General features: G+C 40.9%; 1 protein-coding gene and 1 long non-coding RNA gene across 3 annotated transcripts in view; both read right to left on the reverse strand.

Moving 5' to 3' along the window:
- Positions 1 to 5650: 5650 nt before the first annotated feature.
- On the reverse strand, positions 5651 to 163260 carry LOC114549810 (protein FAM19A5). 2 transcript variants are annotated; one of them, XM_028570059.1, is made up of 5 exons: positions 162914 to 163260; positions 68330 to 68479; positions 22495 to 22622; positions 13654 to 13867; positions 5651 to 7080 (listed from the first exon to the last, which is right to left on the reverse strand). In XM_028570059.1, the coding sequence occupies exons 1-4, from the start codon at positions 163023 to 163025 to the stop codon at positions 13859 to 13861; spliced, it is 399 nt and encodes a 132-aa protein (XP_028425860.1). In that variant the 5' UTR covers positions 163026 to 163260; the 3' UTR covers positions 5651 to 7080; positions 13654 to 13858. The 2 variants fall into 2 exon arrangements, with proteins under 2 accessions (XP_028425860.1, XP_028425861.1); XM_028570060.1 differs by lacking the exon at positions 162914 to 163260 and adding an exon at positions 110349 to 110498.
- A 49913-nt stretch (positions 163261 to 213173) lies between these two features.
- LOC114549811 (uncharacterized) overlaps positions 213174 to 288358 on the reverse strand; it is a 76941-nt gene continuing 1756 nt past the window's right edge. Inside the window, exons 2-3 of the long non-coding RNA XR_003691580.1 lie at positions 227316 to 227438; positions 213174 to 213289 (exon numbers count right to left, since the gene is read on the reverse strand). This is a non-coding gene — a long non-coding RNA (uncharacterized LOC114549811). The remainder of the gene's footprint in view (positions 213290 to 227315; positions 227439 to 288358) is intronic.

Consider the following 288358-nt stretch of genomic DNA (forward strand, 5'->3'; position numbering starts at 1 on the left):
GCTGTTTCATCAGTTTTTTCGACATATGAAAAAACTATGACCTTTTTTCGACATACTATACTATGGCTTTTTGATTACTTTATTCAACATACTATACTATGGCGTTTTCATCACTATTTTCAACATACTATTCTATGGCTGTTTTATCAGTTTTTTCGACATACTATACTATGGCTTTTTTCGACATACTATACTATGGCTTTTTTATCACTGTTTTCGACATACTATACTATGGCTTTTTTCGACATTATACTATGGCTTTTTTATCAATTTATTTGACATACTATACTATGGCTTTTTTCGACATACTATACTATGTCTTTTTTATCACTTTTCTCGACACACTTTCTATGGCATTTTTCAACATACTATACTATGGCTTTTTCATCACTTTATTCGACATACTATACTATGGCTTTTTTCGACATACTATAATATGTCTTTTTTATCACTTTTCTAGACCTACTATACTATAGCTTTCTCGACATACTATACTATGGCGTATTCATCACTGTTTTCGACATACTATACTATGGCTGTTTTATCAGTTTTTTCGACATTCTATACTATGGCTTTTTTCGACATACTATACTATCGCTTTTTTCGACATACTATACTATGGCTTTTTTATCACTTTATTCGACATACTATACGAAGGCTTTTTCGACATACTATACTATGACTTTTTTATCACTTTATTCGACATACTATACGATGGCTTTTTTATCAATTTATATGACATACTATACTATGGCTTTTTTATCACTGTTTTCGACATACTATATACTATGGCGTTTTTATCACTGTTGTCAACATACTATTCTATGGCTGTTTTATCACTTTTTTCGACATACTATACTATGGCATTTTTCCCCTTTGTTCGACATACTATACCATGGCTTTTTTCGACATATTATACTATGGCTTTTTTATCACTTTATTCAACATACTATACTATGGCATTTTTTGACATACTATATATTATGGCTGTTTTTTTATCATACTATTTTCGACATACTATACTATGGCTTTTTATTTATTTTTTTCGACATACTATACTATGGCTTTTTTGATCACTTTATTCAACATACTATGCTATGGCTTTTTATTTTATCACTATATTTTTCATCACTGTTTTCAACATACTATACTATGGCTGTTTTATCAGCTTTTTATTTTTTTCGACATACTATACTATGGCTGTTTTTCACTTTTTTTGACATACTATACTATGGCTTTTTATCACTTTATTTGACATACTATACTATGGCTTTTTATCACTTTTTTCGACATACTATACTATGGCTTTTTATCCCTTTTTTTGACATACTATACTATGACATACTTTTTTTTTTGACATACTATACTATGGCTTTTTATCACTTTTCAACATACTATTCAACATACTTTATACTACTATGGCTTTTTTTGACATACGACATACTATACTATGGCTTTTTGTCATTTTTTGACTATCTTTTTATCACTTTATTCAACATACTATATACTATGGCTTTTTTCGACATACTATACTATGGCTGTTTTATCACTGTTTTTTGACATATATACTATTTTTTCAACATACTATACTATGGCTTTTTTATCACCTTTTTTCGACATACTATACTATGCTTTTTTTTGACATACTATACTATGGCTTTTTTTATCACTTTATTTACTATACTATACTATTTTCTATCACTGTTTTCAACATACTATACTATGGCTTTTTATCACTTTTTTCGACATACTATACTATGGCTTTTTATCACTTTATTCGACATACTATACTATGGCTTTTTTATCACTTTTTTTGACATACTATACTATGGCTTTTTTTTATCACTTTTTTCGACATACTATACTATGGTTTTTTAATTTTTTACTATACTATGGCTTTTTATCAATTTATTTGACATACTATACTATGGCTTTTTTTATCACTATGGCTTTTTTTTTTGACATACTATACTATGGCTTTTTATCACTTTTTTCGACATACTATACTATGTTTTTTTTTTCCCCTTTGTTCGACATACTATACTATGGCTTTTTTTGTCATATTATACTATGGCTTTTTTATCACTTTATTCAACATATTATACTATGGCATTTTTCGACATACTATACTATGGCTGTTTTATCAGTTTTTTCGACATACTATACTATGAACTTTTTTTGACACACTATACTATGGCTTTTTTTATCACCTTTTTCGACATACTATACTATGGCTTTTTTTGACATACTATACTATGGCTTTTTGATTACTTTATTCAACATACTATACTATGGCGTTTTCATCACTGTTTTCAACATACTATACTATGGCTGTTTTATCAGTTTTTTCGACATACTATACTATGGCTTTTTATCACTTTATTCGACATACTATACTATGGCTTTTTTATCAATTTATATGACATACTATACTATGGCTTTTTTATCACTTTTTTCGACATACTATACTATGGCTTTTTTATCACTTTTTTCAACATACTATACTATGGCTTTTTTATCACTTTTTTCGACATACTATATACTATGGCGTTTTTATCACTTTTTGACATACTATTCTATGGCTGTTTTATCACTTTTTTCGACATACTATACTATGGCATTTTTCCCCTTTGTTCGACATACTATACTATGGCTTTTTTCGTCATATTATACTATGGCTTTTTTATCACTTTATTCTACATATTATACTATGGCATTTTTCGCCATACTATACTATGGCTGTTTTATCAGTTTTTTCGACATACTATACTATGAACTTTTTTTGACACACTATACTATGGCTTTTTTATCACCTTTTTCGACATACTATACTATGGCTTTTTGATCACTTTCTTCGACATACTATACTATGGCTTTTCTATCACTTTTTTTCGACATACTATACTATGGCTTTTTTATCACTGTTTTCGACATACTATACTATGGCGTTTTTATCACTTTTATCGACATACTATACTATGGCTTTTTTATCACTTTTTTCGACATACTATACTATGGCTTTTCTATCACTTTTTTTTTCGACATACTATACTATGGCTTTTTTATCAATTTATTCAACATACTATACTATGGCTTTTTTCGACATACTATACTATGGCTTTTGTATCACTTTATTCAACATACTATACTATGCCGTTTTCATCAGTGTTTTCGACATACTATATTATGGCTATTTTATCAGTTTTTTCGACATACTATAATATGACCTTTTTCGACATACTATACTATGGCTTTTTTATCACCTTTTTCGACATACTATACTATGGCTTTTTTCGACATACTATAGTATGGCTTTTTGATCACTTTATTCAACATACTATACTATGGCGTTTTTATCACTGTTTTCAACATACTATACTATGGCTTTTTTATCACTTTATTCGACAAACTATACTATGGCTTTCTTATCACTTAATTCAACATACTATACTATGGCTTTTTTATCAATTTATTTGACATACTATACTATGGCTATTTTATCACTTTTTTTGACATACTATACTAAGGCTTTTTTATCACTGTTTTCGACATACTATACTATGGCATTTTTCCCCTTTGTTCGACATACTATACTATGGCTTTTTTCGACATATTATACTATGGCTTTTTTATCACTTTATTCAACATACTATACTATGGCATTTTTTCGACATACTATACTATGGCTTTTTTATCACCTTTTTCGACATACTATACTATGTCTTTTTGATTACTGTATTCAACATACTATACTATGGCGTTTTCATCACTATTTTCAACATACTATTCCATGGCTGTTTTATCAGTTTTTTTGACATACTATACTATGGCTATTTTATCACTTTTTTCGACATACTATACTATGGCTTTTTTATCACTTTATTCGACATACTATACTATGGCTATTTTATCACTTTTTTCGACATACTACAATATGGCTTTTTTATCAACTTTTTCGACATACTATACTATGGATTTTTTCAATATACTATACTATGGCTTTTTGATAACTTTATTCAACATACTATACTATGGCGTTTTCATCACTGTTTTCAACATACTTTACTATGGCTTTTTTATCACTTTCTTCGACATACTATACTATGGCTTTTCTATCACTTTTTTCGACATACTATACTATGGCTTTTCTATCACTTTATTCGACATACTATACTATGGCTTTCTTATCACTTAATTCGACATACTATACTATGGCTTTTTTATCAATTTATTTGACATACTATACTATGGCTATTTTATCACTTTTTTCGACATACTATACTATGGCTTTTTTATCACTGTTTTCGACATACTATACTATTGCATTTTTCCCCTTTGTTCGACATACTATACTATGGATTTTTTCGACATATTATACTATGGCTTTTTTAACAATTTATTTGACATACTATACTATGGCTTTTTTATCACTGGTTTCGACATACTATACTATGGCGTTTTTATCACTGTTTTCGACATACTATACTATGGCTTTTTCATCACTTTTTTCGACATACTATATTATGGCTTTTTTATCACTTTTTTCGACATATTATACTATGGGTTTTTCATCACTTTTTTCGACATACTATAATATGGCTTTTTTCGACACACTATACTATGGCTTTTTTCAACATACTATACTATGGCTTTTTTATCACTTTATTCGACATACTATACTTTGGCTTTTTCATCACTTTTTTCAACATATTATACTATGGCTTTTTTATCACTTTTTTCGACACACTATACTATGGCTTTTTATCACTTTATTTGACATACTATACTATGGCTTTTTTTTAACATACTATAATATGGCTTTTTTCACTTTTTTTGACATACTTATACTATGGCTTTTCATCACTTTTTCGACATACTCTACTATGGCTCTTTCAAGACTTTTTTCTACATTCTATACTGATTTTCTAGATCAGGGCCCACTGCAGATGTAGACCTCTAAAGACATTTTTCTGGCAGAGTAACTTACCTTGGATGACATTTTCTTGATACCTTGTACACAACCATGTAACGTGCAAACTCTTTTTGTCCAGGTGTCTTTCATCATGTGCTGGGATTGGCTGAAGTCCGTTGTAACCTTTAAAAGATGAGCCATAGGTCTTTTCTGCTGTTTGTTAGGCACATTTTGTGATACCGAAAAAACATTTAACTCCTAACACCTAACTGAGTTATCTCTCTATGTACGGCTATAAACCAGACTATTTTAGGTGGCTTCCTTGCATGAAGTGAAAATTACAACAACAACTCTTGGCATGATATGCTGGTTAAAGAGATTAGCAAGTCCGAGCTAGTTGTATGGAGATCGCACAATATATGATATTCCTTCATGTTCCGTTTTATGGGACCACCAGTTATGTCTCATGGATTCATGTTTGGAAAAGATATTGGGTATTAGACATCTTGTCCCCACAACAAAATGTTTAACTTTAATGGAGATTAATTTAACTCCCCTGTGGACACTTTGTTACTTTCCTTGTGAGAGAACACAGTCATTAAAAGTAAAACTACAAAAAGCCTTTGATTACCTTGAACAACAAGACGATCTAAATTTGCAGGGCACATTTCTTTTTATGTATTTAATTTATTCTTAAAATATTTCATGATAGAAAATGTATGTAAATGACTCTAATACTGCAATGCTTCCTCTGCTTTCTTTCTCTCCTTGTTGTATTCGTCTCCGTCAGAGAGAGGCCAGATTTGTGCGAGAACAAACACAAGCACAAAAATAAATTAAGAGATCAAAACCCATAGAGAGGAAATGAGTCAGTATTCCACACCGTGTACAATACAATATCATAGCAAATTAGCAGATTTCAATGGCTTCCACTGACTACCATAGATTTACAATGTTCAGTTGGCTGCAGATCAGTCCTCAATAAATTGTGTCACTTTCCTTTTTTCATTAATGGTTCTAATAGACAGTGACTTGTAGATGACCATGAAAAGAAAGCAGCTACTGAGGTGTGAACAGAAAACCTGGGACTACGAGCCAGCAGTAATGAGAACAACAGCATTTGTTCACATCCTACTAAACTGCCATTGTGACCACATTTTAAGTCCAATAAGCTTCTCTACAAAGGTACAACATATAAAACTGTTAAATATATAACTTTTTAGGGCCTTTCAAAATACATTTAATGACATTTCTTTACTCCTTCTTTTCAGACTCAATAGCATTCATACTCTGTAGATATTCATCATCTCTTTGATATGATTTGCGCTCCTGATCCGTGACCAACTTGACAATGCCTCTGCAAGCTTTCCCAACAGTAGCTACTGAAAAATGCAAATCAGATTTTTTTTTTTTCATACACAGTTATACATATGTAGTACCTATATCTCCAGTTCCAAAATACAGTGATGGGCTTAGTCTGAGAAAAAAATGTCTGGAAAGTTTTAAAAGTACTACGGTACATGTGCCACCGGACGGCAGGTTCGGTTTGCGTCGGTCCACGGGTGCACCATGTCTCTGTGGGGGCAGTCGTTGGTCGGTGGCGACACAAACGGCAAGTTCACAGTCTCTGTGTGTCTTTACCACATGGTCCACTCTGTCATTATGATCGTACTTGTTGTTTTGCTCTTTGGTCTATAAAAATATGGGAGGTTTACTCCAGCAGAAGGCCTATTCACAGCAGAGAGCGCTCAGTTAATTTTTTTAACAGCCTCATAAAGTGGTCCGCGAAGCAACAGCGTCCGGTCTGTAATGATCCCGTCTTTGCTCTGGAATTCCTGCTCTAGAGGCTAGGAGAGAGGTGTTGGAAAATCCCGTATTCAAAGCAGTTAGCCGTTTCAAACACAGTACTTCCGATGCGGCAAAAACCATTCATGGGATTTTTTAAAGAGTCCGATCCTCCGTGGCACGAGCAGGATAGTGAAGAGGAGGCGATTGCAACATTTTGACCCAACGACAGATAGCAGGAGGGAGCAGTCACAAATCCGGAGGGGCCAGTCACAGGAAATGGAAAGTGTTTTACAGCGAGTAGTTGTCCAGTGTCCAGGAGAAAGCTTGCTCCCTCAAACAGTCGCTCCCTGGTTTTCCGGTCTCTGGCTGTGTTATGAGACCTGTGAATCAACAAAAACACAGCAAACACGAGATGATTGTTTGAGCACAAAGTCATTGTCACTGTCTTCTTAACTCGTGAAAGAAGTTAAATCATTTCTGAAGGTGTATATGAAAGAAAAAAAAAGAAAAAAAAATGTAAGATGACATTTTCTTTCTCCTGCCTATAAATTGAGCAATTTATATGATAATATGATCATGTTCATGTTCTGTAATCTTACATGCAGCAGCTCAGTAGATCTTTTGTTTGGTCATTCGACATTTACCTAAACTTTGGAAGAAAAGTTGTCTCATAATATAGAATAATTGCACATGCTCGCTCTCATAAGTATTCTTTCCTCTTTTTTTAAATAAAAAGTATTTTCTCAACATTTTGGGAAATTTTCTTGCTGAGTGTTGGATGAAAGAATTGATACCACTCTCATGTCTGTCTGTTAAATATGAAGCCAGATGACAGTTAGCCTTAACTTAGAAATGGTGAAGCAGCTAGCCTGGCTCTGTCCTAAGGTAATAAAATCTAAAGTCTCTGTACAAAAAACTAAGTGCAGCCTTTAACTGTTTCTAGGGCTGGCAAAATTGCGCAAAAATGACGGTTGAATATTCCTTCTAAAAAACGTATAGGTTCGAATATCTATTTTTGCACATTATCTCTACAAGAGGGCAAACACATATGACAGACATACCAAGTTGTATACAGTGGGGGAAATAAGTATTTGACCCCTTGCTGATTTTGCAGGTTTGCCCACTTACAAAGAATGCAAAAATCTATAATTTTAATCATATGTACATTCTAACAGTGAAAGACAGAATCCCAAAGAAAATTCCAGAAAATCACATCATATGAATTTATTAAAATTGATAACCATCAGATGAGGAAAAACAAGTATTTGACCCCCTGGACAAACAGCATGTTAATATTTTGTAGAAAAGCCATTATTGGCCAGCACAGATGTCAAACGGTTTTTATAGTTGGTGACAAGGTTTGTGCACATTTCGGCAGGGAAGTTGGCCCCTCCTCCCTGCAGACAGCCTCCAAATCATTCAGGTTCGAGGTTGTCGCCTGGCAACTCGAATTTTAAGCTCCCTCCAAAGATTTTCAATCGGATTCAGGTCTGGAGACTGGCTAGGCCACTCCAGAACCTTGATGTGCTTCTTCTTCAGCCACTCTTTTTGTTGCTTTGGCGGTGTGCTTAGGGTCGTTGTCGTGCTGAAACACCCATCCTCGACCCATCTTCAGCTCTCTCACTGAGGGAAGGAGATGTCGGTCCAGAATTCCACGATACATGGCCCCGTCCATCCTCCCCTCAATACGATGGAGTTGTCCCGTCCCCTTGGCTGAAAAAGCACCCCAAAGCATGATGTTGCCACCACCATGCTTGACGGTGGGGATGGTGTTCTTTGGGTTTTACTCGGTGTTCTTTGCCCTCCAAACATGACGAGTTGAGTTGAGGCCAAAAAGTTCTATTTTGGTGTCATCTGACCACATCACCTTCTTCCAGGCCTCTTCTGAGTCGTCCAGGTGGTGAATGGCGAACTTCATGCGGGCCTGTACATGTTTCTTCTTGAGCAGGGGGACCTTGCGTGCGCTGCAGGATTTCAATCCATGACGGCGTAGTGTGTTACCAACCGTTTCTTTTATAACTGTGGTCCCAGCTGCCTTCAGTTGATTCATCAGTTCCCCCCTTGTGGTTTTGGGATGATTCCTCACCGTTCACATGATCAGGGACACCCCACGAGGCAAGATCTTGTGTGGAGGCCCAGACCGAGGAGGTTGGCGGTGGTGTGGTGCTTCTTCCATTTCCTGATAACTGCACCGACAGTTGATCTTTTCTCTCCAAGTTGCTTTCCGATTCTCTTGTAGCCCATCCCAGCCTTGTGCAGATCAATAATCTTGTCCCTGATGTCCGTAGAAAGCTCTTTGGTCTTGCCCATGGTGGTGATGTTGGACGCTGGTTGTTTGGGTGTTGACAGGTGTCTTTTATACAGGTAACGAGGTGAGGCAGGTGTATTTGATGTAGATAATTGGTTCGGATTGGGGCTGTGTCTTAAAGAAAGACTAACTGGCTTGTAGGAGCCAGAATACTTGCTGTTTGTCCAGGGGGTCAAATACTTGTTTTTCCTCATCAGATGGTTATCAATTTTAATAAATTCATATGATGTGATTTTCTGGAATTTTCTTTGGGATTCTGTCTTTCACTGTTAGAATGTACATATGATTAAAATTGTAGATTTTTGCATTCTTTGTAAGTGGGCAAACCTGCAAAATCAGCAAGGGGTCAAATACTTATTTCCCCCACTGTAGGTATGTTTGCTTCAGCATAAACGTGTATTTTAACGGAACTACATACCTACACCAAGAAAAAACAACATTTTCCTAAACCGCAAAACTTAATTAAAAGACTTTAGACCTCTCTCTAGAGCGTGCAAGAGGCAGGACATGACGTGAATCACAGGGCAGGGTTCGTAATTTGGTGATAAGCAACAAAGTCATTTTGGCATCAGCCCTGACTGAAAGAAGTTCCCGAAACTTGTTGCCTCTCCAGTTAGACATTTTGTAAGGAGCAGTGGCCCAGGTGAGAATGCACGAGTCAGACAGGTGCGGTAGTTCCATGTTGTTTTTTTACAATTTGAATATGAATATTTGTTGGATTTTTTTGCTGGCTATAGCTTCATATTTAACAGACTGATAATAGTATTAATCTTCTATTCTTTCTCTCGGCAAGAGAGCAAATTTCAAAGCAAAATGTTGAACAATTCTTTTAAAAGAAAAAAAAAACTACCATTAATGGGAGAATCATTGCATACATTGTGTGTTGCTATAAGCCTTATGTATACCCATTCCTCCTTACCAAATGGACGTGTTGATTACAGCACTCGTAATACAGAATCGTAAAAAAAACAAAAAACTCAACAGCTTACTCTCTGTCAAATCAAATGCTTTGCTGGTCAAATATTTAGAATGCTGTAGCGGGTGTAACCCAATAACAAAGTGTGTCTCGCATTGCACAGGCTGAGAAACAATAAATCTACCAACAGAAAGACAAATTTGGAAGCCTCCTCGCCATCTGGCCCCCGCCAGTCACACAGCCAACTTGATAGAGGCGCCAATGCCTTCCAAGACTGCTGAAGTTTAATTCATAATAATGAACTCTTGATGATTTCACAAATTGGCATGAAAGGGGCAGGTGCTGGATGGAGTACTAGCATGTATCACAGATGACAATGTCTGATGCTCTGGGAATAATAAACATCTCAATGTGCTCGGGGCTTAATAGAGAATGTCATGGTTTTGTTGGAGCTGGGGCATGAAATGACCCAGAGGTATAACAGCTTAAAGCAGGGGCATGAGAGTGCTAAGTGCTCGACTGTGACCGCAGCCCAAACAGGTGTTTAATCCCAGTGTAAACACACTTCCTTATCTTGATGCCTACTAGTGGGCACATTGAGATTACATAACTGTTCAGAAACATTGTTGTAGAAATTAGGGCTGCACGATGAAAGGAAAATGTGCGATATTAATTGCGATAAATAAACAGAGATTAAAGTGTACTGAGTTTTGCCTTTCTGCTGCTCAGTATTTTGCTGAAATACAACAAATTGCTTGTCAAATTTAAAACAATTGAAAGGAAATCATTTCCAACATTTTATTGAACATATTGAACATTGATTTGAATAGAAAAGGCACCACTAAAAAAACAATAAAGTGCATTCCGCAATATGTCGAAGCCTTTCACGGTATCTATATTGTGCCAGGTGATATCGCAATGGCGACAAAAAAACGATATATTGTGCCGCCCTAGAAGAAATGTTGAGAGGAATGAAATGCAAATTAATTTAAACAGACGCCTAGGCATAGAGACGGTCTTGTTTTATGTAAGTCAGTGTCTATGGTCCATGGTCATTTTGTTATATTCTCTCTATGTTCCTTTCCCTTTTTTCTCACACCCACACTGTGGCAAATGGTTCCCAATAAATCTCACACACAAATCTCATCTCAGGGAAATGCAAGCCTTCTATTAAAAAGAGGAACGAATGTCAGATGAATATGAGATGAATTTGCCCTATGAATAAAATTCAGAGTCCCTAGGTGATTATTTCCTCGGGTTTATCAGGAAACGGCCACATTACTCTATTTTATATCTTATAATAGCGAGAAAATATTTTTACATTCTTGTGACAGAGGAATGCAGAGTTGAGCGAAATGTGACGCAGAGCCCGTCCGGCTATTGAACATATAGACAAACTGTGAGTACAGTGGGGTCTGGCTATCCAAACAAGACCGGAAGAGAATTCGACTTTGAGAGTAAGACTGATAACTGCTGCAGGTGTCATAGTAACAGAAGGGGACAGAATCCATCTGTGTCTATGTCCAATTTGTGAAATCTTCTCTTGTTTTGTAGCTGGTAGGCAATCCACTCAATACATATTAATATGTACCCAGCAGCATTCTATCGAGAACAAAGAAAGCATTGAACGTTAGATTTCAGGGGCGGTACTTAGAGCTTCCTGTCTCCGGGAACAGCTGAAATGCTCCGATGTATACATGAGCATGCATTTGTGCTGGCTTTATATGCATTTTGCAAGTGCATGCAGCCACATCTGTTGGGAGCTAAAGGAAATTATACACAATACATATGGAGTCGCTCTCCGCCTGGGAGTAAAAGGGAATGCAACGGAACACATGGCCCCGGCTTGACATTTCCTCTCTGCGTGAACTCTCCCTGACTCCCTTCAAAATGTCACAGCGCTGTGACCCACAGTGAACGTGTGAATGGGCACGCATGAGGGAAAAATTATCTGCGTTGCCTTTCCACACTCTTTTGGGATGTAAATAATGCTGAATCTCAGGACTATGTTGATGTATGATTGAATTGGATGATTTTGTGCAATCGCCAGAAGCCTTGCTACACCCTGAAGAAGGCGAGGCGTTGCCGAAACATCAGCTAATGGAAACGTCTTTTCTGCTCATCAACTACTTGTTTCTAATACCTGATCCTGCACTCGTTGTTAACCCCCGCGCAGCCGAGCATGCTTCCGTTTGGATTGGCGCACGGAAGCTGCACAATAACCTGCTCGATGAATATTCATAAGTGAACTTAGGAATGATAGGAATGATCCACAGGTTAATAAGGGATGGGAAATCGCTAATTACATGCTGTGAAGTCGTATAATGCCTGAAGCAGACGCTGAGATCAAAATACACGAACATGTATGCACGGGCCTCCAGACACGAGGCCCCATTCCACATTAAGAGAGAGTTCAAAGCTATCTGGGGTGTTATGTCATTATCAACCATTTCATACTGCATTTCTTTAGAACATCAAAGCAAACACAGTTCACTATCTGCATTCTACAATATGATCAGAACTTGAATGCTCAAGAGGGAACATTAGAACAGATTTCACATCGCGTTTCTACCCGAAAGGAAGAAGTCACTGAAAATGACAGAAAATGTCACGGATTCGTTTTAGATACAAACAACTTGATATGGTCCCCCATGTCCTTTAATACACTGTAATTTATAGATTATATCTGTTCATGCAATGTAAGCTACTATATTGCATGCCACTGCACGACATCAGTGATTGCAGGCGATATGGTATTGTTTTTCTTTGTACAGCACATTATGGGATCAAATGTTTAAATTAAATCTTAGATTGCCTTTTCCGTTAGTAAATATACAATAATCTTTTATTCGATGCACTGTGAGAGGATCTGAGTTCACAGTATGCAGTCTACCCCGTGTCTATTTATAGTTTAAATCTACTAAAGACTTACTGTCTGGCCTGAAAAGCAGCCGGATCAGATTTGTTTCTCAAAAGCGAATCATAACGTTGGGCCATAAATGCTGACAATATTGACCGAGAGAAGAGCCTGGTTTTTAGAAACTCTATGAGACCGGGCATTTTTATGACTTTGGCCACATCCTTTTTATCGCACTGTACACTAAATTTACTACATGCTTACTCTCTGTTTCCCAATGACATGCATTAATATCTGTCTGGCGCCGTGTTTTATTTCAGTGCACAGATGCCATATGACAAAATACTTTAAAGACAACGTACAAGGCATGCCAATAAAGCAGAGCAAAAACGAGCTGGAAATAAACCGATGGGTTTCACTGGTATTGCAGCACACATGGATTTTCTGTGGTTAAACGCACACCAGGGACCTGGCGAGCTTATGGAAAAATGAGTAAGCCAAATGAAGGCATCAAACAAGCCGACGGTTGTTTAAATTGTATCTGGATTTATGTGTGTGCTGTGCTTGCGTTTGTGTCTGCACTTCCTGTTGTTTGCATGTTATGCTAAAGCTGGAGGATAATGCGATGATGTTCATCAGATTCAGAAACTCATTTTACCCAGTTTCATCAACCCTGCGGCATAATGAAAATTGATTCTGGACAAACTGCATATATCAGTGAAGGTGAATAAAATGACTATCACTTACTATTTTTTAAATCATAAAACTGAATTTTAAAATAGACAATTGGCTATGAATAACACTTTTCAGGTGCAAAACTAGCTTCATTATAAGAACTTGAGTCAGAAAGGGGAAGGGGCTTTCTGTTGTACCTTGCTGCCTCAATGAGGCCCTTGGTGCTCTGTAACTGCTTGTGTTGCTTCCTGCCTTTGCGGGACCAGGGTTTGGGTGGAGTTGTTGTGATGATGGTGGTGGTAGTGGTGGTAGGTTGGTGTTGGCAGATGGTTTTTGGCTGTCTGTCAAGGGGTCATCAATGCTCTCCATAGTGCAAGAGTGTCGAAGGGGACTCTTGTCGCGTCATAGAGCCTGGGGGGAGAGAGGGAGAGGGGAAGGCGGTATGGTTATCAAGCTCACAACGAGGATGCAGTGTTTTTATTTTTCATTTTTTTACTAGATTTAGACACAGTCACAGCACTACCACCACCATTATCAATTTGCCTCACTAAAGTGTCTTGAAAACGTGCCTGCTTGGCTTCCTACAAACTCAATGAGCTGTGCTGTGCTTGTGTGTCGCAAGGAAACAGTTCTATACACATTAACTATAGACGTGTGGGAGCAAAACAGGGGCTGATTCTGTGTAACAGTAGCCCATATGGAAGCAAATTGCAGAGAGGCCTTGCGTTTTCCCAGTGATTTGTTTTAAATTGGCCATTGACTTGTTAAAGTCAAATAAAAGTGAAATAAAATGGCAATACAATAAATTATTAATTCATTCAAAACTCTTTTTTATTTTTTTTATTTAATTTTCTAATACACTTATTGTTTAGCATAATAAACCTCTGTTTTATAGCCATGCCAACAGCGTCCTCCACTTTGGACCTCACTAAAATATTTTTTGACATTTGGTACCGACATTAATGGTTCCCAGATAAGAAGTCCTAATGACTGTGATCCCCTGACTCTTCCGTTAGCGCCATACTTGGGTGGAAAAAAAAACATGTCTCATACTGTGACCAAATACATGCAAAATGACATTCCCATCAGCCTCAGCTGTACTTTGTGTTCAGTTCATAATTGGCAAATGCTAACATGCTCAACTAAAATACTTAACCTTCTAATGTCACATTTAGCTCAAAGTACTGCAGTGCACCACAATTACAGCCTCAAAATTCTGCTAGCATGGCTGTAGACTGTTGTTATGTGCTTAATTAGCATCACTGTCCAATAGAAACCATGTATCAAAATTGTGTGTGTGTGTGTGTGTGTGTGGAGGGGGGGGGGGGGGTTAATACATAATTTACAAACAAAAAAATGCATTGCCACAAAGCTTAAAACTGCTGTTTTTCTTAGCTCCAGAGAAGTTGACGTGACAGGCAGATACATGATTTTTAGCAGCAACAACATTCTGTATTTACTCCTGTGTGTGAACATTGTCATTTGTTTTTGCCTGCATGTTGGAATAAACCTGCAACTCTTCTAACTGGGCGCTGCTTGCAGTGCGAGCACAAGCCAGCAAGCACTCCCTGCTTCAATCAATTACCTTTTTTTTGGCCACATGGAAATTGCTGAAATTCTGAAACTTGGCAAAGTAATACACTAAGGGGTGCTTTCGTTTGCTAGCAAAGGCTTGTGGTTTCAGAAACACTGCTCACTTAGCCGACCGATCCCACAAGCTCATAGGCTGTTACTAAGAACCTAAAAAGGCGGACTTTCTCACTCTTTTTGTAGTCACACTCTCTTTAGTAACAGACCCAAAGTCTAGCCCAGCTTCCAAAAATGGAGGTTTCGGTATTTTTAAAAGCTGAGATGATGTGCTGACTTGGCTCTCTGTAGAAAGAAGCTGGCAGACACAGCTAATGGTTAGCCGCAACAGGGTCTCTTTTTCTTTCTCCCTTTCTCCCTTTCTCCATTTCTCTCTTAGTCTGTCTGGGGTGGCAAAGCAGCTGTCTTCTTAGTGGTGATTCTGTTCAACCCACTGTTGGATGTGGCTGGAGGGCCCAGAGGGATCAATTACCAAGGCCGGTACCGACCCAGAACCGCAGAGGGGGGGCGTGGTGATGGTGGGGCTTTGGGGGATCCCATCAGGCCCAGCCTGAACCGGATCCACAGAGAGACTTAGAGTAAGAAACAGAAAGGCAGTGATGGGAGAGGAGGTGGGGGCACACAGTGTGTGTGTGTGTGTGTGTGTGTGTGTGGGGGGGGGACTCAGCCCTTGTTTACAAACCCCAATCGAAAGAGCTTTTTCATACTCTGCCGAACACATGCTGTCACTGGCAGATGTATAAATGTGTAAATACTGTGGAAGTTTACAGGGAAACACAGACTGCCCGGGGGATTGTCATGTGTAAACTGCAGCCTTTGTAGAAAAATTCTGTTTGTGTGAGGATGAAAACAGCCTTTATCTCCATGCATATACATAGCAACACACACACGGTCTGTATGTTGACTCTTACCCTCTCCCACAGAGTACCTTCCAGAGTGTATAAAATATGCATGGGCTCATAGTGTCAAACATTATACTCATGCTCAAACATGTGTCCTTATCCGTATTCCTTTCATTTTTCTCTCAGAAAGTCTTGATTATAGTAATCACAGTCTTTCTCTCAGGAGTTGCCACTTCTGTTCTATGCCACTCAGTTCACAGCCTAAATACCCCAATCAGGACCGACCTAATGGAACGTAAGATTAAGACCTAGTTACACATTTAAGGATCTTTAGTCATTTAGACTGTTACGGTTTCTACATTTCGAGTCACTGTGTCTTATAATGTCTGAAAATGATGGTGTGCTGTATCAAGTACAGCACTCAACGAGACAAGTGGATGTATTTGGCTGAATTTCGGGGTAACAAATGCTCTTCTTTTTGCTGTGTATTAATCATTTGAAAACATTGGCTAAAGCATGTGTAATCTGTTGGATGATATGCTGTATAAACAGAATGGCGGCAATCAGAAAAAAGTATCTTGACTGAGTTTGTGCAACTTGAACTTAGTGGGAGCAAAAAAACAACTTTTGACTTAACAAGCACTGAAAGACAACAAGAGCCACTGCTTGATGCGTACCAACTGACTAAAATAGTGTTTCGCGATGCTGTACGTCTGACTGGCCCATCTCATCTCTTCCTCTGTTTTTCACTAACACTGCGCATTTCTTCCCTCACATTGCCTCTCTGTCTCTTTTTTTTTTTTTTTTTTTTTTTTTTTAAATTGTTCGTCTTATCGGGCTGTCACAAAAGCCGACAGATAACCCGAGGTGATTCCGTTTTCTCCTCTAATGGCACACTCACTCACTCTGCCTCTTTCTCGCCGAGCTCCCCGCGTCGGCGCATGCAGAGAGAGATAGCTCCTTGCGCTGTTTCATCTGCCAGTCTAAAATGGTGGAGGGCACAATGCAGAGCATCCTCCTCTCTGGAGAGAGACGGCAGTAAGCCTTTCACTGAGAGAAGGAGGTATAGGAGATGAGTGCTGAGACTACATATCGCTTTGCCAAAAGAGAGCACTTTGGAAAGGCAGCAAAGGCAGCATTTGCACTGTGGTAACTGTGCGATAAAATGTAAATTCAAAGCATTTAGTGTCATGGAGGGAGGAAAGTATATTGGGAAAGGGGAATTAACCCCTGGTTGCTGAGTAAAAGTGTTTCTCTATCTTGCGATTTACCATTAAGAAAGAGCGTTCCAGGGAACATGGCACATTATGTCGTCCGGAATGCTGTGACTACCCAAACACTGTAAGTTAGAGAACAACACAGTAGTTTGTTTGCAATACAAATAGTTTTGCAGCGTGGGCACCATAGCAAAAATGAAGGTAGATGTCATAAATCTGTTTTGCACTGTTTTTCATTTTTATTCATAATTCATTATAGATTTCACATTCAGTCCGAAAGACAATCTCCTCTCCCTGCCCCCCTTAAAGTTACTTTTGCTAGCTTTTCATTCTATCATGGCACATATGCACTCCAAAATGATACATATGGCTGAATTGCTACTGGAAATCAGTAGCAATAGTTTGTTTTTTGGATTTCTCACAACAGTAAACAACCGCTCACTGTCATTCCTAGCCGACGACCTAGAATTTTGGCGGCTGAAACGAGCAATGTAGCCAGCAGAGTCACACAGCTGTAGCTGAGATTTAACAAAAGCTAATGCTAACCTTAAAACTCTAGCTGTTTAAAAATACCAGACTTTTTAATCTTTCTAGCGGTTTTTATAACGTGAACTAGAGCCCTGCTGTTTTTTTGTTTTTTTTATCCCGCTCCCGGTGGATTACTGACCATTGTATTCACTTCACTTATTGTAGAATGTGTTGTTGGCTGTGGTTTGTTTCGCTCAGGTTGTTTAATTTTGTTTCGTTTCGTTTCCCTGTCTTTTAACAAACTCTAATAGATTTAATTTTAAAGTCCCTGTTCATTGTATCCCTCATGTCGCTGTAGGGGAAAGGAGCGGGGCACAGTGCCCTGGGAAAGAAGCAAGAGAGAGGGAGTAGAGGAGTGTTAATTTTCTCATGAAACCTAGCTAGGCGAACCTAGCTAGTCGGTTACAGGTTATTTTTGGCCCGCTCCCAGCCGCAGCCCCTGTTAAAACTGTCCACTCCCGCGAGATTTGTGTTGGGTCCCACGGGATCCCAATCCCAATGCAGTCCTCTAATGTGAACCTTTTACAAGGTTCTGAAATATGCACATGGCGACTACATAAACAGTATGATATAATGCTAGGGACTGAACTAGTTAGCCCTAGTATTACAGTACGTACAATAAAATGTAATTGAAATAGATGATTTGAATGCTCACTATATAAAAATATACTCGGATAAGCAACACAGTGTTTAGAAGTATGCTTTATAGTTTGTTTTTTCAAAGAGTTTGTTTAATTTTTACAAGAGCAAAAGGGGCCTAGTTACGGTTGCTAAACTATGATGAGACACTTGCTATTCAGGTTCAGGGTTTGGTAAATGGTCAATTGCCAGAACATTTGTTATGTTTTGACAGATCTCTTCGGGCCAGTATTTCTGTATGTGATTATCATTTTTATGCCCATATGGGTTGCCATAAAGCATGCTTTTTGGCAGACATCCGCTTTTATGTACTCCGGTAAAACAAGAAAATAAAATAAAGCGGTTACTGATGGACGTGCAGCTGAGTGTCCGTGTGCATTTTATTGTTTCATTAATGCAGTTAAGTGAACCCAAGGAGCTCATTTATAGTCTTAGAACTTGATATGGTTTATCTGAGGAATTCCATTTATTGTTAGGTCAATCCTGTAGAGGAGAAACTCGTCGCTGTATTAGCGAGACTCTTGTTACTGAAATGAATTATGTGCTACGGCTTCACAAGTGCACCTCTGTTTGATATGTGTCCTTTTCGGCTGCGGTTGACGTGCGCTGCTAATAAAAGAAACCTCGCTCAAAACGTCACTGTCACCAATAAGCAATGTACATATCAATCTTCATACGTTTCTTCTGGAGCCGGCCCTAGAAAAATCCATTTGCGTTTTTTTATTGACAGGAACAACATGTACTCTCCAACGCAGGGTCAGACTAAGATGAATGCATGGAGAGAAGAGGGACAGAGACGAGGGGAGAACAAGTGATAGACGGGGGGAGAAAATGTGAAAAAAAGATAGCTAGTGAAAGTGAAAAAGACTGAGGAGTCAAGCAGAGAGAAAACAGGTATGCGAGTAAGTTATTTTTAAACGGAAGCACATCAAATGGTGGCCGCTGAGAGGTAGAGGGAAAACGCACAGCATACATCTAATCTGCCTTGCAACTCGTACAGAGCCGTGCTGCCGACTAAACGTAGAGAAGAGGTCAGCGGTGTCACCGTGGACAACAATCTCCACCGCTGTTTGACAGAGAAAACAAACTCTCAAACATTTGACCGATACACGCAAACCGCCTCCTGACATTTATCCAAAATAGCCCTTTATGGGTCTATGGGGCTGAGTCAGATTGACTTGGCTTAGTCAAATGCCCAGAGGGACATGTCTGTTTGTCTGCATTGATGTTTTTCGCAAAACACCTGAAAGACAGGTCGGACATGCTCACTGGACTGTGTACAGCCCAGCAGTCATCCTTTGGCAATTTCGGGGCGGCTGCAGTTTGGGTTTAACCTTGGAAAGCCTTAGGGAAGGGGCCATTTGTTCAAAGTTAACTAAAGGGATGCTAAGGAGTAAATTGTGTGTTTTGTTTTTGCCTGTCATTCTCCCTTGGGTCAGCAGATAACAAGAGGTTTATGTAATTTTTGCTTTGGAGAATCGGCCCTAAGCTTTAACGCATTCTGGGCAATTTTAGGGTACACGCATGGTTGTGAAGTAAAATCTAAAAAGACTTTCCTCAACTTGCCTGAGATTAAAGAGAGCGGTCACATTAGGCCATTTCTTCCATCACATGAATAAATATGTTTAGAAGAATTTTAAACAATGACCCCAAGTCTGAATGTTGCCAGTTATTAGAATCCTTGACAGTGAAAGCTGCTTAAACAGACAGAAACACACACACACACACACACACACACACACACACACACATTGACTGACGTCCTAAGCAGGATATGAAATGTGCATGTAGGCCAAAGCATATAGGGCTGCCCTTTGCGGGACAGCAGGGACAAACATTCATAACTCTGAATATACAAATAGTTGAAAACATCAGTAAGAGCATGTTAACAAAAACGTAAGAATGTGCATGCATCGCATCTATTAGCCTTCCAATGCAACGTGACCTCCGCATTTGCATACTCAACCCCCTCCAACACAACACTAGCTCTTATATCTGTCAAACATAACAAATGGATCAAGCTATATGTTGCCTATGTGTCTGTGTTTGTGTGTGTGTGTGTGTGTGTGTGTGTGTGTGTGTGTGTGCGTGCGTGCGTGTGGGCTATCTACCTGCCCAGATAACAAATTACAATGTAGGTGGAACATGTCATGGCTGTCACCTCAGTCTCCACAACCAGGTATATTCAGGTTGGTGTCAGGCCGCTGAGAGACTCAGAACACAGTAAGAGCACAGAGGCAGCAGCTGACTGATAACAAACCATATCATCTGGGTTCAGCATTTAGTGGGTAGCATCTGCTACGTGTTTGTTCGGGTGCATGTATGCGTCTTTCAGCAAGGAGGCATAAACAAGTTAGTCAGCTGATGACTAAATCATGGAAGATGCATTAATGATGCCCCACCGGTCCTTAGCGTTCACCCATTGACATTCAAACATAGGGCAGCTGTGTTGTGTAACACGTTTCTCAACTGAAACCTTTTTAATTGCTACAGTATAGACTGCAAAGCAACAGTGTTTAAGTCTCTTGTAAAGCAGTGGGAGGATGGAAAGCGGTAGGAAGGTGTGTGTGTGTGTGTGTGTGTGTGTGTGTGTGTGTGTGTGTGTGTGTGTGTGTGTGTGTGTTGGAGGTGAAGTGGAGAGGAGGCTGCTTGGAGAGCTGGAGATAGGGTTTGAAGGACAGACTTGAATGAATGGGCGGCATCTTAGCGAATTCAAGTGGTGGCTCCCCATCTGCTGCCATCATTAACATTAAGAACGTCCCTAATTCAAGCTAATTGCTGGTGACGAGGAAGTAAACAAAACCGAGTACAGTTTGTGTAGATGAGCTGAAAACGAGGAGGGCGGGAGAGAAACATTTTGAAGGGATTGTGAAGTGAATGCCCAATTGGTTTTCTTGCTGCTATCAATGTACTTGTGGCTGGCTGTGTGCAAGCTGTTCCAAAGTTACAGTGTGTATATATATGGCAACAGTTGGAGACGAGGCTCAAACATGCAATCAAGAAGTACCAGCAATAATGGTACATTTAAATTTTCTTGTATTACCCAAGAATCTCCAGAGTAGGTTGTTTAAAGCTCACTAGCCAATACTTTAATATTAACAATGTCCAAGGACTATGTGTAATGTTAAAAGGGTGTCACCCTTAGTAACTCTGTAGTTCCCTTTGGTTCAATGAAGAATTTTAGCGTCTCAGCTCGTAGTTTTGGTTTATGGCCCAACACCTTTCAGTGAAACACCTCTGAGAAACCCACATATGCTACCTGCCACATTTTCCATGGGATTTGGTGGAGACCAAAACAGAGCTAAAAGAGGAGTGATTATTGGACTTATAGCCGTTGGGTGGCCAGAAACATGAATCCAAATGAATGCTTTGTTGCTCTGTGTCTGCACTGCTACTGGTCATACCAGACTAAGGCTGTAGCAGCAAAACCCATGAGTGTATTAAATTGAGTAAGGGTGCCTTTTATTGCTTACAATTTAAACTATTTATTTATGAGAGGCAGACTGTGTTTCTTTCATCTTTTTAAAAGGAACTTAATCTAGCTTTAAGTAGATGAACAAAGTATTCAACTGATTAAAGGTTTTGCAGTTTCTAAGTACAGAGAAAGAAAATGTTCCAAACCAAATAAGTCTATCCCAAAAATCACCACAAAAGCAGTAGCCGAAAACAGGGTTTGAAATGTAAATTGACTGCATTCATATAGCGCTTTTCTAGTCTTAAAGACACAATTATACACTGGTGGCCGAGGCAGCCATGCCACCTGCTCATCAGATGAACATTCATGTATGTTCACACCGATAGCGCAGCATCAGGAGCAATCTGTCATGCCTAAGGACACTTTGACATGTAAAGGGATCGAACCACTGACCTTCCCGATTAGTAGACAACCGCAACTCTACCACCTAACCCACAGCTGCCCCTAAAATAAGCTTTTATATGTGCCTGTAAATGAGAGCTCTTTATGGGGGCCAATACTCAAAAGTGTTTTTATTATCCGGTATAATGAGTCAGTTTGTTGAAATGGCCTCTAACTAATGTTTGGCAGGCAAAACTGTCTAAGCATTACCAGAGATTACAGAAAATGTGTAATTTATGATTTACACCACAATTGATTTTCTATGCAAATGCTTCATTTTTAGCTCTTATAGTCATGTTGTTTTAAGTGCAACTGGTTTGTGTAGCCTGGGGGAGGGGGGGCGGGGGGTAAAAGAGAACCTGAACTCACCGTGGTGGTTTTGACTCGGCCTCCAGGCTGTGTACAAGTCCAGCCAGATTTATTGACTAACAGGTCACAGCCTTCATCCTCCAAGCATGGCACCATCTCACACCACTGCTTTTTCCGAACAATACCAGCTGCAGAGAACACAGGAAAAAAGAGAAAGAACGATTAGAGAGGTTAGAAAAATAGCAGGAATAAACAGATAAATGGGAAGTGCTAGAGAGAGGCGAATGCCGAGATGTAACGTTTAAAATAGAGAGAGTGGGTTGAGGGATGACAGATGGAGTTAGACAGATATGGGCAAACAAGATGGAAAATGATGGAAAAGGGGAGATTTGAGAAAAATGTTGAAATACATATAAATGGAGTGAAAAAAGATGGAAGGATGTAGAAGGGTGGATTGGAGGAGAGATGAGCGATGTAGGTGGATGAAGAGCAATGAAGTAAAGATACAATTGAGAGATATGGGAGCAGGGGATGACAGGGAAAGATGAGGGAAAGATGGAGAGAATCAGACAGATGGAGAGAGCTGTGATCAGTCAGGTAAATAAAATTAAACATCGCAAATGAGATTTAGCAGGTTTACAGCCCTTCTTGCATTCTGTGAAATTTTAAACAAAAAAATATTTGGTAACTTCTACCACAAGGGACAACAAAGATTTTATATTGGCAACAGTTTTAGAAATCTGTGACATTTTAACGCATTCCACAAGACTTTGTCGTAACATGTTGTAAGTTCCAAAATTTCTAGAGTACTCACATTGTCTGCTGTATATCCGTTCAAGACTTCAGTTTTTACATTTCCCAGAAAAGCCCCAGGCTTATTACACTCATTTGTACTGTAGGCTTTACTTATAGACTGAAACATAATAACAGTGATACATATAGTGACAATCAAATCTGAGTTTTTTTTCAGTTTGAGGAAAGAGAGATTGCAGCTGCATCTTTCAATTTAACAAATGCATTTTTTCCTACACTGTTGGTGTGGTGAGGATGCACACATGTGATTCCTACTTTACACCCAAGCTTCTTTTCACCTGGCAGCAAGGAGTTTGTGCACTTACTGTACTCTGCTGTTCTTTAAGATGCCTGTCCCTCCAAAAAAGCATTTCAAACCAATCAGCTGCTGAAGCAAGCACAATGAAAATACCTCTTACTGCAACTAGTGTGAATGTTACCACAATGAATTATCAATGAGCATTTGAAAAAGATGTCAAATGATCACAAATTTACATTAAATCTGTGCCTCTAATAAGATATCAGCACAAGAGCAAATATTACCAGCCAGAATGAAGGCGCAACTCAAAATATAAAAATAATCCCCTTGCCACTTCCAAAACATTAAAAGGTACTGTGTGGAAATTAATTTTTTGTAAACAAATATTTTGCTTTATGTAAACTCAACAGAGTTCATGAAAATAATGGCTGTTGATGGAAAAAGACAGAAAGAAAAAGGGAACATGAAGTTAAGGGTCATTATTTAAGTGGTGTAATGAGGTGCTTTTTCTTGTAATAAGAAACACCTCTAAAGATAAAGTGTCTAATACCAGCCATGTGTCTCGGGTTGGCTCACAATGTTCAGTAATTGCATTTAAAAGGATGCAAGAATAAAAAGAAAGCAACACATGACCACTTAAGTATGTAAATCAGAAAAGGAAATGAGATGAACTGAGATACAAGGTGAGAAAATGAAGACAAAGTACAGAATAAGCATATCTGGATAACATTCTTGACCATTACATAATATGTGCAAAATAAAGGAAGACAGATGGATTTAAGCTCATATTTGTATGCATTTATGGATGGAAAATAGCATTCTTTAATGGATAACACAGTAAAACCCAGAATGAATTATAGGGCATACATACATCATTTTATCTTTGCCATGGTGTTCATGGCATGCTGGCTCTCTTATACAGCATGTGGGAATTGTGCTCAGCTCCATATCTATAGATTTGCTCTAAGGGCACCTTCAGTAGCTGTCATAACCTCACATGTAGATCATCAGTGAGCACTGTACCAAATGCTAATATCTGTTCACCATAAACAATATCTTTAAATCAATCAATCCATGAAATGTGTATACCTTCTCAAGCACCACATGGCTAAATAATGCAAGTACTATAAACTGTGTCAGCACAGTAGAGAGTAAGCTTGAAATTGACACAGTTACAATGTAAAGCATTATTATTGTTGAGTGCATTTTGCTGACATGCTACTTGAGGTTCAATTGCTTGTAGTTTGCCTCAAGGCTAGCTGCAAAAAAACAATCTAAAAACATGTGCGACTTGAATTTTCACTTCAGGGACAAAGTTACATGTGTGGAACAATGCCATTTCAAAATAGCTCAAACATCTGAAATTGAATAAGGTTGTCAGCAGTATTTTTTTTTCCTTCTAGATGAGCTATACTACACAACTTTGCACTCTGCAAAGCATATATAACCCTATTCCCCTGCCAGTTCCTGACAGATAGATTTCAAAATGTATTGCTATGGACGCCATACAGTTTACTCATTAAGCCAGTCGAATAGATCTGTCTGCTTTCCAAAACCAACAATCTGAAAAGCGTGCCTAGTTCACGCAGCTACTTGCCAGGTGGGTGCAGGTGAGAAAGTAAGCAATAGTTGAGTTTATCTTTTTTTTTTTTATTCCTCACAACTATTTCCGTCACTTTTCATGTGTACAATAGATTGCAACATAATGAACGCTTTCGAGGATTGCCCGATAGTGTGCGTCGTTATCCCTATTTGAACAATTATTGAGTCTCGTGCCTCTTACCCCAAGTGTTTGAAACAACGATAAAAACATTTGCCATCAGATGTGGTTAAACAACATCTTACAAACTAGTTTGTTTCAAGTATACCCTGGCCATAACACCTTTCTCTGACTAGATTGTCCCCACAGGTGTACCTCAGGGATGCGTTCTATCTCCCCTGCATTTCTCCATACACAGAAATGATGTGCATTATCAGCCTTCTTAGACCCCAAAGGTCACAAGGAGCCGTGTTGAGAATACAGAATGAGGGTAAATAGAATAGGTCCTACCTACAGAACAAGTTAATCAACACTAATGGGCAGGGAAAGAAGCTGGTCACTGGCAACAGTAAATGAAAACAATGTTCTGGGACAATGTTGCTCAAATTTGAACATCACTGACTAAGCATGTTCTTATGTCATCATTTTATGATATGGAAAGATCACAATCAAGCAAAACAAGTGAACCGAGGCAGACTCCAACTGCAGTACCAATCTACAATCAAAAAAGCAATCCAGTTTTTCAATGAACCCACCCATCCTCTGAATTAGCATACCAGATGCTGCCTTCAAGCCAAACACTTTAAGTTCCAAGTTCAAGACATCCTTTATTCCATTCACTATGGAATAAATTTTCAACAAGTCTTTCATTACTTCCCCTCTAACACCCAGGCACGCTATGACTCCCTGAGCCGTCATCTTCCCCTTTTTAAAGAATTTTATCTTTTTAAAATTGATCACATATTCATGATTTTAAATTTGTCTTTTCTCTGGTCATGTCCTGATGTGTTGTGTAAAGTATGCCAGTGCCAAAGACAAATTTCCATTTTATTTAAATCTAAAGGACAAGAAAGTGTTCTGAATCTGCATCTACAACCAGCTGTACCTCAGTAGCTGTAAGTTTAGTGTTAGGGGAGAGGGGGTGTAAAGCATGCAGAGCAGAAGAGAAAATTAGAGGACATATTGAAAACGCACCATTTGCTGAGGTGAAAGGAAAAAACTTGTCAGTTGTAATAGCCCGAGGTTTGGCTATGTTCTCAAGATTTTTTTCCCCTCCTTTTCTTATTTAATCCATTACTGTGAATTTATCACATTGTCAGCAAGGTCACTTATACAATTCTCTAACCGGTTTTGTTTCGCTTCTAAATTACCATCCAGTGGGGTGACCCTCAGCTGATGAAGATGTATAGCGGCGTCAGGTAAATAATATTAATGAGGGAACGAATGCTGTTGTGTTATGTGTGTGTATAAGTGCTCCTCTCTGCATGTGTGTTAGAGATGTCATTTTTTACAGAAAGAACGATAAAACAGCTCTATCGGTGATGACTCAGTTCTCAGCATTTTACTTCTGCTGTACCTTGAACGCAGCTGTTTCCCAGTACTAAAACAAATGTTTCTACATTTTCATCTTCCACACTCCCGTGTTAAACAAGCATCATGTTGCTGCTGTTGAGACCTAAAAGATTACAGTTGTGTAGGATTAATGAGTTAAAATGTAACCGCACAGACATCTCATGTTGACAGAACACATTTCCACATTTGTCCTATTGACGAATATAAAGTTATAACAATTATAGCACACAACTTGAAGCTGCTATAATCTATTTTTATAGCAATAATGAATCGAATGGTAATGGGTAGTGTGAAAGGTTTGTTTGTTATGACAAAGCTCCAAATAATTACCATCCAGGTGATCATTTGTTATTTACAGCTTGTTGCGCTGCTCACAAGTGGCAAGAAAAAATGATCAAATAATGCAGGTTCCAACTCCTGTATTCTGAAATGAAAGCTTTTATTAGCACCCTAGCTTGATTTTGTCATTGCAAAACAATGATTTAATGATTTTAAAAGGAATACTCCAACAAAAAAAAGCATCAAACACTCACACCTGTAGATTTGAAAGGTGGCTCCGAAAAAAATAAAACATTATAGCTTGCTCCTTTGTGTCCTACTGTCTTGGATTCACAGTAGTAACAAAGGATTCCAAGTGACTCAGTTTCACAGTGAAATAAAAGTATAAAAATCCAAAGAAACATCTTTAACTACTTCTGCAGCATAATCCACTTCTTTGCTATCCATCGGTAGTTCCCCAACACTCATATTTCCACCAAATCATGGCTAAATGACGTGGCTAAAACAGATAAAAACTGTGACTGTAACCATATTTTGGCATAGTTGGGCTTTGACATTCAGCTATGGTGGTTCTACATTGAAGCTCATATCCAAATTTGTTCAACATATTAGCTTCAACAGAAAGCTACTATTTGTTGCAGGATTACGACTCTACCAGTCAAACTATTTTATTCTCACCATTTTTTTTCTTCTTCTATCAATTCAAAGTATCTTTATATTGCTTCCGACTTCATGGCCAGATCGTGTGATTGAAAATGCAGCAGCCTGTATGTTGAATTCCCAAATTTTGAAAGATCACACAGACTAGTTCAATAACTGTGATTTACCATGTGAGCAATCAGAAACCTTAAAGACAAGTTAGGACACAGCCCTCATCTGTCACATAAGGATTCGCGTCACTAACTAAACTCATCTCCCAGCAACATCTTGGCTGATAGTGACACTCTGTTACCGTTCAACCATATCACTAGTATGAGGGCAGTGGCTTGTGTTGAAACTCATAAGATTCAAGGTTGATATGAAATAGAAACATCCCTTAAACATGCACCCACACATGCAGGCAGCCAGGCAAAAACACACCAGTGAGCACAGGCATGGACAGAAATAAACACACACAGGTTTAATGCTATGTTCAAGGGAAGGTATCAGCCGAGGTTTCATCAGCGGGAGATAAGAAGGAGAAAGGAAGAGAACATTATTACACCCTCCCTTGGACACACCAAATGGTAGATCACACGCATGTCAACAGCCAGCATCTTGGCCTAATAAATTCTATCTAATGCAATGCCAAGCCTGAGATGGCAAGAGAAAGATACGTGTGTGTGCGTGTGTGTGCATGTGTGTGCGTGCGTGTGTGTATGTGTGTGTGTGTGCATGTGTGAAGATAGTAAGAAAGCAGACAAGAAAGACAGAAAGTAGACCTAAATACAGATCAGATATGGTATAATAATTGCAGTGCAGCACTCTTCAAGAGATGGTACTAAGATAAGAAGACGTGCTAAGACAATTACAAACTGTACAGATCAGATGTGGCCTGGGCAGGTAGCAGAGTTAACAGCATGTAAAGGGCTACTGATGTTGGACACCGGATAACTTGGAATGTTGGAACAGTCCTTACCGCAGCGGCTCGGGTTCGACTCCAACCCTTTGCTGCATGTCATCCCCTATCGCTCTCCCCTTTCCTGTCAAAATCCGCAGCTGTTTAGGTTTTGTTTTTGTGTCACATTAGTTAGTGTGGTGGTGCACAACACTCTGTATGCCTGTGTGATTCTGTGCAAGGACTGAACTGCTTTCTGCTATCACTCCTTATTCACTACAATGAGCTGGGGGCAAAATGGGGCTCTCAAACACACACTCACATACACTTACACACATAAACCTAATACACACAAGCATTCACATGCATTTTCTTTCTGTTATTTGTCAAATTGTTGCCATTTCTGCCCACCTTTGCTCATCATGATGCACAGGCCTCTCCGTGCCCAGTAATGGCAAGTCAAATAGCCTTTTAAGCAAATGAACGAAAATCTTTTTCACCGAATTATCCCTCTATGTAGTTCTTCTTACTATAAATGTGCACGTCCCTGTAGCAGATTCTACTATTCGTGGTTGCTTTTATTCTGCACGACACATCATTTCAATTGGTGGGAATAAGGATGTCAGCTAAGTAACAGAAAAGCTACAACACGCACATGCACACTAATGTACAACCAACATTTGCAATTTACATTATGAAAACACACCCACAGAGAAGCACACACACAGAATAATCTCTTTGCGGACATGTCAGGCAACAAAGTCAAACAAAAGACGGCTTGAAAAAGCCAACTGAGTGCCATTAAGACTCCGAGATCTGCTTTCATCATGGAAATCCCCTCCCATGTCTCCGTTTACAATGGATCTACTATCTGGATAATTAACTGTACTATCTGACCTGCCGTGGCAGGCAGACGTTTCCCTAAACCTGAATCGAGCCTGGCAGGAATTAAGAGGAAGCTCAGAGGAATGTGAGAGGAAAAACCCTATGCAAAGAAATAAATCCCTGCACTTTGTAATTAGCCACCAACTCTCTACCCCCTTTCCTCTTAGCTCATCTCAGCTAATTTCCCCTTGTCTCTGCCTCCCTCAACCACTATTTTCTCTTTTTGTACTCTGTCTGCCCTCTATTTCTACCCTTACCCTCTTCATCTTGTTTACCCTCTTCTGTTTTTCTCTCTTCACCTCTTTTTCTTTCCTACCCATGCTTGTTCCTTTCCAGTCTATTGCATTGCCTGAATTTCATAAGATTATTCCACCCGTTTGGCGGCCTTGATGAGTATCTGCACACTAAAAGCTGTCAAGCCCCTTTTTAAAAAGCCCAAGGTTTTTTTGGTGAAGTAAATTTGTGTCCCAAATAGCTCCTCTGCACTCATGAAACTTCAAGAGGCAGAGATAATGAGATAGCATGCTGACTGACCTCAGCCCTGTGTCTGTGTGCATGCAAGTATGCCTGTGTGGGTGTCTCCAGTGGTGTGTGTGTGTGCATAAGGGAGAGTCACTAATAATATTTTGCCCATGCACCATGAATATAATATATATGGTAACAAAACAAACAAATGAGTACATGTTATATGCCTCCTTTATGTATCTATGCTATTTTTAAAACTTTGATATTTAATTTTGATAAAAATGAAGAAACAGCAAACAGAAGCTTTGCAGTGATATTCATGGCTCAAATTTTCCAAAACGGAGAACTTCTACTTCGAAATTGTTTGTGCTTAATGAACATAATCAATGTGAAAAAGGGTAATGCTTTACAACTGGGTTCAGTTTAACAGGAAAGACTGAAATTAGAGTTCTCAGTTGAATTAATGTTAAAGTCTGCAACAGATAATTGCTCTCTTTCTGCCTCTCTTTATATCCCTTTCTTCTTTTTCCCTTCCTTCTTTCTTTCATCCTTGATAAATGAAAATGTTACAATTTGTCATATTAGTTTGCTTCATTCCAACAAGATAAATATTTCAGTAGAGGGGTGTTACTCCTGAAGGAATAGTTTGCTGTCATGCAGAAAGTTAGGTGATACGATTGGTATCATTCTGTCCCTTAAGTATTTAACTAGACACAGGACACCGTTAGCCTAGCTTAGCATAAAGACTGGAAACAACTAGCCTGGCTCCTTCTAAAGGTAACAACATCTGCCAATCAGAACCTCTAAAGCTCACTTATTAACGCATTTTATCTTGTTTGTGTTAAGCTGTTTCCCCCTGTTTCCAGTCTTTGTGCTAAGCTAAGGGGCTAGCTTCATGTTGAGAGCGCTATCGATCTTCTCGTCTAACTCTTGGAAAGAAAGCAAATACAAAATGTCAACTAATTCTTTAAAAATCTGCCTTTCGTGCCACATCTTTGTGGCAAATTTCACCAGAACACAGGCCTGTTTTAGAATAAACTTTTACACTCTGCAACCTAGCGGAAATTCTTGCCAATTCCTTTTTCTCAAGAGTGAAACAAAAAAAGGTTTTACATCAGGTAATTTGAGTCTGTGATAACATTTCACATAGTGTAAATACTAATATTGATTGCCACTATCAATATTCCTATATTTACACTTTCTTTATCTGCTCAAAATAATTGTGTGTGGTTAACGTCTTCATTCACTTTGGAATTCCAATTCTAATATCTTTCAAAATATACAGATTGATACATATTGATTATGCATTTTATTGTGAAAAACCTGAGACTCATGCCATAACAAGTCTCCCTTTACAAATTTCTACACTGAAGTCCACATCGCTGCCTCCAGCGACATCCTCCTTTGCCTGCATACTATTTATGCTAGGTGCCATCGTGGTGCATACCTTGCAGGTTTTGTGGCGTGCCATTGCCTCGGGCTTGTTTTTCTTCAGTGTGTGTGTGTGTGTATACAGGCCACCAGGTACTGATATCGTTCATTCGCAGATGTGCTCTGACATTTTCTCACAGCTGAACGCCAAGAGCAACCCCTGATTTGTGGACGTAGACACACACACACACACACACACACACACACACACACACGCATGTGCCTTCCACTAGAGAAATACACACAAAGAAGGAGAGCCCAAAGGCACTGTGAGCCAGAGGAGGAAATGTCGGTGTGAACAGGAGTCTGTGGAAAAGAGATTGTTTTACACCAGTGTCTACAGTGACACCAGTACATCAGCAGTGAACAGTAATCCCTTGACACCTGAAAGCAGCTGGAGAACACAAATTTACCTATTACATACTCAGATACAGAAAAAAATATTTGCATTAAATTGCTATTTCATCCATGTGATTTTGGGTTTATTGATTAACATATTAATGTAATAGAAAAATCAAAATCAAAACTTAAAGTTAGAAGGCAAATGTCACAATCTATGCCCAATATGATACAAAAGGATCAGGAACTCACACAATACACGCCAAGCTGCTTATCCATCAAAAACATAAAAAAAACACCATACAGAATTCAGACGGGGGCCTAAAGGACCAATTCTGCCTGAAGTCTGGACTGAAGTCACTGTTAGGGCTTTCAGTTTTGGCCGGTAAAAAAATAAGATGTTATGGGAATGAAATGGGAGACGGTATAAAGTAGACGTTAAAACAGAAGTTACAAATGTCAAGAGGTTTTTTCAAGCTAAACCGGGGAACTAAGCTGCACTTGAGATAGTACAACAAAACGTTGCTTAATTTTAACACGGAGCACATAATGGATTGCAAAACTAAAGTGAACACTTCAGCCTATCACCATATCATTACTATCTTCAGTTCTTTTTATCTATCTCAACCTCTTGGAGACTGCCCTGCGTGATGTGCCAAGACTGAACTGTCTGTCTGTCAGGGGGCAACTTATAATAAGCACTAAAAAAAGAAGAAGAAAAAACTGTTTGCTTATACTGCCATTACCAGCAGCTGAGTGAACAAGTTGTAAACAACACAAGGAGCGAGGAAATGTGACAAATGGACTTGCACAGCAGCATGAGAGCATGGTGCTGTAATGATGGGTTCTGATGACAGTTACCGTGATGTGGCCGACGGTAATGAAAGTGACTAAGTTGAAGTTGATGATAAATGACATAGTGACATACTTAGATTAAAGTACAACAATGCCTTCAGGCTGCAAACCAAAATAAACACACTGATGTAATTAGTTCCTATAGTATGCCTTCTGTTAACTGCTCATGTGTGTACTGACGTATGAGTGAGGTGAGTGTGTACCGGTGTGTTAATGTAAGCTAATGCATGCTCCTGGATGCATGTAAGCACGCATTAGTGTCTGTTGATAAAGAGTTTGTACAGCTGGTGGAGGCCCAGACCCTCAAGACACCCCTTCTCTTTCCTGTATGTTGATGATTCTTGTCTATTTAGCCTTATTGACCTCTACATCCCAACTAATCCGCCTTAAATTATGCATAACCTTTTACTTGGCAGAGCTCCCCATAAATCTGTTTATTCCCTGTTTGCTCCCTTACAAAGCCCGCTAAACAAATTCCATTAAGCAAAACAGCAGTACAGCATGAATGATAATTCAACTCAGTACAGTCCCCAAAGCAGATAAGAGCATAATCATTGCTGTTATGTGTAAGGCAGCTTATAAAAGACTATTCGGTTTCACTCAAATCTGGTTAGTGCTTATTATTTTCAGGTCATTTGGTCTTTGTGAATACTCAGCAGTGAATGTGTGTGCATGTTTCCATGTTTATGTCCATAAAGTTTTGTTTGTGCATATGGACATACACATACCAGGAATATAGAGGTAATAACAAAATGTAAATACACTGAATGGCTATTGCAGAAAAAAATACCATAAATAGTATTAAAGATGTGGTTTGTTTAATCAAAATCTAAGTGACTGTATGGATGTTATTGGGGTGAGGGGTGGGATTAATCTTATATTTCAGTTTATTTAAATTTTTTTAAATAGCAAGGCCCACCCCGAGACATTAAAATTCTCTTTAGATGCCTCGCCCTACACCTAAAAAAACTGCCACACTCTCCCCCTAATATCTTAAATTAAAACACTGAGTTGGTACAACTTGTTTCACAATAAATAACTAAAAGAGGCAATGCAAAAATTGAAGATGGTGTAATCTAATTAGGCCTTATGTATTAATTACAAAATAATTGTCACCATTGCTGCCAATTGGAAATGGACTTCCAAATGTATGGAAAATATAACAAAAGGATAAATATTCCGCCACTTATCTTGAACGTTTTTCTTCTTTTGTAGACTTAATATAAAGTGTCACACAACTAGAAATATTGGTTCTGTTAGCTTATTGATTCTAATGGGAAAAATAAATCTCAGAGTCAGAATTGTTGTCTTCTGCATATGGCAATGAACCATTGCGCAACCATTTTTTTTGTAAATGAATCACACAGGAGGAAGCTGAAATATTGATTTAGGGTGAGAAAAAGTTTAAAGGCCCTTCTGTGCTCTACCAAAAAGTCAGACTACCCTTCCTTCAGCAAAAGTATGATGATAATAATAATAATAATAATAATAATAATAATAATAATAATGTATACTTTATGAATCCTGCAAGGGAAAATTAAAATGTTTTCACATTGTTATTACACACATTACACACAGGCCTGAATTACACACACATGCTTAGTACCCATATGTACTAATGGAAAGATGTCAGAGTGAGGGAGCCACCCATAGACAGGCGCCCCGAGCAATTGGGGGTTCGGTGCCTTGCTCAAGAGCACCTTGGCAGTGCCCAGATGGTGAACTGGCACCTCTCCTACCACCCTCCGGTTCCCAACCCAACTCCCTACTGAGCTACTGCTACCCCCAGAAAAGAATGCATACACAACCCTCCCCCTTTTATGATCCCTCTCCCCTGTAATAATTTGTATACAATCCCTTAAAGGGGTGATAGAATGCAAAACCGAGTTTACCTTGTCATAGTTGAATAACGACAGTTAAGTGGGTAAAAAGGACATACAGAGAACCTCAAAGTCCTCAAAGACACTGCTTTCCTCTGCAAATCTCAGAAGTTGAAACTGTTGCTGAAAACAGGCGAATCTCAACAAAGCTAATAGTTGACGTCAACTCGGTGGCTGTACCATATTTGGATCTTCCTTGTACCTTTGTCATGCCCCAAAATGTACATAGGCCACTGATCTGGGACCAGTTTGTCTTGTGAATCTAGGTTGCGCAGATCTAAGAAAATGTATACATTGATCGTCTGCTATTTCATTACTAAATTCAATTCGGAGACTTTTTTATGCGAGAAATCACCTATGTAAAGCTCAAATATGCGCCGTTTTACAAAAATTGATGTCTAATTGCAAATTTAGTCCGACTGTGTCGGAGTTCAGGAGCTCCGCAGTCTAACATGACAGCGGCCAGTGCCTGCCTGGGTTGCTGCCTCGCCGCCCGGCGTGTCCACCTTCACAGACCCCGCTGTGAGTTTCAACATAAATTTAGCATATTTACACTTTGAATTTCGTCATGGTATTTATATCACAGCTACCCTAAGGTCTTACAAAGCTAACACTTTTGTCCGATTTCAATTTAATGCATTGTTGTGAATTTTAGAGGTTTTGTTAGGAGGTGGCTATGTTTCCCATTCATTCCTATGGAGATATCGCTGGTACACTTTCGGCATAAATTTAGTATATTTACACTTTGAATTTCATTATTTCGTCATTTATATCACAGCTACCCTAAGGTCTTAAGGTCAATTTCAAGGCATCTAAATTTCACTTTATGAGGTATTTTAACATTAATATGCATTCTCCCAGCCTGCCTATGGTCCCCCAGTGGCTAGAAATGGCGATAGGTGTAAACCGAGCCCTGGGTATCCTGCTCTGCCTTTGAGAAAATGAAAGCTCAGATGGGCTGATCTGGAATCTGCTCCTTATGAGGTCATAAGGAGCAAGGTTACCTCCCCTTTCTCTGCTTTGCCCGCCCAGAGAATTTGGCCCACCCATGAGAGAGAGACATCATGGCTTTCAAACGAGCAAAGTGGCAGCTCGTCAAGGCCACACTCCCATCCTCCACCTTGCCCCTCCCCTCTCCTCCTCAATAGCTACAGACACAGAAATGGCACATACTAAGGAAAGCTCATTATGGGACTGACTCTAGTGGCTGTAATTCTGCACCAAGGCTGAATTTTGGGAAAGAGACTTCAGATACAGTATTAGGGGACCACTAAGGTCTATATAAAAGTGTCCAAAGAGCACCATGTCTTGGGACCTTTAAATGCATTTTTGTGAATTTTAGAGGTCTCGTTAGAAGGAGGCTAGCTAGCTATGTTTCCCATTCAACCCTATGGGAAAAGATCGCGGGTACACTTTTGGCATAAATTTTGTATATTTACACTTTGAATTTCGTGACGGCATATATATCACAGCTACCCTAAAGTCTTACAAAGCTAACACTTTTGTCCGATTTCAATGCATTTTTGTGAATTTTAGAGGTCTCGTTAGAAGGAGGCTATGTTTGCCATTCATTGCTATGAACCCCAAAACGGTGACTTTGCACTTGGTATGGAGCGTCGCGGGCTGCCGGCGTGGCAGCAACTCAGGCAGCACTGGCCGCTGTCACGTTAGACTGCGTAGCTCCTGAACTCCGACACAGTCAGACTACATTTGTAATTAGCCATCAATTTTCGTAAAATGGCAGATATTTGAGCTCGACATAGTTGATTTCTCGCATAAAACTGTTTCAGAAGTAAATTTAGTAATGAAATAGAAGACGAACAATGTCTAACATTTCTGTGCAGTGTGTGTGTGTGTGTGTGCGCTTCAACCAACCAATCAGTGCGCAGCTCATCTAAATATTCATGAGCATGCCATATAAGGGACTTTTCAATCAGGCCTATTTCACAGGGTTGCATTAGGGCCCATAGAACAGCACCTGGGCCATTTTCAGCACAACCAATTTTACATACTGTACCCTATTGGGAAACCTTAAGGAACAGTGTGAAATACCCTATAACAATTCTATCACCCCTTAAAAAAGTTAAAACTTTTCTAAATAGTCTGAATACACTTCTTTGACCAAAACTGTTCACTCACTGCGAATTGTTCTCATTAAAAGTTTCAGCTAAATGCCCAATAATGGCATGTCAAATATTTATAGAATGTGGGATTTATTATTGATAGTAAAAAATTAAAAAAATGTTTAAAGCTTTTCACTCTGCCTGAAGCTTATGGTCGTGCCTTTTTCATTCCAGCTGCAGGCTGGGCGTTGTGAGCTGCAGAGTGGCTCTGTAAAGCCTTTCTTTTACTTTTTATTGGCCACTAGCTAAGAACTCATTACCTATTCAGCTGCTACAGTGTATGATAATTTAATAATTAGAGCAAGAAAACAAAATGAAACAGTAATGGAATATGTGATGTTTTGAGTCAAAACACTTCCCAGCTTTAGATAATTACCTTGGTAAAAAGAAGAAGCTTACAATGTGTGAGGCACATAATAATCTTAAGCTTTGATTTAGAAAAATAACAGGAGCAGCAATGCATCTAAATGATATTAGGAAAATGGCAGAACAGAAGCTCATCATGGAAAAGGTTAATACAGTGAGATAAAAATATTTTACTCAATTTTGGTATTAAAGTCATTTTTTACATCATAAGACATTGTATTTTTTTTTTATAGAGAACACATTCCATTTCTTTTGATGACATAGTGCGGTAGTTATGGAATGCATGCTCTTTTGAATGCATGTATTGGTTGTTAAAGATTGCCGTTATGTTCGTTTTGTATTTTCAAAACGACAACAAATTATCTTTCATTCTCTCGAACTGACTGTGTTTAAGAAAAGTACTTTTCACAGCAGTCTTGCTGCTGTCGTTCGATTTATTTAATGCTGCCTCTGAGTGTACTTTTTCAGATGATTCATTTCATTTTTTAAAAGGCCCTTTTCTTCCGCTAATAAAAAAGACTTATCAGGCTTCATTATCCTACGTACTTTCAAAATTGCACCTTTTTTCTCCTGTCTTTTACCATTTCCTTTGACAGATGCTAGCATGGAATAGGGCAAGGACAGAAAGGGTTTTTATAACGGTTCCCATGTGTCCCAGCAGCATTTAAGGACTTCTGAGTAACAGCATTTCATTGTCATGTATCAAACTGCCTCTTATGTCACTTTGAATGCACAATGAAAAAATAAACCAAATACTTTGTCTAAGTATTAAAAGACATATTCAACTGCAATTTTAGAAGTTCACATTAAAAAACAACATAGTAACTCAAAAAGAGGGTATTGACTCGAGCACATCCAGTGTGCACCAGGTGTCCTTCACTCAGCCGCATGTGTGCATTTCAAAGGATAAACAGGCCAAATATATCTGCCCTGGTACTCGGAATTTCCAAGACCTCTCTCCATTAAGTGTGAGCGATAACAGGGCCCCAGCTGTGCTTCCTGCCACCACCGCTGCTCTGAAGACGGAGAGAGAAAGAGAGGGAGAAAGAGGTTGAACTGATCTTCCCTCCCCACTCCCAACCCCCCTCTCCACCCCCACCCCAGCGGTCTTGACCCAGTTAAGACGGTTCTGTGACTGATAACCGATGCAGAGGCCGTCAGACAAGCTTTATTGAGACAATAAATGAGCCGGGACTCTAGTTCCACCGCAAGGAACATTAGTTATGTATTTAGAGTACTGCTTGGCTGAGCTCTGTATCCATCCTCCTCCACCTCCCTCCTCTTGTCCCTTTACTCTCTATCCTTTTGGTCCTCTCTTCTTCTCTGCCTGTTTTCCACTGATGTCTGATGTCATTTCCTCCCAACCTGGATTGGCAGCGGCATCAGGAGGCAATCTAGGTCTCACTCTGACAATTCACACAATTCCTCCAACTCCGCCAGAAAAGTGCTGAACTACAGATCAAAATCGGGCCAATCTGCCTTCCCTCTTGATTCTATCTTTTTTTCCTTTTTTTCTGTATCAAACTTCCAAGTTTAGATTAATGTCTGAACTTTCCCTATTTGGTAGCATTTTTTTTTTTTATCTCTTCTGGCCACTGTCATTGTCTTTGTGCTGCAGGTAGCCCAGCAACAGAGAGAGGTACAGAACCGAAATGTTGCTTGTTTGGTGTCAAGCGGAAAAAAAGCAGGAATGTTTTTTGCAATGGTGGGAAGTAACTAATAACATTTACACAACTGTATTTAAAGTGACAATATGTAACTTTTTAGTGTTTCTGAAACTCTGTCATTTTCAATCTGATGATCTTAAATGACCTGTAACAGCAAACAAGACTAACAGTGAAAAGAACGCTATTTTTATACGTATAGTTTTTATTAGTGCCGTTGCCCGGGTCTGATTCTTCTCGCAAAGTAAAAGAATGATTTAGAGAGCACACATTCTGACGGGTCACAGATTTTTTTGTAACACCGGCAAAGCATCTGTTATTGTATCCAGCCAGGTAAAAGGTAGCAGGAAATTTCTTTATAGAGGCCTAATATATTGTATTTTAATTTTATTTTAGAAGTTATCTGCTGTAGTTATGGCTGATACTGGGGTAGGGCCATCACATGAAAGAAGGAAATTAAACGAAGAACACCTTAAAGATACAGTAAAAGGGAAAGTGAAAGACAACGGGCAAAAACGAGTCAATCTCGGTCGGGCTTTCAACAGATGGAGACAATTACAGGACCGTAAATTGTTCAAAAACATCCCGAATTGGCCCCTTATGTCTATTTCATTCATAAAATAACTTTATAATGCAAGACATGTTTTTTGTCAGTAGCCGTCATTAAATTATGTCCCCCTTCCATTTAGCGCGGACATTTTATTCCTTTTAGTCCGTGTTTGTGTTGTCCAACTATTTTCTTTCCCCTTGTCCCCCTGTAGTTGTGTAAAGCGTCATTGGGTTACATGAAATGCGCTATGTAAATCTAAGTTATTAATACATTGGTTGCTACAACAAACTTGTATTGCTTTGGCTCATGACACAGTGACAGCGATACCCGGTTTAGCTCACAATACATCCAAAGTAGGCTAAGTTACCGTATGTAAACACTTGAAATGCAACAACGTATTCTCTTATTGTAAATTAATGATTTTCTGTCTGAGCAGAACATTCATCGTGACTATATGACCTCCTGGTAACGCTAACTCAGTAATATACAGTGGCCAATACAGCACCTTAAAGAAAAGACCTTTACAACAGCAGGTGTGGTAAAAACACTAGCGCTTTTGTCCAAAGTGGCCGTTAGAATCAACACAAACTGAAAGTTACATATAGTCACTTTAAGTAACATTGTGAGATACTTGTATTTTACTGAGTATCTCCACTTTCTGCTACTTTATAGGCTACTTCTACTTCACTGCTTTTCATATTAAAATGGTACATAAAAACAAAGTGATCTATTATATAAGTATTGACGATACAATGCATTGTTATAGATTAAATAAATGGTTGTGACCCTTTACAAAAGTTTTTAGCAGGATTCTTCGGTGGATATTAAACAAAATTAAACTGATAAAATGAAAAGAAAAGTGTGAAACCTAAATAGAAATTCATCACCCTTTGTCTGTCTAATCTAATCAATTTAATAATGATATATTTGATTTATGATGAGATGATTTATCAGGGGCCATTTTTCAGGAGTATTTTTATTCCGATACTTTTTTACTTGTAACGAAGTATATTTAACATTGTTGTATTTTTACTATTAACAAAGGATCTGAATACTTCTTTCACTACTAAACATTTTTTGCCGTGACCTACTAAATTAAATTCAAATGATTTCAGCCAAATTACATGCGTTTCCATTCATTATTTTGCATTTTCTGTTGCACATTTAATGGAAAAATGTGTTAAATTTGGGTGGAAACCTGATTATTAGCCTCTATTACTGACACCGTGCCTTTGCGCCAGGCAATCAACCTCAAATGGCTCAGCACACCACTACATATAATACCCTATTGGGAGACCCACATGCAAATACACAATTGATTTATGTGTGTTTATGTCGGAGGAACACAAAAACAAGACTATTTCACACAGTCTTGTGTAAAACGACCAATAAAGTAATCTCCTTTGCAGAAGCCCATTGATGGCAATGAACAGTGTTATGGAGACACGGAAGAATAGACTGATGATTACAAGGCTTATGAATTATTTCATACCCGCAGACATCATGCAATACAGCAATAACTACTGTAATTAGACGTCCTCGCCACAATAATGTTGCCTTATAATTACATTTCACAATGAAATTAGGTTAAAAAGAAACCCTCTCTTGTTCCCTCTCGCTGTATGTGTGCATTTTGTCTTGCATGTTTGTGTGTGGGCATTGTATTTAGTAAGTGTGGCTGAGCCTTGTGGAGCTTTTAACTTTGGCATTTCCAAGGATCAGCGAGGATCAATAGCAAAGGTCAGGGAAGCAATAACCTCCGGCTTGTTGTGAGGCTGGGTACAGGAAGTCTGCCTGCAGCTGCTCTTTCTTTACAGTACAGCCTCAAACAGCGTCGATAAAGAACTATGCTGTGTTTGGACACAACAGACAGGCAGGCAGACATTGAGGACTTTTTGATCCTGACATCTTCCTTGTATTCACTGAAAATTGCTAAACATTTGCAGAGCGCAAGCTAGCTCCTTTTGGTTTCTGATAGTAGAGAAAGGAAGAAGAGGGGCTATTAACTACAGCAGCCACAAGTGAGTGTGCCACTATTTATTTCTGAGCACAAGAGCAGTTCCGAATTGCCTTTGTTTGTCATTTTTTCGCAGAGCAGTGTCTAAGTGCTCGGCATAACAACAGGGCTTCACATAGCGTACTATGGTGGGCATTTGGAGGCCTAGAAAGCTGTCAGTTAGTGACTAGCGGCCATGGTAAACCTCGGAGACCCGGCCATTATGAGGTCCATCATGCGCGCTGAGGGGGCATTGTGCACCCTGGATTGTAAACAACAAATCGATAGGCTCATTTGTCATTTGGTTTGGAAGGAAACAAGTTTTTTGGGGGGGAGAGATCCACTTTTCCAATCCAAATGAACCGATCAATCTCGGCTCTCTCCTGGGGCCTCCCCTGCCAGCGAGCAGGGTGGGGAAGGAAGGGGGGAAAAAAAGCTCTCCGTCTCCCTATCCTCACTCATTTCTTTGCCCGAGTCTTATATCTTTTCCTTGCTCATCTCTTTTCCGCTGTCACTAATATTCGCTCTGCCTCCAAAGCATCTTTCTATCCGTTTACCGTCTCCGAGTTTGTCTCCCTCTCCTGTCTCTCTACAACACCACCCACGTTGCTTTCCTGTGGTGCATTTGTAATTCAGAAAGGATGTGGAGAAAGATTGGAGAGGAGAATGGGTTTTACTGTTCCGCACTGATGGTATTTTGTGTTTAAGTGGGGGGCAGAATGTTCCTGCCACAGTGCTGCTGATGCTGAACGGGACTGGCAGGTGGATTATACCTTGTACTGCTTTGTCCCTGGACAAATTTAAAGGCAGCCCAACAACTCGGCACCATGGGAGAATGTAGGTACAAGGGAGGCTTGGTCTGCTTTTCTCTTCGCTCCTTTTTTTTTTTCCCCTCTTTCCCTAAAGCCGTTCAACTTTTATCATAACTTCCGAGGTGGATACCTTCCTCTCTCTTATTCTCTTTTTGACTTGCAAGCACCCACACATCTAACGTGAAATTTCACTTCCTGCTTAAACTCTCTTTCCGCTACACTAACTTCTGCCTTAGTTTGTAAAAATAAATGAGACTCTCTACACTCTCTACTCTGTTCTGAGCACCTGCTTGGTTATCTACATAAGAGCTTGTGGAGGCCGAGGTCAAGTAGCAGCATATGATCACGATAGTGACGTGCAAAGATAAACCAAAATATTTTTAGTGCTCTTCAGACACAACAAGCACTAAGCATGAAGTGTTAGAGTCTCAGGATTTCAGGCCGTTATAGTGAGATGAAATAATTCCTGTATCGATGGCTTTTTGTGATTATTTGGCCTGGGAACATTTTGGGAACCACTAAAAAAATTATTTTTATGAAACCAACCACTAATTCTAGTACTATTTATGGTAATTTTTCTGCAATTTTCATTCAATATATATACCTTCTGTAATCACCTCTCTATATATTAGTTTTCATTCCCAGTTGGGGATACATTTGCAGATATGAGCATCACTATTTACTGTTGGAAATATCATTGACTGATAGCTTTATTAAAACACTGTGAGTTTGTTTGGCTGATGCATTAGTTGTTATTCTGTTTCAATTCTGACACAGTAGCTGCTCAATTAGTGTTTGTTGTAGTTTTAATCCACACTTGTTATTACCAGAGCAACCATAGGTGTCGCCAAATCCACCAGAACTGAAATCTTTTCTTGAACTTTAAAACTTTAAATTAATATGCGTTCCCCCAGCCTGCCTATGGTCCCCCAGTGGCGATAGGTGTAAGCCGAGCCCTGGGTGTCCTGCTCTGCCTTTGAGAAAATGAAAGCTCAGATGAGCCGTTTTGGAATCTGCTTGTTATGAGGTCATAAGGAGCAAGGTTACCTCCCCTTTCTCTGCTTTGCCCGCCCAGAGAATTTGGCCTACCCATGAGAGAGAGACATCATGGCTTTCAAACGAGAAAAGTGGCAGTTGGTCAAGGCCACACCCCCACCCTCCACCTTGCCCCTCCCACTCTCCTCCTCAATAGCTACAGACACAGAAATGGCACATCCTAAGGAAAGCTCATTGTGGGACTGGCTCTAGTGGCTGTAATTCTGCACCAAAGCTGAATTTCGGGAAAGAGACTTCAGATACAGTATTAGGGGACCACTAAGGTCTATATAAAAGCATCCAAAGAGCACCATGTCATGGGATCTTTAATAGACGCATACTGTAAATGTCACCAGAGTTTAGCCACTAAATAGCTATGTCAAAATGTCGTAACTTAAAAATAAAAATAATAATATTAATAATAATACAGCAATCATATTACAACATTTTAGCAATGCATTTTTAATACAGTATCTGACATATCTTGATGATTTTATTAAGGCTTCATTTATAAGTCACATTTTCAGCCCAAAAGCATATAAATAGCTAAAATGAAAACACTGTCACAACAAAAATACACATGAAAACTATATACGTCTGCTGTAAATCATTAAAAAAAACTGATTTGCTGCTATAAGTGTAACTTAACCGCTGTTTCTGAAGTGCCATACCTATGCTAGGTAGAGAAGGGCAAGTGCAGTTTATTTTAGCAGTGGAATGAGCCATGGTGAGGCAGAGATAATGGACCACTCAGAATAAACCGCCTAAACAAGAGGCTTTTAAGTGCCAAAGCACACACTGATTATACAGTAGCGGAGGCCTGAAGAGTACAGATAGTTGTATCGGCATGTTCCGGAAAAAGTGCAGAATCAAAACGTCACGTAGGAAAGATTATTTGTTACCATTTAAATAACTTACCACTCTGAAACGTCTTGCTCCAGTCTAGGTTGCGAAGCTTGTCGGCTTGTTCTGCATGTGTTTCGGGATCAGACTCACAGGTTTGTTTTGGATCACACCAGCTTGCTTGTCAGGTCCCGCCCTACTCTGCTTTTGACTGGCTAATAGTCCTCACCTAGGTACTGCACATGTGCGACTTCCAAGAAAGATGGGATAGAAGTGAGATGCCTCACTCTGTAGCTCAAACAGAGAGCTCAACACACAGGGTGAAAAGAGGAGCTGCAGCAATGTGCAGTACGACAAACATATGGCGTTTTTTGAAAATGAAATCATGTAAACCTATTCTGATATAACCTCTAAATACAATTACTAAGCTGAAAATTAGCATAATATGAGTTATTTAACCCTAGTGCAAATGTATTTACAATTGAAAGGAATACAATACTCCATAAAAGGAATAAATAAGAACATACATGCATACATTTTAATATAAAATAAAAACACTCACACGAATAGGTTACAGTTATATTCTCATTCTCCTTAATGAGCTTAAGCTTTAGCTTAATCAAGAGATGAATGAATAAATCCTAATGTAATGTATCACTTTATGAATTGACAAATCTACTGTATACTATATTTCCTATAATACTTATTGAATAATTAGTATTTTTGTTATAATATTATGGCTATTTAAATAAAATTGTATTAAGTACACACTGAACTCTATTATAGGCTCTAGCTGCAGTTTCCCTGCTGCTAGTCTTTTCAGTCAATATGCATAGACACATTCAGAAGTACACTCAGTGCACGTTTTTGGCTTTAAATGCTTGATTAAATACATGACAACTCAACCTCAAAGGAGAATGTATCACTCCCATACCTGTGTATGGGTTTTATGTAAACCAACAGCTGTGTGCACTGGATACACAGTAAGAAAAAAAAACATGTTTGTCCTGCTCGTCCTTGCATTCTCTCTCACACACACACACACATACAGGCACACACATAAAATCTCTTCTTCGCTCTCTAGCTTTATCTGTTGGTATGGCCTCTGTTGGAATGCTCCCTGTGGGCTCAGTGTTACTCTCCATATTGACTTTGTCCTGTCTCAGGAGATGATCTCGTCTCCCACAGGGATTACACTTTTTATGCACATCCACATGCACCTATGGAAAAAAAACAGACACACTCTCTCACACACACTAAGCGACCTGCATATTTGTGGTGGATTGAATATCACACCACCATTCAGTATGGCAGTATTACAGTATTTGCACGTTTAATCACAGTCTTTCAAAAACCACAGTGTACAGTTGGAGCTAATAACCTATTGTTATAGTCTAATCACCTAACATGTGATCAACATTTGACCAAACATGCATCTAGTAGTAAGAGGCATATATTTGTGCAGATGTTCACATCCTTTCAAGGAGCCACTGACAGACAGCACAGTCGATTTTTAGCGGCGCTCACACCCCAATGTGAAATTTTCCTGTCCATGTGTAAAAGGGTGGGCTGGAAGCTTGCAGTTTGGGCTTGCTAGCTGGTGAACTGCTGTAGCTGGCGAGCTAACGGTTTACTCCCTAACTAGCGCTAGCCGGCGATAATAGCTTCTGGAGCTTTTACTGTTCTACTTCGCCCTGGAATTTTGTTTGCCGTTGCACACCATGTTGTTCAATTAAAAAGTTATTAAAGAGAGAAATAAAGCTCTCCAACTAACGAGCTTGCTAATGGTCAATTAGCAAACTAGCTTAGCTCAGTTGCTAACGGTACACACTTTACTCAAATGTCATATTTTTACCACCTACTCCTGTCTCATAACCGCCTGCAGTTTTTACTTTGACGAGAGGAGGTTAAAGAAAAGTAAGAGGTGCAACACAGCTAATAAGCTACGGTAGCTTCCTCTATTTTGGACTCTCCGGCTCTTAGTCCCCTGAAAAGGTCAGCACTGTCCAGGCTGCTTGCTCACCAAAGTTGAACTCAAAACAAAACATCTGAGCAGGTTAATTTTGCCTTTTTAATTTCATGACATCAATAGTCTTACATTTAAATTAAACACTACTAGAACCATCTCACAAAAACATGAAATAATAGCCTATTGAAGACAACAATAATATAATAATGAACACAATTTAGTAATCTTAAATACCAAACGCTGAAGGAATGGCTTTTGTCAGTAACTGCCGTGTGTAAATACACACATAGCTGCATGTGCAAACTTCTTTTGTTTTTAGTTTCAGTGACCTTCCTGTCTTTTCCTCTCCACTGCCTCCAACATGCACATGTAGCTCATAAACAGCATACATTCTGTCAGCATGCAAATGAGCTCGTTAATATTAATGAGTGTAATTAGTGCCAATGATGAGAGGGTAGGGCCATTGGCTGACTCATTAGCTCCATCCTACACAGCTGGACTCCATATAATAATATATACACCTTTGTTTGTGTATGAGTGTATTCCTGAACTTCTATTCTTCTTAGGACCTTTTTTATTTTTAGATCTTCAAATTGAATGCACTTTTGCCCCATCAGATTATTTTGGCTGGTTCTCACATCATCAAGAGGCTATTTACGGCCATAAATTAAAATAACTTCATCACTGTTAGATTTAAATCTACAAAGGTGAGTTATATTATGTTCAATGACAATGACAAGCGTTTCAGCTGTAGAGGAGGTGTTTCAATTAGCACTTGCATTTTCAAGTGAGTGTAAATAGGTATAGTACCATAATAAACTACCAAGTTAATAACTAACAACCTATTGAAAGAGGCAAAAGTTCCCTCTCCCCTCACATCCCATGTTACAATGGATTGCACCATTACTCAGCAGATCTTCTGTCTCCTTAATATATAGTACGCTGATTCAGCACAGTGCCAAGGCTTTACCAATTTAATCCATAAGGAACAGGGATTTGGGGAGTTTGAATATAAACCTGGATTGGGAGAGAATATGGTGCAATCTATGTATGACTTCTAAGAAACTAGCTCACCAACTAATTCACTTCAAACCCATACATAGAGCCTACATCACACCCTATAAGAGATTTGAGATGAAATTACAAGCTACTAACAACTGTCATATATGTAACACTGCTTTAACTGGAACATTTTACACATGTTTTAGGATTGTCCAGTTATCTCTAAATTCTGGCTTCATGTAAACTCAGTTTTGGCAGACATACTTGAAATTTCTTATGTTCCTAATCCTTGTTTGTGTCTCCTTAATGATAATTCTGATATCAATCTAAAGCAAATTCAGTTCAAAATGGTATTAGCAGGGTTTACCTCTGCAAAGAAAACAATTTTGAAAAACTGGTTTATTCCGGATATGTGTATGAAATCATTCTGGATTCATAGCCTTGTCAACATTGTCAACCTTGAACATACAACTGCGCGACCAGCAACTGTACAAGCTTGGAACTTTTTCTCATCTAGGATAATCTCTTGGACCAGGGACAACAGCTAGGCAATCATTGTTGTGAACTCCACCTGCCAGACATGTTTTTGTTGCTTTATGTATTGTCTTACCAATGTGATGTTTTTTATTTTTCTCAATTCATTCTCATTCTATGGGTAATGTTACCCATAGAAATGGAAGAAAAAGATAGATAAGAGGAGATGCAAGAGTTACTGATCCATTTTCTAATTGCACGGGGCTCGGTGAATACTTTGTGCTGTCTTGTAGATGCTGTGGAGTGTGATCCACTTTCCTACCATTTACAGACTGAAGACCTCTTGACACGGTGCTCCTTTTTAAGAGCTTATAGGAAGAAAAACAACAAGCAGAGGACCCTTTTAACAACTAGAAAGTTAATTTTCACCTTGGCATATTTGTTCAACGGCAGGAACAAAACACTGTTGTTCACAATGCAACTGGGACATAGATTGCGACCTTCGTTCTTCTCACTCTATATTTTTATTCCCACGTCACAGCTTTTCAAAGAAGAAACTCCATTTATATTAATAGATGGAATTTTCAGAATCAAAACATTTACACTTTTGCATGCATTCTGAATCTTTTATACATTATTAAACTTTTAAATTCCATTAAAACTATTTCATTCTTTGAAGCGAGTGTCTGACATTAAAGCTAGTCTGGAGAGGAGCTTTAATATCTTCTTAAAAAATTCCCTACCCTAACTATGGAAGCAGACAGACACATTTGGCCCTGTGAGCCTGAAAGTGACAGAAGTGACAGGAACTCTCAACTGACTTTGATAGAAAATGAGACAAGAAATTTCGGCGAAAAAGCCTCAAATTTTTTAACCCACAGATATACAGTACATCAATGGCTTCGGGGAAGGACTATGGCTCTCAAGATAATAAAATATCTGCAATTGGACTCATGGTTTTTGCTTATTCAACTTTTAAAGCCAGCAATCCAGTTTAAAATATTCCACATCTTTCATACATTATTGTTATTATTTAATTTATAAAGCCAGCAATCTAGATAGGTGTCGGGTTTTCAACATCCAGCATTCATACCACAATCTCTTCAGACATTGCCTTCTCTAGTTTGTTCTGTTAGCCTTTATTTGACATCAATTAAGCATTACGGCTTACATTTTTATAAAGTAATGAAATTACAAAAACCATTGCCAAGAAAATTGGCAGCCTTTCTCTACACTGATTTTTTATTAAGTGGCAGCAGCTACAATTGCAAGGGGGCTTTTTTCACTTTTATGGCAAATATGGCTTTCAATGCTGGCCTTCAAGACACAGAATACTTTCAATTTTCTAGCCTACGATAATTTATTGCATTCACCTGACATCTCAGGTGTAAAACAGTCTCTGATAGAATGGCTAAAATTAAAACCGAGGACTGCAATTTAAAATGACTGCTCTTCTTCACATTTTTTTATATCGCAAAATAGTGAGGTTTTCTTTGAGCACATATGGTAGAGAAATACCAAAGTTCATTTTCATTATGTTTACTCTCCTGAGTAAAGTACAGTAGAAAATGAATGCAGTGTTTGCAATGGTAGGACTAAGGATGCCCTGATATGAACCACGGTAAATGGACTGCATTTTTATAGCGCTTTCATGTGCAAATTCATGGACAAAGAAACATTGATGTTTTAAAATATTATAAAGAACATTTCTATCCTTCAAAAGTCTAATTCTGCTCACCAGAGGAACACGGCAGCTTCAGTGTACAACTTAACATTACAATTAGTTTTACAACAGTGGCCTTTTACAAAACCACAGAATATAAAATCAGAATTTGGCAAAAAAAAAACATTTTTTGTTACACAACACATTTCAAAAGCCCTGGCCTTTAAAGTGATATTTCCACGGTAAGTGCTCAAAGACTTTCTTAAAGTGACGGTTGAACAAAACATGGTAACTATTAAGGGTGTGACGAGATCTCGTTTTACAAGATCTCGCAAGATTAAAACGTGACGAGATTTCTCGTCGAGGTGAAAAGAGTGAAAGAGTCACAGACAAGACGAACACAATATGTAAACATTGTAAGAAAAAAATGCCGTACTACTAACTACTGCACCCGCGAGTCGCGGGTGCAGTAGTTAGTAGAGAGCTGTGGTGGTGCTGTAAGTGTTTTTGCATAGTGCTCGTGTTAGCCGCAGTATACGGCATTTTTTTCTTACAATATTTACATATTGTGTTCGTCTTGTCTGTCACTCTTTCGCTGTTTATTATTTCCGCAGGAAAACCAAAATGTTGCCACACAAATGATTTAAAAGTGGCAGGGGGATCTTCAATAGTAATTCCACGCTCCATCACGCTGACATCACATCGCCTCACGAGACAACTTTTCACCTCGACGAAATCTCGCCTCGTTTCTCGTGAACCCAATCTCGTGATGTGTCTCGTCTCGTGGAGTAAGCGTCTCGTCACACCCCTAGCTTGTAACCTTGGTTCTCTGAGTAAAGACTATTTGTCCCAGTCATATTTCTTAACTGAAGTTTTCTTTAAATTAGTGTTAAGATCGCGTCTCGTTCTCGTGACCCCAATCTCGTGTCTCGTCTTGTCTCGTGAGCGAGTGTCTCGTCACACCCCTAGTACGTAACTATGTTGGAAGCTTTAAAATGCTAATAGATGGCACAGAACTATTGGCCCACTGCTGCAGAAAACTGGTTTTGATTGGGATTTAGTGGTAAAAAAAAGTCCTGAGACCCATTTTTGCCCATGAGGTAACTTAACTTAGGCCCATTAGCCTATATTTTTATGTGAACACAAAATAGAGGCACAAAGGCACATGAGCATCATTGCTCACGTGGGCCCCACTTATAGCCCATGTTGTCCCAGTCATTACAACTCACAACCTTATGGCAATCCAGGCAATTGCCATGACACATACATGCCCTCAAATGTACCCGTTCTGCCTTCCTACAGTATGAATCATCCATTCATTAAACGCCACATTAAAAGCCTCTCCTCAAGGACAAAGTGCCCAGTCCCTTCTCGCATAGCCTCATAGGTTGCATGGGTTAGTTTAGCCCCATGTTTGCATGTTCAAAGTGGTGTCAGGAGACTTTTTAATCCACACTAACATCAAGATGGACAACTGAAAGGAGTTGATGGAATTAAACAAACACGTGCAGATGGACATGGGGAACCATGTGGATTACTGCATGGATTACATGCGTCAAAAGGGAACCATCAACAATTGGCAAACACGTGCCAGCGCACGTGAACCCGTAAAGGAAAGTTGTGTTGTAAATACTATAAACGCAAAGAGCGGTAACTGCAGCAGGAGTGAAATTGAGAAAGACAAAACGGTTGTAATGCCTTCCTTTTCTATCAGTTTAGGCTGATTAAGAATTGACATAACACCTAAAAGATGGAGATACCGCACTCTCCCTTTGGAGAATCTTCAGAGTAAAACAGCATCTACAAACCAAACCGTTCTTGTCCATTTGAACCAGTTATTTTGACTAAAAACTTGTTTCTGACAGTTTAAAGTCACAGAGCTAAATGTATTATTGTTTTGCTAAGTGTCGGTCTTCCTATCAGTATTTACAGTATATTGAAGTCAATAATAAATTAATCTACAATTGAATACATGTTTCAATGATTTTAAAAAGCACTGAATTACCTAAACTATCACTACAGCAGGAGAGCACTTCAGCAGATATATGAGAGGTTAATGTAAAGGTTGTGTGTGTGTGTGTGTGTGTGTGTGTGTGTGTGTGTGTGTGTGTGTGTGTGTGTGTGTGTTCTTTAGTTACCAGTGGACCACATAAGTAAGCACAGAGACACGCAGAATATATAAAAGAGATGAAAGAAACACACTTAAAGCATCCCACTTTCATCACATCCGTCACTGCATTTCTCCACACTAACATCCTGACACCTACATACAGAACCTCTGCTTTCCCTCTTACCTCTCTGAGCGGATTATTAATACAGAAGGCCACTTTGCAGCTAACTTAATCAGATGAAGTGAGTCAGAGAATGAAAGGTAGCAAAAAAGTGAGGGGGACAGAGAGAGAGAGAGAGAGAGAGAGAGTGTGACGCGGCATAGAGAGGGAGAGTGTGTGATGGCGACAAAGAGAGAACACACCACATTAGTCCACATATGATTTATTCCCCCCTCTAGGTGAAGGAGACACCATTTGTATTAATTTGCCTTTATTTTTTATCCTAGATTCATCTTGCCTTCACATGCCTGTCACCACCATACTAATATTATTTTGGCCATGTGATGCCCCATAACTGGCTCTTAAAAAAATTGCCCAGCATGACAGGAGAGGATGGTGCACAGGGAGGAGGGGGAGGGCTTCTATCTTACTTCATTCATCAGATTTTATTCTACTTTTTTACAGGGAGATGAAAAAGATTCCCTTGGACAGGATGGTGTGAAGGGTGGGGATAATGATGTCTGTCCTCCTACTGAGGGACACACTAACACTCGTGCATGTGCACACACACATTTTTTTTATGTGTGTGTGCACTTAACAGAGGGCCTGGCTTTTTTTTTTTTTATTACTGGCAAGGTGAGCCAGTGGTGCTCCATCCCAAGGACAAAGACAACTGTGTCCACAATCCTCCTTGCGGGGCTTTGCAGAACAATTAGATGAGAGCGGAGGGTGACTGCAGTTGGGTTTCAGGACAGTACACACACATGCACACAAACACACAGCACAGCACAGACACAGGGCATGTATAAACTGAAGCAGGCTCACATGGCAAACAAACACATCAAAAGGGATTGTCAGACATTTTTTGGAAATACACTTATTCGCGCTTTTGCAAGATTTAGATGAGAAGATTGATACAACTCTTGTGTTTGTTAAATATGTAGCTGGAGCCAGCAGCTGGTTAGCTTAGCTTAACATAAAGACTGGAAACTGGGAAAAACAGCTGGGAAAACAGCTTGGCTCTATCCAAAGGTAGTCTTGCATTGCCAGACCTTCCTCCACAGCGCTGCGGAGGAGGGTCTGGCTAGTCCACACAGCATTCCAAAATAGGAGAAAAATGTGCTGTGGTTTATTGGCATTTCTGTAAACCAATCACAATCGTCTTTGGCGATTGTGATTGGTTTACAGAAATGCTAATCGCCGCACGGAGCCCCGGTGCCTCTGCAAAATAGCCTCGGGAAGTAACTTGTTTTGGTGGAACGTGTGTACATTCAAAGGTTGTTTTAGTCTTGTAACAGAAAACTCAGATTGGACAGATAGTCTAGCTAGCTGTCTGGATTTACCCTGCAGAGATCTGAGGAGCTGTTAACCATAGTCCTCATAAATCAACCTGAGTTTAAAATGCCAACACAAAGAAAGCGGAAGGTAACGGATATCCGGCCAAAATGAGGGACATCCGGCAGAATTTCCAGCGGCACCTGAAAAATCCCAGAAGTGGAACGTCGTGGATATAGACTAATCCAAAGGTAACAAAATCCACCAAACAGCACCGATAAAGATCACTAATTAACACATTATATTTTGACTGTTTAATCCTTACAGAAACTGAATTACAAAAATGACAATTCACATTTCTTGGTCGGGACCAGTAGTTTCCTGGAGTCTCAGCTGGTTTTCTGGCTGGTCACACCTCTCCCACTATAAAATTCCAAACAGTTGTTTTTACAGTTTTTGTGCTGGTAGACATATTTTCTTTTACATGTGGACAGAGCCAGGCTAGCCATTTCCCCCTGTTTCCAGTCTTTGTGCTAAGCTAAGATAACCAGCTGCTGGCACAAGCTACATCATTTCTGTACTTACATGAGAAAATGATGAATCTTTTCATCTAACTCTCAGCAAGAAAGCAAGTAACTGTACATCCTCAAATGTTGAACTCTTGCTTTAAACTAGGGCTGGGTGATATGGCAAAAAAAAAAAAAAATCTCGACATGGGGACAATATGAGATTTTAATCCTGTGCAAGACAGTTGAGCAAGAATAATAAGATACCTGAACCACTTTCAGCACATTCAAAAATGCAGGTTTTCCCATACAGGTATGCACTGTCAAGTACCAGATGCTTCAACTAAGTAGAGCATGGTTTAATAATCTGTTTCAGCACAGATAGAGTAAAGATGTCCACACACTAATGCATCTGTCTGCCACAGGCAAGACACGCCTGAGCTTAGTGTTAGCTATCCGGCTACATGACAGGGGCAAAGTAGAATGTTAAGTGGACCCCCGTGGCTTCACCTCTCATAACAAGCGGTAGCACCTCGTAAACAAACCGAGAATGCAGATCAGTGCGCAGAGACTGATGGACTCTGTCCATCTAATAGATGTGATTGTAAAATTCTCCACCTGGAGTCATGACAGTCCTGTAAACTGTGACAGGTGTGCATATACTGTAACTATTAACAGTTACTGTAACTATTAATCAGTGTTTACAGGACTGTCCAAACTCAAGACCAAGTAGCTTCTGGGGAGTTTACTCCCCGGAGTCCTTATGTTTTTTTCCCCCAGCGTATTTCCTTGGAGAACGTTGGCACCAAGATCCTGGTTCCAGCTGTCGCCGTGGTCCTGCTGCACTCCCTGCCGAGCTCAGCGGTGCCCTGCAATGTCATGCTGCTTCCTGCTGAACCCTGCTGCTTCCTGCTGAACCCTGCAGCTCCCCGCTACATCCAGTCACTGTTCCACTATTAATGTGACTATTATCGCCACTGTTCATCACACCCCCAACCGGCCCGTCAGACACCGCCTACCAAGAGCCTGGGTCTGTCCGAGGTTTCTTCCCAAGAGGGAGTTTTTCCTCGCCACTGTCGCACTGCTTGCTCTTGAGGGAATTACTGTAATTGTTGGAATTGTTGGGGCTTTGTAAATTATAGAGTGTGGTCTAGACCTACTCTATCTGTAAAGTGTCTCGAGATAACTCTTGTTATGATTTGATACTATAAATAAAATTGAATTGAATTGAAGTAGGTAAGACTTATAAAACTAACTTTCTGTCATATTTGCTGAAACTGACCCTATGTTCCAGTAGAACTACATGAAGCAGGTCATTTAAAAAAAAGATCCAGCTCCACCTACAGCTGCAAAAATCAGAGCCGGGGGGTGGGGAGTGTCTAAGTGCGTGTCAATCGCTGCTCATGCACACACATTCATTCTCCCTTGTGGGGGGAGGGGCTTAGGAGACCGTTTCGGGCTTTAGCAGAAAGGGGGGAGGGACTGAGAAGTTGTTGATGTTAAAATGTTTTGGCTAAGTCTTGGATCTTCACAATCCGACCAACAGCACCTTTAATGTAGCCTGCTACCATCTGCGTTTTGACTGAAAATAATCTTTTCGTGCATGTAGTTAAAACTGGATTAGACATTTTACACACAAAACTACACATACAAATCAATCTAATACACTGCCTACTTCAAACGTCTTCAGATCAAGACAAAGCGTACAGAACCTTTCCCACTTCTATACTTTTATTCCCTTTTTCTTATTTGTGCCCATGTTTTCCACACCGAGCCCTTGCATTCAGCTGGTGCATCCATCCGGCTGAGTGCACCCAGCTGCACGGCAATTACAGGTGGGTTTTGGAACGGTGCACAACAACACGACGCATACATTATTAAATGAACCCGTGTTCAGATGGAATTGCTAAGCCAGCCAATGAAGGTAAATTACCAAAGACAAAATGCGGCAGCAAGAAAGAGAGAGAGAGAGAGAGAGAGAGAGAGAGAGAGAGAGAGAGGGCCCTGCCCCAAAACGGCAATGCATTAATGAACAACATCATTTCTGAAAATGGAGAGGAAACACAGAGTCGCACCGATCAGTGCAAGACAGAGCGGGGGGAAGAGAGAGAGATGGAACACAACATTGACTACCTAATTATGCTTTTTATCATTTCAGTCACAATAGAGTGCCTCCCTTCTTTAGCTGCCCGGTGTACTCGTGCAGCTGTTCCTCCACTGCTTTAATGAGGAAGATAAAGAATAATCACAACAGTGTTATATTTACATCTACCGGCCACCAAATGACTTACGTCTGCTGCAGCAGAAGCACACACACACACGCACGCACAATCTCCAAATCTTGTGAAGGCCCTCAATGCCACAGTCCGCTCGTATTTCAAGCAACGACATTAAAATGTGTAAAAACAATGCTGTCGAGCTTGTTTTTGTCCATCGTTAAAGCGCACATCCAAGTGTGCTGAAAATTAGCCAACATGAGCTTAATAGCTTGATACAAGGCAGCGGGTAATTGCTTTCACTGGCATGTTGCTTGTGTTTTGACGCTGTAGAAATAAAGACCAGTGCACATAACCTCTCCTTTTTTCTTCTATTGACTTTCTTCTTACGTCCCTGGCAGTCAAAGTTAGCACAGATCCTTGACTCCTGTGTGAGCTGTAATATCATGTTGCCGTTCCGTCATGTTGTGCTACATCCATCCATCCATCCATCCATCCATCCCACTAAAAAACCAGAGGCCATCTGATTTCCTTGGGCTCTTAAAGAAAAAACAGAAAATGAAGTAACTGTAATCAAAGGAAGCGATGAAAGGAAGATAAGTGGGTGAGGGAGAGTGGAGGAGATGTACAGTGCAAGGCTCCGACACGATCATATGGAATCAGCACCTCGTGAGTAATGGGGGTTAAAAAGGGAAAGCGCTTTTCTCTCTCAGTGCCAGATGGGCTCGTGTGGGTTGGATCGGAGCTGTGAAAGAGTGAGGGAATGAGTGAGTGAACACTCGCAGGCCTCCTTGGCAGCCCCTCTGTCGACAGCAGAAATCAAACGGCAAGAGGACTCGAGAGATGATTGGCCCACCTCCTCCAAGCTTCCATCCAGAACTGGCAATAAAAGGCACTTTACAATCCAGCGTGGACATGTTTCACTGACGTTGTCACAGAACGACATTTAGAAAGATACAGGGAATTACTGGAAAACAAGTCTTTTTACATGTCTCACGTCGATGTTTGGAAGAAGGGGAAATATTTATATCTATGTACGGCGCTGAGATATTGTAGCATTTTCAGGAATCCTTGATGATGTCTGAAATGCTTGTAGATGGCAACAGTTTTTCTTCCTGGGGTGATTTCAAGGAAATGATTGGAAAACTAAAGATGTCAACGTAGTTGTTTTGTGTGTATATTTTTTTTTTTTTTTGCTGTAAATTAGCCTTCAGGTTATTGACATTATCAATCACATTTGTTTCTAGCCTGGGTAAACCCTGACAAACTTCCGGCAAATTTGAGATTTGCTCTGCAAGTCAGTCTGGCGAAGAGCCCATTCAAACCCATTTCCAATTTCCTCAAAATTGAGGCACCAATCACAACCGCTGAGGCGGGCTTTTCACCAATCACAACCGTTGAGGCGGGCTTTACGCGGCGAGGATAGCGCAGCAACGGCGAGCAGCTTTTGTTTACATTCGAAGCCATGCTTCACGTGCTCGGCCATGACCGGCGACGGGCAGGTCAGTCTGACATATGCCGATTTCATGCCGGTCAGCGCTACAATTAACTGACAACATAAGTTCTACGAGTTACAGTTCTCAAGGATGCACGCACACACGGACGCGACAGCACAGTCTATTTTTCCTTTGTGTTTTTTTTGTGTGTCGCTCGTACCCGCTCGCGGTGTGAAGCGCGTGTCCGCACTATTCTCGCACATGTAGGGAACCTCGTGAATTAGCCTGCAACATGTCAGCTGTTTGGAAATTCTTCAGCGTGTGTGCAGAAGATAACAAGTTTGCAATATGCAACACCTGCAAGGAAAAAGTAGGGCGTAAAGGGACGACACCAAAAACCACAATCAAATTTTTTTTTTGTTGGATATTGGATGTGAAAAGCGTCGTTGGTCTGATTGGTTGAAGGACTATCCAACGCGCCCAGAGGCATTTGAACGGCGTCCATTGGTGACGCCCCTTTGGAAATGAACTGTCAATGAACCCCCTCTCAGTTACAACTGAGAAGGGTCTCGTGTCAACCAGGCTAACTTTTATCCAACACAATATCCAAAAGATGCAAAACATTTATCCATTTTCTTGAAAGACTGACCCACTCCAAATGACAATACTGATTTATACTGTGTGTGAAAAACATGCAATAAGTAACACTGAAGTAATGTATTTGTTTGCATGTTTAACTTAAAATTGTTTTTTTAATACGGTGACTCCAGAAAATAAATAATGTATGTGACCAAATGATTTTGAGTAAAGACTACTAATGTAATCTTTAATGTTTACTACTGTTTAATTAAGGTTCTATGTTAAAACAACTTGACCCGTTTAGTTTCCCCTTGTGTAAAAACTTCAATGTTTAACGATACAGGTTTCCAAGTCCACTTATACAAGATAAGAGCGTATAGTGACTGATTTGATTGTAGACATGAAGATCTAAAAATGTGATTGTGAATTTATTTTTTCCAAATTGGTTTTCTTTCCTTTAGGACTTACACAAATTTGTGATGTCTCTTAAGGCCATGTGGGCTGGGCATAGTTTTGTGCATGGCACAGTAATAAAACGTAATTTATTCATATGTAAAAAGTTTTAACCCTTTTTAGATATTTTATGTTTTATTTTGATTATTTAATTTCTTTCTTACTCATATTCATTAATACTTTGCTGCACGAAAAAATAAATGTTGTAGGAAAGAAATGCAGTACTGGGACGTTAGCACGAGCAACAACAGCCACTATGACACAAGAAAAGTGACACCTTAAGAAGCCGAGACTTCATTAATACCCACACTGTTGGATTAACAAACAGTGCAAGCAACTGGTGAAAATAAAAATCTGACAGAGAGACCGTTTAATCGTTTTGCAATCACAGTGTGGCAGCCTTAGTTAAGACTACAGACTCACTTGACGCTCTCCTCCTGCTGAAAAATTGTAGCCTTGGCCCTGAGGGGCTCCGTGGAAGCAGTGATTATTAATTAATTGTTCATAGCCCGTAGCCTCGCGAACAGAAATGGCCCCTTGGACATGCGTTGCGGAGGAACTTTTCTCTTCCAATTAGACCAGCGAGGTGGAGAGGGTGAGAGCACGGACCATCAACCAAGGCAGCGCCGGCGAGCGGACTTGTGGGAAACAGGGAGGACAGGCGGCAGGCGTTTAAGGAAGGCGCACTGCGGTGTGCAGAGCCAAAACGTTTCGCCGGTGGTGTCACAGACGAAGATAGAAAGACCGAAAGAAAGAAAAAGAAAGACGTGGACAAAATGGGAGCATATGGGGAAAAAAATATGCTTTTTTTATGTATTCACATACTTAATTCATATGTGCTTTTATACATAAGTACATGTCTGTGTGATGTGATGTGTGATGTGTGTGTGTGTGTGTGTGTGTGTGTGTGTGTGTGTGTGTGTGTGTGTGTGTTCTAAGAGGATGTAAAAGACCAGGCGGCAGTGATTGACAGTTGAGCGGAGACATATTAGCTCCTGGCGATTTATAAGGCCGAGATGTTAGGATGACTCTGATGGGCTTACCAAGTGATTGGTGCTCTGGCCTTGCTAAGAATCCCGCTCTATGAAGAGCTCCGTAATACTTCAACACGAGGGCCTGATGGCTCATTTGAAAGCCAGACGCCGCGCGTGAAGTCAATCTACCGAGCCAACATCCCTCTTCATGAACACTTAGGGCAGGGTTGATCTCCGGCTGAATGATTTGGCATTAAATCAGCACAGAAGGGAGCAAGAATTACATAAATGATTTTTTTTCCCCCACCCTCTAGAACAAAATCACCGGTGATTCACAGTTGCTTAGGTAACACCCCTTTCTGCATCTGAATAAAAGCCTGAAAGGAGCAAGAAAACGAGCCAAAGTGACTGAAAGCTTCAGGTAAAATGCAGGTAGCATTTTGAACAGTTTTCATTATATTCACATATGCTTATCAAACACTTCTCAAGAGAGCTCTACTGGCCTCTTTCTCATCCGACCCGGATTAATTATAATAAAACACAGAGAGCAAGATGCACAACAATGGGTTATCAATAACCTCTGACATTATCATCAACTCAGAACCCTGGAACACCTGGGTCCACTTCATCACCTTGCGTCTGTAGATTTATGGACGCAGAGTGCAATGGGTTCAGGGCAGAAGGGATATGTGGATAATGCAGCTTCATTAAGAAAGAGCATAACGGCTTGCCTGAATGCATTATGGCATCTGTATGTGCTATATTATCTGGGAAATTAAATTTTTACAGTCAATGTATGCATACAGAATTAGACACACGCATGTGTGCACGCACACATACACACACACACACACACACGGGACTACTTATTCATCTTTGGCTGCATTAACATCCATCATTAGGAGGGAAAAGGAATGCCAGCAATCTGTTTTAGTAAAAATGGTCACGTGCATCAAACTAAGACATGATGAATTACATTAGCTCAGTTATCAGCTGTTTAAAGTCTGTGTGTCTACATAAGCTCAGCTTTATCTGAAAGGAATTTTCTAAATACATGTAACATCAGTCTTTGATTTTGGTGTTTGAATAAAAAAGTTATATATATATATATATATATATATATATATATATATATATATATATATATATATATATATATAATATATATATATATATATATAAATATATATAATATATAAATATATATATATATATATATATATATATATATATATATATATATATATATATGTTCAGTGTATACATACAGTATATGTTTGTAAAATGAGAAATTCTAAAAAAAACAAGTTATATGTTAAAGAGCTGTGAAATGTTTTATTATTATTGAGGAATTCAGCAGGGAGGAGTGCTATAAAGCAACATAATAATGCAAGGTTAATGGATAGAAAAAGTAATGTAACGCTGCCACAGAATGAAAGCCAGAGCAGACACTTTGCATTATTTCTATGCTAATGCGCACCACTCGTCAGCTCCTTCACCCTGCGGGGAAAACACAAGCTTTCTTTGTATTATAGTTCTGCTTGTCATACTGCAAAACACAAACCGGCTCAGTATTGCTGTGCATGTAAACCCACAAAGAAACTGTTTTGATATCAGTCACTCTGGGGGGAGAGCTTCACATTAATATTTCCAAAAAAGAGAGAATAGAATAAAAAAAAAAAAAAACACACTTTTTGGAACTTTGGTTCTCCTTCTCTCTCACACTGTGTAAAGACGATGGCTTGACAGTTGGGAGCCTCAATAATTTTCAGGGAAGGGAAGGAGAGAAGAGTTCTGAAAAACTCTTACTCAACATCTTTATGTTCACATTCAGTTCCTGCCGATTTAAAACAATTAAAAGAAACAAGAGTGTAAGGGAATGTTGCCATATTACCTGTCCTATGATGCAAAAATGAAAATTTGACCCAAAAATTATGATTAAAAGCAAATTCTTTTTGACAAATATGATTAAATACCCATACTAAGTATTACTTAAATGTTAAAATAAAATGCCCACCACTGGAAATGGGGCAAAACCTACACGTAAAAAGCAGCTGATCATATTAAAAGTTTAACGCTTTTGAACAACGCCACATAACTTCAGTTCTCGTAGTTCCTAAAGTTCTTAAATTAAAAACTTAAAAAAAATTAAAAATGTAATCTCTAAACATCACTGCCTGGAAGCACGGCCAGCCCTTTCTTCACCTCACTCTGACACTTTGTTCTCTGACCTAAATAACAAAGGGAATATAAAATAGCCTATCCTTCCAAAAATTGTGTCTTTATTTTGAACCTATACCATCATCATGTTCACTGTCAGTGTCCCATCAGCTGTTGCAGTATAGGTGTAAGTAGCATTATACAGTGACCCTAAAATCAGTCACTTGCAGCCATTTGAAATGGTTTTCTTGTGTTATTTTTTGCCTATACTATATTGTATATTGTCATACAATCTTTTCTGTTTTCTTTTCTTTCTCTTTCACTAGATAACTGCAGCTATTTCAATTTAAGCAATTTGGTAGCATTTCCCAAGAGCACAGGCAACATGATGCTCATATATAATATCCACCTCATATAAACAACACAGGTACTGGCTCAATATGCTACAGACAAAATAAAAAAATCGAATGTTTGGACACAATTGCACTTTTTACAAAAATAAGATTTCAGCCAGCAAAACTGTTATACACATGAATCTACATGAATGGCTTTAAAAAAAAAAGAAAGAAAAGCAATCAAACTGCAACTGAAAGATATATTATTATGCCAGCTTGGATGTTTAAGCCATACTGAATTATAAATAGGAGATTTCTGGAGTGGAAAAGATCGCAGTCTATCGACTGCGCCAGTTTGAATGAGAAAAAAAAAAACAGGATGTAAAATAAACACGGGCTGTTTATGCTGGGTGTGATCTGTATATAAAAAGCGCCATGTGATGTGTGTCCCGCTCCAGTTTAGAGGCTACAGCCTCCAAACCAGCACACCCAGGGAGAAGCAACCCACCTCGGGCTGCGGCCCCCATCTGCCTGCCCTCCCCCCTCCTCTCTCTTTGACAAGGCCATTGCCCGTGGTCATCAGTCTTCAGTCTGCACCGTACGCATATATGTGAAACAGAAAGAAAAAGGACCCCAAAAAAAAAAAGAGAGAAGCAGCGAGATTACAGATTCACCGATGGGCCATCTTTTTCAGCCCCGGTCCCTTCGGACAGCGCAGCGGTGTAACGGCTAGGCTTGCTAACTGGCTGCCGGAGCTGACATGACATGTTTCCCCAACAGACTGTGGCCCCCTCCTCTCCTCCCTGGATCAAATCAAACCAGTGGGCTGATGCAGTATGATTGGAGCTCTGGTACTGTCTAATAGCCCAGAGACAAAGCCTGACGCATACTGTTGTCTCTATCGCCGCCTGATTCACTGGAACAATTCCTCATATGCAAGCTACCCAGGGATGTGCATCTGGTCGGATGAAAGTTATTTTCAAAAGCTTGCGATGCAGCTTTACAGATAAAACAATGCAAGGTATGTGTTAGCAGAGGTGGGGAACAACTCAGATCCTGCTAGCAATACCACACTGAAAATACTCCATTACAAGCATACATATCCTGATAGACCAGGTTATCCTGAAAACATAGATGTCTATGACTTGATTGAGCATTTCAGGGTTGAGGTTATACGAGCATTATTACACAAGGAAACCAGGCAACCCAAAGATTGGGAAAAAAACGGCTTAGGGCCCAGAGGGTTAAAGCTCCCCTATTATACTTCTATTCAGCATCATATTTGCACTCTTGGGGTCTACTAGAATAAGGTTACATGCTTTGATGTTCAAAAAGCATATTATGTTTCTCATACTGCCTATTGCTGCAGCTTACTTACTGATGCAGCTTCTCTGCCTGAAACACTCTGTCTGAGCTCTTGGCCCGCCTTCCTGAAAAACCCAGTCTGCTCGGATTGGTCAGCTGGCCCACTCTGTTGTGATTGGTCAAGCAAATTCAACCGAGACACTGGGCGGCCTGTGCTTGCTCAGGCAGCACCTTTGGGCAGCACATATGAAAAACTGGGCTGGCATTCTCAATCAATTACATCACTAATTGAGAAATGTTAAACAGGAATGTGGACGAGGTGTTTTTAGGCAGTTGAGAAAAATTGCCGTCTGTGGAAATGCGTTTTTTTTTTTTACTTTATACATCTATTTAGGGCTAGGTATCGTTCAAACATTTTTGATACCGGTACCGATACCAATACCGATACCATGACTTTGATATCAGTTCCTAAATGATAATTTTTTTATAGAGGCAATTCGGTCGATGCCTAAAAAGTATTGAATTCAGTACCCAGCCCCACATCTATTACATACACACAAAAAAAACTATATAAAACACTAAAAGATGGGAAAATAAAACAAACATAATAGCCCCAGGGCCACAGTGGTCAGGGCCACTGTTTCTAACTTGCACAAACCTCAGTCGGATAAAGGACTGAAGAGACAACTCTGTGCACTCTCTCTGCTATCGGAGATGGAGAGGGGAATGGCGTTCTAGTCATTATGCTAACAAGGGGGATTGCATCCCCCCTCATATCACCTACTCAGTTCTTTTCCAGCAATGTGTGTTAGTGTAGGGCTGTGCAATTAATCGAAATGCAATCGCGATTATGATTTTGGCTCCCAATGATCACAAAAACAGAATAATCGAGAAAAACAATTATTTAGCTCATTATACATGTTACATTTGCAAGTAAACTCTTATTTTCTCTTGTGTTCTGAATGAAATGATAAAGTTTACAAAGAACAAGTACTTTTTCCACTGTTTTTAAGTTCAATAATTGAAACATCTTTCCAGAAGTCAACAAGTAATCATGTTAAATTATCGTGATTTCAATATTGACCGAAATAATCGCGATTATATTTTTTTCCATAATCGAGCAGCCCTATGTTAGTGTATCATTCTTTCTCTTTTTCACACACACACACACACACACACACACACACACACACACACACACACACACACACACACACACACACACACTATTATCTGATGTCCTAAGCATCTTAAAACTGGGGACCTTTAAAGGCTTTCATCAATGTCAGCATCCCAGCAAAAAGAGACCAAACACAAACACCTTTACCTCAGGCGAGGACTCCCCGCTGAGCCATCACAGCCACCGCCACAGCCAGTGACCCTCGAAAAGCTCCTGCACGTCTCTGGAGTTACGCCCTTCTGCTGCTCTGTCACTCTTTCCTGCAGCCAGCGCGAGTAGCTTACTCTCTGTTTCTCTGTAATAGCTTCTCTCGGTCTCTCGCCCCCCTAATAAGGATCAATATCGGCTCTCTTAAAAGTCATCAAGCACAGAGGTAAAAAGGCTCAAGAGCATGAAATTGCAGATGTGAGAGGGTGCACTTGTGCAACACAAGGCTGCGATATGGGCCTCACATGGGTTGAGCCGTTGAAGACAAAGTAAAATCCTTCGGGATGAATAAAGTATCTATCTATCTATCTATCTATCTATCTATCTAAAGAGAGAGAGAAAGACTATAAGAGTGTGAGTCAAAACGAGAGAGAAGGGAAAAAAGGCAAAGAGCAGATGAAATGGAGAAAGAGAAAGGGTCAGAGAGAAACGGCATTTCATGCCGCAGAGATGTGATTCGCAAAGGTTTTTCTTTTCTATTTTCTTATGGACACGCACATCAAACAGCGAAGCTACGGAAAGCTTATCATGTCGACGGCTTATCTCCCATTTTCACCTCCTCAAAGCAATAAACACACAAAGAGCAACTGGAAGATGGGAAATGCACAACAACAAAAGAGTGACTCTTCAGGATCAACGGCGCTACAGCACTCCCTCTGTTTTCATTACCACATAGTGTCCTGGAAGCCGTGTGAGTCTGCTGATGGAGCAATGGATTATCCCGCATGCCTGGGATGCAGACTCGGAAGCATGAAGGACACAGATCGTGTCAGCCAAGGCAAAGGCATATTACAAACAGAGAGCAGACCTCAAGGACTCAAGTAGATTAAAACTGATTGAAATCCCATTTGCGGCTTTTGGGGTCTTTTATGTCAGCGTTCTCTCCTGCTCTCGCTCGCTTTCCATGTCCCCAAAGTGAGCAGAGCCCTAGTCTGAATAAACAAATAAGATTGCATTTGTGGAGACAAAGCATCTCATATTTGTCTGGCAATAATATCAAGCTGTGAGATATTGTGATATGAAAAGCAATAAAAGGTGTGCGTGCGTGGGTGTGGGTCTGTTTTTTTTGTGATGGGAAGCAATGGGACAATACGGGAGGAAAGGGTAAATGACTGTCTGACATTGAAAAATATGCAAAACCAACACAAATTGAATTACACTTCAAATACTGTATTATGCACAGTGGTGCAGTGGTGCACAAGTAGCTTATGTTAATATTTAGCTTAAAAAGCACAATATTATAAGTATAATGTATCAGAAAATGTATATATTTAAGTACAAGTATCTTAAAATTGTACTTAAGTGCAGTAGAGCTGCAAAGATGAATCGATTAATCGATTAGTTGTCAACTCTTAAATTAATCGCCAACTATTTTGATAAACGATTAGTCGGTTTGAGTAATTTTTTAAGACAAAAGTAAAAATTCTTTGATTCCAGCTTCTTAAATGTGAATAATTGGTAGTTTCTTCTCTCCTCTGTGACAGTTAATTAAATATCTTTGAGTTGTGGACAAAACAAGACATTTGAGGACATCATCTTGGGTTTTTGGGAAACACTGATCTACATTTTTCACCATTTTCTGACATATTAGAGACCAAACGACTAATTGATTATTCGAGAAAAAAAATCAACAGATTAATCGACTATGAAAATAATTGTTAGTTGCAGCCCTAAAGTGCAGTACATGAGTGTACTTGTGTGTTTGCATCATATTTGTAGTTGTGTGTGCACACAATTAGCTAGCTACTAGAATATTATCTGTACTCATCCGTTTAATTTCCCTCCACAAAGCTTGCTGGTTATTTCCCAGTATAAGGTGAATCCTCCTGCTCAAAGGTGGGTATTCGCTGAAGAGCATACCTCTAAATATGAAATAATCATACACACAGTGTCACTAAGTAGTCTTAATTACATTTACACCTATGTGTGACCTACTGTACAGTCTCCATTTGTATGTCTTGAGCTGTGGGATTAACCAGAAACACTTGGGGTAAACCCAGCAGACTCCACATAGGTCCAAATTCAATCCCATAGCCTCCCTGCTGAAGGCAGCAGTGACTATAACCACAAAGCCACTTGTGCCCCATACTTCCAAATTAAAATATTCACAGGGAATATATATTATTATAGGCAAACCTGTATACCGTATGAAAAAAAGAATGTTAAATGAAAGCTTGTGTATTTCATGTAAGTAATTAAAAGGAATAATAATAAATAAAAAATAAAAAACTCATACAATCGAGTTTAAATTATAAAACCAAAACTCTCTGACTGTCTATTGTAAAAACTCTCGGCGTCTCAATTCATCTGGCAGTAGTCTGCTAACCCTTCCCAGAGTCCAAATTAACATTATCATTACTACCTGTCTATTATCTATTCCTCTGTTTTATCTTTTCAATTCCTTTAAAATGGTTTTATTTGCATGTTAATGTTTTATGCTGCATTCCCTTTGTGTTTTTTAATGCGTTATGTCCTGCACTGGGAATTGCTTTTGTGTATGAAATAACAAATAAACTTTGCTTGGCCTAAGTTCACGACACCACTGGCACATTTTATTTTCATTCTATGTACATACGCTCTAAACTGACAACACAACTATACGAGCATAATTTCCATGGTTATTTCATTTTTATTTTTGTTCAGGTAGGTGCACTGCGAACACTCCACAACCTGCGATCCACAGGTCTCGAAAAAGCCTGCTGATAAGCCTAAATTCTCTTCAGAAATAAAGTATCAAGCCAACACAAAATGCCACAGAGCTCCATGGAGCCCACCTTGTGACAAATACCTCCTGATAGTATCGGGATACTGTGGAGTTATGCAGCATCCGTACAACTTACTCACTGGCAAAAGAGGCATGCGTAAGGACAGCAAAGTGACTCCACAGTGTACCTGGCCATGTGGTCATGTCCACAATATCAGATCTTTCTTTATAGGACTCAGACGGAGTGCACAAATCTCAGTGTGAAGCAGTTTGGCCAAAGGAAGAAATTGAATTAGGAGAAAATCTCCAGGGTCATGTTCATCTGTGCCTGCAACACAAATAAGTAAAAGCCTCTGTCCACTTACACAAAGCCTTCTCCTCATATGATCAGCAGGTAAAACCAGTCAAACAGCGCACTGAGGATAGGCAGCTCCTCCAATCGGAGACACAACTGTGAAGGCACAGTTGAATCACAGGCAAAACAAGACATCCAAAAAGGTATAGTTCACTGCAGGTCTCTTCTAACTAACAGGTCTGTTTATTCTGCCTTCACCTGTGCACATAACCTCTCCTCTTACCCCAAGCTAGAGGCCACATTGTGTGCGAGAAACACTTGGTGACAGGCACCCTAAGAGGCAGTGGGAAGGCAATGAAGATGTTATAAAAAGATGTAAGAAACCCCAGAGTCACAGCATCATTCAACCCTAGCTGAAGACTCCAATTTCTTGAAATCCTTTGAGCGGTCATGCGGGCAGAATGGTGACTAGAGAAATGACTCATAGGCTCCAGAAAAAAACTGCTCAAGCTTCTTCCCCATTAGACGTATGTGAGGAAGACATGGCAACAACTAATGAAACTCTTCCTCTCCCCTGTACACAAAGTACAACATTATCTTTTCATTATACTCACTTTTCTCTTCATCGCTGTCCTGTGAAAACTATGCATCTCCAAATTTGGAAACCTGTTAACTTATCTAAAAAATTAATTGTTCCACAGCAACACAGTGAAACGGGGCTGTTTTTCTTAGATCATAAAAAAACATTTTGACACACGATACACGTTTTTTGGTTTCTGGTTCTATATAAAGGTATACGTGGTGTATCCAAGTAACAAAAATTCACTTAATGGCTTCCAGTTGTATAGATAGATTACAAGAAATTGAATAAAGATCAATTAAGTGAATGTAAATAAAAAATGCTTTTGGTGTAAATGTCTTTGGAAAATTATCATTTCTTTATGAATTTGGCTTATTCCCTGCAAAATAGTTACGATTACTTTCTTGATTGATTTCTTGATTAATTGTTTGTTCTATCAAATGTCAGAAAATAGTGACTACTGTCATAGAGCCTAAGGTAACAGTCCAAAGCCCAAAGGTATGGAATTGACTACATAGATATACAGTATGTTTACTATAACTATACATAAACAAACTCAAAGGATTTATCGATTGTCAAAATAGTTGCAATTAATTTTTTAATCAACTTATTGATTAATCAAGTAGTCATTTTTCTGAGCTCTATGACAATAATCATACAAATGCACACTGTGCCAAAGCAGACACTAAACCACAAATAGTGTCACTATTCCATGAGCCCATCTGTTGGTGGGGGATTTAGAAATCCCCATGCAGCCACTTTTTTTTAAATGATTCAACTGTAAATTGATTTGCTGCAGGCTTCACTAATATCACAAAGACAGCCCTGTGATCCTCTTTCCCCACATTGTAGGTTTATCCACCTTAAGCCCCTTCTTAAATACAGCCTAACTGCCCTGATGACATGATTCAACACTTTGATACGGCTGAATTTTACACCTAATTTTCTTCATGTGCTTCAACACCAACATAATCCAATGTAAAAGTCAAACGTGCCTCGGGAAAAACATACTCGTGTTTGAGTAGTTTTCACTGAAGTGGCCCCTTAAAGTAAGCGAGCTAAGCCGGGATCCCCCGCCCCTCCTCTTACCGTCCACGCAGGCAGGTCTGGCTCTTGTAGTTCCAGCGATCTGGCCCTTCTTACAGGCGCAGCGGGCTGTCTGCCTGGCGATGGTCCGCCGTGGTTGGCTGCTGTCCCTGTCGAGCGTCACAATCTCACATGTCCCCGCTGCCAGCTGGCCTGGAAATGACATTGCACCACAGGAGGTGAGGTCAGAGAGATGAAATCAAAAACAGGAGAAAAATAAACTAGTCCGTCTCGTCTGTTAAAATTGTACTCTGTCACATGTTCACTGATGTAGCGCTGTCATTTTTCACAATCCTTTGGAGCTCAATTGGCACGGTACAAATATTAATACATCCGTGGGAGTGGGTCTCACAAGAACCACTGACACAAGTGCATGTACTGTATTATTATTTACTGTAATCATCTACGTCACTCATTATGATTTCAAACACATAATAAAGTTTAGAGAAAATCCCGCACACTGACCATTACGCAAGCAATAATTTATTTTGAAGAAAAATACACCTGCTAAAGGTCTGAGACCGAAACGTTGTATTTTTCTTCTAAATAAATGATTGCTTGCGTAATGGTCAGCGTGCAGGATTTTCTCTAAACATTTTGATCTGCTACTTTTGATCATATCCTACACACCTGCCTGACAAAAGAGGAGCTTTCCTACAAAACACATAATAAAACAATTTAGACACAGCAAAAGCAAGAGAATGTAACTTTTGCTGAACAGTGGCCATTGTGGCCACACAACTGGCATTTTTTCTTGAGGAAGTTTGTTTCACTTTCGTAATAAAACCATTCAAATGGTTCAATCTGTGGCATGTTAAAATGTAACAGCAGAGTCATGAATATCACAAACTAACAATGTAATGTCAGTTACACAAACAAATATCATCAAGCTAGTTTGCTAACACTGACAACAAGACAAGTTAGCTAACATTAGCTACCTATAGCGACTGGCCATATCAGGCAAAGGAATGTTATAACGGCAAAACCATTGTGTGAATTGTTGAATTTGTTAATTCATCTTTCATAGTAGTCTCACTTTTAAGCCGTGGATGGCATACTCAAACAAACTAACATTTGAAAAAAAGAAATACTTCAGTTTAACTGACTTTTACTACATTGGATATGCAGTGAGGATACTGTTTTGAAATGTTAACATTTACATCAGAAGAGCCGTGGGTTCCAGAACAGTTCCAGTGGAATTGCTCAGAGGCCAACAGAGGAACACAGTGGTGGTACTGAGCAGCTCACAGATATGTGAAGGGACCTTAAAAGACAATGAGGAAATTACTTTTCAATTTCAGCTACCTAAAGACAACCCACTAGCTATTTCTCATTAAGGTCCACATCCTATCAGGACACCTCTTTAGGTAAGCTAAAGTACCCTTGAATAGCCATGAATACTGATGAACTTTGTAATTGCCGCCCCCCCCATCTTACACACACATGCTTCATGTATTCAATCAGGTGACCTCCGGCCTCGTAGCCGGGCCCTTGCTGCTCGCAAATTAACCTTTGTCTGTGTGTGGAGGCCCTCGGGTGCCATCCTGGAGAGGCTTATCAGGATCTAATTGTGATTGGCAAGAGGATGGGAGTTGTGATTAAATCTGGACTTGAGTCCCGAACTCTTGGGTGGCTGGCTTAATGAACTGAGCTGTGAGGGGTCACACTCGGGGTAATGGGGATCTATCAGGATTCATCCTCACACTGTGGTGGCCATGGCCACAGGCGGAGAAAATGTCTGTGTGCATACAGTATGTAGCCATTTTAAAGGTGTAACTATAAATGCATATTTGGCTTTATCATGATGTTTCTTATAGGGAAAATATTACAAACTTGATACAACTATACTGTAGTAACATGAGCTATAGTATAGTTGGCCTATAGTATATGCTGCTCTAAAATCCAACCACATTATCAAACATTTAGATGATTATCTGTACTGGGATCACAGCGTCCAACACACCTGATAGGGGAGCCAAGATTTATGAATATGACACGCATGTTATAACTTCTGCACTTTTTAATATTTTTATCTTTGTGTGATCTGTCAGTCTTACAGTATATGCTGGTACTGAAATAAGTGACATTAATTGGGCAGTATTAGGATATAGTTTGAATAACAAGTAACTGGAACAATAAACAAAAATGACATGACTTTTTTTTGCGCTTCCAACATGTCAACTTTTCATCAGCTAAAAAAAAAACCGCCTTGTTTTTGTCTTTGTGACAATGCATTTTCAGATAATCGGATTTTTTTTTTAATCGTTTATTCTTTTAGTTTAACTAAAAAAATACAAAAAAAAAGACATCTTCTACATGGTAGACTGAAGATAAGTTGCTTATTGTGCTTGATATTATTTAATTTTTATGAATCCTAAGTTATTTCTTTTTGTGTTGTTGAGCAAAACTAGGTTGTGTACAAGTAAACATAAGCCAATTAACTCCACCACAGATGTGTTCACAATGTCCAAGTCCACTAATCTTTAGCCAACTCCATTCTCTACTCTGAAGCCAGTAGCTACACATTAGGGCTCTGTGTGTCTATAAATATAACTGTATGAAGAGGAAGAAGGTGGGGAGGAGTGATTACAAATGTGCTGAAATATGTCTTAACACTCGATGTCTTTGCCCAGAAACGGATACCAACAAATCCAATCTGTCACGTCTTTTGCACTTGGGAGATCAAGACCAAACCCCCCACCTTTACAGCCCCTTTCCACTGCTCTCCTCCTCATCCTTTCTTCCTTTAAACTGCTTGCTCTTTTCTCCTTCATGCATTCTCACTTAACTACGTCTTGCAACTCTTCTGTCTTCTCTGGATGATGCCAGATAATGACTTGTCATGTAAGCTCCTGTGTGTGTATGTAACTCTGTTGATGTGCATGCGCGTGCATATACTTCCTGCATCCTACCCCACCCACCATCTCTGCACATCATCTCCTCGCTCCCTTCTTCCAGCTTCCTCTCTTTGTCAGTTCCTTCTCCTTTGGAACTCTTCCATTGCAAGAAGCTGAAAAGACTTTTTTCGGATGCCTTATGTAATCGCGCGGATCGCTCTGGCGCTGAGGTATCATGTGTGAAGTCAATAAGCTCAAAGACGGGCTTATTTGACGTTGCGTTCTCTGATGAAATGTAGGCAATTAATGAGCTCCATCGGCGCAAGAAAGAAGAAAAACAAACAGGAGCCTTGCTGAAACTGTCACAGCTGTAGCTGCAGGGAACTGAATTAATTTAAATTCCATGTTGTCTTGCAATGTATGTTGTCTTCTACACAGCTGCGCTGACTTCTTTATAGGGATGAAGAATCTTCTAATTTTAACACAGTATAAAACTAAAATTGTGCTTTCTCTCATAAAATACTTCAGTTGCAACATCTCTAATAGCATTGTGTACGGCCCATGTTGAGGATAAGAAGTTTAATTCAAAGTTTCAGCAGGGGACATGCACCATGAGTGTATTCTTTATGCCACTTCTGCTGTTGATCACTGCATCTTCCAGATGTTAAGTAAATTATTTTAATCAAAATTGACAAATTGTTGTTGAAATTGTTAAATTACTTTGCAAGGCACATGGCAAACCATATTTGATTCATATACTAATACTTACAAAGGCTGATATAATTTCAGTTTGTGCAACAAGCACAACTTGTTCCTGTGCTTCACAGTTTGGTCATAGTCATGATAATTTAAGACTAAAGACCACAGCCATGCTAGATTAGAAAGTTAAGGGGCCACTAAAGTTATTGTAGTTTTTCCTGAGGGGAATATGAATGGCCGTACCAAATTTCATGGCAATTTGAGTTTCACTCAAAACTAGTCTGATATTTCAATCAAATCTACTGGCAACCTTAGTGTGTGGCCAGAGGAAAAGTCAGATGATCGGCAAAAGTCATTAAGATTTGTCCTCAACGAACCATGAATATCTGTACAAATGTTGGTTCCAAATCATTCAGTAGATGTTGAGGTATTTCACTGGATAAATGAAAGCTCTGATCTGCAGATGGTGCAAGATGAAAAGTCAGGGGATCCACTGAGAACCGTGAATGTATTTATTAAATTTCAAGGCACTCTATCCAAAAGTTGTTGAGATACTTTAGTCTGGACCAAACCATTAGCCAACCAACAGACCGACATTGCCATTTCCAAAGTCAAGCTAGAAACCTAGTTTTAAATACGTATCAATATTATTACCCTGAGGTATGAGTTTATCTAGTCTTGACACTCAATTCAAATTCCCCAAACAGAATTAACATATTGTGCCCTTCTTATGTTTAATATGTAGGGAGTGAATCTCAAGTATTTGGGATGATAGAGTCATAAGTCTGTAGAGAATTGGTGAAGAAAATTAGAGTTTTAAATAAGTTGGTTCAGCTGCAAGCATTCTAGGTGTTTTGCAGTCTTCCCAAATATTATGTGAGAGAACTTGAGGACAAGCTGGTCTCAGTCCCCCAATAAAGGAGAAGCCGACTCCATTCCTTCTTTTCTAAAACAAATTGCTCCAAGCATCCCTGTGGCTCAGCCTCCAGAGCACACTGCCAGGAATATCACGTACATTGCCACTATTAAACATAGCAAAGCTAAACAAACAAAGCAAAAAAACGAACTGAACCAAACATCCACAAGAAAGAATTCATCTTGCTGTTGGCCTAGAGGGATCTGCAGAAAAGGTGAGAAAGTATTACAGGATTCACAGCTCCAACAAGGCAGCTACCAGACAGCACGACTACACATTTGGTCCAAAAAATAACTTCCGTATTTTTGCTCTGAATCAAAATTGCATAGTGTTACATTTACAAAAGACGCAAGATGTAGTCCAATCTCTTCACAGTCATCCCGTGAAGAAATTGGACTGTGAAGAGAGGAAGCAGTAATCCTGTTTCTTGAAATAGCCCCGTGAATAGAGGGAAAAATCCAAAACTGGCAGGTGGTCTCAGAAACAAACCCAAAGCTTGTAACAGTAGCGCTATGATTTATCATCAACCTTATCAGCTTCTGGTGTCGAGCAGTTGTCAGCTTGGCCAGCCAAATGGCTGATTAAAATGTATGTGTGGTCACCCTAGAGTGAAATGAAAGCTCTGACTGTGGCAGAAGATGGATTCATGTGGCAGAGCGTACGGCTTAATACAACGTAATGTTATTGACATGCTCCCATGCTTTATTATTTCTCCTCCCGCTCCTCAGCACATTACAATTGCTCTGCCATACATGGCCATTTGACAAATGTCCAGCACAGCTACAACGCAGGGAGACATGCCATTTTTTCCATTATATATCTTTTGCCCAGAAAGCTGAGGCCATGTTTTTTTAGAGGCCTTTTCATTCATTTGTTTTTAGAATTATTCCTGTATTTGATGCTTAAGCGATCCCAATACAACTAAAGACTGCTTTTTCAGAGTCACAATCTGCTGAATCCAATGCTTTGATATTTATAAAATGTGTGGTTTAGGCTTGGTAGGGGTAGTTTTGTTTTTGTCCTTTGAAAATCTGCAGTGTGCTGGAGTCATGCTGGGATTGCATAGTGTGCTGCACAAGAAACCACTATTTCCAAAGAGTGTCCTAAATTGGACACAAAATGCATGAAAAACTGCAGAATGAGTTAGCCCTACTTTTTTTACTTGTAGCAACTAGTGCTGTCAGTTAAACGTGTTATTAACGGCGTAAATGTTTTTATTGCGAGATAACGACGTTATTAACGGACCGAATAGCAACGCGGATTTCGGTGCCTTATTTAGGTGCCACTTAAATTCTCTCTGATGCTCCGAAAACAGACGTTAGAGGGAACTGAAACATCGCCGCACAGGAGGCCAGTCAACACGACACTTAGCAGCAGGTAATGTTAGCCTACCGTTAGTTAGCAGCTGGATTAAACACGGTTAAAATGACAGCTAAACGGTGTAAAGTGTGACTGTATTTCACTGGAGAGGATTCCAACACCGGACAGTAGCTGCTGTTGTCTAAAAATCACAGTCATGATGTCATGTTGCTCACCTCGCCAGCCTCGTGGTGCATTCACTGTAATTGTAAAATACCCTTTTCCCATCCAGTGGTTGTTTTCACCGTTTTGTGCTCCTTCTTTTTGTTTTTTTAGATCAGCTTTTTATTATTTTATATTTTTGAACATACAGAACAGACAAATACAATTGAACAAGGTGCTCCTTTTTATATATATATATATACATATAAATATATATATATATATTAAAAGTATCATATCATGTTGATAATGAGAAAAAATAATGGGACAAAAAGAAATCAAGGGACATTTAAAATAGATTAAAATGTGTGATTAATTGCGATTAATTGTGAGTTAACTATGACATTAATGCGATTAATCGTGATTAAATACTTTAATCGTTTGACAGCACAATATGAAAGGTGAGGACTCACAGCCATAAAATGGCAAAGAAGTGTTTGCTGATTGTAAATGAACAAAGCAGGTCCTACACAATACATTTGAGTGAAAAGAAATACTTGCTTTCAGTTGATACTGGCTGTGTAACTACCAGGCAGTGTTATTTCTTGATTTAGTTCAAATCAATCATGTAATAATTGTTAGTTTTATTGTAGCTTTAGTCAACAAAAAACATTAACTGTAGAAATATCATTGAAAATAAGCGTTCTTGTCATGTATTTTTATATTTTTGTTATGTCTATAATATAAAAAAGAAGGCTGCAGGGTTTATTTTGAAACAAATTCAGTTTCATGCCAAACTGTTCCTTAGACGAACATTTAGGGGAAGATAAACATAAAACATTTTAACGTTGATAACTACACACTGTATTGAAGTGTTAACGTTGGCTAACCATTTTGTAAATGTTGGCCTGCGTGTTTTCCTAGCTCGTCGTTGCTGTTTTGTTTCTAATTTTCAGTTTGCAGGTTTGTAACACAGAACAATCTGAGAAGCTGTCATGGAAAAGGGCAGGCACTTTCAAAAAGTACCTAGCAGGTGATTGGTTGAACCATCTCTCTATCACGTCCGCCATTGTTGATTTGAACGAAGAGTAGCGGCCGTCTCACACACACACCTAAACCACGCCAGCAGATGCCAGTAGCTCCTCACCGGACACTGATTGGTTTGGCAATTTCTTGAAGCCTGAATTTTGTAGTTATTAGTGCAACACCCTAGCTAAACCCAGAAAAAATACATTACAACACAGGTGGGCTTTTTCTTAGAAATGATTTATGCTTTAAATTTAGCATTAGCACAATTTAGTGACAAGAACAGAGTTTAAAAAACTATGCTGGCACCTTATAGGGGCCATGCTGCTTCCTACAGACAGACCAATGTGATTTGAGCCAATCAAGCGGCTGACATCGGAATCCTTAGAGCACTGTGATCCTGCTGCCAGGGCTAAAAATATGCAGTGTAAGGTGAAGAACATTAAATGCTGAATTATAACATATTGATTTGTGTATTAAGCAAACAATGTTGTCATGGTGTCTCTGAGGAGCCAAATGCCTCCTGTGTGTGTGTGTGTGTTTGTGTGTGTGTGTGTGTGTGTGTGTGTGTGTGTGTGTGTGTGTGTGTGTTTGGCTGTGAGGCAATGTGAATTATAAGGATGCCAACGCACGAACATGCTCTTTTCTAAGATGCATGTAATGGCTAAGCCTTGCAAACAAAAATGTTCTTTTCAACATATTCTCCACTTAACCCAGAAACCCTACATGGCAGCATGATGTAGATGGAAACTAGCATCACATCTGTTCTGCTGGAGAGGACAGCATGTGCATGTGTGTGTGTGTGTGTGTGTGTGTGTGTGTGTGTGTGTGTGTGTGTGTGTGTGTGTGTGTGTGTGTGTACATGTTAGACATTGCCAGACTAAAATGCTATATCACTCCAGCACTCTACAGCTGTTCGGAATGAGAGAGGAGAGTCCTGCGTAAAGATTGCGAGTCTGAAATTCCACTTTGGATGCAAACGCCTGCATTAGGAAAACCTTGTTGTCATCCCTTTACCCGGAGGCTTGCGGGCTAGTTTTTAAATGAATCCTTTTAACAAGCCTAATCAGAGGTTGGAAGAGCCAGCTGAACAGCATGTGGTGTAACGGGAAGGAGAACGGAGCAGACAAAATTACAGCTTAAGGTAAAAGAGTAGTTGGATGATGTAGGGCCTGAATGAAAAACTCCAAAACGACCTGCACTTGAGCAGGAGAGTGAGATCCAGAAACAATGAACAATGAAGCAGGCCGCTTACATGGACTACAATGTTTTTGGAGTCTGGACCTTGACTGTACTTGAAAGCAGTTTGAAGAGGGTGCCCTTGATGTTCAGAGCAATGTGTTAGAATGAATAGAAATAATTTGAAGAATATCTGATCAGGTTACATTTCATGAATCATGATCAGTAAGCACAGTGATTTCATGTTTTATACAGTGGCAGTTTCCTGCAATATCTATTTCTAGTTTTGAAGGAGTAGGGAGACATTTCCAAGTTAGATGTGAAGATTGCCAATTTCGTATCTGTTGTCTGTTCAATTTGAAGCTGGTGTCAACAGCTGGTTAGCCTAGCTTGCATAGAGTCTGGAAATGGAGGGAAACAGCTAGCCTGGCTCAGTCTGAAAGGGAACAAAATATGCCTACCAATAACTCTTAAGCTCACTAATTAACAAACTATAGCTTGTTTGTTTTTAGCCGTACAAAAACCGAAGTGTAAAAAACAAAAACTGTACTGAGGTTTGCTTTGTGCTGGACTATTTCTTGATCAGAAGCAGTGACTTTCAGATGGAATAGTCTGGCGCATACAGCTTACAGCTAGCCTTGTAGCAAACAAATGTGAAACCTGGAGGTGGTAGAAAAGCTGATTTTGTTACCTATGAACAGAGCCAGGCTAGCTGTTTTTAAAATGGCCTTTTGAGAACATGATAGGAGCAGAGAATTATTTTCATAAAACATGTAGGATGTAGAAGAAGTCTAGCTGTGGTTGCATGGCAACATTCACTTAATTAATGTGTGTGTATGTATGAGGCAGAGGGAGAGGGACCGAGGTCTATCTTGTGGTTATATTTGGCATTTAAAAGCTGCATTTGTGCTTCTAATCTTTTCATAAGTGCATGTGTTTATGTTTGTGTGTGTGTGTGTGTGTGTGTGTGTGTGTGTGTGTGTGTGTGTGTGTGTGTGTGTGTGTGTGTGTGTGTGTGTGTGTGTGTGTGTGTGTGTGTGTGTGTGTGCATATGACAGGGCTTCTGTGTGACTGTTGCTTGCCCAAGCATTTTAGGAAAAAAGGGGCAGAAAAAGGAAAATCAAATCACTTTTCAGAGTGGCTCCACAAAGCCAGCAAAGAGCTCAGACAAGCTTGCTTCACCCAAAATAGATCGGCCAGACCACAGTTCTCTCTCTCCCTCGTCACGATGAGGCTGTGCTCCCAATGACAATTGTCTCCAGAACTTTCTCTGACTCATGGCAGCATAGGCAGGGTATTAATAACTTCAAGGCTGGCTTTATGATGAGTTTTTGGTCACTCTATCAGTGTCTGAGGCGAAAAATGGACGTCTACTGTAAGTTCAGTGCAGTTTTAAGGGAGTTTGATTCTCTCTAACAGCAATCTACTGCGTGATACAAGATGGTGGAACATTATCTGTAGCTTTTTTTCATTTAATCATCATTTTCCAATGTAGGTATTAGCATTGTTTAAACAGTTAAATTAAACAATCGATATCACTCTCATATCAGTCAGTTCTGTCGGTAGCCTAGCTTAGCTCAGCTTAGTTAAAGCACACAGGATGACACAGAGCCTCTGTTTTAATTTGTCCAATACTTTGGTGTATGACCAAAATACAGACAAAACTAGCTACACAGTGTTAAATGCTAATTAAAAAATGTTTGCATTCTAACACATGAAACTAAGGCGGTGAACATGGCAAACATAACACTCGCTAAACATCAGCTTGTTAGCATTGTCATGGGGGGCATGTTAGACTGCAGACGTTAGCATTTAGCTCAAAGCACCATTGTGCCTAAGTACAGCATTAGAGAGCTACTATGGCTGTAGACTGGTTTTGCATATTTAAACTTTTGTATATCTTTAACATTTCCCAAATGCCTGTAACGAATTGGAAAAAGGGCTTCCGTCCATGCACAGCATTAAATATGACGCAGAATAATTGCTTTTAAATCCAAAGTGAAACAATTAGAGGCAGATTCCTTTAGATATTCCTTTAGTTGTTTTAGTCACACGACAACTAACTGACTAAATACATTTCTCTTTTGAAATAAGAGTTCCCAATGCTTGACTTTTAGTTCCTCTTAATTGGGTCTCTGTTTGTTTTCTGTCTGTAACTGTGTTTTTATTTATGCTGCCTCCTGTCTTGGCCAGGTCTCCCTTAAAAAAAAAAAAGAAATTCTTAATCTCAATGGGACTCTCCTGGTTAAATAAAGGTTAATTAATAAAAAATTGTCTGAATAGGGAGGCTTTGAGACACATTCTTATCAACCTAATGCATGTTTTGTTTCTTTTGCATTGATTCATGAATAAAAGAAAATCAGCTGAGTCCCTGTGTAACTTAATAGGGTTTTCATAATGAAGCTAGGGCCCCTTAATTCTACTGTGACCTTGTGTAAAGCACATAAAGAATGGTGTTTTCCCATGAGATGCCCTCTTTCCCCCAGCGCTAGTGTTTTAGAATAATGAACTCTGCTTAATAGCAGGGTGTTGGTGTAAAACAATGAATGATCATCAATTAAAACGGCGGGAGAAAAGGGAAAACAAATGACCCCGGTAACCCTTGGTAACACGGAAAGCTTACTTGTGTACACACATAAATACCAGTGCCACTTCACTACTGCAATTAAGCACATTTTCCTCCCTTAGAGGATGCATCACAACAGGGCAATGATGATAAGGTAAAGTCCCTTAAATGTTGCTATGATTTCGCAGATGAAAGACCCCTGGGTGAACGTCTCTCTTTCTGCACCCTTGGGGAACAGAGGCAAGGTATGTTAGACAGGGTTAGGCTCCTGATCAGGGCCAGCTGGGCTCCAATGTGTGAAAATCTATAATAAAGCATCTGCAAGTGTGTGTGTTGTTGAGTGTGCACTTGTACCGTATGCAAGGATTATTTCATGCATGTGTGGTGGGTTAGCTAGATAAATTGCAGATGCCATTTCACTTTTAAAACTTACTTTCTTTGTATTTGTGTTTTATTTTTTCTCAAAAATTGTTAGTTTCCTGTTCTCTCTTCCATTTATTTTCACCGACACAGAAAGGCACTAAGCAGGGGGTGGGACATTCACAATATACAACCTCTCTGGCTCTTTGCCAACAAAATATCAGTTGAACAAAGCAATATTTTTTTCTTTTTTTTTTTTAGAAGAAAAGTCTTTATTCCCACCTCAAAAAGTTTACTCATTGTGGGGATATTTTGGATTCGGAGTTGAATGTGACGTGAAGAAGAATGCACAGCTACAGTGATGGCCAGGAAGAAACACAGTAAACCTCACATCAGTCACATAGAAAGAGTAATAGACTTATGTTGCTGCATAAGGGTGTGACATAGGTTATTTAGCTTTGCTGGAGGCATTGCCTAAGCTGGGGGGCAACTCTTCAAATGTAACTGTAACTGCAGATTGGGGCTACGAGGTCTGCAGACATGGAGACCACAATAACTGCCATTGGTCAGGTTGAGCTGCTCGTGTTTTCTCCTACATGTTTCCTAGTGCCACCAGAGATGGTGGGTAGTAAAGAGATAAAATGGAACATCAACAAGAAAGGCTAAAGTATTTTCTCCTTTTCTTAGTTAACACTAGACAATTTTGTGTGTTGGGAACTTGCAAAGCCCCAGTGCACATTTTCTCCTCTCTGGTCAATACCAACCTTAATTAATCCAGGTATATATAATAATGCACGACATGGCCAGTTCTGATCGGTTTCCGTTACCTCGAAGACAAAAAAAACAAATGACAAAAAAGAATTACACCTATGCACAACTGCTGCACCTAAATTTCAGTAATATAATTGGACCAACTTTTTACCTGTATCCGTTTACGCAATTGCATTTAATGCTTGAATGGTTGTTTACATTTCAGCTATTTGGCAAAATATTGCTTAGATTTAATTAACAAATTTGAGTGCAAACACTGTAAATCTAAACCATGCAGATGGTTCAACAAGCAACCCGAATAAAACAGTAGAGACGCTTTCAGAGCAGCATCGAATGCAGAAGATCACCCTGATGTTAATTAAATGTCAATGAGCAATGCTCCTGTTCTTCATATTACCAAAATAAATATGGAATGTCTATTCCTTCCCTTTCACTGTAGCAGTGACTGTACCTTTAAAGGTCCCATTTTCAGGTTCATACTTGTGTTTTGGGTTTCTACTAGAACATGTTTACATGCTTTAATGTTAAAAAAACATTCTTTTTCTCATGTCTGTGTCTGAATATTTTAGCGCCTGTCTTTTTAAGCCCCCCTCCTAAAAAGGCCCATCTGCTCTAATTGGTCAGTGTTTCTGGGTCTTCCGCATCTGCACTCTCGGTGTCTCTGCACTACAGCCGTGAAAAGACTGTAACAGCACTGTAGCGGCAAATTTTATCTATATATAGTAAAGTTGTGACATCACAACCGTACAGAGGTCCTGAGAGCTCGTTTAAAGGCACCGTTTCTGAATACGGCCTGTGTTAATTTCTCTGTGGATTGAGCCGTTTGATAAGTTCACAGTACTTTTATAGCACCTTGACCTGTTTAATAATCAAAAAAAGAAAGGAAATCTCACTTTTTACAATAATCTTTAAATCTGCAGTGGGTAGAAAGCAAAACAATGCAAGAATTTGAAGTAGAATGAGACCTCTTCCTGCAGCTCTCCCTTTTCTGTCGCATGGTCAATGCATGTGCAGAACAGCCAATAGGAACGTTCTCTCTCTCTCTCTCTCTCTCTTTGCCCAACGATGCCAAAAAAAAAAAAAAAAAAAAAATGCCTACCACAGCTTTGTGAGGAATTGTTGCTGAAATGATATCAGACAATTTGAGTAAACATCTTTTTATGATTATTATCCATTCATATGATTGATGAAAAGCAAAGCTACAGTGATTGTGACATTAACAAGGCTGGTCTCTCACACACACACACACACACACACACACACACGAGTATTATAAAAAGTGTTAAAGATGATGTTGAGTTAATCTTATACTTTTTAATAATCGTATGGTAAAAATCTGATACCATGCTAGCACAAGTGCGTAGTCCGTGCACTTGTGTATGGGAGTGGCAGGGTGCATGGCTCCTTTCACTGCAGCTTGATCAGCATGCAGGCTGAGGTGTGTGGGAGAGCGGTGATTGAATACAGAGGCTGCAGGCCCCGGCACTGCCTTTAATCTCCCCTCCCCATTTAACTTGGCCTCTGTGCTGCTGCTCTTCTGAGGCTCAGCTGGGGCATAAAGACACACATACACATCGCTCCGTCTGCCTGCCTCTCCCGGTCCTATCTGACTTCTCATCTGTCTGTCTTTCTGTCAGTGTGTTGTCCCAATCTCTACTGTCTGTCTTCTATTGGCTGTTTTCCTTTTTCATTCACTTTTGGGTGCTTTGCAAACATTTCTGTCCTCCGCATAAAGAAACCAAAATTTTTCCTAGAAAATAAACAGTATTCCTCTCTAACTACACCTAAACTGTAAAAAAAAAAAAAAAAAAAAAAAAAAACACAGGCACCAAACTGTCATGAAGCCCTATGTGCAATGATGGGGTTTTCCTTCAAGGTATTATGTAGCTTAAACATGTCAATGTCAATTTCAGAGCATGATCCATTTTATTTTAGTAGCCAAAGGGAAACATTGCAGACTGCATATAATAAGATCAGTGAGTGGGGGCTTAGGTTGCGTTGCAGTTACAGTTATCTTTAGCAATAAAGCACTCTTTTATAGGATTTAGAGATTGTCTTATTGCCGTAATCACGCTCCGGAAATCTCATCATTTCAAAATGAACTCTTCATCCTGGAGCGTCTGTGGTGCAGGAGTGGCCCCACTGGCAGGTTCTGCTTCAGACATTTGAGGTGATATTAGGCAGGCTGGAAAAGTGTGTTATAATTGTAGCCATCAGTCTCTTCCTCTAAATATTGCTGTTGTAACAGTGTTGTCGTCTTTAATGAGGATCCCAGAAAAGGATGTAAAATCAACAAAACTGTTGCAGTGCAAAGCCTGTTTTTGTGTGTTCCTATTGCTTCTGTCCTTGGAGTGAGTACTGTACAAAAAGGCATCTTCTTTGTCTCTGCAGATTCCCTGTCCTCTATTTAATTTCTGCTGACCTACCTGTCAAAGTGTATCTGTTTCCAGAAGTCCCTGTCAGCACATGGGTGTGCAGGTAAGGGTGAGGTTATTGTAAAGGTAAAGACAAGCTGGTGCAACCAAGTCTTGAAAATGTTCACAAATGCTTGAAAGTTAATAGGTCAGGTCAATGTATCGAAGTCCATTTCCTCCCTCAGTGCCTTTTCAATGTGCACAAGGCTGTGCGTGAAAGTCCTGTTTTTCTGAAGACATTGGACCACGCAGGCAGAGGGAGAGGATAATGGTTCTTGAGCGTTTAATTATTTAAAGGCAGAGAGTCAATATATGAAGAGGCAACTCTGAACTTCTTGCCCACAAAGAAGAAAACAGCTCCAGCAGGCAACATGGATGCAACTTCAGTCTTAGAAAGAGAGGGAGTAGAGGTATTCTGTATAGTGAAATCACACAGTGAAAGGAAGAGTGGTCCTCCTTTTAACAAGACCCTCCCCCAGTCAGAGGAAACACTGGACAATACAGGCTCAGCATAACATATTTAAAATATCTCTATCTCTAATATCTAATATCTGCCTATCAGGTGACTGACCTTGAAAAAGCTAGTAAAGCTGCCAGAGCACCCAAAACGCCTGTCTAAACCAGTCCCACTGATGGACAGAATGTGCCGTTAAGATGCAGTAAACTGGTGCCAAACCAGGCTGAAAGTTCATATTTGTGTGTCCCAGAGGGAAAAAGAAGTTGTAAGCACAACTTGGGATACGGGAGATGAAAACAAGAGATGCGGCCCATCAGAACCTCCACTCTCACTGATGGGTCTCGGCTATTGGCTGCTTTTCAAGTGTACCATTCCAGCAGTGGGCCTGCATTTATAAGCAATGAAACTGAGGGCGATGCCTAAACATTTTGGAAGGGCATGCTATTTTGAAAGGCTTTGGAATATACTGTGTAGCAGTATATATGCAACACATTATGTCAATTAAACAAGGATTGGGGCTGTAGTAAAAGTGTTACATTTAATGGGAACGACCACCTACAGCAGTAAGCTAACGTTACTTCCAAAGTAAAGGAGCAAAACACTAACGACCAAAACTAGTTTGTGGGATCACAGGTTACGTTCAAAAAGCCTTGTTCACAACTAGGACATCCACTGTGTAGCTTGGAAGCCGGTCCTGGATGCTATCAGGGTCTAGGATAACATTAGCAACTCTGTCCAGCTCTTTATTGGATTGGGAAATTTAAACTCCAGCATCACCTGCCAACGATGCCCACGATAGTGTTAGCCAAACACATCAGTTCATACATCAAAATTGTGAAAATTTTGCCTGGGACATAGAACAGTCTCATGCAAGTGCACCAGGAGGTTTCTTCTGGTTTTCAAAAGTCAACTGTAAACAAAAAGTCAAGCCAAAGACTTCCAACTGGGGTGCCTGGGTAGCTCACTGGCTGAGCGTGCACCCCATGTTCAGAGGCTCAGACCTTGCCACAGCGGCGATTCGATTCCGACCTGCGGCCCTTTGCTGCATGTAATTCCCCCTCTCTTTCCCCCTTTCCTGTCTTCAGCTGTCCTGTCTAATAAAGGCCTAAAATGCCCCCAAAAAGTGCTTCCAACCAACCGATGAAGCAACAGTTGTCATATGGATTTATGTAGTCATTCCAGCCGTTCTACAATCACTGACTAATGAGAAGCTGCTTTTGTCTACCTCTGTCTGAAATCAAGCAGCAATTGTTGAGAAAGTTACTGATAATTTGGAGTGATAAATCTGCCACTGTGTAACTGCACATGTGCCACGTGAGAATGGAACGCTTGACTGGCGTAGAAACACTAACCATGGGGAGGGCGGGGTTTAGCCAACAGTCAATTACCAGATGCCTTCAGCCGTTTTATGCTGGAAAATAGTCATACTACCAAAAAACAACAACCTCTATGCTGTGCCTTATTAGCAGCGCACCCAATTACCGTAAGTTAAGAAAAAAGCTGCTGTCAGTTCATTCAGACTTTAAAGTTTGCAATTTGTGTTTGTATGTGCACAATGTCACTGTGTCTAAGAGGAAGAGCAGGAGAAAAAGAGAGATGATGGACAGAGAGAGAGAGAGAGAAGGCAAGTTGAAGATAGAGGCATGTAGCAGAGGAAAGTGAGGGAGAGATCGAGCAAAGAGAGATGAGAGGGACAAAATGAGGGAGGGCGAGAGAAGATAACAAAAGACAGACGGAAAACCAGTAAAAAATAACTGTGGTATGTTCTATGACCTAAGTTATTCATCCAGATGTATCGGTCCTTACTACTCTTCTCCACCTCCTCTATTTTCCAGATGAGCTGAACAGGAATGATTCTCTCATCTGAATAAAAGGCCTTTTCCTTATTATCACAATAATGCAACTGACAGCTGAGTGACTGACAATGAGACAAGTTTGCTTTTATTCAGACGCACAGATTCTTTTTCACATTTCATCCTCTCAACAGCTACGGTACAAGTGCTGATCTCCTACCTGCCCACAGATAGTTCTCAAGAGATTCTCTCGATATGAGCTTCAGCTATAAATAGAAATAAAAAAAACTATCATGGATACAAGCAAGAGCGATGCAATGAAAATTAGTACAGTATAATAACGCATAACCAAACAACTGTCGGGTATTTGCTTAACTTCTACATATAAGCTTTTCATTTGGCATGAAAAATAATGGAAACTTTTGGATCGTTTAAAAATTATAAATGATGTTAGTCATACGTTGATACACTTATATACACTACTTTAGGTTTAGCGTATCCATCCATCAACCGAGATGATGAGTTCTTATGACCAGGAGCGATTCCAGGTTTTTTATAAGTGAGGGTCATAATGGAGACATAAATTGGTCATGTGACAAGGGATAGTGGGGGGGGGAGGGGGCACCTCTTTCTGAAACATTTGATTAACCTCCCTTTCTGAAACAGAAAACCCAGAGTTTCCCTCATCTCAGGGTTAACAAAGAGTTTACACTTAACCTGCTTTCTGAAACGGACCTCATATCTCTGCAGGGTAAATCCAGACAGCTAGCTAGACTATCTGTCCAATCTGAGTTTATTGTTGCATGACTAAAACAACTTTTGAACGTACACATGTTCTACCAAAACAAGTTCCTTTCTGAGGCTTTTTTGCAGCAGCACTGTGGCTCTGCCCGGTGCTTAGCGCCGCCCATGATGATTGTGATTGGTTTAAAGAAATGCCAATAAACCAGAGCACGTTTTTGTCCCATCCCAGAATTCTGCCCTCCGCCGCAGCGTCGTGGAGGAAGGTCTGGCAAAGCGAGGCTATGTGTTCTTTAAATGCTCCTGTGTAATTCACCATGGTCTCCCGGACATTCTTCACGTACGTGAAATGAGTTGTGCTGCTCCTTTTTCCCCTATCAGTAACTTATAGTAGCTGTTACAGTACAGTAATGTAATTTCACTCAATGACTACGTTTAGATACACATAATATTCCGGGTTTTGCTCCAATTCCGAAAAAGACGATATTCCGACTAAGATGATTACATGGCTAATGAAAGTAAGTATTCCACTAATATTCCCGTTTACATGTAGCTGTTCAAAACAGGATTTTTTTCAAAGTTTACCAGCAGCGGCGGACTTGTTGGACGGACGGTGCGAACACAGCTTCCTTCTTTCATTCCTTCAACCAGCTTCTCGAAAAGGTCAGCGTAGCGATGTGTGTGAATATCCAAAAACCTGTGGATATCCAAGTCTTTGATAATGTCTAAAAGTTGCTGTGTTTCTCCTTCTTATCGGGTCTGCAGCCATGCAAACTGTTGGCTGGTTGGTTTGTTTATAGCAACCATAGCAACACACAGAGATGACCATAAGCCGTAAACAGGCAAGAGGCCGTGAACTGTGGTAAAAATCCAGATTGAGACGCATATTCCAAATGCACTGTACACATGTCCGACAAATGCCACTAAAACCTGAATAATACTGCAATAACCCACGTCTTAATCGGAAAATTCTATATTCGGAAAAAGGCCTTATTCAGAATTTCCAACTGGAATATGCTGTTTCAGACACATATCAAAGTCAGAATATTGTCATATTCGGAATAATAGTAGAATATTGATGTGCAGGTAAACGTACTGTCTGAGTCATTAACTGTGGTAAATGACTCTGCAGTATGTATTATACTTTTTGTTGGAGGCTGAAGTCAAATAAAAGTGGGAGAACTAGAAAACTCACGGCGTATTAAGCATCAGTAGGGAAGAGGCCATTAGTAGAGGAATTCCCTCAAGGCCTTTTTTTTGCACGGCATATATATATATATATATATATATATATATATATATATAATTGGGTTACTTAGCAGTTACCCCAATTTTATAAGCCCAGCAATTTTGTTCTGCTAAGCTTGAATCATTAGGTTTGCTAAAAGGCACTCATGTATCAATATCCAGGATGTCTCCAGGACTACAAAACTCTGAGGCCAATCTGAATTGCTTTTAGTTGGCTCCCTTGCAACACAGGAAGTGCTCACTAACTCTTGTACCGATCATTACTCCTGATGTTAAAGACATGAAGGTAAAGGTTAAAAAGTGGAGTATTGCTTTGGGTAAGGTTTAAATGTCATTGTGGGTATCACATTTAAATGTCCATGTGCAGTGACTGACTCTGTGGTATACTTTTGCATTATCACAGTAGCAAACACTTGTAACTAATGGGAAAATGACAGGATTCTTGACAACCTCTTCATGTGTATGTCTACCTGACATTCTTCACCTCCCATTCTCTTTATGTCTGCCATCAATCTGCTATCGAGTCATTCATGCAGAGAATAACGGAGGTGAATAAATGAAAGACAAAACACTTTAAACCTGTCTCAGTTGTATTGCCTTTTTTGTTTGTCTGAGACATGGCGTTCTTCTTCTTCTTCTGTCTAATTTCTACTGTCATTACATGAGAATAGGGAGAAGCAGGGTGAATATTCACATTACTTTTGATTGCACTATTTATAGTTGTGCAAAAATAAATGTGCTAGAGGGGTGTTTGCAATTGGAATGCACATAGCATCAAAAACAATGTTAGAGCGCCTAAGAAGCACTATTCAATAAAAACGGAAAGGTGTCAGAGGGGCACTTGATTTCAACTGATAAAATACATTAAGTTTACAGTTTTACTTTGGCTGTAAAAAAGTGGTGGTGATGCATCTCTAATTTGCATGGTAATATGTCATTTATTGTTGTAACCGTGATGTATGTGCGCCATCTCTGCAAAATAAACCTATCAAAAGTTGTTACTCTGCTCATTTTTCACCTTCAACTACCAGCCCCTGGACAATTTCGAGAGAGAGAAAAAAACTCAAATGGGAACTACCTCGGTGAAGTCGTCTGCATAGTCGGAGGGAAACTTCTGCACCCATAATTCTCCTTTAGACTTGCAAATGCATCATCTCCTCCAAAACTCCCCACCCATTGCCACAAACAGCAGCGAAAAACAAGCACATAAAAAGGCAAACTGTGTCTTATATTTCACTATTCTGGCGGGGGAAGGTGTTTGGCCAGACATTTTCTCATGAATATTTAGGTGGTGGCGTTATGAATATGCATTAGGACGCTGGAGAAAGCGCTATCAGCACCCAGATTTATGAGCTAGCGTAGGAGATAATGATAAAGGAGGAGATAACCTGGCTACCAGTATGATGAACAGAATGCACACAGCAAAACAGAAGCTAACGCATGCATGTGCAAGTGCATATACGTAGCTATGATTTTTGTTAAATCCACCATCTGGTCTTAAACAGACTATAGAACACAGTCAATTTGAGTAAAACTAAAGGAAACAGATACGAACTGTCTGGTTTGTTTCTCCTGTGCCCCTGAGGTACACCAAGAAGGAGAGTCGCACTTTTTCTTTTTTCTTTTTTTATCTGTGCAATGCAGTATCTGTATGTGTGTGTCATTTGTGCATGTGTGGTGCCCCTTAAAGTGTGCCAACAGTGATAACACACCTTACTGGCCACCCCGTGGTTGCCGAGATATCGCAATCTCGTGCCTCAGGTGCAGGAAAGCCAGGAGGAAGGAGAGACACATACAGAAAAATACTGTTTGTATAAAAGTTTGGAATATTCCCTGCAGGAAAGAGGTGCAGATTGGCATGGACACCATGCTGGAACCTCCGGGATACAATTTCATTTTAAAGACAAGGCTATGTTGTGTACAGTTATAATTTCCTGGATAGCCAAAGTGCTGCAGTTACTGGCAAATATATCCACTGCATTACTGAGCAGGGTGGGTCACCAAAAAAACAATGCTAATTTTACAAGCACAAGGATGCTTTCACTGCAAAATATATGACAGAGCTAATTAAACTCTTACCATTGCAGCTCAAGAAAAAAAAAAACTCTCATGCATGTGAGTCACTGGGAAATTATTTTACTTAGCTTATGCAAGCTTGTTAGAGGCAGCTGATTCAGTCCCCCTCTAAAAATGTCAGAGGAATTAAAATTTGACTTTCAAAAATTCCCCCAATCTTTTTTCAAGACTGCTAATCAAACATGGCAGCAATGCAAAATAACTTCTGATTGTAGAAGTGCAACCAGGAGTTAGGGCTGTAGCACCCAAGTCTGGTTTTAGCTATTCAGTTCTCAACCGAGTCCCGTTGATGTCTCTCTGTGCCCCTTCCTATTCTGCTAGCTAGTGTCCAACGCTGCCTGAATTACACTGCAAAGAATCTTCAATTACAATCAATCACAAACTCACAAATCAGTAATCAAGAATGGGTGTGTGCAGGGCGCCGGACTGAGGTGGGCGTGGGACTAAGGATCGCCCCACAGAGAATGCCTATGCACAGGGTCCAGAATTGTATGCTGCGTCCATGTGCAGGACCATTTGACCTGACACAATAATGCTAGCATTAGCTGCTAACGCTACTTTCAAAGCACACTCTCCCCACCACACACCCTTCCCGGTTGAACATAATAACTGAATCAATCAATTTATTGACAAGGATATGCACCGATATTGCGCTGTTGACTAATTCAGATCATAGATGTGTGGATGGCAGTGACCTGGGAACAGAGGTAAACAATGAACAGACAGCCACATACGTGTATTCATTCAACAGATTAATTGCAGCATGATGGTCTCTAGTTTTAAAGTCATATCCACTTTATTTCTTTTTTCAGTTTGACTCTCTTAGCGATGCCCATCTGAGTCGCCTTCAGTTATGACGATGCCCTCAACGCATTGAGCTTAACGAGCAACAGTGAGCGTTTCCGGACCTTTGTAGCATTTGGTTTTGCATCTCAGACTACATACAGGCTGCCCATATCTTATTGGTACCTGCAGACATGCCACAGGACTTTGGTGCCTACAGCCATGGGCCTGGTCTTGACTCGGACTCGCCGCCATCTAGGCTCGGTCTTGAAGCCGCTCAGACTTGGACTCTCAGACTCAACTTAAGTGGTCTTAACTGCAGCCCTGACAGAAATAAACCCTTACCATTTTAATAAATAATGATCACGTCTGAAAATTGGAGTTATGTTGCTGCCAATTAAAATGAATTATGATTGGCTTAAGTTTGTGCAATAAATATAATCTACAACCAATTACCCATCATGCCAGTTTCTACAGCTTCTACAGCCTTCAGATTTTTAAGATTGAGAAACACCATAGGGCTCCATAAAAACCTAGTAGAGTGTTATGGAGAAATCATTTAGCTAGTTAACCACACATGTCGACATGAAGTCAGCGCATTAACATGCACACATCATTTCATTCAACAAAACACCAAACCAGAATCACGTCCGGGAGGACAATAACTTCCAATGCGGCAGGGAACGTTGTCCCCTGTACACACCTCCTTCCACAATAACTGGATGAGCTGCAGCTGATGGCTCGGCACAGTTGCTGCTTTTCAAAGCCGACAAAGTCTTTTGTGCCAGTCACAAAGGTAAATTGACTCCTGCAATAATAAAATAAAATAAATACTGTTGCTGCCATTGAGAGCGGGAGGCGAGAGAGGAAAGAGAGATACAGGAAGGCATTGTATATCAGAGCAAGAAGCAACACAGTGTTAGTGCTATGAGAGTTAAAGAGTGCACTTCCTCCTTCATTGTAGCTCAGCTTGGAGGACTTCGGCATATACATGTCCATGTCCATGTTCATGTTTTTTTTTTTTTTTTTTTCTGGAGATCATCACAACCTGAATTCTCATCCCGCACAAATGCACTTTGCTCAGACAGAGGAAACGGCAACACTTACTATGGCGACAGCATTTTGCATAACAAAAAGGAAGCCAGAAAAAAGAAGATGGCGAGCATGTCAAGCATGTAGAGGAAGTTCTCCATTTATGATTATGTGTGTGTGCATGTCCACATGTGTGTGCATGAGTAATAAAGCCAGGGGCTAGAGCTGGAGCCCAGACAGTCAATGTGCTTTAAGGAAACTGTGCTCACTGCGGCGCGGAATAAATGATAAATTATTCATTGGCTTTAACACCGGAGCCATCATCAGGCCTCCGCCTTTATTACCAGCTGATGGTCAACCGTAGCTCCGCTTCACCATGCTCACTTTAGATAAAGGTTGTGGACAGAGGGAGTGTTGATAGAGTTAAGTGCCCATTGTTTACTGCTCCCAAAACTCCCTGTTTCACTCCTTTTATCTCCCTCTTCTCACCCATTCTGCCATAAGACACATGCATTCCCTTATTCGCCATTGGTTTCCCCCCCCTCCCCCGGCCCCCTGCTGTCGCTCTGTCTTGCTCCCACAACCCCTATTTCTGTCTCTATCTCCAGTGGAGGTGGTGCCAGGCCAGTGTAATTGGTATTCAGGCTCTGTCAGAGCCAATGCAGAGCTCTGTTAGCAGAATAAGAGTGAAAACATCCTTATCTGGATTTCCACGGTAACTGGAGGGTGGGTGTGTGGGGGACTCAGCTACACTTGCTGCGCTTATTATTTTGTCTATTTCTTTCATTTTTTTGGTCTTGTTTTCCCTCTTGTTTTCTCTCATCGTCCTCCCCCTGCTGTCTGTGCTAATTATTGACTGGCTGTGTTGCAGGCTACCACACACACACACACACACACACACACACACACACACACACACACACACACACACACACACACACACACACACACACACACACACACACACACACACAAAATGGGATTGCACACATTTACTGGAGCCTGTAATGACACACAACTAACTACATAAAGGAACACATACGCAAGGAAGCATGGAGAGACACCTGCCTGCATGTACACACACTTGCACAGATATTACACAACCGTATAAAGCCCCCTACGGAGGCTTTCACTGGCGCAGCTTCCCCACATCTGCATCTACAGTACCACACTTATTACTCTCTCTCTTTCTCTCTCTCTCTCTCTCTCAGTTCCAGAGGGCTACACTACAAGACACATGTACTTGCGCAGCATCATTATGGAGCTATTTTGAGGACGTTGAGTAAACGCAACCGGCTCTTGCCTCAAAACTGCTGCATCCTCACGCACAGTAAAATGTGACATTAGCTTGAATGAGAATTCATTAAAACAACTATATATATATATATATATATATATATATATATATATATGCTTTTAAAAGAAAGTGAGTGTGAGAAGGCTTAATCAATGATCAAGAACAGAAAAACAGCCAGGGATCAATGACAACAATAACTACAATAGACAACTTAACAAAACACAGTGTCACAAGTGCATATAAAGTAATGTTGCATATGGTAAAAAAAAAGAAAAAGAAATTGACATGTTACTTAGCTTAACTTTTTGTGTGATTAGGTTTTCAAAAAATGAGGCAGAGGCTGATGGAAATGCAGAGCGACACCAGGAGCGATGCATCATTATCATATTTCACTTTTGACCCCAGTGGAACAGGATGTTTTACTACTTTCAATAGGAGCTCAAGATATTCAACAGTCCATATAACAACGAGCTTAGGAACAATGAATATTATGTTTGACTGGGATTTATTACTCAAAGAACAAAAAATAACTTCTCTGCATATTCATCAGCTCTACATTTTTATTGGCAGTGGTCTAATGCAATTAATTACATTGGCTCAAGTACTGTTCTTGACTACAAATCTGAGATACTTTTACTTGAATATATATTTCATACTACTTTATACTTTCCCTCCATCAGATCAGAGACATGTTGTTCTTCTGCATTGTAGCTGCATTTATGTGACAGCTTTAGTTACTTTACAGATTCAAGTTTTATAGATAAAACATGAGGATGATCTTAAAACATGAGTGTTTTAAGTTAAACTACCCAACACACACACACACACACACACACACACACACATATATATATATATATATATATACATACAGTACAGGCCAAAAGTTTGGACACACCTTCTCATTCAATGAGTTTTCTTTATTATTTTCATGACTATTTACATTGTAGATGCTCACTGAAGGCATCAAAACTATGAATGAACGCATATGGAATTATGTACTTAACAAAAAAGTGTGAAATAACTGAAAACATGTCTTATATTTTAGATTCTTCAAAGTAGCCACCCTTTGCTTTTTTTTTTATTAATAAGGGAAAAAATTCCACTAATTAACCCTGACAAAGCCCACCTGTGAAGTGAAAACCATTTCAGGTGACTACCTCATGAAGCTCATTGAGAGAACAACAAGGGTTTGCAGAGTTATCAAAAAAGCAAAGGGTGGCTACTTTAAATAATCTAAAATATAAGACATGTTTTCAGTTATTTCACACTTTTTTGTTAAGTACATTATTCCATATGTGTTCATTCATAGTTTTGATGCCTTCAGTGAGAATCTACAATGTAAATATTCGTAAAAATAAAGGAAACGCATTGAATGAGAAGGTGTGTCCAAACTTTTGGCCTGTACTGTATACATAAAAATGTTGAAATTAGCTCCACCTCAATCAACTAAAGCAATAAAATGCTACGTATACATTACATTAATGCATCAGCATAAAAGCAAAACAATCACTCACTTTTTTTTTTTAATCATGAGTTTTACTTTAAGTACATCTTGGTAATAATACTTATGCACTTTTACAAAAGTGACATTTAATAATGCAGGACTTCTGCTTGTAATGGAATTTCCTTATAGTTCAGTTTTGCCAACACCACAGTTTCAATGTAAAACACAGGGAATACACTCAATGGCTCAAACGTTGTTGGGGGCTTAAAACACCGATAAACAGGGAATACAATCTTTTTTTAGTAAACTGCTCAAGCCTAAAGTTGGTCACAGTCAAACCTCTTATTCTGACATTTTTGGAGAACAGTACGGTGGCAGAGAAGGGTCACAACACATACAAACGCCACAACAACTGCATATTCAGAAAACACCTCCAAATTCAGCAAAACACATGCAAACGCCGCCACAACAACTGCATATTCAGAAAACACCTCCAAATTCAGCAAAACACATGCAAACGCCACAACAACTACATATTCAGAAAACACCTCCAAATTCAGAAAACACATACAAACGCCACAACAACTACATATTCAGAAAACACATACAAACGCCACAACAACTACATATTCAGAAAACACATACAAACGCCACAACAACTACATATTCAGAAAACACATACAAATTCAGAAAACAACTTTCACATCACGTACGCTGCAAATATTCACAGCACGTGTAAATAGGGAAACAAACTGCAAGCTGCAAAGACGACAACGGAAATGTTTCCAGGGGGGCCATAATCAGTGACGGACCCGCATCCATCTGGTTGTCTTCTCGCTATCTGCCGTTTCTCATTGTCAACGGTCCTTCAGAGGGCTAGGTCAGACTCCTCCTGAGCATTCGGACAACATGTACATTGGAACAGGCTAGCAAGTGCACGTCATTTCGTGCTTGCGTCATTGAAAGTGTTTCGCCACCTTCACTTCCGCGCTGCATTTCAAAACACTGGACGACATGGATGTGGAACTGTGAACTGTGCTGTTCAATGTTTTTGTTGAAATGAAGAATATGAATCAGCGTCAGTCTGCTTGCAGGAGGAGAATAATCTGTCGGCAACTTTGCCGCAACGTGCTAAGGTAGGTAACGTTACCGACACCGTTAGGCTTTAATTTAAGCAATAGTCGTTTTCTCTTATTTATCCCATGTCAGTAAATTAAAAAAAAAATTTGAGAGTTCATGTTTTGCAATTGCATTAATCTTAATTGCATTATCCTTACAGTAGAAGTATACATTAGCTCGTAGTTTACTAAATGTATGTAACATTAGCCCATTGTCCAGTAGCTTCTAGCTTTCAAACAAATGCAGTGCAAAATATGATCAGCATCTACAAGGTAAACACTACCAGCTAATGACCTACCACAGGCAGTATGATATGCAGTATGCTTAAATATATTTGTGATACAATTCTAATCTTACCAGGACAGGTTGGATAACTACTGGACTAACCTAAAGCTTTCTCCTTCTGTCTGCAGTCTTGAAGCAACCCCATCATCAGCTACTTAGTCTGGTCGCCGCTTCATGTTGAATATACTTGTGTACAGTTTAGTAATGTTTGAATAAATGTTATAATAAAGATACACGTTTCGTTAATGTCTTTTTAGAGCTTATATACCTTACAAGTTATTGAAACAGGTACCATCTGAATATAATTATTCAGTTAGAAATAGAAATTGAAAAACGTTTATATTATATACACACCCAAAAACGAAATGACAAAGACAAACCAGTTAAGTTAATGCATTTATTTTCAGAATGGTAAATAATCTAGCTATTCAACATCTCTCTTTGGCCTCTGTCTCCCTGCTGGTCTTTTGCTTTCCCATCATCAGCGACCACCTCCGTTTGTCCCTGTTAAAAGACAGCAAACACAAGAAAAATATGTTTACCATTATGAATTCCATAACGTAACGTTATATGCAACGTTATACTTGTTACATGGGATACTACTCATATATTTTAGCCTTCATGTAACGTTGATAGTGAAGTAAATAAGGTGCAGCGTTACCTTAAATCATGCAGCTACAACTGATAAACACACATTTCTAAATCTCGGCTAACGTTATATAAAAGAGATGAAAATGCCACCGGACAAACTTTAAAAACGCAAATGGTACAAAAAGACAGAAACCTAGCTAGCTAACAGCCTACTGTTAACGATAGCTTAACGTTAGCTCGGGTGTATCTACCTAATTACTATAGCAATTTGTACCAGCATTGAAGCGTTAAGCATTACATTGATGTAAAACATTAACGGTGATAACACATGTACGACACACTAAAGATACTTACATTTAAATTATTATTTCGCCGTGGCCATAGTTGGATTCGTAATTTTGCACCCCGGATGGATGCGGGTCCGTCACTGATTATGGCCCCCCTGGAAACATTTCCGTTGTCGTCTTTGCAGCTTGCAGTTCGTTTCCCTATTTACTCGTACTGTGAATATTTGCAGCTTACGTGATATGAATTTGACGAAGATGTTTTCAGAATTTGGTGGTGTTTTCTGAATATGTAGTTGTTGTGGCGTTTGTAGGTGTTTTCTGAATATGTAGTTGTTTTGGCGTTTGTATGTGTTTTCTGAATATGTAGTTGTTGTGGCATTTGTATGTGTTTTCTGAATATGTAGTTGTGGCGTTTGTATGTGTTTTCTGAATTTGGAGGTGTTTTCTGAATATGTAGTTGTTGTGGCGTTTGCATGTGTTTTGCTGAATTTGGAGGTGTTTTCTGAATATGCAGTTGTTGTGGCGTTTGTATGTGTTGTGACCCTTCTCGGCCACCATAGAACAGAGTTTAACTCTTGGTTGGCAGTAATGTTGACATTGAGCGCATTAACATCACAAACAGACAAAACCTGATGACCTCTGTCATTCTCAAAATAATGACAGCGATAAGCAGCTTAAGTACCGATTGACTGAGCAACAACCAGGATAGTATATTTGCTTCTTTTTGCAGGAAGGAAATTATAGAAGTTTGACTAATAATCTTAGTTCTTGTGCCTCCGATGAAGTACAGTATTGGAAAATTCCAAATAGTTGAACTAAATCATACATGGATAGAAACTATACACATCATTTGGATTACACCCTCTCTCTCTCTCTCTCTCTCTCTCTCTCAGCGCTGGCGCAGGTTACTAGCACAACCAATCCCTGTCTGACGTTACCTGAGTTGCCATGGTAACCATACCCCAAAAATAATTTATTTCAGGAAGCAACCCATCGGCAACAACCTGTGACTCTCTCTGTCTGTCTCATTCTCTCTCTTCCTCCGTCATCATTCTATTTTTTTTCTTTCATGCCCTTTTAACTATACTTCTTTATATATATATATATATATATATATATATATATATATATATATAGAGAGAGAGAGAGATACATAAAGTGTCCTTCTATCCCTTGTCTTCCTTTTCGCCTCATTTGCTGTCACAGTCGGTCCATATTCAGCCACTGGGTTAGTTCATTTGTAACTACAACCAGAGGAAATGGTGCATCAGGCTCCTCCACTACACTGTTATCTGTACTCATGGTTGGAGCTGTGTGTGTTTGTGGATGAGCGCACACAAGAATGCAAATCTATGAGAAGTCTGCGTCTGTGCACGTGTGTGTATTTATGTGCATTAGAAAGTGCAAATGTGTGTGTGTGTGTGTGTGTGTGTGTGTGTGTACACAGGAGCCCTGCATGTGTAACCGTTTGTGCCAATTATTTCATTACCAGCTGACAGATTTCTCTTTCCACTATTACTGCTTCCCTAGCCACAGGCACCGGCGCGCACGCACGCACGCACGCACACACACACACACACACACACACACACGGCAACCAGTTCAAGTCCATCAATTAAGGAGGCAATTTGCTCAAGTGGTTCCACCTGGGCCAAAAGGCAGGTGGGTGGCTATGCTCTGTTTACCTATCAGACACTATTAAGGGTGAGATGACACTGGTTTTACTTCTGCCCTCCTCCATGATCTCAGTTCTGCCTTTTTTTTGTGCCTGCAAGTCAGAGAGAGAGAGTGTGTGTGTGTGTGTGTGTGTGTGTGTGTGTTTATGTCAAGTCCTCAGTTGATAACTTGAATGTACTGTATCTGTCAATGTGTGGCAACCAAATGACAGATGATGCTAACATTTTGTGGATGTGGTTGGTGTGTTTGTGTGTGTGTGTGTGTGTGTGTTATGTGTCAGGTCATCAAGCTGCTGACATGTAGAAGAAGCAGCAGATGCTTCTTCTGTTCGCACACATCTCCATCTTTGATAAGATTGCTTCAGTGAACCCTCAACGTGTGTGTGTGTGTGTTGTTTTTGTTGTGCGTGTGCTCTGATGTACGACTGTGTGTATGTGTGGCCTCTGCAGCAATATTTCATCCTCTCCAGAGTCCCATAAGAAGCTACTGCACTGTGTGTGTTTGTCTGTGTGCGCAATTGACCCTTTGTGGCCGTGTATGCATATGTATACACGGCTGCCTCTGTGCCTGTGTGTGCACATCTTCACTTGCTCGCAGCTTTTATTCACTATCTTGAAGAAGCGTGTGTTTGGAATGTATGATGAAACTTTCTCTCTCTCTCTCTCTCTCTCTCTCTCTCTCTCTCTCTCTCTCTCTCACACACACACACACACACACACACACACACACTCACACACACACACACACAATATGTTTGATAAATTAAACTTGGAGCTACAGGAATTTGCTTTGCAATGTACAAGACAAACACGAGATAGTGCATACAGTCTGTCAAGCTCCGGTGTATATTTGAGTGTGAATGTATGCATACGTCTGCATTTGTATTTGTTGCTATACTTCTGCATATAGCGCAGAGACATCTGTGGCCACAAAGTTTATCTGCACAAGGAGCGAGGCAGTGTGTTTACATGCCAACCTCGGCGTACAGATGTGCTCCGAGGCACACGCAGGAGGTAAATCGCACCAACAGGACCTACATGTCAAGGTTTCCTTCTTCTGCTGTTTGATTTAAGCAAGGGCATACTGTTTCCTGCATCCCACAAGCCCCATTTCCTTTCAACTCATTGGATGTGGTATTATCCTTGGGCTTATATGGCCGTGCAAGAGGTATAATTTATTGTCTGTTCAGCAAGGCAAATGTGCAAGGCTGGCATATTTCATTTGCTGAATACATATCATTATTAAAATGTGATTTTGGGTGTGTGTTTCACACTGTGTGGTGAAATGCTATCTAGGGTACGTCTGATGCATGCCCTTACTGTGAATTTCTTGGTGATAATGACCTCTGAAATATGGCATATAAGGTACACCGTGAGAGCGGAAGAGGCTAGCTAAGTCAATGTTCTGAAAGGGAAACGATGTGTGGCAGAGTCAGATCACGTCAATGCACATCAATGCATACCAAATAGAAAAATGTCCACTACTCCTCGGATGATGAAACACTAGGTATGAAAAAGCACTGACCCCTAAACACTTCTGTTTGAGCTCAAACAGACAGCAGGTTTAGCACCCATAGCAGTGAATCCGGCATAACTTGTAAATTATCGCACACACGGTGTGTGCACTATATGTATTACTTTTAAGTGAAGAATGTGGCTTTCAAAATGCACTAGCGGCAGCACTATAAAGAAACAACACACCACGGAAGAAAGCTTTCTGTATTCATGAGTTTGGTTTTAACAGTCCCTGCAGGTACAATAATGAAGTTCCTCTCCCCCATGTGGAATGGACCGTAATGATTATGATGAAGCAGATCGCCGGCTGTTTTTCTCCCCCCAACCCCCCTCCTGCTGTTGTATCGACAGAGCTGTAAAAATAAGCATAAAACTATATGTAGCAATGGTGTAACTGCAAAAAAAAGAGAAAAGGCTATTAAAAAATGCAGAGAGAGAAAGAGGGGGGAAGCAGAAGACAGGAGATTCTGCTTAAACTCAAACTATTCTGACAGATGTACAAACAATTGTATTGCATTTTGAGGTATAATCGCAGCACAAGACTAGCAAATTTTAATTTTCTCTCAGCAGAGCATAGAGTTTTTGTCTGTTGTTACTATCTTATAACTTTAATAAGTCTGTGTACCACAAGACCCATCAGTCCTGTGTTTTGAATTTCATGCATGACAGATTCTGCATTCAAACTACTTTCACAACTTCATAAAACAAAGGGAGGGTGGTTGCAATGAGTAAACAAGATAAAACGGGAAATCATTTGAATAAGGTTATTGAAGCAACCTGTTGGATTACAATTTGACGCTGTGGTGCTAGCCAGCTACGTCAATTATGTCAATGATGATCACCATAAGTGCAGCGAACGTGTTGAGTTACCTCGCTTTGTTGCATGTTTAACATCCATGTCAGTCTCCCCCCCCCCAACACACACACACACACAGACGCTATAATGGCATTAGAAGATAAATGAGTGGCATCGCTTGTTATGACCCATAATGTTATGGCTTGTCCTTTACAGTGAGCTAAACCCATTTTCTCTTGCTGCGTTAGATCGAGAATAGGAATTGGAACCCCACAAGCAATTTATTCAAGGGTGCAACAAGCTAAGGGGATGTGACGTGCCAATGTTTTTTAGTGATTTTCATTATGTGTCATTCTATTCTAATTCATTTTCAATTGGGCCATAAGAGCTGCTGCTGTAAGCAGTACAAAAGGCAGGAACGAACGAAGGAGGATCTTGTTTAGCTGCAAGACATTCCGTGAAAGAAAATAATGATCTTTATGAAATTGCTTTAGACACAATCTGACAGCCGAGACAAAGCAAGTGGCTGGCCTTGTACGAATCGATAAAGCCTCCATTAGTTTTCTAAAGAGTAACATGCAATTTGTTTCGCTGGAGCAGCATAGCATCGGTAATATTCTGCCCCTTTGACACAAAAGGCTAATGCACTATAGCCAACCCAATGTAAGATTAAGCCTACATTTCTGTCAGATGGAAATGAAAGAAAACGCAATGGATCCATAAAGCATGACCGAGCTTGTTACCATAGACACCACATTTGTGTCACAATGGCCTCCAGGGCTGAGCTTTTGTGAAAACGGAAAAACCTTGCTTCTAAATCCGTTCAAAGGATTGTGATCTCATGCACGGAGAAGATCAAACTTCTTAAGTAGCTATTGATCAGCCAGATGAACAGAGACACGGCGACTGATCGAACGCTGGGATGACCTCATCTCCACCTTTGACACAGCGGGAAATCACAAATTGAAACCGCAGAAGGGGAAGCACACTTCTCACCCATAATTTCCTCAATGTGTGGACGTATCACACTCAAGCACCCTGGTGGGTCACCGAATCAATAGTCAGGAGAGCTAGTTCATGAATCGAATGGACAGAGGCTCAGTTCCCTTAAATCAGCACTCTTTGCACTTGTATATCTTGATGGATACACTATAAACTCGGGTTAGATCATCCGAGGGGAGGGACGATCTCTTTGAAAGATGGCCATGACGGACATGTTGCCAGTGTTGCAAGAATGAGCCCAGAGGAATCCGCCCATCCTCGGAGGAAAACGCTGATCTGAGAGGATCTTTCTCCCACCAGCTGACAAGCCGATAGACAAATGGCCTCTCTAGTCGCTAACCTCTCAAACTACTGGCCCTCCTTTTTCTTGTCCTACTCCTCGCTGTGTGTGTGTGTGTGTGTGTGTGTGTGTGTGTGTGTGTGTGTGTGTGTGTGTGTCTGCCAAACACTCCTCCTCCTCCATCCAATCTCGCACGTGTGTGTGTACACACACCCACATGACTAATTTACAGAGCCGAGCTCGCAGCTATCGCAGTGACCAGAACTTGTTCCCTGGCTACTGCATTAGGTTTTAATTGAAGATACAGCTGCAGTTATTAAAATCCCTCAATCCTTCCCCCCCCCACCAATGTCTTATATCCAGGGAGAGCACAATCTAGCAATCTGCGCTAGCTTGCTGATCTGTGCCACAATTTACTGCACGTGTTACACATTTTATCAGCAGCATCTGTATTACATTAATGCGCCGGAGGATGTAAGGCGTAGCGTCGCATGTCCTTGCTGATTCAAGGTTTTACAGAGTAGCTCAATTCTGTGTCTTCAAGAGCGGATTGGTTGGGCCTCGGGGAGTTTTAGATGGCACTTCATGGGTGGAAGGGCACGGATGAAGTGTGTTAGGTCGATGTCTTTCTGACATTACTATTTCCAAAGGCCAATGAGACTCTCCAGTAAAATCTGGAACCTAGAGAGGATCCTCACAGCCAGTTTTTTTATGTTTTTATTATTAGACTCCAACTCAAACTGCCTTTTTTTTTATTGTCCCCGAACACTGCCAAAACGCAATCAATAGGACTTTAGGAAAACTGGGTGCAATAGTGCACCACTTTACTGTTCAACAATCAATAAGAACTGTAAAAAACAGTGCAATGTGTAAATATTGGACATTTCACACACACACACACACACACACACACACACACACACACACACACACACACACACGATGAAAAGTGCCCTGGATGCAGGGCTCGAGGGGCTCATTCGGATTAGGCTTAGTGGTAGTGTACCACAGGTTTCTGCTGCAACTGTGATTAATTCAGCTGCAGTTATTAAAATCCCTCAATCTGTGATTAATTCATCAAACGTGAATGAATTAACAAACCCTTTAAGTAATGAACTTCTCCGGGAACCATCACCTTATCGTGGTGGAGAGGTTTGTGTGTCCCTATGAACCTGAGGGCTGTGTTGTCTGGAGCTGTGTGCTCCTGGTAGGGTCTCCCAATGCAAAGTGGTCTCACGTGAGGGGCCAGACAAAGAATGGTTCAAAAACCCTATGAAACAACGTAGAAGATGGGAAGTTACCCTGCCTGGAGGAAGCCCGGGGCCCCGGTCTGGAGCCAGGCCCAGATGGCGGGCTCGTCAGCGAGCGCCTGGTGGCCGGGTTTGCCACGGAGCCCAGTTGGGCACAGCCCGAAGAAGCAACGTGGCAACTCCCTCTCCATCCCATGGGCCCACCATCTGTGGGAGGAACCGCTGGGGTCGGGTGCGCTGCTACACGGGTGGCAGTGAAGGTCAGGGGCTTCAACGGACCAGACCCGGGCAGCAGACGCTGGCTCTGGGGACGTGGAATGTCACCTCTCTGTGGGGGAAGGAGCCGGAACTGGTGCGGGAGGTGGAGCGCTACCGGTTAGATCTGGTGGGGCTTACCTCTACGCACAGTCTCGGTTCTGGAACCATACTCCTGGATAGGGGTTGGTCTCTTTTCTTCTCCGGAGTTGCCCAGGGTGTGAGGCGCCGGGCGGGTGTGGGGATACTCACAAGCCCCCGGCTGAGCGCCGCTGCGTTGGAGTTTACCCCGGTGGACGAGAGGGTCGCCTCCCTACGCCTGCGGGTTGTGGGGGGGAATACTCTGACTGTTGTTTGTGCATATGCACCAAACAAGAGTTCGGAGTATTCGGCCTTCTTGGAGACCTTGACTGGAGTCCTGCATGGGGCTCCAGTGGGGGACTCCATTGTTCTGCTGGGGGACTTCAACGCGCATGGGTTCATGGATTGTCTATAACAAACACCATGTTTGAACATAGGGATGCTCATAAGTGTACTTGGTACCAGAGCACCCTAGGCCAAAGGTCAATGATCGATTTTATAATCGTTTCATCTGATCTGAGGCCGTATGTTTTGGGTGAAGAGAGGGGCGGAGCTGTCAACTGATCACCATCTGGTGGTGAGTTGGGTCAGGGGGTGGGGGAAGACTCTGGACAGACCTGGTAAGCCCAAACGGGTAGTGCGGGTAATTGGGAACGTCTGGAGGAGGCCCCTGTCCGACAGACTTTCAACTCACACCTCCGGCGGAGCTTTTCGTGCATCCCTGTGGAGGCTGGGGGCATTGAACCCAAGTGGACAATGTTCAAAGTTTCCATTGCTGAAGCTGCGGCGAGGAGCTGTGGTCTTAGGGTCTTAGGTGCCTCAAGGGGCGGTAACCCATGAACACCGTGGTGGACACCGGTGGTCAGGGAAGCCGTCCGACTGAAGAAGGAGTCTTTCCGGGATATGTTGTCCCAGAGGACTCCGGAGGCGGTTGCAGGGTACCGAAGGGCCCGAAGGGCTGCAGCCTCTGCTGTGAAAGAGGCAAAGCAGCGGGTGTGGGAGAAGTTTGGAGAAGACATGGAGAAGGACTTTCGGTCGGCACCAAGGTGCTTCTGGAAAACTGTTCGCCACCTCAGGAGGGGGAAGCGGGGAACCATCCAAGCTGTGTACAGTAAGGATGGGACACTGTTGACCTCAACTGAGGAGGTAATAGGGCGGTGGAAGGAGCACTTTGAGAACTCCTGAATCCGACTAATACGCCCTCTATGTTAGAGGCAGAGCTGGAGGATGATGGGGGATCATTGTCAATTTCCCAGGTGGAAGTCACTGATGTAGTCAAACAACTCCTCAGTGGCAAAGCCCCTGGGATTGATGAGATCCGTCCAGAAATGCTCAAGGCTCTGGGTGTGGAGGGGCTGTCCTGGTTGACACGCCTCTTCAACATTGCGTGGAAGTCTGGGACGGTGCCAAAGGAGTGGCAGACTGGGGTGGTGGTTCCCCTTTTAAAAAAGGGGGACCAGAGGGTGTGTGCCAATTACAGAGGTATCACACTTCTCAGCCTCCCTGGTAAAGTCTACTCCAAGGTGCTGGAAAGGAGGGTTCGGCCAATAGTCGAACCTCAGATTGAAGAGGAACAATGCGGATTCCGTCCTGGTCGTGGAACAACGGACCAGCTCTTCACTCTCGCAAGGATCCTGGAGGGAGCCTGGGAGTATGCCCAACCGGTCTAGATGTGTTTTGTGGATCTGGAAAAGGCGTATGACCAGGTCCCCCGGGAGATACTGTGGGAGGTGCTGCGGGAGTATGGGGTGAGGGGGTCTCTTCTCAGGGCCATCCAATCTCTGTACGACCAAAGTGAGAGCTGTGTCCGGGTTCTCGGCAGTAAGTCGGACTCGTTTCAGGTGAGGGTTGGCCTCCGCCAGGGCTGCGCTTTGTCACCAATCCTGTTTGTAATATTTATGGACAGGATATCGAGGCGTAGTCAGGGTGGGGAGGGGTTGCAGTTCGGTGGGCTGGGGATCTCATCGCTGCTCTTTGCAGATGATGTGGTCCTGGCATCATCGGCCTGCAACCTTCAGCACTCACTGGATCGGTTCGCAGCAGAGAGTGAAGCGGTTGGGATGAGGATCAGCACCTCTAAATCTGAGGCCATGGTTCTCAGCAGGAAACCGATGGAGTGCCTACTCCAGGTAGGGAATGAGTCCTTACCCCAAGTGAAGGAGTTCAAGTACCTTGGGGTTTTGTTCGCGAGTGAGGGGACAATGGAGCGGGAGATTGGTCGGAGAATCGGCGCAGCGGGTGCGGTATTATATTCAATTTATCGCACCGTTGTGACGAAAAGAGAGCTGAGCCAGAAGGCAAAGCTCTCCATCTACCGGTCAGTTTTCGTTCCTACCCTCACCTATGGTCATGAAGGCTGGGTCATGACCGAAAGAACGAGATCCAGGGTACAAGCGGCCGAAATGGGTTTCCTCAGGAGGGTGGCTGGCGTCTCCCTTAGAGATAGGGTGAGAAGCTCAGTCATCTGTGAGGAGCTCGGAGTAGAGCCGCTGCTCCTTCGCGTTGAAAGGAGCCAGTTGAGGTGGTTCGGGCATATGGTAAGGATGCCCCCTGGGCGCCTCCCTAGGGAGGTGTTCCAGGCACGTCCAGCTGGGAGGAGGCCTCGGGGAAGATCCAGGACTAGGTGGAGGGATTATATCTCCAACCTGACCTGGGAACGCCTCGGGATCCCCCAGTTGGAGCTGGTTAATGTTGCTCGGGAAAGGGAAGTTTGGGGTCCCCTGCTGGAGCTGCTCCCCCCCCGACCCGACACCGGATAAGCAGACGAAGATGGATGGATGGATTTAAGTAATGAATCAATTAAGCAATTGATTAATGTGCATTGCCCCCATGGTTTACAGCTGATTAAAGATAAATTGTGCTCAATTTAAATCAAGTTTACAGCAGATTACATGCGGAGGAATGCTCTGCTTACCTTTGTGTACCATTGCTGTGAGGGGTTTGACATCACTGAGGATTTGCCAAGTAAAACACAGTGATTGGGACATTTGCTTCTGTATGCTAAAGCAGTATTAAATGCGGCATTAAATACAATGCATACCATCTTTATGTCACTTGAGCCTAAAGCTGTGCTTCGGGGCTGAATTCCCTAAAATCCCTCCCTTCTGCAGATTAATAATAGATGCTTAAAGAGGAAGACATACTTAATGACTCTGCTGCTGCTGCTCCTCTATCTCTAAGTCATATTCAAGTCAGAGCTCTTACTGCAGCTCACTCTGGCCTTGTCTGTAATTAAACAAGCAACGTCTTTTGAATGCAGGTGATGTTTGGAAAAACAACTACGCCTTTTTAACGACCGTGCCTGAAATGTACTCAGCATTCTGTTCTGTTGTTTAGCACAAACACATTTAATATTCCGACGGAAAAAACGAAACCTTCGCAGATGGCACGATGAAATTGAATAGTCGGACTGTACTCTTTGCGATAAGAGAAAAAAATAAATAACAGGAAAACAAGATACCGTAGCATAAAGAGGGGAAACACTGACAACTGTCATCATAAACAACAGTTGTGTAGCAGTCCTTCGTTATCTTACATAACCATCTGCTGTTTGTCAACTCGGGTGCAGAAAGACAAACATGAATTTGCAGTTGTGGAACTAGTTCCTGCAGAAAGGCTTGATGAATCGACTGGTCACCGGCAGGTAATGGGGTCACATCTTGAAAGGTGGGCGCCTGACAGAGAAGCCACGTAGGAGTGCAGACACAAGGTGCCTTACTTTCAAAACTCATGTTTCAGAACATGCATGACACCAAGCGTTTGCCACTGCTTGACCCAAATCTGCCTGAGGCTGCCCAGAGCAGAGCTATCACGCCACCTTTTAAAGGTCCGCTGGACCACGCTTCTGTCTGTGGAAAAATGAAACTGATTTTGGTCGCCTGATGTCAAGCGTAGTGTATGAATACATATATCTCTGTCATTTTGGCCCATTATGGCTCACCCTGTGGTTTTACCTGAGGATCAATAACTGCAGTCGTCAGGCAGACTGGTGGCCTGTTTGGGCGGGGGAAGTACGTAGAGGACGTTAAGTGGCCACTGGGGTGTGCAGACACAAGGCTTTATGAATGAATAAGGAGAAATCATGCGACGGTACTTCAACTTGTCATTGCCACAGAGACGTTTTAGGCAATATGCCTCTTTTTGAAGTACGAAACAGCGATGGTGACTACTAGCAAAATGGGTACAGTTAAAAGGGAGTTTAGTACAGGGATTTGCTAGGGATTCTTTTCATAAAGCCATGTCTAAAAGCGCTGGCTTATTTGAAATCTACTTTAAATCAAATGATATCCTCCGTCTTTTCAAAGCCTTTTTTCTTAGATACATGATGAAGATGTTTCCAAAAGCTAAAAGCACTAAAATGGATTTTGTTCCACAAGATGCTCATTGCTAATAGCTGAGATCATTCTATCTTAGATAAAGATTACTACCACAGTTATGGTGCTATGTACATCAAAAAGCAGATACAGATCAATCATTCAAATTTATGCCATTTATCTCCTCTATAGCTGTGGGCCTGAAACTTTCCTCAGAGTTTACAGCACTTAAGGAGATAATTTTCTACAATAATGTGCTTCATTGAGAGGAACTATACGCTACTGAGGTTTTAAAGAAGCTGCTATGCATAACTTTAATTGTAACCCACGAGGCCTCAATTTCATGCGACAAAATACTTTATAAACATTGAGTAACTTATAGGGGTGGGAATCACCAGAGGCCTCACGATACAATATCATCACGATACTTATGTCACGATACGATATTATTGCGATTTTAAACATATTGCAATATTTTGCGATATATTGCAATGTATTACCTTTTTTCCAACTTCACATTTTTCCCAATTTCAAATGATGTCCCCAAAGGAAAATTTTGTCAAAATCTGTTTTATCTAAAAAGATACATTTCTCTGTCTGTTCATCTAACTTCAATTTTATTGCTGCAAAATGGGATTGTCAAGCAGACAGACTGACCAACACATAGCTATATCATAAAAGATCGATACTTGGCATCTGTGTATCGATACAGTATTGCCACGAAAAATATCGCGATACTATACTGTATCGATTTTTTCCCCCACCCCTAGTAACTTATGGTTCTTTCATGTTTTGGGGAACAAAACTCTTAATTATTTGACATAATCCTGTGCTAAAAACAGATTGTCCTGGATTCACCAGAGAATTCCCCCGTACCAAGAAACTATTCCACAAACCTGTCAGGATCTTTATTGCCATGTGACAAATATCTCGGCCAATGAAGAGCAAAATGGGATTTGCTCCATTGCCTGAATTATTGAAGTGGACAGTGTGAGAAATTTATGGTGCAAAATTCATCCACATTCCCTATGCATAATGTTTTAATAGGTTTCGTTCCCAATCCACCCCTCTTCGCATCCTCATTTCTCTTTGCACGAAATCCCATGTCATATTATGCAAGAGGGCTGACACAATGAGGTGTACCACTCCCAAAAATACACTCGCTTGCTAGTGTGTTCTTGCTGCCGTGTTTATGCTATCTAACAGGCCGACAGAGAGGTCACGTTTAATTTTTTTCGGAAGCATTCCTGGTGTCTAAATCACCATACTGGATCAGTTGCTAGCTAGCGCTCCCACCTTTTACTGGTATGATAATAAGCATGTGGGCTGTCGACAGGCTATAGGCCTACCTTCAGATAACACACAACCCTGTATACACATCTGCACCGACAGGAATAACACACAGCCACACACACACCAACTTGCATGTGAACACAGATACAGGCGATCTGTGGCACGATAGAGAGGAGACTTGACAGAGAAAATACTTTTCCCCTCTTCCTTTTGTTCCGTTTGTGATGCCCATTGGAGAGGCGTCTGTTGCACAACCCTGATGTTCTTATGAAAGAATATGTGAGAGCAGATTAAAAAGGGGTCTGTTCTTTTTAAGGCCCCTTGTGCATGCCTTTCATTATCCTTATCCCCAAAAGACGGTCACTAATGCAGTCCTTTGAATTCATTTTATCAGTTGGTATTATTAGCTCTCACAGCTGGCTTTGACCTTGGCCATGCTTGTAGCCCAAAGTGAGCGTATTCTCAACCCTCCTTTGTGTGCCTCTCGCCCTCCATCTCTCTCTAGTAGATTTCAAAAAGGGATCTTGTGAACCATAATGAACTTAGGCCTACATTGCGTGTCCTCGCCACCGAGCGACCAGCAGCCTTCCCCCCACAAAGTTAAAAGCTATTCGGTGTCAAGTTTGAAAGTGAAGAAAATGCAGGCTTAGGGAAAACCTCGGCGTAAAGGCACAACATGATACAGACAAACAACTCGGCGGTGAAGGTCAGAAATATTGCCTTGCCAGTCAACAAGCTTGACAATGCTGATGGCCCGAATCTAATGAGAGCCCCTCGCATTAACGCAGCACTTTGGTCATACTATTAGGTGGCCACACAATCTTCTTTTTGACCGCTGTGGAAAAGGGCATGCCACAGTTAATCAAAACTCTAAAATAAAGGCTTTTGGGACATGTGCCAGTAACAAAAAATCCCCCCTTGTCTCCCATTTTGGCTGACAGACAAGTTTTTTTTTCACCCCTCCCCCCCACCCCCTTTCAGTATGGCCAGACATTCTCCATCCCTGCAGTAGCCATGGCCTCACCAGGGTGAGGAGAGTGTGTTTACCACTGCTTGACCTAAATGTTTGCCCAGGGCCGGAGGCAGGCAGGGAGGGGATGGCAGGCCATTCCAAGCCACACGTCTCGAAAACCGGCACAAAGGCAAAACCCAAGACAGTTACTAAGTGCCAAACAGACTCTGCTCGCCTAGGGGTATACATGTACAAACGGAATATTAAGTGCTGTATTTTTTTTTTTTTTTTGCCAGGTTCATATACCCAGTACAGTTATCCCCTGGGTTTCACCGTTTGACTTTCATAAGGAGTTTGAACAGTAAGTGTAATCAACCTCTGTGTGAAGATCTCCCAGTGGACAGGTATGATGTGTATTTATTATGTGAACTTAATAATTTGTTACACACTGAAACATCGGTATGGGTTTCTGATGATCATGGTCATTAAATCACATGTCAATTATTCATCTGCATGTCAGGAAATTAAACTTAATTACGCTAAAAAAAAAAAAAAAAAAAAAAAAAAAAAAAGAAGAAGCTGAACCACATGCCACAATGCAGCCATGCCCTCAGGCTGTGCCACCCATACAGCATGCAACGATGGTGTACACAGTGTATGGAAGCACTGAGCCACGCTGTGATGTGTGTGAATGATGCTCGGGATTGAAATTCATCCCGACTTGAACATAAATGGGGCAGAAAACACAATAGAAGGTGAATGGAACAACATTAGAACCGCTTGACCTCAATGTTACCCTAAAGCTAGACTCTAGTGCCATCTATTGAAAACGTTTTCAACAAAGCAGCATTCTCAAACTGTGAACGGCTGGTTTTAAAAACGGATTTGTTTCTGTTCTGCACAGCGTGAATGTATCACCTGATTGATCAAAAATGGATCAATCGATCATCCTCTAGCGAATGACTTGTTGATAAGGAAAATTGCGGGTGAGGGGAATCACAACAGCGTTTGTGCTTCATGCAATTGCATCTGCTTTAGTTTTGTTTAGACTTTAATTATTTCACAGCGACTAAAAAAGTCGATACTTGATTACGATTGCGACGGAGACGCTCCGCATTGGAATTGTTGTTGCGGGAAACTTCCTATAAACTACATGGCAGGCGATGGCGCATTAAAGCAGTGAAAAAAAGTGGCATGTAATCTGGTGGAGTTCTGAGTGATTACCTTCTTGGAGCAGGCGGGAGTGAATGAGGAGAAGGAGAAAGCAGCAGATTGCTGCTCCGGTCAGTGCCCACGCAACTCTGAGCAGCTGCATCCTGGCGTAGGAAGCTTTATGGCGGACAGAGACAGCCGTGCAGCGGGAGACACACGCACTCCACCTCAGCTCTCACACGCGCGCTGACTCATATTCTGATGGCCACGGAATTAAGCATTCACTCCTTTCATGCAAAAAAAAAATCCTCACTTGATAGTCCGGTTTTGATGTGATAAAGAGCGCTGGGATTCCGTGTGTGTGACAACAAAAATATGCGCTCTTGACTTGATCCGCCGCCGGTGCGTCAGAGTGGCTCCAAACAGGAGGGCGATTAACCCCCAATCACCGTCTGAAGGGCTGACATGTTCCCTCACACCACTTCTTCAAGAGTCTGTCGTCGGCTCGGCTGGCGTCTCGCTCACGACAGGTTCGGCAGAGCGGGCTGCGCCCCTCGGTGCGTCTCTGTCTCGAGTGCGCACGGCGGTCTACGGTGATGCGGCGCGCAGATGATGATCACCGCTCTCCGCTGCATGTTACGCACATCTCTCCCACTGCTGGGGAGGCTGAGGCAAACACTGCCAACCAAGTCGCCTTGCTGCCCGTCTCTCGTTTTCCCTCACTCTGTCTCTCTCTCTCTCTCTCTCTCTCTCTCTCTCTCTCTCTCTCTCTCTCTCTCTCTCTCTCTGTGTGTGTGTGTAGCGCGCCCCCCTCTCTGTCTCTCTCTTTCTCTCTCTCTCTCTCTCTCTCTCTCTTGATTAAGTCCAATGCAACTCTTTCCATTTACGCACGAGAACTGCCAGTTACATGCGTCTCCTGGATCATCCCTGTTCTTCATGAGTGCATCCTACCTCTTGAAAATGTTTTTGTTACAAATCACTGTGGATGACAATTCCCCCCCACCCCCTCCCCCTTGACTTTTCCTTTCAAGGCAAATAAAATCTAACTGAGCAAAGAATGGCTGCGCAGGTTCTTTCTATCTAGTTTGTTCTCCCATCAGATAATCAAGATTTAAACAGTTGCCGGCACATGCCTCCCACTCTCTATCCCTGTTTTTTTTTTTTTTTTTTAATCTCTGCTTAGCTCCAGGTTGCGTCACAACTTCCCCGAATAATCTCCTCCAGCTACAAAGCATTATATAGTGCTAGCTATGGCTATGAAAGGATGTTTCCACTGATAACAAAGTGAGCAAACTGTGGGCAGCAGGTTATCATCATACACTAATTCAAAATTAGAGTGATTCATGTTCAATTGTAACCTGCATTTTATTAAAATTATGTAAAGATGTATTTCTGGCCAAAGTGCAACTTCCATTCAAACATCTAAAAAAAAGAATAAAAGTGTGCTGATTTTTGGTGGTTTTCCTGCACCTCATCTGTAGATGTTGCAAAACATGTAAAAAAGAAAAGAAAAAAGAAAAGTATGCAGAGGAAATTCTGCACCTCCATATTAGCCAAGCCTCCTGGTTATTGAAACAAGCAATAGTCTTTGGGTAGCCTAGCCCGAGGCTCATTTTCCAAGAATATTCAACACCCTCTGAAACCTATTACACATGTAGCCTTAAATTTCATCATATTACAACCATAACAAATGAATGCCGTTGCAAATTCCTAAAAAGGCATATGTTCTCAGCCTGATGTTTTAAAAGGATATCTTGATCCTGTAAGTGAAAGCAATGGCAGTGGAGGAGGACCAATATTGAATAAAACCAAAGCTTGTGTAATCCCTCAACCCGCTGAGCGCCAACGCAGCCATTGTTTCTGTTTTATGTGTATTTCTATGAAGTCTCACATGACGTGGGATATTCATTTATTCATTCAGTCAGCCAGCCAGCCAGCCAGCCAGCCAGCCAGCCAGCCAGCCAGCCAGTCATTTGGAAGAGACTGGTCAGTTTGCACACAATAACCCATATGGCCGCTCAAGTGATCGCAGCATTTGAAAGCAGCATTTCCTCCTTGGGCAAATTGTGAGTTTTATCCCCGTGTCTGTGTATTTATAATTGAATCAGAATGACATGGTTGAACGACTGATAGTCCCACTCAAACCAGAAAACTGTCATTGCAGTGTCAATAAGGTTGGCCCCTGCAGCTACGAGCACTAATTAGCTGATAACAGTCTCTGCTGGTTGCCATGTGTGCCAGACGTGTGTATGTGTTTGTGTGCATGCTCTGGATGTCTAGGTCTGTTTGTTGCAAATTGCTATGTGTATGCACGTGTGTGTGTGTGTGTGTGTGTGTGTGTGTGTGTTTGTGTATTGGAGAAAGCCTTTTTATCCCTGACACCTCCCAGCCTTCTCTCTCTAATGCTGTGATCCACCCATCTACTGCATGGAAAGCAATTAACAGAGACTTGACCTCTACACGGATTTGGGGTTGCAAGACTGTTTGTGTGCTTATGACTGTGTGCATGTGTGTGTGCATGTCTGACATTATCATGTGCTGAGCCTACATGTACAGTATATGACTCTATAGTCACCAGAAGAGCAACTAAATATAACTTTGTGCATGGGCATGAAGCCTAATTAGGAAACAGTTGGAAACACTGAGACAGGAACGATACAGGTAGATATGCCAGTGGAACCAATTACAACTATTCACAAGGTTGCCATCTATGCACTTCTGACATCTCGCCTAATGCACCTGAACCTGTAAAATATTCCCAAAGCACCCAAACCATATGTACAGTGTTTGGAACATAATTTTCTTTAACGGCAATTTAAGGTGACAGCAGCAATTAGTGTAATTGTGTGAACATGAAAATAATGCAGCTTCTACACCTATATGTAATTAGGCTTTTTCTGTTAAGTTATTATATTTATAATGTAGAAATGTGTGGATCAACATTCACTTCACTGTTCAGTCCGCTAGAGCCTTCACTCGGCACAGAACAACCTCCACAAGCAGTGCACCCTTGGCTAAGGCAGGATACAGGGTGAACAGGCTGTTGCTGGAATTCTGCTCCTTTTATGCATCCATGCTTTCTTCTTATATGTCAGATGTCACCATGAATTTTCAGCAAAGCTAAATCAACAAAAAAGGCGAGCATGTATTTTTCCATGTATGTTGTGCAAGCAAGTTATTTACTCATTTAAATCGGCCTATAAGCCCTTAATCCTTGTGTTCCTTTGACATTGGATTTACTTCCTCATTGTTGCTGCATGTGTAGTAATATTTGCAAAATTCAAATAGCAATTTTCCTTTGGAGGGATACTACAGCCATTTATTACCATTTCCTAAATACGTATATATATATATATATATATATATATATATATATATATATATATATATATATATATAATAACCCTGATAACATGCCCCTTTTAAATGTATTTTTCTTTTTTAAACTTATTAAATGCAAAATATAGAAGAGTGTTCAAACCCCCTTTGCTACAAACTGAGCTTGCACATTTGATAAAGGTGAATAAATATACCCATAAAGCAATATTACTGTAGGCAATGTTACATGAACACATTTTTTTATATTTTATTTTTTAGTACCAAAAAGTCTATGTTAATGTACAGTATGTTGTCCTGTATAGTGACATTACTCATATTTGGGGTAAATCAGACCAGAGATGTCTGAACCTCTGATATGTGTACAGTATGAACTAGAGATGGTCCGATACTGCCTTGAACTCTGGTATCGGTATCGGGAAGTACTGGAGTTTATGCACCGATTCGATACCACGTAATAAAGCCCTAAAGAAAATCTACGTAGTAGTAAGTAGTTTATGTTCTTTTTCCGTTAGAACTGACTGTCAAACTGGAGAATAAAAGAAAGTTCTGGGGCATTCATTGTTTGTGTTTGTTCATGTTTCACAAAGAGTTTAACCTGAGCCAGACCGACAACAAAGATAGAAATCATATCACATCCATACAGGGATAGTAGTATACAGTTGTTAAAACATAATAAAATATATGACACACTGGTATCGGATCGGTACTCGGTATCGGCCAATACACAAGTTCAGGTATCGGAATCGGTATCGGGAAAAAAAAAATGGTATCGGACCATCTCTAGTATGAACCATGTCCATCCATCCATCCATCCATCTTCGTCCGCTTATCCGGTGTCGGGTCGCGGGGGGAGCAGCTCCAGCAGGGGACCCCAAACTTCCCTTTCCCGAGCAACATTAACCAGCTCCGACTGGGGGATCCCGAGGCGTTCCCAGGCCAGGTTGGAGATATAATCCCTCCACCTAGTCCTGGGTCTTCCCCGAGGCCTCCTCCCAGCTGGACGTGCCTGGAACACCTCCCTAGGGAGGCGCCCAGGGGGCATCCTTACCAGATGCCCGAACCACCTCAACTGGCTCCTTTCGACGCAAAGGAGCAGCGGCTCTCCGAGCTCCTCACGGATGACTGAGCTTCTCACCCTATCTCTAAGGGAGACGCCAGCCACCCTCCTGAGGAAACCCATTTCGCCGCTTGTACCCTGGATCTCGTTCTTTCGGTCATGACCCAGCCTTCATGACCATAGGTGAGGGTAGGAACGAAAACTGACCGGTAGATCGAGAGCTTTGCCTTCTGGCTCAGCTCTCTTTTTCGTCACAACGGTGCGATAGATTGAATGCAATACCGCACCCGCTGCGCCCGATTCTCCGACCAATCTCCCGCTCCATTGTCCCTCACTCGCGAACAAAACCCCAAGGTACTTGAACTCCTTCACTTGGGGTAAGGACTCATTCCCTACCTGGAGAAGGCATTCCATCGGTTTCCTGCTGAGAACCATGGCCTCCGATTTAGAGGTGCTGATCCTCATCCCAACCGCTTGACACTCGGTTGCGAACCGATCCAGTGAGTGCTGAAGGTCGCAGGCCGATGATGCCATCAGGACCACATCATCTGCAAAGAGCAGCGATGAGATCCCCAGCCCACCAAACTGCAACCCCTCCCCACCCCGACTACGCCTCGATATCCTGTCCATAAATATTACAAACAGGATTGGTGACAAAGCGCAGCCCTGGCGGAGGCCAACCCTCACCTGAAACGAGTCCGACTTACTACCGAGAACCCGGACACAGCTCTCACTTTGGTCATACAGAGATTGGATGGCCCTGAGTAGAGACCCCCTCACCCCATACTCCCGCAGCACCTCCCACAGTATCTCCCGGGGGACCCGGTCATACGCCTTCTCCAAATCCACAAAACACATGTAGACCGGTTGGGCATACTCCCAGGCTCCCTCCAGGATCCTTGCGAGAGTGAAGAGCTGGTCCGTTGTTCCACGACCAGGACGGAATCCGCATTGTTCCTCCTCAACCCGAGGTTCGACTATCGGCCGAACCCTCCTTTCCAGCACCTTGGAGTAGACTTTACCAGGGAGGCTGAGAATCATGTTTATAAGCAATTCTCAGAAAATTAGAAAAGGTCACGAGGTATCAAGCTGATAAAACAATGACAAGTATGTTTTATTTGTGCTGTTAAAAAGAGCTGGCGTCTCCAGGACCCAAAACAATCAAACTCTATGTTAACTGTACAATTACGAGACAGGTTAAATTATACATATTTGTATGCTAGTGTTTTATAACCTACGTTCGTCTCTGAACTTTAGTTTTATTACAGAGTACACAGAGGCTCATTGTACTGCTGCCTTGGGGACCAACTATTTTGTCTAGACACCATTATAAATCCCTGGTAGATGCTTGCTCGTATTTTTTCTAACTCCTTTTCTATATTACAAGGGGGTAGCAAAAATGTTTTAAGATATGTTTTGGAGTACTGTGGAAGTGTTTTTTCTTCTCAGTAAATTATTAAACCATTTCCTTCCCCTCCATCGTCACACCACCCACTTACAGTGCTGTGCCACGTCTTCTCTCTCACTTTCTCCTCCTCTGTGCTGCCACCCTCTCACCGCTGATTTTGCTTGCCAGGAGCCAGGAGAGGCGTTACTTGCTTTGTCCTTTGTGCAGGTCACTGGCTTTGTGCCAGACACAGCCTATGCCAATAAAAGCCATGAGTAATGGCCTAAAACGTCTACATTCGCTGTGTTTCCCATTTTTTCCCTATGGCCAATAAATCTGAAAGAGGGCTTAATCAGAGGGAAGAGCTGGAACATACGGCTCATGTCCAGCAGGGTGTCCAACACAAAAATGTCTTATGGGTTAATCAGAGATAAACGTTGAGGTGGCAGCCACCAGTATCGCGTCCCCCTTGTGACCCACTTTGTCTTCTGACAGGTGGAGCCATTATTGTCTGGGCAGCTGAACACACTCCAGCTGTCCGTCATGAAACAATGGCTGCTTCTGGGATGAGCTCGGCTCTAAATTCCGTCAAGAACTTAATAGACCTATAATTGAATAAATGTTTCGTCATCCATGAATTACTCAGTGAAAAATCTAAGTTTCACAGAACGACTGGAAAATTAGTATACAACAATCCAACAGGATCTAGTAGACAGATATTACACTGTAAAGTATTTCCAGATATACTTCTTCCTTCATTAGGAAACAGGAAGTTTTTGTGATCAACTACATCTTCTCCAAATCTAAAACATATGATGTTTGACAAATTCCTTGATAAGGTCATATTATTGTGTAACAAGCTGATAATTCCTAATTATACTAGAATAAAATATGTATAACATAGTTGGGTGAAAGTGGTGTGAGAACAAATTGTATTGTATTAATAAATTAAACCCACAATAACTAATTTCTTGGCCACTTGGGGGCGTAAACAAGCTATGAACACAACACTGACATATTATCAACTTTAAAGCAACATTGCGCAACTATTTTACTTTAAAATACCAGCTTCAAAATCATTTTGATGACTTGTGATAGGGAGAATAGTGCCTCTGTTATTCCCATTCTGCACCCTGAATGCCTGTTTTTGTACTATGTAACTTTGGTGAGCGGGTAAGATCTCCCTGAAGAAATATGTTGCACTTTGTGGCACTACCACTGATTTGGGTGAAACTGAATCCTATTTTATGGAGAAACTGTTTTCAGGTTTTTTCCTCTTGTGTCCTCCGGCTGCCCTGCCTCGACTCTCAGCAAATTACGGAGTTTCCTGATGGGCAGAAAACCTTACTTTTTGCTAATGTAAGGAACTACAGAGGAAGCTCAGAAGAGAAAAAGAGGGAGTGACCGAGCAACGGGGCCAGACAAGAGTAAAAACAGCTACTGCTGCTGGAAGGGTGAGAGTGAACCAAAACATTAAAGCTGCAGGTTGGAAAATCAAAACAATGAGCTGAAAGATGCTAAAACACTCTGTAGAGCTGAGGGGAACTGCTAAATCGAGGGATAGATCTCTGTGGGTTTATAAGATATGCTCTTGAAGTGTTTTTGAAAATTGTCTTTTCAATCCTATATCTAAGGTTTGGACAATATTTGGACCGAGACTTTTGACATGTGTCTAGCCAGAGAGTGCAACCAAATGTCAACAAACAATTGCAAAAATCGGGGAGGTGGGGAAATGGCAGGTCATAGACCTGTCCAGTTTCTGTTTTCCTTTACATCATCTCCAGAAGAATCTGGACACAGAAACCCTGGATATGTAGACTGGGTAAACCCAGCCCGATCTGCCGGGGATTTGATTTTGCCCTGCAGCTCAGGCTCTAAACCTGTACATTTATCGATACTACTTCCGTTACAAATCTACGGGAACCAATCACAAACTGGCTTATCCACCTGGAGCGCTATTGGCGGGTTCAACACAATGACGATAGAGAAGCGACCAAGCAGCTTCTTGTTTACATTCAACATGCGCAGCAACCCGTTGATGCCGCTGTCGCTGCTACATCCCCCGGATCGTTGGTTCTTATTGGTTGAAGGACTATCCAGTTGCGTACAGAGTCATTTGAACTGTGCCCGTTGATCACGCCTCTTGTGCAGTAGAAAATACAGAGCAGACTCCCCAGACTAATGTTCATTCTTAAAAGATTGAGCTTGGTCTGGTGATAGCCAGACTACTGGATATGTGGAGATACCGTGGACCAATCTTCCTTCAAGAGAGGCCTTCTGCTGCCAATCACACTTCACTATCAAACACATCTTTACTACCAACGTAAACATCACCTGAGTGAAGTAAACCGTCACAGTAAACACAAAGCACACATTTAAGTCGTTCGGTTTAATCAGAATTCCCTTGTGCTTAAATTGAGTGTTCTCATATAGCATAGTTTCTTTCTGTTTCCTGTCAATCAACTGACACCCACAGGAAGGAAACAAAGAAGAAAGTGTCTGCCAGGAAATAATCCATCAAAACCATGTCACCTTAGACATCTGTCACATTCATGTATTTGTTATTATATTATTATAATAATTGTTAACTGGGACGTCAGCTCATTTTCCACATCACAGAGTCGTGTGTGCTTTTAGTAAATTTGTCTAATTTCATAAATTTCATTATATAGCGCAAAGTGATGAGAGAGGATCTTAAGATAGACATACTGTATATGAGCTATAAAGAACCTGCCAGTATCATTTCTGGCTAATTTGTTTCTATGAACGGCTTATTATTAGCCTTCAAAAAAAGATACTTTGTTAACCCTAATTCTATTCTTTGTTGGGAAACGTCTTTTGTACCTAATCTAAAAAGGTTTCAAAAGTTGACAGAACATGTGCATTATGGAGGTGTCTATCAAGGTTTTTCAGCCTAGTTCCTATTTGTATTGCCGTATAAGTGACCAGAGTGAGATGCATGGTATTCATCTGCATATTTCTAGTCCTTACATGTGTAGCCTCTCCAAGAATTTCATCTCCTTGGCAGATATATGTCAAGAATTATGAGGAAATTGTTGCCCAGTTTGATAGGATTTCACTCTTTCCGTTGAACCACGGAATAGTTTTTTTTCTGATACATCCGTACGGCCCATAAAGAGAGTTATTTTAGAAATTAAATATAGAGGTGATGACATATTCATACATTCAAATCTAACATCTAAAATGCTTTAAACATCCTGCTCATTTTAATTGGACATTGACACTGAACTAAGCAACAAAGTTATTATACTATTTATTATTAACTGTACACACACACAGAGCACACATTTAATTAGCTCTTATTATAGGAAATGCAATATATTAAGCTGACAAACAATAGATACACTCATCCTCTTGAGTCTCTCACTAAGCTACTTACATTTCTTGTAGTCATAGAAAAACAAACGAGCACCCACATGCACTCACCCGGGAGCTTCCTCTCCATTTAGTCTCCGTTTGCCTGATCTTCATTCATCCATCATCCCTCTGCAATGAAGGCTCACCTGGCCTGATTCCATTAGTTACCAGTTAAGTACAACAGTACCGCTGAGAATAATTGCCATTATAGGCTTTAAGTTAACTTACAATAAGTTTAACCTACATGAAGTTATCTTTAGTATTAATCACTGCGAAATATTTCCTTTTGCAACACAAGAAGGAAGCAACTGCTGTGTCAACAACGTGAATCCACGACATCGGTGTCAACAAAAGTGATACAGTAAGTAAAGGAAAAATAAAACCAAGCTTACTCACTGTCAAAATGCCAACTTATGATGAAGTAGTAGTAGTAGTATTTGTGTTTGCAAACAACACTCGTCTCTTGCTTCAACACAAGTGACTGTGTTCTGACTTAGAGCTTTGATTTTCTGTCCTAAACCCGAATAGGGGCTGTATTTTCTCAATGGATTAAGCAGAATTCAAATTCAGGTATTTAAATCAGGCTCGGGCCCAGAACTGCTGACGTGGTTCGGGCTCTGTTCGGGCTTGGACAGACAATACAGTAAGTCACTGCCATACCTCTCAAGTCTCACGCATTGGGTGTGAGACACACGCATTTCAACCCGTTCACACGCTCACACGCCACACCTTGTATTTCTCACGCAGAGAAATTACCAGGATAACGCCCACCAAGTTGCGCCGCTATTTTTTAAACAGTGGAACAGGTAGAGGAATCAAGTGAGTTCCCCATAGAGTTCAGAAGGCCCTGCCACGCACAAGCTGAGTAAGTGCGGATTTCAACTTGTGGCTTTCGTCGCTGTTTGTGACTTTGCCTAAGATTGAGTGACAAGTGTACTCGCCCTGTTGTTTATCTGGTTGCCATGACATCGCGAGTGATGACGTCCTGTCACTGTTCCAGTTGAGGGGAGAGAGAGCGGATGACAGTTTGCTTGAGTTCAGTAGAGCATACGGCTCTGTAGAGTCATGTAATTATCACTTTATATACTACATGTACATAGCGGAAACCCTGTTGTGCGTCTGCCCTATTTCTGATACTGTGGCGGCAGAAATCAACATAGAGGAAATACTGGGTAGCTTTTGCACCTATTATTATTATTATTATAGCTACATGTTGAATCAGCTGCAGGGCTACTCTGAGAGTTTTATATTTTTATAAAGATACCCATTTTATAATAGGCCTACCCATAATACTTTTATAACAGTACCCATAATAATTTGGAATAGTAGTATTAATTATTATATTATTAGTATAGTATTAATTATTGCACCCACACACAAAGAAATTATTTGTACGAATTTATGTGTCATTTATCAGATCAGACCCCCGTCCCCACCCAAACCCCTGCCGTCAAAATCTCACTCTGAACTCTGTTCAAAACTTGAGAGCCCTGCACTGCTGCTGTTCCAACTGCCGACGGTATAACTAACACTGCCATCACCATCTGGGATTGATAAAGTAAAAGCAATCGACAAAGCCCCCCCAAATTTCTATTTTCTAACTTAAAGACACTTTGTTAGCGTCTTTTTACACGTCTTAGAGTCATGGTTTTCTCTCTGATAAAAATTAAAACAATGCAATGTCACACTTTCCAGCACCAATCTTGATCCAGATGTGACTGTTGCCTATAGAGCAAAGAACAGATACTGCGGCTCATGTGGAAGCAGATTAGAATGTTTTTTACTAATGTAATAATGTTATATAATTAAATGAATATACTCAGAGATCAAGCTCTATGAACAACTGGAACTTCCAAGCGAGTACAAGTGTTCTAATGTTGAACATAGAGCATATTAACAGAATTAAAATATAAACTTGTGAAAGTTCAAAATAATGAGTCACCCTAACTTAATGTGGCATGAGTGGAAATTCGTTGGACAAAATCAAAACAATGACATTAAGTTAAACTGTCAAAATGTTATATAATAGTGTGTCTTTAGAGAATCCACTTCATTTTGCATAAGTTTTGCAAAGAAGCGAACTTCATACAGATAATAAAATGCCTAAATGGATAAAACAAGGCCCCAATTATATAGCTAATAAAGAAATCATCTCTGACTGTGCAGCGCTCTCCTGCTGCCTCTTTATCTGCCATCTCAATGGACAAAAGACAAATAAGAGCAACAGCATTGACAATTAAATATTTAACGACAAGGTCTCAGCAACATCAAACACAAGTGTATCTACTCTTTCCATTGTCTCCAGGGAGAGATGTGGGTAATGATACCCAGTGGACAAAGTATGTCTAAATGTGCTAATATAATTAATAAAATAAAATCAGACTCAATCACAATGACACACGAGAATAAAATAAACAACACTGTAAACTTAACCAACCAAGCCTATTTGTGCTTGCCTCTAATCCTTGCTTGCTGTTGCTGAGTTTGTAAAACAAGTTTGTTCAATTAGAGCTATATCTATTATATATATATATATATATATATATATATATATAGGGAAAATTAGGTAATATCTGTAAGATTCAGGTATCCTCAGAACTTAAATCCCTTATTTTCTTTGAAATGAATTTTGTTTTGTTACCGACATGGCATAAATAAGTGTAAAAAAATAAAACATTTTGCAAGATGGAAAAGTCTCCTTAGTGGTAGTACATAATATATTAATGATGCCTTATACATCAATGAAATGACAGTGTTTTCCCAATTAGTGTCAAGCCAGATTGCAACACAAGCATTAATATTAACTACTATGCTTTTGTTTTACTTTCATAGCCAAAGAATTGCCATCACTGATAGATTGTCTTGGTTATGGAGTCACACAAGTGTCTCACATCACTGTCAACCTCTCACTATGGCTGGCTTCAGCTCACATTCAATACAAGCAATTCGGGAAGAAAGCTGACTTCATCATTTACATATTGATCAACTTTTGTAATGAGGATGTCATAGGCAAACTGTTAAGAAGTCATTAAAAATCAATATCCTATCAACATTAAATGAACAACAGTTTCCATTTTGTTCTGAATAGACAGTGCGTTAATTGACTTGAGTCTCCAGTCTTCTATATGGAACATCCTCACTGGTATAAAATGTGGTCAAAATCTCCTACTGGCACACTTAGGAACAGATCACACAGGCTCACAGGGCATTGTTAGGAGAGATACAAAAACACTTTGAAGAACAATGTTTGACCTTCCATATGAGCTTCTCAGCATACAGAAGAACACATCTGAGGGCAAAATGGTGAACACAACTAAAGAGGGCAGGCAGGGAAATATATTTATGGAAATGGAGGCGAGACACTGATCCAGGTGATCCAAGTCTCTTTGCCCCTAAGAAAGCAATTAAAATGAGACGGTCATGAAACAATTACTCAATGTTTGCCTTGTGCTCTGCCCAAAGGTAACGCAATCCGCCTACCAGCACCGTTAAAGCTCACTGATGGACATTTTATATTTTGTTGTTTTGTAAAAGTCTTGGTTTTACAGGGACGACTTCTCGGCAGGGTGCAGTGACTTCCTGGAGTCTCTACTAGCTGTGTGATAAGAGCTCTTTCTGTGCTAACATCTTAAGTGAGATTTAGAGGTGCTGGTAGGCAGATTTCCTTACTTTAAGGGAGTGTTCAGACCAGAAAAAGTGATCCAGCGATTTTCCGCATGTGCGGCATGGTAGTGTCACTTAAAGCAACACCAAATAATTTTTCCAAAATTGTTTCAGTGGTTCATCAACTCGTAACAGGGTGTACAGCACTTCTGCATTTGCTTTGCGGCCGTCTATCGGCTAAAACCGCACTATGCAAGTTTGCCAGATCAGGTAGCGGATCTGTAGTTCAAATGTGAACGGTAATGGACAATTCCGCTTCCAACCTGTAGGGTGGCCAAAGAGGAAAAGTGCTTTGGTGTTGCTTTAAATCAGTTATGAAATATTGATAGAGCAAAAACAAACAGACAGGCATATCATTTTAAGCTGTTCACCCGCTTGTTTTATCTATATATGTCCCCATGAAAATAATTTACCCATGACTTTATACCTAATTTAATTTAACTCCCCATAAATACCCCTAGAATAACTTTATACTTAAGTTAGCTTCCCATAAATCCCTCTAGAAAAATCCCATAAAGTGCTATGTCCATTAAAATGCATGGTGCAATCGATAAATCATTGTAATGTTTTTGCAGCAATGCAATGTCCAGGTCACAGGTATTGATGGTGTATGGGCAGAGACATTATGTCACAAAGGGATGTCCAATGGGAAATGGGGGGTAGTATGTCCATTAAGCAACCTCACACCATGGGGGTAAAGACTGTTGGCTAGCCTGCTGGTTTTGGCCCTGATGGACCTATATCTTCTCCTCGAAGGCAGCAGTTGAAAGAGGTGATGGGCTGGATGTAAATGGTCTTGGAGGATGTTCTTCACTCGTTTCATGCAGCGCGAGGTGTACACGGTTGGAATGTCTGGGAGGACGACCCCAATGATCTTTCCTGCGGCTCTCACCACTCTGTGTAGGGCCTCCCTCTCTGCGCTTGTGCAGGCAGCAAACCATACCAGTAACCCGTAGGTCAACACACTCTCCACTGCACAGTGGTAGAAGTTGACCATGAGTCTCTGGGGCAGTTTTGCCTACCTTAGCTTCCTAAGGAAGAAGAGGCGCTGTTGGGCCTTCGCTGTGGCAGAGGCGATGGTTTTCCCCGTCGACAAATCCTCCGTCACAGTCACACCTAAGAACTTAAAACTAGAGACCCTCTCCACCACCTCATTCCCAATGAGGAGTGGAGAGTGGTGTAACTGTCCAGACCTGCGGAAGTCCACTATGACTTCTTTAGTTTTCTTTGTGTTGAGGGTCAGGTTGTTGCTGCTGCACCATTTTGCCAGCAGTTGGACCTCTCGCCTGTATGCAGTCTCATTATTCCCGGTGATGAGGCCGAGCACTGTTGTGTTGTCGGCAAATTTTATTACATAATTGGATGGGAAAGAAGAACTGCAGTCGTGTGTAAAGAGTGTATATAGAAGTGGGCTAAGCACACAACCCTGAGGGGCCCCGGTGTTGATGGTCATGGTGGAGGACGTATGCTTGCCCACTCTGACATATTGTGTGCGATTTGTTAAAAAGTCCAGTATCCAATTGCATAATGTGTTGCCTAGTCCAAGTCCATGTAGTTTATTACGTAGTTTGTTTGGCAAGATTGTATTAAATGCTGAACTGAAATCAACAAAGAGTAGCCTCTGGCCCATTTGTGTGACATCCTGTTGTGTTCTTTAACCCCCCCCCCAAAGTAGCATAAATAGACTTTATATTTCACAATTACTGTTTTCTGTCAGATTGTTTATAAATTGACAATTCCGACAGCACTTGAATGCAGCTTCATTTCACGGAGAAAGAGAGAAAGAAAACAAACGGAGCGACGGCGCTTCGTTGTTGCAGGAAACAGTCAGCTGTTAAACAAACTCGAGGGCAGTTCAGTGCTTGTGTTTCGTTTTTTACCCTCATAGTGTTTTAAAACTTTCTTGTGGCAGCTATAGAGGCAGTGATGTTTCCCCTTTACTGTACGGGACTCTCACAATGCCTCGAAACGGACTGCCTAGTCTGATCGCTGGTTACATGACTGGCCACCGCAGTATCATGTTTGGTTGAGTTTCTCCAAAAGCTGAATTAGTCGCAAATTCTGCAGGTTTTTCCAGCTACTCCCTGCGACCCCGACCACCACAGCCTGAATCCACTAACCCCATTCCAAATGAATGGAAAGACGTGTGTTTTCACCTGACCATCTGAAGGCCACCGCGGTGTGTGTGAATACACGCTTAGACAGAGCCATGTTGGCTGTTTTCCATGTTTTCAGTCTTTGTGCTAAGCTAAGCTAAACACCTGTATCTATATATTTATTGTACAGACATGAGAGGGGTTTCGAGCTTCTTGTCTAACTCTTGGTGTATTTCTTTAAGCATATTTCCCAAAATGTCGAACTATTCCTTTAAATAGGCAATCGATATAATGACAATAACACGACATTGCTTGCATACTAATTTGTTCAATAAAATGTCACTGTTAGTGAAAACTGCACGTGCTTCACAATACATGCATATTGATCATGTAACGGAATTATGACAGATGAAATCTAAACAAAGGAAATATGTCAAACATGTATTGTTTCTTTTCATGCTGGGGGGGGGGGGGGGGGGTCATTTACAGCAAACTTAATATATATTTAAATGTAGCTTTAAGCCCATTCTAAATAAATGATGCCCAGTGGGCTCTGTGCATATACCTGCTGCAGAATGAAAAGCAATACAACGGAAATTGAAAAGCAGCAATTGCTTCGAAACAGGAGAGGCTGTGGCCTCTTTGGCCAAAACAAAATTCAATTGTGAAAATAAGAGTAGATGATGATAATATTTAGCAGCAGCATTGTCAGGCAAGGTAAAAAGAGAGAAGAAAAAGAGCAGCCTCCTCTCTCAAATGCTGTAACCTTGAGTCTCCCTGGCATGCCTGCATTCATCCAGGAGAAAGAAAAGGAAAGGCAACTGAAAAGAAATGTGATTATTATATGAGGGCATGTAGAGAGAGAGACAGAAACAGAGGCAGAAAGTTGCAAGAGAAGCATAGAAGAAGAAATACAGACTGGAGTGGGGGGGACATACTGTAAACAAATTCTTTCAGGCGGCGTGAGGACGACAGGGAGTAAAGCGTTTGGAGTGATATAAAGGGTGGGATGATACACAATTTTGCAGTAACGCTTGAGTAGAGAGTCACTAACACAGTCTTGTCTGTCACCACAGGCAGCTGATGGACACACATTACTGGATCCACACACCACCTCTTTGCTCAGTTGCAGTTCTACACTGTAGACACACGTCCTTCAGTTTAGCAGTTAGGGATTTTCCCGGGATAAAGGCACACACCACACACAGCGAGCGCAATATTAAACGGTGAGAGGAGAACTAATACTAAGCTTTTTGTTTTTTGTTGTTTCTTACTCTTATGTACAGTATGTTGTCTGATTTCTGTGCCTAATACACTCAATTGTCCTTTCTTTTTGGGATAGAGAATATGTATATGCAACATATTTAAAATAATGAAATACATGTGAATGCAAAGTTTATGCTTTTTTGTTGTGAGGATTGCTAATATATTCATATTACAGCCAATAAGCCACAAACAAATTATAATTAAACAAACTTAACAGATTTTTTGGCCACGTTTTAGGTTATTATGGGAAACATGTTAGCAAATAGTCGCTTATTTACACACCCAGTAGATACTGTACAATGTCATCATTCGTTTAGTCATGTTTCTGGCCACCAGCTGAATGTTACTTCAATACTTTGATTTTAAGCACTTTTTTTGTCTTTACCAACCCCTGAGGGCTATATCTGACTATTTAGCTGCTGATTGCTCAGCTATGTTCACCAGCTAGTCGCTTACTTTGTCCGTCTTCCATTTGGTGCTTTGCAGGTATAGTGTACAATGGGTTTATTAGAGCAGCAAAGCAGCTGAAAGCCACCGAAACGTTTAGTAGTGCTGATAGGAACTGCGGAGTCGGGTGATAACTCTCTGTGGGTTCTTGATCCCAAATGAGCTCTTTCACATTACACAGCCATTTTTTTAATACAAAAATATTGATGAGTGTGGCTTTATTAATTTAACAGACTATACATGAGGTATACGTGTTTGTTTTTTTAAACCATTTCAGGCATCAATTGGTTTCTATTCATAACCGTACTGTATTGAAAATCTACTGGACTTTTTCAATTTAATTCAATTCTGTCCAAATTACAGCCAGGTCCACAAACAGACACAAAAACGTGCTTGAAACTTGCTTAGGATGTGTTTTCTACAGTGAAAATAAAGAAAAAATAAATTTTGGTCAATGTTATAATTACGTGTAAAATCAAAAACTTGCAGACACACTGGCATGGTCCTTTAAATAGAATAGAGGGCCTTTTTGAACAGTTCATTGACAAGTCAACCTTAAAAGATTGTCTAGCAGGCAGAAAAAGACTGACAGCATATAGAGAACATGAGAAACAGGCAACAATAGAGATAAGGAGGATGCCAACAAGAGAAAGAAAGCTATAAGAGAGAAAAGAAGGAAAAAACGGAAGGAAAACAGACAGAAGAGAGAGAAGACTTAGGGAGTATGAAGACAAACACTGTAAATATAGAGCACCATCCTCTGGCCTCTTTAGGGCTCAAACTCCCTCCGACAGCACTAGAAAGACAGTGGATCACCCCCGATTCCAAACAAGCTTTGTCTCTTTACACCGTGAAAATATGGCCTGGAATCCCATTATCCCGGCTATAAAGCTGTGAGGGCTCCATCTTCATCTCTTATTCCACAGCACAGAGGGTATAGCACCACCTGCACTCTATAGATCGAAGCGCCAGCGTTGAAAAAAAGGCTCTCACGCATTCTCGTAGGCCTAAGAGACTCTCAGGTTGAAGAGTAAATAGAGCTAGAGTGGAGAATGGATGGCACTCATTTCAAGCGGTAGTCGCATTCACAATCTTCTCTAACTTTGACATAGCAATGTAAAACTTAATGGAATGGGGGGCACACCCATGCATGTTCATTCCCACACACAGTTTATTTGGCTTTCACACACACACACACACACACACACACACACACACACACACACACACACACACACACACATCACTTAGAGAATTCAGTCTGTGACAAGAGCTAAATTTGATTTTATCCCCTCTCTGCCTTCCCAGCTCTCCTCAGGGCCGTCACACGCACAATCTCCCAGCAGCAAAAGTAGATATGAGATTAGTTTTGCGGGGTGTTGGCAAGTGCCACATGTTTGCTTGCTGGCCTGCCACCCCCGCAACCTGTATCTCTGTGTGTATGTGTGTGTGTGTGAGAGAGAGAGTGAGCGGGGAAAAAAGGAGGGAATTATCACACACGAGAATTTATAGATCAGTGCTCCCGCCCAGATGTACAGGCGCAACGGCACACAAGGTTGCATGCTGCATGAGTCACAGGCAACCTCTAACATATTCATCATCACATCTCTCCTACACACACACACACACACACACACACACACACACACACACACACACACACACACATATATCCTCAATCCCTGATAATCATCTTACTTTCCACCCGCCAAGGGCACAAATGTCAGGTCTTGCTTTCACCGCAGGGGCTGATCCATGAAGGAGTCAAGGTGGAGTCAAAATGGAGTCAAATGTTTCTTTTGATAGGGTACACACACACACACACACACACACACACACACACACACACACACACACACACACACACACCTCTTCTCAGTGCAAGAAGGTGCAGGTTTTACATGAACCGCAGGAGTGATGACAACAACATACTGTTAGTGTGACTGGAGTCTGCAGGCTGAATAAGAAATAGGTTTGTTAATTAAATGTATGAAAGAGGTAGAGAGGAACAGATTGAGAGAGAGAGAGAGAGAGAGAGAGAGAGAGAGAGAGAGAGAGAGAGGTTGATTAATTGAAAGTGAGAGTGGCAAGCTGATTAAGAAGAGAGAGAGAGAAGAAAAAGAGAGTTCATGTCATGAAAGCTTCCTCCAGAGGAGTGCTATCAAGCAAGGCTCGGACTCTGATCACTCAAGTGTTTGCATCTAAAGTAGGCCCAAAACGCTTGGAGGGCAATGGCGATGTTTCGCAGCAGTACTGAGCATTTACATATTTATCCACCCCATAAAATGTGCGTTTTCTTTTTCTCCCCACGTTTGCTTTATTTATTGATTGATTTGAGCAAAGTAAGCGTAAAAGAAATGCATAGAAATGAGCTGAGGCCCGAGTTTCCTCTTTCAAAAAGAGCATTTGCATTCCAACCACCCTCCTTCCTTCCTTCTGTACTGTACAAATAACCCCTCCCCATATCTCTTCAAAAACACACACACACACACACACACACACACACACACACACAACACACACACACACACACACACAAACACATTTAAACCAACGCTGTAAGGTGCTCACATATTCACATACAAAAACTCATAAAAAAATTAACCCAAACACCTTAAAATTCCCAACACATACATCTTTCACACACACATGGTCTGTGGACTTCTTGGCTGGGGCTGGGCAGTGTTGGGCTCCATCTGTGCAGGGAAGTTGGGTGCCTGGCAGCCTCCTCCGGCCGCTCGGCCATCCATCCGCCCCATCCATCCCTCCCTGCTTCCACCAGACCAACCCCCCCACCTCTGCTCCCCCGCCACACTTTTCCCTGCGATCCACAACCATTTCCATCCTGCCTCCTTTCATGTGAGGAGCGGAAGTGTGGCTGGCATCCACTGCTGTTGTTTGATACAGTGGCAGCGTGATGCCTGACTGCCTGCTTGGCTGCCACATACACATGCACAGACACACACTGACACATACGCACACACACGGGCAGTTTGTGCTGGCATCATGGGCTACCACCTATTGAGCGGAAAGCTCTTCTGTGAGGAAGAAAACACTGGCTGCTTTAAGGGTTTTGTGTCAAACACAGAAAGAAACCTACTGTACAGTATGCTGTTAACTGCCACATGATTCATGTTTGGTTATGTTTAAGCTTTGAAAAAAAGATTTCCGCCTGGGATAAATATTGAAAAACTCAATGCTGACAGGAAAAACAATATTTCCCTAACCTTTAGAAAATGTTCAGGTAAGCATCCAAGTGTCAAAACTACGGAGGCCAAAAGAGCTCAATATTAAATAAATAAATAAATAATACTGTGAGGGATAAATAACCATATGAATTATATACAGACAACATATTTGATCTGGGCAAGCAATTGGGAAATAATCCAAAATATTTTTAAAACCCAGCTCAATATTAAGAAGTGTATTTCATCCTGCTTCTACTCCCAATATCAGAATTTCATTGCAGGGATTCTTAAGTTAACATGTTTATTTTTGAAATTGTGCTTTTTTCAAAAACCTGTATTTATGTCACAATGCTATTTTCCCAATGAACATTTTATTTGACAATTCCACTTTTCATTAAGACAAATCAGGCACAACCAGTTATGTGCACTTACTGGATGAGAAAACCCATTGACAGCTATCCAGACAGTATACTTCCTTTAAAACATATAGCAGTTGTCGGTAATTAATGGTATATAAATGTATTTTATAGATCGTTAAACACCCATATTTTTTTTTAATCTGTAACATGTATACCTTTAGCTTCAGTGTAACTCTCTTTCCTGAAGCAAAAACACCTTTACAGTTTCCTTGGACGGCCATCGAAGAGAAGTAATCAACTGACTGTTGTTTATGATCCATGCCACAAGCTTGCCTTTGAGCCTGTCAGGTTATTTCTCTCGGGGACTGACGAGGGTCCATAATCAAAGTAAACAACCTCTGATTTACTGAGCCCTGGGGTAAACATCTGCCGCCTGTCATCTGGACTGCTTACAAAACACGACTATTTACATGCGTTTAACGGTGGAGGGCGTTTAAAAAAGGAAAACAGGTGCAAAGATTTGTGAGTCCTCAGCAGTTCTTGCTACTACCCTGCCAACCTCATCACCACACCCTTCTGTGCCTGGAGGAGAAGCAAAGAGAGAGAGAGAGAGAGAGAGAGAGAGAGAGAAAGAAGAGAAGAGAGAAAAGAGAAGAGAGAGAGGAAATGTATGTTTCACTGCCTGGTCCCTGATTCATCTTTGGGTTTATTACCCTTCCTGTTACCTCCTTCGCATCATGCCTCTCAGTCGCCTGACAAGGCAAGGTAAGATAGAGACAGGTTGTCAAGTGCCAGAAAAGAAGAGGAAAGAAGGAACGAGGAAGGAAAAAAATCTTTGAATGCTTTTATATAGACCTTAGTGGTCCCCTAATACTGTATCTGAAGTCTCTTTCCCGAAATTCAGCTTTGGTGCAGAACTACAGCCACTAGAGCCAGTCCCACAATGAGCTTTCCTTAGTATGTGCCATTTCTGTGTCTTTAGCTATTGAGGAGGAGAGTGGGAGGGGCAAGGTGGAGGGTGGGGGTGTGGCCTTGACCAACTGCCACTTTGCTCGTTTGAAAGCCATGATGTCTCTCTCTCATGGGTGGGCCAAATTCTCTGGGCGGGCAAAGCAGAGAAAGGGGAGGTAACCTTGCTTGTTATGACCTCATAACAAGCAGATTCCAAAACGGCTTATCTGAGCTTTCCTTTTCTCAAAGGCAGAGCAGGACACCCAGGGCTCGGTTTACACCTATCACCATTTCTAGCCACTGGGGGACCATAGACAGCCTGGGGAAACTCATATTAATGTTAAAAAACCTCATAAAGTGAAATTTTCATGCCATGGGACCTTTAACTAAATGTACAATACATGTAGATCTTATTTGTGATTGAACGTTATCTAAAGCAAAAAGTGTCCTTTATTCTGCATAACAGAAAGCATATTTATGTCATAAATTGTATCATTAGTTTAGTGTCATATACAATAATAAGTTTATAACTTCAGATAGATAGGTAATACTTTGTCAGTGGTTAATAATTGTTTTGTAAACTGTCTATGAACATTATTTGAACGGCTATTATAAAGTTGCAACTGATGAAAATAATACCTTGTTAATGGTTAATAAAGACTTTGTAAAGCATCTATAAACATTATTTAGATAGCTATGATCTGTGCTCAAATAATAAAATAATCATCTTGTGTTCAAGTGTTACCAAGCCTTGCTATTTTAGAAAGTGAAACATAAGGTTTAGCCCCCCCCTCCCCAGGCCAATCATTTGATGACAGTCCCTAATAAAGCACAATATCTCGTGAGCATGCTCTTCTTTCTCATTCTACTGTCATGCTCGATTTCTTCCTCTCTACTTTCTCAGAGTCTTCTCTGCAGGTACTTCACACGTCACCGCCCTAACCCCACGTTCCCTTCATGCTACCTGTGTCCCATCACTCACAGAGCTAACGGTGATAGAGGGGGGCTGCCACGAGCTAAATCGATAATAGGCAACTTAATTACCATCGCTACTGCCAAGCCCCTGGCTGATGGAGCGCACCACAGTCAACAGGAGAGAAGGTGTGCGGGGGGGGGGGCAATTCTGATGAAGTCCTTTTCAAAGCTCTGTGCTGAGTTGAAAGCTTTTGATAGCCTCTCTCTCTTCATTGATTCTCTCTTGATTTCTGCCCCCCCCCCTCTCTCTCTCTCTCTCTTTCCCTTTATCTTTCTGATTAACTCTCCAGCACTTTTCAATTGTAGTTTCCACCAAGCTCGGTCTTTATTTGTGTCTCTGTCTTTTCCTCTCTCTTCATCTTTTCAACCATTCATGGTGTAATCAATCTCAGTGTCTACCATTTGTGTATAGCAAACACTTATCAGTTTGTGGGCACATGATTGATACAACACCTTCAGAGGACGTGTGTTGTCTAATAACCCAACCGAAGCTCCAGCAGCATGACATAATCAACACTGCCATGGGCAAAGTGCCTCCCACTTTCAGACAGATTAAGGCTAATCAATTAGTACACAGAATCTTCAAAATATAAATTAAATGAATCCCAATAAAATAAGCTCAAATCATTAGCTTTCTCCCCTCCAGGCAAAATATAATAATTATAATTGTCAATTTGCAAATTTAGAGGCCGAGAAGTATTTAAATCATATGAGAAAAAACTTGACGGGGAGGGCCAATTAATTAATCCATTTCAACAATTTATTTGCCACACTTTGGCTGAAGGACGGTTTGTGTGTGGTGCTCAAATAGAGGCTTACACCAGCTTGCAGATGCATGTGGGTGAGCCTCCATTACATTTTAGAAACTGGAAACAATCAAAACAGTTCTGTCAAACAACTAAGTGTTTGAAAAGTGTGTCAACTGGGGCACATACAACCCAAACTATCCTGCTAGATACCACTTAAAGTAAGATTTTTCTTTTTGGACTTTCATAAAAATGTTACTGGTAGAATATGCAGACATTTCTATTGGGTCATGATTATTACATTTAGTAGAGAAGTAGTGATATAAGTGTTAATAAAATAGTGAAATCACAATGGATAAGATAAGGCTGTTTTTTTTAATTTATTTTTGCTGTTATCTCCCTCCCCCTCTGTCAGTCAAGCTCATCCTTTTCTTGGCCCAACCCAGGATGCATGCTGGGAGCCATGACCTGCTCCTTTATCAACACAGAGCCAGGTGCATTCTGGGAGCTTCCTGCTTGCCCTTTATCAGCACTGGCTACAGAGATGTAAGTCTGGTTTGTGTGTTGCTGCTTGTGTGTGTTTGCTGGACACGGCGGTAGATCATATTCTTTGGGTGCTCGATTGAGCAAGATGTGTCTGCATGAATGTGAATATGCGCATATGTGTGTAGTTGTGTCCTGGCAAGTGTGTGTGAGCAGAGGGATCAGATCCTGAGCGTCTCCCAGGGGACCCAGGGAACCTGTCACTTCAAAGGGCCACGGGGCCCGCCATGCCAGCCTGCCCGCCAAGGAGGGAAATCCTGTTTATATGGCGGGGCCTTGCTTGGCAGGACCAGTGGCTAACACCACAGCCTGGCGCTTGCACAAATCGCCACCACCCATGCAGGTTTAAATCCTGAACCACACTGTGATGCCACAAATCCAGCCTCTTCCCTCTTCACAGGCAAATATGTTTGAATTAGAGAGGATAATATTTCAGGACGGATTCAGTTCTTAGATGTAAGACCTCAACCTTGTAAACAAAAGTAATGAATAGTAGATGGGGTTTCTTTCTGAATGTTAAACAAAGAAAATGTCAGATATGGCATCAATTATTGTGTCTGATACAATGACAATGATATTTTGCCTGGTGGCCTCATGCTGCTTCATGCTGTGCTTGCGAAATTACTAGCCCACTTTTACAACCTCAGTGTAGTCAACAAAAAAGAAAAATGGGAAAAAAGCCCTAAGCTTCAAAGTGCCTGACTGGGGAGACAGAGAGGGAAACAGCTTTGCCTTTAAAACGTTTTGAAACACTTTTATCTTATCAAGCTCGGCTGATCACAAAGGACATTGATCTATACTAGGGAAGAGGTTCTTCAATGCACTTTGTACTCCTCAGTGATTTGCTTGACAGGTTCCTGCTGAGGTACTTGGTTTAAAGAGGGTTTTGATGAGGCCAGGGAATGATGTTGATCTGACGTAAATGTGTCAAACAGTTTTGACTTTTCCTTTAAATACTGATTGAATGAAACAACTGAACAATTCAAAAGTATCTACATTGAACTTCCTTCTGCTAGCTACAACGTTTACGCCATTCAGACATAGTGGACTTCAGACAGAATTGTGCCCTGGACTGCACTACGCTTCTCTGCTCATCAGTGTCGTACCAGAGACAAGGATATTCGTGCTAGAGAAATCTCCACTGCACTCTGCCGATGTCTCCTTTTTTATCAATTTAGTGAAGCGAGACATGACAGGTGTCTTAAACTGGACATAATACATTGGGTGACATGGCATGACATGGTTTACATGAGGCGGCTACATGAAACATTAGCAAAAGTGCCAGGCAGTCTGTAGCGTTGGGTTTGTGGGTTTGTGTGTGTGTGTGTGTGTTTGTTTGTGTGTGTGTGTGTGTGTGTGTCAGGAAACAAGAAAAGAGAGGGTAAATAAGTAGATGTAAGAGAACAAGTAATACATTAATAAAAAGTATATTGTGTGTATGTGTATGTATGCCTGAGAGCATACCAGTCTAGTAATTTGCTGTGAATGGGATTTCTACCTGCTGGAATAATCTAGGTGCAAAACCGAGAGATAAGTGCAAGACTGGAGTCCCATAGAAGGTAAAAAGTTATGGATTAAGCTCAGCTAACTTCGACCCTGGACAGCCAAAGGTGGGCATAAACAGAGACCACAGTCAACCCTGACATTACAGCTGGAAAACAGGTTTGAGACATTAATAAATCTCAATGAGACAGAAGTGGAGATGGCTGCTGATAGGAGTGGATATGGGAGTATTATGTAGAGTGCTAGCCGAATGAGTACTGATGGACTGATGCACCATTTTTGTTTCAGTCTGCGACACCTATCGGCCAGGCTTAAGATGATGCACACTGACACACAGCAGCCTTTGTGTCAGCATGTTGACAATCAGCTCATGGATCAGTCCCTTAATTCCTCCTCCCTTCATCCTCCCCTGCATCACCCCTTTTGGGATTCACTGCTAAAATGGAAGCGTCGGTTAATGCTGGCAATAAATTCAGCCCCCGGTCACTGCCACGTTGTCTACCTCCACATCAACCAAGCACATTCTGTAACACCAAACTCGCTGATAACAAAGACGACACAATGAGAGAAGACCACTCTCTTGCCTGGGCTTTTGAGACTGATAAGGCCAGCAAGGTCACCAAAAGTTTGCCTCATCAGTCTCCCCCCACCTCACCTCTTAGGGACATCTCTAACAAGCTGAGATCAGAGATTAAGGAACTGGATGTGATGTTAATGGATGCCAGTAAGCTGCACTGTCACAGCTCGAATCACCACCATTCAAATGAACTTGAAACAAATCTGCCTGGCACCAGTGCATACAGAAGGGAAGACACATACAGGGCCCCTATCTCACTTCTATTACCCCCCAAATTAAGAAAATTAGACAAGCTGTCAGTTCCTCCAGTATTGCCCTTGCGTCCACTTAAAACCAATTCAATCAACATGACACCATTTAATCCAATCTGATCTAAAACATTGGAGGAAATTGCACAAAATTTGAGATCTTGCTGCCTTGATATTCTCCCTACAAGCTTTTTCAAGAATGGTTGTAACTGTATGGCAAAGGAGATTCTGCAAAATGTTAACACTTCTCTACTGTCAGGCTATTTCCCACAGACCCTGAAAACTGCAATTACTGTATTAAGCAACTCTAGAGAATCTTAACATTCTCTAGGTCCTCAACAACTTGATAATTCACACATATAACGATAATTCCCAGTTAGGATTTTGACCACATAACAGAAACTGCTCTTGTTTAAGGTCTTCATCCTCATAAACACAGATAGTGAAAAATGTTTACACTTGGCATTACAAGATCTCAGTGCTGCATTTGACAGGGCCACCCACAACATATTACTAGACTGGAATCCTGGGTGGGACTTTTGGGCACAATGCTAAACTGGTTTAAAACCTAATTGGAGATTAGTAAAACAAAATGGCATGTGGAGTTCCCCAAGGCTCCATTCTTGGGCCTCGTCTGCTCAACATCTACATGCTCCCACTACCGCAGATTATGAAAGACAACAAAATATCTTATCATAATTATGCAGACAACACACCTATTTATTTAACAATATCACCAGGTGACTATGGTCCCATACAAGCACTGAGTAAGTGCATCAAAGAAATCAATGATTGGATGTGCCAAAGTTTCCTTCAGTTAAGATACAACTCCAGTTTCTAACATTAAAGACCACAAACCAGGCAAAAAATCTTAGTGTAGTAAAAAAAAAACATCCACCTTAAGTCAACATGGCTACTGTCTTTATAGGTCTTTCTAAAAAAAAGTCATTCACACAGCTGCAGCTGATTCAGCTGATTTTTTTTTGCATGGATCACGGTTGCAAACCAATTTCCCTGTAAGGGACAAACAAGATACTTTGAACTTTTGAACTGTGAACTTGGTATGCACTACATATCTGGAACAAACTCACAGAAAACTTGAGATCTGTTCAGACTCTGAGTTCTTTTAAATCAGTCATAAAACTGTACTGCTTTCCACTGCCTTTTATAAAGATACACTTTATCTATTTATTAAAATATTATTTATTTAGTTTTACCTCTTTTTAAAATCATATTATGTGTGTTATTATTATTATGTGTTTTTATATTTTGTTTTTATATTCCCTAGTGTTGTAAAACACTTTGAATTGCCTTGTTGTTGAAAGGTGCAACATATGTTAAATTGCCTTGCCCCAGAGTTAGAGGTGACATAGGTAAGGCAGCAGTATTTGGAAACAAAACCAGCTGCAAGCTCAAAATAAAATACAATGAAGTTAAATTAAATGTAATGCATGCAAGAGCACAGGCAAGCATGGTCAGTCATTCAGTCAGTCCAATAGTCAGCCACTGAGAAGAGAGACAGTGTGAACCAACTAAGTTAATATACCTTTGAATATCAGATGGCTTCTGGATTATAACAATTTTACAGCCAGGGGGGGTCAATTGGGAATTATTCTAAATCCTGTCTCTGATTTTCTACCTGTCCCCTCAAAATCATAAATATGCAAAGCACACAAGGAAACTCTCAAGGGAAAAACCATAAAATGAAGCCTTTTCTATCTCTTGTCCTCTTCTTCCCTGTCCTGCCTTGTCCTCTCCCTATCATGTACCTCAGCTCCTGTATTATCTCAGGAACACTAACATCAGCCATCACCTCCTGAGACAATACTAAAGCCTGGAACCTTGCATGACTAAATAGTAGATGGGAAACGGAGGAGATGAGGCTAGGGACCATCTTAAAAGTTTTTGCAAGTGGAACAAGGAAGCTTTTCACATTTCAATAGACATTTCAAAACCAAACAATTTTTATAACGTCCGGTATTTTTCAAATACAGACATTCGTAGTCATAACATTCTGAGACAACTGGAGTGTGTAGAATTTTATGTATTCTTAAAAACACTGCAAAAAGAACCATCATGCATGTTGGTTTTGCAGGCATGGATGTACACAGTGCAAAGACACATGTTGCTCCCACAGAATTAAATGAGCTTATCCTGATTCTGGTCAGCATGCATATTTGCTGTGTATGGGAATGGCCAATAAGTGCTTTGTAAAACAAATCTTTTTCCCCCTTTGCTGTATTGACCTATAGTATGTGTTAAACTCTGCATGTTTACTTCCTTCTTCTATTCTCTCCTCTTCAGTACTTTTTCTTTAATCCACTGTTTTTCACTCCCTTCATTTGCTTTCCTTTCCATTTTGCCTCCATTCTCTACTTATCTCATCTTTTTCACAATCACTTTCCCTCTCTTCGTTCTCCACTCCACTCTGCTGATTTGGATGAAGGGATAAATGAAGAAAGAGTAGACAAGGGGAGTCAGCCCGAGGTTCTTAAGTAAGAAAAAAACAGCGGTAATTGGCCTCGGTACACATTTCCTTGCCATTTAAATCAAATCAAAATTGCTGTCTTTGACAGCAACTGATGTTTAGGACAGCAATTGTGACACCAATTCTAACTGCATGACTAGGCAAAATTGACCAAAGGCTGTTTGGGGCCAGAAGCCTTACAGTAACATAAAGCACTTCATAACGTTGCTGCTGCTGCTGATGGGCCTGTTATGCCATAAAAGAGAGATGGAAGTGGAAAGAAGGAAGGGACTTGATATTTATAAGATATGGACATGATGGAGGAAATAAAAGTGATAGTTAAGAGAAGTAAGACCAAAATAAATGAGCAACAAGTAACTGACAAACGCAATAAAATGAGGTTCTGTTTTCTGCATTAGCCACATAGTCTCCCTGTTATTCACTTTCACATATATCAAGCCCTGGGGTCAGCACCTATAAAAGTAGAGCTTTTATTTCACAAAGTCTGCCTGTGTATTCCCATGGCAACACACTATCTTAGGTGCTATTAGAGATTTTTCTTTTTATCGTAACCTTTTTTTTTTTTCTTCGAAACTCACTCCCTCTGAGTTAAGGCAAGGCCTATTAAGAGTCTGTTGTCTAAGACTGCAGTGACTTACAGTGCCTTGGGCTTTAGAAGTGCCCCTATATTCCACCTACACTCTCTCAAGGGAACCACTTTTTTATTTAACACAATGAAGCGTGTTACATGTTAGAGTTTTTGTGTGTGCTTCTTGAAGGGAACAAAGAGTGTATGTATACAGCCACAGGAGTTGTACATGTAGCTTCTAGGTGTGCACACTGAAAGAAGTTGTTTGTTTATCTTTCTGCAAATGCTTCCATTTCTCTTATTAGAAGGTTTATCTGCTCACCTGAGTGTATGGCTGTATTTCCAGTCATTGTCAGTCAGGGTAACCTGATATACTTGCGTGTGTGTGTGTGTTTGTGTGTGTGTGCGTGCGTGCGTGCGTGCGTGCGTGCGAGCAGTTAAAGAGCAGCTAAGCAGTCACAAGGGGCTGCCAGGCACAAGCGTAGCCAGAAAAGTCTCCTGCTGGCTCAAAGGGCTCTCTCTTCTTCACAACTAGGGTGTCTACTTTAGATCATGCTCCTGGTTGTTTTTTTTGTTAAATGATGCAACCATTAAAAAGTTCTGCCTCACATTTTTGTAATATCACAAAGACCAAATCAAAAATAATTTTATCAGCATACAGCTCCATTAAAGTGTGTGCAAGAGCATACATTTATATATACACACATACCTGGTGAAAATTGATGTCATGTGCTGAACATTTTTTCAGTTTCCTGAACAGTTGAACAGAGGCCTTGTTAGAGTTAGAGTTTGGAAAAGTTGCCAATCTTACAAATTGTTTTTGCAGCCAATAAAGTTCATGTTAATAAACAAGAGACCTTTATGAAACTTTGTAGTTTGCTTATAAACCCCAGTGACTTTAGTTTTGTTAGGAATACAATTGATGTTTTTTCCACTTTAATTTTTCATCAACTAAAATGCCTAAGAAAGGAGTGTGAGAGACTTGTATGTATGTATATGCATTGTATGTATTTTCCATCTACTGACACTCTATCATCATACCTAACATTGACATTTAATAAGATCAAAACAGATATTGATTTTGAAAATATGAATGAGGCACAAAGATTGAGTTGGCCGTTCACATATAAAGCATATAGATTAGCTAGTTAATTGGAGAAAACCTGGGAGATGAGAAGAACAGCTCTTTATTATGATGAACTGTAGGTAGCACTTCTTTTCATTGTAGTTCATTTAAAATTAGTTATTACCTCCGCCAAGGAGGTTACGTTTTGGTTTGGTTTGTCCGTTTGTTTGTTGGTTTGTCTGTCTGTCTGTCAGCAGGATCACAGAAAAACTACTGGTACCATTCCCTTCTGCTAACACACAATCCCGATGTGCAGTACATCATGTAAAGCATGCACATATATACGCCGTCACTTACAGTATGCACACTATCAGACGCTGATACTTAGACTGCTTCACCCTTGAGCCACAGTTCCATTTTTGGGAGCACTGGTGGTCCCTTCCCACTTTTCCTCTTTACAACATCTAGGGCTATTCAATAAAGAAGCTTCGGGGAGCTCCGCGGAACAGGACGGAAAAATGGAGTGAGCGTTCAATTTCTGCCTGCATTATCCCATGGTTTGTGTGCTTACCCTGATAAAAGCACAGAGAAGACATCTATGGCTTATTTAAAGGCTTCTGCATCATGCTCAAATCTGTCTTTCTCAAAACAGGACCTAAATTGTGCGTGCCCATGAGGGAACAGCTTCCGCGCTTTACAGAGTAGCGTGGTAAATTGTTGAGTGTGACACCGGGTGTTGGGATGTCGTATTGTACGAGGACGGGTGGTCATCAGAAGCGTAGCAAGGGTTGGTGGAGTGTGTGTCCTAATCCGGAGGTTACAGGTTTCCAGTGAGAGCACTCAATACTCCTATTTAGTCAATAAAGTGTCAGTTTGAGCTCTTTAGAGTACAAACTGGTAACTTAACATCAAACAACAGATTTCTGGACTTTTAATAAAACTTCAGGCGCGATGTTCTCTTGTAGTGAGCCACAGAGGAAGCCATTTGGCTCCTTTTTGCATGAATCCGGTAAGCGGGAGGAAATTTAAGGCATAATTTGAGCACAGCGGCTTCTGGAGATGACACAGCAGAGAAGAAGAATAGGGAGGAGGAGGAGTGGGCGGATGAGGGATAAAACACTGCAGATCAGCTCTTTACTATTAAAAAAAAGAAGAAAGGAAAACAGCTCCCTTCCTCACAGTTTACATTAAGTGGTCTGTGCACAAGAAAACCAGTGATGTATAACAGTGGACCTCGCATTTAATTAAGCAGGTCCCCTCAGCCTCTTTCCTTTTTTTCTAACTGCTAGCCTGCATAATCATTTCTTATACGCCGTGATATCATCTGCTTAATGCGCTTTTTTGCCATACAGTTAAACCTGGGCGATAAATCTGGCTGTGCTTAATAGATGCAGGGCCTCACTGAATAATGTGTGCATTAGATTAGCAGCACTACAGAAGTGAACCACCGTGGAGAGAGAAATACTTCACGTTAATCTCTCCTGGTGGTTCCCAAGAGATGGGAACTTAGTGCCCCTTCCTGTGGCTGTAGGTGGAGGGTGGGAGGCGGTGCGTGTGTGTCTATATGGGACAGTAATAACAATTCAAATATGGAGTAGAAAGCATTCACGTGTGCGTGTGTGTATTAAAAAGGTGTGTTCGCTTGTAAGCTTTTGATAATTCATTTTAATCATGCAATGCATCCCCATGCTCCACCAGCAGACCTTACCAAAACTGCTTTTTCACACACTCAAGACAGACATTCAAATGAGCAGAGCAATCCACGCTCAATGCCACAGGATAAAACTGAGCTCTTCAAAGGCGTCAACACATTTGCTTCGAAATCTGAACAGTTAGGATTGGCCCTCGAGAACCCTACATTTCTGACATTACATTTCGCCCTCTCTCTCTCTCTCCTCTTTTGTCTCTTAACGTACTCCTTTTCCCTGATTTCCAGTGGGTGACGAGTGATTTGAGGTGACCTCGTTACGCAGGCTGACAATACAACAAAAGAACGAGGTTATGAAATCGAGATATTCTATTTCTACCCTCCTGGCCATTCATATCCCTGCAATAGTAAGAAGTGGATTCATTATTTGGTACCCTCTGTGCATGAATTTGTGAGTGTGTGCGTGTGTGTGCGTGTGTGTGTGTGGGTACGTGTGTGTATCTTTGTAGTCACGTTCAGCTAGTGTGGAGGACAGAGTGTAAGTGAAAATGAGAAAAAGGCAGCAATAAAAATAGAGTTAGATAGCAAGTGAGTGTCAGTAAATGCATCTGATTATATATGAATGTTTACATTTGTGTGTGTGTGTGTGTGTGTGTGTGTGTGTGTGTGTGTGTGTGTGTGTGTGTGTGTGTGTGTGTGTGTGTACACACCATGTGGGTGTTCAAGAGAATGTTTTACGTTCCTGTGAGCTGCAGCCGTGACAAGGGCAGCCCCAGTTTCCGGTGAGGGTGAGCCCTTTTGATCAGACGCTGAAAGCTGAGTCATTTAAAGTGCAGGCTTATAAGCGAGTGTTAACCCTGATGCCCAGAGGGCCAAGTCATCAGCACAGAAAGAGAGGGGGAAAACAGTTTCACTTTAGCTTCATGATTTGTAGGTTAACATGAAAATGGATGAGGTAAAAATGCACAAATGCTTTTACCAAATGCATAATGTATAATAATAAAATACATTTCCCATAATGTAACTCAATTGCATTCTTATAGATTTCCTCTTTCTGCTCAATACACACACATACAAACTTTTTTTTACATAAAAATTAATCAAAAGACAGTGTGACAATGTGAATGGGGTTGATGGAACATATGGAGAATCATCACCATTTGCAGCTCCCTTTGGCTTTACGGAGCTATTTAGTAAGTTTCAGTTCATTGTTTAGCTGTATGGCCCGTAACCTTTTCTGCTTTGGGTTACTGTCACAGCTCATAGCAGCTGCAGCAGGTGTCTGTTTTTTGTCAGTGAAAAAGCTCTAAAAACACACTGTACGCTACGTGCCTAGCACTAAAAGCCAGACAGCCAGACAGCCACAGTAAGCGACTAGCTGGTGAACATACTGGAGCATTTAGCAGCTAAAGAGCCTGATATTTCCCTTACGAGTTACTGGAGACCAGAAACACAGAAACAGAGCTAAAAGAAAGTGAATATTGGACTTCAGGTCATCAGGTGGCCAGAATCACGCCTTCAAATGAATAATAATGTTGCTCAGTAACAATTTATCTGTATAAATAAAAGTGATGTGTCAATATTGTGTGCACAACCTGTTACCCCAAGTGGTCAAAAAAGCAGTTATTGCAGGATTAAAACTCATTGCCTCAGTTTGTAACACAGGTTTGTATTAAAAATGTTCTAATCTCCAGGCCAAGATAACCCTGATCACATCATCAGGGGGTTAGTTTCTGTGACTTTAGGAAGCTCTATTGAAAGCCACAAAAAAAAGATCTGTTTCCACAGGCCGAGTAGAACTCCCACTGACAAGTAAACTGAACGTAATGTGTAAAATCGGTGGAGTGACCCTTTAAAGAACCATTGAAAGCAGATACAAAAGATATACGGAGCTAAAATGTAACATCACAACTGCTGAGGAAAAAAAACGATTCATAATTATTACATATTCCTGCAAAAAATGTGGAATATTCAGTATTTACTTTCATCTGATTTATCAAAGCAATACTGTGATGCCTCTGTCTCGTCTCACATAAAATAGCAACATCTGATGGCTGGTGATGACACAGTGCGTCAACAGGAAATGGAAAACGAGTCACCCCAGTTCCTCCCCGCCTTGTGTCACTCCAAAAGCCAGGGATTAGAAACTGGGGGTTTGCATTTCAGGGAGAGAGCTACTGCTTGCACGCACACACACACACACACACACACACACACACACACACACACACACACAGACAAACTAGTAATATGTATATGCTTGTGTATTGAGATGCTGACTGTGTATGATCCAACAAAACATCCCCCTCCCCTCCTGCAGCCTCTGAATGCGAAGACACACTTCGACATCGCCCAAGGATTTGTTAATTAGCTTGCTAACATCTGTGCTATCGATGCAAGATGGGGATTAGAATACAACAAAATCACGCCCATCGTCTGATCACCACCTTTCCGCGAGAGCAGCCATCACAACAGATGTCAACCCCCCCCACCTACATAAAAAAGCCCATTTTTTTATGTGATCCTTCTTTAATTGATGTTAGCATGTTGTTGAATAATGCATGCCCTTCTCCAGGAGATTACTATACAGTACAGCAATCATTTGTGTGTGTGTGTGTGTGTGTGTGTGTGTGTGTGTGTGTGTGTGTGTGCGCGCGCGCATATGTGTGTAAATAGGGGTAGTATTTACTTTGATATGAAACTCCTATTCCACTTGTAATGTCCTCCATGGGCCAAAGGGAATTGATAAAATGATAGATTCTGCTTTTACAGAATGATCAGGGCTGTGATCAAGTTGTACGGGACGGACCCTGCAGGAGATGAAGACGAGGGCAAAAAAGCCGATGAGTTCTCTCCATTCATTTCTCATCTGGAAGCTTTGGGTATCCGGAGCTCGACGTGGTCTCCCCAGACGTTGACAAATGAAGTAATTACATTTATGTGAGTGTGTGGGATTGATTCATCAACCAACTCTGGCTACCAAGAGCTCCAGATTTAATTGGGGAGCTGGTGACATACGCATCTTCCTGTGATAACAGATCATTTTTTATCCAAATGAAATCACCCACCAATATTATGTACAGAATTCAATACAGCCCTGTGTCTACGATGTACAACTTGGTTCATGTTTAACTCTATCGATAGCAATTATTCATACTTTCGGAGTGAAAGAAATATGTTTGTTTAGTGTGTGAGACATGACACAAAATCTGTAGAAATACCTCGTCATTGATAATTTAGTATCAATGACGTAAGTAAAGATGTTCAGCCTTTAAAAGGAGCAATTGAAATTGAAATGAAATCCAATGTCATTTTATACTATGGAAGGATAAATTATGCCACCCGGATTCCATTTTTTATCAACATAAGGAACATTTTTACAAATATAAACTTACATACATATAAACATAACTGCAGTCCCAACATGTTCATATTGAAAATCTCTGCAAAACTTTCACTGAAGGTACATTTTACTTGTTTCCTCTACAATATCCAGTTGGGGGAAACTAAAGCATGATTCACATTTCTATGGTTGTATTGGGGAGTTTAATCTACAAAATTGCATCATAAATCATACGTATACGTTGTACGCAAAATCTTCATTCAGAAAGTCACTTGTAACAGCTGTGTGCTAAATGTAGTCGAGTAAAAAGTGCAACATTTACCTCTGAAATGTAGTGGAGTAGAAGCCTTAAGTAGCATGAAATGAAAAGTACCTAAAATTTAAAAACACTTTGGGAAAGATTATTGTCAAATATCTATGCTGAGTAGCACGAGACACGAGACAGGGTGCGTTTAACCAAAACCATAAACTTTGGCTAAACTTAACCAATGTTCTTTAGAAGCCTAAACCTAACCATGCGTAGGAAACATGACACCCTGGTGGACAATATAAATAAAGGCTTGTTGCCTCCGTCTCTAACTTCTGCGACTCTTTGTCATCTCAGCAACAAATTCCGTTCGTCTCAGCCCAAGCAGTGCTCGAACATCATTCCACTTTGGTCGCCACCGAGTTTGAAAGAGAGACTGAATAAGTAACATATATAAAAAAGAAGTAACCAGCATGCATTTTCACTGCTGCTTTCAAGTTACTAAAAAAGTTACCAAAAAGGCATACTTGTCTACTGGCAATGAGAAAGGAGTCGATCGCCTATTTTTAGCGGGTTTTCCTGCGTTTAAAAAACCTGCATATACACCCTAATTTGGGTGAAAGAAGGGAATTAGTGTGGTCTCTAACCTGGGTCCAATTTGCTTTGGGAGACTCTACAAGGAGCTACTTCCCCCGACAGCACTTGCACAAATCCCTCCATTACATTAAGGTGCCTATTCTCAGAGGGGAGATCAAATTATAAGAGGTAAAATCATTTATGGCGCCAAGCTCCTACAATGAGCCACATAGGCCATTTAAATATATTCAAAGATATTATCATGCATGAAAAGATACCAGGCAGAAAATGTGGAAAAAGCATAAAATCAAAAGAAATCATGCTGGCTTTTTAATCAGAATATAGTACTCCTAACATGGGTCTTGTGTAAATGAAGGTCTCCACATGAAATATGGGGTTTACCAGCAATAATGTGAGTGCTATATATCAGAAAGGGTCATATCCAACATAATCATTCATGACAGAGTGCATTTGCATGAATGTTACTGATACATACACAACACACACATTGTTGCGTATAGGTTCCCTGCTGAGAAGTCGTAATGAGCTATTCAACCCTGAAGAGGCAGGCATAACTTGCATGTTACCCTTCCACTGTGACAATAGAAGGGTTTATCACTGCCAAAGGCGGGGGGTGGGGGGGGGGGAGAGAATGAGAGCGGCAGGCGCTGGGGAGTTGGGGAGGGAGGAAATACTGCATACAAATAGAAACTGAAATAGCGAGAGAGCATGAGAGCAATAAAGAAAATCGCCTTCAGTCTGCCATGCATGCATAACTGAAGCATGTTGCAGGAGTATCAGCTGGAATTACACTGCCGGAGCTCGCTGAGCACTCTCAGGCAACATTTTCTACTGTATCCCTTGCAGTAATGCTAACCTCCTGTCCCGCACCTCTGCTTCTCACACTTATCTTCTGGATTTCTGTCCTGCATTCTCTGTCTCTATTCCTGTTGATTAGGGATCGACCGATACCGTTTTTTCCAAGGACGAAACCGATACTGATTATTAGTAGTTAATGAAACAGATAACCAGTATTTGGAACCGATATGAATTTACAGTAAACAAATGAAAATGGAATGGAATGTTACAAACTCCAGCACAAAACTTTGTTTAGATGCACTAAGCATTTATTAAATAAATTAGAAACTTTGAACATAATACACAGTAAAAGATAGTCAGATAGTGTTGAGGGTGGGACATTAAGTCAGACTCAGTGAGTGAAACCGAAGCAGAGGGACAGACACAGAGCTGTAGCCGATCCAAAGTAGCGCACTTTTTAATGAATTAACTTATCAGGCAAATGAAATGCCGATACAGATAATCTGCAAACTGCCAAAGAAACGGCCCAATAATCAGCCAGGGCGGATAATCGGTCTATCACTACTGTTGATATTCTCTCCCTCAGAATGTGTCAGAAGAGTAAAGAGAAAAAGAGCAGACGGGGATCATCTTCACCGCCTTTTCCAGGACAGACCCCCAACCAACAACCAGTTAGTGCCGAAAAGTGTTATTTTTCCTCAGTATATACTAGTCCTTTAAATATATTCCACATTCAAGCACTTGCATGGGCTTCACTGTCCCTCCAAAAATATTTAGTTGTTGACTTATAAAATCATGGAAGGGGTTTTATTTTACATACTGTGACAATCGTGTTGATTCTACTTGTAAATAGTTGTCCAATAAAAAAACCAAGACCAACAGTCTACAGTCGTGATAGTGACCAAAGTTGTTGGCTGACTGGCTGACCTTACCAGCCATGCTGCTTGTGTGGCTACAAAAACCCAACATGTATGCCTGTTGCCTCATGACAGTAGCAATTAAAAACACAATTAAAAGTATTTAAATCAGTACCCAACACGAAAACACACTACAAAACTGCAGCAGTGAGTCTCGTCTTAACTCAGGCTGCCTGGAACAGGCTAAAAAGCACTAAGCTACTGTCTGATACCGGGACATGAAAGAGTCTGGCAAGCCCCAAATCCCCCAAGCTGTATCTTCTTTATTCTTTGTCATTCTCTGGCATACAGGCAGTAGTTCGGAATGTGTGCGGGAAGTGTCAAGGGCAGCGAGTATGTACAGGAACTTGTATCACGAGCAGCTGAGTCAAAGCAGGTCGAGAAGAGTATACTATACGGGTTTGTAGCGCTGCTGCCTGGACTGCTTAAAGTGAGTTACATTTGGTCACACAGTACTTGAGTGAGATTGTAGCACTGTTGAAGTTGTTTCCACCTTGTTCGCTGCCAGTTAGTTTGATAATACATAAAACCAGAGTGGGTGAGAAAAAGCAAGACCTTTTGTCAGTGTAATTCCAGGCAGTGGCTATTTCCTGGAAGCAATACATCCCAGTGCAGAGCTTGTACATACCAAACTTAAATAAAGCAGCAGTAAAAAAAGAGTTGTTCGTTCAATTTTTTTTTTGCCAGCAGTAGAACTAGTTGTGTCTGATGACTTGCGGGACTACAGGCACTGAAGGTGTCTGCCTACACACATGATAAACTGTTGGCATGAATTGGAATGAAACTTTGACTCGTACAGTACGTCTGTTGCATTTACTCACATCAACGCAGTTCAAATTTAAAAAGTAAACACAATCCATCTATCAAATTGAGATAGAATCTTGTAGCGGGAATGTGTTATAGCTCTGATAGAAGCTAAAACTGTAATATTTTAGCTCAGATACTTACTTCATCTGACTGCCTCGTCTCCTTCCAAGGCGGCAGCATCCTCCAGTGTTTTCTGTCATAGCAGTTCGCTTTTCTGCTGCTGTAGTGCGAGATCAGGCTTATCCAGTTCAAGGATTTTTAATTTTAATTTCTCCTCCAACATCCTCATTGCAAAGGAAACTTGCACAAGTGACTTTACTGAGTTTTTAAGCTTCGATGCCATACTAAACTTGTTGCTAATTATAGACTACCCTGCCACATTTCTCATGAACTTTTCCACTTATGTTCCATCCATCTGTTGGATTAGTTAGTGGAGTTATGAATGTAAATGATGAACATAAGCCTAAATAATACAACATATGTATTAAAAGAGGAACTAATCATTTTGTATGGTAGAAAAAGCTTTTTAACTGATGGCCTTGTACAGCTGGTGAGTATTTTATACTATAATTACACTAACATATATTTATACTATAACAAACATGTCAGTGATTCCCCATTAGTTAACAGGGAGTGCATGGAGACACTGTGGAGTAGCTCAACTACTTTGAAAAAACAGAAAATGCAATAAAAAAAAACTTAAAAAAATAAAAATAAATCCTCTGCACCACGATTAGGTTATCTATTATCTATCATTTCACTGTGTGGGGAATTGGAAAATTGTAAGAAGGGGAAAGGGGAGGGGGGCTGAAACAGACTCTGTGTTGAGAACTAAAAGTAGGCTAGATAGTAGAAGTTCACGAAAGCAATCCAACTTGGTAAAAAAACAAACAATGCTGCTCTGCCAAATGTTTTCAAAGGAATGAAACGTTGATAATAAAGAACAGTGATTTAATACCGGTAAAGGGATGGTGCACTCCCAGGCCGGTCCGCTAACGGCTCCTATAGTGGCCTTTGCTCCAGTCCGGCACCGGCGCCGGACACCCTACGATGCCATCCAGCTTTGCAGCCCGGCACTCTATTTAGGATTCACAAGGAGGAGCGATGCACGCGGCCGCGGGCCCGGGATGCGTGTGTGTGTGTGTGTGTGTGTGTGTGTCTGTGTCCTACTATAGCAGAGAATTAGCTCCCCACATAGTTCATTATAAGCTAAGTCTTAAATAGGCTATATTTGGAATATCCATTGAAATATTCACATTTTACATGGAAAAAGTTACTCTCAGATGTGTCCAGTTTGGGACGTCGCTTGTGCTGGGGTACATTTTCACATAATTTACATACAAGTGGACACCTGAGTATTACCCCATATTGAAATACACCAAAAACATGCTTTTAGGGATATTGTAGTCAAATATAGGGATTGTGATGTCATAATGCAGCAGCAACAAAGTAATCTGTATTTTCTGTCTTTAAAAAACTAAAACTAATCGATTAAAGGTTAAGGCTGGTGATAGTCTTTATTTTGTAATCAATAAATCCCATTAAAGACCCAAACCACAGCCTGATAAATCTTCTTCCTCCAAAAACACATCAATGAGCAGCATGGTGACAGGAAGTGATTAGCTAGTAGTACACAGGTCATACTATACATACTACAGCTAGCATGTAAATATGTAAGTCAAGGTGCATTCATTTACTACAGATTGTTTTAAGACTGACTTGAACATTTTAAAAAAAATTCCTTAACCTTTTGATTGACGTTTTCAGTAGAAATAAATGGGCTTAGGAATGTTGGAAAGTATTAAGAGACAGCTTTGGTCTTTTCAAGTCATTTGTCATTTGTTCAAGTCATCAACAAATGACAACAAATGTTATAATAAATATAACTGTTTTTTTTGTTTTTTTGGGGGGTCTCGTCTACATTCAATGTAGAACCGCCGTTCGCAGGCAGAGTGTTGTTTTTTTCGATTAAAGCAGAACACCTTCCTCATCCTCTGGGCTATGCAGGATCTCAAATCAAATCTTTACAGTATATCCCTTTTGCTCTTTACAACAGCAGCCACAAATCAGTTCATCGTTTCTGCATCCCGAAGTCGTTGTTGGGGCAGCAACAAGCAATAGTGCAAGATAAATGAGGGCAAGCGCATTGTAATTTCCATATCAATCACGGAGAGTGTCAGCAGCTTAACTTGGGGAGAAAGAGAGGGAAAGGAAAGAGAAAAAGAAGGAGAGAATGGGTGAGAGAAAACAAAATTGATGCTTTTGTTGTCATGACCATTCTATTTTGGCAATTTTAATAAAGCACATTTCATATTGAAAGCCAGGTAATGCACCTTGTGGCACAAGGCCAAAAGCATACTGACTGACTGAACAGGGGTCTCATTTATAAAACTGTGCGTAGGATCCTTACTAAAAGTGTACGTACGTCCAAAAGCCAAAAATGGCGTACGGCACAAAAAAAAAAAAAAAAAAAAGCACCCCATGAATGCTGATAAGTATGTCAATGACCCTGGCAGTTGTTCTTTCGTCGCCGATTCATGATGACGAGAAGTAGGAGAAAAAACAAAAAACTTCTCGGACGTTCAGGAATTGCTGCAACTTGAATTATAATTTTGGCCTGTTCTCGCACAGTGTAGGGAAACCTGATCTATGGACTACGGATATTAATAATACCGTCCAAAACGGCAGGCATTACGGCACTCGGGGACAGCTTCGATATACCAGACCTAGATTTAACAGAACTACAGTATATATTATATCCAAACAAGCTTAGTGATAAAGATTATATATAATAATAATATATAAAAAAACACTGTCTGCCATTTCCCTCAGGAAATAGCCGGTTGCCCCCAGAGTGGAGGACCTTCATGCAGGTTTTGTCACGAACAGTATTAAAGTTCGGACTGATAACGAGGACATTAAGGGCCCTATCTAGCACTCAGTGTTATTGTCTTTGTACACCGACGCATGTATCATTCCTATTTTGCACCCGACGCACAGCGGACGTTTCCCTCCACAGACGCACGTCGGTAAATTAGGGAATGTATTTGCGCTCCCGTGGGCGGTTCAGCGAAAAGAGGAGGCGTGTTCCAGCACAAACGTTCCCTGGTGCTATTTTGCAGTTTCAGAAAACAATTCCGCCACTGACCAGGAAAAACCTGGTCTAAAGTCAGTGGCGCGTTATTCAGATGCTATTTTAGGGGCGCATGCTTGGCCATAATGTAGCGTGTGCACAACGCACATACACTTCTCTCATCTAAACGGAGGCAGCCATTCCCATTTTTGCAAACCATACATAATTACAAAGAAAAATATTACTGAAAATGTGCTTCAGGTGTTTGGATAGATGAGGAGGCACTTTACAGTACAGTCCTCAAAAAGTCGCAGCAATCTTTGTGGCTTGTTGTGTTTTACACAACATTTCCATGAATCATGGATGTGTTGATGACATAAATGAGGAAATATTAGAGGACTTAAGGAGACGTGGTGTTGAACCACGGCAGGATTGGACACTCCGGCGGAATATGGTCCGGGAGTGGCATAATGCGCGATGTGCTCCCGATGGAGCGGGTGGACGGAGATGGAGTGGGGGGAGGCCGCAGCAACGTCGCCACTCGGTCAAGACGGGCATTTATTACTTTGCTGCATCCCGGACAGCTCCCGCTGGCGTGCGCCAGGCAAATCCGCCGTCATAATAGCAATCCGCCATGGAACATGAACTGAACCATGAAGTCGGGCCATCTCCTCCTCCTGCTCTCCGTAGCGGACAATGTGACGGTGAGACAGCACCAATTAAATATTAAGAACAAATTTTTATTTAAGATTTGAGTTGGAGGTGTTTATGGAACAATTATCACACAGTACCGCACACTCTCCTGTCAAGTTGTTTTTCATAAATCACAACCTTTGCGTGGGAAGTGGCGTACGCACATTTTCAGCCCCGTTTTGTGCGTACGCCACGTTTATAAATGAGACCCCAGGTGACTGACTGACTGACTGACTGTCTCTGACAATCCTTGAAATGGTTTCAGAATCTCAACTGTCTCTGACATGAGTGCAAGCAGAGTGCAGCTGTCATTTAGGCTATAAATGTCCAGCAGATTTATCTTCCAGAAACATTAACATTGAATCGTGGCTGTCAGCATGTATGTCACCGGGCCTTGATGTGGAGGTGGTGCTGCTGACAAGCTGGCAGGAAGGGAGAGAAGGGAGGAGAAAATGAGGGAGAAAGGGATCGAGGGAGGGAATGAGGGGAGGCCCTCAAGGTCCCATAACAAGTTCTTAAGAGTTGGGCTGGCGAAACTTTGTGCCGGCGTTATCTTGTTAAGTGCTGGAGTCATTGAAGGACACCAGATTGAACGGAGTTGACTTCAGCACAATTTCCTCCTTGTGGCGACATGCATCAACCAGGCCGTTGGTCCCTATATTCTGCAGCTTAACTACCTCTCAGGCTTCCCACTGTGACAAATGACTTCTGTCTCTTCTAATGTAATATTTGTTTCTACTTCGGAGAGCCTCTCGGCTACTCCGCGGCGAGTCTGTCTGCCGACTGCTTCATTGTGTTAGCTGACTTTATTCCCCAACCGGCTGTCAATTGGTGGACCGGCTGAGTGTTCTTGTCTGTCTGTCTTTTATCTCATTGCCTGCGCCGTCCTTTTTTTTTCTCTCTCCCAAGCTCTTTCTACTGTTCCCTCGTCAACCCCTTGCTCTGTCTCGCACTCACCATTTCTCTGCCTCCCTGTGCTCTCTGCCCGTCTGTCTCTCTTCCCTCTCCTGCTCTCTCGTTCTCATTGCCTCTCCTCCATCCAACTCCCTCTTTCCCTCTCTCCACCTCCCCCCTTTTCTCTCTCCACTTTACCGCCATGTCTTTGCTCCAGATGCTAGCTGTCTCAGCTCCGTGGGCTGCGTCTCAGTGATGGGCCCCTCAAGGAATTCAAAGCACCATTCTGGCATTTTCTTCCAAGCAATTGCTTTTTGCAGTAATAAAGGAGGGAGTAGCTTTAGCATCTCTCTCTGAATGGACTTACTGGCCCTAGGCAAAACATGCACAAGTGCACATCCATGAACCCTCTTGAGGCTGGAGCACACCACTCTGTCCGGATTCCGACACAAATAAGCGTCTTACATAATTTACAGGTTGGGTCTCAAAAACATACCATTAATTACGGTTTCTTTGTCAAGGCTCCGAATGAGGCCCTTGAACCTTAAATTCTGTGTTTGTACTTTCTTTTTAATAACAAAATCCTGGAGCTGATTTACACAAACAATGCCCTTCTTTGACTGCGACATGTTGAGCCCTGCAGTCATACACCACTAACAATATATGTAAATATTATACATGCCGTTTTAACGGTAATTAAAGTCACATTGACACCAAATTAATTAGCGATGGTACATGGAGCATTTAAGGTGCAATTAGCCATGGAGGCAGCTACGGCGATACTTTGCCTAACTGCAAACTACAAACATTTCACAATTTGTTCTCACATTAAGTAAATGTCACAGCATATTAGCAAGCTATAATGGCATCCACGTTTGTTTTAACGCAAGAGGGTGTTTACCACGGTGCAGGCGGAAACGACTTAAAACCCAGGAACTGTGAGAGAAACAACAACAGAGGGGGAGATGAAGTGATGAAAAAAAAATACAAGCAGTGAGACAAAGAAGCAGCTTTAATGCAACTTTTACTGCATCAGTGTAAACAAGTGCACTAACTGTTGTAGCTGTTAACTGTTCTGAGACCGTGGAGCAGCTGGGGAGGAACAAGCTGTGTGCTGTTTCACTACAAGATGAGGCTATAATAACAAAACTGCAAAACACAGCCATGATGCTGACTTGTAGGATTTACTGTAGCTATAGCAAACAGCCTGCTATTCTTGCTACTGTCTTTTAGCCAGGACGGTTTGTGTATGGAATTACCTGCACATGTGTGTGCGCATACTATCCATGTTCTTTGCCCCAACGAATTAAATTACATCCTTCTTTTATTAGGAATGTTTTTCCACACACACACACCCACACTCACACACACACACACACACAAGTGGTAATGTCGAAATGATTGAGGCTGTAATTGATTGCATTTATAAGTGTTGTGTGTATTAGGCTTGTCAACTTAAAGGCCAGCATTTATTGATTCAGTGAGAGGCTGCAGAGAACAATGCACAGTTCTCTTCATTTCAAAATAACTCAGTTTGATTTCTATGTTTCCATGTAAATCAAAAGCGTTCTTTTTAGGGTTTTTAGTAGCTGCTTATCTTCAATATAACTGTGGGCCATTATGGAACAAGACTACAGCCATGCTAGCTGCTATTTGAAGCCGCATTCACACAGGATCAGGCACACCGGCAATAAACAAATTCAGTTTTTGGAGAAACACAACCTGACGTCACATTGTGCTTGCCAATCATGTGACCAGCAATCAGACTTATCAGTCTGTTTTAAGGCGGTGAAAGAGTAACATAACAGTATACATCCCCGCCTCTATTGCTGCCAGGGGACGGGGTCTTAAAAGGTTTAACTTCCGAAGCCGTACAGGGCATACACCACGTCCATGGCGGTCATCGAATCATGTTCACGGAACACCTTCAGCACACCGCGGGTCTCCTCGTAGATCAGACTGGAGATGCACTTTAGTCCGCCGCAGCAGCATTCCAGGTGGCAGATGGCAAATTTGGTGATCACCTGCATGTAGCCATCCACAACGCATGGATCTACAACAATACTGCTGCAATGCTTCCTGATTTCCCAAACTGCAGTACTGCCCGAGGCCCAAATCACAGACTGTGCATGCGTTAATTGTGCGTCAACATTTTTTAGTTCCGTTAAAAGATATTTGCATTAACTCGTTATTATCACTTTCATTTTAACAGCTCTACTTTGAACTTAACAAAATGATTGGATTCACCAAACTGATTTGTGATTTCCACCTCTACTATTTCATTAAACACAAGGTAAAGCTAAGGCTGATGGGAACGTCATTATTTTTTTTAGGTATTTGGTCATAAACCAAAGTATTAGAGATATTAATATGATGAAAGTGAAGGGACCACCAAAGTTTTTACAATTCATCCGGAGATATGCAGGAATGTCTGCACCAAATTTCATGGTCAACCATCCATTAGGGCCGGGCGATATGGAGAAAATCAAATATCACGATATTTTTGACCAAATACCTTCCTAACAAAATTGTAGTGTTGACTATTGGTGCTTTCACAAAATATTTATATAATGAGATCTTTGATAAATAATCATCAGTAATGTGGATCTAAGACAATATCTAGTCTCATATCATGATATCGATATAATATCGATATATTGCCCAGCTCTACCATCCATGCATTGTTGAGAAATTTTCTTAAAAAAGCGAATGTACCAACCTGCTGGTGGCACTAAAGGAAAAGTCAGGTGACTACCAAAGCCAGTAAGATACATCCTTTGGGCAAGATTAATGTCTATACAACCCATGCATAGTTGTTAACATCTTTCTGTCTGGACCGACCAACACGCTGAGAGACCGGCATTGTCAACCATAGAGCCACACCGCCAGCATGAAGTTTGCTCAAATTGAAACAGCAAAGTCTGTATGCAGTAAAACAGATGTGCGCTGTAAAAAAAGAAATGGGAAATGCCTTTTCAGAAATGAAGCAATCTACTAAATTTCGCAGTATTTCACTGTAAAAGAAAAAAAAGGGGCCCCCGGTTTTATGTATTTGCCTTTCCACAGTCCAAAGCGTGTGAACATCAACACATTTGCAAAACTTATGGGATGATGCATGCCTGCTGCCTCACAGAAGGGGCCAAGAGCAGCAACCGTATGCCTGAAGATCCCTATCAACAAGCATTCCCTTAAATCTAAATTGTATAATTCACTCACTTCCAGACAAAGAGGAGCAGCAACGGGTTGACACATGAGTGCAGGCTGCACAGAAAAAAAACACATCGCCTGTGGCCACCCTGCCATCGCCCATTTAATGTCAATGCGTCCCTGCACACACTAAAAAAGATCCCATCGCTGCTCAATATTTCATACCGTGAGTCGCAAAATTTGTAATATTCCCTCCTTGCCTTACCAAACTTGATGTTTTCCCATCTGTGGCACGCTCATTACGCAATAACAGCAAATACCCCCCCTCCCCAATGACACTCATCATAGTTTTTAAGTTTTGCAACGCGGCCTCCTAAAAAGTTGTTCAAACACGGATGTGGTCTCTGGACCCATTTTCGGGTGTCCATAATGTGGCTCATATCTTTTTCGTGGAAAACTCAACAAGTTGACTCCCTTTATGAATTTACGTCCCCAGGCCATCGGTAGCCCTTTCTGCTGCTTCCTGACAGCAGCTCCTCTGTCCGTCTCCCTCTCTGCAGAGGAACAGGCTCGAGGCTATGCTGAAAATAAGATAAGATATTCAAACATGTCCGTGCATTCACCTACAAGTTCTTGAGTTTTTCGAGGTCAGCCAAGTCCCCTTTCTCGGCTGGTGAATTAGACATCTCCAATTGTAGGGGTGTGTGCACGCAGGGGTGGCGCCTTCTATAGGTGGTTCATCTGTTAGTGATCGTCACAGTCAGAACATGCTAGATCATTGATCGGTTTAGTGGAGGGGAGTGTACGGAGAGCAAGGAAATGAAAAGGCAAAAGCCACCTGGGGCGCAGAACAAAGTGAAGAATAAAGAAGCAGACGAGAAGCGTGCTGTGAAGAAAGGTATGCAATTTTGAGGTAGCTTTGCATTTTGTCATGCTAGCATCATGTAATTGTGGCAGTTGCTTACAACATGAATGTTATTGCCATTCAGTCAAAACTGTCATTCAGAGCAAAACATATAAAGGGCAAATTCAACTGTAATTTGCATAATTTTCATTGTGCCATGAAATTTAAATTTGAGTAAACAAAGTTAGACTAGTTTTGGTGTAGTGTAGCGAGCTATAGACAGTGAGTGTGGTATAAGGTTAGCATTAGCTCAGCTGAGCACTACGCTACCGTTATCTCACACTAAACCTGTTAAAAGGTGCGTGTGTGTGCATTTATTCTGGGTTGGAATAAAAAAGAAGTGTCAGGGAATGCTGTCCAATTTAGGATTGGAAAATAGACAAACCGTGGAAATCACTAACTGTTGCTAAGCAATCGCAGATATGGTCCTACAATCGAAATTAAAAATAATTGGTAATATTGAACAAAAATGGACTTGTAATCGTTTACAAAAATGTGTAAATGTTTCCACCCCTAGTCAAAATGCACCAAATGCAAATGCTTAATAACTTAATAGAATAGCTACATTTAACATATGGAAATGAATGAAATATTGATAATACACATTTATGTTAATATTGTTATATCATTTCTTCAGTTCAATGTGTCAATATATGATAAAGATTTTTAGCTACTGTATAGGCCTTATTTTCTCAGGGATGTTCTCTTTTAAACAATATAATGTCATGCTTAAATTAGCGCCAGGGGAAGCTTGCCTCGGGCACCAAATGTGCAAGGTCCTGCCCTGTGTGCCTGTTGTATCACTAGCCTGATGTATGTGTGATTATGTGCTTTGAGCTCTTCGGGCGACAAGGTGGGATGCCTGGGCGCGTCACACCATCTTTTCTCCAATGATGCCCCCGAGCTGGGGTTCAGTCAACAGTCAACAATCCATCGATTCAGCCGCAGAACTACAGCGATTCATAAACAAACAGGTAGAAGGAAACACAGAAGACCACACTGAGACACCGAGCGGGGACGGCTTTAAGCAGCAGCAGAGAGCTTTTGTCACTGACAACAGTGGAATGTGTGCTTGTGCGTGCGTGCGTGCGTGCGTGCGTGCGTGCGTGCGTGCGACCTTTGTGCATCCATAAAATCTGGGTGATGTTCATGTATGTGCAAGTAGATCAGGGGTTTGCATTTGTTGTCAGCATGACCCTGAATAACTGGTTTGATGCAGTTGTGCTCATGCGTGTGCATCGGTGTGACCTGTGTGCCTGCTTTGATGTTGTGTTCAACTTCATTAATATCTCTTATGTATATGTTTAAGTGCTTGTACCTGTCTGCGCAGTCAGGTGTGTGTATATAGACATATTGGATTACGTTGAAGGCTGGAATGAATCAGCAATTACCACGTTTGATGCTGATGGTTGCTATGAGAAAGGAGTGGTACATGATGTGGTACATGATCTCTCTCTCCTTTCTTTTTCTCTAGCACTTCCACCACCTCCTTTTCCCATTTTCCTTTACTGCTTGTAACTCTCTCTTCTCTCATCTCTTTCCCTTTCTGTCTGTTCGCAGTTCAAACCAGGAACCCAGTCGTGGCTACATTCCTTAGCCATCCCAAGCTAAGATTAGCATACTGATTAGCTAGCCCTGTGGCTCTGTCTTCGCCTTCCCCTGAGCTCATATGCCCGACGACAGCCTCATGAATACATAATAGCACCGTTGGCAAACAAATGCATAGCTGAGAGCTTCCAGAGGAGGGAGCTAGTGCACACAATACAAGGCTTTTATTTCTTCTTTTGTAATTTAATCAGAGGGTACTGAGGCATTCTCGTGTGATTACAGTTTCCAGCACGGTATGAGCGGTTAAATTGTTCCAATCCAATCCAACTTTTAAAAACAACAGTTGAGCCAAAGTGCTGCACAGTCGAAAAGGAAAAAAGGATTACAGTAACAGAGACACAATATTATATACAAAAATATTAAATAAATACATTACATAAACAAAAACACAGGGGCTGATATACACGGAGATAAACAATGAAACCAAGGATAAGAAAAACTCTCACGCTGGGTTAAAAGCCAATGAGAATAAATTAAATAAAAATTGTTGAGCTGTTGCCAATTATCTTTCTCTCCCTGCACTGTTTGTCTCCTTCTTCCTGAATCTTTTCACTTTTGTTTCCCACTTTATTTCCTCTTGCTCCCTCTCCACCGTGCTCGCTTCTTCACCCTCAGCAGGGCTTGGCTTTCATTTACTCATCTCCTTTCTCTACCTCTTTCTCTCTCTCTTCTATCCTACAAATCTCCTTTTCATTAGTCCCTACCTCTCCCGGACCTCTTTTCCTCCCTTTCTTCTCCCCACACCTCTCCCTTTTCTTATCAAGGCATTAGCGAGCATATCAAGCCACCCCCTGCTCTCACCTCTTTCAATGCCACTATTCCTATCCCTCTCTCCATCCCTCTCTCCCTCCATCACATCTCTCTCTCTCGCCTCTTAAATCTCTCCCTGTGAGAAGGGCCTGAGTGAGGACGGCAGATTGTGTGAAGTTGGATGTTGATTCTAGGTGACAGGCACCATATGAGTCATAGCCATAATCACAGAGCTCCCCTCAATTCCCCCCCCCCCTGGCTGCACAACACACACAACAGTACTGCAAAGCAAAACTGCCCTTGGTACAAACAATAGCTATACAGTACACACCATGCATGTAAATATCTACAATTTGTACAGTATTTCATTCTGTCACTCAGACTCCAACACCTCAGGGACAGGAGTCATCCAGACGAGTCACAAGTGTATATTACAATGCACTAAAACAAAATGTATGTTACTAGTTTGGATTTGCATAAAAACACCCAAATGTATGGTACAGATTGAGAGGCTGTGCATATTCTGGACCATTTCCCAATATATATATATATAGCATAAACAGGTTTCCTCCACGTATACATATTATTAGAATTGAATAAAACATGTATTGATGGCCAAGGAAGATTACAATTTCCATGAAAACATTTCTTTTAACTAAAAACTGTAATATGTATGTATATAATATATGCAAATGCAATACTATTGTGTGAAGAAATACAGGCAAATATTTATCAATAAGTCTTTCGCCAGGAAATTAATCAGCAACTATTTTTCACATTTTTCAAACAGAAATGACACATTGACAACAGTTCCAGCTTCTGAAATGGGAGAATTGGCTGCTTTTCCTTGTCCAACATTATAGTATTGAACACCTTTGAGTTTTAGAAAAAACCAAGACATTTGATGACATCACGTTGAGCTCTATAGAATTTCTTTTCTAGAGCTCAGTTTTATAGACAATATAATTACTTGCAGATAAATCAATAATGAAAATAAGCCTTAGTTGCAGCCTTTATATATATATATATATATATATATATATATATATATATATATATATATATATATACACATACATACATACATACATACATACACACACACAAATATCTGGCATAATTTCTTGGATTTGAGAATGCTAATGTCATGAAACAAACATAAGCAAGTCTAAAGGAGAAGGTAAGAGAAGAGGTCACCAGTGGAACGGGAGAGAGGACAAGAGATGACAACAGAGGGGTGGAAAAAAAAAACTGCTGAGAGAAGAGAACTCAGTATGACGTGCAGCGGTCAGCTCAGCTCAGACCTGCACCAGAAAAGAGACCCAAAAAATGATAAGATTTGAAATAAATGGGAAAAAGAGGAAGATAATGCAAGAACAAGTGCAACAGAGAAAAAGAGGAGAATAGAATAAAAAGGAATTTGAGTATTACATGGAGATAAAGATAACAAAAACATTTTAAAAAACATGTGGGAAACTGGACCGGACAGCCTCCCAGGACATCGAAGGACACAAGAACAGAGTAGAGGAGAGGGTGAGATAAATATATAAAAAAGGACAAAACAGAAAGAAAGCCCTGATGAGGAAGGTCAAACTAAATGGAAAAACTAAAGAGAGAAAGCATTGAAATCGTCTCAGCTGCAAGTGCAGATTGGAAATGTATCTGCCAAAAAGACCACAAGTGGAGAAAAAAGAAAAATCTAAAAAGGAAAGAAATACAAGAAAGAGAAGCCAAGAGGAAAAAGCAAGAAGTCTCTCTGGCTTTAGTTTAGCATTGCACAAATAGCACTTCAAACTAAGGGACCAAACAATTCTGAGCAGTATGGGGTGAAGAGATTATAAAAGAGAAATCAAAGAATCACTACTGCTCAGATTGCTAAATTTCAGAAGGGGGAGGTGTTGTGGGCAGGAGGTTCAGGTCCTTGGGGTTGGGCTCAAAGATTGCTGACTGAAACAAACATCCAAGCGCAATTGATTGGACGCAAGCAGTAGATCAATCGACATGGCCGAAGGCACCATAAAAGAAGAAAAAGACCCCCTATCCTGAAGCTTTCGCTCCTATAAACCAACCCTCTCTCCCCCTCGCTGATTAACCTGGGGCCTGTATGATTACAAAGCAAACTCAATCTTCTGTCCATTGAAGAAAAAAAATAAGGAAAGGGAGCAAGGGCCACAGTGGAGGCTTTAAGGAAAACTTAAGAAATAACCATCTGTCAATCTCTCTAAAAAGACAATTATATAAATCATTAGCTCAGCGGCTAATGACATAGCTTCTTTTTTTTCTTTTAAATGGGCTTATTATGGCTATTGCACATAGCCTCCATTTTTTTTCTCCACAAATGGCAGACTGGAGCACAGGGTGCCAGCTGGATAGCTCCTTAAAAGTGAGTCAGAGAAAGGAAGCGAGAAGGAGAGAAGGTGTGAGGGTGCCAGGGAACAAGAAATGAAAAGGCATCCTCAGCTGGAGAAGTAGCCTTTTAGCGAGAGAGAGTGGGATTGTGTGACCATGCATGTGTGTGTGTGTGTGTGTGTGTGTGTGTGTGTGTGTGTGTGTGTGTGTGTGTGTGTTTGCATAAATTTGCCTAATAAGGTTATGCCAAGACAATAGTTGATTACCGCCTGGAGTAAGACTTACTGTTTGTCCAACTAAAAGAGTTTTTTTCATGGATAAGAAAATCTGTTTCTTTTATACTGTATGTCTCATGTGTATTCGTTATCTCCTGCAACCATTTAGTCCAGAGACAATATGACAGATGCATGACTGTCTGACCTCAGTAAGTGAGCCTGACAGTAACTCAGCCCTCAGGACAGAGATGTGTGTGTATGTTGGGTCTGTGTGTGTGTGTGTGAGAGAGAGAGAGAGAGAGAGAGAGAGAGAGAGAGAGAGAGAGAGAGAGAGAGAGAGTGTGTGTGTGTGTGTGTGTGTGTGTGTGTGTGTGTTGACGGGAACCACAAGAGACTTAATTAGGCCTCTGGGACACTGGAGTTCAACCTCCTGTCCAAAGAAAGTGTTTTCGCCAGACAATAAGACATATTTATCTCTAATTTACGGCCTTGCTCTCTCATGCCTGTCTGTTTGCATGAGTGACAGCAGAATGTAAAATGATTGAGGGAGTGCGTGTGTTTGTGTGCGCGGAGCTGCGAGTGCGTGTTTTTCCGATACCTGTTAAGAAAGAAAAATGACACTAGTGAGATCAATACGCTAAGAGCGAATGCCAAGACGAGTCTCATAATTGTGTTGTCAAAGCGCGCATCCCATATCCCCCCCCACACACACACACACACAATGACACGGTCACCCACTGCGCACCAGCGTTTGTGGTCAAATGCTGGTAAGTGTGATCAATAATTGAGCGCCGGGACTTACCGCAGTAGAGAACCAGCAGCGCTGTCAGAAGCACCACAGCCCAGAAAGTTGACGACATTCTCGGCCAGCGACTGGCATCTTTGCGTCTTGCCAACCTTGACACTGAAGCCATTGAACAAACTGAGCACTTCCTCTTTGACGAGACGAATAACAAGTAAAAGATGGTAATCTCACAACCCAGCTCGGCCTCTCACAATGCTCATATCTCCGCGTGTAATTCCACACAAAAAAGACATGTCAGGATGGAGCAACTGATAGAAAAGCAACGCCTTGCTCCTCGGATTGCAGGTGCGCAAAAGAAAAGGTCACATATTCCATAGGAATCTCAGTTAGGAAATGAACGCAGTTTTTTTCCCTTTCTATTCGTCCAGAAACACAAGTTGGTAAACGTCCCTTTAGTTGTCCCAAAGTGTGTTCACCTCAAATTTCCTATATTTTTTTAGTAAAAGGACGCGCGGTGCGCTGGTGCCGTTGAGTTAATGCTCAAAGTGTTCAATCATCTATACCGCAGCGTCGTAAAGCCTCCTTTCACCTGTGGTAGGTTTTCTCGATTCTCTCCAGCCTCACGAGCCCCGACGGCAAAGCCCAAAGACCGGGTTGAAAAATAGACGCGGTCCAATAAAATCCGCCGAGTAAACGCCTGGGTGGATGAAGGAGAGTTGGTCGAAAAAAAGGGGGGGGAAAGGGGGGAGTCCTTTAAGCTCTCGGTTTGGGAACGAAGTAGAGGAGGATCACAGCATGCTTGCAGGAGGGAATGGAGAACGGATGGGTAGAGACAGAGAGACTGTCAGAGAAAGGAACGGAGAAAAGTGCGCACTGTGCGACTCCAAGTGATTTTTTTTTTTCCAAAGTGAAACATTCAGATAATCAATATTACGTCAGAAATACGCCACTTGAGGTCGAGGTTTACAGTGATATCGAAACAGCTCGATGCTGTACACGAAATGAATCGTCTTACATCACAAATTCAGTGTGAATCAAGGCTTAATATGATTTTATTGATTTAAAAAAAAAAATTTTTTATCGATATTCCTTCAGTAGGGGACACATAGCCTAATTCACACATGCACATAAGGTGACTTTTTTTCAAATTATGCAGCAAAGGTGCGTTTTTCAGTTACAATCATATATTTTTCAAGCATGCATGTTTCACACAGGCTCGTTTTCAAGGAACAGAAATTGATACACATACTGTAAATGTCAAAAGCATCATGGAGAGCACTACATTCGATTTTAAATAGATTATTGCCATATTGAGCCCAGTCATGTTGGTCATGTATTTAATACCAAAACCAGCCTTTCACAATAAAGAAATGTTGCTATTTTTATAGCTGAAAGATTTAAACTCTGTAAAATCTGTCATAGAGAAAAAAAAACGTTACTTTACTTATATAGCCCAATCCATTTTATGCCATTTTTTTGTTGTCCACTATATTTAAGAGGGAAATATTAATTTCTACATTCATCTGATATATTTTTTGTAGATTAACAATAACACTTTACACTGTAAGATCTTATGGATTATGTTATGTCATAGATTGAACATTTAAATTATAGGTAGTGAAAATTATAGCTCCACCATGACCCATTATAATATATCCTGATATAACACAGGGCAAAGGGTTATTTTCACTTTTTGATATATTGATTACTTATTGGACATAATTACTTTTACTTAAAGCGGGTATAACCCCTATTTTCAGAATGACAATGTATTTGATTTGGGTCACTCGTTGTGATGAACCTATAGAGAATTGTCACCCGAATCTGCAGATCCCCTTAGCTTTACGGAGCTTTAGTGTAAGTTTCAGCTCACTATTTTAGCTGTTTTCAGTGTAAAAGCTCTAAAAACCCATTCAGCACTATCTGCTCAGCACCAATCGGCAGACAGAGAAAGTGAGTGACATAGCTGCTGAACATAGTGGAGCATTTAGCAGCTTAAGAGTCCGATATTCCCCTCAGGACAGGAGTTGGTGGAGGCCAATAACAGAGCTAAAAGAGAGTGACTGACTATTGGACTTACATTCACCAGGTGGATAGAGACACAAATCAATGATAATGTTGTTCTGTGACTACTGGATGTGCAAATAAGCAACTGTTTGTTCACAAGTTCGACATATCAATGTAAACATTAGTTATGTGTCCATGTTGTGATTACAACTTGGTTCTGCTGCCCCCAAGTGACCAAAGAAAAAACATCAGGTATTGCAGGTTTATGTAAGATTTATTTTGAGCACAGGATTTTAACTTGTAATAAAGAATTTTTACATTGTATTATGACAAATCCTACACCAGCAAAGGATCTGAACTACAGTAGAGCTGAAGATCTTTGCCCGAACCTGAGCCTCAGGCCGGGCTCGGGCCTGCGCTCTGGGTTGTGCGGTAAATGAGCGGTCAGGTAATGCTTTTCGATTAGCGCAAAAATGGATGCTGAGGAGGCGAAACAGAGGTTGGCCTCTGGAGGACTTATTTTATTTATTTGTTCCAACTTCCAAGTGGCCTATAGCCTACGTTAGTCATGAATAAATTATGTTTTTTGATTTTTTTTATAAATTTCTCTTTCTTGACAAAAGGCAAAAAAGCTGTGTGCGTGGGCACATTTGTCGGGCTGTAAACGGGTTTGGGCTTTTAAAAAGCTGTCAATCAAAATGTACTTGTCGGGGCTCGGGCTGAATTCTGTCAGGCTCGGGCCTTGTTACAGCTCTAATCTGAACACTCCCTTCAGTGCTTCAGGGCCATGAACAGCACCAGCCTCTGTGTCTCAGTTTTACAGACAGCTCCATGGACTGCACAATGGTGAGGCGGTACCATGGACAGCGGCAGGTAATAACAGCCCAATGGACAGTGCGGTGGAGCACAGGACTTTTCAGCACCACGGACAGTGCCAGGGACAGTCCATGCAGCAACGGAGATTTGGTACCGTGGACAGAGCCAGGCCCTGATGCTCAGCCCCATTACTAACACAATGGAAATGCGGTAAAACGGACAGCTCCAGTGGCTGAACCTCAGCACCACGGACAGCACTACACTCTGGCTGCTCCTATCAAGCTGGAGCTGGCTCTGTCTGCTGGCAGTGAGTCTCTGGAGGTCTCTGTGCATTCACCACAACACCGCCTTCCATGCATACTAAACCTAAAGCCTATGCCCCCACACTATGTTGTGGTCATTAGGGAAAGAAATAAGCATGAATGTCTCAATATTCAAGCCAAAAAAGTGACAGTCAATATGGTCTGTCAGCTGGGCTATCATTTCCAACAGGTGCTTTTAAAGAGACTCCAAGTTATCCCTGCTTAGCCTTGCTTTAGTAATGTGCACTAGACTGGAGCTCTTGTAAACCAGACTGTAAACCACACTGGGTGTGATAAAATAGTTAATTGCGGCATGTGCCCCTGTCAGTTCTTGTAAACCTCTAAATGTGTACGTAATTGCTCTATTCAGTATCCTATGTTAGTAACAATGTGAAAAGTGGACCTTTTGTTTCCAAAATCATCTGTGCCTCATCCCCCTTCCCCATCTCACATTTCCTTTTGCAGCACTGATCTTAAAAGCAGTGGACTCAATGTCGACAGTCACATACAACCCTGGTGGGAAAGCACTGGCATGGTGCCTCCAACGTGGTGTTGTGTCATCAGTGGCTGTGGCACTATCTGTGCAGCGAGGCCAAAGCCTCCTTGGCACACGCACAAATCCAGCAGCCCACAAACCTACAGTACAGACATTATGTCAATGCTAATTATGCAATTAAACACATATACACTGGTTCCCAATGTCTTGTTGTTTTTCTCTCACACATTCACACTAACAAACCATTTGCTTTCAGCACAGATATAATGCATGAGCTGTGGCCTACATATGTTCTCCCCCTCCTTTCCTTTTACATAACATTTCTAAAACTCCAAACAGAATGAAGCACACAAGGCTTGAAAACACTGACGCGGATATTGCTATTTTGGAGGATGTTACCCCCCCTTCAGAGGCTTCAAAGTTGAACAAAAAGATACTGGCTGACTCACTTGTTTGGCTGTGAACCTTAAAAAAAAGAAATTCTCATTGCCTTTCAACATGAATCGACATTGTGGCACTGGTTCGATTGACTCTTTGTGTTGACTTGTGCTTAGTGTTGATGACTGGCCTCAATTGGAATTCAAACGGATTTGTAAAATATTTGCGCACTTTAAATGGTGTTTTAAAATGTAGATGAGGATTTCAAATGAAACATCCACACGCTGCTGCCAAGTGTAAGAGCTCGGAAAAATCAAACAAACATTTTCCTTTGGTAGAGATATGATCCCCGGTCTCAGTAGCAAGCTCAGGACTTCTGCAGCTGAGACTAGAAAAAGACTAAACTGTAGAGGAACGCAGTGAATGATACCTATAAGTACTGCAGCAGAGATTCACAAGCACCGAAGGAGCTCTGCTCTTCTTTGTTTACTTGATGCTTAATGATGCTTTTGAAGAGATGTAGTTTCCAAAGCCAATATTCACGCTTGATTAGGTACCGCATCCTTTCACAAAATGTGTACTCACATCAAATGTAATCAACAGATGGTACTTCATCAAGAAAAGCAGGAAAAAGATTAAACAGCCTCAATATTTCCAAAACTCCTAATGATTACAGTCAGATAATGATCCTTAACTCACTTAGACAGCCCCATGGGCACTGGAAAATACAGAACTGCATTAATGAAAAAACCTGGGGAAAACAATCTAAACTTTGTAATGAATGAATAACTTAAAGGTCCCATGGCATGAAAATTTCACTTTGAGGTTTATTAGCATTAATATGCGTCCCCTGTGCCTGCCTATGGTCCCCCAGTGGCTAGAAATGGTGATAGGTGTAAACCGAGCCCTGGGTATCCTGCTCTGCCTTTGAGAAAATGAAAGCTCAGATGGGCAGATCTGGAATCTTCTCCTTATGAGGTCATAAAGAGCAAGGTTACCTCCCCTTTCTCTGCTTTGCCCGACCAGAGAATTTGGCCCACCCATGAGAGAGAGACATCATGGCTTTCAAACGAGCCATGATGGACCTCATCCTCCTGCCAGAGGGGAGTGGCTCAAAGAGTTTGTGTTTGGGGTGGGAGGGGTCAGCCACAATCTTTCCAGCACGCTTCAGAGTCCTGGTGGCGTACGGTATATAGGTCCTGGAGCGGCAGCAGATTGCAGCCAATCACCTTCTGACAGACCGAATGACACGCTGCGGTCTGCCCTTGTACTTGGCAGTGGCAGCAGCGTACCAGATGGTGATGAAGGATGTGAGGATGGACTGAATGATGGCTGTGTAGAAGTGCACCATCATTGTCTTTGGCAGGTTGAATTTACTCAGCTGCGGGAGCTGATGTTCAGCTCCCACTTGAGATCTTGGGAGATGATAGTTCCCAGGAAGCAGAAAGACTCCACAGTGTCAATTGTGGAGCCACAGAGGGTGATGTGGGCAGGTGGGGCTGGTTTCTTCCTGAAGTCCACAACCATCTCCACTGTCTTGGACATAGGTTGTTATGATTACACGTTATGTTCATTTTGCACTAAAGTTCTAAATAAAATGTGAAAATACTCAGTACTTTTCATTTGTCAAGTATTCAATTCACATAGGAGTATACAAAAATAGGCTCTACAATGTGATTTTTATATAAAGACTATATCAGGATAAAAGAGTTTGGCCATGTTGCCCAGCCCTACAGTACTTCCAGTGATCCAGATTGTATACTGTATATTTAACTGAGTGCAAGATGTATGTATGGGCCTTGGAATCCAGACGAATGTAAGAGGATGGAATTGAATGGAATTTAGGAAAGTAAAAGGGGAGAATTTAGAACAGGATCAGACAACCTGTTGAAAAAAACAATCACTACTTTTAAATAGTGAAGAAAATAAACTGCTGTGGGTGAAGCAAAAATGATCAATGGCAGCATCCAAGTTTAGAGCAAACACAATCAAATGAGAAGCAATCAGACCTTTGTCATTCAGGCTTTTATTCCCAGACCTTAAGTTTGTCATGGAAATGCTTTTATGCTATGACCCTTAATTATTTGCTTATGACTTCCCTTTTAAGATTTCCTTTATTATTCTTGCTCTACTTTTACGTGAAAGTGTCTCCAGCATTAACAAAATGTAGTTCAAATGCAGCTTTCAACCAACAGCAGCACTTACAAAATGTAGTTTTGTCATGAGTGATGACTCTGTGCTGTCACTGTAGTTATACTGATGACTACAATAGCCTTCATTTCTTCATACTGTCATATTGTTTTGATGACAAAACATGATACGGTGCTGTCATATGTGATTCACAATGTTGCAAGGGCATAATAAAAGTGCACACATTTAGAAAATCATTGTGAATATTGTGAATCTTTCATTAGGATCATGATGCAACAGCCAATCACACAATTAAATTAACTTTAACATCAATCAATCAAGGTCATCATATTACCGATTTTTCCATTTTTATTTTTCTGTGGTCTTCGATTGGTCACGGTTGAAACCACACGGTCAGTCAAACTGTCTAACAGTTTGGCTTCAAAGGAGCAAATCTCCATACTGAGGATATTCCTGCTTCCCAGATGATGAATACCTATTGATTAAGGTGACCTCCTGACCTTTCCTCCAGCTAAAGCTGGTAATGTTCTAAGAATAGCAAAATCATCCAACATACCCTCATACCTAAACCAAAAAACAGGGTGACTTCATCGAAGTCCCAAAATGACAACTATGAGCGTACTATTAACCTAAGTAAAGCATTAGGCATTGGCTTAAAATGACTCACATAAAACTGCTTAAATAAGGATGGAACGTGATGGAACGTGATGGAAAGTGATGGAACGTGATGGAACATGATGGAACATGGCGGAACGGACGTCACTGAGTCACAATCTGAGGTCCATAAAACTGGGTTAATTTCAAAAGGGGACTTTTGGTTTCACACAGAACACGAACCCTGATCTCCTAAGACTAACAAGCTGTGTCCTAGTAACTGATAGAGGAAGTGACATACACTTAAAATCCTGTCATCACAGGATTTCCAAGTCCTTACTTTTCAAAGCATTTTTGCTCAAATACCTCTTAATTAAAATGGTGTCCGACTATGAGCAGCAGGGTGACTTAGCAGTCAGGGTGTCCAGTATCTACCAGACCACATGTTCAAACAAGATGAATCCATGAGGTCTTAATTAGGTGGGACAGGAGCCTTCTCTCAACTGAGGTACCCTTGTGTTTTTAGGCTGATGAGAATTGTATAGTTTGACATACTGTAAGAATAAAAAATAATGATGTATATTAAATGTCAAGAGGCAATTTGGAGCCAAGACTCTGCTGGATTTTCCTTTTCTTTTTGTACAATAATGAATAAGGGCCCGGCATGTAAAATAACATATCACCTAGCATATAACATATCACCTAGCATGAACCTAGCAGCAGCCATTGTGTCAGTAATAGAAAACCTGGTGGGGAGCTTGTGCAGCACTGAGCTTCTCAGTGTGAGAGTGTCTGAGACCTGACCTTTCTCCGTGCGTCTTCCCTTTGATCCGTCCATACACAAGCTACTTCCTCTTTATTGGGCCACAGAGCTGGGCTTTGAACTTAGCTTGCCACTCAGTGATTTAAGTGAACCCAGTGTTCTTATTGGTACCACAGCAGGCTCTCTCTCACTGTTATGGATTAAGAGAAAAAGAGGAAACTGAGAAGCCTTTTCAGCTCTCTGAATATCTGAGAGACAGTTGTTCACCATAGAGAGGAAGGGAGAAAGACATCGCAGACTTAATGCTGAAGCTGAATGGCTTCATTGAGTCTGCAAGTTAATTGCTGTGCTGATAACATCTCAGCATAATAGTAACATTTCTCATTTTGGCCATCAGCAACGACAATATTGTCTCATTTCGGCTTTCACTGAATACAGTATCAATGCGGCATAAAAGCTTTGAAATACAGATAAATACAATATGTCTTCAGCTTTTTGACAACTAGCTGACATTGTGTGCTCAAATGTGAAGAAGTGGCATTAACAAGTAAACTCTAAACAAGTAAAGTAAGACAATACCCATTATTGCCTTTCATTAAAAATGCATTTTTCTTTCAACTTCTAGACTAAGGGTCTGCAGCCACATGAGGCTGTACTTCGGCACAGCAGTTCTTTGAGCTAAGCACAATGACAATGCCAGCATGCCAATGTTTATGTTGCATTCACACAATGTGGGCAGAATGGGAAAACTGGGACTGTAATTCAGACTTGGAAGTGTTCACGCATTATTCCAAAATTGTTATCCCTACTGCTAGCCTTGTGAACATGATACTTGAATGTACAACATTTCATGGCAATCCATCCAAACCACACATTTCAATCTTATGGTGGCACTAGAGGAATAGTCGAGAGCTAAGAAAAACAGCGCTGTTTCCAGCTCATTAACAATGTGTTTTGATAGTCCAGTGGATTTAAATGGTTTGTGAAATGAAGAAGTAAATGTGTACCAGTGATGCCCAACTCATCATTCATTCCTGAAGTCTCACATGCCATTGTGAATGTCTATATATATCCTCCCCATATCCAAGAAAAAAATTGTTTTATTGCCTAGTCTATCTCTCTGTTGACATATGAGATGAGAACACATTAAATCATTGTTTAACTCCCCCATTACCATTCAGTATTTCATATCAGCCTTCTCTTCTGATATACTATTTATACTGTATGTCTGAAAAATAACCCAGTGTCATATTTTTGTGCAATTTATTACCGTGTTGCCGTGAGATGCATGCAGATAGTTCACGAGGCAAATGCCATAATTTAACTTTTCAATCCAACATTCAATATCCTGATTGAATCTGCAAAAAATAAAATGCTTTAGTTTCATTTTTGGCATGTAATTCGTACTGTGACTATGATTTGGAATCCAAACAATTTGTCAACTCTTAAATCTAGTGTTAACATTTTCTGACAGTTGGCCATAACCCAGAACATCCGACTATGAAATGGTGTAATTTGACTAATGGTGGTGTGACTACAATCAAAGTACATTCTATTCCAGCACCTCCTGCTAACATCTTTGATTACCTTAGATCCCACATGGAATGGGCACACACAATAAATGCATGTGCACATGTGATGGTGTTGATGTATCTACTCCCACATGTGGAAAAAAGAAAATCCATTTTTAACATTGCAGATGACGGTGCCGACAGTGATGATTACACGCATGAGATAAATGTCTTGACCCGCCATCGCTCTATCGTCTGGTTGACCCGAGTGCAGTAGCTGGTGAAAACCTTGTGCCTTCTCCTCTTGCAGCAAATTAACATTTCAGCACACCCATTTGACTAATGGAAATGTAGCTAAGGGATAATATGCCTTCCAGCAGCAGGGGTGAATGCTGCTCCCAGGTAAACAACATGGGGGGAACAGAGTGACCCACCTGTTCCCTGCACCAATCTCACTGCTGTCATTTACAAATGGATAACACGTGTGTTTGCTTGTGTTGCCACCCAGCTTGGCACCATGCCCAAAGCCAGAAGAAAAATTAAATAGAGAAAAGGAATAATGACCACAATAAAAAAAGAAAAGAAAAATCAGATATATAATCCTAATTTTGCCTAAGTATTTCCTCTGCTTTTGTTCACCTGCACAATTCATTTTGGACATAGACATCTGAACAGTTGAATCCTTAAACCTGCATTAATAAATGTATGGCCAACTCAAAACTGATGGACACAGCCTAAACAAATCAAGTCTGAAATTCTTAACAGAATAGACATTTTGGAAAATACGTTAAATTCACTTTCTAATGAGAGTTAGACAAGAAGATTGATTAATTCTCATGTTTGTCCGTTATGTACAGTATGAAGCTACGGTCAGGAGATGGTTTGCTTAGCTTAAAGGTGTACTATGAGTTCCTGCATGGTCACTTCTGTTGACGTTCCAAATAAATTCCAAAAAAAAACAGAGCAAGCTCGCCCATCCCCCCATGTTTCCGTAACTAACCCCCCCACCCCCTCCCCCAACCATCTTGTCGGTGATTGGCTGGAACTGGTTTGTTGTATTTTGGTGCACAGCCTGTGCCCCTAGTGTTTGACATTTAAGACCCCTGTGTTGTCTCCCGAGATGGGGCTTTTTCACAGTGTATTCAGGGGGCAGGCAGCTAGCGGGTCAAGGAGAGATGCCTACGATTTGAGACAAAAATTAAATCGCACTGTATCCATGCAGGAACTCATAGTGCACCTTTAAAATAAAGACTGGAAAACAGGGAAAACAGCTAGCCTGGCTCTGTCCTAAGGTAACAAAATCCCGCTAGCACCTCTTAATCTAGCTAGTTAACATGTTTTAATTCGTACAAAATCTGAAGATTTTTTTTTTTTAACTTTTGGACAGAGGCAGGCTAGCTGTTTTTAGTGTTTCCAGTTTGTGTCCAGTCTTTCTGCCAAGCTAATGGGCAGCTGGCTGTAGCTTCATATTAACAGACAGACAAGCGTGCATTGATCCTCTCATCTGACTCTTGGCAAGGAAGCAATTAAGCATTCTAAAGTGTTGTACTACTCATTTTTGCCTCCAGCAGATGCAGAGTAATATTCACATGAAGCATAGTGTTACTGGCTAGAGGTCTCTATTTTGGGCTTCACCGACTCAAATATTTCTCAAAAATTAAGGCAGCTTGTTGCTGCTGGAAACAGTGTTGCTGGGAGAAAAGTGACGGAACCAAAGGTACTGAAAAACCAAGATAATGAGCAGAAAGAGTTTGGTGATAATTATCTGTTTGTTTGTCACGTCAGTATGAGCCATTTGATTCAATATCGAAATAAAAAATATTGATAAATGTAGGTCTACGCTTCACATCTTACAACCTAAATAAATTAATGGAGTCAACTTTCCAGCCAACAGTTTAAAAAAATAAATAGCTTATGTGTTGTTTTGTCCTCCGTGGCAAAGATTTTCTGAGCTTGAGCGCACACAACATGCATCCAATGACTCAATCTGTATTTTCCTGGGGCTGTTTGCCTGTCACCTGCCTCTGACCCCTATCATGCCGGATCATAGATTATCACCATAGTGATGAACTGGCTGGCCCAGATTTAAACAAGGAGCCTCTTTCTTTTCCTTCTCTGCCGCCCCCTTCTCAAGATTTGACATTGCTACTTTTTTTACAACACGAAAACAAGCTGTATTTTGAGAAGAAAACCAGCAATGATCGTCACTTCTATGTACCGTATGGCATTCTGGATTCTGCTGTTTGGATTATTTCTGTCCTCCAATTGCATACGTCTCTTTAGGTTTCTCCCCCATCAGAATATTTCTCCTCCCCAATCCCCGCTAAGTAGGATTTCACACGGCATCCGTCCCAGCTGGGCGCTGCAGGTAGCCTATTTGCATAGATTGTTCAAGAATGGTAATTGAATGGGGTGCTCTCAGAAATCATGTCGGAAATCATTTTCTGCTGCTTTGTTGTGAGTATTGCTCTATTCATGGCAGATGAAAGAGGTTTTATTATCCCATTATGGGGCCTATGTAGCAGCGACGTGATGGCTAGCGTTTCCTCTCAATGCTAGGTTTTACTGCGGGGAGAAACTTTTTAATAGGATCCCGACAATGACAATTATCTGCAGGCAATTCTCTTTCTTGTGAACGAGGTCCCATTAATTGCATTTACAGACTCTGAAATGAAGTATGGCGAATGCTTTAAGTCAACGACTCCCAAACTAATTTGCATGGTAATGAATATATTTTTCTGGGAATCTGAAATGATCCCATGTGAGCTTTTTGGAAGCACTGCTATGATATGCTTGGAAATAGAAGTCTGGGAATAGGAGGTGAGCATGAAGCAAGGCTCTAATCAAAGCCATTGTGTGTAAATTTCCCGTTGGTTTAAATCTGCCACGCTCAGTCTAAAGCCTGTACAAGGACCATTTATAGAAGGGAAACTGTGCCTCCTTACAGAAGCTCAACTAACAGGCATTTTTTTTTTCTGTAATAAGACTGTGTCTCAGTGTAAACAAATCCCTAAATGGGTTAAGATCTTTTTGAATTGGATCATAAACAAATACAATGCTAAAGATTTACATGTGGAGTGGAGGATGATTTCATTTTTCCATCATGCTTTGGGCTATTTGACAATCTGCTAGCTTATCATCCATATTCGATCAAGAACAGCCACCTTGTGTATTAGATCAATCCCAGACAGACAGGCAGCAGTCTAATCTCTCCTCCAGTCATAACCCTTCTCTAGCCTTTCCCCTGCCTTCAGCTCCAATCTGAGAGAACTTTCTTTCTTTTTTAACTTTCCTGACCACTGTGCTCAGCGATTCCTTCACTCTCTTTCCATATTGTGTTTCCAGCGCCGCATCTATCTACACTCTTTCCTCTACACTGTACATTGCCTTCAGACCGTTCCATTCTGCTGCCCCAAGCTTTTTTCCTTCCAGCATTTTAATATCCTTACTTCAGTGTCTACTCGCTTCCCCAGCCCCTTGCCTCCACATCGCACCCTTTCATATTTTCTGTCAAACCCCAGGACCTCTGTTTTGGCCAAACTCTACCCTGGCCTCTCTTGCATACCACAGACCTCTTTACAACTTCAGTCTCTTCGGCTTGGCCAATCTTTTGAACATCCTACTTTCAGTCTTGTTCTTTTTATCTCAATACTATGACTAAGCAATAGAGGAGAAGCATGAAGGGCAGGAATCAGTTTTCTTGAAAAAAACAAAAACACGAATTGACAGGCCCGAATCCTCAGGGTGGCTTTATGGATTCTTGGCGCAGCGTTAGGCAAGAGGCGTGTGCAGCCATGCAAGACCAGCCACTAGAAGGCTAAATACAAAATAACCTCAAAAGAGATCCAGGGATATGGGATATGGGTCTGCGCTATCTAACAATCCCAGTTGGCTAGAATAGCAATATACAGTAAACTCAGGGAATGAAAGCCTTCAGAAGGAATTGGTTGTTTGGTGGGTATTTCTTGCTTACATGCGTAGATGTGGCGACGATTGGAAAGGTGTGATTATTTTCTCGTGATTTCCTATTGGAGTGCAAGCCCTAACCTGTTCTTATATTGTACCAAAATGTGTTGACAGCCAAACAAATGTAAACGCATGGCAAAACAGTCTGCCGAGCCATACTATGGAGTGCAGCATGAATTGGCTGGCTCCCAGCTGACTGAATAAAAATCTGGTTTGATCCAGGAGACAAGCAATGCCACGGAGCCTGTGTGTATTAGCTGTGTAATGTGAAGAGGCGGAGGTGAGCTGAAGGGAATCGCTCCATAATCTACTCAACCATTCACAGTACCTTTTTCGCTCAGTCCATAATACCCCCCAAATGGGTTTTACTGCCCGGGCTCAAAGCTAGCCAGCGAGCTCTAGAGACAAAGTCCCATTCCGATGAAAAATGCCCAACTGCAAACAATGCGGCAGAGATGCGCATAAAAACTCACACACAAGTAAATAACAAAGTGTCTACGTCTGGCTGGGAAGTAATTAGAGAAGGTTGTGTTGGGTGAGTATCGCTGTTGGCATATCAGTCTATAGAACAGAAGTGCTGTTTTCTCCCAAATTACCTGCCAATGTCTTCTCTAGATGTTTCTCAAACAAAGACACAATGCACTGGCAACACAGAGAGAATGGGAGATGGAGGGAATGAGCGAGTGATAGCGAAATGGCAAGAAAGAGTGGAGATCGTAGCTAGAGCAAAAAAAGCAAGAAGAGACAAAAGCAAAGCATGTGATATTTAAAGGAATGACAAAAGATTAAGTGAATGGCAGAAAGGAGAAAAAAAAAAGTGTGAAGGAGCTGCACGCCCCCACTCTTTATTTTCTGCCTCGTAATTACTGGAATGATATATGGCCGCTATCAGGAGTATTCATAACATGAGAGATGGTCTTACACAAGCTGTGAAGTTTGTCGGAGCTGCTGTTAAGTTTTGTCATGGCTGAAATATTGACATTCATGTTGTGTCTGTCCACAATTCACAAACAATCCGGTCAAAACTATAAGGACCTTATGAATGGGAATGAGAGAATATGCTGTGCATAATAGCTTATGTTTTAGAGAGGTAGCATGTTAAATGGGCTCATTTGTGTTTGGGAAAATCCTAAGGTACTGTTTGTCTCTGCAATGTCAGTACAGTCTGATTGCTTCCTGCAAAATTGGTTAAATGGAGTGTTGTAGTTATTCACCAGGCTATAATGGACTATGTACCGTACTGCTAAAGTTGTGCATTCAAATTTTGCTAGGATATTAATCTCTCTACTGTACATGATGCTATCTACCATCAAAGAAGAATTGAAACCTGGAAGAGATTTTTTAGCAGTTAGCTAAGCTTAGCATAAAGACTGAAAACGGGGAAACAGCTAGCCTGGCGTGGTCCTAAGGTAAAGACATAGTCTGACATATAACCTTTCGTTCTTCTACTACATGCTAGCCGATAACAACTAACATCATGTTATGGTAACTAGCATGCTACGTGAGCTATCAAACAATTTTCCTCATCTACCTCACCTTCATAAAGAAAGCAGTCTATAATGTCACCAGCTAACATGTTACCATTAGCATACTGGCAGACTCATGGAAACTGACTAAGTTGTCGTTGGCTGACTTGTTTTATATATTTTGTCTCAAAAACAAAGAGTGCAATATATATTGAGATCCATAAGACAGCACCAGTATAATCTTTTTTTTTTCTCAGCACAAGTTTAGCTCTCATTAATGTAACCTTACACAAGGTAAAAAATTGTTTTTGCTCAAAGCCTTGGTAAACACAAAGCAAGGCTTCCTGGGTTATTTCACTAGAGAACACAGCGTGCCGCACATACTCTGTTTCACACAGGTCTAGTTTTATGTTACTTAGCTACCTATCTTGATTTTTTATTATTTTCTTATTTACTTTTCTCACTGAACACCTCATTCTTCAAATTTTTCAGCCCCTTTAATCTCTCCCTCTCCTTTTTTTTTCTTTCTGCAAGATGTCAGAATGGACGGTAGGCTACAGGGAAGCAGAGTCAATCATGCATTCAGAATTTGTACCTGTTAAAGCGATTTCTCATTTGTATAATTGCAGCATTCTTATCCAGATTGATCTGAGTGGGATAATGCACAAAATCACAACCTGGACATGAAAATAGATAATTGCATTAATAATAACTCCTCCTGCGTCGCACAATTTGGCTGAACTGTGAAGCATATTGCTATTGATTAGGCATGGTGTTCATTATTTATTTTGAAATGCCAGAACTACCAGAGTGGGCTTAATCAAACACATTCACAAAAACAAAGTATCATGCTTCCTGCTCATTCATTGTTTTTATTTGGTGAACCTGAATAGCATACAATACCAGAGAGATAATTAATTTCAGTTAAAGACATTTACAAAGATCAATTGTTTCACGCCTATAAGACAATTAGTCGAAAAAGAAAGTCTTTCTCTCTTGTAGTTGAGGCAATACTGATTCCTAACTTAAAGGCAGGATTTTGTCTTGGCTAACACTAATGCAACGCTGTCACTTACTTTACCCCACTTGTTTGTTCTTTGACTGATGCAGAGGATTTGGGTTGAAGACTCATCCAGATTTCACCATCAGATGCAAGCTTCAGCAAGTTAGCACAGTTAAAGTGACACGCCTGTGTGTGTGTGTGTGTGTGTGTGTGTGTGTGTGTGTGTGTGTGTGTGTGTGTGTGTGTGTGTGTGTGTGTGTGTGTATAAGTGTCCCCAGGTGAGATTCCAGCCTTTCTCAATCTGTAGGTGGACAGCTGATAGGATTCTTTCTTCTTCCACCTCACTTGGCCTTATGAGTGTGTCTGCGTGGGTTTTTATGTGTGTGCGCATCCATCAGCGGCTGTGTATGTACACCTGACAGCATACCTGTGTACTAGATTTGTGGCTGTGTATGTCTGTCTGTGTGTTAGTTTGACTTTGTGCATGGCTGTCACACTGTGGGTAGCTTCTAGGTGTGAAGAGGGACAGTCCCGAGGCTGACAGCCCACGGAGGGAGCAAATATTGAAGAGGTGTAAGGCTTCATGGTGGCAAAGTGGAGTGACGGGCTGAAGCTGTCAAGTGTTTTCTCTTTTTGCCTATCTTTCTATTTCTGCCCCTTCGCAGCTCCCTCTCTTATTTTGTCTCCATATCTCCATCTTTTTCTGTCACCTTGCTTGTCTTGAATCAGCAATAAGCACTGCCTCTCCAATTTTGTCTCTTCTCTCAGAAGTAATTGCACATGAAGAATTTCTGACAAGTAAAAACAAAAAAAGGAGACCTGATAATTCATTGCAATCCTAATCTAATGAAATTCTTTTAAGCGCAGTGTAATAAGGGGTGACATGAAAATAAGGACAGTAGCTCTGATTTTAACCAGTGTTATAAAAAAATACCCTGAAATTAAAACTGGCAGTCAGTAGCGACGCTGTCATTTTATATCCAGAATAATAAGAAAGAGCGTCACTGTCCAAATACTTAAGCTTACTCTGTAAAGCCTTTCCTGAGCCAGGAACCCACAGTGGTAGGAGAAAAAAGCCTATATTTTAATGCCATGAATCATTTTGGCAAAAACAAAAGTTACTTAGTCATTACTCTACAGTTTTCACTGTAGCTACCAATCACAGTCTCAATCTTTATGAGTCAAATGCTGGTTTTACTCAACCTCTAACAACCCTCACTTAGAAACTCACTGCCTGTTTCCTTACAATAAGCAGGCATTTTGAGGGGGGATGCCACCCCCTTGTTAGCAAAATGACCAAAATGCATGCCCATTATTAACCTGCCCCCCCCCTCTCTCCATCCCCATGAAGCAAAAATTAGTGCAGGGGCAGAGGGATTCTCATTTCAGCTAAGTGGGTGTGCTTTGTGCTACTGGGTTAGCTTGCTGAATGCTAGTCTGTCACTGAGCAGCAGCTAGTGGGTGTGTGCTCATGTTCCTCGGCTCAGGGGCCGCGCGTTGAACGAGAGTCTGGGCAAGCGGATCTTGGAAATTAACCTGGCTATTATGCACAACTGTGCATGCACCATACATAATCAGGATTTTGGATTCACTTCCGCTTGCAGATCAAGTTAACTAGTTCCTCTTTAAAGTTGTTCAAAATCAACGATTGGTTTGTGGCTCTAACATCACTGGCTCGGAAATATCAGTAGCCTAACTGTGCTGTGTGTTGATAAATCTATGTTCCTGTCCGTGGTACTGAAGTAGCAGACAGATTTGTAACATAAGACCTAGGGCCCTATTTTAACGATCTGAAACGCAAGTGTGGGCGGATCTCAGGCGCTGTTGCTATTATACCGGTGGGATAAATGACTCTTGCGCCCGACGCAAATCTAAAATGGGTTGGTCTGAAGTAGCTAGGTGTGGTTTGGGCGTAACGTGCAATAAACCAATCAGAGCGTCATCTCACATTCCCTTTAAGAGCAGGCGCGCTTGTTCCATGGCGGATTGCTATTATGACGCCGGATTTGCCTGGCGCACGCCAGCGGGAGCTGTCCGAGATGCGGCAGAGTAATAAATGCCCGTCTTGGCCGGGTGGCGACGTTGCTGCGGCCTCTCGGGCAAATCTCCTCAAGTCTGGAGAGGATTGCTGCAGCCATGGAGCGAGGGCCTCCAAACACACCACATGCTCCTGTTGTGCCCCTTCCTCTTCCCCCCACTTCATCTCCGTCCACCCGCTCCATCGGGAGCGCATCGCGCATTGCTCCCGGACCAGATCCCGCCGTGGTTCAACACCACGTCTCCTTAAGTCCTCTAATATTTCCTCATTTAAGTCATCAACACATCCATGATTCATGGAAATGTTGTGTAAATCACAACAAGCCACAAAGAATGCTGGGACTTTTTGAGGACTGTACTGTAAAGTGCCTCCTCATCTATCCAAACACCTGAAGCGCATTTTCAGTAATATTTTTCTTTGTAATTATGTATGGTTTGCAAAAATGGGAACTGCTGCGTCCGTTTAGATGAGAGAAGTGTATGCGCGTTGTGCACACGCTACATTATGGCCAAGCATGCGGCCCTAAAATAGCATCTGAATAACGCGCTACTGACTTTAGACTAGCGGCACTGACTTTAGACCAGGTTTTTCCTGAAAGGTTTTCTGAAACTGCAAAATAGCACCAGGGAACGTTTGTGCCGGAACACGCCTCCTCTTTTCACTGAACCGCCCCCGGGAGCGCAAATACATTTCCTAATTTACCGACGTGCGTCTGTGGAGGGAAAAGTCCGCTGTGCGTCGGGTGCAAAATAGGAATGATACATGCGTCGGTGTACAAAGACAATTGCGCTGGGTGCAAGATAGGGCCCATAGTGATCATAAGACATCTGTCCTCTTACAATGTTCAACCTTTGGGAAGACCCGCCTTTCGCTGAGTATGTATTTCACCCGTAAAGTGGAAGCTAGCAACCTACGCTAACTAAAATAACTAAAGTGGAGGCTAGTTAGCTTAGCTTGCTAATGTTATCACTGATTCTCACCAGACGTTCCTTTTGTCCATAGTATTTCAACACCTGCTGAGTCATCGGCAGCTCCCACACAGTGTAGTGTTTGCCTTGCTTTATAAAGAGGAGAGGGTCTAGCTACCATTAGCGTTAGTACAAAAAATTATTTTGAATTTGACCTAAAAGAAACAGTTTGCAACATTGCTTGTATTTTCATGTATTAGTCACAGTCAGAGTCAGACGTTGTAAACATTCAGGGCTCAGCCTAAACCTAGGGGGGTTTAAAAGTTCTATAGGCAACATTTTTCAAGCCAGTTGATAATAGAATGCCTAAAAATCATTACATCATTTGGGAAAAACATGATAGTTGCCAGGAAAAACAATCATCCTGTAGAGCCTACATCCTATTTTGTATCTAATTGTTCTCCAAATCTCTTCATCATTCTGAAACCACAACACAACAAATGTTGAGGAAGACAATTGTTTTAGTCCTGCCACCTAAAAACAGGCAAAAATGATCTGATGTTACTCTTTTTAAGTTACATAACATAGGCAGAGTAGGAATTTGGCATTTACAGCATTACTAATCTTGAAACTATTTTTGGTACGTTTTTGGAATGAATGGCAATATTTTCCCAGTAATAGAACTTTTGCTTCAATGATTTGCCCATCCAATCAAAGAGACTGAGGGGAAATGACACACAGTTGAAGTTATTTTAAAACCCTAAAAGATTGATCACAGTGTTGGAATGTTAATGACCCCCACTATATATTCATGTTCAAATTGGCATACAGCATAGATGGCATACAAATCAGGCTGGATATAGAGAACATTAACAGCAAGTTATTGTATTTCCACCAACAACAGTGGGATGGGTGGTGCAAACTGTTTAATTTCCTTAACAAGCCTTCTTGAGGCAGAATCAACATACTTTGTTGCATTCGAAAGGATCCAAAAGCACGTTTACATTGGGGCTAAAGGCGGTGCCCGTGGAGAGTCACTCTCCGGCATCACACTAGATGACAGAGCACAGCAAACAGCACTTAACGGCAGCAGCAATGTGCCGCAGGTAGGAAGAAAAGACAGTGGTAGGAATCCAAACACAGCTGGATGTTTGCATCAGTGTCAGGAGAAGCTGGAAGCAGGGTTCTACAGGTGCAGCTAATTGGATTGATAAAGAGGATGGTGGTTAGCGATTGATTCCTGTATGGGTAAGTGAGAGGAGAGGTAGCTCTAGGCTTACTTGATTGGATAAAATTAATCAGGAGGGAGTTGCCTCCTAGATTTAAGCTCATAAGATAATGAAGGAAAGCAGGAAAATATTTGAATGGAAAGGAGCCAGGAGGCTCATGAATAAATAAAAGTGTGTGAAGTGAATAAAGTACAAGCTCCATAGGAGAACATCGTATGAAAGAGCGGGGATGTGTGCAGTCTTCAAAAACAGACCTGCAACTTGAAACCTTCCTCTAACAGGAAGATACAATACAGTGAAACGTAATAACAATTCCCTCATTGTGCTAATGATTGCTTTTTTGCCGCTACGGTAGACACAACATTCTGGTACTGCACATGCAGGTACGTTCACACAGGATTTAATTTCTCTGTCGATGTGAATTCTGCAAGTGTTTATGTTGGCACAAGACACACACACACACACACACACACACACACACACACACACACACACACAAAGCCACTCTAACACACCATGGTAGACCACACGCAAACAGCAGGGAAGTCACAGGGTAATGGGACAATCCATCACCAGCGGCTGCATGCTGCTGCATGGTCTTAGTCAAGGAAACCCACCCATGGAGACACTGAGGCAGCAGGCTGGAAGGAAGCAATCGCAAGGTACCGATTTAGAGACCAGAGGTCATAACTGGTGAGTGGGAGGAGGAAGCGGTGGCCGGAAATCTTCAAAATTGTTGAGTGATCACTGTATGAGTGTTTGTGTGTAGTGTATCTTTGTGTATGATTAATTATACAGCATTTGTCAAGAATCCAATATCAAATCATCATTTTTCGTATGTATGGAGAGTTTTGTATATTCTGGTTCACACACACACACACACACACACACACACACACACACACCTTCTACTACAATCAAATCCAAAACACACACCTGCTGCCATGGAACTAAGGTCTGATCTCTTCAGAAGCTGATATGCCTTGATGCAATTCAATCTCAAGCTCATTTGAGATGTGTGTTGCTGGAGACATGTGACCAAATCACCAAGGAAAATTAAATTAGAGTAGATTTAATAGAGCTATATCGGGCAATGAAGAAACCTATCGTGGAATCGGCCCTCCATCCATCGTCCAAATGGAGGCAGGTGATCGGCAAAGGTATGGCCCGCAGATACAATTAACAAGGAGGCTAGAAACTGTGTGCACACACAGAGACAGACATGAAGACGCTGTACAACGAGGGCATTTTCAAATGAAAACTAGAAAGAGCAGTGTATTTAAATCAATGTACTACACACATCCAAACTGGACAGACGAGCACAGTTTAAAGGTCATGACAAATTTTGAGAAACACACGCATGAACACACTGCAGTATTATGCACATGCTTGCAGAGAGTTCCACAGCCACACTCGCACACTGATCCCCAACCTCCTTACTCATTCATGCCACGAACGGACAGATCGATTCCTAACCCGTGTATTCAATAGTAACCACATTAATCCACCACTGGGCAAAGTCGGTGTGTCTACCAGACAGGCACTCAGTCAGCAACTCTGCTGGCTTGGGATCAGTATTGGTTTACAGAGGGAGTCTGAGGGAGAAGTGGGAGAGAGATGGGGAAGAATGAATGACTTCAAGGCTTCCTAAAATGTCACTATGTTTTTCTGCGTGCCCTATGCAAAGATGCCTGGTTATGTGCACTGAATCAAACTACTAGGTAAAGATGTGTGTTTTGTATATCTACAAGTGAATGTCAACCGAAGAAAAAAAGACAGCACCAGTTGTTTCAAACCAATGACCAAATATGAAATATGTTCAGAAACAAAGACCTCTAGCGGCTGTAGAAATGATAACTTATGTCACCAAAAACATTGGAGCGCTGTTTGTTTCCTATTAACTATCAACAGTCTTTTACCTTTAATCGTTCCCTAAACTTGACAAAGTGGTTATTCTAACCCAAACCATGCTTTTTCCCTTACTCTAACAAGGCCGATACCAATGCCAATTATTAGTAGTTAATAAAACCGATAACCGATATTTGGAACTGATATGAATTGACAGTGAAAATGAAAATCTTTAAGTCAAAATTAATATTTGGGAATTTTACAAACTCCAACACAAAACTTTGTTAAAATGCTTTAAGCAATTTTTAATACATTAGAAACTTTGAACATAATAGACAGTAAAAGATAGTCAGATAGTGTTGAGGGCGGGACATTAAGTCAGACAGTGGTGAGTGAAACCAAAGCAGAGGGACGGACCCAGAGCTGTAGCCGAGCCAAAGTAGCGCACTTTTTAATGAATTAACTGTATTGGTTATTTGGCAAATAAAATGCAGATACAGGTAATCTGCAAACTACCAAAAAATAGGCCGATAATCGGTCTATCCCTACAATGCATCACTAATAGCTCCCCGAGAGGTTCGATCGATTTTCTCTGTATTGTGCCGTTTACTCATTTTGTTCTTGGTATTGTACATAATTTCATCTAATGAAGAGTTTTATTGAATAGGAGGGGGGGGGGACTCAGAGCTAATAAGCTTGCTAACAGCTTGTGGTAACTCATAGTTAGTAAGGGAACGGGACAGTAAATCCACACAGATTATTCAAAAGACGTATTTGTACTTTACCATCAACTCCTGCCTTACAACGTAGAATGTGAACAAACTATCCCTCTTTTGTGAAGCATTGTATACTCTGACAGAGGAGGTTAAATCAAAGTGGATGAAGAAACCCAGCTGATAAGCTACGACAGCTTCCTCTGGCTCTCCATTCCTTCAAAAGGTCAGCACTGTTAAGATTACTTGCTATTCACCAAAGTGGGATTTGTGCGTCAAAGTTCACCAAAGTAAACTTGAGACCAAAAAACTTCTTCAACCCTCCCCAAAAAAATCCAATAAACAAAATTTCACCATTTTAAAGGCTGGGGTGCCCGGGCCTTACTGCTGTTTTATGTTGGTTTTCTGTATCTCAGAGATGAATTACTGTGCCAGACATCTTTTTTCATCTACTAACCAACTTTAATTCAATCATGCAGCAGATTTTGTATGTCTCTGCACTTCCACAGACCTGTACATGCCACCTGGTCATCTTCTCAAAACATACCAAGTGTGCTCACCTTGTCTCCAAATGGAGACCAACTCTCTGGAATTCATTGAAAGAAGGATAATTTGAGCAGCCGTGCCAGTGTGCAGGATGCTGGCAAACTCCTTAATGAACCCATTACAGCCAACACTCATTTCCCTGACTGAATTCAAAGAAAGCTCACTTTCCTGGAAAGCACAATCCTCCCTCTCTCTCAGCACTCGTTTAGATCAAGTATATAGTATATTCTCTCCTTGGCCCAGAGGTAGTTCAATTGTCAATAAACAAGGAAGGTGTGAAGCTGATTCCTGAAACTGACACGACCTGAAAATACCCACTGGCTTTAAATCAGGCTGTAGTTTTTACTGCTTTGGCTAGGACTACAGTATGGGTTCAAATACTGTTAAAACTGTTATTCCATTAGAAAATAAAGAGTGCTATTTAGTGTAACTGGTGCAAAAAGCTTTACATTTTGTAGTTAGAGGCTCACTACATGAGACATGTTGGGATTGCAAACATGATGTGCTGAATGGGTGAGAGGGTGGAGTATTTTACCACTTCACTTTGGTTTAATTGATAACCCTTGTGTTGTCCTTCAGGCCTTCCAGAAAAAAGTTTTTTTGTGATTGTTGCGGGCAAAAATCCTTGATTATGCAGCACGTTTTCTTAAACAATTATATTTATGCAATTTTATGCGATGAAATTGTGGGAACTTGCAAAACTTGCAGGAACTTGCAAAAATTGCGGGAACTTGCAAAAATTGCGGTTTGATGAAAAAGAGAAAAAAAAGTGATTCCCCCAACACCCTGCTTTTCGATGATGTTCACGTCGCATAATTACGTATCTTCATAACGTTCCCATGGCAACAGGCGGAAATGGTTGCTCTTGTGTGAAGTAAACGCAACATTTTTAAACTTTCTGCTAAGATATATGTGACTTGACTTACGACAATGCGCGCATTATGAAATCATGCAAGCCCCACATATTTTGCGCGGAATTCGGCAATTTATGAGGCAAAAGTGTGGCGTATTTGAAAAAATGCGGCCCCCGCATAAATACTTTTTGGCGGATTATGCATTGAATAATGCGATTGCATGATCACGTTTTTCTGGAGGGACTGGTTACTGGGACCAGTTTATTTGACGTTTTGTATTGGCCTTGCGTTGAGCTTCGGGTCCCCGGTGACCCTTTCGTACTATATGATGAATTTCACGTGAACTGGCAGGGGCCTTCAAGGTCCCAAGACCCATCCTGCACTTGAACGCATTAAATAAACTAAACAAGTCCCTGTGACATGAAGGAAAATACAAGGGATAAAAGGGAAATGTCTCTGATGATTACAGTCATTTCCTCAGATAAATGCGTTAGAGCGTGAATAAAGTTTGATCAAGTCACTAGTTTTCCTTGCTTGCAGTCTTCCCATCACTCTCCCTCTCTCCCCCTCTAAATTAGTTTTAGGAGATTTTGCAAGCTTTTTTGATATTGATTTGAATTAAGGAGCTTCAAAACATAGCTTAATGGATTTTAATCCCAGCATAAATTTGAGACAATCACATGCTTTGAAATAAGCAAAGCTGCTGTTCAGGATGGATTACACTTTGAGATCATCACCTTCGTTGATATGCATGAGTGGACTTCCACCAAGTGTGCCTGTTAGTTTGTGTGTGTGCAAGGATTTATGTGTGCCTCTCGTGTCCTCCTCACAGAATGAAAGCTACTGCACCTGTGCCCTATGGCTTTCCAGGAAAACTAACATCCCACCCCCCTCCGGCGGTAAACCCCCTAGTGTTCGATACCTTTTTCCTCTCACTATCCGCCTGCCTTTGTTTGTCTTCCCTTCGGGATCCTCACACTCTTAATTCATGCCGTATAAAACATTTAGCAGCACAACTGCTCGATGCAGTTGCCATTCCTAAGCAATGTGAGGAAGTAGAGCAAACAAAACACGATTCACGAATCAATTCCTCCACTGATCCGGCCTATCATATCCTGAGACAAAGCCATGGTCACAACAACACTACTAATATGGAATAATTGTGAAACTCCCTTGAAGCTAAGTAGCAGCTTTGCAGGTGTTTATTGAGATTAGAAATCAGCTTTCATACTTCTAATGCCTTGCAACCACTTTAAAATTGGAATGAGTAATACGGCTGCTGCATTTCTTGATTGTACTCTTTATTTTTAATTATAAATGCAATAAACAAAGTCTGTGGATCAGATTTTGTGTGGGGTAATTACTTATTTTCTTGGGGGTGGTACACTGAATGGGCCTTATTTGCCAACCGTTCTTACGAAGAAATGTGTTCTTAAACCCCACTTACGCACTTTTTACGAAGATTCTGACATTCACTGTTTTCTTATCTTGGATTTGTTCTTAGCTAAGAATAAAATCTACGAACACTCAAAAGCACTTTTACGCACATTTGAGTCATGACAATTTGCTCCAAATAATTGGTTACTGCATTTTATTTAATTCTACAGTCGATTACAATGATAGTATGGTACTGTAATGGTTTTCTGATCATTTGTTGAAAAAAAGTCATAGTATGCAAAGAAACTTTAACACTGCAATTTACATCAGCAATTAAACTGATTAAATCCTGCGTTATTTGGTGATTGATCGCGCTATTTATAGGGGCAAAATGCAGTGGTGGAATGTAACAAAGTACAAATTCTTATTACATTTTTCACGTATCTGTACTGAATCAATAGTGCATACTTTTGACTTTTACTTTGTTACATTTTGCAGCAATTATCTATACTTTCTACTCCACTACATTTCTACAACGTTCCATGATATTTTCTGATCAGTTTTTCCTGCCAAAACGTCTTCCTGACCGTCACAAATTTGTCTCCCCAGTGAAGTTTTGTTGCCATCCATCCATCCATCCATCTTCGTCCGCTTATCCGGTGTCGGGTCGCGGGGGGAGCAGCTCCAGCAGGGGACCCCAAACTTCCCTTTCCCGAGCAACATTAACCAGCTCCGACTGGGGGATCCCGAGGCGTTCCCAGGACAGGTTGGAGATATAATCCCTCCACCTAGTCCTGGGTCTTCCCCGAGGCCTCCTCCCAGCTGGACGTGCCTGGAACACCTCCCTAGGGGCGCCCAGGGGCATCCTTACCAGATGCCCGAACCACCTCAACTGGCTCCTTTCGACGCAAAGGAGCAGCGGCTCTCTCCGAGCTCCTCACGGATGACTGAGCTTCTCACCCTATCTCTAAGGGAGACGCCAGCCACCCTCCTGAGGAAACCCATTTCGGCCGCTTGTACCCTGGATCTCGTTCTTTCGGTCATGACCGAGCCTTCATGACCATAGGTGAGGGTAGGAACGAAAAACTGACCGGTAGATCGAGAGCTTTGCCTTCTGGCTCAGCTCTCTTTTTCGTCACAACGGTGCGATAGATTGAATGCAATACCGCACCCGCTGCCCGATTCTCCGACCAATCTCCCGCTCCATTGTCCCTCACTCGCGAACAAAACCCCAAGGTACTTGAACTCCTTCACTTGGGGTAAGGACTCATTCCCTACCTGGAGAAGGCATTCCATCGGTTTCCTGCTGAGAACCATGGCCTCCGATTTAGAGGTGCTGATCCTCATCCCAACCGCTTCACACTCGGTTGCGAACCGATCCAGTGAGTGCTGAAGGTCGCAGGCCGATAATGCCATCAGGACCACATCATCTGCAAAGAGCAGCGATGAGATCCCCAGCCCACCAAACTGCAACCCCTCCCCACCCCGACTACGCCTCGATATCCTGTCCATAAATATTACAAACAGGATTGGTGACAAAAGCGCAGCCCTGGCGGAGGCCAACCCTCACCTGAAACGAGTCCGACTTACTACCGAGAACCCGGACACAGCTCTCACTTTGGTCATACAGAGATTGGATGGCCCTGAGTAGAGACCCCTCACCCCATACTCCCGCAGCACCTCCCACAGTATCTCCCGGGGACCCGGTCATACGCCTTCTCCAAATCCACAAAACACATGTAGACCGGTTGGGCATACTCCCAGGCTCCCTCCAGGATCCTTGCGAGAGTGAAGAGCTGGTCCGTTGTTCCACGACCAGGACGGAATCCGCATTGTTCCTCCTCAACCCGAGGTTCGACTATCGGCCGAACCCTCCTTTCCAGCACCTTGGAGTAGACTTTACCAGGGAGGCTGAGAAGTGTGATACCCCTATAATTGGCACACACCCTCTGGTCCCCCCTTTAAAAAGGGGAACCACCACCCCAGTCTGCCACTCCTTTGGCACCGTCCCAGACTTCCACGCAATGTTGAAGAGGCGTGTCAACCAGGACAGCCCCTCCACACCCAGAGCCTTGAGCATTTCTGGACGGATCTCATCAATCCCGGGGCTTTGCCACTGTGTAGTTGTTTGACTACATCAGTGACTTCCGCCTGGGAAATCGGCGACAATCCCCCGTTATCCTCCAGCTCTGCCTCTAACATAGAGGGCGTATTAGTCGGATTCAGGAGTTCCTCAAAGTGCTCCTTCCACCGCCCTATTACCTCCTCAGTGGAGGTCAACAGTGTCCCATCCTTACTGTACACAGCTTGGATGGTTCCCCCCCCCTCCTGAGGTGGCGAACAGTTTTCCAGAAGCACTTTGGTGCCGACCGAAAGTCCTTCTCCATGTCTTCTCCAAACTTCTCCCACACCCGCTGCTTTGCCTCTTTCACGGCAGAGGCTGCAGCCCTTCGGCCCTTCGGTACCCTGCAACTGCCTCCGGAGTCCTCCGAGATAACATATCCCGGAAGGACTCCTTCTTCAGTCGGACGGCTTCCCTGACCACTGGTGTCCACCACGGTGTTCGTGGGTTACCGCCCCTTGAGGCACCTAAGATCCTAAGACCACAGCTCCTCGCCGCAGCTTCAGCAATGGAAACTTTGAACATTGTCCACTCGGGTTCAATGCCCCCAGCCTCCACAGGGATGCACGAAAAGCTCCGCGAGGAGGTGTGAGTTGAAAGTCTGTCGGACAGGGGCCTCCTCCAGACGTTCCCAATTTACCCGCACTACACGTTTGGGCTTACCAGGTCTGTCCAGAGTCTTCCCCACCCCTGACCCAACTCACCACCAGATGGTGATCGGTTGACAGCTCTGCCCCTCTCTTCACCCGAGTGTCCAAAACATACGGCCTCAGATCAGATGAAACGATTATGAAATCGATCATTGACCTTGCCTAGGGTGCTCTGGTACCAGGTACACTTATGAGCATCCCTATGTTCGAACATGGTGTTCGTTATAGACAATCCATGACTAGCACAGAAGTCCAACAACAAACAACCACTCTGGTTTAGATCAGGAGGCCGTTCCTCCCAATCACGCCTCCAGGTGTCTCCATCATTGCCCACGTGTGCGTTGAAGTCCCCCAGCAGAACAATGGAGTCCCCACTGGAGCCCCATGCAGGACTCAGTCAAGGTCTCAAGAAGGCCGAATACTCCGAACTCCTGTTTGGTGCATATGCACAAACAACAGTCAGAGTTTCCCCCCACAACCCGCAGGCGAGGGAGGCGACCCTCTCGTCCACCGGGTAAACTCCAACACAGCGGCGCTCAGCCGGGGGCTTGTGAGTATCCCCACACCCGCCCGGCGCCTCACACCCTGGGCAACTCCGGAGAAGAAAAGAGTCCAACCCCTATCCAGGAGTATGGTTCCAGAACCGAGACTGTGCGTAGAGGTAAGCCCCACCAGATCTAACCGGTAGCGCTCCACCTCCCGCACCAGTTCCGGCTCCTTCCCCCACAGAGAGGTGACGTTCCACGTCCCCAGAGCCAGCGTCTGCCGCCCGGGTCTGGTCCGTCGAGGCCCCTGACCTTCACTGCCACCCATGTGGCATCGCACCCGACCCCAACGGTTCCTCCCACAGGTGGTGGGCCCATGGGCTGGAGAGATGGGAGCCACGTAGCTTGTTCGGGCTGTGCCCGGCCGGGCTCCGTGGCAAACCCGGCCACCAGGCGCTCGCCGACGAGCCCGCCGTCTGGGCCGGTGACCTATATATATAGAGATATATATATATATAGGTCACCGCCGATCCTGCATCGGCTTCCAAGCCTACTCCGGTGCTCCAGAGCCCGGGCACAGCGCCGCTGACCCTGGGTAATACATCCTCAGGTAAAAGTGAAATTTTTTGTTTTTTATTATTTCTGTTTTTAAATCATAGTTTCCATCTATTTCCCTCCACAGCGTCATTTACCCTCCGCCGTTCATATCTTATTTTTTTAGCTGGACCTCTTTACATCTCCCCATTTTCGCTGCTTCACAAACTTTATTTGCTTACTTGCATGGTTAAAAAAAATAAAACCGTCTTAAAATACATCCATGAATAAAACCAACCGCATTCCGATTCTAACAACACGTTTCCGTTTTATGCTGGTTAGGATAGGAACTTCTTATAAAAGCCAGGCCTTGTTTGTGGTAGTTGATATCTTCTACTTTTACTAAAGTAACTGTGACTCCGACAACCATCTCTTGAAAGCGGTCTCCTGCTTCCCAGGAGGTGCACAGGAAGTGTCATGTCCTTATATGGGATTTTTTTTTTTTTTCTTATGCTAATTAGGAACAACTGGCACACGCTTTCAATTACGAAGACGTGGGATTCATCAATCCTAAGAACACAGGTGGGAACACTTCTGTTGTTTAAGAACACGTCATGAATCTGATGTAGACTTTTCTTAGGGACTTTCTTAAGAACATATTTAAGAGAAAACTTAAATATGAGATATTGTTGAATGAGGCCCAATCTTTTTAAGCCAGGATGGCAATATTGGCCTGTTGGTCAGTCCACCGTCTACCCCTTTGGTTCAGACTGTTGAGTGGATTGCTATAAAATGTTCATTCATGGTTCCCAGATGATGAATCCGAATGACGTTGGCGATCCACTCGCTTTTTCTCTAGCGCCAGATTGCCAGACTGACAATTGTGATTTTAAGTGAAATGTTTCAAGAAGTGGGTGGATTGCCATTACATTTGGTACACACATTCATGTCCCCTTCTGAATGGATTGTAATCACTTTGGTGATCCCTTAAATGGGAACTGCACAATTGTACACATCAAAACCTGTGTGCAGGTCTCAGGGAGTACTACTGCATATGTAAAAACCAAAACAAAGTAGTATAAATGCCTTTTGTGGCTCCAGAGGGAGCTGAAAAATCTGATAAATCACGTGAGTCAATATCACTTGGGGCTGAAGACTACAAGTTTAAAAATGAAAAGAATCTGGTGCTGAAGAGTAAGAAAGAAGTGAGCTTACCAGACACCTGTTGCCCGCTGCTCATCTCTGCTTGAGGCTAGCAGCTTGAAGCTACATTAATTGCTACTCACAAAACACACCCCAATGTCTGACCTGTCAAAACTGTAGGCGTTCAAGTTGCATTGAATTTTAGGTATTGTAAGAGCCAGGTTTTGACAAGGAAAATGAAAGCATAGCATAAAAGCCAATATCTTTTTACTGCATTGATTTTTACCCTTATTTTTTTATTTTAAACTTAAATTTTCATCTAGTGCCATCATCAGGTCAACATTTCAAACTAATGGCATTCCCATCAGCCTCAACTTTGTGTTCAATGCTAATTATCAAATGTTAGCATGCTAGCACATTAAACCAACACGGTGATTACAGTGAACATTACACCTGCTTAGCATCAACATGTTAGCACTGTCATTGTGAACATGCTGACATTAGCATTTAGCACAACGCATAGCTATGCCCAGTGGTGCAAAAAGTGGGTATGCGCTATATGGGGGGGCGCCAAAAATGTATATATATATTTTTTGTGTTTTCTATACAGTAGCTGCTGTTAAAAATAATTTCTGCATTTCCTCAATGTTGTTATATAACATTTTAGAGGACAAACCGGCTAGAGTAGGTGCCCTGTCTCATAAGATTCCATCATATAATGTTGACATAGAAGAGGGAGGGGGGAGCGGGTGGTCACCGTGAGCGCCGAGCAAGCAGGTATGAGTAGTGAGTTGTCATCAATGGAAAAAGATGAATAAAGCAAAATAGCTGTCGGGGGCTAAAAATAGAAAAAGAAAGAGGGAAAAGGAGATAATATGTCAAGGGATGCGACAGTAGTTAAATAACTGGATGGTGAAAGGCAACAGGTAGGATTTAAAGTGTGACGTCTGTGCTTGGAGGCTTGCAAATATTCATGTTAACAGACTAGGTAGCGTTTGCTAACACTCGGAATGTATTGTTTTTGGAATGTAGCCAAATGGGGGTTTACAGCTAGCTTAAAATATGCAAAAACGAGGTTGCTGAGCTGAAAACTGGTAAATATAAGGTAGCATTTACAAGAAGTGACAAGAATATGGAAAACATAACTAATGCAATAACTCTGGTTTTCCATGGAATCATGCATAGATTTGCCAAACTTGGAGGCTTGTTAACAGACTGGCTAGTGTTTGCTAACTTAATGCAAACCAAATGTTGCTGATAGCTCCGTTTAGATTTTAATTAAACCCTATGGTACCAATCCCATGCATGACATATCTCAATTTTATTAAAAATAAAAATAAAATAATTCAATTCAATTTTATTTATAGTATCAAATCATAACAGAGTTATCTCGAGACACTTTACAGATAGAGAAGGTCTAGACCACACTCTATAATTTACAAAGCCCCAACAATTACAATAATTCCCTCATTAGCAGTGGCTATTGCGACAGTGGCAAGGAAAAACTCCCTTTTTGGAAGAAACCTCGGCAGACCCAGACTCTTGGTAGGCGGTGTCTGACGGGGCCAGTTGGGGGTGTGATGGCGAAAATAGTCGCATTAAAGATAGTGGAACAGTGACTTTGAAGGTAGTCGTTGTAATCATGTCACAGCAGGACGTTGCAGAGCACGGGTGGGTGCAGCAGACGCAGCAGGACGCGGCCGGGCGTTTGAAGAAATATAAGGACTCCGGGGAGTAAACTCCCCAGAGCTAGGTTAGTAACAAGCAGTTCTGGGACAGGATGCATACAAAAGGAAACGAATGAAAACATTGATGAGAGGCTGTACTGGCCTGCCTCCCTCTACTCACCCTATATTATTGATTATATGATCAATAAATCTGACGACTACGAAGAGAAGCAGGTGGGCCGGGTTAGGCGGACGCTGCAACTCCTCACTTCTTAACTATAAGCTTTATCAAAGAGGAGAGTTTTCAGTTTATTCTTAAATGAGGTGACGGTGTCTGCCCCCCGAACCCAGACTGGGAGCTGGTTCCACAGGAAAGGAGCCTGGTAGCTGAAGGCTCTTGCTCCCATTCTACTTTTGGAGACTCTAGGAACCACAAGTAACTTTGCATTCTGGGAGCGCAGTGCTCTAGTGGGACAATAAGGTACTAAGAGCTGTTCTAGATAGGATGGTGCTTGACCATTTAGGGCTTTGTAGGTCAGGAGAAGGACTTTAAAGTCAATCCTGAATTTCACAGGAAGCCAAAACAGGAGAAATATGATCTCTTTTCTTAGTTCTCGTCAGAACACGTGTTGCAGCATTCTGGATCAGCTGGAAAGTCTTAAGGGACTTATTTGAGCAACCTGACAGTAGGGAATTACATTAGTCCAGCCTGGAAGTAACGAATGCATGGACTAGTTTTTCAGCATTGTTTTGAGACAGGATATTCCTAATTTTGGCAATGTTACAAAGATGAAAAAAGGCTGTTCTCGATGATTGTTTTAGATGGGCGTTAAAGGATATATCCTGATCAAAAATAACTCCTAGATTTCTGACAGTAGTGCTGGAGGCCAGGACAACACCATCCAGAGTAGCTATATCTTTAGATAATGAAGTTCGGAGGTGTTTAGGGCCCAGCACAATAACTTCAGTTTTGTTACAGTTTAACATCAGAAAATTATAGGTCATCCAGTATTTTATATCTTTAATACATGCTTGAAGTTTAGCTAACTGACTTGTTTCGTCTGGTTTGATTGATAAGTATAATTGGGTGTCGTCTGCATAGCAGTGATAGTTAATTGAGTGTTTCCTAATGATATTACCAAGATGAAGCATATATAAGGAGAATAAAATTGGTCCAAGCACTGAGCCTTGTGGAACGCCATGTTTAACTTTCGCGTACTTAGAGGATTTATCATTAACATTAACAAATTGAGATCGATCAGAGAAATAAGACTTAAACCAGCTTAGTGGAATTCCTCTAATTCCGACTAAGTGTTCTAATCTCTGTAACAGGATTGTATGGTCAATAGTGTCAAAAGCAGCACTAAGATCTAATAAAACAAGTATGGAGACAAGTCCTTTGTCTGCAGCAGTTAGAACGTCGTTAGTAATTTTCACCAGTGCCGTCTCTGTGTTATGATTCTTTCTAAATCCTGATTGAAAGTCTTCAAATAAGCTGTTGCTATGGAGAAAATCACATAACTGATTAGCAACTACTTTCTCAAGGATCTTGGAGAGAAAGGGAAGGTTAGATATAGGTCTATAGTTTGCTAAGACCTCAGGATCGAGGGTGGGTTTTTTCAGAAGAGGTTTTATCACAGCTACTTTAAATGACTGCGGTACATGACCTGTTAATAGAGACATATTGATCATATCTAGTAGAGAGGTGTTAACCATGGGTAATGCTTCTTTGAGTAAACTCGTTGGGATGGGGTCTAAGAGACAGGTAGATGGCTTTGCTGAAGATACCTTTACCATTAGTTGTTGAAGGTCTATAGGAAAAAAATAGTCTAAGTATATGTCAGGTCTAGTCGTTCTTTCTAGCAGTCCTGCGTTGAAAGGTGAACCATTTGAGGGCAAAAGGTGATGAATTTTTAAGTACTGCATACTAGTTGTCTTATCTGATGCCATCACTAGGCTGATTTAAGAATTGAATTTAGGCTGCTATATTTAACAGTGAGTTCATTTCATTCAGGTGTGAGGATTGTGGATCAGACAGGGGAAGGCAACAGGTAGGTCTAACATTAGGTGGAAGTGTACGGGGAGCCACTTGATACCAACAGATTAATTTATTAATATTATTAATATGGAAAAAACTAATGAAAAATTAATGCCAAAATTGTTGCTGCACACTGGGTAATTGCGCCCCTGTCTGTGCCTAAGTACAGCCTCACAGAGCTGCTAGCATGGATGTAGACTCTCTATAAGTGACAAAAAGATAGCAGTAGCACCTGATCAAATCTTTGTCACGTTTAATTTAGAAACAAGTGAAACAAACGGATCATACCTTATTATCACAGACTGGATGATGAAACTTCACAATAAAATGCCAGTTTAAGACAATCAAAGACAGACTGATTTGTTCTAGGCTGCTGTATTTTTTAGTGGTGAGAGCAGTTATGACATAAGAGGTTGTGCTTTGTTATCCATCTTGGAAATATAAAGCAAAAAGCACAGGCATTGACTGTGTGGATGCAGATGCAAGGGACATTTTTATTTGTGATTACTCTGTATTCAACAACAATGTGTATGCAAGTGGTGTTCTTCTGTTTGACAATTTCATGACTGCCGTTATCTTAAATGGTCATATTTGGCTGATTCATGTGCATATAAAGTAAAGAAGAGCCACATTTGAGATGGAAAAGTAAAGGAATTTAGTTGATGCTGTCCCCCAGGATTCCTATCATAGCAGGTTGGTGTGATTGGTTCCAGCCCAGCGCTGCTTTGGCCCATTTAGATAATAAAATGGCCCGCAGTCTCGGGACTCATATATATACATATGCAAATGCTGTGTATGCACACATGCACACACAAATAAGACACATGCAAATAGAAAGGACAATATTTTCATAGGCTCAAGTGCAAAGACGGTCCAAAATGCACAAACCTGCCTCATCTGAACTCTAAGGGTGGATGTGGATCGATCGCAGTGAAAAAGGAAGGCAGTGGTAGCTGCTTCCATCTAGTTTAAAACTACTACATGTGGTAAATACACTCTACCATAAGGTCTTTCTCAAGATTGACTTGCAAGGAAATGGGGCAACTGCTTTACCTTCGTAATAGCGTAGTGTGGTGTAGTTTAAAAATATATATTTCTTTCTGACCCTCCGCTGGGAAAGTAAAGAAGAACTCCCTGTAGGAGGAATAAAAGTATCACTGAGGTCTCATGAATCATTTTTAATCTTGTTAGGAGCTGTATAGGATGACCTTTACCGGTGCATCTGTGTTTACCTGCCAGCCGCTGGGTCTATTGTGCAGTTTATAGAGCATGCAGCTCCTACACACTGTTAGTCGAGACTAAGGTCAGAATGAGTCATTTTCTAAACCACTGGGTGTGTGACTGGCCTGATGTGTGCACAAATAACGTTACTGTACAGCTGCATGAACTCATATACACATAGCTGGTGAAGATGCAGTGAATGGCTCAAGCTTCTGCACAAGGGTTTGCTGAAAAACTGCAAACCCAATGATCAAAAAGGAGAAATAAACAGAATAAAAGTAAATGAGTAAATAAAAATTATATCAAACTGTATTAGGGTAGTTTTTAGTATCCAACATTGAATTTACCAAAACAATTGCAGTTTGCATTTTTTAGGGTATGAAGACAGCTGCATAGATTGAAATGACAGCGTATCTGTTGCGTGAGACGTGCGGGTAAAAAAAGAAACTTCTGACACACTTGCGGTCTAGACTGGGGGTAACAGAGCTGCTGGCATAGACTTGCAAGCTTGTCCAGGGACTATGAGTGGAAAACAGCAAGTGTGCTACAACCTGGTGCAATGCATCTCTCCTTGTTACTATACAAGGTTAATGTTTAATTGTATACTGTCCCTATTTAAATTAAATTACATTACAACAGAAGGCGAGGCATATTTTAGAGACGCTGCAATTGCATACAAAGTCAATGAAAAGTACCAAGTCGGAAAATGTTTTAGTTTGCACAGAGGGAAAAGAAGAGAGACTAAAGGAAGATGACAGAAAGGACTGGAGTTCCTGGTGAGTTCTAAGATCAGTCAGAGGCTGAGCTTACAAACATAAACACACTACCATACACTACATGCATTTGTTTCTACGTGCAACATTATACATAAGTAATAACACATAACCAAGGGTTGGTGTGTCGTTATCCACACAGCAAGTCAACTGAATTCCGCAGAAACTCAAAGCAGCCCTAGAATGGGTACAGGTTGACATTCACCGAAAAACAGAGCCACAGGCTTGCAGGCACACATGCAAACACCACTTGCTCCGATAAACACATACGGTATGTGCACGCCCTCCGAGGGTGTGCACATACCGCGTGCACATACCGCCCTTTATCGGGTGGCCCTCTCACAGAGTAAGCTGCATGTCAATTATTTAAACACAGATCTGACATTTTACTGTCAGATTTGTGAAAAGCCTCCAATCTCTGTGCAACTATGTTATAATCAAACCACACAAGATTGCCCCTGCTCCTGAAATTGTGAGTAATCACAGGAACAAGGCATTCTTTAAGGATGTATGAATAGGCAATCTTCTTGCAGTGTGAAATTGATGAAATAGATGTGAATCTTTGAATTTTAGTGTACAATTTTGGTTAAATTGCCACATGTTTATTTCTAGTATGAGTACCCATAGTTATAATCAAACCACTCAAACTGGAACTTTCCGCACCATATTCTAACCATTTGGCATCAAAGGATCCCTTGTTACCATCTTGACAGACAGAAGCATCTGTGACAACAGTGACTATGTCATGCAAGCTGTTTAAGGCAAGTTATTCCTCTTTAAATCAACGTATTGCAGGGTTTGTTTTTTGAGTGGGCCCACTGGAATAAACTGCACTTAATCCTCCTAAGACACATGAAACAGGTTTCTCCATGTACACAAAACAACATCCCTCCATGTACTTAACAGACGTCATCCCATTACATCTACTTTAATTGCTCCTAATTTCTGACTTATAATTACATGTCAATCTAAGCCAATGTGGAGTGCCTGTGAACCACGCAAAGGTTTGTTTCCTGCCCCCCACACACAGAGTTGAGCCTTGCACATCTTATGCTTTGAGATGTCAGCTCAAGATGCCTATTCACATCCTGAAAACTATTCTACTGAAAGCACAATAAAACAAGCGTTGGTTCAAACCAAGACATGACCCAGTTCATCCCACGGCAGCAGAGTCGACTTGTCTAAGACTATTATACCTCCCGCTGCCAAAGGTTCCCATTTGACCTTCTATACAAATGTTTTGTTTTCCTTTTGGAAGGACTGAGTTGCAGACCATGAATAAATGCAATAAACAGCAAAGCAGCTATCTATTTGGTGATACCAGTGGCAATGTGTTACTTAGAATTCAATCTGATCAATTGATTTAGTGATGGTACAGTGGGTTATTATAAGTTCAGTCAACTGGATCTGATTTACTTTTGTTTTTGGAAACTGAGAAAACAGCACAGCCCAACATGGTCATTTTCCTAATGGCAGAGGCAGTTAGGTCCTGGTGGTTAGAACTGTAGTTTGTCATCATCAATTAGGATGACTTGGAGACTTTAATTATAAACTCTCGCTCTCTCTCTCTCTCTCTCACACACACACACACACACACACACACACACACACACACACACACACCTGGTTTGAAAGGCTTTGTAAGCTCAGTTTCAGCGTTGATGAGTGAGGTAGCAAAGGGAGCCTGATGACCATACAAATATAGCAAAGGCACTTATTGGCTGCAAACACAGTGAGTCTGCTGCAATAGATTGAATATATATTCTGAATAAAAATATTGTGTGTGTGTGTGTGTGTGTGTGTGTGTGTGTGTGTGTGTGTGTGTGTGTGTGTGTGTTTTGAGTGGATTAACACCGAGCAGGTCAAAGTTCGCCCTCACATATCTGGGTTTACTATGGTCTAATAAGGATGTTTAGATGGGGCAGCAAAGGTCTGTGTGCATGTGTGTGAGCGTGTTTCTTTTCTTGTAGGGAACCTTTCTGGATAGCCATGAGGTACTAATGTGGAAGAATCATCTGGGTCAGTATGAAACATCATGAAATATAGATGCAAGGGGTCGGAAAGACAATGACACACAGACGCCCACACCCTTGTATTCACACACTTACAAACTGAATAAGGAAATACAGCTGCCAACACACAGACACATTCATTTTAAACACAAACTCTTTCAGTGTGACCTACATACAAACATGGTCATTTATTGTACAAACAACAATATTTGAAGTACAGGTCAAGCCAGCTCTTTAATAAGTCTAATAAATCAAAGATGTCCAATCTTGAAAGAAAATGCCAGGGGGGAGTTAGCCGTACAGTAAAGAGAAACTAGAAAGAAACTAGCGCTACCACATGCTAACACGCTAGCAGTTAGTTTGCCAACTAACTACCATCTCCCTATGGGAGCATATCTATGTTCCCAGGGTCCCATGTTCCCCAGCTCAATATCGTGTTAAAATGACACACTGAGACCTTTCAAAGGGTTTTATGTTCTCAGCAATGTTATTTTTTCTATTGGTCAAACTGTAGAAATCCTCCACCTACAACATATAGCCTACTGAGGTTAGTACTCCTCACAGATTTTTAACATTCAAACTGCATTTGAAACATCCCAGTCCCTTTGTGATTTAGCAATTTGAACTGTGGGGGTTATCATCCCTTACCAATCTCAGACAATATTAGTATAAATTAACAGACATACATAAATATTTGTAAATATTTTAAACCAATGCAAAGTGTGTCTTGTCTGTTATATTCAGGGAATAAAGGGCTGGGGAACATAGGGATGACCATGTCTCTATGTCCTAGCACCCCTAGCATTTCACGAAGATACACAGATAAACCTGCTAGTGTGACCAGGCCTCGAAACTCATTTGGGATTCATCAACATGTGTTTTTCTTTTATAGAACAGCATCTATCGTTTCAGCAAGTGGCCGAAAACAACGTGTTCATGTTCAAGTGAAAAAGCCCTTTAGCAGCTATATTATGACGGGAGCAAAGGTGACGGTATTAAAGAGCGTCAAGGTCTAAGACAACATTGTTTCTTTTCAAGCACAACCACAATCGTTCCATAACCTTTTATTATTAGTACCTTGACCACAAAGCTACCTAAACTCAACTAATTCCTTTTCTTCAACACAAACGATCTTTCCCTTAGCATTTATTCTTTTGAATTGCTTTAAAAAAAAAAAAAAATTGTCTTACCACACAGATGGTCCCCTTGTGCCCGTGCCCAATGTAGCGGCCATCATGGACGCTACGTTTTAACGCTAATCTAACATAGTCATTTTTTGTGCCTAGACCTAACCAAATCTTAACTAGAGCATTGGTAGATCATAGTGTACTCTGTAGGTTTCACTAAAAGAACATTCAAGGATTGACAGGAGGAAAAAACTCTGCTCATCTAATGCCAGTTGTCCCGTAGCTCTGAGATTCAAATCCAACTTGTGATAAACAAGCACAGTTTAAAAAATCAAGTCCCTCCTCTTGCATAGTTCAATATCAAACCACATACACAAAAAACACTGAGGTGTCCCAATTACAGCAGCTTTCCTTACCTGTAGGTAGCAGCCATGCACGTGTCTTCATCTGCAGGTCAAAACGTCCACTGCTGTTTCTCTGCTTGCTGCCTGGCGGCGCAGGTTGGGCAAAGCTGTCTCAGTCATGTATCTTATGTAATACCTGTGTATACAAGGAGTAGCAACTTGTTGAGTATGTGCACACATAGATACATTTTTGTGAGAAATAATTTAAAGTGTCAAGGTGTGTGGCAGGGAAAAGGATTGAATTCATTGAATGAGAGACTTGAGACCAAATAACAGAGCAGTTATAATTAATAGTACCAGAAAAAAAAAAACGGAACATAGTATGAATGTGAGCGTTTTAGTTCTATGTATGCAGGGTGATTAAGCTCAAATCACCAACATTTTTCCATAACAAGGCCAAGTAGGGTCTGATACAGCCAAGTGAAAGCATTTCAAACATTTAAAATACACTTATTTTACATTACACTTCAACTGACGACATACCGCTCTTAGTTTAGCCTTACAAGAAGCTGAAAAAACTGCACAAATAGCAAAGGCATGTTAACAATCATAGCTACAGGGATGGGTTTGTAGATTCAACACCTTGCTAAAAAGGTACTACATTGGAATTTGATGGAACAAATAAGTGGTACTTATTGACTTTTCTTGCACATTTTAACCAGTTATTTGAGAAAAACTAAGTTGCTTTCCAGCGCATAAGCCTGCTCTTCTAAAGACTATCAGTGTTGAATGCATGTCACAGTGCCCTATTCAGTAGAAAGCGCACTGGCCAAGTTTATTTTAGTTTCTGCAGTTCTGTTATTTATTCCATCCTGTCTACACAATAGATCTGTAGTCCTACCGTTTGTGTGTTACTAAGTTGTGTAGCCTAGGCCTCTCTGGCTGAGTTATGTTAGCATAGTAGCACATGGGGGTAGTACATGCTAACCTGCTAACTCATTTTTGGTTATTTCAGCATGCATGCTATCATCATTCACATTAATTAAATCACTTTTCCTTTCAAATTCATTTATTGGTTATATGCACCTTCCAAAATGTTTGTAAATGATCTCCCGTTCATTACCTGCTGGTCATAGGTTTAAACTGCCAAGCAAGTGAGAGCTTCCAAACATAGACAGGAAAATAAATGGACCAACAAATCCCATTGCTCTGGACAGAGACCAATGAAGGCTATTAGAAGCACTTTTCCGGTGAGGGCTGAGCATTATGCTGCGTTATTGCCACCTGGGAATAACAGGGACCACCCCCCGTGATTACGTTGTTTTTCCGACTGCCATCGTTCAGAGTCGGGATGCGTGTTCTTCTTCTTCTGTTATATTGGCGTTTGGCATAACAACTTGTTGCATGACTGCCACCAACTGTTGGGCGTAGCCTAGAGCATCAGGTGTGTGAAAACATGGAGGCCACAATAACAAAAGATTTGCTGCTGTTTTCTTATATGAGCATAGAAACAGCACATGGACAGGTGTTTGTTTGTGTTATCTACAGAATAACGAACGGGAAAGGAGACGGATAAGGTTTTTTTTTTTTATACATGGGCCTAGTTATGAATAATTTGAAACATGTTATGTCTGTGTATGTTTCTTGGCAGAGGAATTTGTCCACAATAAACAGTTTATTGTCATTGAAATATTTTCAGTGAACCAACATCGCCTACATCAAATGTCAGTTGTCAACAACGCATCACCAACTGAGAAACTCGGTTAGCAAACTCTAGCCCGAGTTTATATGTGTGACGTGAGCAATCTGCTCACGTCACACTAAAATGCTAGTTAACCCTAGTAATTAAACTTAAACAGCTAATGTAAGTCGAAACTGCCTGCAAGCTTCTCCTGTTGTGTATGGACAAATAAAGTCTTTAAACGCTTCAGATGTATAGTTATTTGCTGTCAAAGTGACGTCAAAATGAATGGCAGTCAATGGAATGCTAACGAGAGGTGGCTTGTTAGCATCAAAATGGCGCCATAGGAGGTACGCTGTGTGGAAGTTGGCTTACCTCCTTGTTCCAAAGGGCTTTATTCTACAGGGAAGTCAGACTGTATTATGTTGAGTAGAGTATAGAGGAGGGTTTCATTGTTTTAGGGAATAGTCCCTATAAGTCCTATAAATAATCTATATTGTTAATATGTCAAGACAATGATGCTGATGATGATAATGATGATAATGATGATGATGATGATGATGATGATGATGATGAGCTAAAAGATTAGATTTTTTTTATTGTTTTCACATTGAAATGTTATTTGATTATCTTAATTGATTATGCACCGACTTTGGTTGTTCTGTAGAATGAGCTTGCTGTGTAAAAAGAAGCAATAGACACTCTTCAGGGGTAGTACATTCAGTTGTTTCAGTGCAGTTTTTTTTTAAGATGTGGTAGAAAACCATGTAACCTGATTATTATATAACCGGTAAGTTGCCGGTAACTCTGACACTGTGTCACATAAGTGTTTTCCTGTACTTTTCAAATGCGTCATACCATAGAAAAATGCAATAACAAGATATCGAAGTAGAAAGCGACAAAGAGTTCAAAACATAATTTTCCAGAACAGTTTTTCTTTCCTTAATGGGTATTATTTCCAAGAACTGTGAGCTGGAGGGAGAAGGTGTGTTTTAATATTGTTCGCAGTTTAATTTTGTGTAACTGCACCCTCAAGTTCAGTTGCTCTCAGACTAACTCAGATCTTTCATAAAATAAAAGATCTTCTTGGCACCATCTCAGCCTCTCTTGAAAATATTCTTTGATTCATCCACGACATCTTAAAGTCCTTGACAAAGTCGTATACAATTTAGTTTTTGTCATTGTCACATTGTCACACAGTTTTATTTTACAACGTTACCCAAACCAGACTGAACTGCTTTTTTGGTGTTATGTAACCTACAAATAAAACATACTCCAGGTGAGCAAATGGCAAAATCAACAGCTCCTGATGATGCTCTCACCTCCTGACATCTTGAACTTTGCATAATGTCAGTTAGAAGTTAAGAGTGGCGTTGTAATTTGTTGCAAAAGCATTCATTACCACAGTATGGAGCTTATATGCAGCTGGAGGCCATTCAATGGGTCAAAGATGTTGAACAAATAAGCCATAAATGAGGGTGTAACTATTTTTTCTCAACAAAAACTGTGACCTTTCCACTTTTTATTGTGCTAAAAATTTGTATTTTTGACTGTGCCTTGACTGTTCTTACATTAACAGTATAATTCATTATCATTAGCCATTTATGCACTCGCACTGGCTGTTTAGTTATTTGATCTAAGTGGTTAGAGCAGTGTGCCAAGTTATTGTGTACAATTGTTTTTGTGCTATATGTAACTGAATTCGCTAAGCCTAATGAAGACACTAGAAATGGAAATGAGCAATCACTCAGAGATATGAGCACATCATAAACATACATATTCATATTTAGTCATGCTTATTAAACACTGATTTGGTTTTTAGCTAAAACTCGTCTGTTCCCTTTGCTTTTAAGTTTGCAAGACTTCAAGAGGAAACAATTAATTAAGAGTGCAATGCTTTTGGTAAATCAGCAATGAATTCTGTTCAATTGCATTCATTATTGTGTTTTGATTCCGGGAAAACGAATATCCCATTAATCTTTCCGTTTATATGCAGTCATCCATATTATTGTAATTATTTGATTATGTCAAACACAATCTTCCCAACAGGCTAAGCAACATCAATCATTTCCCTGCTGTCAGGAACTGCAGTCATATTGGTCCCATGGCATTTCTCCTGCTGCCATTTAACTTTCTCATGTGAAACAAACTCAAGGACACTTGAGTATTGGATACTAAACACCAACATGAAACACAACCGACAACACATATCAAGTGACACATTTACCTGTGGATCTCAGGTTTGAGTGCCCGCCATGAAGTGCAACTCTCACAGATCACACTAACAAACAAAATGAAGTGGTAATCTATGTTCTTGCCACTCTCTCTACCATCATCTTTAAGCAACTACAAATGTAAGTCTCAAATTCATTCTCATAATACCAGACAGGTCAGCCACCAGACTCCCACGACAAAAACAGTAATTTTACCTGGCAGAACACAGGAGTTGTTTGTCTACCGCTGCCTCGATGGGTTAATTTGTTTGTGTTATTGTGTGACTTTGGTGAATCCAAATTAAAACACCAAAGTCACACAATAACACAAAAGTTTTGAAGTTCTGAAGAGAGCATAGATGGATATTACGACTTCAGTTCTCCAACAGGAAGGGCTGTCTGACGGCAAGGTAAAGCAGTAAAGACATTCTAAATATGGCGTACACTTGAACTGATATTTTTTAGGTGGGCCTTTTCTCTGACTATGGATAAGTTCCTCAAACTCAAACACATCAAAATATCCTAACTATCCCTTTAAGTCAAGTTAAGAGTAGGTCCATTGTATCAGACCGTCCTCACATAGAAAAAGACCGTACATGGCTATTGTGGTTGTAATAATTATCGCAAGAGCAAACAAAGAAGTGAGGTTTGAAAGTATAAGAGCGTCAAAGTCCACGTAAGGAGGGAGGAAGGTTGTGGTGTGTGGTGGTGGATGGATCAAACTAACACAGGACTTTTACTCAGGAGACAAGGGTTTGTGTCTCATGTAAAACCAGAAGTCATCGGTCATTTCATTCATTACTTTACAGACCTTAGTCCGTGACGCAGGAAGTGAGAGCTTTAGGTCCTCATTTTAGTTTTTTCGTGTGACTCATTTTAAGCCAATCCCTGATGATGTGAATGGTCACTTGATTACGGTCACATCAGCAAACTGCCACCGTGTGGTAATAAATAGAGCGGTTGTACGCAAAATCGACTTATGTCGTTTAGGTATGAGGGTGTGTAGGCTCTATATGAACGTCACAAACATCCTGAAATGACTCTTTGTATAATAATGGTATAAAATGGAAAAGTCTTAAAGAGTCCCATCGGTAAATAAATTCCATGCCTTTCAATCACACCCATTGCCTGTTTCGGTCTGGGGTTGTGTGGCCGACCTAGAAAACGTTCTGCAGCATTGGTGGCCAGCTGGAACAAAATTAATATTACCAGTCAACTCTACCTGTTGGCTTCTAGCAGCTCTCTTTATTGGCCAGCTAGCTGCTCTGCCAGTGTCAGCTGGGCCTTCACCAGGAGGCAGCACTATCAGCACCAGCCTAATCTTCTATAATGTGAGGTTATTCATAAGGTCCCACTGGGAGATCTTTTGAATTGAAACTCAAAAAGCAAAATGAGCTGTAGTGACACTGCCAGTGCATGCTGAGAGAAGAAAGCAAAACCTATCTCAGCCAAAATCACCCGTTAATGTCAGACATCAGCGGACAGTAGAAGGCAGCTGGAAGGATAAAGACAGCACTGGCAAGTGTTAGAAATTTCAATCAGTAGTAATCACACATATCAGAAACTATAATGAGTCGGGAAAACAGCAAAGTGCTTACTCACTATTCATATAATAATACTAAGCAAAGCTATCTTGTTTATCCAATTTGAACTTGAGATAATGACATTTTAGAAAACATAGCAGTAGAATTAAGTAATATCACAGAAATCAATATTTTCACACATTATGAAGCATAAAGTGCAGATATTAAACTTTCCTAAAAAGACTAAAATATTTGCTACAAAATAAATCCTTAAAGCTGAAAGAGTCTATAATCTAATATCCTTTCAAAACGTGTTATTTACATAGAGAGCGGTGACTGGCTCTCTCTTTTTTACGCCACTGCAATATCCTCCATCTTTTCGTGTGAAACTGTCACTGTGTTCACATGCATAATGATTAGTTTCAACCATGCATGAAACTACATTGAGGGGGATTGGGACAGTGGTCACGCTTGTCAGTGGTAGACAAAGGATGGGTCCCATTAAAGAGATGAGCTTTCGCACACGGAGACACACATGCTCACTCAGTCATGTAGTCACACAAATACAGCATCAGAAAAGTAGACACACGAGTAAGCTACCCCGCATAGTGGGCCAAAATCTGCCATGTTTAAAGAAACCAGTCAGAAAAAAATGAAAGTTACTGTCATTTCCTATTTCATAAAAAAGTCCTGTTTTCTTTTGAATGTAGACATTTGTTTCGACCTGTCTGTCTACACACACAACGCAAGCCTGTCTCCTAAAAAATATGTTTATATACTACACAATGACAGGCACACAGACACACAATCTCTGTCTGTCATCTCTAATTGGTTTGTTGTCCACCAGCATCGTTGTACCTCAGCCTACTTCTCCATCTCCTTTTTCTCTTTTATCACTTTTTAAACTGCCATTGTTCAGTCAGGAGAATGGCAGACTTTTTCTGCCAAATTTGAGTAAGAGCTATAACATCAGATTCAACAATTTCACTGCTCCAGAGGTTGTTTGGAAAAAAATGACTTGGCCCTTTGAAGAATGAAGGGTCAGGGTTACCTTGGATAAAATCCTTTAAAAGGGACTCTTTGTGTGGAGACGTGCTTTGAGGTGGCAGGCAGGAGGAAAAGCTTAGGGAGGCAAGGCCCATAACCATCTGTTGATTTTAATGGAGCTCTCTGAGACCATATGTTGGCGCCAAGGCCTTGTGCTAAACATATTCCACCAAACATTTTTGTCCCTTTTTATTAGCTGGAAAGGTGATGCAAGTTGAATTACTGAATTAGGTGAAGATACATCATTCATATGCATGTATTTAGAATTAAATAAGTACACAATACAAAATTAACATCATCTAGTAATTTTTTAAATATGTGATTATTTACATTTAGGCTTGATGCAGAATAGCCCATTTTTTTATAGCAGAAACAAATCCAAGCATAGGTTATATATTAAAAGAAATAGCTTAACACTTTGGGAAATATGCTTATTCACTTTACTCCTTAGAGCTAGATAAGAAAATGAATATCCTTTTCATATTTGTACATTAACTATTAAGCTATGGCTTGGAGTCAATTAGCTTTAGCATGAACACTGAAAGCAGGGGGAAACGGCTAATGTGACAACTCTGTCAAAAGTTCAAATATAGCCTCCCCGTGTAACCACAGCTTGTTACTTTCCTTTTTTTAACCGATTAAGCAAAATGGAGTGTTAATTTATAAGCTCAAAAGCTTCCAGAAGGCATATTTAGCTAGCTGTTTCCCACTGCTTTAAGTCTTTATGCTATACTTTCATCCTTAAGGTACAGACAAAAGAGTGGCATCGATCTACTCACCTCACTCTCAGCAAAAGGCAAATGAGTGGGTTTCCCAAAATGTTGAACTAGGTTAGCTGTCTGTATTGTGCATAATGGCTAACTGGAATAGCTTACGTGGGACACCTAACTGAGCCATCGTTAGCAAGGGTTATTAATTACAGCTGTGCTTGTTGGCAAAGTCCAGTGTGTAAATGATGATAGAATGTTTATTGGTGCACAAATATCCTTCACAAAACATCCTTCAGCCAAGACAAAAAATAGCCTAAATGCAAACTTCTCTCCCACCCGGCCACAAGGTTTCCATTAGTCACATTGTAAATGTACAATGTACATTAATACATTCTTGTTCATTGGTAACTAACATGCTATTTATATTACCATTAAGGAAAGAACCTGATGAATAATAGGCCTCAAAAGTAAGGGGCAATTAAGACAACATCCTGTGCAATAAGTCCAACTGATATCAATGGAAGAGTTAATGGTTAATGGTAATGTTTTTGTTGTTTAATAATCAAATACAACTACTTAATTATTTTTATTTATTTATTGTTATAATAATAATTTCCTAAAATGTCTAAATTGCTGTAATGATGCAGACAATTCATATTGATTTAAAGGCAAGTAAAAACGTGCACGATCACAAATATAGACCTTTTTAATGGGGGACATTTTAACTTTGTGAGCTTAGAATTATAAGGTTCTATCTCCGTTTAGGGTAGTTCTGAGATATTGAGCATCAAAGTTTTTACATCCCAGCTATTTTGTGAGATGGAACCTTTTTATTTTATTAATAACTAACTAAGAAAATATTTTTTTACAAAAATAACACATGCATTAATAAACACCTAAGGGATCATATTATGTCAAAAACTCAATTTCGGCCAAAAGTGGAGATAGAACCTTATAATTCTAAGCTCACGACTTGTCACAGTAGGAAATGCACAGCTGTCCATTCATAGTGGCTGTGTTCCAGAAACATTTAATACCAGTGAGCCACTGTGCACAATACCAGAAATAAATAAATGAAAGAAAGCTTACCTTTATTAGTCCCGAAGGGAAATTAAATTTTTTCACTCTATTATTATTTTACACACACACACACACACACACACACACACACACACACACACACCCAAAGCACACACACATGCAAAACCAGAACCTATTAACATGCATTAATGGAGAGATGTCAGAGCGAGGTGGCTGCCCACGGACAGGCTCCTCAAGCAGTTGGAGGTGCGTTTCCTTGCTCAAGGCCACCTCGGCAGTTGTAAGGAGGTGAGGTGGCACCTCTCCAGCTACCAGTCCACCAGGGCAGGAATTTTACGACAGCCATGGCAGCCGTGCCTCCTCCGTTTGGCCTTATGCCCCTCAAAAAATGATATGCCCTGCAGCCACAGTGGCCCTGATGCCCCGCCCGCACAGCTCCACCACAGACTGAGCTACAGCCACCCCTAAACTGCAACACCTAAATGGAATTGAGCCATCATTTATGTTTTTAATTACATCTGTTACATGCCGTGCCTGGAATAAAAAGAACCTGATATCAACCTCAAAAAGACCTGCTTGAAATTGGTATAATCATATCACGTAACAGATTATCGACCTCATTACTTTTCATAAAGCTACATGCACGTCCAGGGCCATAGCACTTGCAGCTGGTGCCAATAGCTAAATAGCACAAACAAATCTTAGGCAATTTTTTTTACTTTTTATTGTTACAGCATAGCTTCCAGTAAACTAAGACTCCCACTCTGAGTCCAACAACAGTTCTTCTTAGCTACTTTTCCTACCCTGCCCCCTCAAGGCTTTTATACATCACCAAACCCACCACACACTGCACACTGTGATTGCAACTCTCAATGTAGTGTGGACAAACTGAGAATATGCTGAGAATGCAGTACAAAACACATAAAACAAACGTATTAAGGTTTTTCGAGGACAATGATGCAACAGGTGCAGCAAGCTCCAAGTCACTTTTTACATGCAAACTAACCGCAGCCTATGAATGCCAAAATTATCTTTGTGTGGTAGATCTTTCAGCATCACACAGTTGTAGTTTTCTGCAACAAAGTGAATAACTTCTTTCTCAACATGTGTTTTTGTGCAACAGTTCTTCTGCCTGCTGTTCTGTTCTTCAGTATTTTTTCCAGTACCAACGCTCACTCTCACAAATGACATGTCTTGTAAATTAACGAGCAGAAGGTTGCAATTAAAGACGTAATGCAGCATCTGTCCTATAAGCTCCTAAAGCCACAATGATTGGAATTCAGGCAAGTCTGCCAAGTGATTTCCTTCAGACTGCCTCGTATTCCAAATTATAAGTTTGTAAATGGGGACAGGTGCTATGTTGATACTCTTTTATGCTGCGTTCAAACTTGTGTTAAATGGCAGCTGGTGAATTGTGGAGGGAATATGCCTTTTTTTATATAAAGAAAGCAACTGTGTTAGTTTCACAGGAGAGTTTGGTAATACTTGAAGAGCTCACCATAAGTAGTAGGAAAGCAAGATTGTGTGCGTGTGTGCGTGCGTGTGTGCGTGCGTTCCTGCATTCATGAGCAAATGAGCAGGAGACCAGCTGAGTGGGAGAAAGAGTGAAGAAAAGAGAAAGACTTACTGCTGATTGAGATGAAAAGTGTCTAGAGATGGTAAATGTTTATTTAAGAGATCAATAAAGTGTAAAATCAGACCTTTCCATCTCCTCTAGCATAAAATTAGAGAGGAGGACGACTCAGTTTTACAGTAGGCTAGTACATTAAAGCTGCAGTAGCTTACAAAATGAGCACAAAAATTGTTATATAACAAATAAATTACTTAGTTACTGACCTGTTTGATCTCTGGGCTCTAGATGAGTATGTATTGTGCCATAGGGGAAATAACTTTCTTAATGTAAGAAGGCATGCATTTTATTTACAGTCAAACGGAAATTAAAATAGATGTAGACCAGAAAGGTGGAATCCCACGCATCAACCCCTGGCACCCTGGTTGTACTAGGTGTGCCGTCAACATGACTGGACCCATTTAAAAAAAAGCGAGACAGCTAACACTAGCTAGACACACCCATTTGTATAATATGGGACAAGTACACACTGTAGCCCTTTCCCAATTCCCAGTTTGTTCATCCCCAATTCCTCTCCTCCTCGCATCTTAGTCCCGCCCACAAGAGATTCGAGCAGAGGAGTCGAGGAGAGAGGAGTCGAGGCAACATGAAACATCTTTGCGTCTAAGCAGCAGTTTAAAAGCGACGTCAATTAAATATGACGTGCGGCACAGCTGCATCAACTCTTCATTGTTTTATCATATGCTGTATTTTAGGATCAGAAGCGTTCATGACAACTTTTATATTGTGAATTCAATTCACAACGTGGCAAAATGTGATTAGAATGTACGGATGTCGGAAACTCTCTCAAAGTTGGGAATTGAGAAAGGCCTTGAGGGTGTAGGAGCTGCCAGTGACTCTGCATCTAGTGGGAATCAGGGCTAGCTAGCGAGCTAAGCTACTGTAAATACAGTAGCTTTAACTTTCCGAGTGGAAGCTAGTTAGCATAGTTTGCTAGATTCGGCTCTTGAGAGAAGGGGTCCTTTTAAATGTTAAATGTAAAGTCAACTTAATTTGCTAACGGTACATAAACAATGCTATGCAGGCGTGTTGAAACGGGAAAATAACATCCTTTACTAACATTCATGGGCTTTAAAAGCACACCTCGGAAGTTGATAATATGTCTCCCAGCAAATTTGTCTCTGAAATGTCCATCAACCACTGCCAAAACGGCCAAAATGTTGTATTCATCTTTCTCTCAAAATAGCTGGATTATTATGTACTTTATATTTTCTGGGAATTAAAATTTCATCTCAACTTTTAGTCTTTAGTATTTATTTTTCTTCTTCTGTATATTCATTTTTCTCTATCTATACTAGGGACTCACCTGAAATGTGCATACATGTTTGACAGACGGTATTGGTTTTGGCTCCTCACACAGACAGGATGAAAACAAACTCAGGCTGGCTAAAAAATACAGATATACATATTGAGGGTGTATGCATATAGTGCTGGTTATCTCTGAAGCTCTTTCAAAGATTCCACCAAATCAGGCATGACTGGTTGATCCCTCGGTAGCCTTTCTTTCTAAAATAAAAATCAGAAATCCAACCTGTTAGAAAATACAATATTTACAGTTTAAAAATAGTGTGGTTTGAAACTGAATTCATGACATTTTCACTGTTGACAGCTTAGCTAGATTTAATATTGCATGATGCAATCATACCAACAGTCTGCTATTAGGCCTAAACGAGTGGCAAAAATTTCTTTTATCATCTTTACCCATTCATTTCTGTTGAGGATCACAGCGGGGAATCAACCTGGATAGCAGTGCTTGAATTGGGCCGATACAGAGTAATTGTACTTCCACATGTGTACTGTAATATTGCACTGCGTAACAGTGGACCAAACCACGGCTAAAGCACTATATTGGAACAAATTTTAGTATGCAAAAATGTAACAAGAAAAAATCACTTGAGATATAGAGTACAGTACTACATAGCCTTAAACTACATGTCTGAAAGCTGTCTGAACCAGGAAGTCTGTCGGGTCCAATGGAAGCAGACTTTGAACTGTGCCAAAGTGTAGAACAAAACCATTTGATAAGGCAGCAGTGATCCTATGTTCCCATAGGCACAGTCTCCCTAAGGAACTGAGGTGAGCTGGAAATCTTTAAAACATAAACCTGGCATTTGTCTTAAATGTTAAATATTTTCATTATTTTTCATTTACTTTGTACAGAATGTCTGCATGTATAGTATATGACATTTAAAACAAGGCCTTACCCAAAAGATGTGGGAAGTAAAAGGGTTTCTTGTAGGAGATAGGTGAGGACATTTTTCACCGAATATCGTTCATTAAGTTTTTAGGGAATCTTGGGAACAAATAGTTATGGTAATAAAAGGCAGAGCTTTTTGCTGTGCTCAGTCCTTTCACCTAACAGTCTGCTGGGGGAAAAAATAGATGAAGGTACTCGGTTATAATAAAAAAAAAGAGGGGATTTTTTTCTAGACATTTTCTAGCACCTTGATAATAACTTGGCGAAAGTGTGACTTTTAATGATGAAATTTCAGCCGCATCAGAATGTGGAGAATTGTTATCTACTGAATAGATGAGTCAGATTCTGTCTGATACACTGTGTTTATGTCCGTTGTTACCATTCAAAGCAAAAAATAATATTGCTATTGTTTTGGTACACATTAACTGAAATGTGTTTGCACCCTTCTCAATGTTAGCTGGTGTTATTTGGTTTGTGGTGTTAAATATTACTGTGGCTTTGCTTGCAGCTTTCAAAGACTTCTTTATTTCTTTTTAAAGTGTTCTACCATGCATGATGCACCATGCACAAGCACTTAAACCTGATAATTTTAACAAAGTAACAGCAAGAGCGACTGGGCATGGCAGTGGATGAAATCAATTTTCCCTTGCTTTTAATGCATCTATAGTGTGGGCCTCAATATCATCTCCCGACGTATGTTTAACTCTCTGTGAAGTAATACAGCTTCTTCATCAACGGGAAAGTCAACAAATGGACATGCCATGTTATGAGAAAAAAAACGTTTTATAGTCTGCCTAACATGGTTAATAAACCAACCCTGTTTTTTATTCATGCAGATAACAAACTGCGCTAAAATGCGCCTGATACCGCTTTCTTTGTGTTGGCCTTCTAAACTCCGGGGGATTTATGAGGACTATGGTTAACTGCTCCTCAGATCTCTGCAGGGTAAATCCAGACAGCTAGCTAGACTATCTGTCCAATCTGTCAATCAAGTTTTCTGTTGCACGACTAAAACAACTTTTGGAAGTACACGTTCCACCAAAACAAGTTCCCTACCGAGGCTATTTTGCAGAGGCGCCATGGCTCCTTCCAGTGCTTATCGCCGCCCATGACAATTGTGATTGGTTTAAAGAAATGCCAATAAACCAGAGCACGTTTTTCTCCCATTCCAGAATGCTGTGTGGACTAGCCAGACCATCCTATGCAGCGCTGTGGAGGGAGGTCTGTCAAAGAGAGACTACTTGTCTGACAAGATGGATTTTTATGTGATCTCGTGATATCGCGAGAATCCAGCTGCCGTGCAAGGTAACCTTCTCCCTGCACAGGTAAGAGGGCTACAGACACAATGGCGAACGAGGAAATTACATTGGGACAATAGGCGGAAATGGTTTGTCTTCACAGTTTTCGTTAGACAATGTATGTGAAAGAGGAGGTCAGAGGGGTGTACCACAAAGCAAGTTGGACAGAGCCAGGCTTTCTTTGCCTTAGCTGGCTCGACAAGGCTTAAAGCCCCAATTAGATACAGTATGTTGGGTACCACAACGGCGGTTATCAACTTTCTTTGTTAACCAGTGCGCTTCATCATCAGGCTCTGTGCACGTTCCCATAAAAGGGGGCGTTTGGCGCATCATTTGACTCTACCACCGCACAACATGGACTGATCGCGTGCTGCCTAAACTTTGTGAAACTGAAAACACCCCCATTGCTGTCTATGTTTGTGGTGATGAGTGAAAGGAAGACTGTGTGTCTGTGCAGAGAAGAGTCGGTGAATGCTAGAGTTGGTCAGAAAAAATGCTGTAGTAGTAGTGACGGGGTTAGCTCCGAAGCTAGCTGCAACTTCACATTGGAGCTGTAAAGCAGTATCCCCTGTGCACAGTGTGCAGCATGAAGCAGGTTGTTTGAGACGCAGCAGCCTGCGCACAAGTGTGTAAAATAATGTCACCGTAATGTTCAAATACGGTCACTCCATAAAACATCCGGCAGATGGATTGTTCTTTTATATAATTGTAAAATAACTTGTTTTTATAGTCAAGAGATGTGAAACAGAGCCTTTTTTTTTTTACTTTTTCAGCAAACTAATACCTAGAAGCATTCTTAACTACTCAATATGTCAAATAAATGTTACTCATTATCATATTGTTATGGTCAATGATTGAGAGTTTACTGTTAAGTATAAAGGATCAATAAGAGCTCCACTGTGAGGATGGAGAATCCTGTGCACAGATAGATAGATAGATAGATAGATAGATAGATTATAGAATATTTCATTAAACATTACTGAGGTAAATGTGACAATAATGATGAGATTGATTTTAGGTAATATCTACGAGCCCTTCATACAAAGAACACCCTAATAATCCATGTAAAGTACTTCTACAAAGTATGTGACCTTGTGCTAATTATTGCATTGGGTTTTCCAGGTGAGTTCTTGTAGTCTATATCGACACAGTTTCATTTCCGGGATTGTTCAGGTGCAGCCAGAAATTCCGCCGGAAATTTAGGCCGGATGTGGGCCTGCTCCTCAGATCTCTGCAGGGTAAATCGAGACAGCTAGCTAGACTATCTGTCCAATCTGAGTTTTCTGTTGCACGACTAAAACAACCTTTAAAAGGTACACGTTCCACCAAAACAAGTTCCTTCCCGAGGCTATTTTGCAGAGGCAACATCATTGTGCCCGGTGTTTATCGCCGGCCAAGATGATTGTGATTGGTTTAAAGAAATGGCACTAAACCAGATCACGTTTTTCTCCCATCCCAGAATGCTGTGTGGACTCACCAGACCTTCCTTAGCAGCGCTGTGGAGGAAGGTCTGGCAATGCAAGACTAGAGTCCTAAAGACCTGCGAGGGCTTCAGCCGGTTTGAAGCTGAAAAAGCCATGCTGATAAAATGATATGATGCCCTGGGTGATATCTTATTCTTCACTCCATAGAGAATGAAGAAATACTTGTAAAAATAAGCAGTGAAACATTTACGCAATTCAGCTGGGATAAGCTTTACACTGTTGCATATCTTAGCAGGAAATGTAAAGTAGCTAATAATTTACATGACTGCTAAGGTAGGGATAATGTCATACTTTGACTTACTGACTAGCAGGGTGAGGAAGAGGGCTTACAATTGGGTTTGATTATGGAATGATTACACTAATATTGGAAAACGCAAGCAGACTCTTCTGTTCACATACTTTAAGGCCTATTTTTTGCATTTACATGTCCATCTTTCAAATATAAGTTGTAATTTCAGGTGTCCACATACTTTGAGCAATGCAGTGTATTTTAGGGTTGAATATTAATGTAACTCATGAAGTGCAAATGACTTACACACTAACATTATTCAAGCTGGTTAGTCAGGTTATACAAACCTCCCATTAGTTACAATTAGGTGGGTACAAAATGTCCTAAATAAATCAAAGTTACAAATAGTTTCAAATTATGGTAAAAGAAACAAACCAGATATGATGGCTTCAGTTGTTAATGGTAACTTATTTAAAGTGGCTATATGTAACTTTCAGTTTGTGTTGATTCTAGTGCCCGCTTTGGACAAAAGCGGTAGTGTTTTTACCACACCTACTGTCGTAAAGGTATTTTCTTTACAGTGTTTAATTGCCCACTGTATATTACAGAGTTAGTGTTACCAGGAGGTCACAGAGTTGCTATGACTATTATGCTCAGACAGAAAATCATTAATTTACAATAAGAGAATACGTTACAGCTGCATCGTTGCATTTCAAGTGTTGCATACGGTAACTTAGCCTACTTTGGATGTATTGTGAGCTAAACGGGGTAATGTTATCAATGTTAAAAGCAATACAAGTTTGTTGTAGCAACCAACCTAATAATAACTTAGATTAATATAGCTCATTTCATGAAACCCAAGGACGCTTCACACAATTACAGGGGGACAAGGGAAAAGAACATAGTAGGACAACACAAACACGGACTGAAAAGAAATAAAACTAGTGCACTAATTTGAAGGAGGACGTAATTTTATGTCGGCTACTGATGACATTGCACATTATAAAGTTATTTTATGTATGAAATAGACATATTACATACCTGAGGGCCAATTTGGGTCCGTTTTGAATCATTTACAATCCCGTAATTGTCTCTGTATTGTATCTGTTGAAAGCCCACCCGAGATTTCGGTTTGCCCGTCATTTATCACGTTCCCTTTTAGCTTACAGTTGTTCTTTGTTTAATTTCCTTCTTTTCTGTGATGGCGATGTCCCAGTATCAGCCATAACTACAGCAAATAACTCTAAAATAATAATAATAATAATAAATAAAATTAGGCCTCTATAAAGAAATCTCCTGCTACCTTTTAATTGGCTAGATATAATAACGGAGGCTTTTCCGGTGTTACAAAGAAATCTGTGACGCGTCAGAAATCATTCTGTAACTTTGCAGGAATAATTGGACCCGGGCAAACCTTAAAGAAAGTGTGCAAACATGCTAAAAAAAAAAAAAAAAAAAAAAAAAAAACAGTTCTAATTCTACTTGTGAAATTGTTTTAGAAGCAAAAAAATAAAAGAAATAAAGTCTACCATTTTCCTGCTGATGTCACAACTTCCTGTATACCGATGACCATCGTGGTTGACATCCTCCATCTTGGTTTTTCCTCATTCCAAATGTTGATGTTGTAGAGTCTATTTACAGTGTATTTAGAGAAGATTTAAGTACAGAACTTGGGTAAATGCACTTAGTTTCTTTTTACCACTGGATCACAGATATTGAGTTTGTTATAGCTGTTTTCTTTGCTTTTTCCACCACCAGTTCAGCCTTATGCTCATTACATGCCTTATGCTCAGTCCTGTTTAGTATGCACTGTACGTGTGTGTGTGTGTGTGTGTGTGTGTGTGTGTGTGTGTGTGTGTGTGTGTGTGTGTGTGTGTGTGTGTGTGTGTGTGTGTGTGTGTGTGTGTTAAAGAGTAGTAGAAGTTTGGGTACACTTCGTTGTTAAGGGCTAAAGTTGAGGACACGGGCACTTTGCCTGAAATAGGATTCTTTATTTATTCAAATAGTCAAGTCCAAACTTTGGGTTTGAGCATATCAAACACATTTTCCTGCATTTATATTTATATATCCCAATATTATTAATCACAAATTTGCCTCAGGGGGCTTTACAATCTGTACAGCATACGAGACCTACTCTATCCTTAGACCCACCATATATGTACTGTTCACTTTTAATTGGCTCCCTTTGTTAAATCTGGCTGATGCAACATTAAACTTTGTTAAATGGCAGTTAAGTTTGATATATGGGCCTGATTGGGGTGTTTGAATAGGATACATGGAAGACCCGGTGTAAAAAATAAAAGTTCTCTGAGGTAGGGCAGTTTTGTTGGCTTGTTGCCATTGCCGTTTGAATTATGGTTTTTCATTTATTGCCCCTGCTCGAAACTGGGAATCTGAAATATGATTAATTTATTTTCTAACCTCCTTTGGTAATGCAGAAAAAGCATGCCAAAAAGGCGGTTGCATAAAATAGCATTAATTAAATGGTCCAGCTTTTCATTTAACATCAATCAAACAGCACGACACGCACAACAAACATGCTCCATTTGTTGAGTCACCATATGAAATTATTCCTGCACCTTTTTTTTTTTTTTAAATCAATTCAAATCAGTGCTGCTCTGTTTATTCACATTGTACATCAGAAACTTGTTGCAGTGACCAATATTCTAAAGGTAAAATGGAACACCAGTGCAAAAACACACTGTACATTTTAAATGTTCTGTGGCCATTTTATTCATTAACCTGCATTAATAATACATTTTAAGATTAAATAATATATCGGCCTATTCTTCTATAGCACAAATTTGAGTTTAATTGAGATTTTCTTTTGCTGTTGTATCATTTAGAAACCATCAAAAGGACTCATTAGAGTTCAATGATTTCACTGATTGGTGTCATCTCTGATACAGAAGCTACTGATTGTTGTAATGAAAGGGCTTTGAAATTACACATACTTGTATAGCTGCCCGGAGGCATTTGTAAGTCTTTTTGCCCTGTAGCTCTTTGATTGAGAGTATTTGGGAAGAAATTATCCTTTTAGCAGCATTGGCAGTTAGATGGGGCATGATTGGATGTTCTTTGTGGTGTACTAAGGCTTTTGATTACAGATCGATTGATCTGCACGGTTACACACTGACTCACAGATATTAATCAAGTTTCGATTGAACGGCCAATTATTTCGGCACTAATTTAAATCTTCACCCACTGCCTGCATGGCTACATGCATACATTAACAAAGAATCCTGGTTTGTGTTGCAACCCTATTGATGCCTAAAGGGGAACTACACTAATGTTAAACATCAAAGTATGTTTACAAGTCTTGAAGATTACTACTGCATATGTGGATAAAAAGCTGTAAAAAGCCTTTTGTGACGTAGCAACACTTTTTTTAAACTGAAACGGGGGTGCGTTGAACACCACGTTGTGTTTATTTGTTTTATTTGGATCCCCATTAGCTTCAGCATAAGCTAAAAGCTATTCTTGCTTTCTGCCTTTTTGCTACCATGAGTTTACGGACACGTCTCTGCTGATTGGGTATCACCTGTGACACAGCCAGTAAACCAGAGACAAACCCACCAAAGGAGAGAAAACAGATCTCAAAGCAGTTGGGTACCTTTTCACATCGTTCCGAGGAAGCATGTCGTTCAACCAGGAAACCGTAGCAACACGGGGCACACCATTTCGAGATTGAACGTGCCCCTGATAAATTGATAAATTGCCTAGAGTTGTCACTTCTTAAATTTTTCTTGTTTTGTCTGTCGTGCGATATTCTATTGCTCTGTAAAGCACATTGGTCAGCTTGTCTGTATAAATAGTGCTGTATAAATAAACTTTGACTTGACTTGACTTGAGTCAAGGTCAGTTGGAGCTGAAAACTACAAGTTTGAAAATGAAAGTCAGGGCAGAGGAGTTAGAAAGAAGTGATCTTGCCAGACATCTGTAGCCTGCAATACTTTGACATGCAGTGGGCTACATGACTGCTGAGAAACAAACTCTACATCAACATTATAATCAACATGGTTGCGCATGTTACCAAACAAATCAGGCCAAGGGACAAGATGCTTTGTTGGACAGCATCGTTAAGCAGTTGCAAGGAATAACGATCCACATTCAAACTGTAGAATTTCCATAGGAAGAACATTCACCGTTGCAGTTTTTTTTTACCTCTGTATAGATGAGAACTAGTTTGTTGTGTACAGTATTTGATCATGCAAGCATCAAAGGATTATGCATTGACATCAAAGTGAGTACATTTCTTTTTTTTCATTTTCAATGTGGAGTGACCTATTCATTTAGCAGTGTGAGTCAGAGACATATCAAGTGCCTTCCAGTCTTTGTGTTACTCTCCATCCTCTGCGTCTCAGCATGGAAACGCTGTCAAGGAAAACAAGAAAAGCGCAAGAAATTGATTTCTGCTGAAGCCTCATATTAGCTTCAGCTGAACTTTGCACAATACAAGGACTGTGGATGTTGTCCTACATCTTTTACACTGGCATCATATGAGGAAGGGATCTCTTCACAGCAGGTTTGGGCAGGAGGAATGATTACAGTGGCACAGAGCTCTTTCAGTGTAAATATGGGCATGTGAGTTGTATAAAAGGTCCCATATTGTAAAAAATTAGATTTCCATGTCTTTTTTTTTTTAATTATAAAGCAGGTCGAGATGCTGTATAAATACTATGAAAGTATCAAAATGCTTAATCCACAGAAAAATGCACACAGCCTATATTCAGAAATTGTGATGTCACAACTGTACTATATAAAGTTAGAAAGTTTAGCCACAGTGTCGTTACAGCTATTCCCGGCTGCAAAGATGGTGCAGAGACGCCAAGAGGGCAAAAATGCAGAAGACCCAGAAACGCTGACCAATCAGGGCAGAATGGGTATTTTTAGGGAGGGGCGGGGGGCTTAAAGAGACAGGCGCTAAAACGGAGCGTTTCAGACAGAAGGTGAATACAGGTACATTCAAACGGACAGTATGAAAGAAATAATGATTTGAACATTAAAGCATGCAAACATATTCTAGTAGAAACCCAAAATACAAGTAGGAATCTAAAAAATGAGCATATTATGAGCTTTAGGATGGATTTGAAAATATCTGAATATCCACTCACAATGTTCCAGTTGTAATTTCATGGGACAATATTTCAGAGGAACTTAAACTATTTACATAAGTTAGCTCTAATTGAGAAACTCATAGCGGTAGACAGACTTGTTCAAAGTGCGTATGCACACTATACATATCTGCATCCGGAACAACTGGTTTGCAAAGGTTTCATGACAAAGGTTGAGACATAATGCAGCCGGAGGCAAAGTAAACCCCACTAACATATGCAATCACTAACAGGCCGCATAGGTACGTCCAGTGTACATGCTGTTTATACGCTCTTTACTGTAGATGTATGTGAGCAGGTGTATTACCACTAGATCCATTATAGTACCAGGTTTATATTAGCAGTAGAAATATGCTCCTACAGTCCAGAACCAAAGGATCCAACACTGGACATCAGTCTCATCACATCACAGACACACACAGACACACACACACACACACACACACACACACACACACACACACACACACACACACACACACACACACACACACACACACACACACACACACACACACCCCTCTGTGCTCACTTCCACGCTCTTGACTGAATGCTTAGTCTAGCTGTCTCCATGGGGACTGTCTCCTAGCTACGTACACACACAGCAATGCACACACTTGTCCCATCCCATTTCTCCCCTGGCTCAAAAGCAAAGCACTGTCAATCATACACAGGCCCGTCCAATCTGGACTTTGTCCTTGGTTATAGAAAGCAGTTGTCCTCTTTCTCCCTGTCTCTTCATTCATTTTTGGTTCCCTTCATCCTTCTCTTCCTTCTCCCTCCTGTCTTGTCTCAGCCTCCCCAGCCCTCTCATCATATCAAAGCCAGTGAGGACAGCTGTCGGGCTGTGGATCTAAACAGCGGGCAGCCTTCATGGCAGGAGGTGAATTAATCTGCCCTGGCATTTTAAACCCCCAGACCCCTTCCAAACAGTTACATCTGTGTGGACCCCGGGATCTTCACCAGTTATTACATGCCGGGCACTGATGTGGACAATGACACAGTTAAAGTAATCTGTCATTGCAAGACAATTAATAATAGATGTGGACAATTTCCATTTGTCCACTGGTGGTTTTCGGAGGGTAACTGCTGATTGTTAGTGGGGTTTTTTTAGATAATTTTTTGGGGCTTTTTTTCCCTTTATTTGATAGTGACAGTGGATAGACAGGAAAGGTGGGCGAGAGATGGGGGATGACACGCAGCAAAGGGCCGCAGGTCGGACTCAAACCCGAGCTGCTGCAAAGGACTCAGCCTACATGGGGGGTGGAACGCTCTTACTGGGTGAGCTAGAGGTCGCCCCATTAGTGGTTATTTCTATGATTTCATGAGATCAGAACTGTCACTGCGAGAGCGCTCGTTACGCTGGTTTCACTGGGGCCTTTGCTTTTCGGCTGTGGCTTATAGCCGGGACACACTTAGCCAATTATCGGCCATTAGACAGTCTGGCGAGGTCAGTGACGCGAATCTGTTCGGTGTGTCCCGTGCCGTCATCAGTCTGGGGGGCTGTCGGCGTTCATTTTGGCCGACCTGACATGTTCAGTCGCCGGCAGGGCAGTCAGGACTCACCCGGAAATGGGGAGCGGAATGAGGTGACTAGAGTCTCTCAAAATCTGACGAAAATCTTTTAAACTGACCTTTGTTGAGCTGAAATGAAGACAGATTCAGCAAGTGCACGGCCTTAAAATGTTTTCAGAAACATGTTTCAGTGAACTATTTTAGTACAATATGAGATCGTATTCTGAACGGCCGCCATGACAGTCTGGCTTTGAATTTCTGGAGAAAACAAACCCATGTGTTCGTCCAATCAGCTGCCGGTTTTCATTTATAGCGCCGCCTGCGGTTACAGAGATGTATTACGTCTCGTCTCGTCTTTTTGGTCTGTTCTGTGGCACTTTTTGGACCAACACGGGGAGACTGATCATTTCGACTGGCTTTTCTGTCAACGGTCGGCCGTCGGCTAGGTGTGTAAGCAGCTTAGGAGAACATTCCAAGACATAGCTCTGGTGTATATAGCTTGCTAACGATTCTTCTTAAAGTGAGTGGAGTTGATCAACTTTATGGCAAGCAAGACCTTTTAAAATGAACTTTAAAAGTAACATTTTGACACAGACATTATCAAATATGTTTTATTAACTAGGTGTGCAACTTATGGTTTTAATAACTGCTATTTTCTTGATTCATTGATTTATCATTTTGTATATGGAGCGTTAGCCTGACGTCGTCATTCTCAGATTCTAGTCAGAATATGAGTCTGATACTGCTTCATTGGGCTGTGTTTATGGGGCATGTTTCAACCGAACCAGGAAAGAAAATGCCTCTGCACTCAATTGGATAGACCTACAACCAATCAGAGCAATGGAACTCAACTCAACTGTCAACAGAACTCAACACCAATGAGACGAGACGAGACGGTGTATCGTCTCCATAGCAACCTATGGATATATAACAGCGAGGACTACTCCTGGAAATCAACTACCAACTTCCTCGTGAAGAAGGCCCAACAACACCAACACTTTCTGAGAAAGCTGAGGAGAGCCAGTCTTTCTCCCAAAATACCCACCAACTTCTACCGCTGTACCATTGAGAGCATTTTGACCAGCTGCATTTCAGTGTGGTACGGCAACTGCAACTCTAAGACCGCCCAGCACATAACCAGCACCCAGCTCCCAGCCATCAAAGACATCTAGCACAAACACTGCCTGCGCAGAGGTCTCAGAATCAGCAGAGATCCCACCCACCCCAACCCCCCCTGCCCTCTGGGAGGCGCTACAGGAGCCTCAAATCCTGCCCTGCCAAGCTCAGAAACAGTTACTTCCCACAAGCTGTCACCCATCTGAACCTGGCCAACCACTGAACTTTACTGATCCTTCCCCTCTGCCCCTTCCTCCACCTGTTACTGCAATTTAATTATGCCATTTACACAAGCACTTTAATATATACTACACCATTTGCACAAGTACTTTACAAAAGTTTCACGTCTATAATATAATTCATAATACTTCTGAGCTTGTAAATAATGTTGATAATGTTAATAATGTGTCTTTTAATCTACTGTGTATGTGCACTGTTTTTTGGAGTATGGAGACTATGACCTACATTTCGTTACATATATGTGCTTGCACATTGTGTCAATGACAATCAAATTAAGTTGAATATAAAATTGCTATTTTCTTGATTTATTCATTAATCATTTTGTATATTAAATGTCAGAATTTCCCTGAGCACAAGGTAATTTCTTGTTATCAAGAAATTCCTCAAATCCTCACATTGGACAGCAAATGTTTTGGCAAAATTGCTTGAAAAATTATTAAAATAAAACTAAAATAAAGAAATAGTTAATTTATCTAAATAATTAAACGTTAAGTATTGTAACTTGAAATAGTCAATTGTGGGCAGACTCCTCTCAATGCATCATAACTGGAATTGTTTTGTTCTTCATTTTGTTTTCATGTAAGATTTACTTTGTAATCAGGCCAGTTTGGGTTATCTAAAGTGACACACTGACTGAAACACCTCTCAGCAGGTTTACTACGGTTTAGTTAGAGGAGCTGGTATTGTCTGCCAATCATTGTGCTTTGTTGTGACTGCCTGTGAGGACTTTCCTTCAAATTCATTTGAATTTAACTAATTCAGTTTAACTGAACACCATTGAAGCCATTGTTATTCTGAGGCACTGCAGATTACATATTTGAAAACCTCCCTTAAAACTGAATTTTATAGGATGTGAAACTTAAACCAGTAAAATAAAAGTATATGATTAATGTTTTCATTTACAATCAGGGGCGATTCTAGGATCAGACCTTCAGGGGGGCTCAGCCCCTAATGAGAATGTGACACGGATACAGTGCCTTGCAAAAGTGTTAACCCCCTGCTAAATCAGTAATTTCATTAGCCGATAATCTCTGAGCTAGCTACGGAACAACGTCAGCTAACTTTTTTTGACACTATTAACACTATGATGGAACTAAACCTGACACTTTATAAGTCACAGTAATAACGACCAGTTTGACACAATGTTCTAACATTCAGCAATTTGAGTTGCTTACGTTTCAATTTGGGTTCTAATCAGCACCATTAATTTACCAACTTCTACTCTGGGGACTACCAACATTAAACTTCACAACTGCACTCCTGCTCTCCCTCTGACTAGATAGATTAGATAGAGACTCAGCCAAAGGCGAGAGTCTGACACAACCACCTCCGATTGGCCAACACTACGTTTCTGTTAACCCTTTCCTTGACTGGGTTACAGGTGGGTAGCATTGGCGACACAGGATATTAAACCTGTTCCAAGCCCTTTGAACCTGTAATTGTTTGTCCTCTGTTAATAACAGACAAGTTTGCCAACTCTAACTTGAAGCACTAAAATTGATTTAAATATTTTCTTTAATATTTTTTAGGGGGCTGAGATGAAAAGTATGGGGGCTTGAGCCCCCCCTTAAAAGGGTCTAATACTGCAAAGTAGAATTTACATTTGGAGACTCTATTTGCATGTGAATAAGGATTTGTGATATTGGTGAATTCATTTTTACTTTTGGTCTTTACATTTTAAACTCACTAAATGCACAGTTATAATAATAATAACTGACATAACAGTCCAGACACAAGTCCCAAAGACGCAGGACTATAATAGAGACGCCTTGTCCGAGTGTTTTGGCGAGTGTTGGCTGCAGAAAGATATTTTTTTCTTCTGGCTTCAGCTCAGTGACTGAGCAAACTAGAGTGTCTCATGTGGCTGGTCAGATAGATCCCTAGAGCTTGAGAGGACCATTATTCAAAGTCAGGTCGCTGGACCCAGCATCCCTGATGTTGCTCAGCACTCTGTTGGCTGGTTATCTGACACAAGAATATTATGCGCCAAAATAAATAGATTATATAGTCTAAACAACTGAGAAGTATACAAAATGTACAGGAAGATGGGTTTTTTTGTAAGGAAATATTAAAACCTTTCCAAAATAAAATAACCAAAGTAGTTGTTCAGTTGCAGGAGTAAAACATTTTTTTAAATATAAACCTTTGCTTATATAATTCGCCATGTTTCAGCGACCTGTCATCAAATCATGATGCCCTTTTTCTGCAGATTTTCATAAGTCTTTTGTTGGCCAAAGCAGAATACATTGCATTCCTTACTGAAAACATATAGCCCGTCGTGACTGGGAAGTAATTTGTCATCTGGTGCACAAACATAGAAGTGGGCTTGGATATGATACCTGTGAGTTTCTCTGTGATGTTTGGGCCAAGTTATCTCACTCATGTCATCCAACTTTGCTGAGGTTATCTTGCTTCAGAGGCTGTGTGGATAGACACATCAATGAGGATTTGCAGTCAAAAATCTATATGAGAAAGTGAAGCAGAGTGAATGCAAAGACAGATAAACCTTCCCAAGTGGGGCTGCAGGTGCACTGAACTAAGCCATTAGCACTTTCATTGTTAGCCAATAAATTTTCATGGCTGAAGCTTGAGTTGAGTTTCACTTGATATCAAAACTCAAAATGTCTTTTCGTTTCATGCAATCTTTTGTAGCTCTGCCATGCATCGAGAACTTAATGTGCATATGGCTCGTTGCGGTTTTGGCACAGAGAGATAAGTGTGACTTTTCCTGGCTGAAATTGTTCAGCGGATAGAGAGCCCTATGGCTTTCTGGCTGGGGACAGTGATTGAGAAAGGCCAGCTGGCTTACTACAGGTCTGGACGTGAACTGACAGGAGAAATATGGTCTTGGTGACTGCCAGAGGAGAACGTGGTTCTGGGAGAAATATCTGTTGGCCAACAACACTCAACTGTTCATGGCTTAAAATCCAGGGAAGGGTGAAAGCACCCAGCTACATTTGGACTGGGTTTGACCCGGCAGAAGCCCAAAATAAACGCCATTGTGATTAGATATTCTGGTGATGCAAGTGCCCAATTCCTAAATTTGATGTAATAATAAAGCAGATTTGAAGCTACTTGATGATCAGTATATCAGATTAATCAGATTAATCACAACACATCAGGTGCAAAGATGAAAAAGGATTACATCTCGAACACATTTCCAGCTTAACGACTCAAAACAATAATTTATATCTCATGATTATATGATAAACAAGCCCAAGGAAACGTGAACCGACTACTAACCCCTGTTGTCGACAGTATCGTTGCTTGATACAGGCGTTCAAAAAAGACGATGTTGTGCACATCCATGTAGTTGCTGGTGCAGGACAAAAAAGGGAATGTTTAAAGAAGGTAAAGTCCGCACAACAGCTTAATGCTCCAGAAAAATACTTTAATAGTGCACTCAAAGTTTAGGCCCACAATTTGGCCTTCCTCAGGTGTATTTTATTGCAGTGACCCATGACCATTATCTGTTTTCATCACATGGTCACAGCTCATGTGATATGTGAAAAATAAACATGCATTGGAATTTTTCGCATATCACATGACCTCTGATCATGTGATGTGATGAAAACAGAGGGTCATGAGTCACTTTACCTTCTTTGATATAGGTGTTGCCATATTTCACATCTTTACTCGCCTTTAAAAGAGTTTAACAGTTGTTGCCGCATTCAATAACTGTAAGAAAATAATTAACTAAATTGGATCAATAATAGTGTCCATATGGATTATGGTTCACAATTCATAACAATATACAGTGGCAGCTTTAGTGCTGCAATGTGTGTTGACGCATTGCACCACTCTTCTTTTTTGACTGATATCAGAAACTGCCATATGTGCTCACGCTCAGGAAATTAACACACACAATGTACCTTTCAAACAGAAATATCAGAGTTGAGTACATTAGGTTCTGTCAGTCTGCAGGTGAACAGGCAGCTATTAAAACACAATTTGCAGCAATGTCCACTTCCCCAAAAGTAACTGCCATGATTGACTGCACTCATGTTAAATTAAGAGTGCCTAAGGATGATGAATTGGTTTTCCATGATTAAAAAAAATGCTCCATCACTGTGCTAATCATTTGATGCAAAAATGGTTCTGATAAATGTTGCGCAACATGTCGGCAGCGGAGTTAGTCCTTTTAACAGCATTTTGGACACATTTGAAATATATATGACTCTTCTTAAAAATCCCTTTAAAACCCTGGATCCATCTTGCTTTCACGTGTGCTCAAGGTGCACAGCAAATGGTCTGCTACACTGCACACAGCTATGCACGCAGCATGATAATATGCACCATTGGTTTCTTAAAGAGAAGTACATGGTGTTTGTAATCAAGTGGGGTGAATATGCCTGCAATTTTGTTCAGCATTATACCATTACATAATCTGGCTGTAAAAAAAAATATAAATAAAAGCATCGTCTTACCGCCCCTGAAGCAACCTGATGAACCACATGGGCGGCAAAATGCACATTCAGTTTACATCTGTACTGTGCCCTTAAGGAGTCATTGACTTTGTTTTCATTTTACTCATTATTTTAATTCTTCATTTATTCTGCCCTCTTGCTGTGGATCAAGCTTGTTCAGGAGCACCCAATGTTCAAGTTAATTGCAATTTATAACGCAATAACTCACAACCTGCCGCAATGCTAACTCCCTCTCACAACCTGAATCAGTGAATGAGTGCAAAAACACCATGCATTTACAAAAGTGTGTAGCCAGTATGCTCGGATACTAGATTAAAGGATAGGTTCACATTTTTTCAAGTCTATCCTAGCACAATATTTACATGCCCATACAGTGAAACAGTTTTTGGTCATTTTAGTTAGTCCTTCTGTCCATACCGTCTGTGATGAGATCCCGTCTTACTGTGATTACCATTAAAAACACGAGTGACAAAAAATAATTCAGTTGATACTAATGAGGCTTTAGCAGTGCGAGTTAGATTATTCAAGTTGGAATCCTCCAAAGTCCAAAGACACGTTGGTACAAAATTCCCTCTTTGTGTTACAGTCCTTCCACAACTGCTCATCATGGAAACACTGGATATGGAGACACAAAGAGGACATTTTGTACGGGAAAGAGTGTAAATATGGACGATATTCACTGTATTTGCTTAATTTAGGCTGCTGAAGCCTCATATTAGCTTCAAATGAACTTTGAAAATAAAGAATGAGGACAAGGGAGGTATCTCAGGAGGAACAATTACAGCTACCAAAAACAGTTTCAATGTATATAAATGGACATGTGAATATTGTGCTAAGAGAAACTTGAAAAAAATGTGAAGCTACCTTTTAAAAAGTCCAAATTAAAGAATCAGACTTATGACACACATTGTTGCTGTAAAATTCAAAACATGAAACACTGATAAAATTTCCCTTGGCAAAACAAACCTCCATATTGATTTGGATTATAGAAGGCACTGACGGTAAAGTTAACGGCAGAAACAGTTAAGCAGGGGTGAGCTGCTAATGCCACTTCAAAAGCACACTGAAACTCCTCCTGATTGAAGGCAGTAACTGGTAACATTTAAATCACCGAGGGCAGCAGAAACAAGTTGTGAACACAACATTGACCTATGATCACCTTACTTCTCATCACAGATTTGGGGGATGATGCTTTGTAGGTTCATTAATACGAGCGACCCCTTTCACATTGTTTTAAAAATGTGAAAAAAAAAAAAAAAAAAAAGTATGGAAGTTACCCAGTGTATTTCTACCATTAATGTTTTTCTGGGACAATTTCCCAAATCAGAACTTGAAATAAAAAATGACGAAATATTGACTCTACTTTTGTAATAAGTATATTATTAAACCTGAATAGTTTCATTCATAAATACTTATACTAAAAAAAATTATATCAAAACACATTACATCTGAATAAAATCAATGCAAAGCTGAACACAGCTGAATCAAATCTTTTTTTTTTTTTTTTTTATACCGACTCCGCTTCAAAAATGTAGCAGACGTGGTCTATGCATCTAAGCATGTTGGAAAAAAAAAAAAAAAAAACTTTTGCATAAGTGTTCCTTTATGAATATGAACAAGCTGTGGATTTTCCGGTCAGTTCCTTAGCGGATGTTGAGCTTATAGAAAGAGATGTACATATTTCACAGAAATTCCATACTAAGGTTTTCCTCTTTTTCTCTTCAGATCCTCAGTTAATCACCTCAGTTGCTGCCAAAATGTGTTGTGGGTTAGGGAGCCAACTAACGTCATTGCATATACGCACACGATCGTTTCTCTGCAACAGCTTTCACAATTCATATTTCATCCTTGGTTTCCTGACAAGCCTTGAGAGCGTGTCAGTCTGAATGGATTATTGATGGGAAGTTTGTGGGAGTAGTTCACCTGTTGTGACCTCAGTACTAACTGGCACTGGAATTATGCAAACGGAAGGTCCACACAGTGCACTCCAAAAGGCGAGGGAATATGATAATCAATATTTTAATATCAATCACACGGTGTCTACACTTGGAAGTGAATGGACTTTAATTTACATCCAATTTCATGTGTCATTCAGAGCTCTGCATTAATGTACAGACAATGCAATCAATGCATGTTTAATCATGACAATACTGTACATGGTCTTTGGATGTAGACTACTATTCTCACATCACGATTCACAGAGTATTGATCAAACGGAGCCTCTTTAAGAATCCGTCTTTGTAAAAGATGCCAGTGGTTGGCTGATCAACATCCTTCAACAGGCCACGTTTAGTTGTACAATAATTCACGGACTCATTGTTATGGATAAGACATAAGAGGGTTTTACATAATGCAGCTCGCTATTCATTCCAAGAACAAAAGTGGAGCCCCTCCTTGTGTCTCACTCCCAAATCTGCGGGTGAGCTCGTGATTAATGTGTAATTGACTTGATGAATGGCTTTCCCATTCCGTGAATCCATCAAAATACTGCTCGATTAAGCGTCCTCTGCGCCTCTGATTAAAAACCATCAAGATCAGCTTCATTTAAACACAAGCACGGACCCATCATGTTTCAAAATCTGGTCACGCCCACTGATTATCCCCGTGCAATGTGGGGTAATCAATGCACGCAGAGGCTGCGTATCGGGGGTGACATAGTTGTGGTTGTAAGGGATACTTTGCAGGCAACGTGGCGAAGAATGGGAGCCAGTTTGAGTAATCAGTCATGCCAACAGAAGTGGAATAGGATGGATAGGGGGAGGATGAGGAGATGGATAGTGGAGGGTAAGAGTTTGAGAGGTGAGAATGAGATGGAAAGGGATTCAGACAGGGACGGGGACATGGATACAGAAAGCAAGACAGTGTTGAGAAGAAAGTTTGATAGGAAAATCAGGGAGTGAGAGGAGAGGAGGGGGAGGAGGAGAGATGAGGGAGAGGTGCTGACAGAGGAGATGATGAGCAGACACATGGAGATACGTTACGAGGTATTACAAACAGAAAGATAGACTCAACCCCTCCTCACTTCGCCTCCCTGCAGAAATCCATACGTCTTGCTCCATGTCTGCTCAAAAGTGTCGAAGTGTAATTACAAAATGATCACGACCGGGATCTCACCCTCACAGCCAACTGAAAAAAAAAAGATATGGCAACCTTTTACAATATATCACCTGTATCTGCCTGCTATGTGACATTTGACAGTTCTATATAGTAAGCTGCTGGTAGAACTTGAATCATATAAATTATTGGCAATTGTTCATGGATTAGTTGAAGGTATTGTTTATTAAATTGTTCTAAGAAACTTCTCCATACATCAGCCATATGGCGTATAAAGACCTCAATTCCAAAACGGGTTTCTGTGCCGTGACTATATGTTCTTATGATGTGATGCCAAGACAGCAGTGCCATACCCACAAGTATTATAAATGACTAACTGCAGGGTGTTATTTTTATATTTGATCATAGTACAGTATAATGAGAAAATGTTTCATTAAGTGCCAATACTGGAACTATACAGTGTGTCCTTGTGTGGAGAGAACAATCCTAAACCTAAACATTGAACACAATTTATTAGAAATGAGCAGTATGGTCTCAAATATCTAGTATCCATTTTGGACACTAATGATACTTATCACTATGTCTAGGTTTTTCTTCTTATAATTCATATTATCTCATCCCGTAATTCATTTCTGTGATGTAAAAAATAATAAATGTAATCATATCACATCAGTAATAAAAATCCAAGTGGTGATCACATAGGAAAACAGTAGAGGTAGCGCTACCAGAGTATTTGTAAAAACGTTGTAACCTGCCTCTGCTGTTATCACCTGATGTTGGTGTGCGTTTTAAAACCTGACTGGCACAGTGCTGCAGTTCTGGCCGAGTGAGCGCGTTCTCGACTCCAGTGGTTCCCCTATATTCATTCTGCAGCGACGCAGCTGCCGTGAGCCGATGAATGAGGCAACTGTCTGTGTTTAGTTCACATGATGTCTGTAATAACAGCAGGATAGTCGAGTGTGTTATCTAAACTGCTAAAGTCAGTTGAACAGGTGAAGTGAAAATGACGTTGTTGGTATTGTTAGCCTATCGGCAGTGATGTAGTGTACCACAGTACAAATACTTTGTTACTGTACTTAAGTAGAATTTTCACGTACTGTACTTTACTTCATTATTAATATATTTGGAAACTTTCACTTTTACTCCACTACTTTTCCTAAATAAAATGTATACTTTCACTTCACTACATTTCCCCCAAGTGTCTTCGTTACTCGTTACTTGCAAGAAATGTTTTCGTACGTTGGAGTAAAAGATTCTTCCTCACAGAAAATGGAAATTCTGTTTTCTGTTTTTCTCTTTGTTAATGTCAGACTTTGATTTTGATGTTTAAAAACGTGTGGAAACCCTGAATAGTATGCTTTACTCTAAGGAAGCCACAATAAAGTTCAAAATCAGTTTTCTTTACTTTTATTTTTAATAATTAAGTACATTTAATATCAGAAATTACTTTTGATACTTAAAGCTACATTGTGTGAGAATTTCTCCCGTCTAGCGGTGAAATTGTATATGACAACCAACTGAATATTACTTTCTAGTCCCTCCCATTCCGATCGCGTTTTAACTGCTACGGTGGCCGAACCCGAAATTAGCTCTTAGTATCTCCATCATTTACACGCAGCTGTTCTAGCCACTCCAATATTAACTTTGGTTTCTGTTGCTCTGCCGGTCGCGTTGCCGTTTTAATTCTCTTTTTCGCTTCCCTGGCGAGTAATCTCCCCCTGGCATTCGTCACGGTGCCACTGAGTGTAAAAGGGCGAAAGGCGGAGGTATGTCCCTCTTTGTTAGCTAACGTATTTTAAAGATGGAGGTGCTACATGGATGCCGTCATTCGAGCAACTCGCAATATGTATTCTGAATTATTCTAAATGGCGGATTCTACACTTACGACAATACTTTGATTAGTTGGTGGAAGAAATTATACATGAATGAGTACATATTTGTGAAAGAACAAAAGTTTTTTTTTTTGCTAAGAATCAACAAAAAAAATTACACAATGTAGGTTTAAGTACAGTTATCAGAAACTTTAAAGTGCTCATATTATGCTTTTTGGCTTTTCCTGTTTTCCTTTGTGTGATATATCTTTTTGTGCACGTTATAGGTTTACAAAGCAAAAAAGCCCAAAGTCCATCCCAAAGGGACTTACCATCTTCCAGAGAAAACACTGCTCCAAACTGCTCTGTTGTAGTCCAGAATTTACTTCGGTGACGAACATGCGTCACTTTGTAACACACATTATAATGTTCGCCTAGCTGCTAGCGTGGCACTCCCTCATGCTCTGCAACCATAGACTTAATATTAACAGTCTATGTCTGCAACTGACAAGCTAGCAGTACTTACTGCGCATGTGCGACTCCCAACAAAGATTGTACAGAAGTGAGTAAATCAGTGCTGTGCGGTGGATCTAATTCATGCCGATGTGAAGAGTGGTTCATGTGGATCTCAAAAGTAACTGATAAATATTTATAAAAACTTTAAAGAATCTGTCTAGTACCCCAAACCATGGTAATAATGGCCTCCATCTACATGTAGCTCACCTTTTGACTATCCCAGATTTTTCACATTTCAGCCAGTTTAGTTTCAGTTTAGAGCTTGGGAGATAATGAGACGTTGGCTTGTATCTGCATACAAGAGCATTCATTAACAGTCAGATGAGTATTAGCTGCAGAAAAACATTTCCCTCTTCTCTTCTCACCTACCTTTCAGTTAGGGGTATTATTTTTTTTGGGTGGCCATTAGTCAAGCTTCTGTTTTCTTACATCATCACAAATCGTTGCTCTCCCTGTTTCCATCAATCTATAAAGCTTTGCAACCTCTCTTTCTCTCTCTCTCTCTCTCTGTACCCCAACTATTTTACTCATCACCCATTCTCCCCTCCCTGCCACCCTCCCCATCATTCCCTCCTGGTCGTACCGAACATCAAACCGAATCCAATTCCCCAGGAGAGCTGGACTAGCCCCTGTGAGCTGCTCTTGATCTCTGTCTGAGCATCTCTGTTTGACAGCTTACAAATGAGCCTGACCCCTTGTAAACAGGACACACACACACACACACACACACACACACACACACACACACACACAATACGCAACCACAAGTGAAGTGCGGTTGTAACCTCTGACCAAGACCTCTGTTGGCCACTTGGCTTTCTAAGACAACAACAGATTGGGTTTCCCTGCACACTGATATCTGTCTGATTGTCTGACCTCTTACCCTGTGGTGTCACCTTTGACCCGTAATGGTGGAATGGAAGGGAAGCAATGAAGAGGGGAGTGCATAAAACGTGCACAAATCCAAGCATTACAACTGTACACATACATACACACTTACAGTAACCACTCCAGCACACAGAGACATCAGTTCAAGAGAGCATTTACCCCCTTCCCTCCACGTGACTCTACAATGTAACCCTGTATGTAATTCAACCCTCCAACATGTATTTCCTGCCATAGTCCTGCAGCATTAATATCACTGGAGATATACTGTAACTGTGACATCGGCCCACTCCGCTTCCTAACATTAGGTACACAAAGATGCCAGCTTCCAACGTGATTTTGCAGTTTTGCCGTGGATGAAAAATTCATAGGGAACTCTGGCGAAGGTCCGGATACAGCTTGATCCCATAAATATTTATCTGTCCGTTACCTATTGTGTTTGCTGTAGAGGAGAAAAAGAGCATTACAGGGGGGAAAAGGTCACAACCCCACATTAAGCAGCTTTCTTTTAGGTAAGTGAACTAAAAAACATAACAGTATATCTGCTATCCACACACCGAACAGAGGAAGTGTAAAGTAGAATTGCCAAACTAATGCTCATACGTTTCTGTTACTAGTGAATAATTATACACGTTAGGCTATCTTTTGTGACTTGACTGTTTTGAGTTCATTTTTATGAACCAAGAAAACTGAGAATTTTTTATTTGTCTCTCAAACTTAACTCAAGTACAGCTATGAAAACAAACATGCTTGAAGACTAAGAGGTCCACAGCTATGCTGGCAGCTCTTTGAGGGTGAACTTATGTAGCTAAATGCTAACATGCTCACAGTGACAATGCTAACCTGCTGATCTTTATGTTTATCATGTTTACCATCTTATTTGAGCATATAAGCATGCTAACATTTGCTACCTATTGTAGCACTAAACACAAAGAATAGCTGAGGCAGAATGTCCTTAGTTTTGCATGTAGGCCTACTAGTAGTGTTAAACTTGACCTGTTGGTGGCGCAATACCAAAGGTATGGGATTAACCAAAGTTTTTACAATTCATCCTGAGGGGGAGGTGAATGTCTGTACCTAATTTCATAGCAATCCAATAGTTGTTGAGATATTTTACAAAGTTATTGACGTCCATCAACTGGGGAAGTTTGCACAAGCAGTACATAGTATGTTGGTTATAAACGCAATGACATAGTTACTATTTTTACTACATACTTTCAAGCATCTTTTTGCAGTAATGTGTACTTGTATGATATATCTATCTAAAAATGTATTGTATATATGCATTAATTTATTTATTCTATATATGGCAATCTAATGTATCACTCTGTGAGATGACCTGGCCTAGGTATTTAAAAAGGTGTCCGTGTATTAATTTATTTGTATGAAGAAAAGCAGGATACTCAAAACGTCACCTTTGAGGTAATTAAATCAATAATGCAGACTCTATTTCTCAGTCTGATACACCATCTGGGGACCATGAATGTCTGTGCAAAACGTCAAGGCAATCTTTTCTCTCTCTCTTTAGCTGTTGAGATATTTCAGTCTGGAACAAAATGGTGGGCCAAGCAACCGACTGACCAAGCAAACCGGCATTGCCATACATAGAGCAAAGCCACAAGCATAGCAAAAGAAAGTACACATGGTCCCCAATTAAGTTGGTCAACACATTCAATCAGTAATTGGAAAAGCTATAGTAAGTATCTTCACTCTTCTTACAACTGCCTGCGTTATCAAGTTGAGTAATCGGGTGTGAAGGACCTCGATCAGGAAAATGACAGAGGACCCAAAGCAGCAGGCCAAATGTTTGAAAAAAGAAACAATGTTAAAGCTCTGAGAGCATGACACAAAATATGTGGTCTGATGAACCAAAAATTGACCTTCAGTCAGTGTTATGTCTGACAGAACCCCCAGCACAGCAAGGCTCATCATTCATCTAACACCATCCTACTGCGATGCATGCAGGTGAAAGAATCAGGCTGAGGTGGGGAGCTTTTTTAGTGGCACAGACTCTGAGACCTGTGACAATTGAGGGAAGAATTAACTGAGACAAATGCAGGCCCATTCATAAGGGGAAATCGATTGTGGAGGAGATTTTAATTTAAACAAGATACTGTGTGTACCACAGCATATGCATTCAACAAACCAAACCATGGTTGTCTTTAGAACAAGAATGTAAAAGGTTTCACAGCCAAAAAACCCAGACTTGAATCTGGTTGGTCTGTACGATGTATTGAAATGGCTACTCTCGGGTGCTGCCTAAATCTGCAAGGAATACTAGAGAAATACATGACAGAATGCAGATCTGCTTGGCATATATACACTCGGCAAGTCATTATGAGGCCTTTAGTGCAGACTGATGACAAAGTTGTCTACCATGAGACAATAAAATTATTTTCCGATAAATATACTGCATCGTGATATACTGTCTATTATTGGGATATGAAGTTACATATACTTTGATAGATTTAATCAAACTCTACACTGTTGCTTGGTCCACCACTTTTGTCCAGACTGAAATATCTCAGCAACTATACTGCCCTACAAAGGCAAAACGCCTTAACATCATGTTTGGGCAAAAATGAGTTAATGTCACTTTTGGGGTATTTGAGAGCTCCTTTATCATGTGAATAAATATTGTGAGTCAATTTGATTGTTTTAACGAGAAAATAAAAGACTATGACACAGGCACGGCGTTACTTTTCAACAGGCCCACCCAAAACATTTCCTCAAAAAACATTAATGAATTAATATATTATAATTTGGTGAAGAATTATTAAAAATCGGCAAATAATCTCATAATTTGTGCTAAAATTGTCTAAATGTTTAGTTTTCAAAAACAATTTTAAAAAACTGGTCATGTCTATTTTTATGTTTCTGCGCAAGTTCAGCAGACAGTGAGGTTATCGGTGACGGATCGGATGTAGCTTGCCGGTATGCTAGGCTAGGTTAGCTCCCTGTGATCTGAGAGTGTGAAAATCATTTCCAGTAAAGGACAAGGTTGCAACAGTCGTTGTTTAGGTACCTTAAACGTGTACGAATGGTCTCAGAGTCATCGCTGCAACCAGGAAATGAAGGAGAGCTGAGATCCACAACGCCGAGCACATCTTTGTCTCGGACACCGCAGGATGCTAACGCGGCTAGCGCGGCCGGCGCCGGCGCCGGTGCTAGTGCCTTTGCCTCGCGAGTGGATGATATAGCCCCTATGGATATAACCCTGTGGATGTGGATCGGTCTTCCGTGTATGAGCCCGCAACAAAGGCCAGTGCTAAAGTATCCGGTCACTTCTTCTGCTGAGTTTAATTGTGTAGGACCGCCAGAGGATAACAGTAAGGTATGTGGCTACTCTGCCTGTATTGTATTATGTCGTTATATGAGATATATGGATTAAAATAATCAATTCATAACCCGCTACAGAAGCTGCAGTCGCAGTTCTATTTCTATAACAGCTTGTTACTGTTGTCAAGTTGTTGTTCCCTCATGGTTTTCTCTTGTTATGGCCAATAATGCTTTAGGGCTATTAATGCGATTTATTTATTTTTGTTAAACATGTTTATAACATGAATCATCACACTAATGTAAGGAAATAACGTGAGTCTTGTTTTACATGACAGATGACGTTGTCAATGAACACGTTCTGTGGTCGAGTATTGATTGAAACTGTCGGGCAGTGTTGTTGATCTGTATATTGTTGAAAACTTAAAACAGTTGAAAAGAATTGTGAAATATTCGGCCTCATGTTATACGAGCAGAACTAAACTATGTTTGGGGAAATATTAGATTCCTGACCACTTTTACAGTCGATAGGCCTTAGGTTAGGAGAGATGCGCTATAGCACAGCCAGGTATGGTGCGTAATGGAGAGTCCAAAGCGCTCTTCTTTTGGGCAGAACCAAGGAGAGCGATCGCGGATAGGTCCGTCCTTTGCACCAAAACTTTTTACAATGCAACAACATATTTAAAGAGCATCAAGCTATTACAATCTTTATTATGTAAGCACATATAATATATATAATATAACAGTATATTAGCCAGTCATTTGTATTAGGTTAAACAGGGATTTGATAACGTTTTTAATTTAAGGCCCACCCACAGTTGGTCTGGCCCATCCAAAACTGGAATCCTGGCGCCGTGCCTGCTATGACCAATGGCTATGACAAACGTTACATCCAAAAACATACGAGAAACCACAGCAGAACGCCGTAACAGCTGTTACGGCTCTTTGCCTTTGTTACGGCACGCTGAAATTGAGTTAAGGTGTTCTGACTTTGTTTAACCAGCCATCAAGAGAGATGTTACTGTGCCGCCGTGATGTTACTGTACTCTGGCCTCGTCGTACTGTCAAAGTTTGCCGCTTTTAATTGTCACCAAACTACGTAACATACACACGATATATCTTTCAAATACAGTGGCGATGATTCCTACTCTGTCAGTGTCCGTGACAGCCCGGAGCTAGCTAACTTTATAGCGCTAACGGTGATGCTGACACACCTCCTCACTTTGCGGAGCCTCACATCTAACGCCGTAAACGAATCATTAAATACACAGCTGGCATCCTACCTTTCCATGCAATCCGATATAATCCATGGAAGACATAATCCATAGCTAAGCACGTCATCTGCTGTATCCACAACAATCCATACCTGTTTGAGCCATATTTCCTTCTTGCAGGTGTTCATGTCAAATCTTACACAAATCCATAAAAGCACTAAGCTAGTTATTGCTAACGTCCGTACAAAGTATGCTAACCTAAATGTCATCTCAGAATTAAAAAGTAGTAATCCAAGTCAAGTTCGTTGACTGTGCATCTTGAGCAGTCTTGGTGGCCCTTAACCCTTAACCAGGGGCTGTTCTAGGATCAGACCTTTAGGGGGGCTCAGCCCCTAATGAGAATATGACAGGATACAGTGCCTTGCAAAAGTGTTAAACATTATATATTTATTGTTAAACAATAATGTATTCAATTATAATTAAATTATCTTTATTGAGAAAATATTTCTTGTATTTATTCATACTGTATACTGTACTGCAAAGTAACTTATCTGTCATACTGTTCAACTGTGTTAGTGTTGCCACACTATCCTGATCAAATAGCACTAAATAGGAACAACCAAATGTCTTCTATATAATTTAAAACAAATCCCATGATGACTAGACCTTGGTTAGGTGTTCTTATAATGGATGTAAGTATGGTTAACAGCAAGCAAATATTGATTATATGTCAGTTACTGCCTTTTGCCTTTGCATGACTCCTTGTTTTTGGCACATGATACAAAGGCAGAGTACAGTAACTGCCAAACAAGGGTTTTGGGAGTTCTACCTATAATACTTTTGTCTGGACAAAACAGAAACTTTAAAGTCATTTTTCTCAGTTTCACACTCTAGCAAGTTAAGGTCTTTTGCCGTCAGTATAGATGGATTGCCCTTACATTTGGTACATACATTCATGTTCCCCAAAGGATGAATGCTACTTACTTTGGTGATCCCCCGACTTTTTTTTATATTACATTACATGTCATTTAGCTGATGCTTTTATCCAAAGTGTCTTACAATTGTTACATATCAGAGGTCACACACCTCTGGAAAAACTAGGGGTTAAGTGTCTTGCTCACGGACACATTGGTTGATGTATCGCAGTGGGAATCGAACCCAGGTCTGCCACACCAAAGGCAAGTGACATACCCACTGCGCCACCACCAACACAACTTTTCCTTACCGCGCCACCACGAGATAGACACTTGTTGGTTTGATTGAAATGTCTCGACAACAACTGGATGGATCATCATTAAATTGATCTCCCTCTTCCCCAATTGTAACAAAATCCCCTGACGATTCATCGAGCGCCATCCTCAGCTCAAAATCTCACTTTGTTGAATACTTTGGTACATCACCAAATACCTGTATAACTAATGCCATTCCTATCTGCTTCAACTGTACTGTGTGTTTAGGGCAAAATGTAGCATGCTACAATGAGATGGTGAAGATGGTAAACATTTTACATGATCAACATCTGCATGTTAGCATTGTCATTGTGAGCACGCTGATTTTTAGCTCAAAGCACAGCCTCACAGAGCCACTAGCATGGCTGTAGGCTCCTTCTCTTAACTTTCTGAATCAAAAACACTCATAACGTTGCAGTCTCACCTCATTATTCAATGTCATTTTTTAAATCACTTACAGTTCTCTACAAGCACTTTGATGTTGTGAGTTTCATGGCAGCAGACAACAGTTACAAGGATTTCCCACAATAGCAGCTGTTGGTCGTTTTCAGTAAGGAATCTGTATTCGCCAACACATAAATGTATTCCATGGAGCTGATTTCAGGGCTTCATGCAGATAATGAATGGTGTTATTTGCTGAAGGGAGGCCACTGTGGAGAAGCCAGAGAGAGGAGATGGCTGGGAGGCAGGCAGATGTGTGTGTGCGTAGCACAGTTGCCCTGAGCTAATCTAGCCCGTCCTGCTTCTGCTAGGGGCACACACACACACACACACACACACACACACACACACACACACACACACACACACACACACACACACACACACACACACACATCTGTCCTCTGCTGGCTGAAGCAGCCCATGAGGTGCTGTAGTCAGGAGCGGTTCCAGCGGCGATTTGGCTGAACTGACAGCATCAAAGCAGAGTGTGTGTGTGTGTGTGTGTGTGTGTGTGTGTGTGTGTGTGTGTGTGTTGTGTGTGTGTGTGTGTCTCCACAGTCATGTATATTAAGTGTGTTAGTATACATCAGCTCTTGAAGTGTGTTCATGTACCAATATGTGTGTATGACCTGCACATAAGGTTTTGCACGTTTCCATAAGCATGTGTGTTTACAGTACAATTGGATGTGCTAGGCCTATATGTGTCCATATCTACATGCTGCAGCAGTCATTCGTGTGTGTGTGTGTGTGTGTGTGTGTGTGTGTGTGTGTGTGTGTGTGTGTGTGTGTGTGTCCATGGTCATGTGTAATAAGTGTGCTAGTATACATCAGCTCTTGAAGTGTGTTCATGTACCGATGTGCATGTATGACCTGCACATAAGGTTTTGCACGTTTCCATAAGCTTGTGTGTTTACAGTACAATTGGATGTGCTAGGCCTGTATGTGCCTGTGTGTGTGTGTGTGTGTGTGTGTGTGTGTGTGTGTGTTCCAGCAATATTTTGGCTTTGAGCTTACAGTAGTAAAACAACGCACCTCCTGAGCAGGTGTTGTCTAATATTACAACAGACATGGAGCACACGGAGCCGTATAGTTTAGTTCTGTTCGGGCCACTGTTCAAGCTAACACATAGCAGACCGCCAGCTGGTCAGTATGCACATGTGCATGCACCATAGCAACCATCTTACAGCCCCTACACTCTCTCTATTGATTCAGTGGTGAGACTGAACATGGTTGGTTATGTAAAGGAGACTGTCGGGTCGGGCGTGCATGCAGGTTGTTGTAAAACTGTGGGTGTGCAGGAGTCTGTATGCCTTTGATTTCTTTCCCCTTAAATGAGAGCGTGATACTCAACGTCACGTACAGTATGTCCTTGAACCAGAAACCTCCCTATAGGGAAATGTAACTTAACTATTAGTAGTATATATATATATATATATATATATACACACATTATTTCCACTTATTTTAAGAGGCGGGGGAGCGAGACGACCACCATTCAATTCGAAAAAAGTCATATAACCATTCCAATGATGAGGTAAATTAAGCTAAAAAAAAAAAAAAAAAAAAAAAACTGCATAGTTCCCCTTTGAAAAAAAATACTATAAACCAAGAAAACTGTTTTGCCTAAATGCCTTACAATCTTAAAACATGTAAAATGTCCAAAATTCTTTAAAAGGAACAGTTCCACATTTTGGGAAATATATTATACTTATTGCTTTGCTAGTTTAGCGACGCACAACCTGGATACAGGGGTGAACAGCTAGCCTGTCTCTGTCTACCCTCACCTGTAGAGCTCACCATTATTTCTTTGCCAGGGGCAGTCCCTTCCTGGAGTCCTGTCATCACTGTAAGGTTGCCAGGCAATCAGCGGAGACTCCAGACAGTGACTGAGTCTGGAGCATAGACAGTGAAATAAATGGACACAGCGACGCCGTAGATTCGGCCATTCAGGGCCATAACGTGAGATACAAGGTAATGGAGCCTTTTATACATTGTGGTGTTTCTTTAGAAATAAAAAATGGACAAATTAGAGTCTTTAAACGCTTCAGTTGTAAAGTTATTCGCTGTCAAAGTGACGCCAAAATGAATGGGAGTCAATGGAATGCTAACGGAAGGTGATGGCTTGTTAGCCTACAATCTCCCCATAGGAGGTACACTTTCCGGATGCTCGCTTACCCCTTTGGTCTGGAGGTATCAATCTTTTCATCCAACTCTTAACAATAAAGCTGTTTCACATATTTAAGTCAAACTATCCCATCAACATCCACTCAATCCTTTACTTAAGATATCCATTTGATGATTCTGTAAAAACAGCCCGATGACAGTGTCAGACTCCAAATACGGAAAAACCTGCTGTCCCCTCCTTTACTTCCCAATTAAAATAATGGTGCAGTCATGGCATTCTCATGTTAAACGTGTAAGCAGATTGTGGCTCAGTACTATTCCTACCTTATCAAACTCTTGTTTTTGAAAAACCTAGGAGTTCTTTACGCAAGAATGTCAAACAGATACTTGTCACGTCTGACGCAGTCGCTGACGTCAGACGGGCATAATTACTGTTTTCTATCCCAGACAGATATAGGAGGAAGTAATGAGTGACAAATTATATTTCTGACCAAGCACCCTAGACGCGTACAGCTCCCATGTAATAGTGGTGTGGACACATCAGGTACTCGGGTATTCATACGCCTCCCTTCGCTGGCAAGACCTGTCTGATTGCAGTAAAGCTGCCAATTTCACTCTTTAAATGTCACTCTCTGTCTGTCTAAATTATCCATGATTTCCTCTTCTCCTGCTGTCTCTGTCTGTTGTCACTTTTTCTGTCATTGTCATTCCTCATGTCTTTATCTCCTTTCCCCCTGTCATTTTTACTTGGATGTATCACCTATGCCGTCCCTTCCCTCCTGTATTTTTCCAAATCTCAGGTCTTGCTCCCCCTCCCTACCTGTTTTGTCTCCCAAAGTCATCCTAATTAGTGTTTAAAGCTCCTGCTCCCCCACGGCGAGGTCGGCTGTGCCTGTAGGCCACCGCTGTCTTGCCTTTGCTGTGCCAACTCTAATGAAAGAGCCCTATCTGCTGCCATTGATGTGTGTGTGTGTGTGTGTGTGTGTGTGTGTGTGTGTGTGTGTGTGTGTGTGTGTGTGTGTGCGCGCACATGCGAGAGAAAAGAGAGACCACTCACACATCATTAACAGCATTACCTCAATTACACAGTCTGACAATGAGAATCAGCTGAGAGAGATGGAGAGTGAGTGAGAGGTGGAAGGAAGGAAGAAAGGAGGGAGAAATTGACATGAAGGGGGAAGGAGAAGGAGGGAGAGAGAGAGGTCTCACTCAGCAGAAATGAAGAAACTCAGCTGCGAAATTGTCACCCGTTTTATTCACCTGTCAAAAAAAATGTAAAACAGCCACTGTACACAAAACCAATTTCTCCACTGCACTGAATTCCATCCTCTGTTTAAAAAACATATTAATTCCTATTCAACCCATATGCAGGTTTTATTGAATCCACGTTGACACCTCACTATTACAGAGAGATAGCAGAGCATGGAAGTGGGTATTTCTGCGAGGGGCCCTAATGCAATCATACCAGCCTAATATTTGTTTCTCTCCTCCTCTATCTCTCTGCATGACAGTGCTTTCCCCTGCCTCCGCAACAAAGGTAACTAGATTTGACTCGTCATGATTTTCCGCCCCTCGTTTCTTCTCCATGGCTGCTTTCTTTAAAATAGAAAAAAAAAAGAACTGATGCCCATTTTTCATTTATCACTGAATTTCCTCTGGGAACAAGAAACCAAACAACAAAGGTCAGATAAAAAAGAAGCGAAAGGGGACATGATAGAGCAGGAGAAGATGCTGGCGGAGGGAGAAATGGCTCGAATCAATATCATGAATCTACAGGGATTTGAAATGGTGCCCAGGGACAGTTTAGGAGCAGCACATCCGCTGCCGATTGTGTGTCTCACCTGAGGGGCAAGGCCAGTAAGGGCTGCTCGACCACAGCGCTCAACAAATCAATAGTCCTGCATTTTGTGTGTGTGTGTGTGTGTGTGTGTGTGTGTGTGTGTGTTTGCCCACAAGCCCAACATCCATTGACAGCGAGGAAGGGGGGAAGTGTTGGGTGAGAAAACTGTGCAAACAAGTAGGTTGTTATGGGAGAGAGTGTGTGTGTGTGTGTGTGTGTGTGTGTGTGTGTGTGTGTGTGTGTGTGTGTGTGTGTGTATGTATGTATATATCTCTATCTCTTGTGAGATAATAAAATGGGATTTTAACTAAACAATGTAGGGCTGGGTGGTATGGCTGAAATCATTATAATATAATTTTTTTTAGATCACTAAAGCTAATGTAAAGACGTGTCAATTAATTAGAGCACACATGAACGCATAAACAACAAACAGTTTTGATATAGATCTTTGTCTGCTAGAAAATCTATGTCATGGTGACACTTTCTAAATGGCATTTCTCTACTGCAATGTCTTGTTACAATTAGCTGCCGATAACTATGTATCAGCAATAAGCAATACGGCCGATATAACATATCATGCCAATTTATAAGTCTAACCCTAAAAATAGTCTTAATGACATTCACTCTAAAGCACTGTTTCACTGTAACATATTTCAGGATGGCCTTTTTTACAGTACAGAACATTCAGCTGGTGTATCAGACTAAATTAAACTTTGCTGTCTGCACTCAGCCAAAGAAGCATCACTCTATAATGGCACAATAAAACCATGAGTGGGCTGTGGGCCAGATGTACGTACATTTGCGAATGTAGCGTTACCAGTGCCATGGCCAACCCACAGAAAGCGCACGCTGTGATACTTCATATTTAATATTATACATATTTTATTTTGTTACATACAGTATACTATGTATGTAGGTTGTATATCTGTATTCTACACTTGTGTGTGTGTGTGTGTGTACACACACACACACACACACACACACACACACACACACACACACACACACACACACACACACACACACACACACACACACACATACATACATACATACACACACACACACACACTCTTTTCATTCCTCTAAGTATATTTGTTGAATAGATGTTCTGGTATGTTATCTTATCTTTGTATTTGTATTTATCTTATTTATTATTTCCAGTATATTTCTTGTATTGTCTGTATGTGTGCATGTTCTTGTAACTTTCTGCTGTTACACAGTCATTTCCCAGTTTGGGATTAATAAAAGTCCATCTATCCATCCATCCATCCATCTAACATACAGTGGTCATTGGATATTACTTTGGTAACATTATTAGCATAGGCACTACATATATAATGAAACTCTAAACAATGAATTGTGGGTGATTTTTAGAGATACCCAAATACATTTGGTAAATAATATTTAACCTTAAATGCATATTATCCACTTCATTTTGTAAAAAGAGAAAATAAAGAGCATGTTTAATGTGGCGCACTGTACTTCTCCACATTCTGTGTCAGAATTGAAACTACAGCAGATTTAAAGCTAATATAAACTTACTATCTTAAAGATGCATAGATGGGAATTTAGAAAGTTGGGATAATCTAATGGAATATATGCAATATTCAGTTAGTTAAGGGTTTGTGTCAGAGAGGTGTTGATTCAACGTCGGTTACAACTTTTGACGCCATAATTGTACTGGATTTGATTATACTGTAAAGTGTGGGTCATGGTATGCGACAGATCTCAGTGTCTTATTAATATTTAATGTTGCATTTTTCATGTGAGCCAGAAGGGAGCATGCAGCGTGACAAACTTGCTCTGTTGTAACCGCAGCTTGCAAGCCAAGTCACAGACTGCAGATTACGAAGCAGTGGTATCAGAGAAGTGGAGTTACGGGACTACAGATGGTGTAACAACACCACTCAGCATCGTAGCACCGCGCACAGCACACATTTTGACATTTGTTGGTAAGTCTTGGCTGACATAGATCAGTGCATCCTTTCTTTTACAATTCTCTAGCTCAACACACACTTCTGTGTCATACTATCAGATGGTGTCACTTGCACACCAGCGATAATATTTCACGGTTTACTAATATTTAAATGAGAAAGCTGTTGAAATAAAATGTAATATACAATCTAAGTGGCAGAAAACATACATCATAATTTCAGCACGACTTTAAACGATACCTAAATGTGCATTTTATACACGCTCCACCCGTCACACATCTTACCGGCTGAGGCAATACAGTAAGCTCGTATGCATATCTATTCTTTCAAAACGGTGGCAATTAGCATACTGTACTGCAGGCAACAGCTGGCGCTCCATACTTGAGTGCATTATCTGTAAGCAAGGGAACAAACATGTGTAGTCTGTTGTTGTTTTGCAAGTCAGAATCATTATCATTGCAAGGCTAAAAAGGAGTACAAAAATCTGGCAAGACGGCTGAGGGCAGAACAAGAGAAATAATTTGCATGTGAAGTTATTCCCATCCAGATTATTCTGTTATTCTGTTATGTGAACTGGAATCAATTCATTGGCTTCAGACCATCACAAACGTGCCAGAGGTCATTTTGTAAAGTGGGTAATCATACTTTTAATCCATCTTCATTGTGTTGGTGGCTATTTCATGTATAGATCAACAAGTTGCTTTACTGCTTTTCTTTTACATTAGAAGTAATTTCCTACCACATTTTATCTTTGTTTTTGCCACCCATGGAGCCATTTCACATGGATTTACCATCCACTGACTGACATAAATTGCTGTAAGGTAACCATGAAGTACTCCATTTATCTGCTAGTTGGTTGTAACAGTGGGAAAGAGACACTTTCCTTGCATGCTGAATTTCCCCCTTTGATCCATTTAGCTGAGTAGTACAAAATGACTCTAGGCAAATTCGATGAGTCAGAATGATTTTTTGATGCATCCCTCTCTCTTCCACGTCAAAAAAATATCCCCAGAGATATTGACCTAAAACACTCACTTTCAGTGAAAATCTCCACGTGAATTTAATCTGCATGAGAAGCAATGTGGTACAGTACATCAGAGCCATCGATCTAATTTCCAGTATGTGTAGTCAGGCATTATGATAGATTTGTGATTGTGTGTTCTAGCAAAGAGATACATTTACTGTTCCTCAGAGGGATGTTACAATAGTGTCAACACAATTAAGGAAATCCAGTTTTTACAGATGTCTGCACCTAGGGGTGAATACACAAATGATTGACTGTGTTGGTTTCGTTGTCTTTGCTGAGCTCCTGCACCCAAACAGAAACAAAATAAATTTGTCTCAGAATCTCCATTTCTGTCAGTCTTGCCAAATATATCCATTTTTGTGTAATGTTCTACCTCTATCAGTCACTTTTCTGTCACTGCCTGGCACTTTTTTCTGTTGCTTTTTTGTCATTTTGCTTTTCCTCTCTATCATATTAGAATTAATTTCACTATTTTAGGGGTCTCATTTATAAAAGGAGGATCCTTGCTATAAGTGTACGTACGCCCAAAAGCCTAAAATGGCGTACGGCGAAAAAAAGTCAGATTTATAAAACACCTGTAAGCAATTTTCCCTTTATAAATCAGAGATTATGTGGATCAGCCTCTCATCCCCGCCCTGTACACGCCCATTTTTAACCATAAAAAGTCAATGCAAAGCACCTCGTGAATGCTGATAAATATGTTAATGACCCTTGCAGTTGTTCTTTCGTTACACCGAATCATGACGACTGGCGGAGAAAAAAAAAAAACTGACGCTCGGGATTTGCTGCCAATTAAAATATAATTTCGGCCTGTTGTCGCATAGTGTAGAGAAACCGGATCTATAGACTACCTTTATTAATAAAATCTTCCAAAACGGCAGGCATTACGGCACTCAGGGACAGCTTCGATATACCAGACGTATATAATAAGATTTAACAGAACTATATATTATATCCAAACAAGCCTTAGTGATGAAGTTGAAGATTATATATAATATTTATTTAAACACTGACATTGACATTTCCCTCTGGAAACAGCCAGTTTCACCCAGAGTGGCGAGGACCTGTATTTGGACCGGGATGGAAATACTTCACGGGTTCCGGCGCCTTGCCCTCTCTATTGGACCCAATTCAGTACATAGATCCAAGAGCTCAGCTTTAGGGAATCTAAATCGGCAAATTAGCCAGTCATCGTCATGGTCCCTGAAGCCTCTTTCTCTCCTGATTCTTCCATTGGGGTTAGTCCTCCAGCAGTGGCCAGCAGTGCCATCATGCAGCATTACGCACAGGGTCACCGCAGTATTTAGGTTTAAATGTAAATGGACTGTATTTATATAGCGCGGAACCATTCACCATTCACACACATTCATACGCTGTGGCCGAGGCTGCTGTACAAGATAAACATTCACACACACGTACATTTACACTCCAATGGCGCAGTGTCTTGCCCAAGGACACTTCGACATGCAGGGCCAGGGAGCGAACCACCAACCTTCCGATTGGCAGACGACCGCTCTACCACTGAACCACAGCCGGCAAAATTATTTACAACAATTTGTGATTCTTAACACCTTGCCAACACAGCATCAACTAGCGGTATCCCCCACCCCGAGATACAATTTGAGGACGAAATAAAGTGTAATAGGAAAAAAAAACGAGTGCATAAAATCGGCATATGTCAGACTGATCGGTAGGTCGCCGATCATGGCCGGTCACGCGAAAATCAGCCAATTCCGGTCACCGGCCGGTCAATCGGTGTATCTCTAGTTTTTTAGCATGCTAACATAACACATAACACAGCTGATACTGGGGAATGTCCTTAACATTTGGTCATGAACCAGTTATTTCTGCTGTAACACAGATTTTCCAGTCCATCTATTTATCCATCTATCTTTTACTATCCATGACACGAATGTTTGTACCAAACTTTACGTCAATCTATTTGATAACTGGGACATTTCTCTTGAAACCACAAAAGTCAACCTCATGGGGGTGCTAGAGGAAAAGTCAGGTGATCACCAAAGTCTGTAAGATTCATCCTTGGCAGACCATGATCGTCTGCATAAAAGATAGTGCCAATATACTGTATATGTCACAGGATAAGTGAAATATTTGACCCACTAGAAAGAAAATAAGAAAAAGTCAGGGGATCATCAAAGTCTGTAGGATTCATCCAAAAATTCATGGCAATCTTTCCAATAAAGTGGACTGTGTGACTGGTCGACATTGTATCGTTGATAATATTTAATAATTGTCAACACTTTACTGCAAAATAACCAACAAATATTTTGAAAAAAGATGGAATCCAAGAAATACAGTCCCTTTCTCGTGTCTCACTCAACAATGCACCCGAGAGATCCAATTCCTTTTCCTGTTGGCCAATCTGCAGCATCACTGGGGTAGCAAGGTTACGCATCTTGCTCAGGGGCATCCTAGACGTTCAATAGGTCCTGCTATGGAAAACAGCAAGATGTTCTATTGATAACATTTGAAGTGTGTTATGTAATTGCTGATAATGGTTGCTAATAGACCATCGCCAAAGGCTAGGCCTCTGGGAGAGCACTCTAGATTGTGGGTTGAACCGAGACTGTCATTCAGTGTTCACCGTCTGTGGCCATTCGATTGATTGATTGATTGATTGATTCATACATACATACATACATACATACATACATACATACATAGGTCCATGCCCATATAGACCATTAACCCCAGCCCTTCCATATACCTCTGTATAATTACATTCTACTGGTAATCTTGGGCGGTAAATGCAGGAACTAACCCATAACTGACCCGATAATCACTCACTGTGCAATAAGAGAAAAAAAGGTCAGTAAAGATAAGGGTCGTGATGAAGAAATCACACACGCAGAGAGCATTATCACTCCCTTTTGAGAGACAAAGTGGCAAAGCAATGAGGTCTTGACCATTTCAACACACACTGATGCTTCAATGATAAGACCATAAGGCCGTAGGGTACACACTTTCAGTGTTTTTAGCCCAAATTCATTCTCTTAATTTAAGCTTACCATAAGATCTTCTTTCATGATCCGGGGTCAATTTAAGATGTAAGAACTTAAATGAAAGAAGAGATAACTGTGATAAGCAGATTTATTCTAGTATCAACATGGTTTTGTGTGAACTGTCTTGTACTACAACTACTGGATGGACTGCCACGAACTTTGATACAAATATTCAAAGGAGGATTCCTAAGAACTGATCCCCTGACATTTCCTGCAGCACCACCAGCATGTCAAAGATTCACTTATTCTGTAAAATATCTCAACATTCTTCCAGGCCACCAGCAAGTTGAACATGTTTTTGTGTAGATTGTGGCAACAAGTAGCCTACTGGAGGGATTGCCATGAATTTTACTAATGACATTCATGTTCTGTAAGTAATGAATTGTCATCATCGGGTAAAATTTTCAATTTGTCCAATATTTGGTTTAAAACAAAACTGCAAAAAACCTGCCAAAATAACGTCATTCCCATCAGCCTCTGTGTTTACTGCTCAATTGGCAAATTTTATGCTAACATGCTAAAATAAGATGGTAAACGTAGTTAAAATTATACTGTACCTGCTAAACATCAGCATGTTAGCATTGGCCCTGTTCACACTTGCCATTAAAATGTTATGGTGAACAGTGTGACCTTTTAGTAGTCTTTAGTACTTCCTTCTTTTGTTTTGTCTGGCTGGTAGTGGCCGGGGCTTATCAATTAACCGCAGGTGCTCCGAATTGATAAGAAGATTGAGTCTCAGCGAGCAAGAGAGACTCTTATCGCGGAATCACCGATGTGTGTAGCTCTCGAAACTTGGTAAGCCCCCCCTCAAACCACTGCCAGCCAGCCTTCCCTTTACTAGCACACTTTATGTTAGAGAATGAACTGTTATTCTAGACATCTTAAGAACCATTTTAAGTCATTCCTGTAACAATGGGTCTTGGCTGATCTGATCACAAATGGACAGCTCTAAGTACAGGTGTGATTGCTCCCAAGACGCATTGAGGATGCATTGAGATCCAATCACTCAGACCACATTCAGAGGTGGTCTGGACCGCATATGGCCACATTCTTTTAGCAGTGTGTGTGTGAATGATGTCCTGAGTTACAGTGATTAACCGCTTACTAGTCTCGCTTTGCCAGACCTTCCTCCACAGTGTTGCGAAGGAGGGTCTAGCTAGTCCACACAACATTCCAGGATGGGATAAAAACGTGTTCTGGTTTATTGGCATTTCTTTAACCAATCACAATTGTCATGGGTGGCGCTAAGCACCGGGCAGAGCCACAGCAAAATATCCTCGGGAAGGAACTTGTTTTGGTGGAACATGTTTACGTTCAAAGGTTGTTTTAGTTGTGCAACAGAAATGTTAGACTGGACAGATTGTCTAGCTAGCTGTCTCAATTTATCCTGCAGAGATCTGAGGAGCAGTTAACCATAGTCCTCATAAATCGAGTACAACACAAAGAAAGCGGAAGGTAACGGACATCCGCCCGAAAAGAGTTGACATTGACATCAATGCTGCTGCCAGTTCTGCCATTGTTTATCTTTTTCTTCTTCTTCTAGTCCGTAGAAATAGCAAAGTCGGTAGCGACACCTCTGTTCAGGAGAAGACTGCAACTAGTGTCGCGACCACCACGCGTGAGTATAACCAGTTACGGCGCTCCCATGACGTCACATTTGCGCACGACAGGTCGGCTGCCGCGAGTATACCGCACGTTAAAGCATAGCGTTCTCTAATCTCGTATGCTGGCTTTACTCAAGACAGGTCTTAATTTTCCATTGAAGTTGCGTAAGCCACTGACTGACACTCAAAGTGGAGATACATCTATTACACGAGTTTCTTTCACTTGAGTTCTTTTGTGTTTCCCTTTGAACTAAATTACCTGCTTTATGAGGGGAACCCACACAATAATAGGCAAAGAGGGACATAATGAAGGCAAAGGATAACTAGGTGAAGCTGGATTGAATGGAGTTTAATCGTTTTAGACATAATCTTGATTAAAATACTGGGTTTTTTTTGTATTATTTTCTTTGTATTGCTTTGTGTTCCTTCCTTTTTAAATTCATACAGGTTTGACAAATTACAGCAGAGTGAAGGAAATGCTTTGGCAGCCACGCTTGGATAAACACAGTAGGTGGAGATACCTCAGCAGGAGTTTAAAATCTTAAAGCAAAAAATACAAAAAGACTCAAAAATGGCTCAGCCTTAGAACAATTCAAGTAGGAAACTTGTAAGAGGAGCGTGCTGGCAATACAGTCAAGAAAACTTGGTGTTTGAAGTGAATTATTATAAAAGGAACTGGTTTATTGGATCTTTTATGTTGCGTTTTCAGAGCAGAAATGAATATGGCTAGATCCCCTTGTATGGAGGCAAGAATTGCTATTGCAAGCATAAAGCCCAAAGATATGGAGCATTGCTCGGTGAAGTGGGTTTCTATGTGTGTGACAGAAAGAAAGGGGTAGAGGATTCTGTACTAGAGACTGAAATCCACTTAGAAAGTTTGCCTTAGCCTGCCTTACTTGCCAGATGGCCATGGTTTGTGGTTTGGGACTGCTGAGGCACAGTCCATAAGGCAGCCATCTCTCAAACCCATGTAAGAATCCCCGCGTGTGGGGTTCTTTTTTTTTTTTGTCTCTTGCAAATTCTCAGGGTCTTTAACAGGCTCTGCTGTCTCACCTGAATTATTGAAAATATACACAACAAGGGCAGGATGTCGGTGGTAGGGTCAGTGTAACTGATTCTATTAAATAGGTTAACATGAGATTTTTTTCACATCACTGCAGGGTAGCAAGGTGGAGAAGTGAAACAAGGTCATTCACGTATATACGTTGAACTGATTGTTCCTCAACACCGTCACTTTCCCTCAATGCTCCAATTAGATTTATAAGATACAGTAGTTAACGATATATCTGGTGAACATGTACAGTAGAACTCAATCTCAGATTTACATCAGCACCATTGCTGAAGAAGTTCAAGTTAACAAGTTATTATCAACTAAACCTATTTTGATCTATAAATGTTTATAATTACATTTAATATTTAAGTAACTTAACTGTCTGCTTCAAAGTCAGCAAGATTGCTAAACTCACTGAGCTGAAACACACATTCTCAAACTAACATAAGACTACAAACCAAAATGAAATATCCATACTCAATATGACAGGTTTGCAACCAAAACAAAGTCTATTGCCGCAGTTTGCAAAAGGCCACCACTTGTGTGTGCTACTACAATAGGGAGTACCCACAATGTGTGCTTGGATCACTCTAGGATTTCACTGTAAAATGACTGAGATGTCATATTTTAAACTGGAAAATCTTGACATGGCTATTCTGGTGAAGATACATGAATTAAACTTGGTGGCCCTGGATGGTGGATAAAACTGAAGCAAGGAATGAATTTACAATGTAGTTGCTAACTTGTGTTTAATTAAAGGCGGATTTATGGTTGTACAGAGGATCTACGCAGAGCTTACGCCCTAGCCTACGTTAGTGGCCTGAGGTTTATACTTGTGAGCTGGTGTCTACGTCGTTCTAACATCTCTCTTTAAGAGAATAGCAGAGCCGGCATGTGTGTATGCTGGGGAGTGTGTAGTAGAGCGAGTGAGAGTGTGACGGGAGGCGTAGACGGAGAAACAAAGTGTCTCAACTGTGCTTTCTGACCACAATGGGTAGGCTGTAGCAGGGAAAGTTCACCCTCTCCTTGATTTCATGTTGTTTACGGAGGAGGAGAACCCGGAAATGAGTAGGGGGGAATGCGACGCTACCAAGCCACAGCCAAGCAGACCAATTACAGTTGTTGCGGTCATGCGACAGAAAACTCAGATTGGACAGATAGTCTAGCTAGCTGTCTCAATTTACCCTGCAGAGATCTGAGGAGCAGTTAACCGTAGTCCTCCTAAATCGACCCGGAGTTTAAAATTCCCAAAAAAAGAAAGCAAAGGGCAATGGTCATCGGCGAATAGGCATGCATCTGGTGGAATTTCCTGCGGCACCTGAGCAATCTCGGTAGTGGAACGTCGTGAATATAGACTAACCCTGCAGAAATCTGAGGAGCAGATAACCATTAGTCCTCATGAATCGACCGGAGTTTAAAATTACAAAACAAAGAAAGCGGGACATCCGAAAACGGACATCCGAAAACGGACATCCGAAAACGGACATCCTTCCTGCGGAATTTCTGGCAGAACGAGAGCAATCCCGTTGTGGATATAGACTAGTATCGCCGCGATGCGTAGTTCCATTTTTTTGAGAGGTGCACGTCAGGCTACGGCGTAGGGTCTGTATCTACACGTACTGTACCTACATACGTACCTTATAGATACAGTACAGGCCAAAAGTTTGGACACACCTTCTCATTCAATGTGTTTTTATTTTCATGACTATTTACATTGTAGATTCTCACTGAAGGCATCAAAACTATGAATGAACACATATGGAATTATGTACTTAACAAAAAATTGTGAAATAACTGAAAACATGTCTTATATTTTCTTATTCTTCAAAGTAGCCACCCTTTGCTTTTTTATTAACAAGGGAAAGAATTCCACTAATTAACCCTGACAAAGCACACCTGTGAAGTGAAAACCATTTGAGGTGACTACCTCATGAAGCTCATTGAGAGAACACCAAGGGTTTGCAGAGTTATCAAAAAAAGCAAAGGGTGGCTACTTTGAAGAATCTAAAATATAAGACATGTTTTCAGTTATTTCACACTTTTATGTTAAGTACATAATTCCATATGTGTTCATTCATAGTTTTGATGCCTTCAGTGAGAATCTACAATGTAAATAGTCATGAAAATAAAGGAAATGCATTGAATGACAAGGTGTGTCCAAACTTTTGGCCTGTACTGTATACAGCAATTATCTCAAGAATCCGAAGATGAAAGTCAGCAAGACAGCGCTTCAGCTCACAACAATTCAACACCTTGAATTTAGAAAAGTGATGACCACAGCAGGTATGTTTTACTTGCTATTACTTATATTACTGTTTAGCCTAATTAGTAGCAAACCTTCAACCTCCACCCAGCCCCTCTTCCCTCTTACAGCATTACCTGCTAAGCACATTAATAACTTAAAATTAAAACTTAATTAATTCTGTTTTTTTTTTTCTTGCACAGTAAACAAGGAACTGAAAAGCAGTACTGTTAAAGCATCAGGCCATTAAGCAGGATCAATAAGAGTAGGTGTATTGGTAAATCCCTAACGTACGGGTATCGATACTGGTGGGGTGATGGGGAAAACTTTTCAAAATAAAAAAAGTAATTGCTGATCTCTTTACATTCTGTATCAGTTGTTCCCCACATAGTTGTAAAAAGGAGAACACTACAGATCACGTTACACCGCATGGAGCAGGGAAATAATTGTTATTGACATCCTGGTTAGTCCCCTCTCTCTCATTTTACCTCTGTTGCTTGCCTCTTTCCCCTTCCTTCGTTTACCTCTAATTTTTATGTTATGTTGATCTTTACCTTACCATTTATTTTGAATTTCATCCTCTCGGTCTCGCCACGTTATTTCCTCCCGCAGCTACCACTGTACCATTCATCTCCTCCCTTGTCACATCCTCTCATCCTTTCGCTACCCACCCATCCATCCATCCATCCATCCCTTCCTCCCTCCCACGCGGACAGGCAGCTCTGACCTGTATCTGTCTGGCATGGATGAGTCCCAGGTTTGGTTTAAAATGCCTCAATTATTCTCCTGAATTATGACGTCCTGCTCTGGGCTATGTTGCTGTGTCCCTGTGGCTCTCTTATGAAAGCTGGCACGGCACAACAGAACCATTTACAGAGGCCACATTAAGGGCACATTCACATGAGCGGTTCTCCCCATGCACAAAGCTGACGGTTGGTGTACAAAAACGGACCACATGGAAACAGTCTGACCTGGAAACACTGATCTATCCCGGTTGTACCTCCTGCTTTATAAAACACCCCTCTCTTGTTTTACTGGATATCAAAATCAGTATCCAACGTTTCATCTTGGCACAAGGTGGGATACAATGAACAAAGTCTCAATACAAATTGGAAACTTAGTAATGTGCGTGCACACATTCATGTTAAGAATAAACCATACATTTCTGTATATTTAGAAATGTCTGTGGAAATATTATTACAGCATGGTAAGCAATATGATCTGTGATATTTAAAGCTTCAACAAGCTCAGTCGCTGCAAAAGTGAAAATAAAAGTGACATGGCTACACACGTACAGTATGTGCTGATGACCACTCTTGTTTTTGGTGCTAAAATCCACCAGGCAGGGTAAAAAAATAGTATACATTCTGCAAAATTCTGCATTCTGCACCTGGGAATGTACAGAAAACATGTAGCCTCACTGTAACTACTGGACACGGTGTTCCTTCTAGGTTATTTTCTGCACCATTAATTTGCTACGGCTAATTATGTTTAGCAGCTCCTCTGAACTTTTAGCATGTCAGGAAACTGGCAGGAAAAATACAGTATTGGTCATAGTGGAACCACAACAGAGTAATGCGTCCACAAGCACTTGAACGGTAACTGTTTTTTTTTAATCAGATTATTTAAAAAGACAAAATAATATTTCCACTGTGTTTCACCTTGGTCCACAGGCCCACATTCCACCCCTGGTCAAGATTATATTTGAATAGTATTGATTGATGTCAAGTACACAGCAAATTTAATATCCTTTTAAATGTGCATGGCCTCGAGTTACATTTATGTATTGGAAAGGAAATTGCATTTACAAATTTTACTCATTCTTTAGCCCTATGAGACAGCAAGTAGGAATGACATGCAACGAACATAACCTAGATGTGATGTCACAACAACGCCTGTGTTTTATTAACGCCCACTCTTTTTAGTTCTATCTATTAAGCAGTGGCCGTCCTTTGTCAGTCAGTTCCGTGCCTAATGGAACATTCATTGTTTCATGTAAAAGAGAACTGGAATCAAAAGCAAGGCAGGTGACACTCTTAGTGGTGGAAGAAGTATTCAGGTCCTTTACTTAAGTACTAATACTACTGTAAAACAAATCCTTTGTTAGACGTAAAAGTCATGCATTGAAAATGTTACTTAAACCTACAAAGTAGCCACCCTTTGCTTTTTTTGATAACTCTGCAAACCCTTGGTGTTCTCTCAATGAGCTTCATGAGGTAGTCACCTCAAATGGTTTTCACATCACAGGTGTGCTTTGTCAGGGTTAATTAGTGGAATTTGTTCCCTTATTAATAAAAAAGCAAAGGGTGACTACTTTGAAGAATCTAAAATATAAGACATGTTTTCAGTTATTTCACACTTTTTTGTTAAGTACATAATTCCATATGTGTTCATTCATAGTTTTGATGCCTTCAGTGAGAATCTACAATGTAAATAGTCATGAAAATAAAAAGGAAACGCATTGAATGAGAAGGTGTGTCCAAACTTTTGGCCTGTACTGTATGTACTCATTCATGTGTAATTACTTACCACCAACTAATTAAAGTATTATCGTACGCGTAGTACCTGCACGAATACATAGGAGCGAGTCGCTCGGCCGCCATGTTGCACCTCCATCTTTAAAATACATTAGACAAAGAAGGACATACCTCCGCCTTTTGCGCTTTTCAAGATTACTCGCAACTGCCGGCAGATTTGAAAGCCTGTTGAAAATGGAGGATCACACCTATTCTCGAGGACATGTAACCGAGTCGCCTATGAAGTTAAAAAGAGGATTAAAATGACAACGCGACAGGCAAAGCAACAAGACCAAAGTTAATATTGGAGTGGCTCTTCCAAGATGGAAAGAGCTCATCGAAGGAGCAAGGATTTTAAAAAGGGAAGCCGAAGTTGCCTGCTTTCTTCTCGACAGGTAATTCAGCCTATTTGTGTAAATTCAAAGTTTCATAGTTGCTTGGCTAACTATAGCATGGTTGTGCATAACGTCGTGATTTTCCTGGCAGACAACTCACGTCATGCAGTTGTAACACAGACAACGACTGCGTGTAAACGATGGAGATACTAAGAGCTCATTTCGGGTTCGGCCACCGTAGGAGTTAGAACGCGATCGGAATCGGGGGGGCTAGAAAGTAATATTCAGTTGGTTGTCATATACAATTTCACCGCTAGATGGGAGAAATTCTTACACAATGTAGTTTTAAGTAAACGTATGCCAATACCATGTACTTAAAAGTATTAAAAGTTAAAATACTCAATCCTCACACTTTGGAAACAGGAAACGAACCAAAACACTTCTATCAATCAACTAAGTGTTTAATAGGCTAATCATTTAAGCTGTACTTGGAGGCCTATATATTGTTTGGTAGTTTAATTTAGTTAAATTTGTGTTTTGTGTGCACATATAGCAACATGGCATCATGACTTTGTGTAAACATACACGCCACTTTCCTAAAGCCAAATGGCGTGTTATCTGTACGCATTTTGAGCTATCCACGTGTATGTTTACGCCACGTGGCTTATTGCGAGAACATGCTGTACTATTGCGAAAAGAAGCGTCACACGTGTAAAAAAAAAATATATCAATAAAAAAAAGTAAAACAAGTTGGGTTTAGGAAAAGAAAATTGCCAAAGGCTTTAGTAACACACACAAAAAAAAAAAAAGGTTGAAAAACGCCACACGCAGGATGTAATCCTGGCTCTCCTGGGTGAAAGTTCTGCGTTTTACCCATCCGCCACCCCAACTAACCTCCCTCTGTGGACTTCCGTCCTTTCATACTACTCGCTACTGCAAAAATTCACACGTAACGTAAAAAAAAGAAGCAAATATGAGTCTTTATAACACGCAAAAATGGCATACGAATTTGCGTGCCATACATACGCCACTTTATAAGAAGAAAATTAAACTACAAGTAGCTCAAATTATTTCTTAAGTACAGTACTTTAGTAAATGTACCTAGTTAAATTCCACCACTGCACACTCTACACTGAAGGGGACTTTATACAATAGACTAGGTGTCCTCACGTGTGGTGCACTCATACTGCTCTCCCTGTATGAAAGTACAGGGCCCATTCAGCTCACACTTGGATGAGCTCAATAAAGCCTAACCCTCCCATCTTTTCACAGCAACTCTGTAATCCAGCCTCTATGGCTACATTCCCCATTTTTACCACTAGTGTAATCCTACATTACGACTGAGCCCACTAAACCTTGGGTGACATATGTTCCACACTGAAAGGTAGTCTAATCATCCAGCTCTTTTTCTTCACCCTATAATTGATCATATCACATGTGGCCTTGATTAAACACCCACTCGCACTTCAGAATTAATCATGCATTGCATGAACTTAGTATTAATCACGGTATAACCCCCGCTCCATCTCCATTCCTCAGTCGGACTGTAATGGGATATTCATCTCTGAAACAATTAATAACATCGGCATGGGAGCTCCTGCACACTCGCCCCATTCTCTCGGTTCCCAGTGTTATTTTAGGCTGGTCGCGGGCGATGATTGAGGGGTCGCAACGAGAGCTTAAATGGGATTTATTAGCGTAGATGCCAGGGGTGAAGAGAGGAGAAGAAGAAGTGCAGAAGCAGTGGGCTGGCTGAGATTGAAAGAAGCCGAGAGAAGGAAATAGAGACCGGGGAGAGCAAGAAAGAGAGAGGACCTAAAAGGTGATGGAGTCATTGGCATGTTTTCCCACGTGTGCCCGCTGGAGAGGCATCAATCTTCTTTATCTCCTCGAGATTTTTTTTTTTATATCTCGGTGTTTTTCTCTCTGTAATAACCCCCTGCCACCTACCAGGTGATTCATCTGACACACTCCGCGGCAGAGCTCCTCTGGGGTTCATAGAATACCTGCCACTACGATCCGCAACAGCACATAACGACACGCACGTACAGTGGAATAAGCAAGCTGGAATATAGATTATTATGCTCTTCTTGGAGATTCACTTGACCGTGACAATATGAGAATAGCCCATCAAACGCTGGCGCTGCTGTAGAGCATAAAAAAAGCAGCAAAGAGATGATTGACGATTACAGCAGCTGCCGTCTAGAACTCATTCTTCCGTGTTTGAGGTCACATGCATCTGATATGGTCACGACAGATCACTCTCTTTTCTTCTCATTTTCACAGACTCTAACCCGAAAGTAATGATAAAAAAAAAATCCATTCACTAATTTCTTTAGCGGACGTAGTGGCTACCTGGAGCTCATCATCAGCCCAACACATAACCACCCCCCACCCAACAATTAACTTCAGTGTTCATTGGTGAACTTTAGAAGTGATTTTGTTTCCTTTGCACGGAGCCAGGACGTTTCCCCTTGTTTCCTGTCTTTGAGCTAAGCTAAGCTAACCGGCTGCTTGGGTGTAGCAAATTAACCATGTTTAACAGAAATGAGAGAGAAAAAATTAACTGTTTTTTTAATTTATTTTTTAATTAAATTATAACCTTGGATAAAAGAAATTATTTTATCACAAGAGTGAAAAGTTGACTTCATAAGCACCAAGATGGATCCATTCTAAATTCAATACAGGTGTGCTGCAACGGTGTGACATCAACAAGTGGCTACAGTGAGCTAATGCGGTGTATAAGATAGTTCACTTTGGGAGTCTTCTTGTGCTACTGCTACATCACAACATGTTACAAATAAACACTTCAATATCACAAGAGTAAAATAAGTAGCTAATACACTGTAGAAGTCTGCCTTTTCGTGTCCTGCTTTTAGTCCTGTTCCGGTCACTCTTAGTCAGGTGTTTATCCTCCTCTTTCTCCATTGTTAAGATGTCTTTACAGTACCTACTACACTATATTAGAGCAGGCCACACACTGGGCCACTAATTAATTAAATAGATTGTTTAGTTTCCCAACCCAGTTTCTCGAAAGTAACCCAAATGAACTGCTGTAGCTCCCAGACTAATTACTAAATGAAAACTTTATTTCAAACCATGCTTTCTGAGTTCTCAGTCAGGTCACTTAATGATGACATCTTTAAAGGGACTGTGTGATGAGAATCTTGGCAAATGTAGGACATAGTGCCAACATTCCGTAATTACCACTTGTGGCCACTGTTCAACAACAGTTCATTGTCTTTGTATGCATTTCTTTAATCCAATATTTATGTAATAGGGATAATGTACCAATACATGTATTGCACCAGATATAGCTAAAAGCTGATTTTAAATTCCTCTTTAAAGTGTTTTGTACAAAGGTAGGATCTCCATTCACTAATCATTTTTGAGGGAAGTTTGCATTCATAAATGTAATTTATGTCAACACACATCTGTCAGTAAACAGTAATTTCCATGACATAATTCTGAATTTATGTGAAACAAATTTAAAACAAAGCCACTCCAAAAATGCAACTAGGTCAGTCTTACAAATTTCACCCAGTTTTAAAATTGTAGCATTTTAAAGAAATGATAAAGGCACTCCAAAAGGACAGTTTGTTCATATGAAATAAAGACTGCCAAGAGTAGGAGGTTGTTTCATTTTTAACCTAACATCTATAGTCAATAATCTGAATACATTAAATAGTGTCGGCTAACAAGCACAATGACATCCACCTCCTGCTTTGGGACAAACTCTCACATGCTCCCAGCTAAGGACGCATTCTCTGGCGTCTCTGCTGTGGCACCTGAAGCCAAAAACAGGATATTTTTTGGCGGGTCCAGACAATGTGATCAAGCATCAAAGGATGCCAGGTTCTTTGAAGCTTCTTGGCAATGGTCAACCAGTCCAGATGTGCTGCACAGTGCCCCCAGTGGACATGTTGTGAAATGGGGACAGATGTTTTGCCTCCTGCTCCAGTGTAAGGGTGCATACCCAGGACAACTGAGCGCACATGGTTTTATTTATACTTTTTTCATTTTTTTATGAAAAAGACAATGACTAATAACCGTGAACTATACTGTTATAGTGTTATTTCTCTTTTATTGTTCCCTATAACACAAGGAGAAGAGAACTGGAACTAGTGAGTGATTCAGGATCTTGCTCAAGGACGGCTTGTATTTGTATTGAACTCCAGCTGTTGACTTGTGTCTTTGTAGGCTGTGCTTACCTCCCTTCAGCGCAGATTGTGGTTTACATGTGAACCTTAAATTGTCCCTTTTGTTACAAAATGAAATCTCCATGGCACACGTACACCACACCATAAACAGTACAATCCTCACCCGAACAAGGCCCAAACTTGAGCATCAATAAAGAAATAAATAATTACAGACAAAAGAGATGGTGCAAAACTTAGTGTACACTTGAGAATGACACTGCAGGAAAGCGAGCAGTTGTACAATACACAGTAAATTGTGCCCACCAGGCGGGAACAATGAGAGCCCCATCTTTTTGGTCTTGTTGAAATGTTCAAGCATTTCTTTAAAAGATTGTAAAAGTCAATACCACATTATTCCTGCACACAGTCATTTTCTGCCATTCATCTTTTTGCACAATGAAAAGCAACTTCCTTGTATATACATATAAAAAAATTGTCCTAGTTTAATAATAGAGGATATAAAATATAAAAGTTTGTTTTGCTCACATTGACTGCTTTCATGTCATTTTTGCGCATCGCTAACTGCCAATAAATGGATATCTCGTGTTGTGTCTGCTTTCATTTCTAGACTTAAGAAAACATACTGTGTCCCATAATCCATACCAACCCGTTCTCACTCCCAACTCGTAAAATACTAATGCTTGGTCAGTGGCTCACAGCGTTTGATACCGGCCCAAAAATCACCCTTTAGCGTCTGTATGGAAGGCACCGGGCAGAGTAGCAGCTTGACCATGGCGCTGTAAGATGACCTAGTATTAAGAGCAATAGCGTTAGCGAATAGTACGAAAGACCGAAAATCCGCATAAGAATGCAGGTTGGGGTGGTGGATAGGTCAAAGAACACAGGACTTCGTTCGACTTCGAGTCCTGTTCTTGTCCCGTGTGTCACTGAAACGTACATTTCGTAACCCCACACACGATCTTTTCCTAAACCTAACTCTCCCGTTCTGTCAGTTAAACGTATGTCCTGACCCAGAGTGTCAAAAAGTGATGCCAAGAGTCCCGACCAAGCGCATCCAAATATGATTGCAAAGGAGACTTTTTGCGTCGACTACAAACGCCAAGGGCACCTGACCAAGTGTCGCTTTTTGACGCGATGGAAGTGAGAATGTGTCAGTTATTTAGGACCACCTGAATGCAAACACCTGGTTAACATGTACAGTATTAGTACAAAAATTAAATAAGGACATTTACTCCACTACTATTTTTTGTCGGCAGTATGGCTACGTTGTTCATCACAGGGCATTCCAGATAAACGCAAGTTATACAGACCGTATGTGTGTGTACAGGTATGTGTGTGTTGAAGTTTAACATCTGACCTCGAACTGTAAACTTTACCTTCATTGTTCGCAAGGGGAAATTTGTCAGTCAGTACAGTAGGAGAAACACAGAAGACATGTTTTTGAACATAAGATACATAAAACATAATCAAATGCATAAAACAAATGATTAAAATATGCAAAACGTATGCTCAAACACAAATATACAGTACATTGAGGGACGGCATAATATTAAACAGAACTCAGACACACTCAACTGTTTGACGGGGTGACAAAACAATTTCTTAACTCGTACCAAATGTTTTACATCGACACTGAGGGTGAACCTGAAAATATTGGACTTCTTTGGTATGAGCATGGTAATAAGGGGTATCCAGACCCTGAATTGAGATAAAGCTTTTATGTGTTGCCAAATCCAAAATGTGTTCCCGGGATAGTCTCCAGCCCCTAAAGCGGTATAGAAAATGAATGCTCACACAACAGATTTTTTTTGAGCGATTCACTCTGGGACCAGCAACACAACCATTACCTACATTCAGTGCAGGTTTGTTGTCCCCATGACGTGAGCGCTATCGCCAATGTTGCATCTTTACTGCATGCATTATATAGGATACCCCAAGCCCTTTGTTCATTAGCACTTCTCGCGTCTCCATGGAGAGAGAAAAAAAAGCAGCTGGTGTCAAAAGGTATGATTAACCCACAAGTGCCTTCAGTATTCTCTGTCGGCTGTTCGGCTGTGTGTGACACAGAGCTACCGTTGCTCTTCACTGTGTCGATGGCACTCAGAACAGCAGCCTATAGTGATAGCGCTCTATCACTTTTCATGCTCGCTGCTATGCCACAGGGGGAAAAGACATTCCTCGGGAAATTAATTCAGCAGAGATTTAAGCGGTTTGAGGTATTCCAATTTAACTACATTGTGTATAAAAAAAAATTTCTGTGCCATAAATCCACACTGCTTTTGACTGTAATGGTAACCTTCAAGCATATCTACTGAGCAGGCGGGACTGCACTGTAACGGAGGAACAAAACAACACATTCATCATACGAGTCTGAATTCTGAACTTCAATGCAATATTATTCTGACACTAGAGTTTTACATGTATAGCAATTATAGAAGAGAACATGTTCTTTGCTTTGATTATACTGTAGGCCCAGCAGTGAAGTGTATATATGCTCTTGTACCGTGATTATTTAACTGAGGAACATTCATGCAACAGGAGAAAGCTGTGGATGTCTTAGCAACCAAGTTATAATGGCACAGAAATGTCATGAGGGCCATTTACATTGTTCACTTTGTTCTGACTCGCAAATTATGATCAATGTTCATGCTAATTAAACATCAGAGCTCATTACTAATTTAGGCCAAAAAGACTCCTCATTTGAGTATTTCAAGGATTCATCTATATTTTTAAAGTATCCTGAACCTCCCTGCAAGGTTTTGTATAAAACTGTGTGTGTATGTGTGTAGAAATATATATATATTTCTCCCCAATTCAATTTTATTTATAGTATCAAATCATAACAAGAGTTATCTCGAGACATTTTACAGATAGAGTAGGTCTAGACAACACTCTATAATTTACAAAGCCCCAACATTCTAATAATTCCCCCAAGAGCAAGCAGTGTGACAGTGGCGAGGAAAAACTCCCTATTAGGAAGAAACCTCGGACAGACCCACGCTCTTGGTAGGCGGTGTCTGACTGTGCCGGTTGGGGAAGTTAGCATTCAAATATTTTGATGACCCATGTCGGGAGTGTAAATCTGTCCAAACAAATTCGTTGGAGCGACTAGTAAACAACCATACAAAACAGCGCTCGACCAAAGCTAGCAGAGCAATATCAGAGAAGGATATGTGTGAATTTCGGTTGGAAAAAATGGAATGCGGAAAGTATGTCCGAGCCTCCTGGAAGGGTGAACTGAGACTCTGTTGCCTGCTTGTTGGCTAAACGGTTAATGATCAATTATCGAGAGTTGGCAGAAAAAAACCAAACTCTAGTTAGCATTCTGGTTCTGTATCAATGTAGCAAAATCTGTTTTATTGGTTGTCCAATACATATGGGTTCATCTTTACATCCCTAGGTTTCACACATTCAGATATGGAAGCTGTCCAGTACAACCACAGACTTATGCTGGGGACTGCCAAGCAGTTCCAGTCAACCAGTACAGTAGTTGGGTTAAGTGCCATGTTTAAAGCCAATGCAATTTCTGGTTATCAGATCCCACGTACCGTTATGAGATTACAGTCATCTTTTATTCCTTCTATCCCTGAACTTATTGCCCATGTTCCCCATCAGTTCTGGCTGTACTACCATTCCCGGTGTCATCTCAGTTGTCAGCCAGCTCTCAGTAAGTAGGTCTGATAATGTCTGCTGCAGATAACAATGGAGGGATTCCCTGAGCTTGTGTCTCTCATGCCTTCCCAGTCCATTAGCCAGCCGTACTGCCTGTGTGGCTGACAAATGACTGAATTAGATCGGAGTGTCATCCGATGGGGAAAAATATCATCTCTCCCCTTCTAGATCCTTGTCACATGCTCATTCTCATTTTCTCTCTCTCTCTCTCTCTATAGTTTGTGAAATATACAGCAGTTGGGTAAAGAAGGGTGTTGTTTTTAAAAATCGATAAAGAACGAATATAAGAATTCAGAAATACAGATGATTTGCTCAGCATGTGTAAGTAATTACTATTTATAATATACAGTATGTTGCTTCACAGCTTCAGTTGCTATAGTGACAAATCATTTTTTTTTCCGAGAGGTCAATATTGAAGATTAATAATCAGTGTTTAAAATAATAAGAATAACTATGTCAACTGACCCAGACTGGACTATCACCAATGTGTGGTCCTGCCCGGGAAGGTTGGAGATCTTCTCCAAGTCTGAAACCTGGGTATTGTTCTGGACTCCACCCTCCCAATCCAGTCAGACATTAATCCATCACTAAACTTACTATCTACCATCTCAAAACATCTCTAGACTCCGCTTATTACTCACAGACTATGTGGCAAAGACCCTCATCACCTCGTTTGTTCAGGTGCCGCCGAAAATTCCGCTTGATGTCCCTCATTTTGGCCGGATGTCCGCTACCTTCCTCTTTCTTTGTGTTGGCCTTCTAAACTCCGGTGGATTTACCCTCAGATCTCTGCAGGGTAAATCCAGACAGCTAGCTAGACTATCTGTCCAATCTGAGTCTTCTGTTGCAAAACTAAAACAACTTTTGAAAGTACACGTTCCTGCCCGCGGCTATTTTGCAGAGGCCCCGTTGCTCCGTCCGGCACTTAGCGCTGCCCAACACGATTGTGATTGGTTTAAAGGAATGCCAATAAACCACAGCATGTTTTTCTACCATCCCGGAATGCTGTGTGGACTAGCCAGACCATCCTCCGCAGAGCTGTGGAGGAAGGTCTGGCATTGCAAGACTATGTTCGGGGTAACCAGTAAAGCCCTGGATAGGTTCCAGTCTGTACAGAACTCAGCTGGGAGCGCTCTCACCCACGCCAAACCCTGGCAACACATCACCCCCACCCGCATCCACCTTCTCTGGCTAATCCCACATTCAAAATCCCTGTCCTCGGACACAGGTCTGCTCACTACTCCCCTCCCCATACCAACCTGCAGACTTTTGGGGACGGAGCCTTCAGTGTGGCAGCCCCCACCCTCCAGAAGTCTCTCCAGAAAGAAATTCATAATGCTGCATCCATGGACATACTCCAAAAACCTCATAAAATCCCACCTGTTCACCACAGCCTACAGACTAAGCTCAATCCTCTCATTCCCGCCAAATTTTGCCACCACTGAATTCATGTGTTGTTTTTTGTTCTGTATGTGTGGTACTTGTTCTGCCTTCATGTAGAGTGTATTTGGGTCCTTTGAAAGGCACTATAAAAATAAAAAAAAACATTATTGCTATTATTAATATCAAGGGATTTCACACTTCTCTCTTTCACTCTAGACAAAAGGTATTCAGAAAGCTACCTCTCCTGTCTAAACTCTTACTGGGGCCACTCTGTATATCCCAAACTTTTAATTATATTTGATGGGCTGCCATAAAAATCCAATTTTCCGCTGTGTCTGCAGGCCCTTTATTATTGCTGTTACAGGAGACCTTGCATTGCATGTAGACTACTTCCATCTATCTCACAGAGCAGCACGAACTCCCTCAACATCTCTCTCTCTCTCTCTCTCTCTCTGTGCTTTCTCACTGCTCTACTCTCTTACCTCAAGTCCTTTTTCCTCTCCACACCTCTTTGATTCATTTTTTTTTGTGTGCACTTTCTCCCAGCATTTGTATGCTTCTCTCTTTCTCTGTCCCTCTCTCAGCAAATATGGTTCATTGCATTTTTAATGTTGTTTGGAATTGCTTGGCAGTCTCAACGTCTCAAGAGCAAATCATTTCTCCAGAGCGTTCGTTTGGTCTGTAAGTGTTGCACTAAACATGTTTTTTTTGTATCCATACTGACTGTAAGCATCTCCTATCACTTGAGCTGACTCTTGATGCAAGATGTTGGACGACAGCTAGAGATTATTCTGTTCTGAGGAAAATAATATATTCTATTTTTGGATCTTATCTGTTGCGTATATTTTTTAAATGCTATGTGCTGCAGCACTGTATTTTATGCTTTAGGTGCGTACAGTTTATGCGCCTATTTATAATAATTTCATTCGTGACAATATAGCCGTTTTATTCTTGATTATCGCCCCTGCATTAATTATTTCTTCTTCTGCCATCCAAAATCGATACCACTCTCGTATCTGTACAGTATACATGTATATGGAGCTACAGCCAAAAGACTTTAGCATTTAGTAGACAAAGGGGGAAACAGCTAGCCTGGCTCTACCAAAAGCAACAGATATGCCTACCAGCACATTTAAAATGAACTGATTAATACATTAAATCTTATTTGTTTAATCTGTAGTAGGAAGAGTGAAAAAAAAAAAGACACATTGTGGTTTAACAGGGGGGTGGGGGGGTTATGTGCCAAAATATTACTTGGATGGCTGCAGGGGAGAAACCAGGAAATGATAAAACATATAACATGCTAATTATGAGCTAGTAGACAGATCGTTTTTCAACTTTGGACAGAGTAAGACTAGCCATTTCCTCCTGTTCTTAGTCTTTATGCAAAGCTAAGTTAACAGTCTGCTGGTGACCGTGTAATATAATATTGAATGGACAGATAATAAGTACATGTCCCATAATGTCAAACTATTCCTTTTACAAGGCCTCTTGCTTAGAATCTTAAACTGAAATAGTAGACATGACATTCTTTAACATTTTAAAAAGGGGCAGTATTCCCTTGTAACGCCCTTGTCTTGCAAGTCTGCAATAGTTAAATTTAATATTAGGGTCGTTCAAGATGAACTGCGCCTCGACTGTAAAGTGGACGAGAGCAGGCGGCAGCAGCAGGGGGCGGTGACAAAACGCCAAAGTCAAGTCGGACAGTTTCCACCGGCCTTCAGGCTGAACAGGAAGTCACACTCACATCCTGTTAGGTCCGATTTAATAAAATGTAATCAGAGCCATATATCAGCTTGTACACAGTCTCCAGTTGTTTTTATTATGACAGAGTAGCTGTCAAAATGCTCATGCGATCTGTTGCTGATGTTGACAAACAGACTGTAGATGATCGGTAATTTTAAAATTAAGTAAGATTTAGTCTCTCTGACTTCTAAACGTCACCATCAGCCACACAACATGTGTTCTGTAGCCTACAGAGTATGCCTTTAAATTAGACAACTAGCGATTAATATCCCTCCAATTCAAAAACGACAAAAAGTTTATATAAATCGTCATGTTGAGTCAATTCTGAACCAATCAGCTGTTAGATCAGCGGAGAGCCCGGCGTTTCCCAGCATGCCCTGGGTCCGCCCGGGACTTGCAGTCGGTGGAGAGCAACTGCGCTGCATGATTCTATAAACTGCGACCGCCTTGATCTCATGAGGTTATCGTTGCCCACGTGTGCATGATGTCAGAGCGAGTCGGGATCAAGTCGGACACAAATCTAACCGGCGCAGGCCTGGCTCATCTTGAACGAGCCTATTAGCTTTCAACAAAAGAAAGAAAAAAGGGTAAAAGATCCCTGCATTACACTAAAGCAAAACAAACTGTTCCCGTGTCTCTCCTATCTACCAACCTGCCCAGGCCGAGCGCCTCAGCAAAGCCCAGCTCCTCCTACCTGTCGAAACACAAAGCTGCTCAGTAAGCCCACCAGATTTCATCCAGAATCAGGGCTCTCGCTGCTTAGTGGGCAAAATCTGATTCTTCTCTCTACAACAAGCGCTTTGAAATACCCAGCCTCTAACAAACAGATGAAATTTAGACAGAGGAGGGAGACGACTGAAGCAAAGCACAAGAGGAACAGAAAAAAAGGAGCAAAAGTAGACTGACATGAACTAAAAGTCAATACATATCTGGTGTGTGTGCACTCGCCTCCGCCCCCCCCCACCCCTGTCCACAGCACTTGTTAGCTGGCAGCAAAAGCATTTGCACTTTCATACTGTACCTGTGAGGACCCTCGTTGACAGAATATTAATACAAATGTCCTCACTCAAGATCCACAACTCTAATTGGTCCTCCCAAAGATAGGAATACAAGAATGCACACACCTTGCCAGTGCACCGTCTGAATTATGTAAAAGCTCGCCAATTAAATATTGAAATGAACACGCAGGGATGAGGGGAATCATGAAAAGGAAAGACAACAAGACAGAGGAATATAAAAAAAGACGGAACAGAAAGAAGAAACACCTACAAAAAGGTTGTGTTGAATTGCAAAGGATTTGCAGTTTTTGTGTATGTTGTAATTACATATGCAGTTTTGCCTCATATCCCCTTCATGCATAATTAGAGTGTCAACACCCAGAAACTGATTTTCCGTTCTCAGCAGGACATTTTTGCATCTGTAATTGTCAAACCTACAGTAAACATCTTTGTATCCTACAAACAGAATCACATTTCTATTGACATAAGCCTGACATAAAACCTGACAAAGGCCGTCTTTGCTTTTGCTCACTTTGGTCTGAAAAGTCTCAATGGACATTTCCCTGGGACACGCATCATTTCAGCCTGTATATATTTGCAGAATCAAACTTCAACATGTTATACCTATAACACGTTACAAGAATAGGTTGACATTTCAGGATATGCTTCTTTTCGGTTTCTTGCAGAGTTAAGATGATTGATGCCAACGTCATGTCCATAGAGGTGATATAAAGCTACAGCAAGCAGCTGGTTAGCTTAGTTTAGCATAAAGACTGGAAACGGGGAATCCGCGTATCAGCACCTGTAAAGATCACTAAATAACATGTCTTGATTGTTTAATCAAAAACAAACTAAAGCGTGAAAATGAAAATGTGTGGTTCTTTATGAGGGATAACATGCCAGATTATTTACTCTACTGGGAGCAATAACATCCTGGAGTCACCGTTTTCTCAAGTGTTCAGTGTTTATATTGAGCTGAGCTAAGTAGTCTCTGTGGCCCAAGACACACCAAGCCGATAATCTGCCATCGGACAGTCTGGCGAGGTCAGTGACTCAAGTCTGTTCGGTGTGTTCCGTGCCGTCGTCCGTCCTAGGGGCCGTTGGCCTTCATTTTAGCCGATTTGACATGTATAATCGGCGGCGCGGGCACTGCCGGCAGTCGGGACTCATATGACCCACCTGATTGGTAGAGTGCTAACCCTCGCCACTGTTCATCATATCCCCAACCGGCCCGTCAGACACCGCCTACCAAGAGCCTGGGTCTGTCCGAGGTTTCTTCCCAAGAGGGACTTTTTCCTCGCCACTGTCGCACTGCTTGCTCTTGAGGGAATTACTGTAATTGTTGGGGCTTTGTAAATTATAGAGTGTGGTCTAGACCTACTCTATCTGTAAAGTGTCTCGAGAGAACTCTAAACGGGGAGCAGGAATGAGCGTGACTAGAGTCTCTCAAAATCTGACAAAAATCTTTTAAACTGACCTTTGTCGATCTGAGATGAAGACAGATTCAGCAACTGCATGGTCTATTTCTCGCTTAAAATGTTTTCAGAAACACGTTTCGTTGAACTATTTTAGTACAATATGAAATCGTATTCTGAACAAGCCGCCATGACAGTCTGCCTTAATTTCCGGGAGAAACCAGACCCACGTGACACATTCGTCCAATCAGCTGCCGGTTTTCATTTTTGGGCAACAATACAGATTAGCGCCGTCTGCCGTTATGGAGATGTATTCACGTCTCGCCACTTCGGTGTGTTCTGAGGTCACTTTTTGGACCAACTCGGGGAGACTGATTAGTCCAACTGCCTTTTCTGCCGAGGGTCTGCAGTCGAAGTGGTATCGATCTTCTGATCCAACGCTTGGTCAGAAAGCAAATAAGCGTATTTCCCATAATGCCAAACAATTCCTTTAATTGAAATAGTTGTTAATGAAGTTTCGGGGGTTTGAGAGGCAGCATCATCATCTGTACCACCCCGGAGCTTTCCAGCTGGGCACAGCACAAAACCTCAACTGTTTTCAGTTTGGGGTTTGTGCTAATCTCCTGCTAAAGTAGGAATTTTGCAGGATTTAGGTTGGCTTTGTAAAGTGTGTGGTCACTCAAACCTGGGGCTTCTGGGGGTCTTTTCTCCAAGACTAAACCTTTCCAACATCCCAGTCCTAACTGCCCACATGCAGCGCCCACATGCAACCACAGGCAAGACACATGGAGAAGAAAAGACTAAAAAGAAACACAATCTTGCCTGTGTTTTACTGGCAATATTTTGTCACGTGGAAATAGGGCAGAAATTCATGAAGCAGCGGATGTACCAACAAATTGGTGCATCACTTAAAGATTAAATTGATGTTTTATGCTTCAGCAATAGATGATGCTTTTACAATAAATCAAGCAAAACTATGTCTCAAACCTCACCCTCACATTAGCAAAAACCATTTAATGCAACATTAACTGAAAGAAAAAAAAAAAAAAAAAACGAAACATAAGTAGATTTCTGCCCCACTATGATAAGTTAAAATATTATGACAAATCGTGGCATCATTTTTGAAAGTCATTACTGTATACATAGACAAACTGGAGTTATGGCCTTGGGAGTTTTGTTGAGTACTTGAGTGTAGGATGCACCCATGCAATTAAAAGTGGTCACATTAGATAAAAAATTGATTCAGAGGTCCCTGGCCTCTTCCAAACCCTCCTTATCTCCAGTGTACAAGCCCAGGTCATGTCCCCTCCGCTGCATTACACATGCACACGGCCCAATGGGAGTGTGGACGCTAGTGCAGGGAAGAATCTGGAGGAATTGGCCACTGCAGTATTGGGTTCATGTAAGTTAGTTAGTTATTTATAATGTTGCTAGCACTTGGAAAAGGGATCCCTCAACTTAAATGTAGTTAAACATGCTTTCCTAAGGAGGTATACACACATTTTTGTGCAAAAGCTTACTTGTTCAGTCACAATGCAGTAATATTCTACAGTCATGTGTGTGTGTGTTTCTGGCTTTAAATCACCTTGAGAGGTGTAACAGCCTTTGACCCACTCTGACATTGGCGCTTATATAACCAGCTTACTAACAGGGAGATGATACATTGAAGCACAAAGCCTTTCTCCTATGTGTTAATGTGCCTCCAAGAGACGGAAGACAAATATTGGAATGTGGGGTCACAAGGCCCCGAATATCCACTAAAGTCTCATGAAAATGAAAATTGTTCAGAGCACTCAAGAACCCGCCTCACGCATCCTTCGCTGTTTTTCCAGTTCTGGCAGTGACCCCCCCCCCCCCACCTCAGCCGAATAGAATTCCAAACTTCAGAGGCAGCTGCTTGATGATCACTGACATTGAGAGAACCCTGCTCAGTGACCCCTGTGACACAGAGCCTTAAATCTCCAAACGAGATGAAGGGGGTGAAAAGAAGAAAAAAAAAAAAAAAAAGGAGGAGCAGTTTATGATATCGCACTTCAGTGAGCACCGGAGAAGAGAAAAATAAGTATCAATTTTACGAGGGGCTCTAAATCAGGACGGGTTTGCAGAGACGACTTTATCGTTCAATCTGGCCGCCTGCTCTGGAGGTGTTAGCGAGGTTAGACAAGCGAGCGATGAGCACGCCTCGGCTCGGCATAACAATAATCATCTAGCTAAACCAGCGGCTCACGACCTGTAAATTGATTAAGGAGAGGATGGTGACAGAAAGATTCTCTGCGAGGTTCTCCGAGGCGTCGCGCGATGAATTTTGCAGGCCTCCATTAGATGGACTGTCTGTCCGAGCGTGCTAAATCCAGAGTGGAGATGATGAGAGGGTGTGAGGGGGTAATGGGAAAACTCTAAACTCATTGGCGGTGTTTATACGAGCTGTCTACCATGAAAAGAAAGGGCCACGGCCCGCTTTGTCCCGAGATTATTAAAAAAATCATCTTCCCCGTCTGTTTCATTACAGAGAATCATTTCTCCCAAATCAGAGCAGATAAATCATTTACAGAAAAACGAGGGAGGGTGTGCGTGTGTTAGTGTGTGTGTGTGTGTGTGCGGAGCACCATTTTGTGGATGTGTTACAAGGCCTGTGTGCGTGTCTGCCTTTGTGTTTGTCCACCTGTGTACATGTTTTGTTGTGTGTTACAACACCCGTGTTTGTGTACGTGTCTGTTTGTGTGACTGTCAACCTGAGAGCTAACAGAAGGAATGAAGAAGCGGATGGTTATTTCTGTATCGGGTGGGGGGGGGGGGTTGCCCGAGGAAGCATGAGTAAGACGCTGAATCAGATTCCCCGTTTAAACATCACAGCAGAATCATGCAACTTTAACTTCTTCCGACCCGTTGACACAAACAAGTTAGACATGACTCCATCCAACATTAATCAGCCCCTCTAGGAAACTCCAGGATGCTGCAAGATTGGACTTTTTTTTATTTTTAATGCAGATATATTGCAGGGTCTTGCAATTTTTGCACATCTTTTACAGCACGAATCATCATTTAAAGAATGATGAAGACCAACATTTTTTAGAAATCAATTAGTTAATTACAATCACCTGATTTTAGCAAACAGTTGCAAAGAAAGACGGATCACATTTATATTTTGGCCAATATTTAACTCACTTAATTGTGACATTTTGGCTGCAAACACAGAAACCCTAATTTTCTGTTTATTATCAATAGTAAGGATATTTGTTAAAAGGTTCAATTAAAAAAGCTGACTGCTTCACTTCCTTAATCCACACATCAACAGTAAAGTTATAAAATATTAACCAATTCTTACGTGAATGCTAAACTGTAGATAAACAGGGTCAAACTATGCAATTGTAACACAAAACCACAAGATGTAATTTTACTTACTACTTAAATAAATACTTAAAATACTCATATTCAGATCCACCACTTGGGTCCAGACTTATCTGCGTGGACGGATTGCAATTAAATTAGATAAAGAGCATTAATTCTAAAGACTTTGGTGATCCCAAATGACCAAATACCTACAAAGCTTACGACAATTGTGGCCGAGTTGGTTCAGTGGGTAGAGCAGGCGCACATAAACATGGGAGGTTTATGCCTCGACGCAGAGGTCCAGGGTTTTGAATCCGACCAGTGAGTATTTCCTGTATGTCTTCCCCCCCTGTCTCCCCTTTCTGACCTAGTTGTCCTATCCAATAAAGGCAGAAAAGCCCCAAAAAAATCTTTAAAAAAAACTTACGACAATTGCATTAACTCAGTTGACATTTCTCTTAGTGCTAATTAGTCATCTTTAGCATGCTAACAGATGGTGACCATGATAAACAATACTTGCTAAGCATCAGCATGTTAGCATTGTCATTGGGATCATGTTAGCATGCTGCAATTAGTATTTGGCTCTACAGTGTATAAACTGTGTAGCAGGCACCTCATACCTCTAACATACTGTCATACAGAATATATAAAGTCACCATTTACACACACACACTTTTTTGCTTCTTTCCATACTACTGGTTTGAAGTCTAATATGCCCCTGAGTGCACTCATCTACTGTATCTTTTTTCACTCTAAAACTCCTTTCACTGCACACACAGTAGCCAATCACTGGTTAGCATCCCCTTGTTAACCTGATTAGCTGCACCTGTAGTACACTGCCTCTGGCCACCATCCAGATCATTATATGAACACACATTGTTCTATTCTTTTTAGCTACGTTTGTGAGCAAAGACGTTAATTAAACACTCATATTCCACTGTCGTCCCCCCTCCCTTTCATTAACTAAATACTCTCCTCCAACACACAGCCCTTCAAAGCCGTGCTAGCTGAAGCCATGGACTAAATTTCAAAACAAAAGCCGTGACATTTTTCATAAACCATCTCCAGAGGCTACCCTGCCCTCAGGCAGTACACTGAATTTCTCTTATTTAATCTTTTACCTACAGACATGTTTTTCTTTGATATCCCGTCCTCCCTACACACCAAAAGACACAGTATTTTGTTTGAAATGAGAAACCCAACAAAATGCATGGCTCTGTTTCTACAGGTTTTTCTTCTTCTCTTTTTTTTATAAATATCCCTGGGGATGTCGTGTTGTACTGTTACAGCGGATTCCTAGTGACATCGAGCCACAGGAGCAAAACAAGCGAGGAGGGTGGCTGAAGGTGAGCGTAGGATAAAGTTCACTCCAAATTCAAGCGTAAATCTATATACCTATCAGTGGGATTTCCAAGATTTTCAATCTTGTTAAAAATGTGATTTTACAAACCCATTGCCAAATAATACATTACAATGTATGCCAGATTTCTTTAAACATCTTAGTGCAGCATAATCCAACTGTTCTATGCCCACAATGCTGTAGTTTTGAGTTATTACACAATGGTTTAAAAAAAATTTGCATTTGACATTTAATGCTGTGGAAAACTAGTCCCTATTAACGTCAAGAGCTTGGGAAATGGCTGCGATGAAACTACAGGGAATAACTCACTTGTACATGTAGGTGATCTTACAACTTGGACTTCAAGTGACATTAGGCCACTTACTGTATACATCAGTGGTGGAAGAAGTAGTGAGATCCTTAGTCTCGCTTGGCCAGACCATCCACACGCTGCAGAGCGGTGGAGGGTCTGGCTAGTCCACACAGCATTCCGGGATGGGTGTTATGCAAGGGGATAAGCTTCGTTTCAGAACTCGAACCTCCTATGGTGCCATTTTGTTGCTACAAAGCCATCACCTCCCGTTAGCATTCCACTGACTAGCATTAATTTTGACTATAACTTTACATCTGAAGCGTTTAAAGACTCTATTTGTCTGCTGACTCCGCGTCTGTCTGCATTTGGGTTCTGTTTATCATTCAAATCTAACAATGGGAGAAAAACATCTTTTGGTTTATTGGCATTTCTTTAAACCAATCACAATTGTCATGGGCGGTGCTAAGCACCTGCTGTAAAATAGTTGTGCGAGAGAAAACTCAGATTGGACAGATAGTCTAGCTAGCTGTCTCAATTTACCCTGCAGAGATCTAAGGAGCAGTCAGCCATAGTCCTCATAAATCCACCTGAATTTAAAATTCCAACACAAAGAAAGCGAAGGAAACGGACATCGGCAAAAAACATGCATCCGGTAGAATTTCCTGCGGCGCCGGAACAAAACTGCAGAGACGACGTGTCTCACTCCGAGTGTGTGTGTCAGAGTTGAGCCCGGCTCTCTGTGAAACATGCACAGAGGACAGAGAAGCTCACGCTTACGTGTTCTCAGGTTCAGAAATTTACCAACGTAATTCTACACTTGTGTAATGATATCGCAAGACACTCTTCACCTCGGCGAGAACTATCGTCACGTTTTAATAACGCAAGAGATCTCGTCAAACCTCTACTAGCCAGGTACGTTAACTAACATTTCCTCATTATATTAATAGAAAATGTAATCCATGCAGCACTATATTTCACCCCAAACCTTATAAGCTCTCGCTAATTAGTTGTATGTCAAACATAAGTGAGATCTAATGAACGTGTTTCCTTCCTCATCAAACATTTGTAAACCACATTTATTTATTTTTGACATTTTGAAACCTGTATTGATTACATCCATGTTTATGCTCTAGAAGGCTTTTTCTTCCTTGCCTTTTCTGGCTCATATCTAGGATTCTTTATTCGGAGTGTCTATTTGCACCCCCGGTATGAATAGCCTCGGCCACACAGCTAAGCTATTCACACCCTGTGACGTGACAACAAAAACACGTTGCTTCCATGCACCGAAATTATGGCGGACGTTCATCTTCCATGATAGCAGAAACTGGCATATTAGGGAAGTTTTGTCTCTAAAGTTTATAACAATTGAATTTCTAGCGGAAAATGGATACTACAGTTGCGCTGTCTTCAGTGAAAGCATACAACCATTAGTTTGTTAGTTAGTACCTATTTTTTTTTATACATTATGGTTACCTAGCAACCGGGGCTTGAAGACACCAAGTCGTAAACAGTTGCACAACTTTCTTTAAGAACCGCTAGGTGAGTGGTTAGAACACTGAGCTTTGGTCTGGGAGTCTGGAGTTTGATTCCCCGGTGAGGTAATCTTGTTTTTTTAATTTTGGATCGGATAACTTGCATGCCATTGCGCAAGTCAGGGCCCGCGAACGCGAAATTCTTTTTGCAGGGTGGTAGGGGAAGACTCATGAATATTCATTAGGGGACTCCTCCCTGAATGGCTAGTACTCGTTGCCTGCTCTGGTTGGGTTGGTTAGGTTAAGGCAAGAGGAGTGGGATTGGTTATGGTTAGGGTAAGAATGTCAGGGTGAGCCAATTAGTGATGAGTTCCCTAATGAATATTCATGAATCTTTCCCTACCACCCTGTAAAAAAAATATATATATCGCGGCACACGCAAGTGTATGTATTAGCGTCTCTCTGTGTGCAAAATACTGGACACTGCAACAATAATATTCCAAAAAGGTGTAATACATGAGTAGTATGGATAACTGTGTGTAAATATATGCCAAGGTTCTGTAAATGCACAGCGGCGCAAATAGCATACATTGATATTTGTACTAGACGGGGTATTAATAGAACACATTGCTGTGTGCACCGGTGGGGTACGAATAGCATTCCTTTCTAATTGCGCCAGGGTATGAATAGCATACACTGCTAATTGTACCAGGGGTGCAAATAGCCTCACCCTTCTTTGTTACTGTCTCTAGATCAGCAGGAAAGCATGAAACCAACAGCATTATGTGCATTGCACCGCCCGCATGTTGGTATGTGTGCATCTTTGTGTGCATGCACAGAACAAACAAAATGGGGACCCAATCATAAAAACACTGCTCCACAACGCTAGTGGTCAAAAACTCTGCAAAGCTGAACTTTAACATTACTGTGGTCCTATCTCTAGATTGAAATGCACCATATAAACATAGTACCAAGGACAGAACCAGTGTTGTAGTCAAGTTACCAATTTTAAAGTCAAGTCTCAAGTCCCAAGTGTTCGAGTCCGAGTCACCAAAGAACAGTCCGAGTCAAGTCACAGGTCTAGAGAATAGCGACCTGAGTCGGACTCTAGTCCGAGTCTAGGACTTGAGTACTCCGTTACTGCCTTTTACACATAATAGTCATAAACTTCATCCAGAGTCCTATTTCATGAATGCTCAAGTCTGATTTCATAAATCCAAGTCCAAGTCCAAGTCATCAGTGAGCGAGTCCAAGTTGAGTCACGAGTCCAGAGAATAGCGATTAGTCCCAAGTCCAGGACTTAAGTACTCCGGCAATGGACACGGCATCATTTAAGCAAATTGTCCAAAACCAGCCAAATTCTCACTTGAGTGTGCATCCTTTTCTTTTGCACTTAAATTTTATTTAATTTCCTTAACTTCTCACTCGTTGACACCCTATTCTTCCTTACAGAGCTTAGAATCTATTATCCAATTAAGCTGCACTACTGCTTGTCATCTATTTTTCTTCTTTCTTCCTTTGAGGTGTAATTGTTGTGTTAATCTCACCTGCACAGAATTTTTCTTTTCATGCATTAATCATTTTTATGTGTAGAAAAACACACACACATACATACACACACACACACACACACACACACACACACACACACACACACACACACACACACACACACACACACACACACACACACACACACACACACACACACACACACACACACACACACACACACACACAGCAGATGCTGTCTGTCACACAACATTAACATAAATATACAAACAAACAAGTAACTAGCCTTGCACATGCCCCTATTTCCACCCTTTCACACAACCTGGACCACTGAAAGTAGAGAAAACCAAAGCGATTCAGAGCAGCCGGGCATCTTCTCCACTTAAGGACTGTATTAACCTTTCCACAGATGTCAGAATATTATAGGTGGTACTGTGTGCCGCACACTGGCATTTGTCTTGGATAAAGTGCAGGGGTCCTCCTGCTAAATACCACCAGTAATGAAGCAGCTCTCTGTCTGTGCCTGTGCTTTTCTCCAATCTGCAATTTATGTCCCTCCCCCCTAGAGTATATGCATGAAAGAGTGTGTGTGTGTGTGTGTGTGTGTGTGTGTGTGTGTGTGTGTGTGCGTGCGTGCGTGCGTGTGCCTTGTGCATGTGTGTGAAGACAGTTGTCTTAATCGTTGTCTTAATAGGATGCATATTTTAACGTGGGTCATCAAAGTGAGTTTATATATACTGCAGGTGACTTCTGAAAAGTTAAGTTATGTGTTGGAATTTGTGTCTTCACTTAACATTTCTTAATTGCTTGATCAGTTACAGTATTAGTTCAAACTTGATTTATTTTTGATTCCCCATTTTACTTACTTAAAAGTTCACTCCCTGGAGAAAATCTTCACTCTAGCTAGTTGTATCTAGATCAAAGAATACTCCCCACCAGCTGGCCAAAGAAGTGCATAAGACACATTGCAGAGGGCTATGTCTAAATCCACAACTCTGACATTTGCCTTTTTGAGTGAAATGCCTCCACAACTATTACATGGATTGCCATGAAATTTAGTTCAGACATTCATGGTCCCATCAGAATGAGTTGTAATAAATGTGTTTAACCCTGACTTTTCATTTGCTCAAACACCAAATACCTACAAAACTAATGACATTCCCATCAGCTTCAGCTTTACTTTGTGCTCATTGCTAATTAGCAAATGCTAGCATGATAAGACGTTAAACTAATTTGGTGAACATGGCAAACATTTTACCTGCTAAAATGTTAGCATTGTCATTAGAGCATGTTGCTGTTACCTAGCCTGACAAGCCAGACCCACATCAAGATGTTTGGTGTGGGAACACACCGTTGGCAGGGCTAAATCCGAGGTGTGGGATAAACTGTTGTCTTTCAAATTCCCCCTGCACGCAACAAGATAGCAACGCTAGTTGATGGATTCAACTTTTGCCGTATCCGGTCAGCAAAACTCAGAACACATCTTCCGTTTTTAAGAATGACTTCAGTGCCATTCTTTGTTCTTTTCTCAAAGAAAAGCTGAACTCCAAGTCTTCCAGAGTCGCAGCCAAAGCCAATTCGACGCTAGGGTGCGTTGAGATTCCTAGGCTAGCCGTGACCATTTAGTTAACAGAAAACGGGAAAATAAAGTTAATTTAAGAACTTTGTAATGCAACCATTTAGTATTTAAGGCAAGTATCTTAGTCTAAAATCTAACTTTCCACAGCAAAGTCAATAATATTGCCTGACATATCAATTCTTTCATCAGATTCAAACACACCACAGAGGTCACTACTATGTTCTAGAACCTCTTCACTACTTTCTATCTGCATGCGCCTCTGCTTTGAGCTCCGTTTTATCTGCAACGCTCTATCCATACCAACTGATTTTTCAAGGGGGTGAATTGATTTGGCTCTCAGCCCTCAACTCACCGGATATCCCTGGATCATTATCGATTCTTCAAAGCTCTGAATCAAGAATGCGTAGTCTCTGAAGCCAGTTTGCTCCAGCTGGTTGGGCGGATGACTGATTGAGAAAGACAGAGACAAGTTATCCATAAAATCCTCATTAGGATGAAGTAAAGACTATAGCACATTGTGTTGATGTATCCCAACATAACAGTGAGTTTCCAAAAAAGCCAACATGCAAGACACAGGTCAGAAAAAAATAGAATTACAATAAGGCCTTAACTTCCTGTAGGAGGATTAACATAGTAAAATAATAACTTTAGGAGAGATGTTGAGACTAACTGATCCTTTGAACTTACTTCAATACAATCTGTTCTCTCCTGCGCTGCCTTCACCACTCAGCCGTAGTAATAGTAGTAGATGCTTGTGATGTACGTATACTAAATGCATTTTTTATGATTCTAGCTGTGTCAGGCATGCAGGAGGTTGGAAGGTTTGAGCACAAAATCAAAGACATGTATGATCAAAATGGTGATTGTATATGTGTATTTACACAGCTTCATATAAAACAGAAACAAATAAAACATTTAACATAGATTAGAACTTGTAATAGTCAGAAAAACCTTTTCTGGGGAAGAAGACAATTTAAAACCTATTGAGGGCATTGCATTATATGGATAGGACGTTATATGTGACATTATATGGATAAATGTTGACTCACATGTTTGTGACCAGTACCCCGAGGACCCACTAGAGAACAGTAAGACTATCTGGTGAAGGTCTTTTCATTATCAACGCTGTCTTCTTGCTGTCCTGCTCCCTGGTTGCAAAGCTCTATCGACCAGCCAGAGCAGAGGAGAGGACCCTGTGGGCCTGACCACACACCGCATACACACTAAATAGGCCAATGCCGCTTCATACGAGGAGGATATGCCCCAGAAATACTCCAGGAAAGCACAACATATTGTTCACTATTACACTATGGTGTCATGAGATTTCAAAAAGTTCAGAAGGCATGACCCAAGCTAGAAATGTAGTGATGAAATAGTGAAGAACCTTGAATTAAAATGTGCCCTAAAATGGCAAACTTACTAACTAACCTTACAAACAGCATACTGTGCAGTGAGGATCATAAATAAATAGCCTAATAATAACCTATGCTTCATCCGCAAGATTTTCATGTAAGCAAATGCAAGCTACTCTTGTTAGAGTATGTGCAGTGTCTTTATATTTTGTGTAGGCCTTTCCCTGGAAATATCCTCCAGAGCACAAGTGATTCACTCTATGTTTCAGGCAGCAGAAACAGCAGTTTTGGAAGCCCCAAGAATAGAACTAGAAACAAACAGAAGGTGAACTGGAACCATAGCTCAACAGACAATGATTAAAGTGCTATCTGCAGCAATTTTAACATGGTATTTAACAAGTTCATAAACTACCTTGACATTTTATTTTACTGAAATTCAATACCAGAGGCTACTGCTGATGTTTTCCTTGCATCAGTTATGAATTTAATCTAGATCATTATGTCCTAAATCTGTATTACAAAGAATTTAATATTTCGGCTTAATATGTCTGTTCAGGAATGTGCGGGCAAAAGACTGTAAAATAACAAAAAAACGATAGTGCTGTAAAATGACAGCTAAACGAAACCTTGTAACAGTAAACTCATTGGAACCAAACACATATTAACACCATTTTATAATGATCCCACTTTATAATAAGCTAAACAGCATTGCCAATGACCAAACTCCAATCACAAGAAATTAAATTTGCACCAATTGGGCAAAACATTGCAACACAAGACCATTACTACGAAGACTCAAGAAAGCAATTTCTGCCGCGATCACAGCATTTAACAACCGCAGTGTGCTGCAACAAGAGCAATATTCATCCAACTAATCTACTCTCGACAAGACACACTTTGTGTAAGTGACAAGAACTCCTGCATGATTTAGGTGTGCAATAAGATAAGAGTAAAAGGGAACAGCATTGTGCAATAGGACTGGGTTTAAAAATAAAAATCGACCTGTGTGTATCATATGAAACTGAAATGCCTAAGGAATCCATTGGTACCAACTACGTATGTCATGCTAGCTTGTCGGGAAAGTCGCTAAATAACGCTGAAAAGATAGGCTATGTAATGGCGAGTGGAAAAACTGACATGGCCATTTTAAAAGGGGTCCCTTAGACTCTCCCCTTAATACAGTACAGTATATCTGAATGAAATGTAGTCTATATCCATGACGTTCCACTTCCAGGATTGCTCCGGTGCCGCAGGAAATTCCACCGGATGCATGTCATGTTGCAGATGTCCATTTCCTTCGCTTTCTTTGTGTTGGAATTTTAAACTCCGGTGGATTCATGAGGACTGTGGTTAACTGCTCCTCAGATCTCTGCAGGGTAAATCCACACAGCTAGCTAGACTATCTGTCCAATCAGAGTTTTCTCTCACACGTACACGTTCCACCAGAGGCTATTTTGCAGCGGCTCCGTGTGGAACTTAGTGCAAGAAAAAAGAAATGCCAAATGTCACTCAAAACTCCCTGACTGTAGAGTCTGTAGAGCTTGTGTTGACTGCTGTAGTGTGTTTATGTTAAATAACTACTGGTTTGGGGTCAATTCTTAATATAAAGATTAATAATTTTAATAATGCTCCAGGTCAGAGGGAACTTTGTACAATGTAGAATCTCTTTCATGCCCAAGCAAATATGGCTTTGAAACAGAAATATCCCTAATCGACTTGTTATTGAATCTAATCTCTGAATTGAATAGAATAGGGATCTTGTGAATCAGAATCAAACTGATTCAGGAAATCAGGGACTATACCCAGTCCTATTGTACAATTAGTGATTGCACTTCATACATCGCTGGCTTCCTCCAATATACAATTCATATAAGAAATAATGAGACACATTGAGTAGACAGTAGAGCAAGAGAGAACATCCTCCTTCAGTCTCTAACATCTTTAAATTAAATACTGCAGGATGATGTTATATTACAGTGCAGTCAGAGTATTTAAGGTAGAAAAATGTGGCAGATGCAAGAGTTCACTACCCAGGCAGCAGAAACTGTCAGTTCAGGAATACAGTAAGCATTACGAGGCCACAGTCTGAGCCCAGGCTCTGATGGCCAAAACGCACTCCACTCTTATCCTCCCGGCTTCTCTGGAGGTGAAAGTTTGGCAGTTCAGTCAGTAAGAGCTGCACAGGCAATCCTCATCTGTATTTGTTAGCAAAAACATTGTTATTTACCACCATATAGTGTAGTTCCCCAACAACTCAAAAAATCCGCCTTGATCCTCACATTACACCTTAAAAAAAAAAAAAAAAATCAGATATGAAACGCCTGTCCAATTAATTTCCTCAAGCACCTTGATGTTGACAAAACACTGACTTTCCTGTGAGTGAATGATCTCTCCGACCAATAAGTTAAAGGGAAACTTCACCGAGTAGCATTAAGCTTTGTATCAGTAGAACCCCGGTAGTATTTTTGAATGACCATGCTTCCCTCCCTCATGTCCCCCTGAGAGGGGAGATCTCTGTATTGAGGGTCTGGAAAAAAACCTCAGATGACGCAAAATGACAATTTTTGCGTCATCTGAGGCTTTTTTGCCCAGAGGCAAAAGACTACAGCCTTTATTCATTGTGTATTAGGAGACACTTCCGCATAGTCCAAAGGGGGTTGGACTGTCGGCTTTTTCCGGAGATTGCCGAGGAAAAAACGAGTGTCAGCCATCTTGAATCGTCGCTTAGCTTCTCAGCAGGAGCAGAAACTGTTCATCCCGACGGAAATTTTGGGACGCAAGCTTTTATTTTGAAAAGTAGACGGGACGGCATGATATGGGACGCTCCAGGCTGCAGCCATACAGTCTTGGAAATTTTAGAACAACAATTATGTGCATTCAAACTACCACACGTGTACCACCGGGATACATTGGAGCACATCGGAGAATATGCAGGACGCTTTATTACGGACGGAATACTCAACACACTACGCGAGCTTTGCCTGCATGGAGACCAGCGGTGGTGCTCGATTCCTGTGGCCGGTAAACAAGTAGCGTTGAACAAGTGTGCCGGTGGAAAGCTAACGCTAGCCAGCCATCTGTTCACCAATCGTGCTTGCAAGTGTCCGCTCATTAAACAAACTGGACTACATCCAACTTCAACAAAACTCCCAACGCAAGTTCAGAGACTGCTGTGCTGTGTTTTCGTTGTGGAAATATTGCTGTGGACATTCCAGCCTGGTGCTATGTCACCGGGTAAGACTACTAGTGGAGGTGGGCTGTGTTACCCCGGACTGCCTGTTGCAGAAATGGGGTGATTTGTATCCAACTAACTGCTAACTGCTGGTGGAGTTTGTGACTGTAAAATGCCGACAATTCTAGCTACATCCCACGCAAATGTACGGCTGTGTTTATAATCAATGTTTATACCACAACCCACCAAGAGCTAATGCTAGTAGCTATGTGTTAGCCTTCTTTTATTACATGGCTTGGTTGAATTCTAATGTAGAATGCAGTCTGTTCTTGACAACCAGAGGTGTCAATTCCAGGTCCAGAAAGTAAAAGTCCTGCCATGTGTTTATTCCACCAATGAACTCAGCCAGCTGATTTCACTACTAATTAGTGAAATCAGCTGCTAATTAGTAAAATCAGCTGGCTGAGTTCATTGGTGGAATAAACACATGGCAGGACTTTTACTTTCTGGACCTGGAATTGACACCTGTGTTGACAACAGACCGCTGCTAAGGATAACACACCGTTGCCATGCATAGCAGAGCGTTGCCATGGACAAAGTTCGGTTCACTCTGGAGCTATCAATCAATCCGCTGAAAGAAGTCTGGATAATGTATCAGCTGTGGCCAAAAAAAGGATGTTTTAAATGTGTAACACCACTTGAGCCACGGTGAAATGTTTTTTCGTGTATATGGTTGAAATGACAATAAAACACACCTGTTGAGTTGATCGTCTGTCTTTAAAGGGCAGGCGTGGCTTGGAGTGGCCTTCATACAGCAGCAAAACAAGTGCATTCTGGGATTTGGTGTCTTTCATCCATATGAGCCAAAAACACATTTTCTGTCTTATCTTGGCCTAGAAGGCACCAATTTTAATTTTTTTCTTCCCATTTCTACTACATAAGTGACCCAATTTAAAGATATATTCAGCTTTCCAGCGGTGAAATTTCCCTTTAACCCTGCCCACCACACACCAAATTTTAATAGCCTACATGTTGTGGGAATGAGAGCAATCTGGGAGGAAAAGACTCACCAGCTAGAATGCAGTGAAATCTTGACAGGGAAGTACATGAATAGCATCCTCTCTCCAGTCTTTCAGCAGCTTCTATCAAGGTGAGAAAGGCAACTATCTCAGCAGCACCAGTTGAGCAGCACTCAGGCCAGCAGCACAACACTGCTGTCACACGGGACAGCTCGCAGCCGGGAATGCCTGGAACTGCATTTAGCATGGTGCGCTGAAATTGTGCTCAGACAAACCAATATTAGGGAGGAAAAAAAAACACTAGAAAAAGTAGTTGATTTTCCCCGCAACTGCAAGGCTGTCCATTATTCCTATCCTGTGGTAAT

The sequence above is a fragment of the Perca flavescens genome, chromosome 23 (genome assembly GCF_004354835.1).
Source record: "Perca flavescens isolate YP-PL-M2 chromosome 23, PFLA_1.0, whole genome shotgun sequence".
Taxonomy (NCBI): Eukaryota; Metazoa; Chordata; class Actinopteri; order Perciformes; family Percidae; genus Perca; species Perca flavescens.

Excerpts from the sequence above, each read along its gene's own strand:
- LOC114549810 (XM_028570059.1), bottom strand. The coding sequence starts at position 163,025 with ATGGCTTCAGTGTCAAGGTTGGCAAGACGCAAAGATGCCAGTCGCTGG. Across the intron at positions 68,480-162,913 it reads GCTGCTGGTTCTCTACTGCG|GCCAGCTGGCAGCGGGGACA; the intron begins GTAAGTCCCGGC and ends TGTCATTTCCAG. Across the intron at positions 22,623-68,329 it reads CAGACCTGCCTGCGTGGACG|CTGGTATTGTTCGGAAAAAG; the intron begins GTAAGAGGAGGG and ends TGTTCTCTGCAG.